At 39.1% G+C, this 268,975-nt stretch overlaps 4 protein-coding genes across 5 annotated transcripts; 3 read left to right on the top strand and 1 right to left on the bottom strand.

The window, feature by feature from the left end:
- Nucleotides 1–27,514: 27,514 nt before the first annotated feature.
- adora1b (adenosine A1 receptor b) lies at nt 27,515–45,620 on the top strand. The gene is made up of 2 exons (XM_051652484.1): nt 27,515–28,797; nt 42,395–45,620. Exons 1-2 carry the CDS (start codon nt 28,457–28,459, stop codon nt 43,074–43,076), a joined length of 1,023 nt encoding a protein of 340 aa, XP_051508444.1. The 5' UTR covers nt 27,515–28,456; the 3' UTR covers nt 43,077–45,620.
- Nucleotides 45,621–46,743: 1,123 nt separating this feature from the next.
- On the top strand, nt 46,744–65,665 carry dclre1b (DNA cross-link repair 1B). 2 transcript variants are annotated; one of them, XM_051652478.1, is made up of 5 exons: nt 46,744–47,543; nt 48,156–48,321; nt 48,513–48,695; nt 52,514–53,566; nt 65,491–65,665. In XM_051652478.1, exons 1-5 carry the CDS (start codon nt 47,352–47,354, stop codon nt 65,544–65,546), a joined length of 1,650 nt encoding a protein of 549 aa, XP_051508438.1. In that variant the 5' UTR covers nt 46,744–47,351; the 3' UTR covers nt 65,547–65,665. The 2 variants fall into 2 exon arrangements, with proteins under 2 accessions (XP_051508438.1, XP_051508437.1); XM_051652477.1 differs by lacking the exon at nt 65,491–65,665 and having other exon boundaries at nt 52,514–54,195.
- Nucleotides 65,666–68,946: 3,281 nt separating this feature from the next.
- cpne5a (copine Va) lies at nt 68,947–200,869 on the bottom strand. The gene is made up of 20 exons (XM_051652479.1): nt 200,481–200,869; nt 183,385–183,425; nt 180,646–180,692; nt 173,938–174,041; nt 167,862–167,901; nt 166,888–166,964; nt 147,899–147,962; nt 131,144–131,247; nt 130,746–130,850; nt 124,193–124,234; nt 123,538–123,613; nt 120,004–120,057; nt 118,683–118,744; nt 109,392–109,438; nt 109,012–109,193; nt 107,479–107,606; nt 102,495–102,597; nt 71,152–71,209; nt 70,161–70,234; nt 68,947–69,665 (listed from the first exon to the last, which is right to left on the bottom strand). Exons 1-20 carry the CDS (start codon nt 200,588–200,590, stop codon nt 69,477–69,479), a joined length of 1,707 nt encoding a protein of 568 aa, XP_051508439.1. The 5' UTR covers nt 200,591–200,869; the 3' UTR covers nt 68,947–69,476.
- A 64,766-nt stretch (nt 200,870–265,635) lies between these two features.
- On the top strand, nt 265,636–268,522 carry lhfpl5b (LHFPL tetraspan subfamily member 5b). Its single transcript, XM_051654104.1, has 2 exons — nt 265,636–266,053; nt 268,278–268,522. Exons 1-2 carry the CDS (start codon nt 265,636–265,638, stop codon nt 268,520–268,522), a joined length of 663 nt encoding a protein of 220 aa, XP_051510064.1.
- The last annotated feature ends 453 nt before the right edge of the window (nt 268,523–268,975 follow it).

Genomic DNA, 268,975 nt, shown 5'->3' with positions numbered 1-268,975 from the left:
ACTTTATTGGCATAATTACTTTGCATACAATATTGCCTTAGCCACACTGCACAAAGAACAGTCTCTCTTTCTCTCCCTCTCTGTGGCTTTCTCATATCAAATCAGACTTGAGGCAAAGTTAATGCGTTGCCACTGACTAAATGCATGACTGTTTGGAACATGTTTTTGTTTTGTTTGGTATAAATTGCTGTGTACTCACGGTCGTGAGACAGAATCATTAGCATTATAAAACTCATAAATATGCTTCGTTAGAACCATGTTCAGGTCTGCAGCTTTTTCCATTACAGTCTGAAAAGCACCACATGCGTTGTTTTGACCTTTGTGTTTGCTGATATGTAAAAACAGATGCAGATTTTTGTGTTAGACAGGTGAAGGGGGTCACCTTCAGCCAAACAACACAACCGTAAGAAGAAACACTATGTAAATATCACATTTAGTCACATGTGACTAAAATAAATCCATACATAATCCCTACACATTAAAAAATAGTTTGAAAGGTGGGATTCAGTCTGACCTAAAGCCCTGTTCTGTTCGTGGCATCATGGCATTGGAACTGACAGTTGCTAATGCAGTGTCCTGGCACAGTTTTGTTTAGCATGCCACAGTACCATGCACACCCCCATTACCACCTCCATAGTCTCATCAGATTCCCTGAATAAAATGGATAATAATAAGTCTGAATATGCATGGCAGTTATTGACTGCAGTGCTGGGAGACGAAATATGATATTGAACTTTTACTGAATCACAGTGAATTATTGACTTCTGTATTTTTAGTCAGCGGCCTATTTATAATTAATCAAATAATGACTGCCAATGTCTGACGCACTGAGCTCTGATGCAATTTCTGCTGGTTTAAATTCAGAGGTGTTAAACTTGAATCAATGAATGAATGAAAGAGAGAGAGACAGACAGACAGACAGATGGATGCTATGTTCCAAAACCTAGTGAATTGCCTCTGTAGGCAGAATCCACCAAACTCGGCACAGACCTTCATACTGTTCTGGAATAGTCGGTCCTATCAGTAACTTTCCTAACTGATAGGACTTACGGTTTTCACAGAGCAGACGATCAAAAATCAGAAAAATTCCATAGACTTACATTGTTGGGCCTTACAAACGGGCCAAGACTACTTAAAGTCCAACTGTCAAAACATTTAAATAAAAACTAGATAGATAATTTTTGCAAACTTTTATGTTGGCTTGACAAAGCCTTGTTTGCAAGTTTTAAATAGGCTAGTTTAAAAAATATATATATATATATTGTTTGACGGTTTTAGACACCATACAGTTAAAAAAAAAATACAGACAAAAAAATGTCAGACAGACAGATAGATAGATAGATAGACCTTTAAAGCAGATTAAAGGCCTTGTGTGAGTTTGTTTACATTTGAATTTTCAACAGTTCCACAATTGTTCCATTGGCTCATTTGAACATTCCTTCAATGCAAGTTTATGGGATTTTGGGGATTTTAGATCATCTGCTGTGGGAAAACCGAAAGTCTGATCAGTTAGAAAAGACAGAGAACACTATTTCAGAACAGTCTGAAGGTCTATACAGAGTTTGGTGGATGTGGCTTAAAAGCTATGGGAGGAGTTAGTTTAAAAATTTTGGTCTTTGTTTAGGGATTTTGAAAAAAAAAAATTGTAGAATACCAGTATGTTCAGTCTGTCTAATTGTGCTTCTTAGGATATCACATCATCCCTCTCGCGTTGCCTGTATTGAAATCAATTGTTAGTCGAGTTTCCTATGTGTATGATGAACAGAGTTGCTGGCTATAGAACCTTCTAAATTTGTCACTTTATGATCAGAGGTGGGTAATTACGCACTACATTTGGGGGAAAAATTACTTTCAATAGTAGCTTTAATGGTGGGTATTTACTCTTACTGATTTTTTCTAATGAAAAAATTTACTTTTACTTCGATACAAGGGGTGACGTTCCTGACGCTACATTATTGGTTTTGGGATGACAAAGTCACATTATCCATGCACTCAAGGTTTTAATAATAATAATAATAATCAGATCAGAAGTAACTTGCTTCTTGAGTGTTCTTTTAATTGGATGATTTATTACTCTAATTAATACTTCTACTTATATATATATATATATTTAGGTATTTTTGAGTAAATAGTTTGGCTGCTCTACCCACCTCTGCTTATGAGGTTTCATTCCAACTAAGCAGCGAGACAACTCACTAGGTTTTGCAACAGAGCTAGAGAGAGGCGTTGTGGCTGCTGCATTAGCAGTCTTGTTCCAACCTGATCTCATGAGAATTCGTCAAAATATACGAGGTGGTGAATTTTTATTTATTCTATTCGACTAGTTAATTTGTACGAAATAGTACAGGTTATACACCCACCAATTAAAGATGCTTCGCTCATGTCCTTGTAGTTCCCAGTGTGGCGTTTGTTCTGTGTTAATCCAAAACTGTGTTTTTGTAACTTTAACCCCTATCCAAAACCCATTCCTAAACCTAACGATGTAGTGTAACACCTAACCCTAACCAGAGCATAAACATAACCATGATATTAACGTTAAAAGGCCTAATGTGTAATATGAAAGAAAGCAACACTTCCAGGTTCCAAACGCTAGGTCTTGAAGCATACAGAGTATGATTGGTTGATGTATTAGTCATACGATTTGGTACTAATTCACCACCTTGTATTACTGTAACAAATTCTCATGAGACTATGTTTTCTTTTACACACAGTGAGTAGAGCACAAGAAAAGGGTGTGCCAGCCCCCATTACACTGCACTCTGGAGAGAATAATCCACTTCTATATGGATGCACAATTGCGTCAAATGAAGGTTCCATTCCTTTCCCTCAACCACACACTTACACAAAGGACACACTAATGTCATGTACTAAATGCAAGAGGACCATCCCACAGGGGGCTTCACTTTGCAACACTGGACTTCCTAGGCTTTAGTGGCATGGCCTCAAAGAGCATGGCATTCAATTCAGAACTGATATTGATTGATGGCAAACAATAAGAGGCATCCTGTCCAGGAATTAGGTGGTCTCTCAGACTTTTCTGTCTGACTTCATCGCCTGTCTCTGTGACAGAATACTAGCAACCAGTGTGTTGATATACAAACCCTAAGGCCTGTTTCACACTGTGTGCATAAGCTGTGCGTACAGTAAGTGAAGCAGTGCTTTCACTCTGACAGTGTTTCTGCTACATAACGGAGCTGCTGATACAGAAAACACGATTTCTGGGTTGCCAAATTTAGAATTTCTTTAAAATGGTTTAAATAAAATATAATGGTCTGTGTACCTACCAATGCATGTAGAACTGACAGATGTCTTTTTTAAATTTTTAGTCATGATCTATTTTTTTCTGATTAAAAAAGTTTATAGTGTATTTTTTTCTGTATTTTCTGATGAGTTCAGTGAGCTTGGTGCAGAAACAATTGGTTCTATACCGAAAGTCTATTTGCACCTATGCTGCACTTTAGCTTCGCAACACCAAGCTATTTATGCAGTGTGAATGATGAACTTGTGAATATACATGCCAAAATAAACAGGTGTTTTTTACACTTAAAAAAAATATGAATAATTTTTAATCAGTACTATGTCTTGTTTTCTGGCAAAAATGTATATCCTTGAAACAAGATAAATTTACTGTGAGAAGCAGAAGAAGATAGTAATATGCATTTTCAAAGCATCTTATATCATTACCAAATTAGCCATTTTTTTTTTTTTTTTTTTTAATATTGTTTGAAGCATAAATCTACTAAAGTGGATTATAAAATAAAACTAAATTTAATGAGTTTTATGCTTAAAACAAGAAAACAATACATTACATTTTGCAGTAGGCCCTATACATGCTGCTCTCGCATACAGTGTGAATGCTGTGACCTGTTTATATGGGCACCGAAATTAACGACTGCTTTCACGCCATTTTCATGTGCAGTGTAAAACAGGTCTAAAGCAAATAGTACAGAGTCAGTGAGATGGTTAAAATGGCACTGGATGAAGGTTCACGGGTCTTTTTAATGCTGCAGAGTGTTTTTGAGTACTGGAGGTCAAGAGCATGAGCGTGACCTGATTGCCCATTTCATTAAGTGCTCTTACACGGTTAAAAATATCCTCAGGTGTCTAAAACCGACGCGAGAGCAGGTAAAAGGTTGTAATGGGAAAGATCTAATGTCATATCCAATACAACTGCTCAGAAATGGTCTGTTTTCACCTGCTTTGTTCCAGGATGGGCACAGATAGCGGTTACATTATTCAACATACAAGAAAAGCTTCAGACCTGTATATTACATAATCTCTCTGGTGTCTTTGATCAGGGTTAGAGCTGTTCCATCATGAGAGGCAGAAAAGCAGAGAAGAATCCCCCTCCTCATATACTGTCACTGCTCTTTTTTTAAACAAATATGCGTGTAAACAATTTGTCATGAGAAAAAAGGTGCTCATTATTATTCCCAAAACAAATAGTTACAGCCACATTTGAATGTGTAACTATGTCACATAATATTGCAAATCTAGAAATAATTGCAAAGGGTCAAATAATATAATTTAAATAATATAATATAAGGATTGAATTCCCTCAAATATGTGCAAAATCATTCACTCTACTAAACACATTAGCTTAATATTAAATTCAGCACAGTTTGATTCCATCATCTGAAAGAATATCCTCCCATGCTTACTTTCTTTTTCATACTGATTGCCCATTTATCCCTATTCTCCACTCAGAAGGCTCCTCTGTGTGCTGTCTGACACTTAATTGCGCCCAGAGGGAAACTAGAATGGAGATAACTGGTTACAAATAGCCAGCAAGCTATATTGAGAACAAGCAAGTTCGTCAAATGTACTGTGATAAACATCCATTTATTATGTATATATACCATCTATTAACACAGAACAGATCTCACAAATATCACATGAACCTTTCTCTTTAGTTTTTTTTTTTTCCAAAATATGATCCTCAGGTGTGAACAATCCTCAGATGTTCAAAAGAAAATGGCCAGCTACAAACTAACAGCGACCACTCAGAACTTTTAAAACTCAGGTTTAAACTTGATTTCTTTGTCATTCCTTTAAAATATTCGTTGACCATTTTAACAAAATCTCCTGTTAAAAAAAGGGGCAAGCTAACTTCAATCCAAACCAGTTCACACCTGCTTATTTCCAGAAATTAGGTTTTGACAGTGTTGAAATCAGCCTCAGCACAGCACAGCACACATTGCTTTTCCTGTCATAACTCTCAACCTCAGGGTGCAGTCTCGGACAGAGTCTTGAATACTGATTTATAATTCTCGGATCACTGAGTGATCCAAGAGTCTGGAAAGGTCATTGGGTATGGAACAGAATTTTGAAGTCTGGGTCTCCAGCTGCCATTTGGGAAAATATTAGTTTATGCAGAAGCTGATAATAGTTGGTACACAAAAGGAGAATCTACATATAATTGTCCCAAAAAGAGGATACAAATATGGCTTTAATTTCTTTCAACTTCTTAGTTTCAACACAAATTCACCAGTTTCCTTCCTGTTGTTATTATAGAAAGTAACATCTGAATTTTCTTTTTATCTTGTAGCTACATTCCTCTCCAAAATGACTTGCAGGAGAATAAGGAGTTTAAATATGATGACTAAGCAAGTCCCTCCTATCCAGTTTACTTAAACAGTCAGAACACAAGTAGAACATTATTTCACTGGATCTTATAAATACAGTATTAATAATATAAATGTAGCTGAAGTAGGACAGATAGTTGTCTTTGACTCCAATATGATGGAAAGCCCTTGGGTCATACTTAGTATTCATGAAATCAAGTGTGCAGTACTCTGCCCTTGCCTTGCAATATTGCACAAGTCATTCCCCCAAAGGATTAAATTAAGTCCTTGGCCTTGACTTTAACAATCCTATTGCCATGTTAACTCCCCTTACAATTCACCTCCCCAACAGGACACTTTAATATTCAATTATTGTCTTTTTCATAAAAAAATCACAATGCCATTTATTTACTAGTGTCCATCAAACTGTATTGCTCAGTGCATCTTACATCTTACCAGTGGCGATTTCTCAGGGCCAGCAAAGCATTCTTTGCTGGAGTAATATGCCTAATAAATAAATATTTTTTCATCTTTTCATTCTTATTCACCTTTTTGCCTATGTATTTTCAATCGCATTCCACTCCTAATTCATCTACAAATGAATAGCAATAAAACAAATAAAGTTTATCCAATCAGAATTAATCCTTCGATGCTTCTAAGCAAAGCACGTTGGCTGTTTCACAGATTGCATGCTCCTTAGATGAAGCACCGCTTGAGTATGAGCTCCACCCCGTTAGGCCTTCAGAATTTCTGCAGAATCTCTCAACAGTGCAAATGAATGGGCATCTAAAGTCAGATTGTCAGATTCATCAGCCAATCAGATTTATTTATTTGTTCTTGGTGGGTGTGGTCTTTAGGATATGTCCCAGTCCAGGCCTTCTAGCTGGCCTTGTGTGACGCAATCACGCTTTAAGTTATTTATGTAATTTGAAAGCGAAGAGCGTGAGATCTTGCTGATGAGACGGCTGTCATCACTGCCTCATCACCATTGAGAAAGAGTTCCTTATGGATTTAAAAACCTGAAATGTTCTGCATGATTGTGCGATTGATTAAATAAACAGGAAAGGAGGGCTGATTTTCACTTCAAGCAAATTGGTAAGTGCTTTTTGCATTGTTATCGCAACATCAGGAGTTTTCTAAGTGTAAATTAGGCTGCTGGAGCATCAAGTTTTTTAAAAAGTAACCGTGCAACCATATGAAACAAAATTTATTGCAAGCAACATTTAAATCACAAATATTATTAGAAAGCTTTTTCTTCGTATTTGACCTCCGTGGTTCTGGATTTCGTGCGTGGACGTGTTTTGTAAAATGTCAGTTGGTATTATTAGTTGACTGCCACGTAATGTATGATAGGCATAGGGTGTCTTATTCATTGTGAAACTGTTTTCTTAATGGCATGAATCACACTGAAGGCCTAGACTTAAAATGCATGGGTCGCCACTGCATCTTACCAGTTGTGTTGCTGTTTTTAAATCCTAGAACCTGTGGTGACAGCTATTAAGCTTGGATTTTGAAGTACTGGTATCACCTCTCTGAATCTTTGCTGAGATTTATTTGGACAGATAGGCAGGTAGTACCCAGCAGTGTCATCCTGTCAAAGTGGAATGAGAGCCACACTGGGAGAAAGTATTTTGACATTCTATCCACTTTGTGTTTATTGTAGTTTTCAAGAATGCTGCAAAATCTTTGAGAACAACAGGGCATGTATTTGTATTAATTATCCATATTTATGCCATGGCCCACTTGAATAATTCAGTGGCAGACTTTGTGACGGTGACAAACAGGAGAGTTCTTTCCTTTTATTGTATTTATGCCACTCATATTTAGGTCAACATGGAATCTGAGCACTTTTTTCACATTTGAATTGAGCTTTCTGCATAATTCTGTGGGCACAGATTCCATGCAGGCCTACTCATGTTGCTGTGTCCTGTGTGGTTTGAATATTCATGAAAGTCAATAGCCATTTAACAAGTCTCAAGATTCTTTGAAAGAATATATGCAGAATAAGTAGATACAAAATTAAGAAGTGCTATAATGTTGCTTTGAATAATGCAATTTTGCATCTTGGAACAGCTTTCTATGCAATTTTCCCCTGCACTCAATGTTGCATAGTTTCTCTTGGATAGTTAACATAAATATTTGGTATAGTTGGTATCACGCTTCTTTGGAAGAGTTCAAAGTTGACAAAAGTATTAAATGCTTGACTGGCATACTCAAGGGGGGTTTCTTTCTATTAAAGAAAGGGGAATAACTAGTTTAAGTTATTTTTATTCAAATGTATATGATCTGCATTTTTAGAATTTTCATTATTGAATATGAAAAAGTAAATACACTACAAATAAACATTAAAACAATAACTTTGTTACACTAATTATTCTGTAATAAATAACAGAATTAATTTTAAAGTGATAGTTCACCCAAAAATGAAAGTTATGTCATTGTTTACTCATATTCATGTTGTTCCAAACCCGTATGACTTTCTATCTTCTGTGGAACACAAAAGGAGATGTTAGGCAGTATGTTATGTCACAGTCACCAATCACCAGTAATTGCAATTTTATTCCATACAGTGAAAATGAATGGTGACTGAGACTGTCATTCTGCCTAACATCTCCTTTTGTGTTTAATGGAAGAAAGAAAGTGATACAGGTTTGGAATTACATGAGGATGAGTAAATGATGACAGAATATTCATTTTGTATTACAAGGAATTACATTTATTTAGGACTGAAGGAAATCCCCTCTCAGATAAACTGTACAGGAATATGGTGGGACACCAAGTTCATGGTACTTAATTAAATATTAATAAAAAATACTGATGACTGGTGTCAATGAGAGGGCAAATAGAGCAAGAGGTTGGAGAGAGAGAAAAAAGAGAACAAAAGAATATATATAAATGTACCAATTAGTGTACTGTATGATCTGATGAGGTTGCAGAATTTGAGTTCATCTCTCCTGCTGATTTAACCTGTGAAATTATCTTTCTCTGCACTAAACCTGAATTACCAGCTGTGTTTTCTGATAATAGAGGATTACTCCCATTCCCACAATGCAGTGAGACAGCTCTAGATAAGCAACTGGATTTGAGACAGTGAGACTAAATTAAGGACAAAACTATAAATTGATTAGACCAGACAGATAACAACCCAGACAGACAGTCTTGAAACATTATTTAATCCCTGATGGTTGCTGTAAATTAAGTGAATGCATAGAAAAATTGGTGCTAAACTAATTATCACTCAATTCCCCATGTAAAATGACCATGAAAAGGAAGTATGCTGATAGATTTTGCCATTTAAAGGATTGATCTTCATTAAGATTAGGTCATGCCAAAAGCAGCTTCCCTTGAAATTAAGTGTACAGAAATAAAGAATTATGCTTAAAGGGATTGTTCACCCAAAAATGAAAATTTTTCTCATCATTTACTCACCTTCATGCCATCCCAAATTTGAATGTGTGTGACTTTCTTTTTTCTGCGAAACACAAAGATTTTTAGGATATTTCAGCTGTGTAGGTCCGTAAAATGCAAGTGAATGGTGACCAGACCTTTCAAGTTCCTAAAATCACATAAAGGCAGCATAAAAGCAATCTATATGACTCCAGTGGTTAAATGTCTTTAGAAGCTGTATAATAATTTTGGGTGAGAAACAGGTCAATATTTAAGTCCTTTTTTACCATAAATCTACACTTTCACTTTCACATTATGAAAGTTAAAGTGAAAGTGGAGATTTATAGTAAAATACTGATTGAAATATGAATCTGTTTCTCATTCAAAGTGATTGCATCGCTTCAGAAGACAACTGGAGTCGTATGGATTACTTTTATGATGAATTTATGTGATATTTGGAGCTTCAAAGGTCTGGTCACTATTCACTTTTATTGTATGGACCTACAGAGCTGAGATATTCCTCTAAAAATCTTTGTTTGTGTCCAGCAGAAGAATGAAAGTCATACACATTTGGGATGGAATAAAAGTAAATGATGAGAGCTCACAATTGCCTCAAAAACCAACAAATACCACTTTTATTTAATATTTTTTTAAATAATGCAGAGTCATTCATACCAAGTGTGTCTTAAATGTTCAAAAACTTTTTAAAGGGATAGTTCACCCAAAAGTAAAAATGATATTTTCATTTACTCACCCTCATGCCATCTAAATTGTGTTTGACTTTCTTTCATCTGCTGAACACAAACAAAGATTTTTAGAAGAATACCTCAGCTCTGTAGGTCCATTCAGTACAAGTGAATGGTGACCAGAACTCAAAAAACAAAACAAAAAAAGAGTTATATTTTGGTCTTTTCTAACCCATAACAAAATGGATTGATTAAAGACATTGATTAAACCACTGGAGTCTTATGGATTACTTATATGCTGACTTTATCTGCTTTTTGGAGCTTCAAAGGCCTGGTCACCATTCGCTTGCATTGTATGGACCTACAGAGCTGAGATATTCTTATAAAAATCTTTGTTTGTGTTCTGCAGAAGAGAGAAAGTCATACACACCTGGCATGGCATTAGGGTGAGTAAATGATAAGAGAATTTTCATTTTTGGGTGAACTATCCCTTTAAGTGTTCAAATATTTTTGAGGCCACTTTATGAATCCATACATTTTCAGCCTCATAGTGGTCTCTTCACCACATACTATTTTTTGTCTTCCCCCATTGTTAAAAACATAGCTTATAAGTAAGCAGCAGTTTTGTCCAGTTCAGTGGAATGAGGCAAGCTGAGGCTCTGTTTGAAAGGCCTTTTTTTAGGCAGACTTTTCCCCTGATGCCCTTTAAGTTCTTCTAGATTTAGAATGGGGGAAAAAAAAAAAAACAATGTTAAAACAATAGCTGGTATTTTCAACTTTGGGCAGCTTTGTGGTATGAAAACTGAAATCAGGAAGGCTTGATCAAATCGATTGCTATTCTTGGTCTCTGTCACAAACACACACACACACACACACACACACACACACACGTTGGTGCAGCTATCCTTATGTGGACTCTTCATAGACATAATGATTTTTATACTGTACGAACTATAGATTCTATCCCCTAACCCTAAACCTAACCCTCACAAAAAACTTTCTGCATTTTTACATTTAAAAAAAAATATATATATAAAATAAAACATAGTTTAGTAAGTTTTTTAAGCGATTTGAATTATGGGTACACTAGAAATGTCCTCATAAACCACATTTATAGCATAATACCCTTGTAATTACCAATTTGTAACCTAAAAAAATTTCCTCGTGAACCACCTGAACCCGCCCACACACACCCACACACATAGAGAGATCGCCCAGTGATTGCTGATGTCTTAACTCTGTCAATGTCAGCAAATTTACACGTTAGTATATATTTTCCTGGACCTGCCTGTGCAGCTATGAGCCATTGATTCCCTCTCCTTTCTCTCCTGTAATGTAATACATACAGCTCATATCTTAAATATGCATTCACACTATAAATATACAGGATGTTCCTGAAACACCAAAACACTAATCATAATGAGAACACTTATCTTAAGATAAGATTATCTCTGCTATTTAAAGACTTATTTGTAACAACCAGGGCTGAGATGTCCCTTAATGGTACTACAAAATCAAACACTTCTGAACTATATCATCACTTCCATGTTTCTGCATTGACCATGCCTACATGTTTATAAGCACAAAGCTGATTCTTCAGGACTAAATATAGCTGTTCCAGCAAATTTAGCAGATTGAGGGGGAAACTCACTGCCCGCTGATAGCACAGTTAATATGCATGCACTTTCTGTATTGTTTTAGCCCATGATTAACTAAAGGAATTATGCAAATCAGGCAACGATGCAAACATACCCAAAATTTGTATGCTGAACGAATTTTACACAGCATTTTACACATTCCACATCTTGCGGGTTGGTTCTGCATGCTCAGCTGTGGAGGACTTTAGTGGAATTGTACAGCATTGCTCCACCACTGAAATCCAAACACCTGAATCGGCTCTTTAAAATGCTAAAGTGAGCTTGATGACAACGCACATCTAAAGAAGCATATCCAGTTATTATGCTCTTCTCCATCATTCGATGAATTGCAGTGATCAATAGAAAATATATTCAAACATCCATACACAAACATTTCATAGACAGTAATAGCGCTGTATTAACTGCAAATAGTGCTGACTTTTGAATAATGTGCAATCTTTAATAAGCCTAATTTACATAAAAAGGAGGCATGTTTGTGCTGAAAACAATGACTATGGCTTGATTTAAATACTCATGGCACAGTCAGCGTATTGAGGTAAATCTGGGTTGTGCAGACTGATCTCAATGTGAATTTGGCAATAATTGCTCGAAAGTTCAGCTGAAATTGGATTGTGCTTCCTGAAATTCAAACCACTGCCCCCAGTGGTCGAAGCTCGTATTAAATGGGAACATTTGTGCTCCAGTTTTCAGGTGAAATGTCCGCAGGGTGCTGTCAAAAGTGAGTTGTTTTAGTTGTATATGATGTAATAAGTCAACAGTAATGCATTTTTTACTAACCATACACCTTAACCCAAAAATGATGGTAACAAAGAGATTTTCAATTATTCCGGAATAAAAACGTTATTTTTAAATACTGGTAACCAGCTATAACCGGTTAATTTTGTTCCGATAATTTTTTCATAACAGTAATTTATGTTGCCTGAAAATAATAAACATGTGCTTTGTTCCTGAAGGAAACTGCTGCATTACAAAATGTTTTGCCTTAATCGCCTGTTGTGGATGTCGCATTCTGTGAATGAAGACCTTTTTTAACAACTATGTATAATTACCACATATATTGCACATGTACAGCTAATCCAGATACAAGGAAAACATTATTATTTGTAAAAAGTACATTTCTCAGTAGTTTCCAAGTCTTCACTGAATTATTGTTAGATATGATGCATTAATACAGATTTGATGCTGCCTGGTTTTGACTGAGAAGAAGATATTTAATTAAAATTAGACATGACTGTTCATTCACTGTATGCTTGTTATGATTTCTATGCTGATAAATTCACCACACAGGAAAAATTTTATTGCTTATTTTGGTGAGGCAAGTGACTTTTTTTGGGCTTGTTTTTCCAGACCATGTTGCATGTATCTTTTGCGAGATCTGGCAACACTGCAACTGGTACTTCACCCACCCCTTAGCGCAGAGTACTGTCATTTTAAAAAGAATGTTATTAATCATTCTTTTATTTAGTTCTAACCAATTACCATTTGGAAGGGAGGCTGCAGAACTGGCTGCGGAACCAGAATGAAAAAATACAGTTTTTCACAAAACAAACCGAAATGAAAAACATTTATTTTTTAATCCCTGGTCAGGGTACCGGAACATTAATTAAAGTAGCAACATGTTGAGTTCCAGTGTAATTATATTGGATCATGCAGATGCTTAGAGAATAAGATGGAGGGTTTTGCGCTAAATTTTCATGCAAAAAAGTGGCACAACTATTTAGAAAATTTGCCCCTGTGTATCTTTAAGGAAGTAGTTAGGTTACCTATATTGAGGTTAGTCCAACCTATGCGTCAACTTGGAAGTGTGTGTCAACATTCACAGTTTACTGTAGCTGCAGCAGAGAACAGCAGGAATAACAAGTAAATGACATGGATCATTGTGCCCTCACCTGTAATGTGTAACATCCTAGGCTCAGTTCCAATTTATTCCCCTTTGGTAAAGAAGAGTAATTTACGGCAATCATGGGAGGTCAGCCGTGCACAGGGTTCACGCTTGCTGCAGTTGCCATGGAAACAGATAGAATGCACACGAGCTCTGTGTATGATGTACACTTCATCCATTGGGATGATGATTAACCATTTAAGGGGTCATGTCCCTCCAGTATGGTTTGATGTATAGACTGCTTTCAATTATATGTACAGCTACAGGATTGAACGGAGATAGAAGATTTATGAGGTGACCTAAGATCTAACAATCCCTCTTAACCACATTCTATACATAAACATTCCCAGCAACGATATAAGTTCTAATGCCAGCAAATTTTTCCCTTGTCATCAGGCTCTCTGTATCTGTAGTTTGGATTATTATTGCTTTGCCAAATTCAGGCCATTATGAGGCATTTGTATTAGGGAAAGAGAGGTTTGCCAGAGATCAGGGTTTGGCTTGATGGCAGCTTATTCAAATCCTAACTCATCACACTCTCTTTCCATTTACCCCATAGAGAAAATGCTGTGACCAAACAGAGTGTCAAAAAGCAATCTGTAAGCTGCAAAACTGATTGTGCCCTACAAACACCACCTTATTTGGTTTGAACCAAGCTGTGCAAATTGTATTTTATCAGCACCTATATTTTGCTCTCTCCCTTGTTCATTCTCTCTCTCTCTCTCTCTCTCTCTCCCAAAAGCACAATCAGACACGAGTACCGCTCATCCCAGAGCTCTATTCTGATCTCACAGATCAATCCCATATCCTGCAATTTCCAAAAGCTACAGCTAAGGGAAAGGAAGTGGGCGGCTGTTATAGAGCTGTTTAGGTTGAAGTCCAAAAACCCGGAAGAGAATTTGCCATGGGTTCCCTCAGGATTTTACTATGGGGTTTGTGGTGATGGGGGAGTGGTCGTGTGTCTGTCTGCATGTTTGAAGGCTCGTCACCTGGGTTGTAATTGTCTCTAACACCTGTCTCTTGTTATAGTAAAGGCGGAGGGAGACTTAAAAGTCACACCAGTGCATCAGTTCGGGTAGAGAGAGAGCGACCCGAGAGCATGAACTCGACGTGTACTGAGTGTATTAAAAAGTTTGTTATCTTATTGGGTGCTGTGAAGTATCTACGTGAATTAAGTGCATTAGACACTGAAGGCAGAAAATAAAAGACTTGCCTGCACTGCTTTGTTGTCTCCTGACTCCTCCATTGCCCAAAAAGAACCAAACCTACTACAGGGTTTTATGATGGGGTTTTTCAACTTATGAGTGAAATAATGTCTGTAGTAAACATTACTTGATAATATGTGGATGTTTTGTTCTACAACATAAATTACACTCTGTCATACCTCAAACTGGAATTTTAAAGGCATAATGAACTGCATACTTATTTTAAAAAACACGGCAGCTTCAGAATTCACGTTTGCGGTATGACAGTGTGTAATTTATGCTGTAGAACAGAAAGTCCACGTACCGTAAAGCAATGTTTACCACAGACCTTATTTCACTCATAAGTTGAAAACCCCATAATAAAAACCCATAGAAAAAACCAGAGGGAACCCATGGCGAATTAGACTTGCGGGTTCGCCTACAAATTGACGTCATGGCTGAACAGCTCTATTTGGAATAAATAATGCAACATCATGTCCCTATGTCCCTAAAGGTGTTGCAAAAACACATAGATATGCATTCACACAAAATTACACACACCACACAAATCAATTGTTAGTGGTAAAACTCAAATACTGCAGAGAACAAAGAGGTAAAGGTCATTCAGGACTCTGCTCAGGCTGCAAGAACATATTAATTCTATTTACCATCTGAAATATCCAAATGCATGTTGTTAATTAGCCTACTAAATGTAGTCAATTAAACTCTATATGTGCAAAGAGCTGGTGGTAATTGACTGAGAGCTCTGCTTTTGAAAGGGGCCTTCAGTTAAATGTAGATCACATAAGGAAGCCTGAGCCACAGAGTAAATGTAATTTATCTTTGCAAAAATCTGAAACGAGTTCTACCCAGATATTTTCATTTCTGAAAATGATTTAGAGCACTGCAGGCCCATTTCTCCTCCCAAAGCCTTTAGGTATTTAATTTAAAGGAATATTCCGGGTTCAATAGAAGTTAGTGTTGGGCCTCATGTATTCAGATAGAAGTCAAAGGCAGGCCTAACACAAGTCGTAAAACCTAACTCAGGCCCCCGCATACCAGGTCATAAATTATACTGATAAAAATCGCGCCAAAATCAAACAAAGGGAGTCCAAAACAGACTACAAATCCCATGAAGCCTTGCTCACTAAAGGATCGAACTCTCAACTCCTATTAGATGAGGCACACGACAGAACGCACCTCAACCATGACATCATCAGGAGTAGAAATACCTCTGAAATGCTTCCGGGATTTGCTTCCAGCAACTTTGCTTGCCGTGTGTAGACGCAGCTCATCGCTGCTCTCCAGTGCAGCCTCGTGGCACAAGGAAGTAACGTCCGACTTGAAACTGCGGCCATAAAATCTCCACCTCGCTGGACGAGTTGAGATTACTCTGTGTTCCACCGAACACTCTAACGGATCCGAAGGAGACCGCCGTGCAATCCGCATCTTCATCCGTTTGCCTGCAGAAGTGAAGAGATTAAAGATTTCTCTTCCATCTTCAAAGTCAACGTCGCTTATTTCTCCGCCAGCCCGCCGAGAATCAGCAGCCATACCGCCCGCCGACAGAGCGAGGAAACAGCCTCCCGTCATCACCCGAGCCTCAAGAAACCGAGTCTGAGTTAAAGGACGGATGAACACACATTCTGCATCCTCATGCAATTCAAGTAAGAGGTTTACGTCTGGGCAGAGATAGAATATTATAGTGTGTTATTCTTGTGTTTCAAGGTTTTTGCTTGTACAGTTTATGGACCGCCCTGTCCGCTCATTATTAATACTCAGGGTATTAATTATCATGAATTTGATTTGCTGTATTGTGGTCCAACCAAACTGGACTGTTGTGCATTTTCGCCATCGTGGGTGAGACCGGCAAACTGAGTTTATCCATTAAAGAATCAAAGAACGCAGGACTGTTTACGAGCCGTCCACCGCGTCTCTGAGTGATAAACTAACAGCTGCTTTCTCTCCCACGATCGCGAAATCAGCTTTGGGGTCGTCACTTAATTCTCTCTCTCTCTCTCTCGTACTAACCACACACACACACACACACACACACGCACGCACGCGACCCCTCACAAACATTCTGGCACACATTTTTGGCTCGTAGATAGCTTCGTGATAAAGCTCAGCTTTGTCCCTAAGCTATCGTACAAGCGGATACACGCGGTAACTGGTAGACGCCATTGACTGGTTTCTCTCCGCCCACATTCGCGGCCATATTCTCTGGCCGGAAGTCTCGATTGACATACCCTCCACGAGAGTCACGTCCGCCATTTTGTGCGCGTCTCTCCTTACACACACACACACACACACACACACACACACTCACTCTCACACACACACACACACACACACACTGTCATGTGTTATAGGATTATTTTGATTTCCATATCTAATCATATCACTGTTTAGTTTGTAGTTGGAAGTTTATTGACTGCATTGTATTAATTATTAATTGATATTACTTCATAAATAAACTTTGTTTATATTACAAAGAGAAGTGTTTTGGTTTGTTTTGCATATGCCTGTGTCATGCAGATGGGATGTCAGTGCTCGGATTCAAGCCTTCATTCATTGTTTTTTCTCCCGAAAATCGATATTCTTCGGATGTCGATTTTCCTAAGAAAACGATCTAATATTGAGACTGTTATACTATCTGGTTATTAGTCCCTGATTCCAGGGTGGTGCCCCGTCAATGTTAATCCTTATTAATATTCTATTGATTTTTGATAATTGATAATTATCTTTGATGATTGTTGAATCTGAATGATCAATAAGCTAGTGTTAATTTTAATTAATGTTTCATCGATGTTAACAATTAACGATTATCTTTGATAATTGTTGATTTAAAGGATTAGAAAAGCTAACATTGATTCTTATCAATGTTCTATTGATTTTAATAATTATCTTTATTAATTATTAATAATTAATAATTATTAATTATTGCTAATAACCAAACCCACTCCTAAACGTAGTGCACTACATTTACTGGAGCCCCATATGAGGTTTCAATGAGTTAGATTCAATTAATTAATTTAAATATTAATTAACAAATAAAGAAATAATTATTAATTATTTCTGATGGTAACACTGATCTAAACAACCAACCAGTAAAGCCCTACATTAGGCTCAACTGACAGCATTTGTGGCATAATATTGATTACCACAAAAATTTATTTCGACTTGTCTCTCCTTTTCTTTAAAAAAAAGCAAAAATCTGGGTTCCAGTGAGGCACTTACAATGGAAATGAATGGGGCCAATCAAGTTTCAAAAGTATAGCCACAAAACATAAACAGTATGTGTGTTATCATGATTTTAGTGTAATTTCTGTGTAATTTAGTGAAAAGTTATATCCAATTATACAACTTCGTTGCCATGACGACATAACGCTGTAAACCTAACAGAAAATTGTATTTAAGTGCTTTTATGAGCTTCACATTTCTATCTTTAAACCATCCAAAAAAAATTCCCATTCACTTCCTTTGCAAATGCCTCATTGTAACCTTGATTTTTGGACAAGTTGAAATTCTGTTTTGTGGTAATCAACATTATGCCACAAATCTGTCAATTGAAAAACTTGTATTGAACCTGGAATATTCCTTTAAGATGTTTTTGCCCAGAATGTTAACTTTTCTATTGTAAGAATCAAAAGGAGCTTAATCTCAGCTAATACAGCTCACTTGACCCATCAGAGAATTACAGCTCCAGCAGTAGATGGTGGGTTTGCATTTCCTCCATTCTCTCTAATCTTTTTCTCTTCTTCTCTCAGTAAGGGGCCTCTGATGACATCAATAATATTTTTTTCCCTAAACAGCAGAAACCCATGCTCAGTATGTGCCAGGAATCTCCCTTGTCTTCCTTATCTCACTCAGAAATATTATGACTACGATTATTGCAATAGCAATAATGCAATAGCAGAGAGAATAAGTCCTGTGAATTGGAGAATTTGTATTAATAACTGTCTAAATAATTGTCTTTTCTTCATCTCTCTGTCACTGCAGCACACAGGTATACAGTATGCACATTGCACACACATTTATTTAGGCATATAGAAGAGGTTTAGCTTACAATTTTTTTCTTAGAAACAGTGTGCCATCTATCTCGAAAAACAAAAAATTCCTAAAAGTTTCTTTCCCTACATCTGTCTCTCGCTCTCAGACACCATTTAGTTCTGAACAGACCAGGCTGGTCAGCAGCATTTAGCTGGTGAATAGTATGGTAATGTTGGACTATCAGCTAGACCAGCATAAATCATCTCGGACCAGCATGTAAATGCATACTAATCCCTATATTTCTGTATGTACTGTGTCCTCTTGCCTTTTTTAAGCTCTCTATCAAACTACATCATCTCTCGGTCTTTAACACACACTCCCTTGCTGTCTTTTGCTCTCTAATAGTAGCCTCCTCCATGCCGAATATACTGCTGATCATCTGCAGGGTCCAATTCTCTCACAGAAGTGTTACTCTGCTCATCTGCCTCTGTGAACAGACACAACTCCTCATGAGGCCTGGAATTGAGGAGAAGTGCACTGTTCTGCACCTGGCATTTCTTATCACCACAGCCATTCTACTTCCGCTAACAAGTTTCTTAAGAGGTTAGAACACATTTGTTAGGTTGCTCCCATTCTGTTCAGTTTGATCAGATTGTATCACTAATAAAACGAATGGTTTGACAACAAACTGGCTGACACGCCCTTGCAGGATAATGAGTAATGGATCTCATTGCAGCATGCGACACTGTGCCACTCGTGTCTCTGAGAACAGCCCGGAACTTTATGTAATGAATACCTAAGTGTCTGTCTCAGAGCTACCTTAGAGATTCTAGGTACACCTGATAACTTTAGCCTAGGCAGCAGCAGACAGGGGATATTTGTAAAAAAATTTGTCATGGCTGATTTTCATACACAGTAGTTTTCGTTAATGCTTAAAAAAGCACCCAAAAGTATCATTAAAAAATCCATGTGACTCATGTGTCATATTCTGTATTCTAAAGGCATACGGTTTTGTGAAACAAACTGAACAAACTGAAATTTAAGTTATTTTACAGTGATGCAATACAGCCTTTAAATGTCATTGTCATATATATATATATATATATATATATATATATATATATATATATATATATATATATTATTTTTCATATTTATAATGTGACAGCCTATTTTTATTCATATTTAGTGATATTTTCTATTTATTTTATTATAGTAATTTCACATTACATGTTTCTTTATTCATAATTTCATATTGAAAACATCAATTTCATAACATTTATTCCTGTGTACATGCATATATGCAGCTGTTTGCGTAAATGTCATTTTGTGGTGTATATACAGTATGTTTTTCAGTTGCAGAATCAAAGTACCATTTGATTTTCACAAATTGACTGAGTGTCATCATATGTGTGTTAGTAAGAACAAAAGACATGAGAAGAAGAAGAAAATAGTGTACAGGAGGTAACATTAGAGGAAGAGACCTGAAGGCAATAAACCTGCCTAGTGAATGGTACATGATAATGAAGCATGACGGCCTACAGCATCGCTCAGTCTCTCTTTGTGCTGCTCAGAAAAACATGTTTCTCTCATAGACCCCAACCATGAATTCTATGAATCCCACAAATGAAATCCTCATTCCAAGTACAGTAATTGCCTCAAAAACATGCCATCCGGCTTCCTGTTATGGGCAGAACGAAGTGGAAAATTGGCCATTTAGAATGCTGAGAGTGCTGTCTGAAATTTCTAGAGGTTTGGACAAAGGTGTTTTTCATAAAAGTCAGGTCTGCAGGGCATGTTTCATTTTTATCGAGGCTGGTGGTGACGTTTTAAAAATCATACATTTATACAATTTATCAATTACAATATTTGTTGGCCAAAATAATGTTTTGATGCTTCTTAACTTACCTTTTGAATTTGTATTGTTTCATGAATCGTTTTGTGCCATATAATTGTTTTACGTTTTGCTGAAAAGCCTATTATAGGCTGTTTACTGGAGGTGGAGATTTAAGAAGAGGTGTAGATTTTGTTTTTGTGATAATGGTGGTTGGGTGACAAGTGGACAGATCTATTAGGGTAAGTTGTCACAAAGGTCCATGTGTGTTCTATAAAATGTATTTTTCCTGGGGAATAACTGTGAAAAGATGCAATCGCTTTTTTGTAGCCAAGACTTTAAGGTATGTGGCTTTTCAGAAATGGACTTTCAAAAAGCAACCTACCCTGAGAAATATCCAGTATTCTCAAGTGTGACAACTAGCCTTGGTCTCTACAGATGTTTGCCTGTAGGGGAGGGGTGCATTGCATAAGTAGCTGCTTGGAAAAAGTTACTGTCCATCCAAGGAAACAAATCATTAACAATGAGAGTGGCGGGCAGGAGCAATTCCGTAAAAATGCCGTGAATGTGCAATATAAGTGGGGTGCGTGTCTGGTGTCTGAGAGCTGTGGTAGCTGATGCAAGTACTGCTCTGCTCCAAATCTTGCCTTTATTGCCTGCACACCCCATTATTTATGGCTTAAATTGGATATACATTTGGTTTAGACAGCCTTTACAAGGCTATGACTGTCCATCCCTGGGCACTAAGCATCTGGTGTGCTAAGGTAGAAAATTTGCAATGGTTACCTCACAGTGGTACATTTTTGAAAAGAAACTTAGAAAGAAATAAAATTACAGGACTTGTCAAAGAGGTACTTCAGAAACACTTTAAATACCCTTTGAGGCTGACTAACAATGCAGTCAAGACTATGTTCTCTTCATTTCCCCTTTGTTTTAACTTTCAGCAATCTCGTTTTTTATCTGCCAGCAGGCTTGCTGAGGAACCATCTGTTGATATCTCATTTTATTGAATCTAGGAGCGTGATGACAAGCTGCTTTCACTATGTGTAGCGAGAGCTGGCATTCCCTCTATCCAGGCCACTGGAGAGGATAGCTGGCAGCTTTTCAGGAGGTCATGCTCTTCACAGAGGCTTTACCTTTAAAAGATGCAAAAATTGGAATGTGTAATTAAACTAACATTTTTGCTCATGGCTATTTGTCAACCCACCATACAGCCAGAGCTTGCCTAAATTTCAGTCACTGTGGAAAAATTCCCCATTCATCTATGGCATTGCCAGTGTTAGTTTGTGCTTATTGATAAAGCTTTTAAAGGTGAAATGTATTAGGGGGATAAAACTGGTCTTGTATGCTTATGGCTTTAAGCCACAAGCATGTTGTTTTGAAGGTTACATTAGATAATACTAACTATTACAGTTTCCAAAAAAAGGTATGCAAATCTGTATAAATCAAATCACATCAATATGCATTTACAAAAGGTCTAGATACTTGATTGCTTGGTTACATAACATGGAGATTGTTGGTGTGAATAAGCTGTTTGTTATGAAAATTGTGTCTTTTAAATGGAACCAGGTCATGGAACAAGTCAGTGTGAATTTAATAATGTCAGCTGTAGCTGTTCAAAGCAAAGATGTTTGCTAAAGAAAGCCCAGCAGACACTCTGAGTGGGTCATTAAGGTGAATGAGCAAATACAATTGTGGATAAAATGCTGCTCTCAAACTGTGGACACAGCAAATGTTCCTCGGGGAGTGATTGCAAGCAAGAGAAAGAGAGAAACAGAGAGGGCTGCACATCTTTACTGTTTGTCTGACTAATTACTACAGCACACCCAATCATTTCAGTATGTTGATTGTGAGCCTTGAAGATTTTAGGCATGCACATAGATGATAGGGAACTGGACACAAAATAGCTTGGCCATTAAAGAATCTACACAAATGTGCCTCAGAGAAATGGCCTTGCTGTTGCAAAAGTGCTTACCACATCACATTTTGAACTGTATTTATTTTCAAGGACCACATTCAATCCCTGCCTTCCAAAACCGACCTGAGGGCAGGGCTACTTGCAATTTTTGGGATATTCCAGGTGAATTAAGGACATATTCATGCCAAGATTGAGGTAATGCCAAAATAAAATGTGATGTGGATTCCTGCTTCATTTGACAGCACTGAATATACAGAAAGGCATTGTAAATCACAGTCTGTTTTATTCCTCTTCAAAGAGCCAGATTCTCTCCAGTCAGTTTTGTCTTAGTCATTAGTCTTTGGGATTGTGTACCTTAACGTCAGTCAGCCGGGGAGATGTTTACTGTTTCCTTTGTCTGAGAAGAACTGGTTAGTGAGAAGGTAAATGTTTAAACAGTTTGTTCAGTACTGACAAGAACAACAATTGTTTGGGTGTCATTAGTTTGGGCAGAATGTGATCGTCTACTACTGTAGCTTAGCAGATCACAGTTCTATGAGTAATTAATGCACAAATCCAAGAAATAAAAGGGTTCACAAACTTTTACTTGCAACTATATATAAAGATTCACCCTCTTTTAAATATGAGCAATTCATGTCTAATACCCCAATAAATAATTTTACTGCATTTATGGAAAAGGCCACTCTAATAATTTATTTCAATTTTAGTAGGTCGACAAGCACCTGAAACTCTATAACTTTCCTTAAAGGGGTCATATCATATTTTTGTTCTTTCCTTGAGGTCCACTAATAATGTTTGTCATATATGAGTTTTTCATCACCATTTTCCACCCTCTCTCTGATTTTGAGGGTTTTTTTTTTTTTTTTTTTGTTTTGCTGCTGCTGCACCTTTATGATCACTCAATAGACATAATTGACATGTAAATATATATATATATATATATATATATATATATATATATATATATATATATATATATATATATATGTGTATTTTTTTTTTTTACTAGGTTGGAAGTTTTGAGATCTAAAGGTACATTCATTTTTTCATAGTGTAATGAAGTCTCTTTTTTTATTCCTTGTGATAGACCCCTTTAACCTCCTTTCATTAATGCCTTGTGATTAGCACATACCAACACCCTGCCATATATGCCACTGTGATTTGTGCACCCGGCTTCATTCTCTGACCTCTCACCCCCATGATTTTTGGCCTCCTGACCTTAGCTCTAATCCAAAAAACATTGGACACAGCTCTGATAAGAGCTGGACAGTGTCAGAAAGTGTGAGACAGAGACCCAATAGCAGAGGAACAGTTCAAAGGATTTATTTACAACAATAAACCTCAACTTAAACCTCTGCTGGCGAAAACTACCAATCCCAGCACCAGCTGCAGCTACAAGGAATGATCCACTAGCAATCTGTGGGCAGTGAGGACAGGCGTACAGCAAGCTGGAAGGTAACCATACTCCCGACACGCGGGGAGAGACAGGCAACCAACAGATACACGAGACAGCACCAACTAGACACAGAGAGCAAGGTTAGTTGCTTAACAGCACACACATTAGCATAAGCTAGACTATATTCAACACTGAACTACATAAACGACAAACCACACTGAACGATCCAGCGCCGGACATGACACACAAGGGGATTTAAATAAGCAGGAAACAAACAAAGGGCAGGTGCCGCTCACAGCTGAAAGTTGTCATGATCAGCGTTCCCATGGAAACAATCAGAGTTCCCACGCAAATGCTGATTACGCATGCCAGCGGCACCTGAAACACATGAGGGCAAAATGTATACACACTCTGACCAAAACAAACAGGGAAAGATAATGCCACAATCCTCATCAGACAAAAACTCAACCTGACAAGGTGACTGGACCGTAACATCACCACCGTGGTAACTTACGCACACAAAGAAGGTACACAAAACACCAGACAGGACGAATCCATGGTGAATGCTAAGAACGAGGTGCAACAGGAGCGTTCATTGTCCCACATGGCAGTTCCCCAATCAGCGGCTCTTCCGGTGAAGTGCAGGATGATGTAAGCCACCTTCATTCTCTCCGACGGGAAAGCAGAGGGCTGTGAAGTGAAGAACAGAGCACATTGTGACAGAAAGGCACTACAGGATCCTGCCTCACCTGAGTAAGGAGCTGGAGGAAGGATGCGAGCCTCTGGGTTCCAAGGGGCGTGGGGAACCACCGAAGCCAATGGGGGTGCTACTTGAGAGGAACTGGCATCAGGAGATGGGCGGAGTTGTTGGACCACTGTGGTGAGATCAGCGAGCTGCGATGCCATCATCTCCAATGCCCGGTTAGATGCTGAGATTTTATATTTTGAGAGGGCAGAGCGAAGAGTAGATTCCTCCTCTGGGTCCATAGTGTGGGCTGGATCGTTCTGTCAGAAAGCGTGAGACAGAGACCCAGTAGCAGAAGAACAGTTCAAAGGATTCATTTACAACAATAAACGTCAACTTAAACTTGTGCTGGCGAAAACTGGCGATCCCAGCACCAGCTGTAGCAACAAGGAATGCTCCACTGGCGATTCGTGGGTGGCGAGGACAGGCGTACAGCAAGCTGGAAGGCAGCCACGCTCCCGACGTGCAGGCAGAGACAGGCAACCAACAGATACATGAGACAGTGCCAACTAGAAACAGAGAGCAAGGTTAGTTGCTTGACAGCACACACATTAGCATAAGCTAGACTACATTCAACACTTAACTACATAAAACGTCAAACCACACTGAACGATCCAGCGCCGGACATGACACACAAGGGGATTTAAATAAGCAGGAAACAAACAATGGGCAGGTGCCACTCACAGCTGAAAGTTGTCATGATCAGCATTCCCATGGAAACAATCAGAGTTCCCATGGAAATACTGATTACGCATGCCAGCGGCACCTGAAACACATGAGGGCAAAACGTATACACACTCTGACCAAAACAAACAGGGAACGATGATGCCACGGTCCTCGTCAGACAAAAACTCAACCTGGCAAGGTGACAGGACCGTGACATCACCGGAGGGCGCACGGCGGTAACTCGCACACAGCGGTAACCAACAACCGGACCCGTGTGTCCACACAAAGCATGTACACGAAACAAAAGACAGACCGGGGACGATGATGCCACGGTCCTCGTCAGACAAAACCCAACCTGACAAGGTGACAGGACCATGACATCACCAGAGAGCGCACAACGTTAACTCGCGCACAGCGGTCACTTACAACCGGATTCATGCGCACACACAAAGAAGGTACACAAAACATGATACGGGTCATTAATGCCACGGTCCCGTCAGACAGAAACCCAACCTGACAAGGTGACAGCACTGTGACAGACAGATTTTTTGGTAACAATAAGGTTCCATTCGTTAACATTAGTTAATGCATAAGGCATCATGAACTAACAATAAACAATATATTTTTACAGCATTTATAAATCTTTGTTAAGGTTAGTTCATAAAAATACTTTTGTTCATTGTTAGTTCATAGTGCATTAACTAATGTAACCATATACAACTTTTGATTTTAAAAATGTATTACTATATGTTGAAATTAACTAACTAAGATTAACAAAAAAGTATTGTTCATTGTTAGTTCATGTTAAGTAATGTTGTTTACTAATATTAATGTTCATTTTTATCCTGCATGGGGGGAAAAAACATCATCATAGGTAAAATCCTAAACAGTACGCTTTTGTTTGTTTGATTGTTTGTTAAATGCTAATTTCTTGTTATCCCTTGAGTGAGATGGGATCCATTGTGTAAAAAAGCTGTCCAGCATCTATAGCCCATGGCACAATTCCCAGATAAACTAAACCTGCATCTAGAGTAGGGAAAGGTTCTCTATATTACACATATTCAGGGACAACTTATCTTGACACAGCAAATCTTTGTTTTAGAGAAGTGTTGATGAATAATTAGTCACTGCACAGCTGTGCATTGATCTTACTATTGATATAGTGCCATAGTGTGCATTGTTGTGTTGTAGAACCTAAACAGACATAAGTCAAAATTTACAGCCATGGCAAACTGGTAGAGATATAAAACAAAGTATACCATTTTCATATCTGATGTGCAGGAATGTTTGTTTTTTCTTTCTTTATCAAAAATATTTTTAAAATGAAAGTTCTATAGTACTGGTTCTACCACAGATTCTCTTGATCTTCAAAATGAGAAACTACAAAAAGCCTTAGAATCTCAAGAAAACGAATGCCAGGGGGGCCTGGGTAGCTCAGTGGTAAAATACACTGGCTACCACCCTTGGAGTTCGAATCCCAGGGTGTGCTGAGTGACTCCAGCCAGGTCTCCTAAGCAACCAAATTGGCCCGGTTGCTAGGGAGGGTAGAGTCACATGGGGTAACCACCTCGTGGTTGCTATAATGTGGTTTGTTCTCGGTGGGGCGCATGGTGAATTGAGCGTGGTTGCCACGGTGGATGGCGTGAAGCCTCCACACGTGCTATGTCTCCGTGGCAACGTGCTCAACAAGCCACGTGATAAAATGCGCGGGTTGATTGTCTCAGACGCGGAGGCAACTGGGATTCATCTTCCGCCACCCGGACTGAGGCGAATCACTATGCGACCACGAGGACTTAGAGCGCATTGGGAATTGGGCATTCCAAATTGGGAGAAAAAGGGGAAAAATCCCCCCCCCCCCCCCCCCCAAAAAAAAAAAAAAAACAAATGCCGGAATTCTGTGTGAATTGTATAGATGACACAGCCCTTGATGGATCATCCAGAAATGTAAACTATGGAAATGAGACAGGCATTGAGGTGCAGCCAGCTTTCTCAAGCCATTATCTTTTACATGCTACATCATGCTATACATGCATCTATTGGAGAGGCATGTGCTTTGTCTCTGAGCTCACACTCAAATGCTGGAATGACCATGATTGAAAGCACTGAGAGGGCTTTGGCCAGGTCATGACAGATAGAGAAAGACTTCATTGTGATTAAAAGAGATTTTCAACAGCCATAGGTAGATGACAACACTGTACCCCATTGCCAACACACATAAGCCACAATCTTGTCTTGGGGTATTATTTTAACTTATATTTAATTTACTTAAACCAAGGACCTTGCAAAGTGTGTCAAACACTTAACTGAAGGTCACTTTCACTGGACTGACTTCATTTTTTCTTCTTTTTTTTTCTTCTTTTTTTAAAGGTAATTAGATCTTGTGTTAGTTTTATTTGTGCCTCAGTTGACACATTACAGTCCATTCCTTTAACAAACCATTCGTTTAGTTGAAATCTTGCAATATTTGTAATATTACTGATATGTCAAATCCTCTATAGGGCATCGATACAGTGTTTAAATTAGTCACTGATCAGTTCACCAGGCACTGTCATTACCAAATCCTCTCCACTCTCATGGGTGCAATGGGATGGCAATGGTGTCTAATATCTATTATGGTGCGCACTAATATTACACTACAAACTAGGGCACGGTCTGTCATCTTGAGCGTCATAGCCCAGTATATTCAGATTCACCTTGATTGTAGACGAATACAGTAACGAGGAAAAAGAGTCCCTGGTGTCTCCGAAATAAAGTAGCACAGGCAGGTTGCCGCTCAGTTCATTCATTATAAAGAAGGGAACCAAAATTGACAGCGCCGTGTCTGGGATGGTGGGGTTCGCCTTTTTTCCTTCTGTCAAAGAAATCCGGAACGACCCTTTTGCCATTCTCGTAGCGCCGGGGAACCTGATAATCCACACGGGTTAGTTGGATTTATTTAGCCCCAAAAGTGCTTTAAATCGGTAGGTGGGCGAGCATGGGTGAGACAAAGGGCTTTACCCATCGAGAGTTGTTCTAGAGCACCGCATAGCTCACGAGAGTGTTGGAAAGGAGACACCGCGCGCTGGACAATATCTTGTTTCGCATTTCCAGCAACAAATATGGTGCGTTCTATTGTTTATTTTACCACTGTCTGGACATCCAAAGAACTACATAAGAGTTGTAGGTGACAAACGAAGAAATTCTATTTTTATTATATCGTCTGGACGAATCAGTGATGCGCGCACGAGCCTTGCACGAGCGTGTATGTAAGAGGCACTATAGCAACCAAACAGGAGAAGAGAACGCGCGAAACTGTGCGATGTTTACAACAGAGGATTGCTAGTCACTTTTGTATTTTTGTGAAATGTATTCTTCTCGTGTTCGTCAATTTCCAACTCTAAATATACATTTGTGGAATACAGCTATCTTTTGATGGGGCAGTCGCTTTAATGGGAGGATTTTTCTCTGGACTGCAGTTAATAGATTTACACATCACTTTCACGTGAAACCCCATTGTTGCGTTGATATTCATCGTCTTATCGATTCTCGTCGATAAGTGGAAGAATGCCCGAAGACCTCTCCGCGGCCAAAGCCCTCTACATGGGTATGGAGGTGGTGATCGCCGTATCATCGGTCATAGGAAACGTGTTGGTGGTCTGGGCAGTCAAAATTAACAGATCACTGAGAGATACTACGTTTTGTTTCATTGTTTCTTTGGCGCTCGCGGACATCGCAGTAGGAGCGCTGGTCATACCCTTGGCGATTACTATAAGTATCGGACTTCAGACTCACTTCTACAGCTGCCTGCTGGTAGCTTGCACTGTGCTGGTTTTGACCCAGAGTTCCATCCTTGCCTTGCTCGCTATAGCCATTGACCGATACCTTAGGGTCAAGATCCCAACCAGGTAAAGTTGTAATTCCTTCAAGTGCAGAATTACCCAATGCTGAAAGAATTATTAAATCCACTATACTATACATTATGGTGACACACACACACGATATACAGCATGTAACTTCTATAATCATAATCACGTGTGTATTGGCCTATATAGACTATATTTTTATATAGTTTTTTTTACCATCAATTAATCAACATCAATCTCTGTTGACTCATTAGTCAGATTACGGTTTATTATTCATATTAGCCACTATGGTTGGCCAGACTGCTCTAAAGCAGCATGTTGTTTATTTGCTAAATGCTGTAAAGCTCAATTATGAGTAAAGATAGTTATTTGAGGACAGGTTACTTGAGGATACAGCCAGATGGATGTAACATGCACATGGCCTGTGATGACATAACATGACTCTTGCATTTCCATATTGCTTACACCCATACCTGCACAATTTGCAAAGCTTGCCATAAATGTACTGTCAGGCTTGAGACAATGGCACTAACATTAAAGGGATAGTTCACCCAAAAATGAAAATTCTCTCATCATTTACTCCCCCTCATGCCATCCCAGATGTGTATGACTTTCTTTCTTCTGCTGAACACAAATAAAAATTTGTAGAAGAATATTTCAGCTCTGAAGTTCCATCCAATGCAAGTGAATGGTGGCCAGAAATGTGAAGGTCCAAAAAGTATGTAAAGGGAGCATAAAAGTAATCCATACGACTCCAATTGTTAAATCCATATCTTTAGAAGCGATATGATAGGTGTGGGTGAGAAAAGATTAATATTATGTCCTTTTTTTTTACTATAAATTCTCCTCCCTGCCCAGTAGGTGGCAATATGCATGAATAATGCCAATCGCCATAAACAAAAGAAATATTGATCATTTGATTATATCGCTTCTGAAGATAGGAATTAAACCACTGGAGTAGTACGGTTTACTTTTATGGTGCCATTATGTGCTCTTTTTCTAGCCACCATTAACTTGTATTGCCTACAGAGCTGAGATATTCTTCTAAAAATAAAAAAAAATAAATAAATACAAAATAAAATAAAAAAATTACACATCTGGGATGGCATGAGGTTGGTTGAGTAAATTATAAAGAATTTTCATTTTTAGGTGAATTTTCTCTTTAAGCAGTATATCAAAGGATCTAAAAGTTTTATCTTTTTTGATTCCCTTTTGATGCTGCAGTTCCTCATTTTGTATTATTCCTTGAACTGTCTAAAATGTGCTGCTTAAATATTTTAAAGATATTAAATTAAACAAAATAAAAAATCTCCAACATCCTACTGCTTTTAAGTTCTAGTTACCTCATATTCTCAGACTTGAGAGCAAAGGTTACTCTTTGTCCCCAGAAGAGTTGCATGAAATATTCTCAGCTATGTAAAAGCCATTACAATTTTAAAGATGCTTTTTGTGTGGAACATATAGCTACTTCTGGGTTGTTTCTTTCTCACTGCTTGAATGGTCAGATTTGTGCAAGGGTGACTTTATTGAAGTGGAAAGCCTTTTATACAGAGAAGATGATTAGAAAGAGAACTCTGATCCAGAATTGTCGATCCAAGAACCCACTTTCATTGAAATAAGAAAGATTTAGAAACAATTAGAAAACAAATTACTAAAAAAATATGGCTGAATTATTAAGTTATTCATTATGCACTGCTTTTGTTTAAATTATTATAATGTTTGTTTTATAATTATTGATCATTAAAAGATGGTCTATGGCTTTGTAGAATGAACGAATGAATGAATGTTGCATTTATGTAGCGCTTTTTCTGATACTACACTCAAAGTGTTTTACACAGTGAACAGGGGACTCTCCCCTGTTTGTAGAGCACAAGTAAAACCTATCCATTCCTTAAGCATTTATTTGATTTTTCTCTGTTTAATAATGCCTATGGCTCTTCTATTGTATAAAGTGCAGACAGACACAGACATCTACTTCTATACTATTTTAGTTTAGTTATTCAGAGCAGAAAAATGCACATTTAATGATAGAAACAATAAGCAAACACTACTTTTCTTCTAGCTATGATGTGGAAGCATACAGTAGTAGGCTAGGGCGTTGGTAAACACAGTGAATTATGTAAAGTGGAATGTAACGAATTACAGCTACTCTCGTTACAGTACTTGAGTAAATTTTTCACATTTTTCAACTTTTTTAGTATAAACAAATAATAGTACTTTTACTTGAGTTGATTAAAAATGAAGTATTCAACTTCGCTAAAATTATTTTTCACCACAAAGTACAAAAAAATACATAATATTTCTAAATATTTGGGAAGAAGAATGTTATAAGCGATAAATAATCCGTTTATAAACTAAAACATGCCGTGCGCGGCACTACGGAAGCCTGCAGGGCACAGCATCATAAGCACAGCAGCTCTCATAAACTGCCGCCGGTGTCCTCTCTTCTCTAGCTTCTCCAAGACTTTCTGCCCTGTCACTATACAAGAACTGTAATACTGTGATTTTCTGCATTTTTCATTTTATTCTAGAAAGGAGCCATTCCTTCAGGTACGAGGGAACCGTCTGAACATGTTTAACCACTGATCAAACTTAATTTGTTTTTAAGGTAGGCAGTGTTTTAACTGTCAAACATTAACACAAAGACATACACTGATGGCCAAAAGATTGGAATAATATACAGATTTTGCTGTTTCAGAAGGAAATTGGTACTTTAATTCAACAAAGTGGCATTCAGCTGATCACAATGTATAGTCAGGACATTACTGATGTAAAAAAACAGCACCATCACTACTTGAAAAAAGTCATTTTTTTATCAAATCTAGACAGGCCACATTTTCAGCAGCCATCCCTCCAACACCTTAACCTTGAGTAATCATGCTAAATTGCTAATTTGGGACTAGAAAAACACTTGCCATTATATCAAACACTGCTGAAAGCTATTTGGTTCATTAAATGAAGCTTAACATTGTCTTTGTTTTTGAGTTGCCACAGTATGCAATAGACTGGCATGTCTTAAGGTCAATATTAGGTCAAAAATGGCAAAAAAGAAATAGCTTTCTTTAGAAACTTGTCAGTCAATCATTGTTTTGAGGAATGAAGGCTATACAATGCTTGAAATTGCCAAAAAACTGAAGATTTCATACAAAGGTGTACACTAAAGTCTTCAAAGACAAAGGACAACTTGCTCTAACAAGGACAAAAAGAGATGTGGAAGGCCCAGATGTTCAGCTAAATAAGAGGATATAATTGGAAAAGAGTGTTATGGATCTTAACCACATTGAGCATTTGTGGGATCAGCTAGACTGTAAGGTGCGTGAGAAGTTCCTGACAAGACAGCCACATCTATGGCAAGTGCTACAGGAAGTGTGGGATGAAATGTCACCAGAGTATCTGGATAAACTGACAGCTAGAATACCAAGGATCTGCAAAGCAGTTATTGCGAACTCTTTGAAGTAATTTAAGAAGTTCTGATTTTTAAAAAAAAATTTTTTTTAAATTGTAATAGTAATTTTTCACGTTATTAATGTCCTGACTATACATTGTGATAAGTTGAATGCCACTTTGGTGAATAAAAGTACCAATTTCTTTCCATAAGAACAAAATCTGTACATTATTCCAAACTTCTTTTATCTTGTTTACTTGCAACTATATGTCTAAAACAAATACTTTAGAAAGATACAATGCCAATAGTGTCGGAAATTAATGGAGACTCGGAGCAAAAATGCCACCGAAATTGATAAAAATACCCCCGAAATTCAAAATATGGGGGCAAAAAATGGCCACACAACGAGTTGCCATGTTCTGTTAATAATATCTGATATAGTTACAATTACATACATTACAATATTCTTTTGACTTTTCACTGAACATTATTTTTTCCCCCGCTGTCCGGTTCCTCGCACCATCGCGCACACAGACTGACTGTCCCTTCTTTCAATCCGCATCAGTTTGGTATTGTTCTCCCGCGTTAAATTCCGTAACCGTTCGTCCCTCTTGTTCGAAATAAACTGTCCTAGTGCTTAACACTTTCGCTTACTGTGCTGTATTGTACCCGCCCTGCCTCACCCGCTAGAGGCCAAAGTGTGCAAGGGATGGATGTTATATAAAGAAGGTATGAGAAATCACAAAACATTACGTAACCAAATGCTACAATTTACTTAATAATAATATCTCAATATGTTAAATAACCATAATTTTAATTAAGACTTTATTATAGCTGTAATACAATAATACATATACAGAACTTCCACTTTTAGTGTTTGAATAAATCATATCTCTCACTAAACACTGTGTGAAATGTTTATTTTTGCCTTATTTTATTCAGTTGGCATGTAGGAGTTGATAACAGTTTGCTTAATAATCTCATTCCATATCTGGATATTTGCTGCAATATCATAGAGGATAAATTTCCTTTAGCAGAAAATAGAATTTCTGCAGAAACTTGTTTCTTTTTGCCAATTTTTAAAACCATAATTTGACTTGCAAGTGTAAAGCAACTTGTAAGAACTCAATACCTCAGCAAATGGGGAAAAAACCCCACTGTATTGTGATTTCCGCATGGTAACGCAACCATTATCAATTGTTCTAAAAAGAAGAACATTTCCTTGAGTACCAAATTAGCACTTTAAAATGCTTTTGTAAGGAATAGTTATATGTTTGTGTGGCAGCGAGGGCATGGTCAAGCATCTCTCCAGAGAGTGAGAGAAAGCGGTAAGGGTGCTTACACCTGAGTTAAATTATGTCTAACACCTGTCTCTAATTTCAGTGAGCACGGGGAGAGCGGCATAAATAGAGCCACACAGCAGTTAGACGAGAGAGAGAGCCTGGGTATGGACTGTGAACTCAAAAGTTATTATTATTACAAAGTTGAGAGTGTATTTTGTAAGCTAGTTTGTGGATGTTTTTTAGACTGTGTTATCCAACTACGTAAAGCCCTGAGAGTGTGTATGTGCTGCAGTGAGGAAAATAAAAACGCCTACCTGAACCAGGAAATCTGCTTCTCGCCTCCTCCTTCCACTGAGAAGTGCTACGCTGGTGCCGAAACCCGGGAACTGAAGTTTGGTTGAAGATGGATGGAAGTCGCCCCGTAGAGTCCTCCCAGTTGGCGGAGATCCTCCAAGCCCTCGCTGGCCTACATCGGAGCCACCAGCAATCCCTGCTTGAGCTCCAGCAAGATCAAGACCGCCGGTTTGTGGCGCTCATGCGCGCTCAAGCAGAGGACTGACAGGCGATCCGGAGCCTTCTCAGCCAGGAGGCATCCCCGGCCGCGACCCCGGACACCCACACGCCATTACCCCCACCTGCGTTACAAAAGATGGGGGCAGCGGACGACCCAGAGGCGTTCCTGGATCTCTTTGAACGCACCGGCGAGATCTGGGGCTGGCCGCTCGACCAGTGGGCGGCCCGACTCATACCGCTACTGTCCGGGGAAGCCCAACTCGCGGCTCAACAACTACCAGCGATGAGCCTCCTGGCCTACGGAGACTTAAAAAAAGCCATCCTGCAATGGGTTGGTCGGAGTCCGGAAGAAAGTTGTCAGCTCTTCCGGAGCCTGAAGTTGGAGAACTCCGACCGCCCGTTTGCCTTCGGCCAACGGCTCCGCGACGCCTGCCGAAGATGGTTGCTAGCGGGGGACCGCGGCGTCGACGGGATCATCGACCAGGTGGTACTGGAGCAATTAGTACATCAACTGCCAAAAGGGACGGCGGAGTGGGTCCAGTACCACCGCCCTGCTTCGCTGGAGGAAGCTTGAGGGCGGAAGAGCCCTCCCTCTCTCTCTCTCTTCCCTCTGTCTCATTCCCCTCCCCTATCTCCTCTCGTTCTGTTCTCTCTCCAGGTCCCGTTCCTGCCCCACGCAGACGAGGAGGACTTCAGCCACTGAGACCAGTTCCCCGGGTGTGGGAGGCGACACCTTCCCCTATTCCAATGCCCCGCCGCTCTCCCCCTCAGGGGGGGGCGCCCGCTGATGCAAGTGCGGGCATAGCGCCTGGGCCGGCCTGCTGGAGGTGCAGAGACTCGGGCCACTTCCGAGATCAGTGCCCTCTGATGGAGCTGGGGACGGTGGTGCGGGTCTCTGACCTCCCACAGGCTGCCCCGACCGGGCCGGAGCATACCGGATACCAGTAAGTGTCAAGGGGGGTACTCACCAAGCGCTGGTGGACACCGGGTGTAATCAAACCACTATCCACCAACGCTTGGTTCAACCCGAGGCATTGGTCACAACTAAAATGGTGAAGGTGAAATGTGTACACGGGGATATTCACAATCTGGTGGTATTCACATCTGGTGGTGACCCTGACGATTAAATTCCGGGGGAAAAAGCATAGAGTGGAGGCTGCGGTTAGTTCCTGCCTCACCCATCCGCTGATTTTGGGGACTGATTGGCCTGACTTTAGAGCTTTATTAAAGGGAATTTGCGCGGATGGGTCCTGTATGAATTTAGGGAGATGTGCAATGTGCGATGCTCTGGCAGGGGATGCGGAGCCGGGGCCGTCCTCGACAGCTCCACGTCATAATGACGAGAGAGGGGGAGAGGCTGCAACCCCTCCCCTTCTCAGGGAATTCCCTGAGGGGGATTTCCCTTTGGAGCAGTTGTGAGACGAAACCCTCAAACACGCCTTTTACCAAGTGAGAGTCATTGATGGTCAATGACTCCAGCCTGACATCGCCCTTTCATACCCCTATTTTGCAATTATAAATGAGAGGTTGTATAGAGTGACACAGGACACTCGGACCAAAGAGGATACAACCCAACTTTTGATTCCAAGGAGCCGTCGGGAAATGGTATTCCAGGCGGCTCATTATAATCCCATGGCAGGTCACTTAGGAGAAAGGAAGACACTGAACCATCTAATAGCCCGTTTCTATTGGCCGGGCATTGGCGGCGATGTCCGCAGGTGGTGTGCGGCATGCCGCGAATGCCAGCTGGTTAACCCACCGGCCACCCCAAAAGCGCCATTGCGCCCTCTCCCTCTGATCGAGGTCCCCTTTGAGAGAATTGGAATGGACCTCATCGGGCCATTAGAACGGTCAGCAAGTGGACATCGCTTTGTATTGGTCCTAGTGGACTATGCAACGTGATATCCGGAAGCAGTGCCTCTTCGCAACATCTCAGCACGCAGTGTTGCAGAGGCGCTCTTCAAAATAATCTCCCATGTGGGGATTCCGAAAGAAATCCTCACCGATCAGGGCACAACGTTTATGTCACGGACACTACGCGAACTGTACGAGTTGTTAAATATTAAATCGATTCGCACCAGCGTATACCATCCTCAAACGGATGGCCTGGTGGAACGATTTAATAAAACCCTCAAAAACGTGATTCGTAAGTTTGTGCACGACGATGCCAGAAATTGGGATAAATGGCTCGACCCTGTTATTTGCAGTACGAGAGGTCCCGCAAGCCTCCACTGGCTTCTCCCCATTCGAGCTGCTGTATGGGCGACGCCCACACGGTGTGCTTGATGTCTTGCGAGAGGCCTGGGAGGAGGGACCTTCAAACAGTAAAAATGAAATTCAGTACGTTCTTGATCTTAGAGTAAAACTCCACACTTTGGGGCAGCTAACACAGGAGAATTTGCTCCAAGCTCAAGAACGACAGCGCCGACTGTATGACAGGGGAACTCAGCTAAGGGAATTTGCATTGGGAGATAAAGTGCTTGTATTGCTTCCCACATCGAGCTCTAAATTACTCGCCAAGCGGCAAGGACCCTTTGAGGTCACACGACGAGTGGGAGATCTCGATTATGAGGTTAAACAAACTGATAGAGGGGGCACATGTCAAATATACCACCTCAATCTCCTGAAATTGTGGAGGGAGGCAGTTCCCGTGACGTTGGCTACAGTAGTTCCCGAGAAGGCGGAGCTTGGACCGGAGGTGAGTTCAAAACATAAACAGTTCACCCCGGTCATTTGCGGAGACCACCTCTCACCGAGTCAACTCACGGAGGTTGCTAGGTTGCAACAGGAGTTTGCGGATGTGTTCTCCCCTCTACCGGGACGTACAAACCTCATCCATCACCACATCGAGACCGAGCCGGGGGTCGTGGTACGTAGCCGCCCCTATTGATTACCCGAACACAAGAAGACAATTGTTAGGGAAGAATTGGATGCGATGCTTGATATGGGGGTAATAGAAGAATCCCACAGCGATTGGTCCAGCCCAGTTGTTCTAGTGCCTAAGAGCGACGGGTCTGTGCGATTCTGTGTGGATTATAGAAAAGTCAACGCGGTGTCTAAATTTGATGCGTATCCAATGCCTCGCGTTGATGAGTTGCTCTATCGGTTGGGCACTGCTCGTTTTTATTCGACATTGGATTTGACGAAGGGTTATTGGCAGATCCCCTTGATACCAATTTCCCGTGAGAAAACCGCCTTCTCCACACCGTTTGGATTACACCAATTTGTGACACTTCCGTTCGGTTTGTTTGGGGCCCCGGCTACGTTTCAGCGTCTCATGGACCGAATCCTCAGGCCGCATTCAGCTTACGCCGCTGCCTATTTAGATGACATCATCATTTACAGCAATGATTGGCAGCGGCACATGCAACATCTGAGGGCGGTTCTGAGATCGCTGCGCCGAGCGGGACTCACAGCGAATCCGAAGAAGTGCGCGATTGGACGGGTGGAGGTACGGTATCTGGGGTTCCACTTGGGCCACGGGCAGGTGTGTCCCCAAATTGACAAGACAGCAGCGACTGCGACCTGCCCGAGATCCAAGACCAAAAAGGGGGTGAGACAGTTCCTGGGGCTGGCTGGCTATTATAGAAGGTTCATACCTAATTATTCGGACGTCACCAGCCCGCTGACTGATCTCACTAAAAAGGGAGCTCCAGACCTGGTCCAATGGACGGAGCAGTGTCAGCGGGCGTTCACGCAAGTTAAAGCTGCACTTTGCGGGGGGCCGCTTTTACATTCACCTGACTTCTCTCTCCCTTTTGTTTTACAGACAGATGCTTCAGACAGGGGGCTGGGGGCCATGCTCTCGCAGGTGGTGGAGGGGGAGGAGCGCCCGGTGCTGTACATTAGCCGTAAGCTCTCGTTGAGGGAAACTAAGTACAGCACCGTGGAAAAGGAGTGTCTTGCCATCAAGTGGGCGGTCCTCAATCTCCGATACTACCTGTTGGGGCAGGCCTTCACCCTCTGTTTCAATCACGCCCCACTCCAGTGGCTCCACCGCATGAAAGATACCAATACCCGGATCACCCGTTGGTATCTGGCTCTTCAGCCGTTTAAGTTCAAGGTGGTCCACAGACCGGGAGCGCAGATGGCTGTCGCCGATTTCCTTTCCAGGAATGGGGGGGGGAGTGGTAGGCAGGCCGGATGCCGCCCCGGCCTGAGTCGGGCGGTGGGGATATGTGGCAGCGGGGGCATGGTCAAGCATCTCTCCGGAGAGAGAGACAGCGGTAAGGGCGCTTACACCTGAGTTAAATTATGTCTAACACCTGTCTCTAATTTCAGTGAGCACGGGGAGAGCGGCATAAATAGAGCCACACAGCAGTTAGACAAGAGAGAGAGCCTGGGCACGGACTGTGAACTCAAAAGTTATTATTATTACAAAGTTAAGAGTGTATTTTGTAAGCTAGTTTGCGGATGTTTTTTAGACTGTGTTATCCAACAACGTAAAGCCCTGAGAGTGTGTATGTGCTGCAGTGAGGAAAATAAAAACGCCTACCTGAACCAGGAAATCTGCTTCTCGCCTCCTCCTTCCACTGAGAAGTGCTACAGTTTGCCATCACGGGTAAATAATAAATGGAATAAATATCACTTAAAACAATTATTTCAAACCATAATAATATTGGCAATTAATGATTTTGACAGTATTTTTGATCAATTTAACGCATCCTTGGTGAAAGGTAGCATACGTTACTTTCAAGAACAAAAATGTTTTTGTGTTCTAAAAATGGAAGCGTATATACTATATATAATATAATTTTCATAAAGTAACTTGTAATTACTTGAGTAGTTTTTCGGCAAACTACTTATTTACTCTTACTTGAGTCATAATATTTCTTAGTACTTGTACTCAAGTTAATTATTTCTTCAGTAGCAGTACTTTTACTTAAGTAAAAAAAAAATCAGTACTCTTTCCACCACTGAGTATGAATAATGACGTGGAAATAACAATTTATCGTTAAACATTTTATTTATAAAAAATAAAAAAACTTACTGCGGAACCATCTTTACATCCTAAGATGCACTACACAGCATATTGCTAATGAAGGTACATTTTGGACATATATAATGTAATGCCACAGAAAACGTCTCCGGTTACACATGTAACCTAGGTTCTCTGAGATGAAGGGAACGAGACATTGTTGTAAGCACTATGGGGAGTGTCCTTCACATGACCTTGTTGAAACCCTTATACAATCATGGCCATCCTCTGATTGGCAATGGTGTCTAAACCCCACCCCTGTAGGCACGCAGTTAGCCTATATAAGCGGGCGCTAAGTCACCATTTCTTCAGAATTTTCTGACTGAGGGACAAGAGTGAGTCACTCGTATTATGAAACTCTGAAGTACAGTAGTAGTGTGGCCAGCTTTCGCAATGTCTCGTTCCCTTCATCTCAGGGAACCGAGGTTACATGTAGTGATAATCTCAGTGTTCATACAAAGGAGGAGTCGGGAGACAATGAAACAGTGCAGGTCAGACTTTATTTTTGGTCCCGTTGCACACTCTTATGCTAAGGGCACTCCACTCAAAACGTAAACAAACATAAATTCTCAGGAACACACTACACTCTCGTGTCGCTCTCTCTCTTTGAGGTCTCTCTCTGCTATCACTGTAACAAGAAACAGCTGTTAGAAATTACGCCAACCAGCCTGACGAGCCACACCACTCCCTCTCTCCCACAAACTGACACACAACCACGTCCCCATCCTCTTCCCCATCCATGTGTAACCGGAGATGTACCCTTTTGATTCAGATATACCATCATGCCGCACTACTTGACATTACACTCCCAGGGTTATAACACTAAATAGAGATATCCATAAGGAGTCACAGGCCGATGACTTATAAATCATATTATAGTGTATATGAATAGTCCCACATGGCAGATGCTAGATGGAAATGAATGTAGTCTGGGATCTATATGAACCATACAGATATACACAGTATGGTTTATTAACCCTCACACAACATTGAAGGAAAATAGGTTTTATTTCTTATGGGAGTGCTTATGACTTTTAAAGGGGCAGTTCAACAGCATAATTAGGTGGCTGTGTTGATTATAGTCAGTAGCCCACCTGTAATAATGGCTTGGGCTCACCCGCTTGAATGTAAAAAGCACTCTATACAGAGAGGACTTGTGAGGAGATGGATGCCGCATCCAGGTTATAAAATATCGCGAACGTGTTTGTGAGGACCATCCTACTGCCAAACATATGTCCTGTAAGGACATGCCTCTGGTTGAATGCACTTTGACACCATCTGGGTAATTCGCGCCCTGTGATTCGTAAGTGAGGGCGATCGCATCAACGATCCGGTGAGAGAGCCTTGGTTTGGAGATGGACATTCGCTTTTGTGCATCCTCCATAACAAATAAAGAGTTGATCTGACAGCCTAAGGTCTTAAGGTCAATATTAGGTGAAAAATGGCAAAAAAGAAACAGCTTTCTCTAGAAACTCATCAGTTAATCATTGTTTTAAGGAATGAAGGCTATACAATGCTTAAAATTACCAAAAAACTGAAGATTTCATACAAAGGTGTACACTACAGTCTTCAAAGACAAAGGACAACTTGCTCTAACAAGGACAGAAAGAGATGTGTAAGGCCAGATGTACAACTAAACAAGAGGATAAGTACATCAGAGACTCTAGTTTGAGAAATAGATGCCTCACATGTCCTCAGCTGACAGCTTCATTGAATTCTACCCACTCAACACCAGTTTCATGTACAACAGTAAAGAGAAGGCTCAGGGGTGCAGGCCTTATGGGAAGAATTGGAAAGAAAAGACACTTTTGAAACAGAAAAACAAAAAGAAAAGGTTAGAGTGGGCAAAGAAACACAGACATTGGACAACAGATAACTTGGAAAAGAGTGTTATGGATCTTAACCCCATTGAGCTTTTGTGGGATCAGCTAGACTGTAAGGTGTGTGAGAAGTGCCAGACAAGACAGCCACATCTATGGCAAGTGCTACAGGAAGCGTGGGGTGAAATGTCACTTGAGTATCTGGACAAACTGACATCTAGAATAACAAGGATCTGCAAAGCTGTCATTGCTGCATGTGGAGGATTTATGTATGAGAAATCTTTGAAGTATTTTAAGAAGTTCAGAAGTTTTTTTCAAATTGTAATAGTAATTTTTCACATTATTAATGTCCTGACTATACATTGTGATAAGTTGAATGCCACTTTGGGGAATAAAAGTACCAATTTCTTTCCATAAAAGCAAAATCTGTACATTATTCCAAACTTTGCCACCAGTGTATATATATATATATATATATATATATATATATATATATATATATACATACAGTATGTATGTATATACACTACCGGTCAAAAGTTTTGAAACACTTACTCATTCTTTATTATCATTTTTTTTTTTTTTCACATTTTAGAATAATAGTAAAGTCATTAAAACTATGGAATAACATAAATGGAACTATGGGAATTATGAAACATTTCAGTCAAACTGTGGACCTCCACAAATAAATTCTAAATCAATCCCAGAACAAAGCAAAGCACTTTGTGAAGATGCTGGAGGAAATAGGTAGACAAGTATTTATATCCATAGTAAAAATTAGTCCTATATCGACATAACCTGAAAGGCTGCACAGCAAGGAAGAAATCACTGCTCCAAAATCACCATAAAAAAAAAAAAAAACAGACTACAGTTTGCATGTGCACATGGGGACAAAGATCTTACTTTTTGGAGAAATGTCCTCTGGTCTGATGAAACAAAAATTTAACTGTTTGGCCATAGTGACCATTGTTATGTTTGGAGGAAAAAGGATGCAAGCTGAAGAACACCATCTCAACTGTGAAGCATGGGGGTGGCAGCATCGTGTTGTGGGGGTGCTTTGCTCCAGGAGGTACTGGTGCACCACAACAAAGGGCAACAAAGGACAACAAAGTCAAGGTATTGGAGTGACCATCTCAAAGCCCTGACCTCAATCTGATTGAAAATTTGTGGGCAGAATTGAAAAAGCGTGTGCGAGCAAAGAGGCCTACAAACCTGACTCAGTTACACCAGTTCGGTCTAGAGGAATGGGCCAAAATTCCAGAAACTTATTGTGAAAAGCTTGTGGAAGGCTACCCAAAAAGTGACAATGCTACCAAATACTAACCGTGTATGTAAACTTAAGACCCATTAGGAATGTGATGAAAGAAATAAAAGCTGAAATAAATAATTCTCTCTATTATTATTCTGACATTTCCCGTTCTTAAAAAATAAAGTAGTCATCCCAATTGACAAGGAATGTTTTCTACGATTAAATGTCAGGAATTTTGAAAAACTGAGTTTACATGTATTTGGCTAAGGTGTATGTAAACTTCTGACTTCAACTGTATCTTTATATAATGATGCTGCAATGGTTTTAATAATAATCCATATAGTAAAATGTCATTTAAAATCAATGACCCACGATGAAAACCTTCTTCCATGCTTTTCTTCTGTCTTGCAGTTATAAGCGCTTGGTCACTCCAAGACGAGCTGGAATAGCAGTATTTGTGTGTTGGACGGTGGCCTTCATTGTTGGCTTGACTCCCATGCTGGGCTGGAATAATTTAAATAACCTGCAACATAAAAACGGTTCACTAGGTCCCAACCTCATCATCACCTGCCAGTTCGAGAACGTCATCAGCATGGAGTATATGGTCTACTTCAACTTCTTTGGTTGGGTGCTGCCCCCTCTGCTTCTCATGGTCATCATTTACTCAGAGATCTTCTACATGATCCACAAGCAGTTGAATAAGAAGGTGATGTGCCACGCTGAACCGAACAAGTATTATGACAAAGAACTAAAGCTGGCAAAGTCTCTGGCTCTAGTCCTTTTCCTTTTCGCTGTCAGCTGGCTTCCTCTTCACATCCTAAACTGCACCACACTCTTCTGTCCAGGGTGTGAGAAGCCCATGTTCCTCATTTACATTGCCATTCTGCTCACACATGGCAACTCTGCCGTCAACCCCATCGTTTATGCTTTCCGCATCAAGAAGTTTCGTACCGCGTTCCAGAGGATCTGGAAGCAGTACTTCTGCTGCAAGGAAGCTCCTCCCCCTGATAATCATGCAAGCGAGAGACTGGATATCAACCATTACATTGCGGCTGCTGCTCTTCCAGAAGCTCCTTTCGAACAGAACGTTTGACTGATGTTTCAGCACTCTCCGATGAGGTCAAATGGATTCTATGTGCTGGATGTCTAATGCTGTCAAGTCTTGGTTTGTTTACCACAGACTGTTGTGGTTGAAAAGTGTCTCTTTACTGGAATTATGAGACAGCATTGCTTCAAAAAGACAGGAGTACAAGAGACCAGAAAAGTGAGTCAGATCATTTTAAAGAGAAAGTGCAGGAGGATAACAGCAGGAAATCTTGCTTTGTGAAGCAGCCATGAAGAACATTTCAGATGTTTACTAGAAGACTCTTGTGACTTTATTGTTAAGATTTCAGTCAATATATTGCCTAAGTTCACAAAAAGTATTATACAAATTATAAAAATGTTGTGAAATATTAAAGATAAAATGTTTTGCTCAAATGAGAAATCCAAATTTAACAAAATGTGCAGTATTGCCTATTACAGAAACCATTATTATTAATATGGTTAATATGGAAACGTCTGATCACCAGTAATGGGTTGTAATAGAATGTATGCAGTACAGACATCAAGGCGCAGTACACGGGTTTTTTGGTAGTATTCTGAAGCTTTGTGCACAATTACAGGAAAAGGATGTCAGAAACAGTGACAAAAATGATGAGGTACCATAGTGGACGAAAGCATTTCTTGTCCTTTCATTGAGTTTCTCTCTTCCACTTGAGTGTGTCTACGCAGGTCTGTTACTGTTGGGGCTTTTCCACTGAAAGGTACAGCTCGACTCGACTCGACTCTGCTCGCTTTTTGGGGGTTTTCCACTGTGGATAGTACCTGGTATCTGGCACTTTTTTTAGTACCACCTTGGTCGAGGTTCCAAGCGAGCCAAGCCGATACTAAATGTGACGTCGTACAAAATCCTGCAGATCACTGATTGGTCAGAGAGGATCGTCACTACCAGCATCACTGGATTTGCGACACGGGACATCAACCCGCTAGATTTAAAGTTAGCAACAGCGATAGCAGTATCATTTGTTCACGTGACTTTCGAATTGTAAAAAGAAATGGCGGTGCACAAAACCATGCCGTGGTCAATAAACGAGGTGCAGACGTTTCTCTCATTAGTGACGAACGAAACGACGCAAAACGAAAGAGTCTTTCAGGAAGTGTCTCAGATGTTGGCTGCACACGGCTACCACAGGACCTACCATCAGTGTAGGGGAAAGTTAAAAAAAACTTAAAAGTGACTACAGAATCATCAAGGACCACAGCAGCCGGAGTGGTTCAAACAGAAGAAAGTGGAAGTGGTTCGACCAAATGGACACTATCTATGGCAATAGACCGGCGAGCAATGGGAGGGAGAGTGCCCTGGACTCATCCACAGCGTTGTTGGGGTCCACGATGGAGGATGGTACGTTGTGTTACATTAACTCTATATTCTGCTTGAAAACTTCACTTTATTTAGTTGACCAGCTACTGGAACAACAACTGCGTTATGCAGCACAATGAGCTAGTACCAAACAGCTAGCGGTCATGTTATTGTTTATGGTCAGTAATGTTTGTGTCGCATTTAAGATGATGTCACGGCAGTAGAGGCGGCACAACTATTACGATCAGCCTATAATCCCACCCATGTTGAGGCGGCACTAAACTGCAGTGGAAAAGTAAGCTCAGAAAAGTAAAGTGAGCAGAGTCTAGCCGAGTCGAACCCATGACGTGCAGTGGAAAAGTGCCATGTGATGGGGGGGGGGGGGTGTTATTGAGGTTTTCTTGCCTTTAAGCAAAACTATGTGTGTGTCAAAGAAAAACTGAACCTGTCAGAGTAAATGAAGTAAAGACTCACTGAAGTCTAATTTATCATTTTCTGTGGTGACAAGAAAGCATTAGAGGAACCTTGATTGTCAAGGCTTTTGGCAATGCATTACAATCTCTACCATTTGGAAGATTTCAGGGTATGAATAAAATGATCAAAACTGAGTGTGTTATCTTTCAGTATTATAGCAGTATTTAGCTATACATTTTTTTCATAATCACACAGTAATTATTCATTTTGAAACAAGCAGAAAATAAAGATTGAAGTCACACTATTGGTAAAACATACTTCACAAAACTTTTTTTCGATTTCTCTTAAAAGGATAGTTAACCCAAAAAATTTAAATTGTGTTATAATTTACTCACCCTAATTCAAAACCTGACATTCTTTCCCTCCATGGAACACAAAAGGAGATGTTTAGCAGAATGTTTACACTGTTCTTTTCTATACAGTGAAAGCATACATGACCAGGGACTGTCGAGCTCTTATGGTTAGGAACGGCATGAGGGTGAGCTAATAATATCAAAGTATTAATTTTGGATAGTCCAAAACCCTTTAAAGGAACAGTTTACCCCAAAATTAAAATTTTCTCATTATTTACACACCCTCGTGCTATCCCAGATGTGTATGACTTACTTCTGCTGAACACAAATTACGTTTTTGGCTCTGTATGTCCACACAATGCAAGTGAATGGTGGGTTAAAATTTTGAAGCTCCAAAGAGGCAGCACAAATGTAATCCATAAGACTCCAGTGGTTAAATCCATGTCTTTTGTAGCTTTTGTGTGCTAAGCGTATAACACATATAACAATTAAATGCTTGTATTATGAAAAAGTGCAGTGTGTCATATCTGTCTGAATGTGATCTGCCAGGTCCAAGTTACCTCCGTGACAGAGTGACAGAAAAAACACCTCACTAGCATTTTCACGTAGTAAAGGGGTGATGTGGACTCACACCATCAACTCTTGGTGAAAAACACTTTCTGTGCTCACACACGTAATCCATTTTGATCGACTCTCCTCAGTAGCTTCAATACAAACAGTAAGTCAGACGACAAAATTCGGAAGCTGAATAAGGTGAATAGTAAGTATGTGCAAAAATGCAAAAGCCCTCGGATGGATACTCTTCACCAATGCATTTTATCATGGCGTTATATTGACCTCTAGTGGATTCTGCAGTCTTCAATCTACAAGGAACACTGTGTTGCTTATTAAAGGAAAGTTTGGCTCATTGTGTATCTAAGGCATTTGTGTATTATTATTGGGCGCTGAATGTACAATAAATCATGCCGTAAATAATTGCAGGATTTTGCCGGACTTGATCCGAAACGCTCTAACAGACTTTCATTTGCCACATTTTTATGCATTTCTTAAGTAAACATTTCAAAGATAATATACCGGTATTTAAATATAAATCTACACAGTAAAGCGAAATATTTAGCTAATATGCAAACAGTGACACCATGTGGGTGCATCGCTGAATTTCAATTGAGAAAATATGCAATAGTCTATATTGTGAATTTCTCTCTTCATTAACTCTAAAGGGTCTCTCAGCGGCAAGGGCAAACGCCGTAATAAACTGAAATAAAAAATAACCAACCCAAAAAGATGAATGAGAAATTGGTATTTAGTCAGCGTTGTACAGAGCAATGTAAAACAATTTAAATTGTTGACACATACATATGCCATACTAACATCTTACAGGGAAAAAAAGAGGGCAGCTGTAACAAGAAAGGGAAAAAATGAGAAAACAAAGAAAAGAAAGAAAGAAAAAATAGGACTATTGTCACTAAACCACATTAATAGCATGATACTGTACTTTTTACTACAAAAACATTGTTATAAGGGGTGAGCTCAAACCAAGACATCTGCGAAATACGGCAACGCATGACGTCACATGACCTCGTGAGCGAGATGGAGGCGTGACTGTACACGTATTGTTTTGGCGGACAAAATAGCCGCAAATGCCAATGTATAGGAGTGTCTTATAAAGCGCGCTTAAACCGTTTGAAATAGTAAATGCACTACAAAAACTGACTGCGTGAGTCCAGCATGGGGTCCATCTGCACAAAAAAACAACACCGTCAGCTGCCTGGCTAACCGACCTGCTAAAACATTCGGATGAGCATTAACTGGCAAGAACGCTGTTTATTATATTCGTGCATAATTTTTATTGCCTGACATTTTGTGCCTTAATAAACTCCGCGAAACACTGCTCGCTGTTTTTTGCGATGTCGCTACATGCAGTGACAGATTAAATATATATGACAGTTTACCGCTAGTGTTGCTGGCTACTGCTGGGGTTATTTTCATTGTTACAGCAAAACGGTATACAAACCCTTGACAGTTCATGGTGTATATTTCGTGCCTTTGCTTCGCTGACAACACCGCTGTCCACCTCGCACAATATTACAGCAGTCACGCTTTTTGAACATCAACAAATCTTGTGTAACTGAAATGCAGCCTTTATTAACACGTTAGTTTCGGAAAACGTGTTAGGTTGAGCCTCCCTAAGCAGCACAAAATGAACGGAAAAGTCATACCGAATACTCCCATAGCCGTAGACTGTTGGCAGCTCCGAAAGTGCCATCATGTCCGTCTGTTTTTCCTGTCTCACATGCACGCGGATCACACATCTGGCCTTTCATCCACCTGGAGTCACAGACCCATCTACTGCTCACCTCTCACTGCCAAACTTCTCAAACTCAAACTGCAGGTGAGTGATACTCATTTTATTTTATTTATTGTCCATTAAGTTATTACAGTACTAATGCAATTCTCACAAAATAACTTTTTGAACTCACCTCCTCTATGATTGCATATTTTTTAATTTCCAACTTCAAAGTAATATTGATATTTAGGGAGGGGCAAGAAAAAGTGTCTTATTAAAAGCTGCAATTCTTGAATCAAGTAATGTTGACATAATTAGTTTGGAACAGTATTTCATTAATATTTCTAAAAGGAAGAAAAAGCAGTGAAACGATTTTGTTTTAAAAATTGATTTGACCTTTTACCTGATTGTTACACACCACTTGACATTTTTGAAGTCAATAAATCTTTTTTTTAATGCTATAAATGTTTTTCAAAATGTATGAAATCAACATGGACATAAATATTACATTTCTATTAACTTGGTATGTGTTTTAAACTAAACTTTTAAAAGATTTCTAATTTTTATGATTATTATTACCGGATAACCAGTTGACATGCATGATGGCTACTGTGAAAACAAAATGGCTTTAAATGTTGAATCCACACATGAGACCCATTTTCCAGTTTAATTCACAAATCCATATTTTGTGTCCTCTTGTTTTCCACTGATCCACAGGTCAAAGAGAAATGGATTCGTCCCTTGGAGATCGGGGAAGCCCACATGTTGTTATTAGATGATCTTGGGAAAGAACGACTGACAGTTACTCTAATAGATGCCAACCACTGTCCTGGGGCAGTTATGTTTCTTTTTGAGGGATACTTTGGCACGATACTCTACACTGGTGAGTGTTTGTATTTTTAGTAGTGAATGTTATAGAGATGCACAGTAAACTAACAATTTCTCTTTAAGAAAATAAAACCTTAAGTGGGATATTGCTGCTGAGATATTTTTGAAGGATGCTCACCTTTTAATTGTACTGTTAATACTTATAAATTCATTGTGTTTCTATCACATTTAACTGTATTATCATAGGTGACTTCCGTTATACCCCGTCCATGCTCCGTGAGCAATGTCTGAGGAACAACATTAATATTGATGAGCTATATCTGGACAACACAAACTGTGACCCGACTCGAGCCGTACCTTCTCGTCAGCGAGCCACTCAGCAAATTAAAGAAATCATTAGGGCTCATCCCGGATACACCGTAGTTATTGGTGAGACTCTCAGCCTTTTAACATACTATATCTGTCAAAAGCTACAAAACTCAGACTAAATGTTTGACATACACCGGCGGCCAAAAGTTTGGAATAATGTACAGATTTTGTTGTTTCGGAAGGAAATTGGTACATTAATTCACCAAAGTGGCATTCAGCTGATCACAAAATGTAGTCAGGACATTACTGATGTAAAAAACAGCACCATCACTATTTGAAAAATTCATTTTTGATCAAACCTAGACAGGCCCCATTTCCAGCAACCATCACTCCAACACCTTAACCTTGAGTAATTGAGCTAATTTTGTACTAGAAGATCACTTGCCATTATATCAAACACAGCTGAAAGCTGTTTGGTTCGTTAAATGAAGCTTAACATTGTCTTTGTTGTTTGTTTTTGAGTTGCCTTTTTTTTTATTTTTTTTATTTTTTATTTTTTTTTATTAAAAAAAGAAACAGCTTTCTCTAGAAGCTCATCAGTCAATCATTGTTTGAGGAATGAAGGCTATACAATGCTTGAAATTGCCAAAAAACTGAAGATTTCATACAAAGGTGTACTCTACAGTCTTCAAAGACAAATGACAACTGGCTCTAACAAGGACAGAAAGAGAAGTGGAAGGCCAGATGTACAACTAAAGTCTTTAGTTTGAGAAATAGACGCCTCATGTGTCCTCAGCTGACAGCTTTATTGAATGCTTCCCACCAGTTTCATGTACAACAGTAAAGAGAAGACTCGGGGGTGCAGGCCTTATGGGAAGAATTGCAAAGAAAAAGCTACTTTTGAAACAGAAAAACAAAAGGTTAGAGTGGACAAAGAAACACAGACATTGGACAACAGATAATTGGAAAAGAGTGTTATGGATCTTAACCCCATTGAGCTTTTGTGGGATCAGCTAGACTGTAAGGTGTGTGAGAAGTGCCCGACAAGACAGCCACATCTATGGCATGTGCTACAGGAAGCGTGGGGTGAAATGTCACCAGAGTATCTGGACAAAATGACAGCTAGAATACCAAGGATCTGCAAAGTTGTCATTGCTGCACGTGGAGGATTTCTTTGATGAGAACACTTTGAAGTAGTTTAAGAAGTTCTGGTTTAAGAAGTAATTGTTATTTTTCATGTTATTAATGTCCTGACTATACATCGTGATCAGTTGAATGCCACTTTAGTGAATAAAAGTACCAATTTCTTTCTATAAGAGCAAAAAACTTTTGGCCGCCAGTGTAATCTCAAAGTAGATTTGAGCAGCGCAATGGTGACCCCAAAAAAGTATTTGGACACTTAAAGCCACTTAAGCAACAGATAATTTTATTGCATTAGCAAAATATCAAACGAACTGATATATCCAAACATAGAACTAACTTGACTTTTTTTATCGATTTTTGCATTTACTTGCCCCACGGTCAGTTACCCATAAGTTCACAAAGGTGTTCTTGCAGAGGAATCAACTGGTGTGGATTGTTCCATCAGAAAGTGTCCAAATGCTTTGTCTTAATTTTGAACAATGAATGTGTGTGTGTGTGTGTGTGTGTGTGTGTGTGTGTGTGTGTGTGTGTGTGTGTGTGTGTGTGTGTGTGTGTGTGTGTGTGTGTGTGTGTGTGTGTGTGTGTGTGTGTGTGTGTGTGTGTGTGTGTGTATATATATATATATATATATATATATATATATATATATATATATATATATATACATACATACACATACAGTTGCAATCAAAATTATTCAACCCCCCTGACCAGCAATACATTCTGGTAATGTGAATTAAAACACATCAACTAAAACCTCAGTAAACAGTCAAAGTAAGTTTTTAATACACATTTGAGTGATTTTGAGAACAAAGAGTTCAGTTTACCCAAATTTTTAAATAAAAAAATAACAAATTCTCTCCACAAATGTCATGTCAAAAATATTCAACCCCCAAAGTCAATCATCTGTGGAGCATCCTTTATCCTTAATAACAGCAAATAAATGTTTCAGGTAAGTGTTCTCAGGCTTCGGACACACCTCTATTAGAATTTTTACACATTTCTCATGAGCAAAAGCTTCCAGCTCATTGACATTCTTTGGTTTCTGTGCTGCCACTGCTTCCTTGAAATCCCAACAAAGGTTTGCAATGGGATTTTAATGATGGACTGAAAGGGCCATTTAAGGACATTTCCACGACCTATTCCTGAACCAGATTTTGGACAACTTGGATATATCCTTGGTGTTATTGTCTTGCTGGAAAGTCCAGTGATCCCCGAGCTTCAATTTACACACTGAAAGCATCACATTTTTCATGCCAAAATGGCCTGATGAAAGAATCCATGGTGTCAGTCATATAGCCAGGATAGCCGTTTCCTGCAGCCGCAAAACACCCCCATAACAGGACTGACCCACCTCCATGCTTGACTGTGGGGATGGTGTCGTTCTTGTCATCATGAATAATTTATGAATAATTTAGATTGCAACTGTATATATATATATAATATATACATTTTAATGCCAACAAACTCAAAAAAGTGTGCTTATTGGCTATATTTAAAATAATAGTTGGTTTGATATTTTGTAATCTACTGGAATTATGTTTATTCACTTTTAAATGAGCCTCAGTTTTCCAGACATTTTTAGGGCCTTTGTATAAATTAATCAATGACAAACTAAATATAGTTTAATCTGGGATGTGTTGAACAATGTAATCGTATATCGACAATATCTGACAAATATTCTGATGCTGATTGCGACACTCATTGACAGATGATGATCAACATTATCAGGAAATTACAAAACCATGGAGCTGGGATGTTGCCAAAAATATTAAGTAGTAGCCTACAGGGGAATGAAATTAGCACCCGCCAAATACGGGTAGCCTATATCATGCACATAGCTTGTAATCTTGCTCATCTACCCACCACTGTGGTGGGCTAACTGTAAGATGTTTTGGAATGTCACATGACAAGAAATGCTGTTAGACACAAAGACATGCGCTTTAGGGAAACTCTTTAATATATTTTGACGAACTGATGAAAGAAAACCCACCAATGCGCATCTCTGATGCACCGTGTAGAAGGTTTCAGGAATAAGGAACGAAGCGGGTAGTGGGGTGGCAGTCCAAGTAAGTCAAGGTTTAATGGTTTTCAGCTTGACAACAGTTCATGCACTTTAGCTTCACAACTTCAGGCTTTCCTTGTTCCCGACTCTCTCCCTCACTGGCATTCTCGGTGGCCTTTTCAACTCTGCAGGTTCAATTTATAGCCTATAAATGTGTGAACCATTTATATTTAAATTATTATTAATGTTATGTTTACATTTATAATTGTCTTAAGATCTTAATTTGTATTTGTAAATGTATTTGTAAAAAAAAAAAATTTCTTTGTTTGTAATCTGTAATTTTCCACCTAGTTGTTGACAGATTCGTGCGTGATGGCAAATGGAAAGGGTGGTTATATACAATTTTTTTTTTTTTGACCACTTCGTAGTTTTAACTGGTTTTTCGTTTCATTTGAAGTGTAATTTGAATTTTTGAAATATCTTTGGTTTGAGCTCTTCGTGTTTCAATAAATTAATTAAACTTTTAAAGCACAATAAATGAAGCAAGAATATTCACAGATCCCTCAGCCTGGGAGTGGATGATGTAATCGGATATCGTGATCTTTTCGTGTAAAAATATTGTGAACATATTGCTTGCATATCGCCCAGCCCTATGTTGAAAAAAAAAAAAAAAAAGCCTTATGGCTTAGCAAAGAGACTAAGTTACTAAATTCATGTCACAATGCATTTTGAATAATTTTTCTGATTTGTTACAATAATTAGTTTAAAATTAATTATCTAAACCTTACAGGTCTGTACTCTCTGGGTAAAGAGTCTCTGTTGGTGGAGCTGGCTATGGAGTTTAAAACATGGGTGGAGGTTGATATAGAGCGTCTAGATACCCTGCGAGTTCTGGAGCTCCCAGATGTTTTCACCACCGAACCTGGTACGGGCCGTATTCGTGTAGTCGCTCAGTCTAAGATCAACGCCGCCAACCTGCTGGCCTGGAATAAGGAGCAGCCTACCATAGCTATACTGCCAACCAGTCGCCCCATGGTCTCCTGCCACCCTAACGTCCATGTGGTGCCTTACTCTGACCATTCCTCTTACCAGGAACTTGAGGACTTTGTGTCAGCCCTGCGTCCCATCTCACTGGTGCCCATTGTAGGCAGCTGCTTGCCTTACTTCTCTTCCCTTCTGAGCCCTCGCAAGAAGCACAGAGAGCTAGTGATTCCAGAGTCGGTCCAGCACTACATGATGACCCAGCCTAAAATTCAGGCCTCCACAAACAGTATGACAAGTGTCTTTCAAAGAGCATCTTGTCCAGAGTCTCGGGGGGTGGTGTTTGAATCTCCTGGATCTAAATTAAGTCAAATTAGTCATGATGAGGGGGACCCGGACATTACTGTGGTCGAGGAGAATTCAGAGATGGATCGAGACTCCGACTACATCCTTTTAGACATGAGCACTGACTCGTACCATCGAGAGAACAGCCCACACAGCAAGCGTCTGAAACTCATCCGAATTGAATCAGAAGATGTTGTCATGGTCAGCAGCATCCTTCCTCCGGATGACAATGAATCCATCACTATGCTTAAACTTGTAGGATCACCTACATCACCTGAATCTCAAATGAAAGGACCCAAGAAGAAGAGCCCTCAAATGGGTAGCGCCAATTCTAGAGAGATGTGTTCTTCAATGGACAGCATCAGTATCCATGACCACACCTGTGTTACCGCTGTAGCTGCACTCATACCTTCTGAAACACGACCAGTGACTTCTGCCTTGAACCTTACGTTAGACAGAGAGCAGATTGAGCAGTGGCTCCTCAAGAACTTCACCATACCTCAGGAGGAACTCAAAGGTGAGCAAGTGTTGTTGGGCCTCCATGAAAAGTATCCCCTTACTCCAGTTGATCTTCCTAAACCAGCAGGTGACCCCCTTGAAGCAGCTATAAAGAGAATCAGATCTAAATAGAGTGATTTGTGATGTTTATGTACAGTGAAGCTGCCACTTCCACTATGAAACGATAAACATTTAATGTGAGTAACTCATCTGTATGAGACCTTTTTTTTTTGCCCTTTGCCTTTACGTTTAATTTAAGAGAATTGTTTCCATCACAGCACTGGCTAACACATCATATGTGACAACTCCATTGTAAGCATCATTAAGTATTTTATTTTTAGTTACCATGTATTATTGTAATTTAGATATCAACAGTATTGTGGTTATGTCTCTGTAACTTGCAGTGCCAGTAACTAATTATAATATGTAAGGCATTTTTTCTTTTCATGAAAGCTTGTGTTCCTACCAAACTATTTAACTCTGATGGTATTCTTTTCATCATGGTAACACTGTCTTAAATTTGACTTAATTTTCTTATGTAGCATGACTTACATATGTAGCATCACCAGGCTCCTTTTTGTGGTAGACACACTGTTATTTTCAGATTTTTTTATTTTTATTATTTTATTAAAATAGTTGTTTCTTGTACTGCTGGGCCAAAATCAGCTTGCCTGTGGCTTATTGCTTATGATAAATCTGTTTTACTATTAGGAATGTTTCCAAAGTAATTTCAGCATATGGTTTTGTAGACTGTCTAAGCAATAAATATTTCTGTCTCATTTGTAGAGTATGGAAGAAACATTGGTTTAGGCTGTGTGAATTATAGGCTCTCGGTTTAACCAGAAGATGGCAGAATAGTTCAGTACTCTAAAGCTCAAACTCTGCCACAAACAATATACAGTACAGTTACTTAAGCAGTGTATGGGAAATTATTCAGAATTAATCTGATTTTACAATTGCTTACAAATGGCAGAGAGAGCATGGTGCTAGCCATGCCAAAATCAAGGGTTTCATTTCTAGAGAACGTGCACTGATAAAATGTACAGTCACTGAGAACTTTATTAGGAACACTATTGTCCTAATAAAGTGACCGATGTGGTCTTTTGCTGTTCTAGCCCATCTGCCTCAAGGTTCGACATGTTGTGCATTCTGAGGTGCTATTCTGCTCACTACAGTTGTACAGAGTGGTTATCTGAGTTACCATAGCCTTTGTCAACTTGAACCAGTCTGGCCATTCTCTGTTGACCTCTCTCATCAACAAGGCATTTCCATCCACAGCACTGGATGTTTTTTAGTTTTTGCACCATACTGAGTAAACTCTAGAGACTGGCACGCCACGGTTCAAATCACTGAGATCACATTTTATCCCCATTCTTATAGCAGATGTGAACATTAACTAAAGCTCCTGACCCATTTCTGATGATTTTACACATTGCACTGCTGCCACATGTTTTGCTAGAGGTGCAATCAAAATTATTCAATCCCCCAGACCAGCAATACATTCTGGTGATGTGAATTAAAACATCAACTAAAACCTCACTTATAGTCAAAGTAAGTTTTTAATACACATTTGAGTGATTTTGAGAACAAAGAGTTCAGTTTACCCAAATGTTTAAATAAAAAATAACAAATTCTCTCCACAAATGTCATGTCAAAAATATTCAACCCCCAAAGTCAATCATCTGTGGAGCATCCTTTATCCTTAATAACAGCAAATAAATGTTTCAGGTAAGTGTTCTCAGGCTTCGGACACCCCTCTATTAGAATTTTTACACATTTCTCATGAGCAAAAGCTTCCAGCTCATTGACATTCTTTGGTTTCTGTGCTGCCACTGCTTCCTTGAAATCCCAACAAAGGTTTGCAATGGGATTTTAATGATGGACTGAAAGGGCCATTTAAGGACATTCCACGACCTATTCCTGAACCAGATTTTGGACAACTTGGATGTATCCTTGGTGTTATTGTCTTGCTGGAAAGTCCAGTGATCACCGAGCTTCAATTTACACACTGAAGGCATCACATTTTTCATGCCAAAATGGCTTGATACCTGAAAGAATCCATGGTGTCAGTCACATAGTCAGGATAGCTTTTCCTGCAGCCGCAAAACACCCCCATAACAGGACTGACCCACCTCCATGCTTGACTGTGGGGATGGTGTCGTTCTTGTCATCACCTTGTCATCTTACTCCAGATGTACTGCTGACCCATGGGTCTAAAACTCATTTTCAGTTTAGTGTCATACGTCTATAAAACCTTAGAGGACTCCACAGGTCTTTCCTAATTACTTCTCGAATATTCAAGTCAACATTTCCCTTGGTGAAGTTTTGCTTTCTTCCACACCCCAAGAAGGTTGCTGTTCTACCATATTTAAAAAAATGTGTGAATGGTACTGCCAACTTTGTCTATTGGAAAATGAATTTTAGCCATGACCTTTCTTGTGTGATGAAATAATCTCCTCTATTAGCTTTTGAGACAGATTATTTTTATTGCATTTTTTGCATAGAAATAAATTTTTGCTTACAACACTAAACTTAAATTTTAAAACTTAAGTGCCATTGCAGATTGATGACTTGATTTTGTTTTAAAACAATTATTTGTGTAGCCTTACATATTTAAGAAACAGCTACATGCAATAGGGGTTGAATAATTATGACATGGCTGTATTTTAAAAAATGTTTTGCTATTTAGAAATATTAGGTTATATGTTCACATTATGACTTTGAATGTGTCACTCAACTGATATAGATGTAAAGTTTAAAAATTCTGGGTCATCAGAAAAGCTTACCTTTAAAAATCCTTACTGCCTTAGGGGGGTTAAATAATTTTGATTGCAACTGTAGTTGGATAACTGCATGCAAGTAGGTGTACAGGTGTTTCTAAAAAGGTGCTTTGTGAGTGTATACTGTATCTTGAATGCACAAAGTCACTTTTGATAAATGCATCTGCCAAATGCACTAATGTAAATAGGCACAGCAGAAATCTACACATTTCACTTTAAGATTCAAAAGCTATTAGTGAAATACTGTGATTTCAGTTCAAATTTAAATATGAGCAATTTAACCTCTGTAGGCGAAAGTTCTGTTACAGTAGATGGGAACATTTACACCACTGACAGTCTGATTAAATTAGCAGGCATTAGATTAGCATCCCCTTCTCAATCTGTTGCATGATCATGCATCACAGATGGGAACAGCAACTGAAATTGCCACAACCCCAACCAGCCTGATGCCTACATTACAACTTGACTGCAGTTCAACTGGTAGATTTACAGCACATCTAGCAGTGAGACATTTTAGGTGTTTCAGATCAATTTAAATGTACAAAGAATGCGCACCACGTAAAAAATTCCACTTAAACCATTCTACAGTGTGAACAGATTATCCATAAGGATTTGTCTCTGTCATTAATGTCAGTGCCTCATATTCAGTATGATATGAACAAAACAAGAGTGGATCAATGTATAATTCATACATAGAGATGTCAGAGCGTTGTAATTTAGCATTCACCAGCTTGTGTCAATGCCTGGCTGTAATACATATTTAGAAAGACTGAATATTCCAAATGCCTCTATTTACTATTGTATCCACGTATTGGGAGATTGTCGGTATGTGATTGGGGCTGCTACGAAATATGCAACTGAGCCAGGCTGTCCTATAGTCATTCCAGTTGAGTTATGTTTTATTCACCTCTGGTGTTTGCACAGGCTCACTGTCCTCATAAAGGATGAATGGTTTGATGTATCAGGGGGACTGTTTGCATTCCAGATGAGGCCATATCCACATTAAAACACTCTCTAGACTGAGATGATCCAGCACAAACAACCTTATATCTGGCTAACATCCCCTAGAATGATGGCCAACCGCTGGCTCAGCCACCAAAGGGAAACTACAGACTGACTCCCTACAGCAGCCAGTGAGAAAGAGCCATTGGCCTAAATGAGTAAATCAAACTCTCTGTGTTATCACCGCATGGTTGAACATCAGGCTGGATAGTCCTATCTGTTTTGGTTGATAAGTTATTTCCTGATTCCAGGGTCTAACCTTACACCAGTCATCAAGGCTAATAATTACCAATATGAAACAGATAGCTCTGGTCCTCTAGGGTGATTCGCCTTGAGGCGTTTCAAAGGTGCTGATATTTAGTATAAAAGACTGGGATGTTTTTAGTGTTCGTAGCACTCCACTTATTTTTTTGCTACATTCCATAGCAGAGTATGTGCTCAGATTTCCAGACTCCTGCTGTGAGTGGGGTTTCTCTCACCAGTGAGTGCAAAATGGAAAACCTGGAGTGGAGCTGTATCGAAATTATTAGAGAATGCATGGAGGAAAAATTGCTGTTGCTCCACTTATTAAAACTCATTTGTGCTTGTGTGTCTTGACATAAGAACCAAATAAGGTTTAATGTAACTGAGGTCTCACCATATTGGATTTTTATTCTCTGTATATGTACATGAGTTGAATGATGATTTGATGATGAGTTTATTTGATTTGAAAGTGAATAATTACTTCAATTTCAATCTGTTTACCAAAAAAATTATTGAATGCCTTCAGAAGACTTAATATGATGCATGCATTAAGCTTTAAAATGAGGCATCCACTGCTATTATGGAAATCAGTGATTACGACATTCTTTAAAACATCTAATTTTGTGTTCTGCAGAGATAAGAAAGTCATATGGGTCTGTAACGACCTGAGGGTGAGTAAATAAAGACAGAATTTTAATTTTGGGGTGAACTATCCTTTTAATCCTCCAATGAGCAACAAGTCTGACTCTAGTTACCACTCCAAGTTGGTTTGTGAATAGGAACATCTTGGCACAAAGCGCTGACTGGTCTTGATTATTGATTGCTGGTGTAGAGTAAGAATATAAGAAAAGAACTGAGCTTGCTTGAAGCTTGGTTTCATTCATCCTTATTTCAACCTTTTTATACACTGAGACTCACTCAATGCTCAAGCATTTTACAGTGTTTTCTCTAGTGCCCGACTGAAATATCGGTCGGCCGATATAAGCCTTTCACCGATATATTGGTATCGGCATATATTTTACAGATATGCGCAGATATGAAAACTTTTTCAGAACATATAATGCAGAAAACAATGCTTTAGAATTGGTGTTATTACGTAGTTTGTCCAGCAGAGCGTGCTCCGACTCCACTGTTTACAGAGCTGACTCTGAACTGATGGTGGCTCTGCAGACAGGGCAGAGTTAGGCAGTGCGGAGTTGAGCGGCCTTTTCTCGGTAAGCTGCTAACTAGTTTGTGAAATACATACTGGAAAGTTATTTAAAAATGACCCCATCATTTTCCCTTTTCAATATAACTAATATAACGTTAACCCTGTCCCTGACAACCATGTCACTCATGTCTGTTTGCTGTTAGCCAGCTATAGTTTGTCAGTGCAGTAAGTAATGTAGCAGATTGAAAAGTAAATATCAGAGCATCTTTTTGCAGCTCAGCAGACAACGGTGCGGTGGTGGATTGTGTCTGTTGAGTGTTGATTTCTTGCTATGCTGTTACCTAGTTGGTGAGACACAATGCTGGAAAGTAAATAAAGTCCATCTTTTACTCTCCGTGACAACGAGCTTATAGCTAACTAGCTAACCACGTAGCTACTTTCATTGTTGTCAGCTGAGTGGAAGCTAATGTGTAAACATGTATTCACCAAACTGTTTTTACAAGTTTGGTACCCCCTTCAACTGAACAATTCCAGTTGTTGCATTTACAAAATGTAATGTTTAAAAGTCTGCTTTTCCACCGTTGAAAGTTTCCCCTGAACTTGTATAAGAGAATACGGTGTAACACCGCTGCTGCCGTTTATCTCTGGTCTCGGCAGGTGTAAATGCTTCTTGTTTTACAACCTGCCAATAATTGACTGGCAGTATTAAAATAGTCAGCATTTGACTGATACTAAACAGTACTGATGTTTATTTAGCTATTTATTTTATTTGAATATATTCTTTATTTAAATGGTCAGCAACTGACTGATACTAAACTGTACTGATGTTTATTTAGTTATTAATTTTATTTGAATGTATTCTTTATTTTAATGGTCAGCAACTGACTGATACTAAACATACTGTAATGATATTTATTTAGCTATTTATTTTATTTGAATGTATTCTTTATTTAAATGGTCAGCAACTGACTGATACTGAACATACAGTACTGTTATTTCTTAAGCTATTTTTTGTATTTTTATTTATTCTTTATTTTCTCAATACTCTGACTTAGAGAGGGAAGAACTGTATTATGCTTGGGGAGATGATGCTGTATCCTGCACTGCAGATGTGCTGATCAGAGACCAGAAGAACTGTTGTGATTTGAGATCAAACTGAGAATGGAGGAACATTCCAGAGGAGTAGGAGTATGAGAATCCAACACATTTACCCTGGATTTTATACATCACACATTCTCATATCACTTCTGCAGGCTCAAGCTTTTCTATGTTTTGCCTTGATAACTTTAAGCACAAATAAGTCATAGAGTAGGCTGAATTAGGGTGATGTGGCACACCTATACAGTAAGCTCTGATGTGTTTATTTTTTGCTATTTTACAAGCAAGTCTAATGCTAACATAACCATATTCTAGCTAGGTTGTCATGTAATCTCAACTGTGAAAGTGTTGGAAAAACAAGAACCCAATAGTTAGTGACATAAGATTTATTGGTCCCACTATATCAAACGCTTCTCAAAATGTGGTACAGAATGGTTTTACAATTCTAGGACAGATACATTTATAAAATGAGGTTATTCTTATGTGTACAATTGTTTAAAGGGATAGTTTGCCCAAAATTAGAATTCTGACATAATTTTATGTCATCAAATTATGATGTTCCAAACTCGTATTCCTTCATTTTTGCCATGGAACACAAGAGATTTTTGGCATAATGTTCAACATGATCACACAGGAAGTTGCTTCCGAATGTTTCAGTACTCTGACATCGACCCCATTATGCAGAGTCACTGATAAGCGCCATTTCCCATCAGACATTTTTGCATCAGTTCAAATGTGATTACCATTCCCTGTGATAGTGTGTTGCGTTAGCAATGTGGGAGACCTGGGTTCTTGTCCCACAAAACCAGGAAGTAATCATGTTCGCATAATCAGTGACAAGCATGATTCAGAGGTTCCATTTTCCTTCTCTGACATTAAATGTTTACTCCACTAATGGTTAGGTTTAGTGTTGGGGGTTGAGTTAAGTGGTAGAGTTAATAAAATATGCATTCCTCTTCACTGTATTATGTATAATTTACAGCTAATAACAACTAACTTTTGGCTTTTGAAACTGGAGTTCACACATGCCCTTACGTTTAAAAACACTTCCCGCTTCGGCCACTAAGGGCAGTGCTCTGAATTTCGGTAAACACAGACCAAGTTTAGATCAAAAGTTAACCTACTGTTTCCGAATTCACTGTGAGATCCGTCTGGAACATTAGACTCAGTCACCATCCAATTTCATTGTATCTTTTTTCAATATAATGAAAGTAAATGGTGATTGAGTCCTTTCATTATTCAGATTTATAATAATGAGCAGATTTTTAAATATTTTTAAGTTTATGTTAAATATTTTATTGCAATTTCAGGTATTACAGTAGCTACAATGCTGCAGTGGCCTCGATAACACAAGTCACTTATGAAACTATTCCCCTGTGATATCTCCCTCTCTCTTTTCCTCTATCTCTCATTTGGTCAAAGAGGCTTGGCTTTACCCTTATTCACCTGTATAATACGAGGAAGTTTAAGCCAAGCTGTAGTGCTTCTGGTAGTTTAAATTAGACATGGAGCAATCCAACAGTCCCTGTACCCACTGCTTATTATGTGTCCCAGACAGGGGGTCCTTATTCAACAAGAGCCAAGACAGCTTTAATGAGAGAGAAAAAGAGAGTCATGGATATGTATGTGTTTGAATGCATATGTAAATGACAAGAGAGATATCAGTCATGTTGAAGCTCTGTAGTTATGACATTAGTTAGATCTAATTAGATAATTTCAAAATGTACATGAAAAACTTGGAGATGTCACACCAAAGGAAATTCATTCAAGTATCAAAGGATAGTTCACCCCAAAATATTATTTTATCATCAACTCATGCTCATGTTGTTTCAAAATGAATCATTCTCTTTTGAGTAATTTCAACTTCTTTTACAGTGCTTTGATGTCTTTTTTGGAGCTTAACAGATGTACTACTGTATATGAACTGTTGTTATATGGAAGAGTTGCATTAAGATTCTTCAAAATATCTCATTTTGAGTTTTGTGGAAAAAATAAAAGCATACCGGTTTTGAATGATGTGTGGGTACTGTATATAATAACAGAATAAAACATTTTGGGTGTACTTTTCCTGAAATAAAATCTTCAGAGAACACTGTGATAGATCTCTTGCTTATTCATGAAGGAGGAAGCGGGGTCCATGTAAACAGTCCATGCGAGTCTTTTTATTTTCAACACCTTTCAGCATAACACACACAAACTAATGCTTTTCAGCAGCACATTCAACACACAGACAATACGGCTTCATGCGTCGCTCTCTCTCCCCTCCGGCGGTCTGGACTGCTCTTATATCCCTTTCCAGCTCTCACTGCAACACAAAACAGATATTAGAGATCATTTCCCACAGGTGTCAATCCTTACCGCTTTCCTCTCCCGGCCTCGCTCTCCACAGAATGTCGCTTGACAACACCCTTATCTCCACAAACACAGATGTATATTCCCTTCTGAAAAAGCAGCCTAAACCAACCTAAGTTGGTTTGCTGGTCTTAGCTGGTCTCCCTGCCTGGTCAGGCTAGTCAGTTGGCTGGTTTTAAAGGGCACTTGTTTTGGGGCAGCTGAGCTCCAGCTTTGCCAGGCAGAGGAGACCATCTTAATTAGCGAACAAGTTTACACTAAAGATTACACAAAAACCTTTGTTTATTTTAGTTTAACCTGTTGTAATAGTTTGGTTTAGTTTAACAGCACCAAACAATACATTAGCAGTTTATTACGATACATCAGGTTGTTCTGTTCTCCTCTGAGTAAAGTGATTGATTTGTGGCAAATGTCTGAAATTTTCTAAGCAGAAAAACATTAAACTGCTCGCTGCATTTGAAAATGAATTCTGTTGTTTGGCTCAAATATTTCTCAAATTAACACACAAATTAGATGTTTACCAAAATGCTCTGCTCATGTTTTTGGATCATAAATATGTAATAATAATAACTATTTATATAGTACCTTTTACCAACCTCAGTCTGATAGCTCTCTCCTTGTTATCTGTTAATGTGTTGATTTTTGTGTTTGAGCACATGGCTCTGTTTTTTGTCTGCCATGTGCTCTTCTGACCTAGCCCATTTGTTTCCTCTTGCCACGCCTCCTCATTTAGTCCTTGTCATGTTAATTGTCTGCACCTGTCCCTCATGTGTTTTCATCTATATATTGTGCCTTCTTCCTCTTGTGTTTGTTGAATCATTTTGTTTGTCAGTTCTTCTGTTCCAGTATTGTTCCTTGTTATTATTTTTTTATTCTGGTTTGTTTTCTCTCTCCTGTGAGTTTTGTGTTTGCTTGTTTGTTTTCTGTAGTTAATAAAATATATTTATTTTCACTCATTCCTGTGTTTTTAGCAAGTCTTAAAAACAGACACAGATTCAACAGATCTGTAATGTAGATTTTGTTGTTTCTGTGCAGCCCTTTAGTGAGAATATTTTGATATTTGATTCACTCTCTGAATATAATGTCGTGTCTTGTTAAGACACCCATGTATTATTGACTGTCAAAGTTGTAATTCACACAAAAAAATATGCAAAGGTGCAATGAAATGCTTCGTCTAATAGCTAGATTTCTTTGTCTTTAGCTGTCCCAGATTTCAGATGACTTTTGTTGAAAATTCCCCCTGGTTTCTCTATTTTGGGCATATGCTTTTTATTGGAGTGAATTGTTTTTATTTTTTTTATTTATTTTTTTTTGTGTTTTAAAAGCCAGGCTGGCTCACGGCATATTGGCAGAAAGCATTAGTGTTTTCAGCACGTTGATGACCTTGGACCTGTCTTCCCTTCAGCCAAATCTCTCATAGAGGGAGTGTCCTCTCTGCTGGAATGGAAACAGACAGCAAATAAATGCCTGATGCACTAACAAACAAAGCTAGAGATGCTTTTTAATAGCTTCAATCATTACTAAACTAGATAGGTAAAGTTTGTCAAGACAAACTTTGGTGTTGGTTTGGCAAAGCCTTGTCTGAAAGTTCATTTGAAAAAAATAATTAGATAGAAAGTCGTGTTTGAATTTCTGTAATTACGAGATGGCAACTTGGAGATTCTCAGAGCTATTCATGTCCTGGGACCTTGAAAGTTATTTGCTTCCATGGCAACACTTATAATGGCAAAACAGCTTTGTTGTTAATAATAGCAGAATATTTGTAACAACATTAATTAATTTACCTTAGTATGTTGTTGCAAAATGTTTAAGAACAAAGAAAGTGCTCCAGTTAACAATGGCATAATAAAATAACATATCAAACAGAAATATGTTTTCACTATTACCTTTAACTGTTGAGGCTGCTGCCATATTGGTTGTTTTTACATGACTTCATGACTGTCAAGTTGGAGCTTTCGTAGAATTCCAAGTTTACAACTTTTAATTACAAGTTCTACGAAGACGTGAACACATTTTACAAGTCTGAATCTCATAAGTACAGTAATTATGACATGACGTGAACGCAACATAACGTTTTGGGTTTGCTGACATCAAATCAGTAATCCCCCCCCCCCCAATCCTGAATATGTGGTTACATCAAGATACTTTATGAATCGCATCCTAATTCAGACTGTTACCATTGTTTATGTTCACACGGTACTCCTGTTGTTATTTTGCCAATTTCCATGTGACAGGGAAGCAATTCAGGCTAGTGAGATGCCGACTTTAATATACTGTAATATAAAGGATTTTAGACCCATTTGTTTACTGGGCTGCCTGGCGCGACGTTGCAGAAATAGAACCCATTCGAAAACAGAATGCCCTGACACTCCTCACGTGTCGCGGCTGGTTAGGACAAAAACTCTGATTAACATGGAAAAGATACCTTTTATTGCAGGTTGCGGTGTCACATCACGTCTGGTTAGGACACCTTGTAAGTCTCGTGGAAGTTCTAGAATGGCTAACATCGCTTACAGCACCTTAAGCAATTTAAAGGCCTTGTGTAGGTTTGTATATGCATAAAAAAAATTGACAGTTGGAGTTCGAACATTCTGTCAATGTACAGTAAGTCTATGGGATTTAGGGGATTTTAGATTGTTGGCTGTGCGAAAAGTGAAATTTCCAATCAGTAAGAAAAGTCATAGCAACTTGAGCCAGAAGAGCCTAAAGGTCTTTGCCAAGTTTGGTGGATGTAGCTTAAAAGCTCTGTTACAGTCAGAAATTTTGGTCTAGGTTTAAAGATTTAGAAAAACGCCTAAACCAATTCTGTAGAAAAACAGTATGTTGGCTTTGTCAAGCCAACATAATGAAGGACTTTTAGTCCATAACTAGTCTCTCTGTTCTTTGTGGATTTTTATATGCTATGGAATGCTTTCCTCCCAGATGGTTCGGACTATGCTTTGGATCTGTTCTTTAAAAAAAAAAAAAAAAACATTGTCCAGACTTTTCATTCTTTTTTTCTGTTAGACTGATATAAGTCAAGCTGCCAATGAAAACAGCTTTTTCTGTTTCTTCACAGAAATATCTAGAATTAATTTGGCATTAGTACTCAAGCTAATTAACTTATACAGTGGTCTTTGAAGGGACTATCAATCAGTCTCCATCTCCCTTGGTAACAGTGAAAAATAGATTTTGATTTCAAAGTGTTCCACTCATTATGGAACAGCTGAAGGCCTCAAGATGCGGGACGGCAATTTAGCCCATGCATTTTACACTAGAGAAAATGAATAAATTCAGTATCAGTTGTCTCTCTCCCTCTCTCTCCCTCTCTCTCTTCAGGTGATGCAGCTGATGTGTCAGAAGTGAATATTATTAAACGCTCGGGAGGCTCTTGAAGGAGGAAACACACCAGCTGGCCCCAGGGAGTGCACTGATTGGATGGGAAGTTCACCATGAATTGTCTAACTTTTTCATTGCCATGACAAAAGGACTGTGATTAAATGACAAGTCTGGGCAGTGCTTGCGGTTCTATTGCTTAACCATTGTCAGTTAGCTAAATTTCTACCCATTCTTTACTTTTAATTTGTATCAAGATGGCCTGTTGTAGTCACCTCTCTTTGAGTCTAAACACAGAACTGACTAAATGTACTACAAAGCAATTATTTAGCATTTAGCAAGCAAGTACATATAATGAGCACACAATAGACTGTTCTCTTGATACAATGGATGACTAGCTAATGACATTTATTGTTACTTTCACTGTTTTAGAGGAAACTACACCAATGTACACCACGTCACCACTGCAACTGCTATCAATCGCATGGAGAGAGTAGAGTGACTAATCATTCAGAATACATGAGAAACCCAGTGGACATACAGTGAATAGACTTATGTAAATGCACACCTGTCTCTGGGGGAGCCAACTGAGGCATCTAACATGAATTAATGAGAAAATCTCTGTTCTCTCATTAAAGGCTGCTTCGGTTTGTAATAGACTGTAACAGTTTGTAACTGATGGATTATTCATGAAGAAGAAACTCATGCATACAAAAAATAAATAAAAATTCTCTGCAATCTTCTCAAAAAGTGTTGGCATTCTTTTATTCATTGTCATTTTTAAGGCAATCCATTACAAATTTCACACACACCACGGGAATTTCAACAGCAATGTTCTATGTTTGGTTTGGAAATAGCTCACCATGCAAAACAACTGAGATAAAGATAGGTAAAGAAGAAGAGTAAAAGAGAGAAGGAAAAGGAATCCTGCAAGGATGGGATGTGTCATGCTTTGCATAAAGGTTAGGATAAGACAAGTAAAGGAAGCGTAATGCAGCGCAACAGGTCATGAGGACAAAGGACAGTTCACTGAACCTGTCAGGCATTTTGGCACAATCATGCATATCTCACGAAGCAAATGTTGGCACTGGACGAGGGTCACAGTTTCAACAAATTTACACCTTTTCCTACGTTTTGTTATTTCCTATTCTTATTTTGCAATAATGTTGTGAACTACTATATAACCTATTGCCTTTGCTATAGTGGGATAAAAAAATATTATTTGCTAAATTTACACCATGCCATAAACTTAATATATAAGCATTCTCTGGACGGTGATATACTGTATGTATATATATGTTTCAGGCTTCTTGTAATTTGTTCTCTGGTTTTACAAGCCACCTATAGCAGAATTAATACAGTAAAAGCCCCTTGAAAAGAACAACGTGAAGGAAAAACAAAGTTCCCCTCAACAGTAAAATAACCATTTGCTTCCCTGGGCTTTTAGTTATTAACTAGCCATTAACATCTCCAGTGGAGAGTACATAAGCCTTTAAAATCAATAGACCTGTTAATAGGTAACACACTTCAACACTTGCACCCAATTCTCCCTTTGTCATACTTAATCTTCACTTCCTAACTGATTGATGATACAGTCTGCAAAAGTCTGTTGTCTTTTACAGCCAACTTTTAATTAGGTCTATTGTCTAATTACTTGGCATCTGATTTTCCAAATTTGAGCATTTCAGCAACATAACACAGTCATTATTGTTGTAAAAGTGTGCTTAAAAGCATGGAATCAACACTCAGAGTTTGTAAAAATAATCATCTATCTAGAAAATGTTGTTAGTTGAAAAGTAGTTACAGTTCCAATGAACCACTTTTAACTTTTAACAATATAGCCTACAGTCCAAAAACTGTAGACATGTAAAGTTGTAGATAGAAATATATGAACAGGGGCTTGTTCTAATTTCAACAGCCCTTACAAAAATCTAACCTAGTTTTCGTTTGAATTTGATTTTGCAACGTTTACGCTTCACATCCACATAGATGTTTCCTCCACCAAAAACTGCCATTACTTCTTGCATACTTTGGAAAATTATGATGTTAGGCTACTGAAAACGAAAACGGATAAGTGTGGATGTGGCCTAAAATTATATTAAAACCTAAACTGCATTTTAGTTATGTCTTTGGGCAAAAAAGGATCAGAATTTTACTGGATGAGAACATTTCTCATAGCTGTGGGTAAAAACAGTAAAAATGGTCCTGCCATTAAAAAAAAAACAACTGTATAGTCAATATTTACTGGTATGAACATGTTTTCTGTGATAATTAATAAAACATAATCTCTTTCAACATAAACCTTAGACTAAATGGGCTGCAGATGCTGTTTATTGTTTCTAATTCTCTTCTGAGGTTTAACTGATTTTTAAGCCCTATAAGGCAGTAAAATGTAAAGGAAATTAACATGCACAGCCTTAAGCACCCTGTTAATAATGTATAAATTACTTTTACAAATTTATGCTTGCTATAAACTATAGTTGGCATAGAAAAAGGTAAATAATACCTTAATGTAAACTTATGTAAGGCCAGCATATCAATGAACCATGTTTAATTATTATGCCAATGCTATAATATCCAAGGCTTGAAACATAGTAAAAGAATAAATAATAAAAAAAACATATTCTGTTTATACTCCTGTTTTAATTCATGCAAAGTGTTTTTCATCTTTTGAAACAATCCAAATTATCCCTGTCAAATGGATTAGAAAAGGGAGAATAAACTCCAAGGAGAATACAGAGCATGTGAGGGCAAAGGTTCAGCATGGCTGGACATGGGCACCAGGTGAGTCATTCGTAGTACCTCAGCTGCTACTATGAGGAAAAACAACAGACACCACCCCTTCTCCCTCTTTGCCTCATCTCCAATCATCTATAGGCTGCCAGTGAGCAGTGAAGCATCTCAAACTTCTTCTCTGATGGTCTGTGTGCATCCAAAGTGCTGCTGCAGAATATCAAGATATACTGGCTTCAGAGCGTTAAGGGAGCAGAGGGCCAATTTAAACCTTGCTGAGGAGTGATTCTGGCATTCTTAAGCTGTTTGCACCTGTCTGTGAAGTAATGACTGTATCTGCGACCTGTGTCTGATTCACATTGTTTACAAATTTTGGAGTATTAAGAAAATATGTGTGCTTCTCTTAGACTTTTTTAACAGCTTTCAAACTCTCTCACCGGATCTTTTCCAATTGATATCATCTATAGTATGTAAACACAATGAATACAATATGCTGTACAATTGGTTTGACCTGGATTTACAATAAAAAAACCTTGTTTCTCACAGATCTAAAAAGCTATAAATGGGAAACTACAATGGGAAATATTATTTTGTACTATAAGACTTTGCCCAAAACCCTGTGGAAAAATAAAAACATCAAAACACAAACTATCTACAAATTCTAAAAACAAATCAAACCATTCCACAACACAGATTACCCACACAGGGTCTAATTTTTCAAACAATAAATCATTTAAAATAGCTCCACTGTTATTTTATCATACTTCCTAACAACACTCTTTGATGTTTACCTCCTCTGATGGATAACAAATAATTATAGACGAATACCCCATAATAGACATACAGTCTTCACATTCTGACACACAAAAATCACCTTTTGTTGTATAGTTGATATTTAGATGTTAATTGCCATTGTTTGAAGATATCTTCTCCATATAACCAGTGCAGTCAGACTCTGAATATTGATCCAGCTTTACTTATATAAATCTGTGCTTATAGCATTAGCTAATTTGCGAAGAAATCATGGGAAAATAAACCCATAAGAACCATCTTTTTCTGTCCAAAGGCCAGAACACTGATATAAAGGTTTTCATTCCTCCAGTGTAAGAGATCCAAAAATGGAGAACTTAAACCATCCACTCTTCTAGACAGCAGGTATCGAATCATACGTGTTGGTTTTCAATGAGATCCATTTGGAGGTGACATAACAAGCAATTATTGCCTGTTTTCTGTAGTCCAGAGCAGGCAGGGCAAACTCATATGGTGGAGGTTGGGCTGAGCCCAGGTGGGCTGTAGTCCGGTGGTGTCTGGTTGGGTTTGATGCCCCTTGACTTCATGTATAAGATTAACTGATCCGGGATCTCAGCCAGGACATCCTTGGCAAGCCGTGCCATGCTGAGGACATGGTTCCCTGTCCTGTCCATGTAGTCTCTGAATGGTACAAACTGCAGGAACAGCCAAGATGTAAAATGAGTCAGTTACAGGTCTTAATTTAATCCCTGACTCATTGTAATTTTTCTCGTAAACTGAAATTGTCATGTAAACAATGTAACAAAAAGCCTGGTTGGTTCACAAAAATACTTTTTTTTTTTCTTTTGCCAATGCCATTTTTTAAATTATTATTATTTTTTATTTATTTATTTATTTTTCTTCTCAGTGCAGCACACCCTTTAAACGTGTGATTGTTGCAGATGTCGCATTGCACTCTAAATCTGAGATGCCTGTAAATGTAGGTCACCAAAAGTTATTTCTTATGAAACTTCCTCATACATTTATTATTACTTTGAAATTACTTAGCTACACAAAATATGCTGGCTGTAAATGTTTACTGTGCTTGCAAAGGTTGATTGATAGCCCTCCAACAAAGATTTACAAAACAAACAGTCAATAAAAGCAATGTTGAATGTTGAAAGACTTTGGCAAAATTCTGAAATATGTACCTGTACAATGTCCCTCTCCGCTAGCTTTCCTCTGGAGGATATTCTTACGTCATCACCATCCAGCTCTACCATGGCTAAAAAAATGAGATGATCATATTTTCTGCCCTTCAGCTAATAAAACTCAATCTGGAACCTTTTCCTCCAGCAGATGACATCCAAATTTTCCTCATTGCTGGAACGTTATGAAAGACCAAACACAAATACTAAAAGCAGATGGTGGGAGAGGCTAAATATATTCAACAGCTGCAAACTCAGTGATGTTCCTGCAGTTTGACACCTGCTTATCAGTTTAAGACCCTAAACCTTCCCAGTTAGGTGACTTTTCATGCAGAAACTCTACTTTACATGAGTGCAAAATGTGAAGATAACTTGCATTAAAGACTTAGTTCACCCAAAAATGAAACCTCTGTCATAATTTACTCACCCTGATGTTGTTCCAAATCTGCACTGCTTTTGAATCTGGATGCAGACATGGGCTAGATGCAAGCTTTCTTTAAAGATTATCAGTGAATAATTACTTCAATTTCAGTCTGTTTCTCACACAAAGCTATTGTATGGCTTCAAAAGTCTTGGACATACTGTATAATGCAAAAGTCATATGGACTACTGTAATGGTGCTTTTATGGTGTTTTTGTCCTTTTTGGAGCTTGACAGCCCCTGGTCACTATGAACATTGATGTTGTATGGCAAGAGCTGTGAGACAATTTTAACAGCATACAGCAGAAAAAGTAACAGCATACAGGTGTGGAACAGAATGAGGGTGTGTAAACAATTACATAATTTACATTTTTGGGTGAACTATCTCTTTAATGCATTCAAGTTTAAGACCTTTATGTGGACATGCTACTATTTGCTTTAGCAGAGTTGCTAGTTGTGAAAAAACTTTGTAATATATATATATATATATATATATATATATATATATATATATATATATAATTTTATTATTATTTTGTATTTTTTTTAATGTAAGATTAATCTTCGCTCTTACCATCAAACTCTGCCTGGCCAACTCCAACAATAATGATGGACATAGGTAATTTAGCTGCCTGCGAAAAGGAAACAAAGAAGACACATTCTACCTCATGAAAAACTGTTCAAGTACTGTACAAGCTCTGATATCCCTATGAGGCCTGAGATTAGGAAAGTCTATTTCCCAAATTACTCAGATTAATCCTAGATGTAGACTGGTCTATTTGCTTTAAGTTTGGGACTAAACTTAATTTAAGGTCCAAAAAAACACACAGAACTGTACAGTAAAGAGTGCACATATATAGCTGTATTCCCAGTAAAATACATAAAATATATAGGCTACAGTATATTTTCAATGGAAAGAACAAAGAAAAATCATATCTTACATATACATTTGTTTGACAATAACAAACATTAAACTGACATTTGTAAAATGAAAGAAACAGAGGCTGAAAAAACCTGTTAAATAACTAAGATTTAAACTTCTTCAAAGTCATCTTCAAAGCGTTTACAGGTGAATCTCACAATACCTGTCAAGAACATGTCCAGGACAAATGTCATATATATATATATATATATATATATATTATATTATTTTGCATTTTGCATTTTGGCATTACTTGCTTCATTGTCGGAGGCGTGTGGATACAAAAGCGGAGGGGAGTAGATACAGTGTCACCTGGGATGGAGAGGTGCGGCTGTGAGTGGGGTGGCCAGGCTTCTGCCCTCTAGCTCCATCCCTGATCCAATCACAACAGAGATTAGTTTGTTTATAGAGTATGTGGCGAGAGGCCTATGTCTCAATCAGCGTCGCCCCTGAAAACTATAATTAACAGCGTTGCTCGGGCTGATCGCACACACCTACTCCCAATCCACTCATCAAAGAGAGAGGGATTTAAAGGCTGGCGGGAGAGACAGAGGAGGGGAAGATCTCCTTGAAGGTGGCTGAACATTAATTTTTTGTCTGCGCTCTCGTATATGAAGCTATTGAAACCTGTCTGGTGTGCCTCCTGCCAGCTCTCAGCCTTCAGTACCAAGCAGAGCCATTCTATGGGAGCCCCCACTCCCTGTACCCGCACTAGGGGGATCCCTTTGTCTGTCACAGCACTGACACAACACTGACACAGCATAGGCTGAAGCTGCCTCACACCTGCCTCATCACTCCTTCTCACCTCCGTTCCTTTGTTGTAATAAACAGCCCTCTTGGGTAATTCAGCCAGTTCTGTGTCTGTGCCTCATTCATCCCGCTACAAATACTTGATGTAATAAAATGCCAAATCTGGTTGAAACTGACAAGAAATCGTGCACCTTTTTCTGAAGTAGATATTGATTAAGCATCATCTTAATTTGTTACTCAAAGCATCTTGCTGTCTCAAGTATTTGCATTAGTTTAAAAATGTTGCACTATTGCCCTTATTTCTACACAATATCACTATAACCCCCTAAGGGCCTTTCACCCCAAGTGTGTGGGCCTTTTACCCCAAGTGTTGCTCCCTCACCACCTTTTTTTTTTTTTTTTTTATTTTATTTTTTAAAGGAATTTATTTCTGTTCTGTTATTTTCACACACATTGTTGCTCCATTGATATTCAATAAAAAGACTTGATCTTGATACATTTTGTGACCAGAAAAATGCTAATTTTCCTTAAGGTGTGCCTTTAGCCCTGTTTTACCCTACAACTGCTGAAATAGATAGCAAAATAAAATGAATTATTTATTTTGCAACATGTCAAGCCAGTCTGGTTTTAAAGAATGCCAGGACTTTGTCAATTCTTTGATGGTTTTGAACGAAAATAATATTTTGGCATAACATGATTTTTCTTACAGAGCGCGGTGAAAAGCCATGCATTATTCAAGCCCTTTTGGATCAACATTTTCTCTCGTGAGCTAGCTGTCCCTGTTCCTGATATGATGCCTGACTGACAGGTCAAATCCCCTTTATCAGGAAAGTAAAGAGTGAGTTGGTATTCAGCTAGCTCAGAGGCAGCTTACCAGTGACATTGGATAACAAGAAACTCACAGGATTTTCAGAGAAACAAAACTCACTTTCTCCCCAAAGCGAATTTGAATAAAAGTAATTGCATATAACACATTAAATAAGATTCAAACACAATTATTCTATAATAAGGAGAAACATACTGTAAAAACATGCAAACACGCAATACAGAAACAGAAAAGATTATGATTTCTATGAAATGTAATCTGAAGAGCTTATAATGAAATAAAACTTTAATATAGCAAACATATAATGAGAGATATATTACAGGCTCCTGAGGGCTTGCATTTTCAAAGTATTTCCCCAGAAGGCCCGTGAAAGCCTATTGAGAGGAATGAATAATTTGTTGACTAAAGCTGGATGGACACACACCCTCAGTCACACTGATAAGTTTGTGGGCTGTAATGGAGTTAGAATTGGAATTTTACTGGGGACCACACACAAAAACACATCACACAAGATGAAAAAGAGGCACTCACACACACACAACAAACCAAAACCAGTAGTGCCTGGAGACCTAACGGCGAATTCACACATATTCTGTGAGCGGGGCGTGAGTGAGGCGTGAGCAACGATGTGTGAGCAACGCGTTGCATTTGGGCTTTCACATTGGGCGCGTCTCTTTTCTAGGTTCCAAAGGCAATGGCGGGCAGTCACGTGTTGATTATCAGCATACTTGGTCGTGATTGTTTAATTTATCAAAGTACCTTTCAAAGCAAGTCAGTTCACTCACTGGTCATCTTTGGAATGCTCTCGGGCAGGCTGGGCAGCTAGTTTCTTTGTAAACAAGCAACATAAATGTACAGCTCCTATCTACTTAAATGTGGAAAGACTGACATTTTCAAAAAGGTTGGTCAAGATGCAGACCTAAAAATTGTAGTGTATAGATGGTTCGGTTTAAATATTGTATATTTTTTTGTGTGTCTTTTCTAAAATCTCCTGATTATTTTAGTTGCCTACTGCACCCAGAGCCACTGAGTTCAGCGTGAGCCGTGCAGCAAAAATAGGCTCGGCGCCTAAACTATCCGCTCACTGCCGCGTCTGGGATGCTTCTGGGATGCTTCACCTCATGACTCACGCTTGCAGTGTGAAGGGTGTAATCTTTTAACATGGGCGCTGAAACGAAAACGCGTTGCTCACGCAGGATATGTGAAACCGGCGTTATCAAACCAAATGAGTGGCTCAGATCATGGATTACTACGATTCAGAGATCAATTTCTTCAATTACACTCAGCTTTACGTAGGAAACCATATTGTGAAACCTCTAAAAGTGTGTTTTGTGGGCAATATGAACACTTATTACATACCTCTTTAGAATATTTGATTCTGATTGGTCAGTTGATGCACTGAGCATAAATACTGTTGTATAATGACCCCTAAACTGTATCCGTATTTGACCATTGTCTACTAGAATCTGGTATCACGCTACTGTATCTTTTTTCAAACAAAAGGACATTAGAACAACTGACTGGCACCATCTTGCAACTCGAAATGCTTACCAAGTAAAAATGGCCTCAGAAGACCTTCAGTATAAATTTTATGGTGAGCATAAAACTTTTGCAGTGGTCATCTTGTTGCTTGGCTGATTGACGTCTCACAGAAAATTCACCAGTGTTAAAATTCCAGTGTTAAGGCATTTCAGAGCAAAGTGTTGAGATTCTAGTGTTAGATTTTGTGAGATTAACATTATTTGGTGTTAGAAGCTGGTATTGTGGGTGTAAAATCATAAAGTTACAGGTATCCAACACCTGCCAGTGTTGTTTTCAACATCCGGGCATTTGGGCAGTGATGTATGGCTGAGGAATTTTCCAGATGCCATTTTCCCTCGCTTCGCATAGAGCAGCAACTGGTGAGTAGAGCTACTTAAAAGTTAGCATTTCTAAAACATTTTATATCAAAATGTGTTAATCTCTGCATGTTAGTTTATTTATTTTAGATATGGCAACAAATTTACATTTAAACGGATTAATCGTCGACACTGTCTTTGGCTACCTAGAAGGCCTGAACTATGCTTGACCATTACTTTCAGTCATAAAATAGTGTGTATTAAAGAGATCTTTAACGCCTGTGGGTATATTATATAGCCGTTTTTCTCATTAAGTATTTATTTATTGTGTACGTCTGGGCATGTTAATGCAAAAAAAAATTCCGCGGGTGCCTTAAAAAAGCGTGAATTCTGCCTAGTTTGCACCGCATATCTGTCTTAATTTAGGCAAATTTGAGTGCACTGTAATCAGCCACACATTCTTCACTACAGTGTTTCCCCTATTGACCTGTTTCATGTGATGTCACTGTATGACCGCGCCGGAATGATTGTGACCAAAATTCTATATTTCTGACCAAAATTCCATATTTCTTCATTGTGCTGTGCTGTGGGATGTGGCAAAAGTCGGCGAAACTTTTGTTTCTATTTATAAATTTTGAAAAGGTGATACTGCTGTTTTATTACCTGAGTCAAAATTAAAATTTTCTTTCAATAAAGTTTTATCTTTCAAGAGACACTGCTTAATTTAACTAAAGTCAAGCAGCAATGAAAGAGGGAGAGCAGGGATAAAAACACTTGTGGGTCTTTGCTAATTTATTTAGACGTCAGTGATCTGTACATGTGTCAATTATATTTATAACATCATCGATTCAGATACAATTAATCTGGAAATGCACATAGGACAATCTTATTCATAACACCCAGGCTGTATAAAGGTATGCGATAATTTTAACACGTTGTAATAAATAAAAAAGCACAATAATATGAATATATATAGTATATATTTAATGTGTATACTAATGTTTGTCAATAAACAACACATGATAAGATCTTGAAGCACAGACTTTATTCACACCGCCAGACTACAATGTAAACATATTAGTCTTATACACTAATATGCCTTGGTTGTTTCTGTGTATTCTTAATTAGTTAAAAGCAGCTCTTGCATTCATACAGATGGGATCATCAGAGACATTTTGCAGAGTTGTGACCAAATCAGAGCAGAAAACAACACAAAGATTTATAACTTCTGAATGAGAGATGTTTACGGTGATGTACCGGTAGGCATGTCCACTCGCTGGTTACACATCAGACTTGCCGCTTTACGGAGGAATAAGGTGGATAAAATAGATTTAAATGTCCGCGAAAGTCAAATTTGGCAATATTTGTGCTGACCTGAATGAATGAATGAAACAGAGCTACAAGGGTCAATTATCAACACAGCTTTATCATAGCAGCACGAGCACAGAGCAGGTGTGGTAATTTGCGCGGCGGGGATTGCGAAACCCGTTTGAATGCGGTACAGAATTGTCTGTTGCAAAACTCTTATGTCTCGTGATGAAACTCATTTAAATCAAACAGCCTCCACATTCTAAACAACACAGACAAAGAAAAAACATAAACTAGAAGGCTTTTCAATTCACAGATCACCATGCTTACAAAAATTTACCATGGATTTACTGTAGTAACACTAACTGTACTGTATTACCTGTGGTAGTTGTGGCAGAAAAAACTTTCAAAATGTATTTAGACTGCTGTTTTTTTCATTACAAAAATGCCATAGTTCTTTATATAGAAACCATAATTACTAACCATGATGGTGAAGCGCCATACATGGTTTTACATGGTTACCATGAACTATTGCAAATATTATTGTTAAAATTATGGATACTATGGAAGAACTATGGCACATTTTCATAATTATGGACCAAGCTATCAGTTTTCCATCTGTGTAAAATCTGTACTCTTGTAATGCTCTCTGATTGTAGGAAAATGTAAGTTGTTTTGTTTGCCTTCAGAAATTCCAAGACAGTAATCAGTAGGAGCCTGATGAGAGGAATCTGCAAAGAAGACCCAACTTAGTCACACTGTCAGAATATTTCAATTTAGCCATATAAAAATTAGGTGTTTATTTTTTCCACAGATGTTACTGTTGTTAAAATCATAATTTTCATCTGCATCCCAACCTCAAAATCAATGCTGTATTGTCAAATATGCATTTCAATGCACATAACATGTAATATTATTTGCACCAAAACAGATACTGGTGCCACATTTTCAGCTGTCCCTTTAAGGGCACAAATAAACCCTCATGTGTCCCAGGCTGAAATTGAGTTTGACACCCCTGTTAAATTCTATTCTTCGACCAACACACGTTAATACGAGTCCGGCGTTGCGGGCTTGTGGATGTGCGCACAACAGCACTGCTGCTGAAAAAAATCCAAGGGGAAACACTGTACTACTATTTATTATTTAATGTTGCCAACTGTCCAGTATTACCTGGCAAGTCTCATATTTTGGCTGAAATGAACACCCTTTGTTCCCTGCGCACACCGGATGAGAGTATCACGTCAAAAGCATATAGATCCCATTGTTGGGCCTCGTGCTCAGATAGGAGACAAAAGCAGGCCTATACAGGTCATAAAGCCTGACTGAGGCCTGTAGGAACACTCAAAGCCAAACGGCGCCAAAATCAAACAAAGGGAGACCAAACAGTCTACAGATCCCATCAAGCCTTGCTCACTTTACACCTCGGTGTGAAATTCTGAAGGCTCGAACTCTCAACTTCTATTGGATGAGTCACATGACAGAACGTGTCCCTCAACCATGATGTCATCGAGAGTATAAAACCCCGGAGATTCCTCCTAAGCCTTGCTTCCAGTGACAGTATTCGCCGTGTCTAGTTGCCTTGCTGCTCCCAGGTGTAGCCTTGCTGCCCAAGGAAGTAACGTATGTACCTGAACTTTGGCCATACAATCTCCATCTTGCTGGATGAGCCGAGATTCTCTGTGTTCCACTGAGCACGCTAACGGATCAGAAGGAGTCCGCTGAGCAATCCTCATCTCACCCTTTTGCCTGCAGAAGTAAAGAAAGAAGATTTCTCTTCTTTCTTTCAACTTCGCTGATATCTCCACTAACCCGCTGAGAACCTGCCAACAGAGCGAAGAAACGGCCTCCCATCATCACCCGTGCTTCAAGGAACCGAGTCGGAGTCAAACGACGGACGAACACACATTCTACCTGCGTCCTCACACGACTCAAGTAAGAAGTTTTACATCTGGGCAGAGATAGATTATTATAGTGTGTTATTCTTGTGTATCAAGGTAATTGCTTGTACAGTTTACGGACCGCCGAATACGCTCATTGCTGCTAATAATACTCAAGGTATTACTGTAACTCACTGTTACCACGAATTAGATTTAATGTGTTGTCGTCCAACAATTTCCGCCATTGCGTGTGAGATGAGTTTATCCATTAAAGAACCAACGACCACGGCAGATGGATTACGAGCCGTTCACCGCGTCTCTGAGTGATAAAACTAATGGTTACCATCTCTCCCATGATTGATAAACCGGCTTTGGTGCCGTCACCCTGTTCTCTCTCTCTCGTACTAACCGCACACAAACACGACCCCTCACAAACATACCCGCACACACATTTGGCGAACAGATAACTTGGCGCTAGAGCCCAGCTTTGTCCCTAAGTTATCGTACCAGAGGAGACACGTGTTAAACGGGCAGACGGCATTAACCAGTCTGTCCGCCCACATTCGCGGCCACATTTTCTGGCCGGAAACCTCACGTGACGCACTCTCCACGAGAGCCATGCCCCCATTTTGTGCACTCCTTCTCTCCTTACACACACACACACACTCACACACATACACCCATTCACACACACAGACCTCTACCCTTCTCTCATGTATTATAGGCTTATCTGTTATCATATCTAATCATGTTATTGTTTAGTTTGTAGTTGGAAGTCGGAAGTTTATTGACTGCATTGTATTGATTATTAATTGATATTACTGCATCAATAAACTTTGTTATACTTTAAAGAAGTGTTTTGGTATTTTTCTGCATGCACCTGTGCCAAGGGCTGGCAGGGGATGTCAGTGCTCGGATTCAAGCCTTCATTGTTTCCCTTTTGAATGTCGATGTTCTCTGGACGTCGACTTTCCTAAGAGAACAATCCTATATTAAGACTGCTATACTGTCTGGTTATTAGTCCCTGATTCCAAGGTGGTGCCCCAGCAATATTAATTCTTATTAATATTCTATTGATTTTGATAATTGATAGTTATCTTTGATGATTATTAATTATTGCTAATAACCAAACCCGCTCCTGAACCAAGCCCCAACACCATAATAATCAATGAAGCTGTGAGAGTAAATGGATGCCATGCTCCTTTTTGCGCTGCATGCTCTGTTTTCCTGCCAACAAGACATTTATACGGTTTAGAAAGTTTGCTTCGACTCTGTCACGGATCCACCTGTCCCTCCTGCCACATACACTCAGCCCTCCCTCTCTCCTGAATACTGATCACCTGCATCTGCCTCTCATCACCGCATCAATCAGCTCCTCTACTTAAACCCCATTCTCCCTTCACTTGTTGTCTGGTCTCAACTCAGAATACAGACTCACTTACCTGCGAATTACCTAACTATTCAAACGTCATTCCTGCGATCTCTCCTCGATTCCTCTCCACCGCAACTCCAATGATCTCTCCAAGCCTCCACTCCTATGTCTTCTTCCCATTGTGTGTTTGTCACCCCAAGGATTATCACTACCTGCATCAACACGAACCATCCTCAGGTTTCAGTTCTTCACATCTGTACAGATCTGCTGATTTACTACTCACCTGTTTTTCACAGTTTGTGTTTTGTGTCAATAAATACCTGCCTTCGGGTTCAACACCATCATCGAGTCTGGGTTTCTGTGACAGAAGACCAGACCCACCAAAACCATGAACCCAGCAGGTCCGGACCCCTTCCAGGAGCTGGTTGACACTCTCCATCGAGCACTTACCCCATCGGCTAACCCCTCTGCACCTCCGATCTCGACCAGTACTTCCGCAATTTCTTCACCGGTCTATTCTGCCAGTCTCGTGGGCAATCCAGCACCATACTCTGGATCAGCAGAGAACTGTGGCAGCTTCTTGCTCCAATGTTTGCTCATCCTAGAGATGCAGCCGCATTGATTCCCCATGGAGCAGGTGAAAATATCTTACATCATCTTCTTTCTAGCTAGACGAGTGCTGCAGTGGGCCCAATCACTCTGGGAGTAAAACAGCCCTGTAACTCAGTCACTCGAGAGCTTCACCCAACACTTCAGGGAAGTATTCAGACGCCCAGTTGGAGATTCTTCCATTTGTGAACAACTCTATAATATCCGTCAAGGCAAAAGTTCCATCAATGATTACACCCTCAAGTTATGCACTCTAGCTGCCTCCAGTGGATGGAATGAGCCCGCTCTCCTCACCACCTACCGTCTGGGGCTCGAACCGTGGCTGCAGCTGCATCTCTCATCCTTCGAGGACACCATGGGGCTAGAGCGTTTCATCCAACATTCCATCCACGTCGCCAACCGAATGAAGGCTTGCCTCTACAAGTTGCCCACCTAGCAGTCTCCGCCTGTTCCTCAGCAGCAATCCTCTGTCCACTCTCCAGAACCAGACGGCAAGCCCATGCAGATAGATGCTTTTCAGCTGTCCTCTGCAGAGTGCCAACGTCGGCTGACCCAGTGGCTGTGCCTGTACTGTGGTGGTAAGGGACACATTATCTCAGCATGTCCCATTCGTCCCGCATGCCCACTGGTGAGTCTCGTTAACACTTAAAATGTCTGTTCCTCTCCACTTTTAACCAGTGTGACATGCTGATGATGGTCGGTCTCATTCCGGGAGTACACCAGAATGTCGTTGATGTAGACAAGGATGAATCGATGGAGGTACTCATGGAACACCTCATTCATAAAGCTCTGGAACACGGAGGGGGCGTTGGAAATACCACCTGTACCTCAAGGCTGAGAAATTTTCTTTTCATCAGATGTCCCTCCAGTTCCTAGGTTACAACATCAGCCCTGAAAGAATTCAGAAGGACGAGGGGAAGGCAGAAGCTGTGCGAACCTGGCCCAATCCTACCACCATCAAGGAACTCCAGCGCTTCTTGGGATTCGTCAACTTCTACTGTTGGTTCATCAGGAACTACAGCTCCCTCACTGCACCGTTAACATCCCTTCTCAAATCCAAGCCCAAGTCTCTGTCCTGGACCCCCGAGGCCTCCTACGCCTTCCAACATCTCAAGGATGCCTTCACCACTGCTCCACTCCTCGTCCACCCTGATCCAAGCAGACCTTTTGTGGTGGAGGTAGATGCCTCCACTAACGGTGTAGGAGCCGTCCTTTCTCAGCAGAAGGGGAAACCATCAAGACTCCATCCATGTGCCTTCTTCTCCAGAAAGCTCTCCCCAGTGGAGAAATATTATGACATCGGAAACCGGGAGCTTTTGGCTATCAATTTAGCCCTGGAAGAGTGGCAGCATTGGCGAGAGGGGGCCCAACATCCCTTCCTGGTGCTGACGGACCACAAAAATCTCGAGTATCTTCAGGAAGCTCGTCTTCTCAATCCTCGCCAGGCACAACGGTCCCTCTTCTTCACGCGCTTCAGCTTCACCATCTCCTATCGTTCAGGTGAGGAACCTGACACCATACTTCCTCCTCACGTCATTGTAAGCCCCATCCAATGGTCCCTGGATAATAGCATCGCAGAAGCTGCCGCCACTGAACCTGCTCCGTCGGTCTGCCCTGCCAACAAATCTTACATACCCTCTTCCCAGTGTCTGACACTCATTGACTCTGTGCAATCGTCCTTGGGCAATGGCCACCTCAGGACCAATAGGACCCTCTCGCTCATCCAGGACAGGTTCTGGTGGCCACGCATGGACAGAGATGTCAGAAGGTTCGTCCAGGGATGTCCGGAATGTGCTAGATCTCGAACCCGGCTGGCAAACTCCTTCCGCTGCCCATCCCACATCGACCCTAGTCACACCTAGGGGTCAATTTTATCACGGATTTGCCATCCTCTGAGGGATTCACCTGCATTTTGGTGGCCGTGGACCGTTTCTCCAAAGCCTGCAAGCTGATTCGCCTCAAGGGACTTGAAACTGCCCTTGAAACCGCAGAAGCCCTCTTTAACCACGTGTTCCAAAACTGTGGGATTCCCGAAGACATCGTCTCCGACAGAGGCCCCCAGTTCATCTCTAGAGTCTGGAGGGCCTTCTTTTCTATTATGGGAATGACCATTAGCCTCTCTTCTGGGTACCATCCGCAGAGTAACGGGCAGACGGAAAGGAAGATCCAGGAGATAAGCCATTTCCACAGAACCTTCTGTCATCGCCGCCAGAACTGTTGGAGTCGTTTCCTGTCCTGGGATGAGTACGCACAGAACTCACTGCATCAGCCTTCCACCAACCTCACATCCTTCCAGTGCATACTCGGCTATCAACCTCCTCTCTTCCCCTGGTCTGGAGAACCATCAGATGTCCCAGCTGTCAACCATTGGTTTAGAGAGAGTGAGAGGGTCTGGGACTTGGCTCACCACCACCTGCAGCGGGCAGTGCGCCGCCAGAAGAGCCACACGATGCCCAGAGATCTTCAACTCCCATTTACCAGCCCGGGCAGAAGGTGTGGCTCTCCACGAAGGACATAAGGTTGTGCCTCCCTTTGTTTCTGTATCGCCGTGTGTCTCTCTGTCTTACGTCATACCCCGTCTCCTTGTTTGCTTATTATTAGTTCATTTACCTCACCTGTCCCCTGTTAACCCGTTTGATTTCTCTCCCTATTTTAGTCTCCTCATGTGTGCTGTCCAGTGCCAGTTCGTGTTGTTTCCAGTCATGTTTTACAGTCGGTCCTGTGTTTTTTTTTTTGTTGTTTTTTTTCTGTCCTGTTCATCCCTACCCAGTCCAGTCGGTCCTTTTCCCCGTTTCCTTCTGCCCAGCCCTGGATTATATTTCCTTTGTTTTTTCACCTTCGGGGTAGTTTATGTTTATTGGTTTTCCCCCTTGTGGGAGTTTTATGTTGGATTTTTGTGTTTTATTTTGTATTAAATAAATCTTTATTTTTCACTCTGCGTTTGGGTCCTGAGCCTCTCTGCACATCTTGACAGTGTCCTTATACTCCATACTGGTGTTAAAATGTTACACTCTAGGAGTTTGTCATTAAACACTGTTGCAGTGTTCAAAAAGTCAACACTTTAGAAAGTGTTAATTTGACACTTTTTCTGTAGTTTACATATAAACACTGGAAAGTGTTGATTTTAACTCTGTCTGTGTTAAATTTCAAATTTCAAATTTGCAGCAATACACTGTACTGGGATATTTTTCTTTGCAGAAGTTTTATACTAATCTACAAGTAAGATAATAAAATAATTTCAACTCAAATCAATATTTCATATCCACATATTATGCCGTCCATATAAGCAAGGAAAGCGGTGCTTACCTAACAGAAAGGTGAAGAGAAAAATTATGACATTTTTAAATATAACTGTTAATATAAACAAACTACGGTTTTCTTTCAAATTTGTCATCTTTCATCTCAGTTGTGCAGCACAGACAGTAACTACGTTTCCATCCAAGGATTTTTTGTGAAAAAAGTTTTAGCGCATCAAAATAAAGCTGATGGAAACGCAATTTATCGCTAAAATTTCACAAGTGTCGACATAATATATTCCGTTTAACTCTAGCGCATAAACTCTACGTCGATACTTCAAATGTCGCGAAAAACTGGTTTGGAAACACTTTTTGTCGAGAAAATTGGCATTAAGGCAAAAATGTAGTGTCACATGACAGAATTTGCCCCAGTCATTAACCTGTGTTAATCATGAGGACAGTATACATCCTTGAAAGCCAATTTATTGTATGTGATTATGGATTGATCTGAACGGCATATAGATCCGATGCTGCAAACATGACACTTCCAGGAGTGCCAACACAAATATTTCCTATCATGCACATGGACAAGGGCACGGAGAACAAATTAATGGCCAGTTTGTGATTAATTTATTCACGGTAGACATCCGTTTATTTATTAAAGTTGCTTTTCCACATAAAATAATAGACGGCAGTCACGGAATTAGACCAAAATACAAAAAAAATAAATAAATAAATAAAAATAAAAAAAAAACATATCATTTCTGTGCACAAAGATGTTTAAAATTAAAAATAAATACACAATACTAGGAGAAAAGCTTCAGTGTGCTTTTTTGAAACACTAACATGTAGCCCAATTCTATACAATTATTGTTTAGCTTACTTCTGAAAAAATGCCGGCACAATTCCCTGTATTAAATTTAATAAATTACCAAACAAAAAAAAGCATTAAATTAAAAAAAATAAAAAATAATAAAAATTACCAAACGAAAAAAAATATATATTTTTAGACCTATATATGCCTTTTCTTTACACAAATTTAAATTAGCCGTACCTTGTTCTGTAGGCGAAAAAAGTGGGCTGAATTAGGGTGCATTCTCAGAATGTTCTACACTTTTTTCAAGACTATAAACTATCAGAACTATTTGTCCAGTGCTGAGTACTTCTTCTGATTGCTTTTATTTGTGAAATTAAAATGACAGTAAGGTGGATAATTTCAATGAATTGTCTCAGTACTCTCCCCCATTTTACCAAAACTTCGGAGGAAAAAAATTAGAGACATCTGAGAGACGAATTAGCGATAAACACACATTTCTGTATGGAAAGGGCTTCAGGGCAAATTTATTTTGCGCTAAACCAAAACTTATGCGACAAAGTGTTTTTTAGGTATGACGTCATCACGCACACCATTTTTATCGATAAAAGGCCATTTGAATGGAAACAGGCAGAAGACGGCAAAAAAATTTTTTTACGCATTTTCACTTTGTCGAAAACAAAATAGCGCGAAAAGTGGATGGAAACTAGGCTAGTTATATTCATTGGCTTTGGCGCCACCCTCAGGTATAAGCACTTTATGTTATGCTTTCTCTGGTTCTCTGGTTCCATTGTTTACCGCCCTTTCATTAAACACTGTACATTCATTCAAACTGAATCATGTCCGCTACTACAAATGGCCAAAGCAAGCATGCTTACCAAAATGAGTAAACCAATCAGAAGCTCCTTCCTTCAGTCAGGACGTCTCATAGGCTAGATTTTAGTTTTGGGTCAACATGTTCAAGTTCCCGTAACTAATGCGTTATTAAGCGCTAAAATTGATATCTGCAGTGTAAGCATCGAAGACCTACGCGGATTTGGCAAAGTTAATCAAGATTTCAATCAAAGATTTAAAATTCCAGTTAACAATCGAGAAAGAGCGGCTATCGAAACTTCAACAAGAGGCCGACTTTTACAACAAAATGACGGAGATGGATTTTGTGTTCAAGTAAAGGTAAGTTAATGTATTTATTAAAAATCTGTGTTATTGATATTAGGTCATAGATACTAGGTCATTGTTTCTGGTTAGTCTGAGGCTATTATTGATCTGGCAATCTTGTCCTTCTTGTGTTATGCTCGTGTCTGTTTAAAAAAATATTTTAAGGAATGTAGACTGCCGTGTCTACGTTACATTTCCCTTGTGCATTCAGGTTAAGATTGTTGTATTTGGTGGTCAGATTAGTTAATTGCTTTTGTCCGTTCCAGTGCTTCTGGTTCTGGGTAGGGTTGCACCAGCTGTGCGTAAGTTCTCACGTAAGTTAGGACGTAAAGTTCACACTAAGTGCTTAGTAACTACTAGTTAGTTTGTAACTAAGTCAGTGCTTAATTTGGTTGCACCACCTGTTCTTAAGGCAAGACTTAACTAGTAGGTCGTAAGCTCTCCGTAAAGTAATGCGTAGTTGCATAATATGACGTTTACCTGTATTGATCCAATAAGCAGATTTCAAATTTATACACAGAAGTGTTAAAAATCCGTGAACTTCAGTTTGATATTGTTATGGTAAGGGATGGGGAGTAACGAAATACATGTAACGGGATTACGTATTTAAAATACAAAATATAAGTAACTGTATTCCACTACAGATACAATTTAAATCATTGGTAATTAGAATACAATAGAGAACAACATTCAAAAGTATTTTGATTACTGAAGAGATTACTTTGCATTTTATTGTTTCATTTAATATTTAGTCCTTTCAGATGGAAAACATTTATACATATAAATGATGCGATCCAAAGTGCATTTGAACAGCGGTGAAACACTTTCATATGATGCGTATAACATTCATACAAGCAGACAGAGAAGTAAGTTTGAAGTAAGTTTGGAGCAGAAGAAATAGAAATAAACCTTGTGTAAATTGTCAGCTTTACACTAAGCTAAAATGCTATTTCTAGTCATTTTACAAGCACGTTACCAGGCACGATCATATTTTTTTATCAAGAAAATTCACATTGGATCATAATTTCTTTTTTTCTAGAAAGACCTTTGATATTAGTGCAAAAATTATATTCTTGATAATAAATTTTGTATTGTTTTCCTGTAAAAAATATCTAAAAATCCTTAAAACAAGATCAATTTGATTTATCTAGTTTTAGAAACAACACTGCATAAGATATTTATGTTTTTCAGATAATATATTTGTAACATGTGTATTTTGTCTTACTGTACTGGCAGAGTTTTTATAGTCAAAACAAGTGAAAAAATCTACCAGTGCTGAAGAAGTAATCCAAAGTATTTAGAATACATTACTGACCTTGAATAATCTAATGGAATACGTTACAAATTACATTTTACAGCATGTATTCTGTAATCTGTAGTGGAATACATTTCAAAAGTAACCCTCCCAACCCTGGTTACGGTTGATGTTCAAACCTTGTTTGTTCACGTAACTGTCAGCTGTAATAAATTATATCCCCATTAAAATATGATACGTAATAAAAGTAGATTTGATAAATAGTATATTTGCCCTGTGTAAATAACAATATTATAGGAACTGTATCTAAAATAAATAAGGGGTGATAAATAAATACTGATACAACAGGCTGGAAAAACAGATATTTATTCATTTTAATATCCTATAAATATTTTGAATGTGTTGAAACTTGACACCGGGTGACACACCCTGAAAACTGCACCTTTAGAACGGTTTCATGCTAAAGAGCCACTTAAAACTAAGTTTTTTTTCTCTCTCTCTCTCTCTCTCTCTCGTAAATGTCAACATCATAATGTATGTCGAAATGATTGATGCCTGTCACGCAAAACATGAGCTCATTGATGTCGTAAAATATCAGTCTGCTTTTTATTCCATCCGTTATGCCTGGTCGGGTTACGTCCTACCTAAGTTTAATGGTGCAATGCTCAAATATTTAGTAGTGTGTAAATTGTGACTTAGTGCCCATTTATGCCACAACTAGGCTAATTTTGAACTTAAGCACAGCTGGTGCAACTGGCCCCAGAACTGTGGGAAGAGTGACATGTGAGGCCTATGATGCTGAAACTAGTAACTGGCAATCATTTCTTTATCTTTTTGTTGTAAGTCAGAACAAGCTCTTCTGGCAATATGGTTAATTGTATGATTTAGTGGACATAAACATGCTCGGCTTAATATATGAATATCTTTAATTTGTGTGATATGAGCAGTATTACTGTCCTGAATTTAAAACAATTTGGTCATGAAGATCGCCACTGTGACAATGTTTTCCATTGACTGGTGGGTTCTAAGGCAACAATTTATGTCAATAACATTTCCACGACATTACACTCATTCGTATGATGTGTTTTAGGCACAGTGTTTAATAATGTGTATTAAAAATCTTTGATGCTTGCCCAGTCTCAAAGCCCATGGCACATGCCTGCTGTATAGCCATGCGATGAGCAGGATATCCACTTCAAATTGAGCTGTACATTATCCTTTACTAACGATGCAGAATTTCAGTGGACCTGCAGTAAAAGACACTTCTGCAAGTATATATTGTGCAGATAGTGCGCAGAGTGCTTGGTGCCAATGGGTAAGGATTATGAAAACATATTTATGGGGTTGAAAGTAGGTCAGCGCTCCCTGAAATGCTCATGGGGGAAAGAGCTGGTCATGTGTTGCAAGAAATAGAGCTAGGAAGATGAGTCTAAACACATTTCACTCACACTTCATAAATTCACTTCTCTATTTCCTGTAGGTCAGGGGTTTTCAACGGGTCAGTACCGCCCCCCAGTGGATGTTCAAAGGATGCCAGTGGTTGCTGAGAGCAAATTAGTAGAGAGGGGGCGTTAGGTTACAAATGGGGGGCGTTTATCAGTCATGTTAATCAAATCTATGGTCTTTCCTGTTTGCATTAAAATGTTTATCTAGACTCCATTATACGGGTTGGTATGCATTTGTACCATGGTTCATCTGATTCTGAAGTCTAGTGACGCATCTGAAGTATCTGATTTAGCAGCGTCAAATAGACAGGTGAAGTCACAACCTCCGCTAATGCACCTGTATGGCTCTGTAGGTGGATACGGCTCAATGGACAGAGCAGCATGAGTGCAAAAGAGGTGCATTTTTACTCACAGACTGGTCTCGAGCTCTTAAACGCACACCTCTGGTCATTGCAGTGCTGCAAGAACCAGTGAGAATCACAGCACGAGACGCGGAAACCATTTGAATTCAGCACAGAATTCTGCATGACCATCCTTGAATTTACTATAGTAACACTAACTGTATTATCAGTTAGTGCATTAGTACATATTATCATATCACTATTTCAGCTCTTTTAAATTTGTCATAGGCTACATTAGGGGAGTGAGGGAATATAATACATTTTTGTTACAGCTTTTAAATGTTTATATATTTGTATTTATTGTTTTTACATGTTTAGAGTAGGCCTGCTGTTTGTAATTACAAAAATGCCATTACTTGTTTCATAGAAAGCATGTTACATCTAACCACCGTAGAGAAGAAGATCCATGCTTCCATGTGCTTAATATGGTCTTGTTACAAATACCACTGTTAAAACTATAAAATTAAATAAATAAATAAATACATTTAAATTTTCATAAGGGCAAATGCAAAATACACTATTTTTTTATTTTATTTAATATGAAATAGAAATGCGTAAATCCTAAAAAAAAAAAAAAAATAGGCTCAAATATTTTTGAGTGTAAGAAAATATAACTGGTTTTGTTTGCCTTCAGAAATTCCAAGAGATGACAGAATTTAAATCAATAAGAACCTGATGAAAGGAGTTCCAACTCAGTCACACTGTTAGAATAATTTAGTCACATAAATTAGATGTTAACTTTTTACTTTTTACTTGTTACAGATAACATTACTGTTGTTGATACCAGTAAATTTACATGTACATCCATCTCAAAATCAATGCTGTAATGTAGAATGAGCATTTCAGTGAGACAAAATATGCAACGTTATTGGTCTTTTCAATTATTTTTGAAATATAATAACAATACCACTTTTATTATTAGTTTCGGTCTTCACATTTTCATTTTATAGGCCCCAGCTATAGCCCTCTATCTGCGTAAATTTAAGAAACGCAAGGTTTGGTCTCACATTCATGATGCGTAAGCCTGCTGAATTTATTAACAAAACTTTAAAATTATGCAATGCATCAAAGTTGCATCGAGCAAATGAAGCAAATAAAACAAATATTGAGCTTCGTGTTTTATGTTTTTTCTTTTTTTTAGTAACATAGTAGGGGGGGCGTTTATTAAAAAAAAAAAAAAAGGTTGAGAACCACTGCTGTAGGTTTTTTGTTCAAGTGAATAACTCCCTTGCAACCTCATTCACTTGATTGCCTTCTTTCTCTTTCCTTCTGATTTCTCTCTTTTCCTGACTCTTCCTAACAAATATCTCTCTCAGTATTGAAATAAGTGTAAATTACTGTGAATTATGTGATGCGACATATTTACAGCTAGCCTATAATAAACTCTGTGAATTACAGTGTTCTCTTAATGTCCACTGAGCCAAAAACCCTCTGCCTGGCTTTAGTATATTTTTAGATTCTCAATCACAGCATAATTATGCTCACATTTGCTGGTATCAGTCAAGATAAAACTTCTGCAGTCCTTTGAGGATTTTAAAAGATTCATTAGACCAACATTAAAGGAATAGTTCATCAGTGAATAACAATTTAATTCAGAAGCCTGGAATTTAGAACACAAATCAAATGGACTACTTTTATAATTTTTTTCTCCTTATTTTTGGAGCTTAACAGACAAGGTTACTATTTATTGTAATTTTAAAATGCATTCAAAATGCTCATTTTGTTTTCTACAGAATAAATAATAGCATATGGGTCTGGAAACAGCGAATAAACAGTTTGTACAGTTGTGTGATCTAAATTAGTGACAACAAATGCCAGAGTGACCTTTCAGTCCATAAAAACATTTGAATGGCACTTTTTATAAATATGTTTAATATGATGTACACTGACTCACATTAGATGAAGACTCCAGTCATGTATATATTATAGCTATATATGCACGCACTTTATTAGAAAAACTGTGGTCCTAATGAAGTACCCAATGTGGTCTTCTGTTGTTGTAGCCCATCTGCCTCAAGGTTCGATGTGTTGTGCATTCTGAGATGCTATTCTGCTCATTACAATTGTACAGAGTGGTTATCTGAGTTACCATAGCCTTTCTGTATGGCCATTCTCCATTGACCTCTCTCATCAACAAGGCGCTGGATGTTTACATTCTGAGTAAACTCTAGATACTGTTGTGCATGAAAATCCCAGGAGATCAGCAGTTACAGAAATACTCAAACCAGCCCATCTTGCAGTGCCAGCCTTGCCTATTTAGCGACATATGCAGCTGCATAGGCCCCCCGTGGCCACCAGGGCCCCCCCTACCATGGGTTCAGTATAGCCAAATAATTATTTGCAATAAGTGTAAATATCACTGGGTAGGGATGGGTATTGAGAACCGGTGCTAAATTGGTACTGGTCAGTACCGAAATATTGATAAGCTCCAGGACAAGCGGTGCTGCTATCGGTATTCATGTAACATTAATTCATGATAACATAGCAGGCGTTTTCAAATTCCTAACCGTCCCCTAATGATGACAAAGCTGCCGTCGTCAGGCGATTATGTTTGACATTGCGTAACTGTGTGTTTACATTCTCTCCAGTCATGGCTGACAGAGCAAAACTTTTGAAAGTGTGGGCTCACTTTACTAAATTTAATGAAAATGCAGCTAAATGCAATATGTAAAATGGTAGTTGCATGTAAAGGGGGTAACACTAGCAACCTCATGAAACACTTACAAATACAACATTCTATAAATCTGAAGCAGTGCAACGTGTTTGACTGCTTTAGCAAAGTGGCTGCTTTGTCCTCGGTGCAGCCTCCTGGCTCTAATGCTGATGTGATTTTCCAAACTAAAAATGCGAGTGTCTTGACCTAGTCAAGTCAAGGTAACACTAGTTATCTTTATAAAAATAAGTCTGTTGTTATTAACTCAGTCAGGACACAGTTAGCATCAGTTTTAAACACTTCTAATTTATGTTCCAAAATAATCCAACAGACGTCAGTCAAGCAGCAGCCACAGCTTTGTCAATGGATAGCAGAAATCAGACACCCAAGTCCAACCCATTCTCCATTGCTAGACGAGTACAGAGATTCTCCTGAGAAAGTCAACATGCTCATTTTCTTGAACAAAAACTGTTGATGTATTATTGGGTGGGCCAAATAATACAGGAGAGATGTTAGAAATCGTCTCTGTTACATACGTAACCTCGGTTCCCTGAGACGAAGGGAACGAGACATTGCATAGTAACGCATATGGGGAGTGCTTTCTTACCACGCCTAGTTGAAACCTTTCTACAATAATGCCAATATTCTAATATTGGCTATGGTGTTTGAGCCCCACCTGTTTTGGCGCAAAACTGTCCGTTATAAAAACAGGTGCACAAACACCATTTCCTCAGAATTTCTGACTGAGAACAAGAAGCGCATCGCTAGTGCCTCAAGAATTCTGAGTCTTGTAGTGCGGCTAGGGTTCGCAATGTCTCGTTCCCTTCGTCTCAGGGAACCGAGGTTACGTACGTAACCGAGACGTTCCCTTACGACTCAGTACATTCGACATTGCATAGTAACGCATATGGGGAATAGAATCCCATCATGCCGCACTACACGACATAACTTCCCGGAGAGGAAACATGGCGCCGCATTCTTGTTGGACAGCGACCGACATGAATATGTCGCAGTGAGTGATCCTCGTGTTGGTCAGGAGTGGAGCACTCATAACGAATATATGAACTATAGTCATATAGTATGAATTAACTCCTTATGAACCCAGTCGGGAAGGGAGTTTATTTATAATGAAAGTGCTTGTGACTTTATGGTAAATTATAACTGCCTCAATGCAGGCGGTTGTGTAAATGATGGGGAGTCTGCACTTAAATGGAAGTGCATAAGTATAAATATTTGGCCAATGAATAGCAAGTGCTCTTAACAGAGAGAACTTGCGAAGAAAGAGATGTTACTTCTAGGTTGTAAAATCTTGCGAATGTGTTTTGAGAGGACCATCCTGCTGCAAAACATATGTCTTGTAAGGACACACCATTAGTCCATGCCCATGAGAAGGCCATGCCTCTAGTTGAGTGTGCTTTAACACCAATTGGGCAAGTCTTACCCTGCGACTCATAAGCCAGGGCAATTGCATCGACAATCCAGTGAGAGAGCCTTTGCTTGGAGATGGACATTATTTTGTGCGTCCTCCATAGCATAGAAAGAGCTGATCAGACAGTCTGAACTGGCAAGTACGCTCAATGTATGCATGTAGTGCCCGCACAGGGCATAACATATGCAATGATTGTTCCTCATCCAAATTAAATGGAGGAATAAAGCCTGAAGATGAACCACCTGTGCTTTGAAGGGTGTGGTTAGGACCTTGGGTACACAGCCTTTCCTGGGTTTGACAGTGGCTCTTGAAAGAACGGGGCCAAACTCCAGACATGAATTGTCGACTGATAGTGCATGCAAGTCACCTACCTGTTTAACTGGGCCCAGAGGCAGCAATAGTGCGGTATTAACGGAGAGCATGTGCAAATCAACAGAGTCCAAAGGCTCGAAGGGAGGTCCTGCGAGAGCTTTTAGGACTAAAGTTAAGTCCCAATTCGGGACTGTTGCTGGCCGAGGTGGGTTTAATCGTCTTACTCCATTAAGGAACTTTATGATTAAATCATGCTTGCCTATAGAGGCACCGGCTTCATGTGTGTGATACGAAGATATAGTTGCCACATACATTTTGAGCGTTGACGGGATGAGTCCTACATCTAATCACTCTTGAAGAAATATTAGAATTTCATGTATGGGGCAGTTTACTGGGTCCTTTCCATATGACAGAGTGAATCAGGCATACCAGAGGAAATGCATATTTGCGTTTCGCCGGCCATTTGTGTGCCATTGCATCTGTTCCCGGAAGGGCTTGGGACTTAGAGTACCAGAGGGGACAGTGGGCATTCTCCACTGAGGCAAATAGATACATTTCCGCTTTGCCGAATATTTCCCACATCCTCAATACAGTTTGAGGATGAAGTCTCCATTGGCCCAGCATCACCCCTTGGTGTGACAGTAGGTCCGCGCCATAATTCAGGCGGCCTGGGACATTTGTCACTCTCAGGGAGAGAAGATGATGCTTGTTCCATAGGAGGCGGCGACGTGTCAGTCTCAACAGTGGCGGTGAATTTATTCCACCTTGGCAGTTTATATATGCCACAACTGTCATGTTGTCTGAGCGAACCAGGACATGATAGCTCGCTATTCCTGACTGAAAAGCCTTTAAGGCTAGAAATACAGCCGATAGCTCTAGGCGGTTGATGTGCCATGCCCTCCTTGCACCTGTCCAGGTGCCGAAAGTCGGGCATCCGTGGTCACCACTTTCCGCCTGACAACTTGGGACTTCGAGTACCAGAGGGGGCAGTGGGTATTCTCCACTGAGGCATCTTTGCTCTGCTTTGCCAGATATTTCCCAAATCCTCAATACAGTTTGAGGATGAAGTCTTCTGAATTCCACCTTGGCAGTTTATATATGCCACAACTGTCATGTTATCTGAGCGAACCAGGACATGACAGTTTGCTATTTCTGAGTGAAAAGCCTTTAAGGCTAGAAATATAGCTGATAGCTCTAGGCCCCACGTGACAACTTGCCCCAGCATGACACATCGCTGGTAAAATGCAGGAGCTGTCCATGGTGCTAAAGTAGCTATACAGCGGCAGGATATAGTGATGCGCATGTGCCCTTGTTGCCAAGCACGTCGTGGCACACGGCGCTTCAGCTAGCACTGAAGAGGTCTCATGTGTAAGAGACCTAATGGAATGATGGATGCCGCCGCCATAAATCCCAATGCTTTCTGAAACAGCTTCAGTGGAAGTGTTCTCCCCAGTTTGAACTGAGACAGACACTGTAGAATGGCTGAAGCAGTAAGTCTCTGTGCTTGCATAACAAAGCCTCTGACTGCAGCAGTTACAGCCAATCGTCGCGGTAGTTCAAGATGCGTACGCCGCTCAGTCTCAGAGGGGCGAGAACTGCATCGATGCACTTTGTGAATGTGCGAGGAGCCAGAGGCAGTCCGAAGGGCAGGACTTTGAATTGATACGCCGTTCCCTCGAACGTGAATCTCAAAAACATCCTGTGATGTTGTACAATTTGGATATGAAAGGACTCATCCTTCAGATCTATCGACGCAAACCAATGGGCGTACATGCGATAAGATCAGTTTCTGAGTAATCATTTTGAATGGGCGCTTTATGAGTGCGCAATTTAAATGTCTCAGATCCAGGATTGGCTGAAGTCCACCGTTTTTCTTTTGAACGAGAAAATAACGGCTGTAAAACATTTTTATGCTTGACAATTTGGCACAATCTCTATTGCATTTTTCAAACTGAGATTGTGTATTTCGGCTTGTAACACTAGCACGTCCTTGGGTGAAACTGTGGAAGACAAAACGCCATAGAAATAGGGTGGCCGGCATGCAGATTGGATCGTATAACCATGTTCGATCGTTTTTTGCACCCATTCTGAAATACCCATTAGGGCTCGCCACACATCTGCGTAATGGGACAGAGGGCAATTTTGTTTGCTCACTGTATGATATGATGCGACGCTCACTATAGGGAAGCGGTTGCACATAATGTGTGTGCTTTGAAGAGGAAAGGGGCTCTCTGCGCGTGCTGATATGCAGTCGGGTGCTGGCTCGACACAGAGTGAGGGCGAACCATCTGTGATATACTTTGGGCATAAAGTGTCTCATAGCCTGTGACTGCTGCTGAGTCGCTACGTAACGCTCAGCAAACTTATTCCAAAGAGGCCGGCTGGAGACACTGGAGCATCCAACCGAGTGGCTATTTCCTTATCACTCATTTCTGTGAGGATCAGCCATATATGTTGATCCAGAACTGCCAGGTTGCCCATGGCCTTGCCAATGGCCTGCGCAGTGACTTTCGTGGCATGCAGCGCTAAGTCTGTAGTGGTGAGGAGCTCTTTGAATGTCTCTGGAAAAAAGCCGTGCTCGTCCATTTGCCTGAGGAGCTTGGCTTGAAATACCTGGAGCACCACCACTGCGTGGAGTGCTGATCCAGCTTGTCCTGCCACTGAGAACGTTTTTCCCGCCAGTGTGGATGTTTGTCGACGCGGTTTGGAAGGATGTATGGGATGTGATTTCCAAGGCCTGTTACTCGCTGGGCAGAGGTGTGCCGCTACCGTCTCCTCCACAGGGGGTAATTGGGCATAACCATTTTCTTCCCCATGATCCACATTAAAGAGGATGGAGTCACTGTGCGAGCATGCTGAGAAGGACACGTGCCAGGACTTAGATAGTTTGTTACGAACTTCGGGGAAGAATGGGGCAGATTTGTGGGACGCTGCCGTTTGATGGCATCTGGACGGCAGGAACCATTCATCGAGGCGAGACTGTTCAGGTTCCTCTGGGGGAGACCACTCAAGGTGAAGCTCTTCAACTGTCCTTTTAAGGATGCGGAGCATCTTCCTGTCAGTGGCGCGTGCACGTTCCTCTCCCTCGCTGGGGGGAGGGGTGGCAGCATCATCCACTGACCACTCGCCTGACGCAGCGAGAGACATGATATCGTTATTATCATCCTCAGAGTCGGAACCGCTGCACGAGATGAGGCCACCCGGTCTTTCAGAAGGTCGGAGCTCATCTCGCACATAGTGTATCAGAAAACATGCGCTTCAGAGAGATTGAGGTGCTCGCCGGGCGTGTGCCGCCACGAGGACCACCTCAAAGTCATCCTGCTCGACCTCGCAGCCCCGCCACGCCTCCTCGTGTGAATCCTTGGGTATCACAGAAGAGGAGGGTGGGAGGTCGTGTGAGGCTGAATCGTCCCTCAGAACGAGGGTGATTCACGAGCGTAGCATCTTGAGACTCATGCCTTCACAGTGAGGACAGTCTGTCTCCATGAGAGCTGACTCTGCGTGGGCACGGCCCAGACAGTAAACGCAGCTCTCATGCGGGATGTGCCTCTTCCACAAGGAACACTTACGGAAAGACATCTTTAAAAAGACACGATTATCACACAATATACAATACACAATATACAGCTGCTTTGTAAGGGTACACAAATCCTGCCAAAGCGCTGTGGGGAATCAGGATGCTGAGGCCCGTTCACCAGCAAAGCGTCAATCGGCGAGGCGGTGCGATGTTTGCCGGAGCACTGCAGGGGAGCAGAAAGTCTTCCCGTGAAGATTCCACCCGCTGACTCATGTATATCGACGGTGAAGGTAGAGGGCTGTTGCTGATGATCGCTGTCTTGAAGGAAGAAATTCTGAGGAAATGGTGTTTGTGCACCTGTTTTCATAGTGGACAGTTTCGCGCCAAAACAGGCAGGGCTCAAACACTATAGCCAATATTAGAATATTGGCGTTATTGTAGAGAGGTTTCAACTAGGTCATGTAAGAAGGCACTTCCCATATGCGTTACTATGCAATGTCGAGTCAAGTAAGGGAGCTCTATATTGTTCTGTTTACATATCTTTATTCTTTATGAACATTGTTTTTAAGTTACTTTCTTTGTTATCTATTTCTGTTAGCTTCTGAGAAGCTCAAGGACTATAGTTCTTTGGTAATTGTAATTTTGTTTAAGTTTAGCTTCTGGTAGTGAAGCAGTATTAAAGCACATCACCACCAGACATTTGTTGACCAGACATTTGTAGCAGTTGCTCCTCGCTCATATACAGGAAACTCAGGGAACAATTTAACTTGTTATTTCTGCAAAAAAGTAATAATAAAGTAACTGCTGAATCTTTTCATATCTTTTTGTGTCATGTCTTTATTTTTTGCACCAAATTATGGAGAGTAGTATCAGTAAGAGTATTGATAAGTATCGGAATCTATAAGCAGTATCAGTATCGATAAAATCCTAACGATATCCATCCCTATCACTGGGTGCACAGCCCAGCTATATGCATTCCAATAATCCAGTGGAACCTATAAAAACTATAAAAATTATTTCATACGCTTCGAGGGAAAGACATGGAGAGATAAGTATGTGAATTTGACCTTCCTCAGCCTAAGATTTGATGTGGCGACATTAGTAAGACAGTTGGTTAGTTTCATGTGCGATCCTGATTCAAGTACACCTTTTGCCAATTTTACTATTTTCCCCTTATCAATCCATGTAAGTGAAGACAGACAGTGGCTGTACATGCCATCGGAAAATCATTTATTTAAAATAAAAATGAACACAAAAGGTGTAAAGAAAGCGTCTAAGGGGAGTGTGATATAAATGAAGGTATCCTAAATATGGTGTTCTCGTTGGGACCAGGGGGGCTTACTAAATTTTGGGCAGTGCAGGGAAGGGGGTCGGATGGGCACACGCACGCCTTTCCCGGTCTGGAACGCATGGTTGACAGCTTTTTCCAGCTAGGTTCATGGAGGCAACTCGGTTACCCGTTTCCTGGACCTGAAGAGACTGCTCTAAAGCCGCGCTCCGCATTTAAAGACAGCAGTGAAGCGGTACCATTACGTGACACATCAAGTGCATTTCTTCCCACTGCTAGCGATGTAGTTAAGTTCAGTCACAATACTTATACTACATACACGGATGTTGTTAGATTATATACTCTTTTATTGTACACCAGTGTGCAAATTAGTATATGCTACTATTTACAGCAAGTGTAAATATCATCTACTGTAGCCTAACAAACCTTAATTTCGTGATTTAATTCTTTCTTATTCATTTCCACATAACTTTATTAAATATATTTATTAATTTGTGATATGTGTTTGTTTGTTTTAAAAAATAATTTTCTTTATTTTTTTGTACTTCTGAATAGATATACCTGTGCTGATAAACTACAGTTGACAGTTTTGCACTTTTAAGATTTCTGATTTTGAATTAATAGAGCTGTTTATTTGCACAATTTAAACTTGCATAGTTATTGATGTTGGGTGTGTATGGATAGGTGTACTTGTAGGTAGGGGGCCACATTTTGAATGCTAGGGCCCTGCCATCTGGTACCAACAATCATGCCACGGTCGAAATCACTGAGATCACATTTTTCCCCATTCTGATGGTTGATGTGAACATTAACTGAAGCTCCTGACCCGTATATGCTTTATTTTATGCACTGCACTGCTGCCACACGATTGGCTGATTAGATAATGGCATGAACAAGTAGGTGTGCAGGTGTTCCTAATATAGTGATAAGTGAGTGTATTGACCTGTTTCAGTGACGTCACTTTTCCCCCGAAGCCGCCATTTTGCGACCATCAGCGGGAGAAAACAATGGCGGTGAATGGAAAAAGACCCGTAAAACAATATCAAGAATGCTTTTGATAAATGTTTGTGTTGTTTTCTGCTCTGATTTAGGGTTGCAACGGTATGAGATTTTCACGGTAAGAAAATCATCATGGTTTCACGGTATCACAGTATACGGTATTACACAATTATAATTTTTTTGGTTGAACAAATGCTTTATTAGGGGCCGAGCACCGATGGTGCGTGGACCCTATTGTTCTTCTAGGCGTTTATTATTATTATTATATTTTTTCCCAAATGAATTGCATTTTTGAGGGCCTAAACATACTCGAAATCTCATTAAACTTTGCACACGCATCAGAAGTGGTGAAAATTTACATCTGATATGGGTTTCAGAATTAGGTGTGGCAAAATGGCTTGATAGCGCCACCTACAAACATTCAACAATGTGCGCTTTACGCTACGTTTCACCTACTTGTACGAAAATCGTTACACATGTTTAACATGCCAATACCTACAAAAAAGTATCTTGGACCCATGCCCTAAACTCAACAGGAAGTCAGCCATTTTGATTTTTCTCTTAAATTTTTGCTCAGTTTTTGCCATTTCCAGGCCTCGTACTTTAACGAACTCCTCCTAGAGATTTCATCAGATCTACTTCATATTTGGTTATTATAATATAAAGGCCTTGGCGATGCTAAATTGTGAAGCTTTTGAGTTTTCACTGCACGGCGTGGCCCATCTTGAAACTTTAACTACAGCTGCCACTGTTGATATAAAATGAGGTCCAATAGGTTCTACCTTTAGGTTATTTCATATGTAACGATAACATTTTGTCAAAATATAACTTTTACTCATGTAAAATCATGAAACAATTTAGTAAATGTGATGATGTATAATGAAACAAAAAATTAGCGCATTGCACAGTGTTGCTCTTTTCCTCCTCAGTGCTGTTTAGCATGTCAGGGCTGCCTACTGTCTGAGAGGTTCGACTTCACTTTCTCCGTAACACTTTAAACTAGAAAAGTCTCACTAGAATTGAAATTGGTCACATCAGTTTTGAGGTCTGTGCTCCGCAATATCGAGGGAATCCCGGTTGTTGCACGCGCACGCCAGAGAGAAGAGCAGATCATTAGCATGAGCTGGTTCCGTTACACTTGTGCAAAAGTGCAGATGAGAAGCCTTTAGCTGATTGCGGTATTATCATTAAATCTGCCTCGGCAGTCCTAAATAGGCTATCACTTGGGCGGCTGCCGAAATATCTTCAATGGGAGAACCATGTCATGGTTCTTTCCCCGCTGTCTGCGACCCAGTCCGAATAGACCTGCAACCCACCAGTTGAGAAACACTGCTTTAACTCACACACACACTCACTTATGTCAGACCCCCTCGCCTCGCTTCTCTCTGACATTTTCTCTGCTGCATGTGTGTGTGTGGCGCGAGTTGACGAATCTGACAGGCAGATGAGGAGGAAAGGAGATGCGCACGCGCAGGTGAGATTCTCCATCCGGTTGCATTTTTTTTTTCTCAATACCGTAGATAAGTAATGTACATGGTATGATAACCGTCAATTTTCATACCATGGTATACTGTGAAACCAGTATACCACTGCAACCCTACTCTGATTTGGTCAAAATATTACAAAACGTCTGTGATGATCCCATCTGTATAAAAGTAAGAGCTGCTTTTAACTTAAGAAGAATACACAGAAAGCAACCAAGGCATATTAGTATATAAGACTAATATATTTAAATTGTAGTCTGGTGGTGTGTGAAAAAAGTCTGTGCTTCATGATCTTATGATGTGTTGTTTATTGACTAACATTAGTATACACATTAAATATATACTATATATTTACATTATTGTGCTTTCCCCCTTCATCGCTCCTTGACTTTGGTGAAATTAAGCCATGTCACTTAAAAGATAAAACTTTACTGAAAGAATAATTACATTTTGGCTTTGGTAATTAAAGAGCAGTATCACCTTTTCAAGTTTTATAAATAGAAACAAACATTTAGCCGACTTTTGCTGCATCCCACATTGTCGCAAATTTAATGTTAATGGAATTTTGGTAACAAATATGGCAGCGCGGTCATCCTGTGACGTCACATGAAACAGGTTAATATATATGTATATACTGTATATAGCTACAGCACAATCAAAGCTGTTTAATTTTACATGTAGCAGGTCACCCCCCAATGGGCACTGCCATGTTGACATTGCATATCAAGCGAGATACTACCACTAGTAATGACAATAATAATAAAAATGTAACTTTCAGCCAATGCTCAAACATAAAAATACATGTAAACAAAACAAGAAAACCAAACAACGTAAAAACAAACACAATATACGAAGCACAAATCAACAGTGATGTTATTGATCAGCAGGAGTGTGATCCACCACCAGACACTAGACAAGTGGAAAGATAGAAAATGTCCCTGATTAAAAAAAAAACAGGTCCCTATTGGAGAGATCTTTTATATGAATTGGGAAGAACAAGTACTCTCAGAGAGTTATTCATTCATTTTGTCATGGCTGTGCATTCGCAAAATTTATAGTTCGTGTTTCATTCATTAGACACTTGACAGCCGCAAGTTAGTTCACCTAGTTCACCTCCCGACTGGATCTTCGGGAATGGGTCTTTCATTCATTTGACACGTGACAGCCGCATAGGCTCTGTACTGTAAACAGATATTAGTTCTATTCCCAACCTTCCTTAAATACAGGCGGTTAGTTAGGGTTAATTTTTGCCCTTACTGTTTTACTTTAATTTTACACTTGGCAGAACATATATTTTAATGACTTTCTGCATTAAATACATGAAAATTATTTATCATGATAATTTTAAAATGTTTTTTTATTGTCACACTGACAGGTATTGATCTTGATACAAACAACTCCAACATACTGAACTGTAAGCTGTTAAGAGAAAAAATAACAAAAGACCAGTCACTCGTGAACGAATCATTTGTCTTCTATGCTGAACCTTGTAGCGGTCTCAGGACAAATGAACATAAGACTCACCTGAAGACCCAGTCGGGAGGTGAACTAATCATTTCTGTTTCCTGTAGAGCCGATACGGTTGTCACGTGACACATAAACAAAATGACTTGAATTAAGGTTCGTTCATTGGCTGAACAAGATTCAAACATTCCAAGTCAGTAAAATGATCCGACCTTCCCATTACTAGTCAGTATAAAGTCCAAAACCACTGGTACTATTGGGACAAGTAAGAGCCAGCTAAAAACTTACTGAGTGCACCTTTAAGTTACTCACAGTATACTGTATATCTGAGTGGATAAATTGCTGAGAGTGCAGAGAATTTCAGAGTGTGAGTGTGAGTGTGTGAGAGAGGTCTTTATACTTCAGAGTACTGAGTTTTATCAAATCATTTTAAAAAGACCAACAGCAGAAGTACTAGAGAGAAATTTTCTCAGCAATCTAAGTAATCAACAGCTTATACAGTAGTTCAATAAAATTTTAAAAGACTGAAGACAGACAGTAACAACTCAAAGTTTCCAATCATACAATCTGCACCAACCCACAGCAGTCAGCAAAGAAGCATTACCATGTCAATCTGAACATTTACAGAGTTGGTTACATCAAACTCAGGATCCACAGCATCACAGGAAGAGGGTGAAGGAGATGGTGAGAAGAGACAGAGCAGCAGGCAAGATCTTAAAAGGAAGGTGTGGCTGTTCTAATAATCTGACTAAACAGTCGCAAATTCCCTTTAAATCCAGTCTGCTGGTTAACCAGTGCCATTATGACAGATGAATCCCTCTAGTTGTGGAGAGGATCTTTGGACGTCCCCAAAAAACCTGGGATTTGGTGCACTTTGCACCAGTGTATAGCAGAATGAACAAAGTTTGTCTTGAGAAAAGAGTAAAAAGAGAGAGAAAGAAGGGATAGAAGATAACTCACATTGACTATGGCTTCTTTGGTCTGAGCCATGTCTGATATCACACCATCTGTGATTATGAGAAGTACAAAATACTGAGAGCCGTCTTGAACTGCTGCAGCATACCTGAATGTGCAGACACAAACAAACAGTCAGTTTTTCATATTGCCACACAAACATTTTAGCAGAAAATGGTACTGTATACAGGGTTCGTACAAGGTGCTTGAAGTGCTTCAAGTACTTGAATTTGGCTTTTTCAAATTTAAGTCCTGGAAAACCCTTGAAAATAGCAATTTTTTTACCAAGAGGTGCTTAAAAAGTTCTTGAATTATAGAAAATCTTAAAATACGTTGCTTAAATCATTTAATAAATTAAATGTATTTATTTATTTTCGGAAAAACATGACAACAGACCACTAGACCACTGCTGAAGCAGGCAACACATAGACTGTGCTGTCACGTGGCACCTGTTACTTTTGGCAGCGCTGTTCAGGATGGGCCAATCACAATCAAGTGTTACTGGAGGATTTAAAAAATATATATTTTATAGATACTGCTGTTGCGGATTTAACAAGTATGAATCCTTGCAACTATCAGTTTTAATTACAATTTACTCTCCAGAGTGAAAAAATTATATGAGATGTAAAACATTTTGAATGATTTAAATGCAGATCAATGGAGGATTCAGTTTTGTGAGCCGTCTAGTGCCCCCTTCTGTAAAGAAAGCTTTGTGTCTCACAAAATAGGTTATTTCTGACAACATTTGGGTCAGTATCCAATTATGTTGACAAACATGTCCCTCGACTTTTTTAGTCACGAAAAAGCTTTCAAATAGCGAATTTGTTTTTATTGTTTTTTAAAAATAATTTTATAACCTAACATTTAATGATATGAAATGGCTTGATTTTTTAGAAAATATATTTGAAATTGTTAATTGCCTGAAAAAAATACTTGTTCCCTTCTTCTGGTACACCACTTCTATGACATGTAAAGTTATTTGTGTATTTATTTTGTACTTATTTTTAATAAAAGCATTAGTGTAAGGCCAAACAAGTGTGCAAAAAAAGTAAAAAAAAAAAAAAAAAAATATATTATTAATAATTTTAATAATTTAAAAAGAATGTTTGTCCCTTAATTTCATGTTATTGGTTTTATTAATGTTAAGACCTTTTTTTTTTTTATGTTTTAAAAAAAAAATTAAATACAAAAAGTTGTAGAAAATAATTTTTAAGGTTTAAGTTCAGAGGCTGCTTAAATATGCATGTAGTGATTTTTCCCAGCATGTTAAAAAGTTATTCACATTTTAACTAATATTTTCACACAAACATATTTGGTGTTGTACCCCACTGAACCCTCAAAATGTGGTGTTGTTACTGTGAGAATATGTACTTAAAGATGCTCATTGTTGTACTTGTAATAAGTGGTGATTTATAAAAATAAATTAACTGAATGTTTAAAATATTTGTATTTAAAATTAACAAAAATAATTTGTTTTAATGACATCTCGAGCATAGTCCTTGAAAACAAATAAAAATGTGCTTGAAATGTCCTTGAAAGCCCTTGAATTTAACTTTGAAGCATCTGTACTAACCCTGTGTATAACTGGCACCATAAAACAAGTTGCACTTAAATGGATAGTTCATCCAAAAATTAAAATTCTGTCCTCATTTAGTCCCCCTCCTGTGGTTCCAAATCAGTATGACTTTCTATCTTCAGTGGAACACAAAATAAGATGTTTGGCAGATTGTTAGGATGTTAGCGGCCTTAGTCACTATTAATTTTCATTGTATGGAAAAGAGATGAAACTGAAGAGTGACTGACCACGTTAACTTGCACTTAAGAAAACGGTTTATTCCAGGTTTTTTTTTGCCGTAAGGGGCATTCTGTAATGTCATGTAAAGAAGAATGGCGATTTCTTTACACCGTTTAAGGCATTAAGAGACAGACATCCAGGTTTTTCCTGGAGAATGCGGCTTAATGTGGCCATGTAAACACATAACCAACATTGTAACAGGTTTTTGAAGGGTGCACATGTGCGTGAATAGACCAGACAACAAATGTCATAGGATGGAGCCCAAAAACAAGTCAAAGTGAAAAGAATTCAACATTTCTGCTTTCTTTTACAGTAGAAAAAGCACATACACTATAAACTATACCCATTTATACACACCAAAGAAAAATATTGACAGTCCCTCCGTCGCATATATGCGCTTGAACATTGGGAGAATCCTGGAGTTTTACGTAAGAGGGAAACCCCACTACTGCAGTGCTATTCCGCTGCAGGTCGCAAAAGAAAGTTAAGAAAACAAACACATCAACAATTTTGGAATATCTGGAAATAAAGCAAAGCAACAGGGAATAAAATAGCGATATCAGGTTTGTTATTTACACAAGCGTCGGGGGGAAATTACGTCGCTGTGGAGAAAGCTGCTTACTGAACGAGCCGCATGTATACAGGAGTAAAGTGTATGCCACTTCTACAGTGCATGTAAAATGAAACGCTACTTTCTCGCAATAAGCCGCTTTCTGGTGTCCATGTAAATGTAGTCACTGAGGCTAACATTTTGCCAAACATCTCCTTTTGTGTTCCACAGAAAAAAGAGTCATACAGGTTTGGAACAACATGAAAGTGATTAAATAAGACAGAATTTTCATTTTTGTGTGAACTATACCTTTAAAAAGACTTGGACTTGTGGCATCAGACTAAAAGACTTGAGACTCAATATGGATTAGTCACAAAAGAATAAAGACTTGACTTGGACTCTATGTCAGAGACTTTTGAGCATTATCTGATTGCCAACCACAAAAACTTAAACTTGATATCCATCTTGCTGGTTCTGTGGTTTGTTTGCATTTTAACAGTATGGTTGAATACTGAAAGCATCATGACTGAACACGTAGTATTCAAGAACTGAATCTCATGCATATACAGTTGTGCTCAAAAGTTTGCATACCCTTGGAGAATTGGTAATATATGTACCATTTTTTAAGAAAACATGAGTGAGCAGGAAAACATATTCAACTGTAGGCTATAACAGAATGGCACAATCATAAAACAAAACATAGCAACAAAGAAAAAAATTGAATGACCCCTGTTCAAAAGTCTGCATACCCTTAGTTCTTAATACTGTGTATTACCCCCTTTAGCATCAATGACAGCGTGCAGTCTTTTGTAATAGTTGTCTATGAGGCCCCAAATTCTTGCAGGTGGTATAACTGCCCATTCGTCTTGGCAAAATGCCTCCAGATCATGCAAAGTCTTTGGTCGTCTTGCATGAACCGCAAGTTTGAGATCTCCCCAGAGTGGCTCGATGATATTAAGGTCAAGAGACTGTGATGACCACTCCAGTCAACTTGGCCTTGTGTTAAGGGTCATTGTCATGCTGGAAAGTCCAAGAGAGTCCCATGCGCAGCTTTCATGCAGAAGAATGCAAATTGTCTGCCAGTATTTTCTGATAACATGCTGCATTCATCTTGCCATCAATTTTCACAAGATTCCCCGTACCTTTAGAGCTCACACACCCCTAAAACATCAGTGAGCCACCACCATGCTTCACAGTGGGGATGGTATTCTTTTCACTATAGGCCTTGTTGACCCCTCTCCAAACATAGCGCTTATGGGTGTGACCATAAAGCTCTATTTTGGACTCGTCACTCCAAATTACAGTGTACCAGAAGCTGTGAGGCATGTCAAGGTGTTGTCATGCATATTGTAACCGGGCTTTTTTGTGGCATTGGTGCAGTAAAGGCTTCTTTCTGGCAACTCGACCATGCAGCTCAATTTTGTTCAAGTATCGTCGTGTTGTGCTCCTTGAAACAACCACACCATCTTTTTCCAAAGCAGCCTGTATTTCTCCTGAGGTTACCTGTGGGTTTTTCTTTGTATCCTGAACAATTCTTCTGGCAGTTGTGGCTGAAATATTTCATGATCTACCTGAACTTGGCTTGTTATCAAGAGATCCCTGAATTTTTCACTTCTTAATAAGTGATTGAACAGTACTGACTGGCATTTTCAAGGCTTTGTATATCTTTTTATATCCTTTTCCATCTTTATAAAGTTCCATTACCTTGTTACGCAGGTCTTTTGACAGTTCTTTTCTGCTCCCCATGGCTCAGTATCTATCCTGCTCAGTGCATCCACATGAGAGCTAACAAACTCATTGACTATTTATACACAGACACTAATTGCAATTTAAAAAGCCACAGGTGTGGGAAATTAACCTTTAATTGCCATTTAAACCTGTGTGTATCACCTTGTGTGTCTGTAACAAAGCCAAACATTCTAGGGTATGTAAACTTTTGATCAGAGCCATTTGGGTGATTTCTGTTATCATTATGATTTAAAAAGGAGCCAAATAACTATGTGATAATAAATGGCTTCATATGATCACTATCCTTAAATAAAAGACAGTGTTTTTGCATGATCAGTCATATTTTCAAAATCAATGCCAAAATTTCACAATTTCTGCCAGGGTATGCAAACTTTTGAGCACAACTGTATATAATTGCTCTGGGATGTCCCACCGCTATTGACACAGCTCTTCTGTCATCATAAAAATCCCATAATGCTCTTTGTTATGCAAAACAGTTTACAGAATTTATGACAGGAAATCTGGTCTCTCTGAGGTCCACACATGGTCACAACATTAGAAAACGCACATTTGGTTCCTTTTAAATCAGCTGGCCATGTTTGATATTCAGTACAATATCTATCATATGCTATACATCAGCACCTGGGGCAGCCTTAAAAATATGCACACAGAAGTAGTCCCACCTCTTAATAGGAAAAGCATAAGACCTTCAAAAATAAAAAGCCATCAATAAGGTCTCGTGCAGTCATAGTTTCCCGATAATCAAGAGCTCAATTTTGCCCGTGCAGACTTGGCCTATCAGAACCAAGTAGGGAGTGTCAGTCCAATATCCCCAGCTAAAGATGTGATGTTTTTTCCAAAATTTCTAAGCCTCCTCTTTTGCTTGAGCAAGTGAGTGTTTTTGCATTTTTGCTCACCTTGCTACGCTATTGATGACAGGAGCAAAATTGGTGGGTCCGTAAAGCTGGACTGTCTTTAGACTCTGGTGGTAAGCCTCCAAAATGCCCTCCATCCCGTTGCAGTATGGGTTATCTACATTACCATTCTTCAAGAGGAACAGAAGAGATCAATCACTAACACTACACACACTATGCCTCCGCCATTAAATTAATGTTCTTTGTTCAACACGTGTTAAACTCAGTTGTCAGCATTTGTGGCGCTTGATATATATATATATATATATATATATATATATATATATATATATATATATATATATATTATGTTTACAATTTTACTATTCACTTCCATTGTACAGTATGTGCCTTACTGTAACCACAAGTTTTTTTTAAATAAAAGCTTTTTTTAAATAAACAAGGGACAAGTTGAATTTCTTTTTTTTTTTTTTTTTTTTTTTTTTGTGGTAATCAATATAATGCCACAGATGCTCTTGATTGAGGTTAAGTTGTGTTATACCCACAAAATTCCTTCTGATCTGCTGATTCGTCTAATCTAAAAAATGCACATGTATTAATGCAACATACATTTGAATATAAAAAAATCTACATATAGAACATGCATTGGTTATTAGGGGGCCTGAACATTAGTTTATGCTGCAAATCCACTGAATTCAATGGAGATGGTGCGTCAAAAGGACATACGTAGAGGGAAAACACAAAGGTTTGCAAAAGCGACACTCCTGTCATGTGACCAAAAGTTAACTTTTGCTGGATCCCACTCTAACGCAGGCATTCGTTGACCAATTAGAAGTTATTTCGGGAATCCAATTTGCTGTGTTCTCATTTGTTTTGTAACTGATACAGCTCGTTCCACATCTTATGCATTCCTATTTGTCAAACACTCCATCAGAGCTTTCTCTAGTGTGCAGATGCCCATATGTTGCTCAGAATTTGTTCAGCATAATCATTAGATACATATTCATGCTTTAAAAACAGCAATATTCAAAGAATCTGGAAGCGAAGCAGCAAGACTTTAAACTAAACATATAATCAAGAATCATGATCAAAAGTAAATAAAGAAGGGGAAAAACAAAGATGGGAAGGAGGAGTGTCTGAGGAAGAAAAAAGATTGAGAGCGAGTGCAACCTAATTAACAGTCTCAAAATTTGGAGGAGATAAGGGTTTGGCACACGCACATCATAAATACTTGGGTAACGTTAATGAGCAAGAGTGTCAAAAGAGCCTTATTTACACATTACACAAAAATCTAACCATGCATTACTAATAACAATATCATAAACATTCTATAAACTCAAGATCTGCATAAACAACTAAATAATACTCCAAAACAAAAACAAAAATTGATTGCAAACACACACCCACAGAGTACAATTTCACAAACAGGAGAAAGCAACACTGTTCACTTCCAGCCAGAGTGTCTGAAAAACACTCTACATTGGGCACACACACAGGACTCGAGCAGAAATGGCTCTGGACATGCACCAGCTGACTGTGAAATCCACATAATCTATCATATCTAGGAACAGGTACCAGGGGAAATTCATGGGAAACCCTTCCATCAGGAGGAAGTTTGGCTCCAAAGCCCAGTGCCGGAAACATCTTATCGCTGTCATAGTCCTGAATGATCTCGCCAACAGCCTTCAATGCCATGGCGTATGCGTTCATCTGATACGGGTTCATGTAGTGGAGGGAAGTGGATTGAGAAGGGTTCCCTGGAGTTTAGAGAGAGAGAGCGAGAGATCATAAATTAAGGCAAAATCTGATTTAGACCAGTCCACTATCTGCTGCAACCCCATTTATGAGAGATAATAGTGCTGTGTTCATTGTAAACAGGATGGAGGGTTAATCCGTAAAAAAGCAACAAGCAAATTAAAAAAAGCATATCAACACTAAAAATAAGAAACCCTTACCATTGGAAGCAGTGAAATCAATGGCCACTGTGAAATGGATCTGAGTGCTAGAGAGAGAAAGAGAGAGAGAGAGAGAGAGAGAGAGAGAGAGAGAGAGGAAATAATATCAAATGAAAGATCCTAAAACAAATACAGCATTTAAATATAAACCAACATTTGCACACATTTCTGGTGGCTACGGATGTGAGACACTGACAGTGGGACTTCACAAAGGTGATGGATTGTGATTCACCCCAAACTGTGGCACAGATCACCAACCCTCCAGCTTCAAAACACTCGAGTCAATATGAAGCGCTCTCAGCCTCTGTTTGAGGGGTTGCTGTAATTACAATCTCCAGCCTAGCATTGTACTGTCTCTCTCTCACCTGATAGGCAGACAGCCAACCTCCTGTTCAGCAGCCAGACGTTCCTAACAATCAGCTCTGCCTGGTGGAAAGAACATCTGCTTAAACCCACTTCTTCTATTTCAAACATCACAATCTTCAGAGAGACTGCGAAACTGGTCCCAAAACAGCAGTGCGTACAGAACTGCCACTTCAACATCGCTGTTCTGTAGGACAGGCTTCTGTAATCTGTAGCTATGCTGGAGTTCCCACTGATTTCAGAAGAGTTGTGAAAGAATCAGTGATTTTGAAGTGGCAGTTCTGTATGTGGAAGGCTACATCAACTGCAGTTCTGAGGCCAGTTTCACTGTCTCCCTGATGATTGTGGTAAAAAAAAGAAGGGGAAATAAGGAAGTGGGTTTGAGGTGACATTGGATCATTCCACCAGGCAGAGCTGACTTGACAGAGCAGACAGAGCAGTATGCAACCAGCGATTACCCAGTGATTCTGATAGCCAGACTGTATAGATTTAAATGGCAGAAACACGTCTTTTAAATAATAACCCACTGCAACACAATCCATTTAATTCAATCTACTTAAGAGACGACCAGTGTTGGATTAGTGACTTAGAAAAATCCACTATATATAACTTTAAATAACTAATCACTTCTCTAAAATTGTAATCAGATTACATTACTGTTTACCTAAAAATAATCATATTACTATTTTATATAAACTTTAAAGTTACTTTCTAAAACAGTTTTCACAGAAGTTTTTGTTTTTCTGCTCAACAATTTCAAAATAATATCTTAATTTCTTCCTTGTTCATTGGTCACAATTATTCACTCAGCACTATACGTTTGTGTGGTGCAAAAATGCGAGTGTGAGGCGATCTTCTGTGTTCTGCAACAGTTATCAGGAACTTATAACGTATAACGAGCGAGTAAGGCCAGCCGATGGCATTTCTGGAGCCCCCCTAGGGTAAGATGTTGGAGTTGGTAGTAAAAATCTTTTTCAGCCATGGAAAGGAGTTGAGCACTTTTACAGATAACCACTGAAGCACAGAAAAATATCATAATGACTTTTCTAATATCTGAATCTCAATGGCATTCCCCTTTCAGCATGAACCCTGCATGCAGTCTGCTATGCTGTCTGAATGAGCCCCAGTGCAAATGAGAAATGAGCTGTGGACGGGAATGTGATGTCGGAAAACACCAAGAACAAGGTCAGTGAATATTTATGAAATATTTCCACATGGACAAAGAAATCATCCTCTGCTGCAAGGGGGGTAATATGCAAAAAAAGGTGCATGTGGAATCCAAATGGAATAGTATTTAAATGGAATCCAGGATTCTGATCAGCAGGTAGTGCTGTCATTGTATTCATTGTATGGAAAAAGATGTAATGAATGTGAATGGTGACTGAGACTGTCAGATTCTGACAATTCTGTGTTCCACAGAAGAAAGTCATACGGGTTTTGAACAACATGAGGGTGAATAAATGACAACAGGATTTAATTAGTGGGTGAACTATGCCTTTAGTGTTTCTGGCCAAACCATGTTCACAGGAAACCCAAGGCTATTATGTTTATGCAAAGACCTTGAGAAAGGACCAAAAAACCGATACCCTTTATTTGCTCTTTTTCTAACTCAGCACAATATAAACAGAAGGACGTGGGGCAGCACAATAGCGATTAACAAGTTCGGTTTATGCTCCTTTATCTTAATCCTTTTTTCTTTTTCTTTTTTTGTTTATCTCAAGTTTTTCAGTTATCACTGATGTCTCCTAGCACAAAGTCTGAGCTGGTGCATTAATCAGCATTATAATGGGAACCTCAACAATGTTGGTGGAGACAAGGGGGGGAGGGGGGGTAGAATTATATATAATTATAAGATAATGACTGTCACATTAAAAACAATGCAGAGAGATATTTTTACATAACTGCTAAATTAAAGAAATAGATCATTCAAAAAATGAAGTTAAGTTCTGTCACTTACACACTCTCATGTTGTTCTAAACACGTATTACTTTCTTTTTTCTGTACTGGGGTGCATTTCCCAATTCCATCATTAACAACATAGTTCAACAATGTGGTGTTTCCCAAAACCGTAGTTCCGGGGTTTTTGCATTCTGAAACGTCACATGAACGCAAGTACAGCTGTTTAAGTAATTAAAGTCTGTTAAGAGAAAGCACTTTATCACACACAGTTTCTGTTGGAGAACACAGCTTTTATGCGTTTATGTTATGTGGCATTAATATGGTCTGAGGAGGAGGAGGGCGTGGCCGGGCTGTGAGGATGGACAGTCATGACTAACTTGTTAATTTCTACAATGATGCATCGTACTGTGGCAGTTACGCAGTAAGTTACGTCATTGTATGGGAAATGCACCCCGGCCATTCTTTTCCACACAATGAATGGGAATTATGGCTGTCAAGCTCCAAAATGATAAAAAAGCCTCATAAATGTAGTTAATAAGACTTGTTAACTAAATTCCAAATCTTCTGAAACCATTCAATAGCTTTGTATGAGGATTGAAGATTAAAACATAAAATTATGTTGTCACTTATAATCTTCCCCTCTGCTTGACAGACCCAATCTCCTTTCAATTTCATTATGTGTAAAACAGTGTGCAGGATATTCTTCAAAATCTCGCCTTTTGTGTTCCACAGAAGAAAGTCAAATGGGTTTAGGACTAAATTAGGGTTAGTAAATGGTGAACAATTCCTTCATAAACTTTGAATCAAATGAATGCAAATACACTAGATTACAATTGACTATTTTTATATGCAATGCTGTTTCTGTACTAAAGTGCATCTTGATTCAGGCACACACATCTAATTAATTTTAATTTAATAATTAACTTTCTTTATTCATCACACATTTGCACATATACAGTGAAATTCTTCTTTTTTTTTTTTCACATATCTCAGCTAGGCTGGGGTCAGAGTGCAGGGTCAGCCATGATACAGCACCCCTGGAGCAGATAGGGTCAAGGGCCTTGCTCAAGGGCCCAACAGTGGAACCCCTGACCTTCTGATCAGTAACCCAGAGCCTTAACCGCTGAGCTACCACTGCCCCATCTCTGCACTGTAGTAGTTCTGCATCCCTATCTGCATGGATGAGTTATGAACGTCTCATTGAATCTGTCTAGAACTTTCTCAGGCTAGTTTCTTCCTCTCATGACTTCCTCCATGACATCTTGACACAAGGCTGTCTTACTGTGGTCTAGGATGAGGTGGAACCTGATGGGTTCAAGAGATCTCTGAAGGTTTAATGATTAGTGAAGCTCAGTATGGCTAGGATTCACAGACCAAAAAGGCACCACATTTCCCATTAAAAGGTACCAGTAAATGAGCCTTCTCTCTTACTCTTGCTGTTGGAGTCATTCCATAGATTTTATTAACTTCCACTTTAGACAAGATAATACAAGTATAATTTATGAACTGTATAATTCTTTATAATGTACTGTATGTTTTGATATTGATGATGTTTATATTGATAGTTGAAATGTGACTGAATGCTTAAGTTACTGTTTTCTTTGCATTGAAATGAGTATGATGAATGGTTTTTAGTTATTATTAGTGGAATCCTAACTGGAACTGTAAAAATATTTCCATAAAGGAGACTAAAAAAAAGCTAAGAAGCCAACACTTGTCTACTGCAGTTTCTCCATTCTTTTGTATCAATCAGTCTAAAAATCAGTCTCCTTTGTTACTGAATCTGCCTGTATTCTCTATCTGAACTTGTACACCTTGACTTTGATTAATGGCTTTTACAAAAGGATTAGATTTCTTTTATGACTGCAACTTACTAAGTTAAGTCTGAAGGGTCTTGGTATACTCTTGAATAAATATTTTCCTTTTAATAAACACTGCTTAATTTAAATGAAAATAACTTTTCTACAAAGAAATAGAAATCCTGCAGGCTATCTCTCTTCAAAATATGATTAAACATTTAATAAGGTTTCTGGAAAAGGGTTTTAAATTTTACATTAAACTGTAGAACTCAGAGAGCTGTCGAACCCTTATGACCCCCAATATAATTAACACTTTTCTTAAGACATGATTCTTCCACTCTATCACAGCCGTAAAAGAAGGAGAATCCCTCTCGCTCTCGGAGCCAGAATATGATTTAAGAATGAAGTGGGTTATATATAGCCCTCTTTGTAAAGAGGAAAGTGAATGAAACGTGTAGCAATGGGAAATCCATACAAAAGTCTGCTTTCAGCATCAAAATTAAAAGGTCAGAGTCTGATGGAGAAAAATAACAAAGGTGAAAACTTGACAGAAAGCAGTTTGAGTGTGGCCACTTTGTGTTCTGACTTGGTGTGAACTGAACATGGCACATAGGGTAATGTCAGAATGATATGGATTACTTCAGTGTGAAAGGTCAGCCAAGTCCTTTGGATATTCATTCATAGACAGTTTACACACCTTTGTCTCTGTCTCTTTTTTTAATCTAGCCTTTTGGCACTTTTTATTGACAGAGACAGTAGAGAGGGAGCAGGGAATTATTGGGAAGGAAGATGGGGAATGAGACTAGGAATCCAGCTTCAACTTTCCTTCACTATTTTACATTTCATCTTTGTCCTTTTCTCTCTCACACAGTCCTTTTCTGTCTTTTTTTTAGGGTCTTTGTCAATCTGCACCAAAATACATATACACAAGAATGTAACCACGTATTCAGGTTGGGTAGAACAAATGCAGTACTTTAAGAATCAACCACAGAAAACAAATATCACCACTAATATGAATATCAATGTCTGGTTACGGCCTATCATTTACATTACATTTAAGACATTTATGATCTTGCCAGACACTTTCTCGTCAAAGCCACTTTCAAGATGCATATTAGACGAGTTTCAGTTAAAGAAGAGGTAGATAAAAAAATAAGTGCCATAAAAAACACTACAGATCGAGCTAGATCATGTGATGAACAGATTCTGTCTCCCCCACTTTTTCAGAAACAACTGACTGACAGAGTGAGAGATTGTGAGCAATGTTGGTCAACAGTAGAATGGGGACACACTAGTAGCTTTGGGCATGGGGCAGGAAGCAGGGTAGGCACTGATCAATAAGGAATCACAATAGGGTAGAGACAGCAGCACATTCAAATCACTGCATTTATCGCTACAGAAATCAGATTAATTAACAACTGGTGAAGTCACTGATTACACCTGATAAAGCTGGCGTGTCTGACTCGGTAATCTCGCATAGCCAGACTTTTGGCTAAGGGCATAAAGTCTGGTCCAGATTGCATTTTTTTCTGGACAGGAACCTATTAAAGCCCTATTAAAATGGCAATTATTTTACATGGGGAGGTAATTCCAGCATTTACAGGGGGTTGTCAGTGGTTTTATTGGCATCCAAATCCGAAATGTCTGTGTTTTTCTCCCAACTCCTCTGAGAAAATTCCAAATTACCTACTGTTTTTTGACAAACACCAAGGTTGTGTTGTAATTTAATTACTGTCTGAATCCACATCTCCGAGTGATTTAGAAAAATTATTTTTGACCACTGCTAAGTGCCTTATGATTGTGCTGTGTTAATGTACAGTTGTGAACAATGGAGGATTGTGTAACAGAAATGTTTGAATTAATTCACAATAATACAATTACGTCGACGCTCCACCACAGTGAGTGGGATCTCTTAAGTAGAAGGAAAAGAAAAACAAGAGCCAGATCACGTAAACTTTTGAAATGGGTCATTATTATGGCAGCAACATGTAATAAAATTGTAATATATAACATTTTAATATAGAAACATGTACTATATACATATTTACATAGCGCTTGCATGACTACTCGTTCATATGCATCAACTAGTCCCAGAAAAGTGGCCGGGTCAATGTCTACCTTATTTAAAAGTTTTAATTTCCCCCAGCACTTAAAAAAAAACAAAACACTGATGATAATTCCAATTGATGTCCATCATTCTGATAGATAAAACATAAGAAAACCATTTTAACCATAGTGCCTCAAATTTAATTTTAACTGTCTTTACTGTCCTTGATATGTGCGGTTTCTCTCTCTCTCTCTCTGCATGCGCTTAAGAGAGAAAACGCACAACTGAGGTGATGTGGGTGAGAAACGAAGCATGCGTACCCCCGTTGACAGATTTATTTGGCTTGCATTGTCAAACAGTTTTGTCCCTACAGTTTCTTGATTAGTTTAATTGCTCTTCGCAAATATTTTACACTGTAAATGTCCGCAGCGCTTTGTAAGCGGTTCACTCATACATGCTTTGAATTTTTTTTTTATTTTATTTTTTTACTTTAGCGAAATTCCAAACATATTTTAATGCAAATACAGAGGACTTGTGGATTGAGGAATTTTCCATATAACAAGCACAACTGGAATCATGTGATTGACAAATAGTCTCGCTCATCCCCCGTGAAAACATTCAGTGGGGTGCCAATGTTGATACTGCATTTAAACTCTCTTAAATAGATAGTTGTGGCCCTGCAGCAGCCCCAATAACTTGTAAACACAACTTTGTTTACAAGTGGACTGATAAATAAAATGTCCTTTCAGCCAGCTCCTGCCATCCCTTACAATTAATCTAGAGTTCTGACTAACTTGCTGCAAACTTGCTGCACATTTTCCATTCATTATTTTCCCATGCAAATGAGCTTACGATTCACCACAAATGTTTGGCAGAAGTTTGCAGTTCTCCACCGGTAGTGGTGAACCAGCAGCAAACCTTTGGCGACAATGAAGGTTTGCAGCAAGTTTGCCAGAACTCTCCATTTTTGTATATGATTTATTTGTGTGTGTGTGAAAAATGCCTTAGACAGACAGTTAACACAGTGAACAGGCCGTGGGCAGTCTGTGGGCATGCCGTCTGAGGCTGAGATTACTGACTTGATAATGTGTTGTTTAACTGTTGAATCTCAGCTATGAGATTACTGAGTTAACACATCACAAAGAGTAGTGGTCGACCGATATGGGTTTTTTAATGGCCGATGCCGATATCCAGAGAGCAGGGTGGCCGATAGGCCGATACAATGCCGAAATATCACAATTTAATATAGTAAATAACAAACATAAAAAATAAATACTGATTAACTCTTATTTAGCACTATATTTACTAACTTTCACACAAAACTAAAAAATAATATTGTATTTTAAATGGTAGATAGCAGTTTCTTCAGATTCCTGTTTAGTCATCAAATTTTTGTAATTTATTTGCACATGAAGAAATTGTTAATATATTAGGAAGGAAATAACAGTACACACAGTAGTCCAGCAACCATGGATGGCATGTCCATGTTAGCAATCGCATTTACTCAAAAAAATATCGAATCAAACCAATTGTACATACAGTTTATAGTGATTATGACACTTCCTTATAGCACATGTGACGTGCTTTTACCTCGGGCTGCATCCGAAAACGAAGGCAGCTGACTTCCTACCTTGCTTCCTAATCAGTTAATGGCTTAACTGACATCTGTTTTGAATGAATGGAACTCTTAAGGCAACTGGTCTCCGAACAGATTGAAAAGCACCTTATACTATTGTACCTCCGTATACAGCCTCCGGAGGCATCATTTTCCTGGTTTCGGACGCAGCCTTGAAGTTGCACTCACACGCTCGTGTGGATCCAGCACGAGCCTCAATCTCCTGACAGTGTAAACAGCCTGGATTGCCTACTTGGATTGTCACGGGGTGACCATCATGATTTGTGAATGAGAGGAACTTTTGATCCTGATCCTGAAGTTCTTGATTCTGGCTGATGGAATACGCACTTCAGAGAAAGATATTAGATGAGTGCTCGACAGAAGAAAACGCTGGATTTTCGTGAGGTTTGTGAATGACATCTGTTTAAACAAGATATATGCATATTTGCAAATGGTATATAATAAAAGTTTTATTGATATTACCTTTAATCATTAGAAAAGCCACAGGGAATTGTTGAGAATAGACTGTTAGAATACATGCTTCAGAGGAAGATTTATGAGCACTCCACAGGATGCTGGATCTGCTGAAGTTGTGTGAGGTTGGTTTATTACATCTGTTTAAACAATATATGCACATATTTGCAGATGGTATATATGATATTAGTTTTATTGATATTTACCTTTTTTTCATTAGACAAGACAGTTAAAGTTACAGGGAACTATTGAGGAGAGAGAGGGAGAATGAAACAGGCGAGCACTTTAATATTATGAGCTCAGCTGACAAACATAAAATGTCAGATGAGTCTGCCGCAGCTCTGATATGTGGATCGTTTAAATGACACTGTACTGCACACTGGTCTATTACTGTAGTAACACAATGGCACGTAACAACAAAATGAACCGTGACTGGTTGTTTACATGTCTCAGTTGCTTCACATGCAAGCAGGCGATTTTCGGCACCCTCAAGAAAAAATTGGCCAAACGGGAAAATGTATTTTAATGCGATAATTAAAAAAGTCAGAACGGCGATATATTGGTCGACCACTAACAAAGAGGTTACAAGTCACAGCATAACTCTCTGTCAGAGATTACATACAGTAGGAAAAGTGCTAGCAGTTTATACTTCCTAAAGCCAGAGATAACAGAGGATCAGACTGAAGTATAATGGCTCAAAAATGTTTTCCACAAACAAGGGCAGCCTTTCATCAGAGCAAACCAGAAAGGACCTGGTAACCCCTGACTCATGATTACTGTAACTACTACAATAGCTGTGTTTGTTGTTGTAGATTAACATTTACAGGGTCTTTTGGGTCTTGTTTTCTGGAGCTCTTTGAAAAAGCTCTTTGATGCCATCACTGTGATAACATCTGGACAGATTGAGCTTCAGCAAGATTTTAACCTTTGCATTCAGTGAGAATGTTTACAAAAATTACATGTTATGACAAAGAGATTTAGATACAAAATTCATAGGTATTATAGAGAAGCCTAAATGTTTATGCATCATATTTGGGTGTGTGTGCATGCAGCTGTGCATCTATATGTGTGTTAATACGTATTTTTGTCCATACCCCGCTTTGATGTAGTCCAGGAATGTGTGTTCGGCCTCCACAGAGAATGAAAGCAGTGTCACCTGGGTAATTGAGTAGCAAAAAACACGATTTACAAAAGAATATGCACACAACCACATAACAGTCTATCATTACACATTACACAAACACTCTTTCTCTCTCAGCTGTCAGTATCAAACACTCTGATTTATTAGTGTTGTCATTAGAGGACCAGAATCTTTCCGTGTTGGGAGATGGACTATTCATTTGAGTTTTGATTAGAATCTCAAAGCCAATTCATGCCAGTCAGTGCTATGAGTCTTTCAGGATCATCAATCACTGTTATCCACCTAGACCTCCTATATTACTCCCTCACTGTTCTCCTTATCCAAGTCTGAAACAGAAAGTAATATCCAGTCAATGGACTTAGATTTCAGCTTGTCAAGTACTAAAGCCTGCATGTTCAGATCTTTGAAGGTCCAAAAATCACATAAGGCCACATAAAAGAAATCCATATGACTCCAGTGGTTAAATCCATATTTTCAGAAGTGATATGATAAGTGTGGGTAAGAAACAGTTCCATTTTTAAGTATAAAGCGGACTTGAATATTGATCTTTTTCTCACCCACACCTATCATATCGCTTCTGAAGATATGGATTTAACCACTGGAGTCTTATGGATAACTTTTATGTGGCCTTTATGTGATTTTTGGACCTTCACAGATCTGGTCACCATTCACTTGCATTGTTAGGACCTACAGCTGAGATATTAATTTTTTTTTTATCCCCTTTTCTCCCAATATGAAATGCCCAATTCCCACTACTTAGTAGGTCCTCGTGGTGGCGCAGTTACTCACCTCAATCCGGGTGGCGGAGGACAAGTCTGAGACAGTCAATCCGCGCATCTTATCACATGGCTTGCTGTGCATGACACCGCTGAGACTCACTGCACGTGGAGGCTCATGCTATTCTCCACGATCCACGCACAACTTACCATGTGCCCCATTGAGAGCGAGAACCCCTAATCACGACCACGAGGAGGTTACCCCATGTGACTCTACCCTCCCTAGCAACCGGGCCAATTTGTTTGCTTAGGAGACCTGGCTGGAGTCACTCAGCACGCCCTGGATTCGAACTCGTGACTCCAGGGGTGGTAGTCAGTGTCAATACTCACTGAGCTACCCTGGCCCCCAAGCTGAGATATTCTTATAAAAATCTTTGTTTGTGTTCTGCAGAAGAAAAAAGTCATACACAACTAGGATGGCATGTGGGTGAGTAAATGATGAGAGAATTTTCATTTTTGGGTGAACTATCACTTTAAGACAGCAAGCTTTCTACTCACAGTGCCAGAGTTGCTGTATCTCCTCTTTTTTAGTTTCTTTTTGGAATTCACCACCTGAAATAGCACATTTAAAGACGACAGACAATTTAAAAGCAAGAGTAGATGAGTGTGAGAGAGAAAAAAAGAGAGAATTGGTCTCATCAGACAGGTAACCTGTATAAAAGAGTTTGAGAGAATTGCTTCCAGTTAATTTCCAGGCAGCCAGTCAGGTTTTGTTTCACTATCTTTCAAAGACATAACTAATCTAAGTGTTCAGATGCTTTTTAGAAATCAGATCAGTAACATACACAACCTTGGCTAACAGTTTGGCAACCACGATGCAGACAATGTGATTTGTATGGATTGAGGTTCAGCTGACCGAGCACCGTGTTGTTTGTCCAAACCAATCCCCAGGAGAGCCCAGATCTTTTAATGTAGACTGCTGGGACTGTCACACTCCTTTAGAACACATTTCACCACCCTCTCGCCCCACCGCATGGCTAATGCAGGGGTGCACACATACTGCACGTTTACACACACACACACACACACACACACACACACACACACACACACACACACACACACACACACACACAGATATTCATTCGTACACTCCCCATCTCCTTGTACCTCACTGTCATTTTCCATTCCTCTTTCTCACATACTGTACACACACACACACACACACACACTTTATTCCATATAAATATAAATATGTATGTCTTATTGTCCCTCTTCCTGTTATCTTGCTCTTTCACAAACACTCAAAAACAGTTTCTCATACTCCTTTGCTGCTGTTGTATCAGGGTTGCTGCAGAGTTTTAAAAATCAAATTTAAGACTTTTAAAGACCTTTTTCAAGACCTGAACAAATAAAGTTAATATCGTATCCCCATACCAAAACAAACCCACACAATCTCAAAATACATCATGTATCACAGTCTCTTAAACAGGCGGGGGCACACATTCAACATGGCCTTAACATTGCTTATCAGTAAAACAGGGTAGGCTATATGCAAGTTTAAAATACTTAAGACATGTTTTCCACATATATCTCACTCTAAAATTGGTTTATGTACTGTACCATTATATAAATAATTACAAATTAGAGGTCGACCAATATAGGATTTTGCTGATACGATAATGAGAAAGGCATTACATTTTTTTATGTTTAATGCATGTTTAAACTGTGAAATTGTAAACTAATAGTAACATCCAATATCTCATTTGAAAGATCTGGGTCTCAAGATTTGATATTTTAAAGAGATTTTGATGATCGCAAAGTTACAACAATAAGATTTTATTAAACGTGTCAAGAGTGAAAATGAAAACATGGAAAATGAAACCGGAAGTTCTGACCTTTATTGTCTTCCAGCCAAACACAGATGAGCACAATCCTAAAAACTTCAGTATGCTTTTCATTGCAAGAGTCCAATAAATAAAATCCATTAGAGATTTTAGTCCAAAAATTTACAAATATGAAGAAATATTGATCAATCTGTCTTTGTTCAGGTTTTATTTATTTAACACAAGTTATCATTCATGTCCAATCTCTGTGAAATCTTGCACTCATTGTAGTGTTTCAGTAGCAAAACACCCAAACATGATATTTGGGAGGGTCTTACGAACAAAATGAGCCCTCCCAAGATTTGATTATTAAAAAAAACTATGAAATTCACAAGGTAAAACATCATATAATGTGTAGTTGTAGTATTTTCAATTAAGCTAAGGGTGAATATAATTAAAAAATCACTACATTTAGTTTTATTTGCATTTTTCATACTGTCCCAACTTTTTTGGAATTAGGGTTGTATCATTTAAGATATTTAAGACTTTTTCTGACCTTAAAACTGAATTTAAGACTTTTTAAAGATCTGTGGGGACCTTTGTATTTTCAGGCAGACAAAGTGTGATATTCAAAAGTGTGATATAGCAAAAAGGGGAGACAGGTTGGTTGCCACAATTTTAATTCTACAGTATGTTGAATATCTCTCACTGTACAAACCTAAACTAGGTATCGATAACTAGGATGCTAAATTATACCTCACGTTTTAAGGTACAAACAGACATTTCAACTTAAGGTAAAAACAAACATTTCATAGATTTCACGAAAACAGAATTCATTATCAAATTACATTTCCTACATTTTGTTCATTCGAGACTAAAATTATGTTTCCCCAACTTAGGGCACCAAATGTAAGTTTTTTAGGACTCAGTAATTGAAAACCCACATTGGATAACTACTAATCTGAATTTAAGGGCAAAGCATCCCACTCAGTATCTGTGGTGGTTATGGCTGACATGCATGTATTTAGTAATGTAATTATCGTAATTTCTGCATTTTATACTTCATGTAATCAGAGGGTTGCTGGTTCAGTCCCCACAGCCATCACCATTGTGTCCTTGAGCAAGGCACTTAACTCCAGGTTGCTCCAGGGGGATTGTCCCTGTAATAAGTGCACTGTAAGTCGCTTTGGATAAAAGCGTCTGCCAAATGCATAAATGTAAATGTAAATGTGCCAACCAACCCCAAAACCAATAAGCCAACCACCCCACTTACAATGTTTCTTAAATTTTGTTAGCCAAGTGGCATCATTTACCACAGGCTTTCAAGTCGTACATCAAAATATAATTAGTGGCCATATATTTTAAATAGCTCTCTCAATGATCAAGCGTTGCATCAGTTCAGGCAGTTCATGTGAGTCAAACATACAGTAAACTGAAGCTCTAATGATCAAGACGTCTACCAATACAATTCAGATGCTTATCAGAGCAGTCCTATTTAAGTCCTCCATTTATTCATTGCATGGATGCAAGCTGCACTTAACACCCTCCATCCCCAGCTCCACATCTTGTATAGCAGCTTTGCTTTTAGTTTTCTCTACATCTCTAAGATAACAATTGTTCGCCAGTTTGGAATTCCTATCTTCCATGTGTTATTGCTCCTTGTTTTCGATTTATCAACTTGATGATATCCAGTATTTGATGTTCTTTAAGTGTCCATTTAATCCATTATGTAATGAAGTATATTATCATGTTACACTGTCAGAATGTTTAAAATTGTACAATGTTGTAATAATTCTGCTGGTTCTTTTCTGTTACCCCTGGGGGGTTTTATTTGCTGCACTCCCTGCTCTATCCATGCATGGATGCATGGATGGGCAGAGAGTTTGCCCAGAACAGAACCATACAGCCAACAACAAAAGATTGCTTTAATTGTCTATAAGTGAATAAAGTATACATTCAAGTATTCAATATTCATTTGACCGAAGTGGTCCTGACTGAATTAGTTTTATATAATTTTTATCTAGAATTGGGTGGCAGTTTGTTTTGACACTGAAAAATTTAAAAGTGGTTCAGACCTTCACAGCTTTTCACCTTTGACCAAATGTTTTGAAATAATCAATAAGTGAAGGTCAAGAGGGCAGAGATTCAGATGTTTTTCATGACCTATTATGAACTATTTTGATCCTGGACTGTGTGGTGGGTGTCTTAAGGATACCTTGTCTAAATTTACACTAAAACCAAGCATTGAGTGTTTGGCTGAATTTACCTCGTATACGTTGAATTGACTCTGACCACGTGAAAGCTCTCTGTAGCTGGTGGTGAACTCCCCGATAAAATCATGGCTGAAGCACAAGGAGCAAAAGAGAGACATTTACAATCTGTAACGATGCAGATGAAAAAGGTTTGATGGATTTAAAGTTTTATATGGAATACAGGAAGTTTTATATGAGATCTGGGCTGATCAGTGTTACAGTTTAAAGCAGAGAATCCTGAAGATCTACCTTCATGCAGAATTTCAACTAATCAAACACACCTGAAGCAGCTAATGGACGGTTTTCACATTTCTGGGTTACACTATAGAGGGGTAAATGTCTATAACAGTACATGGGAGACCACAGCAAATCTTTTGCACCAACAACAAAAGAAAAAAATTCCACTATTTATTTACCATGAGTCTAGATATTTCTTTATTTTTAAAGCCAGGGTAATATAACAGAAACTGCAGTAATATAAATTGAATGTACATTAAATTATGCTAAATTAAGGTGGAAATGCATCATCACAGTCTGTGGATTTGGGTATTTGGGTTCACTTGCAAATTATAGTCAGCTATGTTAAAATGGGAGGAAATGAATTCTGCAGTAAGCTGAATCTCCAGGAGACACTGAGCTTCAGTTTGACTGTGTGTGTGTTTGTTCTACCTGCCATCTCTGTCCCAGTCATACACCTCCACTTTAATTGACCTGAAAGATACAAAACAGAGCATATAGGAACATGGTGTGTCAATACAGTATGTTTTGTGCATGTGTGTGCGTGTGTGTGTGTGTGGGCAGGTTTAAGTGGTTTACGAGGACTTTTTTTAGGTTACAAACTGGTAATTACAAGGGTATTATGCTATAAATGTGGTTTATGATGACATTTCTAGTGTTCCCATAATTCAAATCGCTTAAAAAACATACTAAACTATGTTTTATTGAAAATGTAAAAATACAGAAAGTTTTTTGTGAGGGTTAGGTTTAGGGGTAGGGTTAGGTTTAGGGGATAGAATCTATAGTTTGTACAGTATAAAAATCATTATGTCTATGGAGAGTCCTCATAATGATAGCTGCACCAACATGTGTGTGTGTGTGTGTGTGTGTGTGTGTGTGTGTGTGTGTGTGTGTGTGTGTGTGTGTGCATGCATTTGTTTCTTTCTAGCTCTGTATGTGCACATGTTAATGCTGGTGCTATTCTCACCCCTTGCACCATCGGAAAGAGAGAGACAAATAAAGAGATAGAGAGAGAGAGCAGAATTGCAGCAGCTGAACTGATGGAAGCTTTCTGATTAAAAACAGGTTTGAGAGACTCTGTCTCACTGTGCTTTTCATTTCCATACTAAAACCAACCAATTACAGGCCATTATCCAGACAGCGTTTTCTGAATTAAACAGTGGTCGGCAGGGGCTGTAATCCCAGCTGTGCCACAGAGCAGTCGAGCAGCGTCATTTCACCTGACAGGACACAGGCGAGTTTAATTTTAACATTAATTACATCTGAAGTTTTGAATAATTAGAAATTCATTCTGTTCAAATCAAGTTAATGTGATCAATTACACAGAGACAGCCACGATTTGTAGCCTTGTTAATAAAAATGGCTTTCGGGGGTAATAGCTTTAAACATTGTTAGGCAGGGATGTGCTTGAATTTACTGTTGTAGATGTGTTAAATCAAGGGATTTCCACAGTCATGAGATGGAAATGGTGGTGTAAATTCACTAAGAATAAATTGCACCTGCTGATAGCATGGTTTATATGCTCGCACTGTTTGCATTGTAGTAGTGCCTGATTCACTACATTTAATTATGCAAATCATATAATAGCGTAAACATGTCCAAAATGTTGTGCTCAATACTGCCAGCTTTCCACGGCTAGTAATAGCATGTCTATATATGTTTAGCATGAAATAGCATGAAATAACAGCGCAAAGTTTTGTGAATACAGCACAATCTATAATAAGCCTTAGGAAGTCTATTTGCACTGAAAAGAATGTCAGTTACTTAGTTGAAATACTGTACAGCATAATTTCAGCACATTTAGTGCCTGGTTTAACTGGATTGCAGGCGTTTAGTAAATAAGAAGCAAGTTTTGCACTGAAATACAGCACACAAATGTGATGCAACTATTTAGTGAATTTGCTAAATTGTGCTGTTTTTTTTTTTTTTGTTTGCTTGTTTTGGAGCATTTGCATCAAACGTCAGAGATGCCAACATCATATGAGTTGGGATGAGAGAATGTACCCAAACCCAGAGCACTGAGTCTCCATTGAGTAACTCCGTAGAGTAGATGGAGAAACTCTACATCTGTTGCCTTGAGCAGAAGCTCTTTAAGCGAAGCAGATGGGTGCAGCACTGATGTAAGAAAAATATGTAGCAGATGCACCAGGGTTCACATGACACATTCCAAGAATGAAATTTCCTCCAAAATCCTGTCTATCAATTCTCAGATCCCCCGCAGACAGGTCAGACAACCAGTCACCCCCTCGAGCAAAAAAACTCAGTTCCAATCCAACACACAACTGTAGAACATTCTACCTACTGCCAGAACTTTCTACCAACCGCACAGTGATGCATCAGGAATATTTTCACACAGGAGGCCTGCAGTAATTTCCTCTGTAAACTCCGAACTCTTTTCCTCAGGAGTGTGACTGATTGACAGGGTTAAGCACTGTGCCTGTCTCTTCCCAAGATCACAGACTGACACAAATCAGTTTTGACACTCTGGGCAAATAATGACTTCCCCGCACGTCAATCAAACCAAATTTGCTCTCATTTGTTTAAGGCCCCTTAAGGAGGGACCGCCCACTAGCTAACCTGATGCAACAATAGCAGTCATCTCAGAGAAAAGCAGAGGTGAAAGAAGGGATGAAATGAGACACTAGAAGGAATCACACCCATGGGACATTGCACACTATCTGCAAGCAGTAAAACTATTGCAAAGCATATTAACACAATTTGAACTCATCAAAATGAATGGATGATCATATTTGATTACATTTTATCATAACTGAGTCTGATCATATTTTTATTGTTGCATGTACACTACCAAAAGTTTGGACACACTTGACTATTAATGTTTCTCATGATCTTAATTTTTTTTTATCTAAAGGCTTTTGCTTAAATGCTTGAAATTATTTTTGTAGTAAATTGTTCCTACATATGAATTTCTTTACAAAACAAAAATATAGCTATAAGCAGCAATTACTGTTGCCAAGCCCAAAGGTCAGCATGTATCCCACACTAAGCATAACCCATAGAAAGCACAAAGTGGACATGACTTGCATTTAAAATCCACAATGGTTTACAAGTAAACCCAAGCTGGGCTTGAAGCAGTACCCTTCTGATCTCGAGACCAGTTCACCTACCACTGCGCAACACTCCTACAAGCTTGACAGGCAATTGTTACATAAAATGTTTTTTTTAATTGACAAAGCATTTTGACCACTATGTGGTGCTGTCTCTTACTGCCCACTACCCTTAGGACACTGAAGATGCAACCCAATTTTCTTTTAAAACTGGCAAAGCGTTCAATAGATATCTTACTTAAAAATAACATATAAAATGGAGGTGAGGCAATATGGCCTATGTCGAAAATAGTATCATCGACATTCTCATGACCCAAGGAATTAATAGACACTAACCTCATGATTTCAGGACAAACAGTTAAAAAGAAATGGGTAAAAATAGCAAATTTTGAGATTTATTGACCCATAAGTGGTGCTGTCATCAAACTTGGCATGTACCCTCAGATCATGGTCCTTATGAAGCATACCGATTTGAATTTCGATAAAACAAAGCATTGCTTTATGGAAATGGTTTGGTCTATCAAAAAGCTTTAGATTACTTTTGGCCAGCAGTGTCTCAAGATGATCTGAAAAAAATTTGGGGGCAGATCCGTTAAAGTCTGTAGGACAAGTTAGCAAATGTATGTTCTCATCAAATTTCAAGATGGACGCCAAAGTCGTGGGCAGCGATAGGAGTGGTTGAAAAGGTCATGAAGAAAGTTGTAATAAAGTCACATTTTGAACTGATGGTGGTGCAAGAGGGTTTGAGTTGCACCAAGATCCCAAAGTTGGGCAGATTGCTAATCACACCCTCAGCTAATTTGCCAAATTTGACAACTTTCCAATGGTTGTCATTGTTACACCCGCAGCACTTGCCATCTCCCCCAAACGCCGCCAGAGGTCGCCATCACCTGAGTTTTAACATTTCATGAACTACATTTCCCATAATCCTCCAGTCAGACTGATTACTCTTCCACCTGTATCACATTTAACCCTGTCTATTTAAGTTCCCAGTTTCCACGCATTCAACGCAACGAAGTTTTTTTTTGCCTAGTCTACAATTCTGAGCGTTATTACTATCATTGATTACTCTGTGTTTGACTCCTGCCTGTTCTCCGAATTCCCCAGCCTTCTTGTGAGTGTTTTGGATTTACTGCCTGTTTATTGGATTACCCCTCTGCCTATTGGACTCACTTTGTTTGCCTTTCTGGACTGCCTATCTGTGTACCGATCCCTTGCCTGCCTTTGTTTTTGCTCTTTGTTTTGTTACTTTATTTTTACTATTTATTTGCCTTATAAACTGCACATGGATCTTAACACTACTTCCCCGGCGTCTTTGCTACAGTCATAGACTCCCAGCCAGAATAATAATAACAAGAAGGACACTATTAAAACAGTGGCCCTTAAAAATATATTTACATATTTCATAAATAGATGAGTTGGGTGAAGGAAAAGCAGCCAAGAAGTGCCCAGCACATTAGGGAACTCCATTAATACTGTTTAATTAAATTGCTTTGCATTATTCTATTATTATTCTATTCTGCGGAAAGTAGTAAAAAAGTAAAGAATGAGTAGGTGTGTCCAGATTTTGTTTGGACATGACTGGTAGTGTACTTGGTCATAATATCATACTTTGCGACACTATTGCCTCAAAGCCGTGATAATTTACTATTCTGTCATGAACCCAATATATTAGGATCTGTATAACATCTAAACTGTTATTCTGGAGTCTGGACATTTTTCTGTTTAACCATATTCTGACTGGAGTAAAATTATTCCTCTCTATTGTCATCCGTACAGCAGGTAATAATTAGCACAGCACCACAACAGCTGGAGTCTCTATTTTCTTTTTCTCTCCCTTTTGCTCTTTCTCCATCTCACACACACACACACAAGAGATCAGAGGCCAGGTGGGGACTGGGTTGCAGGTGCTTCTGTTCCCTGTGCTGTGATTGGCTATGACAGCTCTCAGACAACACACAGCTGCCAAGGTGTCTGCAAGCCTCACGTGAGCCATGAAAATTAACACACGCTCCCAAACATACACACACATATGCAGATACACATAACACAACAACTGATTGGCATACAGGAAGGTACATAGGCATATGGAAATATACACAAACGCACTCATACACAAATATCTGCTGTATAAAGCAAAAGCAAAGTCTCCATGTAGAGCAGACATAAATCACACCAGTGAGGTGCTCTGTGGTGTAGTGCAGAGCTGTCTGTGATCAAATACTGCTGATGCAATGAGTATCAGCCATCTGATCTCAATGCACGACTGAATCAAAGAGCACTGGGACATGATCACTCTCTTCACACACATACCCACTTCACCCACAGCCATACTCTTTGCTGATATACCATTTACACATATAGACACTGCTGAACCATTGCAAAGCAGTGTTAAAAAAAACACAATGGTATTTAAAATGAAAACATATAATTCAAAAATACACTCAATGACAACTTTATTAGATACACCTGTACACCTACTTATTGATATGATTATCTAATCAGCCAATCATGTGCCAGCAGTGCAATGCATAAAATCATGCAGACATGGGTCAGGACCATTTAATGTTCACATCAACCATCAGATTGGGGAAAAAATTTGATCTCATTGATTTCAACAGTCTCTAGAGTTTACTCAGAATGGTGCCAAAAACAAAAAACATCCAGTGAGCAGCAGTTCTGTGTACGGAAACGCCTTGTTGATGAAAGAGGTCAATGGAGAATGGCCAGACTGGTTTGAGCTGACAGAAAGTCTACGGTAACTCAGATAACCACTCTGTACAATTGTAGTGAGCAGAATAGTATCTCAGAATGCACAACACTACGAACCTTGAGGCAGATGGGCTACAACAGTAGAAGACTTTTTTCAGCCAAGAACAGAAAGCATTTCCGTCCGCTGAACTACTGCTCACTAGATGCTTTTTTTCTTTTTTTTTTTGGCACCATTTTGAGTAAACTCTAGAGACTGTTTTGCATGAAAATCCCAGGAGATCAGCAGTTACAGAAATACTCAAACCAGCCTGTCTGGCATCAACAATAATACCACGGTCTAAATTTTTCATGGTTGAATTTACCCATTCTGATGGTTGATGTGAACATTAACTCATATCTGCATGATTTTATGCACTGGACTGCTGCCACACGATTGGATGATTAGATAATTGCATGAATAAGTAGCTCTACAGGTGTATCTAATAAAGTGGTCGTGAGTGTACATTTCCATTACTTCAAATCCAATTAAAATAAAAAAAGACAACAAATTAATTTATAAATTTTTATAATTGAACAGTAAAAATGCCAGATAATAAGATAGATAACACTAGATTGTCCTGATAAATGAACCAGCGTTAAATTAATTATTCACCCAAAAGTAAAAATTCTGTCACCATTTACTCATCCTCATGTTGTTCCAAACCTGTTCAACTTTTTTTCCCCATGGAACACAAAAGGAGATTCTTGCTTCAGTCACCATTCACTTTCATTGGATGGAAAAAAAGATGCTTTAAAAGTGAAAGGTAACTGAAACTAACATTTTCTGTCATGGAAGAAATAAAGTCATACAGGTTTGGGACAACATAAGGGTATGATGACAGAATTTTCATTTCTGGGTGAACTAACCCTTAAACTATAAACAATATCAGTAAATGCATTAACTTTGGCAGTCCTAAAATATTAAAACTAAAATAAAATCTTAGTATGAAACCAAACTAAATAATAAAAAAAAATACATTCTCTACAAGGTAAATGAACACTAACAATCTAAAACTAAACTAATATATATATATATATATATATATATATATATATATATATATATATATATATATATAATAACCCTGTTACAAACAGCAAATACTCAAAACAAAATGTGTGTTTGTGATGACAGGTGCAGTAGCATCAGTGTGTACCGTGTGTACCTGTCATAGTCTCCATTGCAGAGTGCTCTGATAGGGATGGTGAATGGCTGCCAAACAGGGTTCAGCGTATTCTTTACCACCTCTGTCTTATGGCAGATAGTGAACCTTTGTATCATAACACAAAGATGTGAAACTCAAACAAGGCATTATTTCATTTTAAACATTACACATAAACATACTGCCCCTATACACTAGTAGAAAATATTTTTTTCATATTGCAAGGCTTAAAAGGAGATACAATTTAAAAGTAAGAGTGAATTTTATTGGCTGCAGAAATGTTACCTTTTCTTTGACATTGCTTTCACTTAAAAGAAGACATGCAGACTGCTGTGACACAACTTCCCTGTCTGAGAGAACGGTTTCTGTCTGAAAAAGAACGAAAGAGAAAGCTAACTCACGTTCCGTCCTCATTACTTCTGTAGAACACCATGAACGGGTCAGAGCGGCCAAAGAAGTCTTTCTTATCCAGTTTATTGGCACAAAACTGCATTGTGGCACAGTCCTGTAGGAGTAATCAGAATCAGAATCAGAATCAGAATGAGCTTTATTGCCAAGTATGCTTAAACATACAAGGAATTTGTCTTGGTGACAGGAGCTTCCAGTACACAACAATACAAAAACAGCAACAAGACTTTTAAAAAATAATTAAAATTGAATAAAAAATAGATAAATATTGAAAAGAAAAAAGTATACATATATATATATATATATATATACACACACATACATACATATACATACACACACATACATACATACATACACACATACACATTCGTTGTGCAAATCTAAATACAAATCAGTTATGTACAGTGCAAGGGAATGTAATGGCAGAAGAGGTAGGATGTGTTGGATAATATAAAAAGACTAAGCTGTGTATTGCACATTAATTATTGCTCAAAGGGGCAGTTTTAACTGTTCATGAGATGGATAGCTTGGAGGAAAAAACTGTTCCTATGCCTGACGGTTCTGGTGCTCAGAGCTCAAGTGTCGGCCAGAAGGCAACAGTTCCAAAAGGTAGTGGGCAGGGTGAGTGGGGTCCAGGGTAATTTTTCCAGCCTTTTTCCTCACTCTGGAAGTGTATAGTTCTTGAAGGGGGGGCAGGGGGCAACCAATAATCCTCTCAGCAGTCCGAACTGTCGTTTGTAGTCTTCTGATATCTGATTTCGTAGCTGAACCAAACCAGACAGTTATTGAAGTGCAGAGGACAGACTCAATGACCGCTGAGTAGAACTGTATCAGCAGCGCCTGTGGCAGGTTGAACTTCCTCAACTGGCGAAGGAAGTACAACCTCTGCTGGGCCTTTTTCGCAATGGGGTCAATGTGGGTCTCCCACTTCAGGTCCTGTGAGATGGTAGTGCCCAAGAACCTGAATGACTCCACTGCTGCCACAGTGCTGTTCAGAATGGTGAGGGGGGACAGTGTTGGGGTGTTCCTCCTAAAGTCCACTATCATCTCCACTGTTTTGAGCGTGTTCAGCTCCAGGTTGTTTTGACTGCACCAGACAGCCAGCTGTTTAACCTCCCTTCTGTATGCAGACTCATCGTCATCTCGGATGAGGCCAATGACAGTGGTGTCATCTGCAAACTTCAGGAGCTTGACAGAGGGGTCCTTGGCGATGCAGTCGTTGGTGTAGAGGGAGAAGAGGTGTGGGGAGAGCACACATCCCTGGGGGGCATCAGTGCTGATTGTACAGGTGCTGGAAGTGAATTTCCCCTGTCTCACAAACTGCTGCCTGTCTGTCAGAAAGCTGGTAATCCACTGACAGATAGACGTGGGAACAGAGAGTTTGTGTAATTTAGTCCAGAGAATAGCTGGGATGATGGTGTTGAAAGCTGAACTGAAGTCCACAAAAAGGATCCTTGCATATGTCCCTGGTCTGTCCAGATGTTGCAGGATATGATGCAATCCCATGTTGACTGCATCATCCACAGACCTGTTTGCTCGATAAGCAAATTGAAGGGGATCTAGAAAGGGTCCAGTGATGTCCTTCAGGTGGGCCAACACCAGTCTCTCAAATGACTTCATGACCACAGACATCAGGGCAACAGGTCTGTAGTCATTAAGTCCTGTAATTTTTGGTTTCTTTGGGATGGGGATGATAGTGGAACATTTAAAGCAGCATGGGACTTCACACTACTCCAGTGATCTATTGAAGATCTGTGTGAAGATGGGGGCCAACTGGTTAACACAGGATCTAAGACATGCAGGTGAAACGCCATCTGGGCCCTGTGCTTTCCTTATCCTTTGTTTTCGAAAGACACAGCTCACATCATCTTCACAGATCTTAAGTGCAGGTTGAGTAGCAGGAGGGGGGAGGAGGGGGGTTGCAGGAGGTGTTGGTGATTGTGTGAAGTGAAGGTCAGAGTGGGTGTGGGGTGTGAGATTGGGCCTTTCAAATCTGCAGTAGAACACATTCAGGTCATCAGCCAGTTGTTGGTTCCCTACAGGGTTGGGGGTAGGAGTCCTGTAATTCGTAAGTTGTTTCATGCCACTCCACACTGATGCAGGGTCATTAGCTGAAAACTTGTTTTTCAGCTTCTCAGAGTATCTTCTTTTAGCCACTCTGATTCCCTTATTCAGTGTGTTCCTGGCCTGATTGTACAAGACTTTATCCCCACCTCTGTACGCATCCTCTTTGGCCTGACGAAGCTGCCTGAGTTCTGCTGTAATCCATGGTTTGTCGTTGTTAAATGTTAAATAAGTCCTAGTAGGAATGCACATATCCTCACAGAAACTGATATATGATGTAACAGAATCTGTGAATTCGTCCAGGTTTGTGGCTGCAGCCTCAAAAACACTCCAGTCAGTGCAGTCAAAGCAGGCTTGTAGTTCCAGCTCTGCTTCGTTGGTCCAAAACTTTACAGTCCTTAATACATGCTTAGCAGATTTTAATTTTTGTCTGTAGGTTGGAAGAAGATGAACCAGACAGTGATCAGAGAGTCCCAAAGCTGCTCTAGGGACAGAGCGATATGCATCCTTTATTGTTGTGTAGCAATGATCCAGTATATTTCTGTCTCTGGTTGGGCATGTAATGTGCTGTTTGTATTTGGGCAGTTCACGTGTGAGGTTTGCTTTGTTAAAATCCCCAAGAATAATAATAACTGAGTCTGGGTATTGTTGTTCTGTGTCTGTGATTTGATCAGCCAGCTGTTGCAGCGCTGTGTTCACACACGCGTTTGGCGTGATATACACACTCACCAGAATAAACGAGGAAAACTCCCACGGTGAGTAGAAAGGCTTACAGTTAATAAAGAGTGCTTCCAAATTAGGACAGCACATCTTCTTTAATGTTGTTACATCTGTACACCAACTTTCATTGATGTAAAAGCATGTTCCACCGCTTCTCGTTTTCCCCGATAACTCCGCGATGTGATCTGCTCTGAACAGCTGAAAGCCCGGCAGATGTAACGCGCTGTCCGGAATGGCTTCACTCAGCCAGGTTTCTATGAAGCACAAGGCAGCAGAGGTTGAAAAGTCCTTGTTTGTGCGGGTGAGGAGCTGTAGTTCGTCCGTTTTATTAGGGAGAGAGCGGAGATTCGCAAGATGAGTACTCGGCAGTGTTGTTTGAAAGCCCCGCCGACAGAGCTTGACCAGCGCGCCTGCTCGTCTCCCTCGCCTGCGTCTCATAGCGCGTTTAAACAACACAGCAGCGCCTCTGACTAAAATGTCAAATAAAACATCCGAATATTCAAAATCCGGGAAAAGATTGACTGGTATATGCTATCGAATGTTCAGCAGTTCGTCTCTGGTAAAATTGACTGGAAAAAGATTACTAAACACAGGACAAACAAACAAAAACAACAAAACAATAGCAGTCATCTGCGGCGCCATCATGATGTACAACGTAAGAAAATGTAATAGAAAGAAAGAAAGAAAGAAAGAAAAAGAAAGGTTAAATGGAAGGTAAGAGATAGAAATAGAGAGAGGGCAGCTAAATCTAGTGAGTTTCCAATTCACATTTCTTTTTTTCTGGACAGCTTGGATGGATGAAGAGATTTTCAGCCCTCAGGCACCCCACAAACCCACATCACATCTATAGCTAAAGCTATCTACAGCTCTGTGCATACACACACAGTTTATGAAGTTATGTGATCCAGGCAATCTTTATTCATCATGCATGCACCTTCATGATTATAGGTGGGAAAAGTTTAAAGGGAAAACAACTCTATTTGCTTATTCTTCAAATGAGTCTAGAATAAATAATTTGTTAATGAACGATACCTCCCACAAATACAACTGTCCCTGACTGAGGCTCAATATGTAGCTCTCAAGAAATATGGCTGCCCTTGTTTAATCAAAGTCTTTCACACCATGTCAATATTGGCACCCCTACAACACTGAGATTGTAATTTTCTCATACTGACAGCAATAATCTTCCCCCACTTTCCAATGACTCAGTAGTAGAAATCATTGTTTTTGCTCATTGGAGCAGCAATATCGCCAATAGTATAGTAACAATCATTTGCCTCACACGACTTATTATTACTTCTTACAATAATACATGAAAGGGCTTAACAAGTGCCATTTCTTTCCTGTGTTGATGTGTTTTCCTATTGAAACAGGAAGCTGAGGCAGGGTATATTGAGGTTTTTTTTAATAGCCAATAGCCTTTGGTTTATGTTATAACCTTGAACCATTATTTGCTTCTTGCTAATCCTTGCAAATCAATCTTTTTTTTTTTTTTTGTCTTTTCCCGAAAGAGAGAGACTGTACATTTTAAATGTGTATCCCACTAAAAGTTAATGTTATCAAGTTTTAGGAGTACACAAGCATACAGACTGACGCAAAGCTAACAGAAATGAACTAAAGCCGTAAAACTCAAATTTTGATTTCATGGGGTCTTTAAAAGGTTCTAAGCTACTATTTGCACCCAGGTATAAACAGAACCTGACACACAGTGTGGCTATTTTCACCCTAATAGTATATTAGAAACCTAGAAATTTACGGCAAACTGCATTGTAGTTTCCCTTTTCGGTTGAAGAATTAACGCCTCAGTAATGTTAATGCAAAACGGAAAATCGCCTGGCCCAGATGGGTTTCCGAGCGAGTTTTATAAAAAATGTAAAAATGAATTATCTCCACTTTTATTAAGTGTATTTGAGGAATCTTTTTCTTCTGGTACCCTACCTCAAACTATGCGACAAGCAGTCATATCGCTCATTCTCAAGAAAAAAAAAAGATCCTCTTGACTGTGGCTCTTATCGCCCCATCTCTCTTCTTAATGTGGATAGTAAAATCCTGGCTAAAATGTTGGCTGGTAGGTTAGAAACTGTTCTGCCTTCTATAATATCCAGTGATCAAACTGGATTTATCAAAAATCAACAATTGTTTTTTAATATACGTCAGCTCTTAAATATTCTTTATGATCCCACTCCATCTGATGTCCCTGAGGTAATACTATCAATCGATGCTGAGAAAGCTTTTGACCGGGTGGAGTGGGACTATCTGTTTTATGTTTTGAAGAAATTTGGGTTTGGTTCAAAATTTACTCAATGGATTAAAGTTCTTTATACATCCCCTGTGGCAGCTGTTCGTACAAATAATAACTTATCTCCCTTTTTCTCTCTACAGCGTGGCACGAGACAGGGTTGTCTTTTATCAACCCTTTTATTTGCGTTAGTAATTGAACCACTAGCTGTGGCTTTACGTGAGCAGATTGCTATTAGGGGAATTCACAGAAGAGGTATCGAACATAAAGTTTCTCTCTACGCAGATGATATGCTTGTATACTTATCTCATCCACTTACAAGCTTACCAGTACTGATTGGACTGTTAGATGTCTTTGGCAAAATCTCTGGATATAAAGTTAATCTACAGAAAAGTGAACACATGCCTATAAATCTAACATCTCATTCTACATTATCTAACTCTTTTCCATTTAAAATAAGTACAGAAAAGTTTAAATACTTGGGTATCTGGATTACTTATAAATATAATAAACTCTATAAAGCTAACTTCTGCCCACTCATAAACAATTTAAAAGAGGATCTTGGCCGTTGGAACCTGCTCTTATTATCTTTAGGAGGTAGAATTAACACGGTCAAAATGAATGTGTTGCCTAGATTTTTGTTTTTGTTTCAAAATCTTCCTATTTTTTTAACAAAATCTTTCTTCATGCATATAGACACCCTGATATCTGACTTTATCTGGAATAGGAAAATCCCTTGGATACGTAAAGATATACTACAAAGACATCGCTCTTGTGGTGTACTGTCCCTCCCTAATCTTCAGCATTACTATTGGGCTTCTAATATTACATTTATGTTGTATTGGATCAACCCTTCTGACAACCCGACATGGCTGTTGTTAGAAAAAGCTTCTTGTAGGCCCACATCATTACCTGCTCTACTTTGTACAAAGATACCTCTTTCTGAGTCATTGTCTAAACATTCTTTAAACCCAACTGTTAGAGCATCTTTTAAAATTTGGAATCAGTTTAGAAGTGCTTTTTCGCTTACTGATTTCTCATTGCATGCCCCTATCATGAGAAATCCTATGTTTACTCCCTCTATTATAGACACTGCTTTTAATTGTTGGGAAGAGAAAGGACTTGTCACATTGAAAGATCTATATAGTGATAATAGCTTTATGTCGTTTCAGCAAATAAGAGCAAAATATAATATTCCAAATACACATTTCTTCAGATATTTGCAGATTCGCAGTTTTATGACATCTAACACTGTTTACTTTCCAGCTCTACCTACTGAATCTCTACTTGATATTATTTGGAAAATCAACCCACTCTCCAAGAATAATATAGGTCTGATATACTCTTTGATTTCCTCACAGAATTTAACATCTTTGACAAAATCAAAGCAACAATGGGAAAGTGAACTTGATATGCAATTTTCAGAAGAAGCATGGCAAGATATTATAAATAAGATTCATTCAACCTCAATCTGTTTACGACATACAGTTATTCAATTCAAAGTAGTTCACCGCCTACACTGGACCAAAGCTAAATTAGCTAAATTTTCAACAAATATAGACTGCTTGTGTGATAGGTGTAGAGTTGAGATAGCTAATCATACACACATGTTTTGGTCATGTCCTAAGCTTATTAATTATTGGCAATTAAAATTTAAGTTTCTTTCAGGAGTTCTGCATTTATCTATTAATCCTTCCCCCATTCTTGCAATATTCGGTTTAACTACAGAACTCTGTTTAGATAATAATGCTAAAAATATGATTGCTTTCTCGACTTTATTAGCTAGACGTCTTATATTGCTTAAGTGGAAGGACAGATCTCCACCTACTTTTAGTCATTGGATCAGGGATCTTATTCATCATCTTGCACTAGAGAAGATTCGATACTCCACTAAAGGCTGTAGTCAAACTTTTTTCATTATTTGGCAGCCAGTGCTGACTTGCATACAGCAAATGAATCCAAATGTAATTTTTCCTGTGTGAATTATTAATTTTATTTATTTATTTATTTATTTTTATTTCTCTTTCTTTCCCTCCTTATTTTTCTTATATCTGACCCTGTGAGGCCATGATAGTATGGTACAGAAAAGTCTGTAAGATAATATGTAATGGTGCAGTGGGGATGGGGAGCTCTGTTGGAGCAAGAGAATTGATTTCATCATAATCTGTTTTTGAAATTGCTGTTATATTATACTATGTAAAATATTAATAAAAAGACTTTGAACAAAAAAAAAAAAACTGCATTGTAGTTGTTGCTGCCGTGATGTGGGGTGTAACGCCGGTGCAGCCATGCATTTTCGACCTGGGATCGAGATTCCACATTTGTCGCACTCTTTTTCCCATTCTGTCTCCTGTCTCCACTATTTATTTTTTCTTCAATACTACTTATAATAATAAATAAACATGAATATAAACGTAGTTTTACTATAGTTATATTATAGTAACCATGTTTTTGGCAGAAACCATAGATTTGATGCAATTAACAATGGTGTTACTATAGTAATATGGTATTAATATAGTAAACATGTTTAATTTTGTGGTTATTATTATGTAAAAATACCATGGTGATACTATAGTTACTATAGTAAAACCATGTAAGGGAAGGTTAGGTTTAGTGGTAGGGGTTGGTGTAGTGTGTCTGTGGGACACAAAATAAACATATACTGTATAACATGCTGCAGTCCTACAGTATATTGTCTGTTAGTATTTAATTAGGGGTGCAAATAGCATCCACCATTATTTGTACCAGGGTTGCGTTGCAAATAATATTAGCCAATATTTGCACTGGGGTGTAAATAGCATCTACCGTTATTTGCACCAGGGTGCAATTAGCATCTACCTAAAAAGTTTCATAATATAGTAATCTTGTGCAGTAAGGCATTTTTTCCTTTTTATGACAGAGTGCTTTTATGCTAATTCAACTTTCCACCAGTTAATTTTATCTAAAACATCAGTTGCTTTATAATTGTAAAGCTATCTGTAGAATATTTATAGGGGGGAGCATCCAAATAAATTGTTAATTTAATAATCTACTTTCCCTCCTTGCTCTGTGCAAAAAATATTATAATTGTTTACTTCATTTTGCACATAAACTAAAATATCAATATCATTTCTTTATTGTGATATAATGGAGAAATAATTTTGGTAAGACAAAAAATGGTTTGAGGCCCCTACATGTTTATTTTGTGCCCCAAATGGTTAATAGGTGCCTGCCATTAGCAATCACTTCCATAGTTGGCACATGGGATACACAGTGAACCAATTAGCAGCTAAACACTGTCTTGCATTGAGGGTGCCAATCAGTGAATGATGGAATTGTAGGCTTGAGTTCAGGATTAGAGAGTGAAAGAAGAGATTGAAGGAGAACATTTCCAGAGAAATAATTCTAATGACATTCCATCCAATGTGTGGTTCATATATTACATTCCAGTAATAACTGACATCAGTGTAATCATGCTTGCTATAGGCTTCTCAGGCTAGAATGTAGACCATTGTCATTAGCCATAATGGTATGATGTGAGAACTCAATGATATGAGGTCATTAGTCTTAATAGTATATCTACTGATGAGCATGCAGAAGAATGGCCTGTGGACTTTTCATGCTCTAGGGACAATTCACCACTCATTTAATGGCTAAAAGAGAAACCTATCTTCATTAGCATACATTTGCTTGACTTGTTGCATGACTGAAGCTAAAATAGTATGTGGGGAGGACTTAGGATATGAAAAAAAAGATAGCCTAAAACATTCATATCAAAGATTTACTACAATTATATTCCCGTCAATGGGAATTTAGCAGCACCATCGATTCAGGCTGAGAATAATTTGAGCAGAGAAAAGTTAAATATCATACTATGCTAGTTTTGAATACAGCCTCTATGAATTGAACAATCAGGTACAGTGGCTAAAAATGCTTTATTGGGCAACAGCAAACCATCTACAGTTGAAGTCAGAAATTTACATACACTTAGGTTGAAGTAATTAAAACTCGTTTTTTAACCACTGCACAGATTTAATATTAGCAAACTATAGTTCCCTATCTGTCACTCACTCGACATTGTGTCGATGTAGTGACACTAGGGGTCACTCTTGGGAGCCCAAACACCTCTGCTTTTTTGAAAAAAGGCCAATGAGAATTGGCGAGTGGAATTTGCATGCCACTCCCCCAGACATACGGGTATAAAAGGAGCTTGTATGCAACCACTCATTCAGATTTTCTCTTCGGAGCCGAGTGGTTCTATTCATTGAAGCTGAATTAATCCGCGAAGTTCATTCACCTCTTCTGCTGGATTCTACGTCGCATTTCAGCGGCTTCTCCCCCTCTGCACCCGTGGAGTTCAGAGAACGCCCCTGGGCGCTTCGGCAGAACAACTAAAAGAGTATATTTTCTTTCTAAAAGAGCGGCACACACGGAACGTCTTTTTAAAGATGTCTTTCCGTTTGTGTGTTATTTCTGGTTGCGGTCATTATCTCTCCACTTCTGACGGCCACGATCGCTGTCTTACATGTCTGGGCGCTGCCCATGTGGAAACATAGTTCGTGGATGGGTCTTGTCCTCAATATGAGAACATGACCATGGCAACGTTGCGGTCGCGGCTTGCATTCGTAAGAAAGCAAGCCACCCCAGTGGCTCCCCGCCTCTGGCCTTCTACCTACGGGTATGAGGCCATGACGGTTAGCACTGAGGGTGATTTGGGGACCTCAATGGGACCACCTCCGCCGGGTATCCCCCCACGGACCTCCCATTCCCCAGCACGCTCGCTTGCCCCGGTCGGGAGCTCGGACAAGATCGCCAGCTCATCTCAGGGCGAATTCAACCTCTCGTTCGGAGCCCAGGAAGAAGACGAGTTATCGAGCGCTGCATTGGAGAGTGGACTCGTCCAGTCAGATGCAGAGGCTTTGACTGGGCTGCCTTTTTCGGGAATGGTCGCCCAGTCCCAGGCCGACGCAGGAATGATGGACATGCTTTCCCGGGCGGCCGCGAGCATCGGTATTCGGTGATCCCCCAGGTGGATAAGGTGCTCACAGTGCACTTGTGTCCGCAGAGCACTGCCACATGGCGCAGGCGCCCGAAGCTCCCATCCAGGGCCTGTAGGTTTACATTATCCCTGATGGCTAAGGCCTACGGTGCCGCTGGACAAGCCGCCTCCGCCCTGCACGCCATGGCTCTCCTGCAAGTACACCAAGCCAAGGTGCTAAAAGAACTGCACGAGGGTAGTTCTGACCCGGGATTGATGCAGGAACTGCGCTCGGTGACTGACCTCGCTCTCCGGGCGACGAAGGTCAAGGCGTGGTCTCTCAGGCAGGTAATGTCCACCCTGGTGGTCCAGGAGCGCCACCTTTGGCTCAACTTGGTTGAGATGCAAGAGGCTGACAAGGCAAGGTTCCTTGACGCCCCCATATCCCAGGTTGGCCTAATTGGCGACACCATCGAGGACTTTGCCCAGCAGTTCTCGGCGGTGAAGCAGCAGACGGAGGTCATACAACACATCCTGCCCCGGGGTGGCTCAAGACCCCTCACTCCATCTGCTCGTCGCCAAGGGCAGACTCCTGCAACAACAACATCGGCTCCACCGCAGCCCGCCCCTGTGGCCCGGCCCCAGCGTGGAGCCCAATGCAGGAAGCAGACTCCCATCTCACGGCCAGCCGCTAAGAACCCGAGGAAGGCTTCAAAGTGCCTCTGAGATGGGCAACCCAGGGGCAAGGAGACCCGCTTCTCTGGAGCTGGTGAGCAGATCACTCCATCCCCCGCTGGAGGGCCGGGAGGAGAATCTTTTGTTTCATTTTCATTTAATTTCGTTGCATGTCCAAGAGGCTGCGGTACCCAAAAATTCAACAAAAGAGCGATTTTCTTGTTCCCTGGGTCACATGTCCGGTGCACATGGCCATCGTCATGACCACCGTCCACCGTCCCATCTTTGCAGGTATGGCGCTCCAGCGGCGGTCCCCCTGCCTCTGTGCGCCCAGCTGTGGCACAAACATGCCCACACAGGATTGGATCTGGTGGACTACGGGGACAAGGCTCCTCCTACCCCTCCTCGGCCAATCTTATGGTGGGCGGCAGGAGCCAGGTAAGTGCTTCAATGTCCCTGGACTCAGCATGGCCACGGGGGTCGAATCCCCTCGATGTGGCACCTCAAGCTCCGCCCCGCCGCGAGGCCCCACCCGCCGGTACGTCCGACGTGATCATTCCCTTGGTCCCCCTCGCCCGGAGTTTGTGCGCGTGGCTCGTGCTTTCCAACCCGTCGCAATGGCTGACCCGGACCGTCCAACTTGGCTACACAATTCAGTTTTCCAGGCGCTCGCCCAGGTTAATAATTTTTCCAACAATTGTTTTCAGACAGATTGTTTCACTTTTAATTGACTATATCACAGTTCCAGTGGGTCAGAAGTTTACATACACTAAGTTAACTGCCTTTAAACAGCTTGGAAAATTCCAGAAAATGATGTCAAGCCTTTAGGCAATTAGCCAATTAGCTTCTGATAGGAGGTGTACTAAATTGGAGGTGTACCTGTGGATGTATTTTGAGGCCTACCTTCAAACTCTGTGCCTCTGCTTGGCATCATGGGAAAATCTAAAGAAATCAGCCAAGACCTCAGAAAAAAAATTGTGAACCTCCACAAGTCTGGTTCATCCTTGGGAGCAATTTCCAAATGATTGAAGGTAACATGTTCATCTGTACAAACAATAGTACATAAGTATAAACACCATGGAACCATGCAGCCATCATACCACTCAGGAAGGAGACGCATTCTGTCTCATAGAGATGAATGTAGTTTGGAGCGAAAAGTGCAAATCAATCCCAGAACAACAGCAAAGGACCTTGTGAAGATGCTGGAGGAAACAGGTAGACAAGTATCTATACCCACAGTAAAACGAGTCCTATATCGACATAATCTGAAAGACTGCTCAGCAAGGAAGAACCCACTGCTCCAAAACCGCCATAAAAAAGCCAGACAACAGTTTGCAAGTGCACATGGGGACAAAGATCTTACATTTTGGAGAAATGTCCTTTGGTCTGATGAAACAAATATTTAACTGTTTGGCCATAATGACCATCATTCTGTTTGGAGGAAAAAGGGTGAGGCTTGCAAGCTGAGGAACACCATCCCAACCGTGAAGCATGGGGGTGGAAGCATCATTTTATGGGGGTGGTTTGCTGCTGGAGGGACTGGTGCACTTTACAAAATAGATGGCATCATGAGGAAGGAAAATTATTTGGATATATTGAAGCAACATCTCAAGACATCAGCCAGACCATTAAAGCTCGGTTGCAAATGGGTCTTCCAAATAGACAATGACCCCAAGCATACCTCCAAAGTTGTGGCAAAATGGCTTAAGGACAACAAAGTCAATGTATTGGAGTGGCCATCACAAAGCCCTCACCTCAATCCAATAGAAAATTTGTGGGCAGAACTGAAAAACCGTGTGCGAGCAAGGAGGCCAACAAACCTGACTCAGTTACACCAGTTCTCTGTGGAGGAATGGGCCAAAATTCCAGCAACTTATTGTGAGAAGCTTGTGGAAGGCTACCCAAAACGTTTGACCCAAGTTAAACCCAGACCCAAGTTTTGCCAGGGGTGGAGGTGGCGTGGACAAATCTCAGTTGCCTCTGTGTCTGAGACCATCAATCCGTGCATCTTATTACATGGCTTGTTGAGTGTTACCGCGGAGACATAGCGCATGTGGAGGCTTCACGCTATTCTCCGCAGCATCCACGCACAACTCACCACACGCCCCACCAAGAGCGAACCACATTATAGCGACCAAGAGGAGGATACCCCATGTGACTCTACCCTCCCTAGCAACTGGGCCAATTTGGTTGCTAAGAAGACCTGGCTGGAGTCGCTCAGCACACCCTGGATTTGAACTCGTGACTCCAGGGGTGGTAGTCAGCATCAATATTCGCTGAGCTATCCAGGCCCCAACATTTCACATTCTTAAAATAAAGTAGTGATCCTAACTGACCTAAGACAGAAAATGTTTTCTACGATTAATTGTCAGGAATTGTGAAAAACTGATTTTAAATGTTTTGGCTAAGGTTTATGTAAACTAAGGTGTATTAAAAACTGTAAATGACAGCATAATGAATCATATAAATGATAGTTTGTCATAGTGAAAGTTGCCTCTCTTTATCTAAACTGTACTTTGGAGAAGATACATCATCACTATTTTGGATTTGTAGACTTTTTCTTGTCATTGAAAGTAATTTGGTTGGGTAACTTCCTAGAAACAGACTTTTGGAGACATATACAATCCTTTTTCCCTCTATTAAGCCAAAGGGTGCTGTTCTTTTGCATGTACCTGATCAAACCCAAGCCTTTCATAACATCCTGTAAAATCTTTTGATGTACCTTATTCACCCATCCAAATGCATAAATATCAGACAGAGATGTACTAATATATTAGCCTCACAGAGGGAAAAGCTTTTTGAGCATTGCAAATGAGCCTGAGTTGCCCTGTGGATGTGTGCAATCCACCGCTCAAATGAGCAATCTTTTGTTTGTGTGTGTGTGCAAGAGTATTTGAGCCTGTAGTCAACGCAAGATAGCGATTTACAACCCAGAAAAGCTGTAATTTACTCTGGGCTGCTATTTCAGATGTATAATGAGTACTATCACCAGTGACAGAGTAAACTTTACTAGGCAGAGAGAAGAAACAGTAAACTGCCCTTTTGGTATATTCCAGAGAGAGGACATAATAAAGACATTAGAAGAATAGAGTTAGAAACTATTTTCTCTGCCAGTACAAGCAATGCATGGTTTTAACACTCATGTTCTGTTTGGGGTCTGAGTGATAGCTTAAAGTATCAGGTTAATACTTCATGAATTTTCCTAATATTTTGAGAACTGTTTATAAACAGAATTTCAATTTGATAAAATGCTTCAACCTTTCTCCATGATAAATACTACATTACTTACATGTGTGTTCATGGTCTCAGAGACCCCATATATACAATCGATTAATTTTCACATGTAATGATTCTTTGGCTGGTATACACACAGTAGAAATACACTCCTGGCAACTATTTATTTTCATTTCTGTTAATGTATTTTAACAAGTGTTAGGTAATCTGGTAAAACAGAGGGATAAAGCTTCAATAATACAGTATCTGATTACTTTGCTTTACCTTGGTCATAGAAATATATTAAAATATTTGAAGAGAAATAAGAGGTTAATTTTGAAATTAAGATTATTATTTGTACACATACATCATTGGGATCTCTGGATCCCCAAACACAAATAAAGTCAGTCTCAACAGAACATGAAGGTTAACCTACGACCACCTACTGTATATTTATGAGTCCAAAGAGCCAGTGTCGTGTGATGGACTTTTAAAATGAGGAGGCCTGAGAGTACCGTCTCAGGGTTTGATCATTTTTATTTTATTTTTTAGTTCAATGTAAATTCGTATATTAATTCCATTTGATGTTTACATAGTTTTCAGATTAAACCCATTCTGAAATCTGATATATCTCAAAAATATGGAGAGAAAAAAATAGGCTTATAATATGTATATTCATACTTGCACATTTAATTTAAATATGTACCCTACATATATGCCCAAATATATAAACTACAATTTTATATACACTCACTGAGCACTTTATTAGGAACACCTGAAACTTACATATTCGTGCGATTATCTAAACAGCCAATCGTGTGGCAGCAGTGCAGTGCATAAAATCATGCAGATACGGGTCAGAAGCTTCAGTTAATGTTCACATTAACCATCAGAATGGGAAAAAAATTTGATCTCAGTGATCTCAACCGTGGCATGATTGTTGGTGCCAGACAGACTGGTTTGAGTATTTCTGTAACTGCTGATCTTCTAGGATTTTCATGCACAACAGTCTCTAGAGTTTACTCAGAATGGTACCAAAAACAAAAACATCCATTGAGCGGTAGTTCTGTGGATGTAAATGCCTTGTTGGTGAGAGAAGTCAAAAGAAAATGGCAAGACTGGTTTGAGCTGACAGAAAGGCTATGGTAACTCAGATAACCACTCTTTACAATTGTAGTGTGCAGAATAGCATCTCAGAATGCACAACACATCGAACCTTGAGGTGGATGGGCTACAACAGCAGAATATCACGTCAGGCACTTTATTAGGGCCATAGTGTTCCTAATAAAGTGCTCAGTGAGTGTATATACTGTATGTTCATTGCCACATATACAATGTTTGTATGGGAAGGCAAAATAAATAAATTTTATCTTACACTGTTAATAAGCATACAATACTATACAATTAACAATACTATAATACAGTTTCACAATACAATACAACAATGTGCTATCCACATTATTTGAACTCACATTTCCTAAAATTTTATTTGTTTTATTTATGTAAAGTTGATTATTCTTTTACCTGAATTTTTTGCCTCCTCTGAGAAAATGCCACTGCAAAGAACTATATATAAACCCAGATGTAAACTAATGCTCTAAATTAGCATTTTAATGCTTATCATTTTTCCAGGCTATTTCTCCCATTTATAATAAGTCTCTTATCTCACCCATCTAGTGCTATCCACTGTGTTTTATCGGTTCCCTTTTGTATGTAGAAGCAATCAAGACTGACACATCAGGACAAATTAAAAATTAATAAGTAAAATATTAGATGCTGGATTACACAAGTCTCTCCAGTTCTTTTGGCTATTGTGTTGTTATTAAAACAAATGATCAATGCATGCCTTGAAACAAGAAGCATGTTAGAAAAGTGTCCAAAGCCCTTCAGCTTTCTAAGGACATCCCCAGGAAAGTAGGAAATGACAGCTGAGCACGCAGGTCTTTGAAGTGGAATTCAGAGACATTGTCACCCTTGAAATGGACATTGAGAGAGGCCAAACAATCAGTTTTTCACTTTGGGGGCTTAAAGAAACCCAGATTACCTTCACTCAGAGCTGCAGTTGTAACACCAGTGACTGCAACATTCAATTGTGTAAAATTTTGTTGCCAATTCCATGATTCTTTGATGCAATAGGAATTAAGTCTTGAAATACTTTTGGAATGTAGTCTTACTCATAGAGGATAACAAGGGAGACAGACAAAGCTTTCATTTTGTACTAGTTCTAAAAGCTCTCACAGTACACAATGGGCAATCATGCGGCAATGTTCACAACTGAAATGCTTTGTAATTTTGTGCAATAGCTTGTCAGGCCATTAAAGTCTAACTACTTCATCAGCCCATGTTCGAGCCTTCATTTAGTTTATGGCAAAGATAAAGTAAATGGCCATAGTAAAAGGGCCTTTTAATAATTAATGTTCCCAGTATAAGCTACACATTAGGAATAAATATAATTATATAAACCTGTCTGTGAATATGGCCTCTCTTATTACACTATGCCTCTGATGGTCTACTGGAGGGCTGGGCAAAGGGGGAAGAACAGTTAATAATATTGTGTCAGTAGAATTGAAATGGTAAAAACCATTTCAAATGGTTTTTTAAATTGTTTTTCCCACTTTGTCTGTGAAGATAACTTAAATATTCTGACATTTTCAGCCATATTTTGAGTACATTTCAGGAATAATATATTTAGCCCTTGGGCAGTGAATGGTCTCACCTTAAGAGTAAAAAAGATGGCATTTTTATCATAAAGTACAACATTTCAGTAAAGGTTTTCCCTTCTGAATAGTTGCAAGCATTTTGAAGAGAGCAGGCTAGAAAAACAATTATCTCAGAATAAAACAATTTTTTGGAGGAAAAATTTAAGTGCTAACTTACCCTGCAGTTTCCTAGTTCCTCGGCTGTGAGAATAATTGTACCACAGTTCTTCCCAGGGATGCCACTAAAAGAATAACATATATGTAGTGCATTAGTACACATAGTTTCATGATTTTATAGGGCAGGTATACTTTTAAAACACTTCTTATAATGACGTACTGTAATACACATATTACAGAAGCTACAGAAAAATCAAAATGATGTGTTATCTGAATTGCTTAAATAGACTGGGTGATAATATAGACTGTACTCTGGGGAGATGAAGCTAATAGCCCTATTTTGGTCAGACGAAAAGTGGATTATTTCAGTTCAGCTCATTGTTTTGTCCCTAACACATACCAAACACACAGGAGGCAAACAGCAACCATCAAGCGCCAAATAGCCCTTTGCCTCAGGATGTTTTTTAGATGTTGCAAAACTTAAATCTTTAGGCTGTTCTTTGCAACTGTTACTCACAACTGAATTCTCACCAGTTTTATTTCTATCAAATCACATGAGATTCTTAATTTAGATATCTCCCAGTACATAATAAAAAGGAAAATATTTATGAAAATGTTTCTGCAGACCCTGCTACAGTATGTGCAAAGAAACTGCATCCTCTCATGTCTGCTTTTGCCTTTAGGGTTACAGCAGATTAAAGATGAGTATGTAAACAATGCAATTTATTGATAAGTGCAGAAATGACCCTCGGTGTATTTGCTGCTTTTTAAAAAAAATCACCTTCCTGCTTTGTATGCCAGCTGTTCAGGATAGTTTAGCAGGTATCATGGATAATGTAACGTGTAATGGAAATACATTTCATCTAAATAAATAACTTTAAAGCACAGTTCAATCATATCATATTGCAGTACAATATATTTCAATCTATTTTCAACTAGTTATTTTGTTTTAGTGACTTGAAGATCTGTTGCTTGACCTGAATGCTTTTAAGTCAGTCATACCACTGACTGACAAACATCCACTAAAAATGGTACTAGTTGTTTAAAATTCCTGAAATTGCAAAGGTCTAGCATCATTTGTTGTCGGATTTGTTGTCCACTTGCTTTGATATTTTGCTATAATGCAATCGCATTTATATATTTTTCAGTGTGTTTTAAAGAGTATGTTTAAATAGTCCAAAAGTGTCCAAATATTTTTTGCCCACTATATGTTGCTCCAATTGCCCAGTAGTTCCTATATTGGCCAGAATGTCAAATTCCTTTCAATTTCATCCCATGTGTATCTAAATCCAGTGTAATTTTGCGGGATAATAGTGCCAATTAAAGCATACCATTGTGAAATAGTTTTTGAGTTCATAGGCATGGTATATAATAATTAATATACACATTGGAATTCAGGTCAGTTTCCCCATTAAAGTTTTTTCTCTTAGAATGCAGGATAAACAAAGTTGTTCTGAATTCCCTCAGTCCTAACCCATAGAGGTTGGAAGGCCAGTTCTCCGGGGTATTAGAGGGGATTTGTTAGATGAAGCCTAATGTGCTCTCTTTGTCAAATTTTATTTGTTGAAAAAAAAAAAAAAAGAATCTAAAAAAAAAATTTAAATTAAATACTGGCATCTTATTTTGAGATCTCTACTGTTTGTGTGTAGTATTTCAACCTGAACAAATTCTCAACGAACCACTGAAAGAGCCAGATTTACAGCCACACAGATTCTTAAATTCAATTTAAGCCAATACTTGGACATAAACCAAAAACAAGTAAACAAGGTTAAACGATTGAGGTCAACTCATTTTCTCAGGGTCAGACCCAGATGGCTGACAAATTAATTCTCTGTGAGACAGGCTTCCAAAATGGCAAAAAGATGAAAGAGCAGAAAAATAGAGATCAGATCAGAGAACAAGATTGTGTTAACATTAGTTTGTTTGGCAGATGCTTTTGACCAAGCATCTAAAAATGTATGCTTTTTCCATCATTTTGACCAATTAATTCACAAAATTCAACAGTTGTACCGTGTGCAAAATGTCCAAAAACTAAAATTTGAAACATAATTTTAATTGGTAAAGTTTTTCAACCACTTTGAATTGAATTACTGAACCGAATTGAAACACTGAAAACTCATAAAACTGAGTAGAAAGAGAAATTATCATGACAGGTTAAACGGAAGGAAACAAACATGTGGCTAGAATGATGAAAACATTTTTTACAGTGTATAATTGTAGAATAATTGACCTCTGTGAACAGTACACTGCTTGAGAGCTGTATATGGGGTACGTCTCTGTATTTGTGCTGTTACATGAATGCATTAATAATTGAGGACACGCATAGTTTGACAAAACCACATTGAAGTTGAGAAAGTGCTAACAAAAATGTAAGCACGGCAGCATTATTAAAAACACTGCACTGCAGTTGAAGATACATGAACAAATTGACAATTGTAGTGCAAGTAAAGCTGTCTCAGTGGTTAAAAGACCATTTACAACCGCATTCATTCACAGGCTGCTCTATAGTGCGTATAGTCCTTCATTGCAACAGGAGAGTAAAGTCTGATGAAACTGTTTGAAATGTGGCATTCAATTTCCTATTACAACCCCCACTGGTGTGGCTGTTTATTTGGAAAGTGGCTTTTAAAACTCAGTGTTTGCCGTGCTCTGCAGAAGAGCAAAATCAATGGCACTCACGCCTTTCATGCTGCATTCACAATTGATTAGCGTCTGATCAAACATCGGAACCCCTAGGTGCCTTCAGCTGACATTGAATATTGCACGCTGTTTTACTCTTATTAATGCAAACTCACCATACAGTAGTTAAATTTTTCTTTCATCTTACTGGAAAAGCTATAAAAAAATGTTTGAACTGCACACTGTCATTGAAGCAATATCATGACCTGGAACCAAATCAGACAATCTAAGCTGGTTAAGTTCCACACCAGTAGTAAATTTCTCACACAACGTGCATTATAGAGGACAAGCACTGTCAGTTAAAATTAACTTTTCTCAAGTGAGGGAAGTGCTAATGTTGACGTGCACTTCATGTAGAAAAGTGCAAGTGCACATTTAAATATTTAGCACAGAAGCTAATACTACTGAAAATGTTACATTATACATTATTTATGTGATTGCAGATATAATAATTCATTAAGAATTTCATCTTCATTGATTGGACAAGTGTTCCAGGAGTGACACTTGTCTGTGTGCATGCCGTTCCAGACAAGCTATCAGTCTCTGACAATCTTACTTTGGTTTTGTTTGCCACTACTTTCATTAGCGGAGCAAAAAAATAGACAAAATAACTGGTCATATTGTGTCTAAGATATAAGTTACTCGATACTAGCTTCTTGATAGAACTTCCTGATAACTTTCCTGTACTGTTGTATTGAATATGGTACCCTGATATCAACCAAATTCTGTGTGTTAATGACAAGCACCATCAGACATCTTTGCATCAGTTCAAATGTGTTTACATTTTCCTGTGGTACTATTGATACAGCAGCATCTTGTGTGAGCTGCTTCAGAGACATGGATTCTGGTCCAATGGAAACCATTAAGTAATCACATTCACATAATTAATGATGAGCGCCATTTGGAGGTTTCATTTATCCTCTAAGATAACATTTTTACTCCACTGAAGGTTAGGCTTAGGGTTGGGTTACAGTGTATGGTTCTTAAATAGCTCTGGATGCTCAAAATGAGTCTTCATTATGATAAAGAAATTGTGCATTGCTAATAATAAGCATTGCTCTTGACTGTATTACATCATTTACAACTAAAAACAAATCGCTTTACAACTCACTTTTGATGCCACTCTGTGGACATTTCACTGTGGAAACTGAAGCTCACACATGCCTATATGTTCAACAACACTTCCAGCTTCCGCAACTGGGGGCAATGTTTCGAATTTCGGTAAGACTGATTTCAACTGAAGAACTTTCGACCTACTTTTGTCGAATTCACAGTGAGATCAGTCCGGAATCACAGCAGAACTGATATTTAGAATAACGGCACTCTTGCTTGTGTAAGTTAGACACAACCATGACTTTCAACACAAACTGCGAACCATGATTTGACTATATTGTTTGCATTTACTGCATTGTACCTGCCAAGGGAAAGCTTGATAATGCTGACATAAGCAATAACAATGATCTACAGTACACATCAGTATGGGAAAGGAGATCAAGGCCTCTTTTTGCACACAGCTGTGAGCTTGATACTTGAACTATCTAACCTTTTACTGGAGTCAATGGAGATTCTGAAGATCAATGATATGGTCCCAAATCTTCCTTTCAAAGCCAAATTAGTCAGGAACCATGCAGCCTGACCTGTTCACTATGATCAAACAGTACTTTAACAAAGTAGGCATGCAAAACCCTGTCCTTAAGGAACAGGGGGAATATTTTTACATACTGATCACAGATGAAAGAAAGTCGGGCAGGGAAGAAGAGTTAGGCAGCATTATGCTACATTTTTTCAGTCTTCGTTCCACTCAGAGCAGCCTTTTCTTCATTATGGCATCCGAAACTACTAAGCATCTGAATTCACATTGCAGGCCTGATTTGATCAATTCATGTGAGAAGAGGTGGTGATTTATGGAGCTTCTTTTCAGCCTAACAAATTGATCAACAGTTGCAGCTTGTGAGGTAATTCTACATGCAATTTCAGATGCTATTCATCAAAGTGTTGACAGAGAGTCTGGGTTTTACAATAAAGGGTGATTTCTCTTCATACTTGTCCTCTAATGAGTCGCAGAATGTTAAATAGCGAAGAATAAAATAAATTGCATTGTAATTAAATGCAGCATCCCATGATACCTTCCAAAAGCCCTCTGGGTACTGTTCAATCGAAAGGGTTTAAATGTCATCTCGTGACTGGCATAGATGTAAAGCAGGATTTAACAGTAGCCAGCATTGTCATTTGATACAGCATGAAGTGAGGAATGTGGGGATGTTTGCACATTTCATTATTAGGATGAAAAATTATGTTGATATTAAAGCAGGCTGCAGGTTGACAGGTGGCAATGGATGACAGAAAGAAGAGGGGGAAATTCACAGAAGGAGAGGAAATATTAGAACAATTCTCAAAAGGCACCTTAATTAGGCTGCCTCCTTAGATACCTTATTTTGCCCAAATTATAAAGACAGCATTGCAAGTATCCTTCACAGAGAACACAATCCCAGAATGTTTCACCCCGATAAATCCAAAATGGCGGACGAAGCGAGAGAAATGTCAATGTTATAAATAAACAGATATTTCACTCAGTACAGAAATAAAAACAGTTCAGTGTAATGAGAAATTTATTATTTTACCCTACACTTGTGTGTGCTTGTAGTTTTATGCTTATTTGAGTATAGCATCTTTAGCTTAGCAACATTCTAAAGTCAAACTCTTTTGGAATCCATTGTGAGTCAAGTCTCCTTTGTGGAACGCTATTTGTATGGCTTGAGTTGTTGCCTATGTAAAGCATTTCAAATCAGTCAATGAGGTTCCATGATGGTTAGGATGCTGCATTAGAAAAAAATCTGCCTATTTAAATTAAGCAGCAAGGCAGTTCACTAGGTTTTGAAACAGAGCTAATATACAGTTGTTCTCAAAAGTTTGCATACCCTGGCAAAAATTGTGAAATTTTGGTATTGATTTTGAAAATATGACTAATCATGCAAAAAAGCTGTCTTTTATTTAAGGATAGTGATAATATGAAGCCATTTATTATCACATAGTTGTTTGGCTCCTTTTTAAATCATAATGATAACAGAAATCACCCAAATGGCCCTGATCAAAAGTTTACATACCCTTGAATGTTTGGCCTTGTTACAGACACACAAGGTGACACACACAGGTTTAAATGGCAATTAAAGGTTAATTTCCCACACCTGTGGCTTTTTAAATTGCAATTAGTGTCTGTGTATAAATAGTCAATGAGTTTGTTAGCTCTCACGTGGATGCACTGAGTAGGCTAGATACTGAGCCATGGGGAGCAGAAAAGAACTGTTAAAAGACCTGCGTAACAAGGTAATGGAACTTTATAAAGACGGAAAAGGATATAAAAAGATATCCAAAGCCTTGAAAATGCCAGTCAGTACTGTTCAATCACTTATTAAGAAGTGGAAAATACGGGGATCTCTTGATACCAAGCTAAGGTCAGGTAGACCAGGAAAGTTTTCAGCTGCAACTGCCAGAAGAATTTTTCGGGATACAAAGAAAAACCCACAGGTAACCTCAGGAGAAATACAGGCTGCTTTGGAAAAAGACAGTGTGGTTCTTTCAAGGAGCACAATACGACGATATTTGAACAAAAATGAGCTGCATGGTCGAGTTACCAGAAAGAAGCCTTTACTGCGCAAATGCCACAAAAAAGCCTAGTTACAATATGCCCGACAACACCTTGACACGCCTCACAGCTTCTGGCACACTGTAATTTGGAGTGATGAGACCAAAATAGAGCTTTATGGTCACAACCATAAGCACTATGTTTGGAGAGGGGTCAACAAGGCCTATAGTGAAAAGAATACCATCCCCACTGCAAAGCATGGTGGTGGCTCACTGATGTTTTGGGGGTGTGTGAGCTCTAAAGGCACAGGGAGTCTTGTGAAAATTGATGGCAAGATGAATGCAGCATGTTATCAGAAAATACTGGCAGACAATTTGCATTCTTCTGCACGAAAGCTGCGCATGGGACGCTATGGACTTTCCAGCACGACAATGACCCTAAGCACAAGGCCAGGTTGACCCTCCAGTGGTTACAGCAGAAAAAGGTGAAGGTTCTGGAGTGGCCATCACAGTCTGCTGACCTTAATATCATCGAGCCACTCTGGGGAGATCTCAAATGTGTGGTTCATGCAAGACGACCAAAAACTTTGCATGACCTGGAGGCATTTTGCCAAGACAAATGGGCAGCTATACCACCTGCAAGAATGTGAGGCCTCATAGACAACTATTACAAAAGACTGCACGCTGTCACTGATGCTAAAGGGGGCAATACACAGTATTAAGAACTAAGGGTATGCAGACTTTTGAACAGGGGTCATTTCATTTTTTTCTTTGTTGCCATGTTTTGTTTTATGATTGTGCCATTCTGTTATAACCTACAGTTGAATATGAATCGCATAAGAAATAAAAGAAATGTGTTTTGCCTGCTCACTCATTTTTTCTTTAAAAATGGTACATACTTTTGAGCACAACTGTAAAGGGAACAAGAGAATTAACCAGAATGAGTGAAAGAGGAATAAATACTGTAGATTAAATATTCGTGTGTTTCTCAGCAAGTGAGTGTGTACTGTATGTGTGTATTAAATAACTAGAGAACCTGAACTTTAAACAGTCTGCATGGGTGGGAATAAACAGACCTGTTTTGAAGTGATAAGATGTGCTTTCACAGACCACTGGGAACATTTACATTCATCTCTCTAACTATGAGAGTAAGTGAATAAGTTTGATGTAAAACTAAGACAAACAGAGACTGTTGAAGGGGAAATATGACGGATCACTGATTTACTGCACTGAGTGCATCACAGTCAAGCTGCATTACATAAAGCTCCAGAACTCCATAAGGGGTTGGAATAAGATTATAACTTAAATCTTAAATCCAATTGCTTTTCATACTTAGACAGGCATCCACAATCCTTAAATACACAGAGATTTGAATTAAGATCAGTGTGCCGTTTGCCATCACTTATGGAGTAGAGTTTTGTGTTTCAATGGTCCCAAAAGCCCAAACAGGATGTATACAGCACCATGGCAACAGAGAATATTCTGACAAAGCCAAAGAGACACCTGCAAAATAGCTTTCACTAAACCTTATTTAGAAGCCTATTGAAAAAGCAAATTAAAGCAGCAACTCTCGGCACTTGGTTTGTGTGGCTCCCCTGCATAATGCATAATTAATATGAAACCAACCATGCTAACCAACCATTTCTTTATCATAATGAAGACTCATTTTGAGCATCCAGAGCTCCTTAAGAACCACTGCAGTTAAATTAGCTTCAGATGAGCTACTTTTGTTCATTGTGCAAAAATGCATGCATGCCTGCAATCACATTTTCTTCATAAAAATATATGTTGTATGCTAACAATTTCAATATAATGACAGAGACAAAGGCATCTAAACTGAAGAGAAGAGAAACACTTCTATGAAAAGATATTATGCAAGATATTATGAGTCACTTTTACTCAGTATGGCTGGTCGATACAGCCAAAAAGTTAAATATCGATTTGTTTCAACCTGTTTCAACTCTGAAATTGTCAAAAGAATCAATAATTTCTACCAAACAGTCACTGTAGCCAAGTACATTAAAAATGTTTAATGCAAGAAGTAAAATACAGTACTGTACAGATCTAGTTAAAAAATAATCAAGACATGATTTCCACACTAAATCTTCTCTAAATGAACACAGGAATGTTATATGCATCAATATAACAATGCAGTGACATAAACAGCCATTTCTATCTACACATTTTTTCCCAAAACATTTTAATACATGAAAAATGTTGCACAGAGATGTCAGTGAAATTTTTTGATTGATGACTCAAATGAATCATTGAATGAGTGGTTTTAATCTATTAACGAACTTATTTAACAGAAATTGATATAGACTGATATAAATGCCATTTTTGCTTTATTGAAGTTTAAATCAGAGATGCAGTTTAAAACATCTGTCTTAACGCTCTCATACTCGAGAGTCACAAGGCAAGGAATGATCACAAAACTACTCTAATGACAGGGTCTTTGTTTGGGAAACGTAATGGCGAAAAGTGTTACGTACAAAATAATACATTAAAAAAAACTTCGTTTTATATCCCATTGTGAATATATTACGATATTGTGAGGATAACTGTGAGGTTTTGCGTGATAGCTAAAGCATTTTCTCGATTCTTCCTACCAATAGTACCTGACTTTGCATAGTGACTGATAGCATTCATATCTATAATGCTGTTATACCCACTCTCCTTATGGCTATAGACTACTTTGTATTATGAAGTGTACTTTTCCACCGTTAGTATGGCAGAGGTATCTTAGCCTTTGGAAACACAAAGCCCATTAAACAGGAAGAAAGAGGCTCCTCATCTACAATGGGGCTTAACCTAGAACAGAGGTCACTGTGATGCCAACTTGCCTTTGAGCCCTATAAAACAGTTTTTCTTGCCCCTATGTTGCCCCCTAAATGAATAAGTAAACTAATGTCAAAAGGAGGAATTCTGGAGGAATATCTATGAATTAGAGGCTTTTTAGGTCTGTCTGCAATCTAAATACTCAGCCATGCGCCATTAATGTATACATTATGATAACAATTCCCTTTCATAAATGACCCTAGCCCAAAGTGCTTATTTGATGAAATGGTAAATGCATTTTCTGTGCTGAGCTCTCCGAATGTGACAGAATGGCTTAACATTTTATTTTTTAAAGAGCACCTATAAAAATGCACTAAAAAAGCCCCATCATTCAGTCTGAATGTTTGTGTATTTGCATAATGTCAGTGTAAATCCATTCAAGGTAATGGATTTACACTGAAATTCTAAATGTAATCTAAATCAAAATAAATCTAAATGTAATCTAAATGTGATCTAAATAAAAAAGTCTGAGTATACATTGAAAATCTGGGATTTAAAATGTAATTTAAAACTGGAAATAAACAAAGTTTTGAGGATTTTAAACAATGTAAAATAAAGAACACATCCACAATCCATCTTTTTCCTGACTTCTCCATGGGTGACGCCATTACGACGAGAGACTTCCTCTTGGATGCTCCGCACTTCCGCTTAGTTGTTGTTATCAGCTAGACTAACATTACTGGTGATGGCGAGCAGTGGAGGCCCTGGAGGAATTTGTGCTGTTAGTGGGTGTTATAACAACTACAGGTGGCTTTAAAAGGAACTGGAAATTGAATGGTACAAAGACTGCCCCCGAAAGACTGCCAATGCCTGAAAGATGAAAGATCGCATAAACTAAGCACCTAATTTGTTTTTTATTTTAATAATTTTTACGATGTTCGTATCTGATGTTGCACTGTGAGTGTATGTGACAACATTTTTTCAGCAGTCTTTGTGAGAAGATGGCACTTGTTAATGCAGAAATAATGAAAAGGTACTGTATATGTATTCAGGACCATACATACTATTTTCACAGACATGTCCTCTTTTTCAGACCTTAAAAAGCATCTGTTCAGGATTTCTAGATTCCCTAAATGTTTTCATATTGAAGTGCTTAACAAAAAACCTGATGAAATCTAGCGCATCATATACTAGGGGGTGGGCGATATGTCCAAAATCTTATATCACAATATGAGTAATTTTATATCATGATAACGATATATCTCGATATAGTAAATGTTTTCTGGAAATTCAATAAAAATTGGTTTATATATAAAATAACCATATTGTAATTAGTGCCCGACCGATATATCGGTCGGCCGATATTATCGGCCAATATTAGCCTTTACCGATATGCGCCAATATGAAAACTTTTTTCAGAACATATAATGCAGAAAACAATACTTTAGAATTGGTGTCATAGCGTAGTTTGTCCAGCAGAGCGTGCTCTGACTCCGTTGTTTACAGAGGTGACTCTGAACTGACAGTGGCTCTGCAGACAGGGCGGAGTTAAACGGTGTGGATTTGAGCGATCTCTTCTCATTAATTTGCTAAGTAGTTAGTGAAATACATACTGGAACGTTAATAAAAAATTAACCCTGTCCCTGACAACCATGTCACTCATGTTTATCACATCTGTTTGCTGTTAGCCAGCTATAGTTTGTCAATGCAGTCAGTAATGTAGCAGATTGAAAGGTAAACATCAGAACATCTTTTTGCAGCTCAGCAGACAACGGTGTGGTGGTGGATTGAGTGTGGTGAGTGTTGATTTCATGCTTTGCTGTTGCCTAGTTGGTGAGACACAATGCTGGAAAGTAAATAAAGTCCATCTTTTACTCTCCATGACAACGAGCTTATAGCTAACTAGCTAATCACGTAGCTACTTTCATTGTTGTCAGCTGAGTGGAAGCTAATGAGTAAACATGTATTCACCAAAATGTTTTGTTCAGGGTTCACAGTTTGGTACCCCCTTCAACCGAACAATTCCAGTCGTTGCATTTATAAAATGTAATATTTAAAAGTCTGGTTTTCCAGATATTAAAATAGGATACGTAATAAAAGTAGATTTGATAAATAGTATATTTGCCCTGTGTAAATAATAATATATAGGAACTGTATCTAAAATAAATGAGGGGTGATAAATAAATACTAATACAACAGGCTGGAAAATAGACATTTATTCATTTTAATATCCTATATATATATTTTGAATGTGTTGAAACTTGACACTGGGCGACGCACCCTAAAAACAGCACCATTTGAATGGTTTCATGCTGAAGAGCCGCTTAAAAGTTAGTTTTTTTCTCTCTCTCGTAAATGTAAATGAGTGTAAATGCCAACACCATCATATATGTCGAAAGGACTGATGCCTGTCAACCAAAACATGAGCTCATTGATGTCATTAAGTGAGTCTAATTTTTATTCCATCAGTTACTCCTGGTCGGAGTCTGCCATATATATTTAGTTTATACGTAGGTTTACGTCCTACCTAAATTTAATGGTGCAACGCTCAAATATTTAGTAGAGTGTAAATTGTGACAGTGCCCATTTACGCAACAACTAAGCTAAGTTCGAGAGAGAGAGAATTATAGGCACCTGCGCTGGATGTGTTTATGATTGTGTGTTTTTGGTTAAGTTGTTCATTAAATTATTAAGGTTCTCGCCTCCTCCTTTCCACCGAACTCCCTTACACTGGTGCCGAAACCCAGGAAGGAGGAGGGATGCCCGTCACAGAGTCCTTGACACTGCCGTCCACCCAGGGGAGGGCCGCTGCCATCCGACGGGGGACAGAGTAGCCCGACCACCCAGACGCGGGGAACGACCGCCATCCGCGAGGCGAGTGGGGACTGGACTCCCCAACCACCTGGAGCGAGGGAGCTGCTGCCGGGGCGGAGGAGTGCCCTGCTGTCCCCCGGGAACGCGGAGGGAGAAGGGAAGCGACTCCCCGATCGCCTGGAGTGGTAGGGCCTCTGCCAGGGGCGGAGGAGTGACCCCACTTGATGCCGGGAACGCGGAGGGGCGTTCTGTCCACTGGGGGTCGGAGGTCTGACTCCGGTCCGCCCGGGGAGGAGCGGCTGCCGTCCGCCTGAGAGGGTGGAGGAATGATCGAGGACCACGCGACGGAACATCAGAGAACCGGTGCGTTTCTTTTTCTCTCTTTCCTCTCTCTCTCTCTGTCGCTCTGTGTTGGCCTTTCCCTCGCCTATTTTGTTTTTGTTGTTGTTTTTCCCCTCCTGTCTCCTCCCAGGTCGAGGAAGGCGGGGATGACCCGCCAGCTGTCGAGGCGCAAGGCACCTTCTTTATTCTTTATTTTAATGGTCAGCCATTGACGGATACTAAACAGTACTGATGTTTATTTAGCTATTTATTGTATTTTAATTCTTTATTTAAATGGTCAGCAATTGACTTATACTAAACATACAGTACTAATTTTAATTAAGCTATTTATTTTATTTTTATTTATTCTTTATTTTAATGGTGGGCATTTGACTTATACTAAACATACAGTACTGATTTTAATTGTATTTTTATTTATTCTTTATTTTCTCAGTGTTCATTTCTAGAATTTGTTGACAATGTATAATAATAATGTCAAATGTTCTTTGATAAAAATATTTGTTTAAGAAAGCAGCCTTCTGAGTACCTTTGCATAGTCATATCGGTGCAAAATCGGTGCACAATCCACATAGAAATGGTCTGTTTTCATTCCAGCTCAAAAATTAGCTATATCAGTCACCATATCGGTAATCTGTGAATTTTTCCTCTCTAAAATCGGTATCGGTCTCAAAAATACCCATATCGGTCAGGCTCTAATTGTAATGCTTTTTGGAACTCCAGTCAGTGAATTAAATACTTTATAAATTATAAATTTTTTATTTGGAACAAGACAAACAATATCAAAGTAAATAAATAAATAAAAAGCAACCTTACCAAAATGCTAAATATAACAATATGCCACATTTCAGTTTAAAATTTTGTTGACCAACATTATTATTATTATTATTATAAACTTTTCTCAAAAAACTTAAGATCACCTCAAAGCATTGGGACAAAGAAAATAAAACATAAAAAAAAAAAAAAAAAAAAATATCCAATGAAAATAAACACTTCTTTGAGAAAATAAATATCAAATAAATATCACTTTTTGCTAAATAAATACAAAATAACTAAATAAATGACAAATTAATGCTGTGTTCATCTTTTGGCTTTCATAATATTCTTTCGCACGCTTCATTTTGATGTGGTAAAACAGTTTGCTTGTATTACAAATGTGATTATCGTCGTGCAAACCACAGATGTTGCACCTGTTGTAATAACAAGCTTCTCTTCATTTTATTGACTTGTTTGGGAGTCGTCCCATTCTGTGGAGATTTCGTTCTCCATTTGGGGTTTTCTGGGTCAAAAAAGAGTGATCCCGCTCTGAGCTCTTCTGTCTCTGGAGCACAAATATGGGAAAGCCTGCTGGATTTGCGCACACTTTGGAGCTCCAGAGACAACACACGCCACAGTCACGTGAAACATTCATGTGTCGGATGAGAAGAATATTTAGCACTTTTAAAGTGCCAAAAGCACGATGAAGTTAATTAAATTTGCTTGGGCAGTCACAGAAAAATTTTCATTGCTGGAAAACCCCATCTTTGTTTCTTCAATTCTCTCAGTCTCAACATGAAGCCCTGCCCACTGATAAATAAGCCCATGCTGCACACATGGATATTAACATATTGCGATATATATGATATAGCAAAATCTCTATCGGTTGACACTTTATATCGTCGCCATGATATATATCGTCATATCGCCCAGCCCTACCATATACGTGGATTCTCTCTCTCTCTCTGTGTGCTATATGTCTGTGTCTCTCTCTCTTTCACACACACATACAGGACATGTGCAGATGTAAAATGTAAATGTGTGTGACTGTGTACTTATCTATTCGGAGGTTGCCATCAAAACTGAATGTCCACACGCAGCCTTTTAGGGATTGTTAGTAATATTTCAGTGTTTGGTAATGAATGAATGAATGAATGAATGGGTATAAGCTGTGAAGCGGAAGTCTATAGCATCTGCATTGAAAAAACAGGTTAAGCATAATGGGTAATTTCGCTGCCTGTGAAAAATGTGGATAGAATTGAATAAGAAATATGACAGAAAATGAATAATAAATATGAACGAATCTCCCTTATTTCTAGGTTACTAATCAAATAAAAAATGTTTGACATTTTAAATGTTTTGTACTTAGACCAGCTTGACAAACACGTAGACATTTATTTCTTAAACATAAAATAAAACAACTTCACATGCTGCTTCCCCGCAGACACGCGAACACACACACACACACACAGCTTCATGTGTCTCTCTTTTCTCGTCTGCCGCTGTCTCCTCTCCTTAAATACTCCCACCGCCCCTCACTGGAACGCGAGACCGGTGTGGCACACAGGTGGAACTCATTCACCAATTATCTTCGCCGCATCGCTCTACCCAGATGCCGCTCGGCCCCGCCCTGCTCGCCACAGTACTAAAGGTCAGATTTCCTTTCGTTCATTTAAGCACTTAAGATGCTTTTTGGAACATTCTCAGATCAGGAAGAAATAACATGAGGTTTTTCACAAACTTATGGAGTCCATGCTAGCTCGAGTGCATGCTGTCATTAAAGTCCCCTTGAAGTGCCTTAACGAGCACGATTCGATTTTGTGTTTTGGCATATTTCCTATTGAAACAGGAAGTGGGGGTGGGACATGTGGAACGACTCATCCCATTTTTTTTAAAACTGCCACTAGGCTTTAGTGTACAGCCACACATACTGTACATAGACACATATACCCCTTTCCACCATGCTGTTCATGTCAGAGCTGCTTACCGGGGAAACTTGAGAAGCTTTTCTATAGACTTGAGAACCGAATGATGATCTAACTAAACACATTACTGCATAACAAGCCCACAAACAAATACAGAGCATCGTGGTCTTTTCTTACAACGAGGCTGGAGCTAGTGCCAAAACAGATGAATAAGAAACAAGCGAGTAAAAGATATAAAGCAAAAAGAATAAAAAACACTTACTCGAGCTGAACATCCCAAGAAACCTCCGGTTTATATAAATAAACTAGAGCAATTTTCCTTGTCTCCAGCTAATAAAAAAAAACTATTAAAATAGAAAAATGCAAGAAGCATTTTCACAAGTAGATTTAGACTTTTGAACCCCACTGTATCCATTAACATTCAGATATAACTGAATATTTAGTATCTAGGCTTTTTGCCACAAAACGTATATTTTACATGCAGGACACTGCTTCACGTCACTCTCACTTACCACAGTAATGTTTGAGTAACATCACACCACATTCTTGTGATTTAATTTGGTTTTGGCTGGGTCTTTCATTGAGGGCAAATGCTTGCAATAGATTCCTCCACCCTGTCGATGGTTGCACTTTTTTTTTTTTTTTTTTTACCATTTAAATTTGAAAGCCTTTTTTCTTCAGTAAAAAGCACAAATAGCCTGCAGTCAGAAACACATGGCTGTGATGTTCCACTAGAGTAGCGAGTCTGAGGCCTAGATAAGACTCACTGGCCAATCTCTCTCTCTCTCTCTCTCTCTCTCTCTCTCTCTCTCTCTCTCTCTCTCTTTCTCTGTCAATGCAGGCCAGCATAATGTATTTTCGAAGCCATAGCATACCTGCCCTGTTTATAAAGCTAATCCATCAGTGTGACATAACAGCCTAATGGCATGGACGTTTATGTTAGAGCTTAAACCAATTATGCCATAAGGATGTTCCACTTAAATAGACAAACATAGGACCATCAAATATTCCATCTAATGATAGAATATATTTTCTTCTTATAGGCTCTATCGTTAATTCTTCATTGTGAAAAAAGATAAATCTCCTCATTATGTCTCTCTGTAATATTTTATTCTGATCTATTGCGGCATTCTGAGCTCAAATATTTTTGTATAATGACCACTAAACTGTATTAATTGACGATTGTCCCAGTGAACCGATTTCTACATAACTGTGCTGGTTTCATGTCTCTCATATGACTCCTATGTTTATATCACATAACAATATTTCATGTATTTTTTTTATTTTTCTATTTGGTAAGCAGCCATGTAGTGAGCAGGACAATTTACAGTCAGTGGGTCATTATTACAAAATAATCCCCTTCAGGTGGACGCAAGAACCTGATTCCCCCTGTGAGAGTTAATGACTGGTTGACTGTACATTATACCTTACTTCTAATGTGGGTAAATGTGAATAATCAACCACCAATAAAGAGGAAATATTCACTGGCGCTATTAAGGCACAGATGGGTAAATGTGCTGTATTCAATAAGGGTTAGGTTACCTCTCTCCCTATATCCCCTATACGAACAAGATCAGAGGTCTAGAAAGCTCTAATTGAATCTAAACTGGGTAATGTTTGGGGGTTCGTTCAGTACGGAACTAGTGAAGGGTAATCTGAATGTCCAAGATGATGAATTAAGTCCAATAAAATCCCAATCAAATTAGCCTAGTTTGCCAGTATGTTAACAGTTTACCCTTCGGCTTATTTCCCCTTACACTCTGTTTATTGGCAAACATAAAACTTCTCTGTATTCAGCTACAAAGTTTGCAGTCTCTGGTGTTACTTATTTCCATTCATCCATTCTACAAGAGATTACTACAAGAGGATGGATGGATCACAAGAGAAATGCAACTACTGCATATGAGCTGTGCAGGATGGATGAGAGAATACTGTAGTCTGTTAGAACAGACACACAAAGACAGCTCTATGGCTATGGTAAATTATTGAGGTGTGGAAAGAGGACAATATTAGGATAGCTTGTACAGAAAGATTGTGAGAGAGAGATGAAGAAGACAGCAGGCTGTACAAAAGCAGGTCATCCTATCCTCTGTGAAAGAGGCAGGGCGTTCATTTAGCTGTAGCAAACAAATGTCAAATTTTTTGCATATATTTATTACAATGCCAAGGACCAGCATACAAAACAAAACTGCTGGTGACAAAACATATGCTGGTCTTTTCATAAAGGACTTTCCTGGTACAGTTTTTGAATTCCCAAGACTTAGTTCTCTAGCCCCTCTCTCTTTCTGTTCCCATCACCCCTCTCTGTCTGCCTCTGTCTAGTCTAACACCATCTGGAAAACTGTACAGAGATCAGGGATTAACCCCCCCCCCCAAAACTCTTAAACTCCCACAGATTCTTCATTCACCACCTGAGCAGAACAGCTCATCATAACTGAGCGATCCCTTTCTCCACATCTAAAGTGTCTCCAATAACACCCTCCTTCCTCCACAGATAGGGCCCACAAATGAAAACAATTCACACATCTTGGTCCAGCATGAGACTGAGTGAGCCTGTCAGGTTGATCAATAGGGTTTCCTCCTATTTCTGTCTGAATAAAGGGTCTGGGTGTATCCCCAATTCTGTAATCATTACAGAATTATGTAATCATCTAGATTCTTCAACAATACTTGCAGAGTGGAAGCCTCTGGTTGGGTTCAATTACAGTTTGCAATGTGCACTGACAACCCTAACTGCTATGCTGGCATAGGACACAGATGGTGAGGAATAGATGAGAGTATTCATCATCATTCTACAGCTATAATGCTCTAAATGCTCTAAGCAAAACCAGAACACCAGGCAACGGCCCATTTCACCGAGGTCTGAACAGAAAGACAGGCTAAATTGATCAAGTAGAGTGCATGATAGCTCTTCAGACAAGGTCAAATTTACAATGCCTGTGCGAGTCTAGAACTTTAAAGTTAATTAAAATATATATATTGAATGTTTGTAGCTTAATTAAGAGAATATGAGTCATTAGTCAATAACAGAGCATGTGAGCGGAGCGTAACGGGAGCGAAGAGCACATTTCACAAGATTACGCACAGCCCCACTCCAGCCTCTCACGAGACGCTCACTTTCCGCTCCTCCCAGAATGCGCTACATTTCTCGTGCGGCCACATGAATATGTGTGCGCTGCTACACTGACACTGGTGTTGGCAGCTGTGTAACAGAGTGGATTATCAGAGATGAGGAGTGAGTTACAAGCTTGGAGAGATTCGCAAGCTGCTGTTAACAGAGGCACAAGGAGGTAAGAGTGCAGAGGGAATTAAAAACACATAGAAGAGGGAACAAGGCTATTTTTCAAAGTAAAACAAGGCATTGATCATGTAGTTTTGTCATTTGCTTCATGGAAAATTAGGTCATATGCCTATATGACAAGGTTTTTTTTTTCTTACCTGATTCAAACAATTAAACAAGAATGTTGACAAATAAATGGTGTCTCACCTATTGTTATATACAAATTCTATGTATCATCACACTAAAGGTGTCTTTACACAGCCAAGTTAACCCTGCTCTGTGCCTGCTCAAAATTCTGTGTAAAGACACAATGCCATATAAAAGCCAGGCTAAATTACGCCTGCTCACCGCCTTAAGCCCACCTCAGCCCCTAGTATCAAAGGCAGTTCTAATATTGCTTTGGTTTTGTGTTAATTAACTCGTTCCACGCTGGTTGCACCCATACCTGAATGAAAAACTGGAATAGATGCACTAAATAAGACTATACAGAAAGGAACTAATAGGAATGATGGCGATCCACTTAAAGGGATAGTTCACCCAACATTTTTAAATCTGTCATCATTTACTCACCCTTATGTTGTCCCAAACCTGTATCATGTTCATTGTACCGTGGAATAAAAAAAGTCATTTTTTCAGTCCCAGACAATGTTAGGGACTGATAGCCTCAGTTACCATTCGCTTTCATTGCACCTTTGTTTCATGCAATAAAAATCTTTTTCTTTTTGGGAGAACTAACCATTTAGGAATAGCTGCACAGATAGTTATTTCTCAGTTCCCTGTTGCACGTAATATGTCTTAAATGGCCTCTGAGCTCATACAGCTACTCTCATTTAAAGTGCATCCAGATCAGATTGAGCAGGTAAGCATGTCCCATAGAACAGTGCATTAGCTTCTTACCCCAGAGGCTTTTCCAGATGACTGCCTGGTGAACCCACAATCTCACCCAAAGTGCAGAAAGTCTGACCCAGGAAGTCCTACAGATGGGCGGCATGAAGAAAAGAAGGCCCCAAGGGGAGTGGAATCGGCACACAGAAAGTAAATGAAAGACAGCAGAATGAGTCAGGGTGGCATTGGGTAGAAATGAGTTGTACAGGTAAAGAGAAAAGTCTAGGAGTGCAAGGCAGAGACGTACGTTTAAATCGGATGGCTTCCAGGAGGGAGGTGAGGCCGCAAATTTAACAATAACAACAGAGCATATCATGTAACAGAAAAGACAAAAAAATAAAACCGAATTCAAGACGTCAGTGAAGTCAGACCGAAGAGGATCAGGAGAGAGAAAAAACGAGAGTTAGAGAGAGAAAACAGGAGGATGATGAAAGGAGCATGGAGAGGAGAGAAAGGGACACCCACAATGATCATTGAGATAAAGATATTTGTGAGAAAATCAAATCATAAGTCACAATTTCACAAACGAAATGAACACAAAAACACATTCAGATTGTTCTATGCAAATCATGATTTTTTTTAATATATTTATTTTAGATCTTGTTATGGTATATTTTGAGCTAGGTTTTTATAGGTTCAGATCGGAATGAATTACAGTATATTGCACGCCTGAATAACCAAAGCTTCTGCTCAACTTTAAAAGTTATGATCAACTCTAAAAGTTATTATGTTATTGTGAGCCAAGGAGGGAGTTTAACCTCACAGTTTTTCACAGCTTTGATAATGATACAAAACATGACATCATTTTCACCTCATTTTCCATCATTTCAGCATAAAACCAACCACAGAAACAGAAAGCATGCATGCCAAAATCTGAGTGCAATCTCCAATGAACACAAGGAACTTTCATGTACATTCAGGAAAAAACACACATGCACACTTACATGTACACACACAAAAACACAAGATTGCTATTATACACTCACGTGTTTGGCTAAATCAGGACTTTTGGAGTCAATGTCATATCTGAAATCCAAGAGAAAAGCTGCAGTCAGTATTGTTAGATACTGTTAGATGATATAAGAGCTCTACTTTGCACAGGGATGTACTGTGAAGATGAACAAACATGTCTAGTAAAAACAAGCCTCACCTTATTTGATCTGGGGCTGAGTTCAGAAAAGCATACTACCAATTACAGCAATAAGAGTATGGTATGCTATTTCAAACAGCCTGGGTTTACTATGGACTCCTCCATAATGCTAAACAGCTGACTGCTAACTCAAGCAAAACTCCTGGTGGTACACTGTCAGAAGTGGGTAGTAGTGCACTACATTTACTCCGTTACATTTACTTGAGTAACATTTTGGGGAAAAAATTTACTTTTAGAGTAGGTTTAAAAGTGGGTACTTTTTACTCTCACTCAAGTAAATTTCTAATGATTTGTTTTTTTGTTTTTTTTTACTTTGTTACAATGGGCAGCATTCCTGTCATTTCATTACTGGGTTTAATTTTAATTAATGAGTCACTTATTGAGAGATTATTGAATGGGATTTTTATGAAAGCGGTAGTTCACACAGCTGCGCACACTGTCACAGACTGTCACTCAAGCCGAGTCCATCACTGCTGCAGCATCAATCTCTTCAAACTAAGTGAAACACTTTCTTAGCACCGCACAGTGAAAAAAGAATAGTTTCGTCATGCTACACCATTTTACACCAAGACAAGTAGATATTTCAAGATTAAAATCTCAGCTTCAATTTAAGGCAGCACATCGAGGTAAGTTTTGGCTCTAATGCTAACACAGGCTTTTCTATGACATGGTGATTCAGGGTGATTCTGTAACTGGGTTCTTATAACATCGGTTTTTACGTGTACATTTTTAAATCAGTGCAGTAATATATCAGTGTGTTTTGTCCCGCGTCCCACATGTCATGAGTAGTATTTATGCATTTACCCCGCAGCTACTTCGGGCTGATTAACTGTATGAATCCATGTAAACATCCAAGTTAAGTGTAAATAAATGCCTTTTGCTCTGCCGATCACGTGATTGACAACTGGAGTGTGAACAGACAGCATTTCTGCACGTGCAAAGCGAGGGGCACGAGGCACGCATGTGAGAGATGTGCGGGCGCGAGGCGATCGTATGGTGAAGAAAGTGGCTGCATCTGAAATCATTCAAATATACAGTATCTCAGCATTGAGTGAATGAAATGAGTGAGTGAATTCGGACGCTGACGTATACACCCGAGCGTCGGAGCTCTGAGGCTGTCGCAGAAACAGCCTCATAAATTCACTTTTAAAATACTTGGGCCTTACTTGTTATTCTTAATAAATATATTAATACAATAAATGTTCATTCTGTTTGTCATTTTTAATATATGTTAATATAAAGAGTAAACACATTTTATCAAATGTACATTATTGTATTTATTTGTTATGCTTTAGTAACTCCAGTACAAGCTGGGTAGCGTTTCTGGGCGCATCGCACCCTCATCTGACCATAAAAAGCACCAAAGTTATCATAACCTACATGTTTTAACTGAATATTTAAGTCATCCACAGAATTATAATTTCCACTGTGTGCAGTCTCCTAAGTTAAAATAATATCACCTGTGAATTATTTAGTAAATAAAGAATTCTTCATCTTAATGGCAAAATTCTGTATAAATATAAATAAAGAGGACATTTTAAAATGTATCTGTATATTTTTCCTCTCTATATGTTATGATGTTATTTTAGTTAAGTAATAATTTTTCAAAAGGTAATTTAATACATTCAGCATGAAATAAAACATTGTAGGAGTGAAGGAAGCAGTAAACTCCCAGCTCGAACATCTTCCCTGTGGTGGATTATGGGCAATTAACCATCGTCGAGTGTACATCAAATGTACACTTGAAATTAGAGTGCATTGTGGGTAAGAATGAGTGAACAAAAGTAGGGAACAAGTGGCTCACTCAGAATTCAGACACTCCTACAAAATGGCCGACATCCGAAATAGTGCACTATATAGTGGATAGGGGGTGGTTTCAGACACAGCGAGTGTTCCGCGACTGGGGTTGGTGCCTTACGCAGGCTGCGTACTCTGCGTTTAGAGAGCGGCGGTACTGCTGTACAGAACTAATGATCAATTCTTTTGACACTGAAAACTGTAACTACACTGAAATAAGAATCCACACAGGACTTTAAAAGCGATGAAATAGTGAAAGTATTGGTGATAGTGTAGTGAGTAGTGGTGGCGGTGCAGTGGACTAAAGCACTGAACTGGTAAGTGGAAGGTTGTTGGTTCAATCCCCACATCCACCACCACTGTGTCCTTGTGCAAGGCACTTAACTCCAGGTTGCTCCAGGGGGATTGTCCCTGTAATCAGGGCACTGTAAGTCTGTAATAAAGCATAATCTTGCTTTGGTTTATATTTCAGAATTATATATAATGTCCCTGTGGGACATTTTCACGTTTTCACCATAATAATTACTAGAAAGGTTTCCAAACCTCTCTTCTTATTGACAAATTCATCCAGATCTGACAAGAGCCTTTAATGGGAAAGTTCACCCAAAAATTTTAATTCTCTCATAATTTACTCACCCTCATGCAATAACAGATTTGTATGACTTTCTTTCATCTTTCATCACACAATTGAAGCTTTTTAGAAGAATTTCTCAGCTCTTTTGGTCCATACAATGCAAGTGAATGGGTGCCAACATTTTGAAGCTAAAAAAGAAATCAAATAAGTCAGCATAAAAGTAATCAATAAGACTCTAGTGGCAAAATCAATATCTTCAGAAGCGATGTGATATGAGAATGTGTGGATGAGAAACAGAGAAACAGGTCACTTTCACATTCTTCTTCTTGTGTTTTTGGTGATTCACATTCTCTGTATATTGCCCCTTGCTAGCAAAAAAAATACAAATATTGATCTGTTTCTCACCCACACCTATCATATCACTTCTGAAGATATGGATTTAACTACTGAAGTCGTATGGATTACTTTTATGCTGCCTTTATGTGCTTTTTGGAGCATCAAAATTTTGGCATCCATTCACTTGCATTGTACTGACCTACATAGCTGAAATATTCTTCTAAAAATCTTAATTTGTGTTCAGCAGAAGAAAGGAAGTCATACATATCTGGGATGGCAAGAGGGTGAGTAAATGATGAGATAATTTTCATTTTTGGGTGAACTATACCATTAAAGTGATAGCTCAGCCATAATTTAATATTCTGTCATCATTTCCATACCCTCATGTTGTTCCAAACCCATGTGACCTGCTGTATTATGTGGAACACAAAATATGTTAGACAGAATGTTAGAGACTGACAGTCTTGGTCACCATTCAAAATATATATATATAAAAAAAACACATTCACTGACAGTAAAAGTGACTCAGGCAAACATTCTGTCTAATATCTCCTCATTGTGTTGCATGGAAGAAAGAAAGTCATATGGGTTTGGAACAACGTGATGGTGAATGATGACAATTTCCATTAATAATAATAATAATAATTCTGTCATACATGTTAAATGTGTATTATGTAATGGAATATAGGGGAATTAACGTCCATTGTGTCATTTGTGAAAGTAACGAGTTACTCATTACTTGAGTACTCTTTTAATTGGATAATTTCTTTCTCTTACTCAAGTAATTATTTATGTTAGTACTTTTACTTCTACTTGAGTAATTATGTTTTTTTAAGTAATTGTTCTTTTACTTGAGTACAGTTTTTGGCTACTCTACCCACCTCTGTACACTGTAATCATGTCAATATTAAATCTCTGACATTAATGAATGTGATTAATCAAGCGGATTCATCCTGTGACAAGAGGTTCAGGGACTTTCTGCCAGAGTTACATAAGGTGTGATAAAAAGTTACGCTGAGCGCTGTGCAACTGTAGCTTTCCAGTTCATTTACTTTTAGCCATTAAGCAGACACTTTTATCCAAAGCGACTGACAAATGAGAAATTCTACAACATATGCTCTGTATGCATTACAAGCAGTAGCTAAGCATTAGTGGTATACAATTCCTCATATCTAGGCTAAGATGATGAAATAAAATGTCTTAGTCTTGATAAAGGTGAAGTGTGTTAAAATACTTCTATCCCAGTTTAAAGATGCTGTAAGAAATTTCAGCCATTTTGCTAACTTTATCTACATGTCCTCTCTGAAACTCTGCCCTCCAAGGACTTTGTCAGCCAACCCCATGTCAGCTATCCTGAACGTACAAAATAATTAACAGCCAGAGAGTGTTTCTGATTGGCCTAAAAAAGGACCACAGGCCGCTCCCCTAACTATTTTTTGCTGTATACAGTGCCTATGGCTTGCACAGAGACAGATGTGATTTCTCAAGACACCTATTTTAGTGATATCTGTCAGATAGTTGGGATAATTTAATGCATGGTATTCCAAAAAACAACCTTTTTAATGTTATGCATGGTGACCAGACAGTCCCGGGTTCAAGAAATATGTCACGTGTTTTGACAATTCGCAAAAAAATGTAAATGTGTCCTGGTTTCAGCTATTAGGCTCACTGACTTTTAAAGTAAGTTGTCCTTGTCTGACATTGCAGAGAAAGACATTTTTTTTTTTTTTTTTTTTTTTTTTGCCATTGCAAGTTGGTTTTCTGATACTTTCCCTCAGCAAACTGACTTGCTATGTATCTGGCTACCATAACAATACCTTCACAAGCTTGCTGCTGCTTCCTGTCATCCTCTCAGTGCAAGTAGCTTCTCAAATTAGCTAGCCAGATAATTATAGAATGCCCAAACAAAATGTGTTTTCAACAACGCACGGAAAGAAACCAATCAATACTTTCCCATAATACGTGAAAATGCAAGTGAGATATTTTGTAAATGCTAATATTCCATCACTATTTTCCATTCAGACAGTTAAGACAAACCACACTTTTTACATAGTACAAGAATTTTATATGTGGAGTTATATTTTATGGTTTTAGGTTCTTACTTTGGTAATATGTTGTGTTAAAAAATATATATTTTATGAAATGTTTTAGTAAGACTTTGCCAGTAAATCTTTCAATATATCTTTAACTAAAAACAATACATTTGTTGTTAATTATTTAATGTTATTTGCATTTGATTATGTTGATTACTGTTTTTGGGGAGCTCTTAAAAATGTGAAATGGCCTTTCCCTTTTTATTCCCATCTGCTACCTTTGACGTCAAAGCTCATGCATCGGCAGGATCGCTAATTAAAGGCTTGGGACTGTTTGCATTCGTGTGGTGGTGCCATTAGCCAATCAGTGTTGTCAGGAAGTAATTTTCCTGCAGCTCTAGAATGATTAGTCACATGGCATTTAGGTGACTGTCTTAACAAATATGCATGGAACTGAGTAACCATTAGACCTCCTTGGTCCAAGCAATAGACAGGGGTGTGAATAGGTGCTGGGAGTGTTTTGGAAATTTGTTTGGAAACAATTATTATTTTTGCAATTCCATTAGGTTTCGCTAGTTGCGAAAAAACCAATAAAGAGGGCATATCAGTTATTGGCAATGTTAAAAGTGGAGTGGAAGTGCAATTCTGGGGCACAGCTGGTTGGCTCTGTGAATATTTGCATTATATAAGGGTTAAATATTTGCATTGGTATAAGGGGGAATTGGCATAAAGGTTGAAGGTTTTACACAGATGGCACTCTGAATTCTTCAATTAAGTCCAGCAGCCCTCTTTAAACTAGGAGAGCCCATTTAAGAAGGTGAATGAGAGAGATGGACAGACGGGCGAATGAAAGGTAGGAACACATTGTAAATCATCTAGACTCCCGCGTCACACATTTGCTTATGAACGGCAGCGTGAAAATTGAGAATAAAACTCATCTGAAATATTTATTACCCTTTCACTGATCTGGCCCCTTACACATGACAGTCAAGAGAGATGCTGCATCAGTAATTACAAAGGACGACGCACTGTTGATGAGATAGACAGGGCGAAGGAAAGGGAGGAAGAGAGGAGGAGAGCGATCAAGCGAGCGAGCAGAAAGACTGGAGTGGGACTGCTTTACGGTGAGTGAGGCAGATTCCACTGTGTCAGCATCAAAGAGAATAACTCACATGTCAAAGCGCAGATTCTGCTTCTCCTCAAAGAAATAGTCCAGGATGTACTTTCTCACAAAGTCCGGGTTCAGTGTGTTGTCGATAACTTCAGTTCTCCCAAACTTGACAAAGAGAAAGAGAACAGTATCATAGGAATGATTAAGTTGTCACAGTTCATAGACATGTCTATTTCTCTTGTTTTTCTTTTCATTCTGTTAACAGACTGTTTACAGTGACTCTGCGGACACAACAACAGCCGCAGGGAAAACTGGGACAAGAAGAGGTGATTGCTAGCAAGATGCTTTGAGAGGTGAAGTATCTCTGCGACTGATGAATGCCCGTGGGAAAGAAAAAACACAAGAGAGATCTCCTTAAAAATCTCAATTGTTTCTACTAGACAGCAATGGGATAAAATGGAGAGCAAATGAAGACTTTTGCTCGAGTCATTGCTTCTCAGATTTTTATCCTGAGAAAGAGTCAACCTGGTCTCACAGAATCATGTTACTACACTGTACCTAGATTTTTGCAAAATTATTTGTATGTAGCTTGTACATTTTGTGGCACAATCCTGGTGAAATGAACTCTAGAGGTGCTAAAAGGGCAGATATTCAGTTCATAAACACATACTTTTCACCCTGTTCCTCACACAATGCTATCTTATGACATCAAAACACTTTTAAAGTGCATGACTTTAACTATAGTGCAAGGTGATACATTTTAATGATTGCATTACATAACCATCTACTTTTACAAGCTTGATCGAGTGAGAACAAATTGCGCAGTAGCTCAACTGAAATTGAAAATTACCATGCCTTGAAGATTACAGAATGATGCAGTTGCTTCAGCAGTTGCTTTTTTATCTCACATTTGCTTTTTATGACACTATGGGTTAGGTTTAGGGTAGGGAGGTAAGTGTTGTTGATTAAAAACTCAATTAACCTTGAAAACGTCATCTGTCTGGGAGACAGTTTTACTTACTTTTACAGTAACAACACACAGTGGACATTTTACCTCAGAACTTCTGTGATACAGTACATTATGAACTTGCGTAATATAATTTTGCAAAAATGTCACTACAGTCACATAATTTTCAGGAAATCAGGCTGGAAAAAGTTGCAGTAATCTCACGTCTCGTCGAGAGTATCAGAAAAGACCTCAACAATGTCTCAAACTGCTCTCGGATTTGCCAAGATACCAATGTCAGAAAGTCCGAAATTTCAAATTCTACTAAGACCAAATTATCTGAGTGATAATATCTGCATTCATTTTATAACTGTAGGTCAACAATTTTTTCTCTTAAGGTTTTTTTTTTTTTTTTTGCAAAGTTGGTCCTTAAATCAAAGTGAGATCTCCATTAAGTCTCCTGAACTACAATAGAGCAACCTCTGAGCTATACATTTTCTCTTGGAGTACGAGGAACCCCTGCTCAGAATCAGTAATGTATGCGTGTGTGGCATACATCTGTGTGAGTGTGTGCATGCAAATTAAGTGCACACAGGCAATTAATATTTTCGAATATTCATGAGAACTGAGCTCTGAACTTATGCTTGTTGTGTCAATTTAATGGCACATTGTCACATAGTTTATTCATCCACCCGGACATATGCGGTACTACAAATTGACCGCAATTTCTTTTTCAATACACATATAAAAGCACTATGCTCCAGCTCTCTGTGTATGTATAAAATACTGTAACCATAAACATTCCCAGCTACTATAGTATATATAATTGACCAATTATTTAAAAACATCTCTCGGAATTAAAAATATACACATACACTGCCGTTCAAAAGTTTGGGGTCACTTGACTGAAATGTTTCTTGTGATCTTAAAAACCTTTTGATTTGAAGGAATATGTTTAAATGTTTGAAATTAGTTTTGTAAACAAAAATATAATTGTGCCAACATATTAATTTATTTCATTACAAAACTAAAATTTTATTTTAAAAAAAAGTTTTTGAAATGGATGACTTGGACCGAATAATTAAGAAAAGCAGCCAGTTAGTGCCCAACATAGATGGGAACTCATTCAATACTGTTCAAAAAGCATCCCAGGGTGATACCTCAAGAAGCTGGTTGAGAAAATGTCAAGAGTACATGTCTGCAAATTCTATGCAAAGGGTGACTACTTTGAAGATACTAAAATATAACACAGTTTTGATTTATTTTGGATTTTTTTAGTCACAACATAATTCCTATAGTTCCATTTCTGTTCTTCCATAGTATTGATGACTTTACTATTATCCTTAGATGTGAAAAATAATAATAATAAAGAATGAGTAAGTGACCCTAAATTTTTGACCGGAAGTGTATAAATGGAAAAATAAAATTCCAAAACAAAAAAATGCACACACATACTGTATAGACACGTACTGTATAAATATTAATATAAGATATAATAATCTATAATAATTCATATCCAACCCAGCTCACAACAGAAATAGTCTTTCCCAATAGAAGAGAAGAGAAGAGAAGCAATGAATTCTTGAATGATGCTCTGCAGTTGGTTCCCTCAGCTAATTGTGTTTCCCATGAATAATTAAACATGAACAGGCAGATGAGAAATGCATAAATAAATGAATCACCAGAAGGGTGTTAGGACACAGTTGCTTTGCAGAAATGAAGGAGGAGAAAGCTTATGGTGACAATAAGGTGATGTAAATATAAAGACCATGACACAGTTCACTCATTACAAATAAAGAAAGACATTGTATCATGATAGATTGATTATCACACAAACATGGTAATATAGGCCTACTGTTGGTGCTTTGGGCACATCAGTTTGAGGTTTTTGGCTGTAGTTTAGATTGTTGCAAACTCTGGTATTACAAGAACATTTTCAAATCTTGTACTCCGTACATATATGAATATATAAATACAATTTCCAGTTTCTTTACCCTGTACATGTATATTGTATATGAATATATAAATAATATAAAATCTTTAAAAATGTAGGTTGAATATGAATTTCATCTAAACAGACTTGAGAAAGAATGAGAAAGACAGATTGAGAGCAGGAGAGAGTAATAGAGAATGAGAGAGAAAGAAAACTCAGCAAAACCCTGTTTACATCCCCAGATATATAAACTCTCCAACTGTGTGTGCACCTACGACAGACCTCTTTATTAAAATTCATATTTCAATGCCATAAATTTGTGGAGGAGAGTGGGTTGGGAATGACTGAACACTCCCAAACACAGCTCTTTGAAAGGAGAGAGTCTTTAGCATTCACAATATAATGCTTTATAAACTGCTAATATGACTAAATGCCTCAAAGACACATTTTACATTACTTCATTGGCTGCTATAAATCATTCTATAGACCTGCTGCTGTAAACCTTTATTTACAGCCATATAGTCTCTTTACTGTTTGCCATATGGTGTAATACACTGGTTTACTGCATTTACTAGGATCCATTTTGTGAAAAGCGACTAAGTTCAGGCATAAAACTCTACATGACGTGAGCTAATAGGTTTTTTGAACTTGTTATTTTTTAACCAACCGGCTCACTCACATGTGATTTGTTAAGCCAATCGGCTTGAATGGTGTAAGCTAATAGCCCCTAGATGTATAATCTTTTAGCCAATCAATGTTCTCTCTCATTGTCTAACATATAAATAGCTGAGTTTTTCAGTTAAGCCATTTCACTGCAGCACACTGCAAGAGTGTTTTCTCTGAAACCCTCCACCTCCCTAGCTCCAATTGTCTAGACCTGCTACATGCGGATTGTATAAAAATAATAAATTCATACATTTATATAGCGCTTTTCTAGGCACTGAAAGCACTTTACATAATAGCAGGGGAATCACCTCAACCACTAACAGCATGCAGCATCTACCTAGATGATGTAACGGCAGACATTGTGCCCTAGAACACCCACCACACATCAGCTATCAGTGGAGAGGAGAGTACATTGATGTAGCCAATTTGTATATACACTCATTGAGCACTTTATTAGGAACACCAGAACGCCTACTTATTTATGCCAATCATGTGGCAGCAGTGCAGTTCTGCAGATGGAAATTCCTTGTTGATGAGAGAGGTCAACGGAGAAAGGCCAGACTGGGTCGAGCTGACAGAAAGGCTAAGATTACTCAGATAACCACTCTGTTCAATTGTAGTGAGCAGATTAGCATCGCAGAATGCACAACACAACGAATCTTGAGGTGGATGGGCTACAACAGCCAAAGACCATGTCTGGCACATTAAAAGGATCATAGTGTTCCTAGTAAAGTGCTCAGTGAGTGTATATAGGGGATTGTTAGGAAGCCATGATGGATAAAGTCCAAAAGGCAAATATGGCACGGACACAGGGGTTACACCCCCATTGTTTTCAAGAAATGCCTTGGTATTTTTAATGACCACAGAGACTCAGGACCTCAGTTTTACATCTTACTATCACCTCTTCTAGCAGCAACCTTAGTTTTCCCCAGGAGGTCTCCCGTCCAGGTACTAGCCAAGCTCAACCATGCTTAGCTTTAGTGGGTAACCACGCAAGGGCTGCAGGGTGATATGCTGCTGGTGAATGTATGTCTAATTGTGCAGCAGCATGTCCTACATGCTCAGTGCAGCATGTCTTGTGTTTGCCATACTTGTACAGCAGCAGCAACAGGTCCACATGCTAACACAGTTTGTCTGTGTATGTTGTAGTAGTAGCAAGTCTTCATACTTGTTCTGCAGGAGCAGCAGCATCAGCGTAGCAGATCTAGTCTGCCAAGACCAAAATCCTATCAGTATGTCATACCCACATTAACACAGTAAATCTTTTAGAGTTGTCATGTCAGACTGAAATGCTTTTGGAGAAATGGGGAAATCCGAATCTCAGGCTGCCAAATAACAGCAGAGAGAAGGGGTGAAACACGTTGTTAAACTAAGTGCAGAAAGAAAACTTCTACAGAAGCATTAGCACAAAGGTCACATTCACAGATAAAGAGAAAAACACAACACAATAATGTCTGATTTGGGGCGGCTCAAATTTACAGACTTTGAAATTCACAATAATTTGCAAATGCAGAGACTGCAATATAACTGACTGATGAGATAAGAGGGTGAAATCACAACAGCGGAAAAAATAAAGTTACTGCAAATAATGAGCCCCAGAAGAAAGAATTATCTAATCTTAAATAGGATAAACAAATCAACAATTTTTTTTCCAAATTAAAGTGATGAAAAACAGACAGGCTGTAACTAAAAATATTTATTATGTGCTCTGATTGCAGCAAACCGTCACTGCCAATAAAACTGAGCCCATTAGAAAGTGAAGACGAAAACAGGAAACATTCTGTCGTTCTCATTTTATAGACATAAAAACTACATTTATGGGATTTCTAGGAGTTATAGCTTTCTAGGAGTAGCTTTAGACTTTATCATCAATAGATCTGAAATATTTACTACCCAAAATTATATAAAAATTTATATAAAACTTATTAAGAGTTTATTATGGCACTACTATCCATATTCATGGGGAAATAATATTTCTTATCTGTTTAATTTTAATCATTATGAAACTGACTTTATAGTTCTGACTCTAAATTCTGATTGGATGAGCCATATTCCAAGCCCCTGCAAAATAGCCACTATATGTACACATGCTCCACATCACTGTGACTGCACTTCTATATATACTGTATCTTTATACTGTATATTTTCTATATTCGGATACCCATTAACCAGGGTAAAATCATTGTATCACAGTCTCTCTGTAGAACAAGGATCTGTACTCACTGCCAGTACAGATTTGTTTCAGCCTGATCTCATGAAATTTAGGTAACAATGGCAACATTTTTGCAAACAAAAATGATGTACTTCATTACACATTTGGCTGCAGTTTCCCAATTAAATGTCCAGCAGGGTGTGCCAAAAGCAAGTGAAATGATGTTGTAATCAGACGAGGTTTTTCAGGTGAATATTAGATGGACGTTTTTGTGAGTAAAACATACCTCCCTGACCAAAAACCAACATAAAATGCAATTTTGTGTTCAAAGTGTGGCAAAGCACTGCCTACTCATCTCAAATTGTAAAATTTTCTGATTTCACTTTTTTGCACTTTATCATGCACTGTGATACACTGACATAGTGGTTGAAATCAGAAACTTGTGATCGAATGGTGTTTGTAGGGACAGATGAAAAAATAACCATTATTTTTCCCAACATTCTAAATAATGTTTTAAATTATGGCTTTTGCTATCATTTGAACCAGCCTTAAGACAAAATTTCCAGAACTGCCTCTGAATCTCCTACCCAAATCTTTGTATCGTAATGTGTTCTGTTCCAAATAGATCTTTTCATATTCAAGGTATTTCTTTGGAAGCTCATCAATGGATTTGAAAGCCAGAGGAAGTCAGATTTTCAACTGACTGCAATGATCTGCCAAATCCGAGGCAGGGTCCCCCTAGCTCAACACAATTTAAGCCTGAAAAATCAGGACTAGTGAGCTGGGAAGCATTACAAATTCATTTGCTGTTGACTTTTGAGATTTAATGCTAAACGGTAACGGAAATTGTACAATCATCTTAACACCCAATCACTCAGGGCCATGGGGACAGACTAATGAATATTCAACAGGAAAATCAATGGGCAGTGATGGGCACCTGGGGGCTATAGAGAGGGTAAAGGGGGCGGACCGAGGAGAGCGGAGAGCGAGAGGATATGCAGAGCTGACTGGGGAAATGAGGACATCTCTGTTAGAGCTGACTGTAGGCTTGCTCTCAAACATGGACACTTACCTCACGCCACTGCTTAGACTCCACTCCCTGAGTGTAAAGAATACACACTGAGAAGAGAAAAAAGAATAAAATTAGCATCTGTACCATTTTTTAAAAAAAGAGAGATTTTACGATCAGATGGGTAGAACCCAAGGATGTAACCAAATATTCATGATTGGGAGGATCGAACGTAAAAGTTTAAGAATCTGTGATTAAAAACCCTGTATTGATCGACCACTATCTGGAACGTGTCCCCCTCACGTATATCTATGGTGGCTACAGCCCAGGCAAAACCAGTACAGAATAGCTGAAATATAAAGAACTTCGTTCATTAAATCAAACATATACAGGTGCATCTCAATAAATTAGAATATCGTGGAAAAGTTCATTTATTTCAGTAATTCAACTCAAATTGTGAAACTCGTGTATTAAATAAATTCAATGCACACATACTGAAGTAGTTTAAGTCTTTGGTTCTTTTAATTGTGATGATTTTGGCTCACATTTAACAAAAACCCACCAATTCACTATCTCAAAAAATTAGAATACATCATAAGACCAATAAAAAAATATTTTTAGTGAATTGTTGGCCTTCTGGAAAGTATGTTCATTTACTGTATATGTACTCAATACTTGGTAGCGGCTCCTTTTGCTTTAATTACTGCCTCAATTCGGCGTGGCATGGAGGTGATCAGTTTGTGGCACTGCTGAGGTGGTATGGAAGCCCAGGTTTCTTTGACAGTGGCCTTCAGCTCATCTGCATTTTTTGGTCTCTTGTTTCTCATTTTCCTCTTGACAATACCCCATAGATTCTCTATGGGGTTCAGGTCTGGTGAGTTTACTGGCCAGTCAAGCACACTAACACCATGGCAGTGTGGGCAGGTGCCAAATCCTGCTGGAAAATGAAATCAGCATCTTTAAAAAGCTGGTCAGCAGAAGGAAGCATGAAGTGCTCCAAAATTTCTTGGTAAACGGGTGCAGTGACTTTGGTTTTCAAAAAACACAATGGACCAACACCAGCAGATGACATTGCACTCCAAATCATCACAGACTGTGGAAACTTAACACTGGACTTCAAGCAACTTGGGCTATGAGCTTCTCCACCCTTCCTCCAGACTCTAGGACCTTGGTTTCCAAATGAAATACAAAACTTGCTCTCATCTGAAAAGAGGACTTTGGAACACTGGGCAACAGTCCAGTTCTTCTTCTCCTTAGCCCAGGTAAGACGCCTTTGACGTTGTCTGTGGTTCAGGAGTGGCTTAACAAGAGGAATACGACAACTGTAGCCAAATTCCTTGACATGTCTGTGTGTGGTGGCTCTTGATGCCTTGACCCCAGCCTCAGTCCATTCCTTGTGAAGTTCACCCAAATTCATGAATCGATTTTGCTTGACAATCATAAGGCTGCGGTTCTCTCGGTTGGTTGTGCATCTTTTTCTTCCACACTTTTTCCTTCCACTCAACTTTCTGTTAACATGCTTGGATACAGCACTCTGTGAACAGCCAGCTTCTTTGGCAATGAATGTTTGTGGCTTACCCTCCTTGTGAAGGGTGTCAATGATTGTCTTCTGGACAACTGTCAGATCAGCAGTCTTCCCCATGATTGTGTAGCCTAGTGAACCAAACTGAGAGACCATTTTGAAGGCTCAGGAAACCTTTGCAGGTGTTTTGAGTTGATTAGCTGATTGGCATGTCACCATATTCTAATTTTTTGAGATAGTGAATTGGTGGGTTTTTGTTAAATGTGAGCTAAAATCATCACAATTAAAAGAACCAAAGACTTAAACTACTTCAGTCTGTGTGCATTGAATTTATTTAATACACGATTTTCACAATTTGAGTTGAATTACTGAAATAAATGAACTTTTCCACGACATTCTAATTTATTGAGATGCACCTGTATATTCTCAATTAACACATTCTCCAAATCTTACTGATTCCATATATTAGGTTTGTTTTCTGAGATATGAAAAGCTCAGCAACCTCTGAGCATTGACATTTTCTTCTGGTTCAATCTGTGAGCCCCCACTCTGTTTTTCATAATCTGTATCTCTTCAGTGAGAGATTTACTGTACACAGGTCTAAGGAGACCCTCACCACAGATGGGTACGTGGCCCATGAAGCATTTGTATTCAAGGTGCCATGAGAGTTCATGCAGGTCTGGATATATTAAGCACTTCTGTGTTTTTGTGGATAGAGAAGAAAACCTGTCACATTATGATGCAAATGCTATGCTTGTGTTTGATGGAACTTGGAGAAACAGCAAAGTAGACAAATTGCAGGCAAAGTGCAGAGAACAGAAGAAAGTCAGAGAAGCATGTGGGAAGAGACAGAACCTGAGAATGATGTGTCAGTGAGATACAGTGCCTGGAGACTGAGTTTGTATATGTGTGCGTGATTTTCTGTATGCACAGTACATTTAAAGCTGATGAGTGTAATTTTTACCCTTACCCTATCCTAGCTTAATATGCAGAGTGAACTATAAGTAAGCCATTTGTAGACTGATTCCACCTAAAACTGCAACACTGTGGCTCTGTGATACTATCCAAACATTGCTTTTATTTGAGTATACCATGCATCCCAACACTGCAAAACTGGCTCAACCAAATATACCTTATAGGCTTTGTATAGCCTACAATATATTGTATATATGATCAAGGAATAAAGTTGCAGTGCCAATAGATATTTTACTTCACTTTGCAAGTTCAAGGTTTGAAAAACAAGTGTTTAATTCATATAAAAAGAGAATGGCGGTACTTACAAGGATCTGACTTTGAGAATGTGTCTCGATCTAGCAGGTTTCTGGGAACACAAGAGAAAAAGATGTCAATGTATTTCTTATTATACATGTCATTTTACAGGTCAAACAATTCATGCTTAATATGAATACAGATGCCTCACAAATAAACTTGAAAGAGTTGTCTACATGTAATTTCAAAACCCATTCCTGTTGTTCCCTTGGTACCAACAAACATTCTCTTGACATGAAAATTATGAGATTTTGTGTTGCTTTATTTCTGTGTTTTAAACATTGGAGTTGCACTGTTTCATTCCCATATGTGATATGTGACACATTAGTCAAGCGCTAATACACAATACAAGAATCTCTCCTATTGGCTAGTCTGTGCTTGACAAAACACATACACCCACACACACTTCTTTGAGGCAAATGAATTATACAACAATAATACATAATTAATCACTAATAGCACTCTAAATATATACAGTTATTAATGCAAATTAATTTATCGTGCATAAAGATCCAACCTGTGTATTGTGTCCAGATCTAATAATCGACCACTATTTTTTGAGCCTGTTAAAATTTCAAGCAACTGTTGTGTATCATACATCTCTAATATTGTTGTGCCATGGTTGTTAATGAGGTTTCTCATGTACAAGAACCTGGATTAGATTTATGAAATGGGGGAGGGCTAAACATAAAATGTACATTTACATTTATTCATTTTGCAGATGTGTTCATCCAAAGTGACTTACAAATGAGGAGCGCATCATAATAGATTCAAGCGCCAACATATCTAAAGTTGTAAGAGTTAATTATTTGGACCTCAGCTGTAGCTTTGTGGTTAAGACTGGAACTTTCTAACGCTGCAATATAAAAGTTGCAATGTAAATCTCAAGGTAGGGGTCCCATGAACTTAAAAATGAGTAAAATCACCACTGTACCCTTGATCAATGCACCATAGTAAAAAAGTGAGCCAAAATTAACCTAGGAACCAGAGGGATGCTTGAAGTCATATTACTGTTTTGTCACTGTAATTTAACCAAAAGTTGCCAATTGTACACTATCTCTGGTTGCTAAATGACTAAATGTCAAGTGGTGGTTCAGAAAATTATGGTCTTTACATCAGGGCGAAAAACATGTTTGTATGCAAATAACGCACATAAATCATGCAAAAATTGGCTCAAAAACTGGAATCTTTGGCACAATGAAACTGTATTGCATCCCATTCAGAGAGCTCTTGCCATCTGATTTCATTCTCATGAACTGAATCTCCCAACAGAAGCATCAGCGCTGATTAAATCTGAGAGTCATGCTGGCATGCACATTCAACAGACTCTCTGAGAGTCTGAAATCATTAAATCGATCACTGGTAATGATTATAAACACCTATGAAATTGAGAAGGGCACTATGAAAACAATAAAAATCCATTTAGATTGATCCGACAGGCTTGAAAAATATCTGATTTCTGTCGCAATATAAGTGTCAGAAGAACCCATTTTTAATTAAATTTTATATGTGGCACTGGATTTTATAATGGCTGCTTGAAAATTTAGAAACAATGTTTTCTAATACTGGTGAGTGTCAGCAACTAAACATTTTTAATGCATATTGTATACACCGATCAGCCACAACATTAAAATCACCTGCCTAATATTGTGTAGATCCCCATCGTGCCGCCAAAACATCGCCAACCCGCATCTCAGAATAGCATTCTGAGATGTTATTCTTCTCACCACAATTGTAAAGAGCTGTTATCTGAGTTACCGTAGACTTTGTCAGTTCGAACCAGTCTGGCCATTCTCTGTTGACCTCTCTCATCAACAAGGCATTTCCATCCACAGAACTGCCACTTACTGGATGTTTTTTTTTTTTGTTTTTTTTTTTTGGCACCATTCTGAGTAAATTCTAGAGACTGTTGTGTGTGAAAATCCCAGGAGATCAGCAGTTACAGAAATACTCAAACCAGCCGATCTGGCACCAACAATCATGCCACAGTCCAAATCACTGAGATCACATTTTTCCCCATTCTGATGGTTGATGTGAACATTAACTGAAGCTCCTGACCCATATCTGCGTGATTTTATGCACTGCACTGCTGCCACACGATTGGCTGATTAGATAATCATATGGATGATTGTTGGTGCCAGAAGGGCTGGTTTGAGTATTCCTGTAACTGCTGATCTCCTGGGATTTACATGCAAAACAGTCTCTAGAATTCACTCAGAATGGTGCCAAAAGCAAAAAACATCCAGTGAGCAGCAGTTCTGTGGACGGAAATTCCTTGTTGATGAGAGAGGTCAACAGAGAATGGCCAGACTGGTTCGAACTGACAAAGTCTACGGTAACTCAGATAACCACTCTGTACAATTGTGGTGAGAAGAATAGCATCTCAGAATGCTATTCTGAGATGCGGGTTGGTGAGGTTTTGATGGCACGAGGGGGACCTACACAATATTAGGCAGGTGGTTTTAATGTTGTGGCTGATCGGTGTATATCCTCTAACAGACATTGACAGAAAATAAACACTGCAATTTCTCCTATTAAACATTCCTGCAATTGAAAACATTTTAAATTATATTCTCAACCCTTCACCAGTGTTAGACTGAGCCCTATAAACCCAACAAGAAAAGAGTTAATTTAGGGACAGAACAAACAGCCATTTAATAGAAAAGCAATCATTTACCTGAACCAGAGCAGTCATTGGATGAACTCAATTTTCAATTATATTTCAGACTCGACTGACAGAGAATGCATTTGTATTATTTTATTATTTTTTTATTATTATTTATTTTTTTATATATAAATATACAATTGGTATTAAATTATACAGGTCTCAAAAAGACAGCTGAAATCAACAGTACAAAGAGAACCAGCAATTTTCTTTTATTCAGCCACACAGAGATGTTTGTTTATTTCTGTAGCACTCTGTAAATCAGTTCTTTCATTCCGAATTCCGTCCTACCCACTGAACACTCTTCTATTGCATTAACCTTCAGGATGAGTGTTTTCCTTTCTGAATGGGTGGTTATCATGGATTCCATCTGTTATTAATTATTAATAGGAAATTCTGAATGAAAATTGGGGATTTCAGGGCAGCTTTATACAGTATTTCCTGACTGATTCATCTGAATACCTATACACAATCCAGGAACACTCATTTAATCGGATTTGATAACACTATACCTTATAAATGGAGGACAGTCCTTTTTGTGCAGTGCCACATTTATTTCAAGTGTGCAAATCATAATTAAGGATTATTAGCCTTTTCTCAAGAGCTCGTACTGGCCGACTGTTAAACCACTGTTGAAACAAAACTTTTGAGGCATCTGAAGTGGTATTGTACTATAGTCTGCTGGAATTGGCTGAACTGCTCTAATTTTATAGAGGCTCTGACAGATCTGTGAAGTTCAAACACAGACCAGGTTCAAATTGACTCCATTGGGAGCAAGCTTTGAGGCATGACTGCATCCTGAGAGGGATCTGAGAATATTGCAGTTTAAGTGTGAGAGGTTTGTGAAAAGGTTTAAAATTAGCCATATAAGGCAAACCCTCCAAACCCTCTTGACTTTTTTTGTTCCGTGAAAAAATAAAAGGTGCATTTTTGTCTCCAATATGAGTGAAAAAGTGAATGAGGACTGGGCCTGCCAAGCTCCAAAATGATTAAGGTATGACCTGTGAAATTTACAATAGCTTTTTGTGAGGAACAGACCAAAATGTAATTATTATTTTTTAATTATTTAGCAGTACAACCACAACCAATGCTGGATTTTCAAGATGGCTACTCCTGAAAGATGGTGCAGTTCCCAATTTGTTGGGACAATCTGGCACTTCAGGATCACAACCTGAAAGTCTGTTTGATTATTTGTGGATTTATCTGCTACCGAGAGTTCAAATGCAGAGTTTTGTGTTGTAGCTATGGTGTACACCCAGTGCACAGCTGTAGGCCTCTGCTATCCTGCTAGCTAATGTTATTGTGTTGAAATAGTTTTGCTAATCAGCTGCTGGCCCACTTTTACCTACATTTGTGTAGAATTATGTAGATTGTTTGTCATTCTTACTATCATGAATAGTGAACAAGTGTGGAGATGGATTTATTTTTACAAATGGTCATTTTATGTCTGCAATCCACAGTAGTGCTTGGCTAACTTGCTATGTAACGTTATTGTTTTGGTAAAGGTTTACTATTCAGCTGTGGGCCAGCTTTGACCTAAAACTGTGTAACAAAATGGTTGATCTCAAGAGTCTTATATAATTATATAAATACAAGCTGTAATGTTACGGCCGCGATCCACGGTAGTCCACGGCTAACTTGCTCACTAACCGGGAGAAAGCTTCTGTTCTCTGTTCATAGCTCGGGCGACAAAAGCTCGGCTACACCCATTCCAGCAAAAGATGACTAACTTAGATGCACTACGTGTCTTTTACTTGAAGCTTTGTTAGGTTCACAATAATCAACAGTGTACTTGTAAGAAAGCTACAAAATTAAAACTTACCACTGTGAAATGTCCTACTCAAGTCGTGCTTGAGAAGGTGGTTCTGGTCAATCAGCTTGTTCTTCCAAACTATCATTATCAGACACAATCTGGTATGGCAAAAACCAACGCCATTGTTACCACAGTTACAATAGTGTTTACAGCTGTTAAGGAAGCCTGAAACTCAGTTATGGTAAGGGGTGTTACATTTCCGACACGCTCCACGCAGTTGAACAATCACAATAGACTAGGCCAGCTGACCAATCAGAGCAGACTGGGCTTTTCGGAAAGGGCTTTTTGTTTTAAAGAGACAGGACCTAAATCAGAGCGTTTGAGCCAGAGGATGAAAATAGGTTTAGCAGAAATGTACAGTATGAGAAAAATTATGTTTTTTGAGCATGTAAACCTATTCTAGTAGACCCCCAAAATAAAATCATGAACCTGTAAATTAGCATAATATGTGCTCTTTAATAACTGCAAGAACCAGATCATTCAGGTTTGTGAACGAATCATTCAGCCCTGTTTTGTGAACTGGATTAATTGATTCATTGAAAAGCTTAAACGCAAAAGAATGATTTGTTCTCAAATCGGACATTGCTACATCTCTCATGAATCCACCAAAGAAAGCTATGGTGGATTTCAAGATAAGAAGTAATAAGTAATTCTGGTCTGTTCCTCAAACAAAGCTATTGTATTGCTTCAGAAGACTTGGAATATATTACATATGACAGTTATCATATGGATAACTTTTTTTTTTATGCACTTTGGAGCTTGACAACCCCAGTCCTCGTTCACTTTCATTATATGGCAAAAGTAACCAGGGTAACTTACAAAACATTTGCCTTTTGTGTTCCACAAAAGAAAGAAAGTGCTACAGGTTTGGAATAACATAAGGGTGAGTAGATAATGACATAATTTTATTTTTGGTTTAACTATAATAAAAATATAATAATAAACAAATATAATAATAGCAACAGCTTTAAATGCACACCTATACCGTAGTGCTCTGTTTTGATGTTGAGACTGAATAATGGACCTACAGTATGTTCTGTTTTACATCTCACTTTCAAAGGTGATATTAGCAACACAGATGAGTTCTTTCTCTTTGACAAGGAAGTGGTGTGACACTATTGGATTTGTGATCCAATCCCCTACTCACCCTCACTCTCCCAGAACCCAGTGGCACTGTAATTGGCACCCTCATGCAGGAGAAGCTATTTCAGCCAGAGAGATCAAAATAGATTCTAAACTTCTCAGCCAACCAATGAACTCTCGTTGGTTAAAAGAAGCAGAAAAAAGAGATTCAAGAGTCCAAGCTGCTATCTGATTAAGAGGGGCAAAGAGAAATATCAGAGTTCATGACTTGTAGGCAGGCCACCCTGGAAGGGGCTTTTCCACTCTCTGTGAAATACTCTTATGTCAGTAGGAAGTGTTGGCTATTTGATAAACTCTGAACAAAGCCAAGAGCAGGACTGAATATGTACAACACTACATGCAAAGCATTTGACCATGAGTCCAAAAAAAGGAAGGGCAGCAGGGTTGAATTTAACATCCTGGGGCTCCATCTAACTGTCACCTAACAGTATACTGGGCACTGGCATTCAACCAGAACGTTATTAAAATGTTCCTCATGGGTCCTAAGACCTAAGATTTCCTGTTATATTGTTTCATTAAATGCAATGTGATCTACAATCCCTCCATCTTCTCCTCAAGGAGTAATTGCAGAAGGACACTAGCATCAGCATTTTTCCAGCTCATCAACAACAAGAGAGGAACAGTGTACTATAATTGAACCCAACGCATGACATCGCTCATAAACCAGGCGTAAATCTTCCCAAAAACCTTGGGTGAAGTCAAAAGCCATAGGGGTCACATTCTGCCCTGTTTTGCATGTTTCTGTCATAATTGCTTGTGCAGATCTTTGGGTTTGGCTAACAAATATGACACTTAATCACTGTTACACAGCACTTTCTGATTTATGATTCTCATTTAAGTTGAATTGCCACTTTAATGGCTAAAGCAAACATGTCATTTATTTGATTACAGAGGACTATACAAATGATAAAATACAGGGTTGGTGGCTCAGATATTAATGAAATGTCATATCGGGCAATAATAAACTACTGCTAATAAAAATTCTCTATCCAGTGGGCTTTTTTGGGCTAAAATGATTAGAATGAAAAATACCAGTCTTTTGTCTTTGACAAAAAGCTATTGTGATGGTAATTGTGTAAATAAGAAATTTATTTTCTCATTTATGCAAGCCACTCAATGCAATTTTGTTGGGATTTGGACCAGTTAGGCATCAGTTTACACCTCTTGTACATACTAGTACAATTCCAACAGATTAACCAACAGGCCAAACAAAAGGACTCTAACTAAGGAACCCTAAACAGTCGTATAGATATTATGCATGTATTGTATACAATGTATACAAAAACAAAACGTTTTTTTCCAGAATAATAAGCAATGTAATAATAAATTAATGTGATAAAAGAGAAAGTATTGATATGTTGGTTTTTGTGGCGATTATAATTTTTGTATCATTTTTTTTGCACTCAGCGGGAATGCAGATTTAATTACAAGAATAATGATGTTGTTTTATCATACAGTATTACAATATTTACAGTGTTTGAATAATGGAACAGAGTAAAACCATTTTAAGTAGGTAAAAAAATGAAGAACTATAGCAAGTGATGCCAGTCTGGTAGCTTAACTGCATGAGGTTTCTGCATTACCAATCACTTAAAGAAAGGCAGGGGAAGATGTAAGCAATAATAAGGAACAGGGTAAGGCCAGTGTTTGATTGCTAGTTACAGTGGCACTGCAGACCCAAGAAGCCTGGGCAGAAAACAGCAAAAACGGCCTGGTTATTGACCAAGAGACCTGAAGTCCCCCACTGTTAAAATAAAAAATAAAAATCAACTACTTTATTTACAGTATATAGTATAGTATATTTCTAGCCAATTAAATCTTTTTGAGCTGAGCATAAATAGAAAAAAAAAAAATTCCCTATGGACCTTTCCATTACTTTTGCAGGGCTGGAAATTACCAATTTAAAATTCCCTGATATTTCCAGGTTTTCCCTGACCGTGGGAATCCTGTATTATACAGTCATATAATATGATGCTCAAGCTGAGGTTCTGAATGAAAAGTCTTTAGCATTTTGTTGATTCGGATCTCGTTGATTCGTCACCATCCTCTGTTGAATCCCAGGCATTCCCACACAGCACACTCACTCTACTAGCACATTTATACGTATATTAAATCTGCCAGCTCAATTAACAACTGGCCCAGCTCTCACCCAGCCCATCCATCCACTCAGCAGCTGCCCCCCCCCCCACCATCTGTTAGACTACTCACCGTATTAAGTGACATGAAAAGGTCAGTCACTGTTTATTGTGAGACCAATATCACAACAAACAACAGAAGAAAGCGAGAAAAGAGAAAAGCTAAATAAAAACAATGCATATAGCAGACAGTAGTGTGAATACATAATTACTGTAAATATCTGAGCCTCAATTGCCCTTTCACATGCAGTTTACATTGTTTGGCATTGATTCTGGGTCTTTATGAAGGTAAAATAGTGCCTAAATAATTTGCATGCGTAGGGTGAGATTTGTGAAAGCGTAACTCAAATTGCAAGCTAAATTTGTTTTGCTTTAGCACAGAACGTTTTGTAAAGGTGTAACTCAAATTGCAAGCATAGGAAAAAATGTATTAGCAATACTTTAATGCTTTTCATAAGTGTAATTTGTGTGTTGCGAATCTGAAATTTCATATTAACACAAAGTAAATGTGGTCTGTATTCTTCTGACTTCCTTCTTTTCGCGCTTACACTTTTGGCACTGTTTTTGCGCCTAAACATGGCCAAAAACATTGCTTGTTGATGTTCATTATTTTAATTATATTTTAATTACTTTCAATTATCATTGGCATGGCAAATGGGTGGATGGATGGATGGAACTTACTGGTATCATAAAACTCATTCTAGAAAAGAAAGTGATATAAGTAAACTCTGTTTATCTATCTGTTCAGAGAGTTTAGTTTTATATGGCTTATTTTATTAATTTGTTTTCTAGCATGAGTTCTATGATACCAGCTAATTAATCAAAATGCCTTGCCAATGATAATAATTAAAAGTAAATATAGTTAAAATAATGAACATCAACAACAAGAAACATTTGAACACCAGATTGAGAATCATATTTATATCAATAAATGGTGTCGGCTCAACTTTACTCTCACAAAAAAATGTGTATGTATCAATATTTAAGTTTAATTTTTAAGAGAGGAGAGATACCCAAAGGAACGACGCTGAGCCATATGAAGAAGAAGCTGTCTGTCATGTTATTAAACCAATCAGGTCAGAGTAACCTGTTCAAGTAAAACCTCATTTGATTGGTTGCTAGAAGCAGACCCACCTTCCCCCTCATGCTTGCAAAACTCTTTTCAGAGAAATTTGTGCCAAAAGTGTGAGCGCAACAAAAGGGAAGATGGTGAACAGTGTATATATGATTATTTCAGGAAAACATTTAGGCCTGTGGCACAAACACAAGTCATTTACATGTTTGCAGTAGTTTATTTTACACATACAGACTGAAAAATAGTGCTTTTTAGCGTGATATGAGCTAAAGAAGCTTAATTTATGATACCATTGTTGTCAGCTTTTAATGGTGATTTGAAATATGTTCTTTGATTTTAATCTTCACCAACAATTTTAGAGATTTTGGTCTTTCTTCATTGAAGTAGATAGGAACTGTACATTTATGCAAATTGTATCATAGAAAATAACTGCCCAGGAGGATTCAGCGGCCAAGTGGACTGACTTGCCTTGAAAGATACTTTGATACTACTCACCTTATTTTTGTAACCACACCCCCCCACAAATTAGTCAATGTTGAATGTAAATAGGGCATTTGAACAATGGCATTGCCAACAAAGCTTTTGTCTTTGAGTTATGCTGCATCCACTCCACTATATCGTTATAAGTCAACGACTAGACGACTACTACATTGGCCAGTGCAAAATAAAAAAAAACGAGTGCGTGCACCTTTAATTTGTTTCATCCCCTTATTTGCTTCATCACCTAACCATCTGTAAACTGTAAAGTATATTTAACTTTAGGAAGGATATGTTGAGAGTCAGCTCTTATATTAAGAGCTCTGGGACTATGGTTCTCTGCTATTCTAGTAAAGATAATTAGATAAGAAAATCCAGCAGTAACAGGCACTGGAGTTGAATGGATGGCAAAAGACACAATAATAGGGCTTACAATGCAACATGGCTCCATTTGTAATCATGTCACACAGTGAGAATGGAGCTGAACCTCAAGTGTAATTCTAACTGAATGAATAAATGAATTACACTTGAGGTTTCCAAAGAAAGCCTGAAAGAGTCCCTCTCAGCAGTCAAGAGGGACTACCGCCTGGAGAGTCTAACAGCAGGGGCGTGCAGTGTATATGTAGATGCATTCCTTGGTTCTTTACCTGCAAGGTCAACTAAGAAGAGGATGTGGATCTGCACGGTAACTGGAGCTTGCCAACAACTGCAACCATATTCCTCCATTTATACAATACAATGAGATGCTCAGGGATAATAGTAACATCCACACAGATAGGGCATCCTTACCAAAACTATGTTCCTAGTAGCAATGAGCTGTTAGACTCTGTGTAATATACAATGATCAGCCACAACATTAAAACCACCTGCCTAATACTGTGTAGGTTCCCTTTCGTGCTGCCAAAACAGCGCCCACCCGCATCACCACAGTTGTACAGAGCGGTTATCTGAGTTACCGTAGACTTTGTCAGTTCGAACCAGTCTGGCCATTCTCTGTTGACCTCTCTCATCAACAAGGCGTTTCTGTCCACAGAACTGCCGCTCACTGGATGTTTTTTTGATTTTGGCACCATTCTGAGACCTTTCTAGAGACTGTTGTGTATGAAAATCCCAGGAGATCAGCAGTTACAGAAATACTCAAACCAGCCCATCTGGCACCAACAATCATGCCACGCTCCAAACCACTGAGATCAAATTGTTTCCCCATTCTGATGGTTGATGTGGACATTAACTGAAGCTCCTGACCCATATCTGCATGATTTTATGCACTGCACTGCTGCCACACGATTGGCTGATTAGATAATCGCATGGATGATTGTTGGTGCCAGATGGGCTGGTTTGAGTATTTCTGAAGAACTTTCTGAAAAAGTAAAATGGATCCTTCACCTAACAGCAAGTTTCATCAAGAACTCTAATGATATGGGCAAAGGACATTTACCAGTGGAAACGAATAATCAAACTACCTCTTTTTAACTGAAAGTCTGAAAAAAAAAAAAAAAAACATTTTTAGTAGTCGATAAGTATTAAATAATAAATCTAAAAATAAAAGATATTTTTAAAAAAAGATTTCTATACATCTGTTGAACGGTAGTGAGAACAAAAATTGTTGAACATATATATATATATAATATATATATATATATATATATATATATATATATATATATATATATATATATATATATATATATACACATATATATTACAGATAAATGTGTCCACCTTCAGAGAACAACAGAGTGTGTTTAATCATTACATCCAAGGTAATATGAATCAGGTAGATAGCTACCTCTTGTTGTTACTGTTAATAAGTGAAATAATACAGACCTATGGCTGATTGAAACAACAGCTGCCTTTACCCATTTTGTAAGTGTGTCTTGCATGTCTTGGCTGTTTGCTAAAATTATATTTTACTTTCTCTTGCACATTTGTACTAGTGCTGAATAAAAATATAGTGAATTTAGAATGTACAACACACATTCTGTACCTAATTGTTTACATTACCAGTCTGGATAACTCATAGCATGCCATCTCGCTTTTTAATATTTTTATCAAAATTCTGGATAGTCTAATCTCGTATGTATTACATTTGTAGACTTCTGATGATTTGTCAGTGTCTTATTTATTATGTTTATTTTCAAGCAGACCACGTTACCTTCATGATAATACAAATCTGGGCTCCATCTACATACTTTAAAGAAGTGTTCTCTAATATGTGCATTTGCGTTGTACCCCTTACCAAAATCAGACAGCAGTATTCCATTATAGTTTCTTTTGTCTTGTATGTAATGCATGCGTGAAAGATCAAAATAGAAAAGTGATCATTACGCAAGTCATTTAACCTTAAACGTCAGTCTTTTTGTTCCTCACATTTAATGTATTAACAATCACACACACACACACACACAAAATAATAATAATATTATTATAATATAATATATATTATAATATAATATAATACTATAATAATACAGAGGCCTATAAAGTATTTTTTGTCATTTTCTGTAGTTATTATTAATCAGGTATTATTATATTAATTTTCTTTATAAGACATTCAATTCGTACATATACCAAAAAAAGAAAAATAATTAATGGTACTTTATATCACTGTATGACCATGCTGGGGATCTGGGGATCGTGTTATCTGGTCATGTATGCATGCATGTGAATCATTTTACTGCCTTTTCAGCAGATTCGTTCAATGTGAATTGCCAAGGAGCAAAGAAAAGATGTTTTGCACCTTATAAAAAATGTAGGCTATATATAGTCTATACACTGTATGTATATATATATATATATATATATATATATATATATGTACACACACACACACACACACACACACACACACATACATACACACATACATATATATGTATGTATGTGTGTGTGTACATATATATATATATATATATATACACACACACACACACACACACACACACACACACACATACATATATACATATACACCAAATGACCTCTTCCTACTGTTTGAATTGTGCATTGAAATGACCAATGAAAAGATGTTTAATCAGGCTGTCTGTTTATCAAGTATCTTGTAAGATTGTTTATGAGAAAAAGAGTTTTTCCATGCTCTTGAAAAATTAGTTTTTTGAAGATACGTGTTTTTCATCAGACAGTGACGATATATACATTTAAAATTACTTTTGAGCTGTTTCCATCGCTTTGCGATTGTCCAAGAAAGAGATGGATTACATCGACGCTCGTTTGCTCTTCCTTGCATTCCCGAACGTCATCCTCGAATATTGCCACCTGAATTTCTCAAACCATATTCAACAATCTGAATACTGAGACCTGAATTTCGTGACCTGAAATCCACCTCTTGAATAATAAAAACTTGAATTTCACAACCTGAATTTTTTTGAGGTGAAGTCACACAAAATATTTTCAAATATTTAAAATTAACAGCAACATTTTTCAATAACATCAAATTATACTTTACACATTATACAAATTATATTATCTTTTTCAAGATCATGAATTCGGAGGCTTTTTCAAATATAATTTCTGGTGATATAAAAATGACGCCATACATATGGGTTTGGAGAACCATAAGGGTGAGTAAATGATGACAGAATTTTCACTTTAATGCAAACACAACAGAAATTATGTTTAGTTTTCAGTATATCATTGGATAAGGGACAACAAGGTGCACTGTAGGTGTCTCTTAAAGGGTAGTTCACCCAAAAATGAAAATTGTGTAATGGAGCTTGAAATTATGATCGCCAAGGAGACTGCTGTCAAGATGTACAGTAAAAAATTAGTAATATTTTGGTCTGTCCTCACCCAAAATCAACTGGATCACTTTAGAAGACATTGATTAAACCACTGTAGTATTATGGATTCTGATCACCATTCACTTGTATTGTATGGATATACAGAGCAGAGATATCCTTCTAAAAATCTTCATTTGTGTTGTGTTTAGCAGAAGAAAGTCATACACATCTGGGATGGTATGAGGGTAAATGAGTAAAAGATTAGACAATTTTCATTTTGGAGTGAACGAACCCTTTAAATCTATGATCAGTTCTAGTAATGTATGGCCAAAATATTGCTGAGGATTTTTTTATTAAATCCAAAACATTGGTATATTTACAGAAATCAATTATTTTTCCTCAAAATCCTTGCTTGCATGGCATTAGACACATTATCTCTTGGCCTGAAACTTATGTTGGTTGAACCTGCCCGCAGGCCTTCTTCCAGCCTATATGCTCAATTAAATATATTTATGCTTGGCACTAGATGACCTTGCACACGCGCGTCTTTTAAAAGGTTTTTCTTAGTTCTCTTACCTGACCATCTTAAAATGTATTGTCTGGCTTCCTCTTAAAACAATTTAAATGAAGCCAGACCCTCCAAACTCCTTCTCATAACTACAGCATGAAATGTTGACTGACTTTATAGTGAAGCTATCGATTTTACTATACTTGGGGCTAAAATAGATTTTTTGTTGTAATGCTTTTAACAGAATATGATTCTTTTTAAAGACTACTAAATAAATGCATATACTGCACAGTAAGTATTCAGGTTTTACTAATCCAGCTCAAAACAAATGTTTTATTGCATCGGAAATATACAGGAACTAAAATATAAGGATAAAAAGGACATAAAATATTTGTAATGGTTCTACCACAATCCTTAAAGGGACAGTTCTCCCAAAAATGAAAATTCTCTCATCATTTGCTCACCCTCATGACATCCCAGATGTGTATGACTTTCTTTCTTCTGCTGAACACAAACAAAGATTTTTTTTGTAGGTCCATACAATGCAATTGAATGTATACCAAATTGTGAGCCTCAAAATAAAGGCATCATAGAAGTAATCCATAAGACTCCAATGGTTAAATCCATAGCTTCAGAAGTGATATGTTAGGCGTGGGTGAGAAACAAATCAATATTTAAGTCAGTTTTTTTCCATAAATTCTCCTCCCTGCCCAGTGCACAGCACAAAGAATGTGAATCATCATAAACAAAAGAAGAATGTGAAAGTGGAGATTGATAGTAAAAAATGACTTAAATATTGACCTGTTTCTCACCCACACCTATCATATAGCTTCTGAAGATATAGATTTATCCTTTTACTTTTATGCTGCTTTTATGTCCTTTTGAATCTTCAAAATGTTGGTACCCATTCACTGCATTGAGAGGACCTACAGAGCTGAGATATTCTTCTAAAAATCTTAGTTTGTGTTCAGAAAGAAAGTACACATTAGGGATGATATGAGGGTGAGTAAATGAGTTAATTTTTGGGTGTACTATTCCTTTAAGACCCAATAAGCACATTCAAAAAAGCATTTTCTTGCTGTTTAAGTACAGTACAACACAAAACAATCAGAGCTCAAAAAACAATTAGGGTAAGACAATTAGATAAATCTAATATCTCATAGCCACAGGACAGCTTATGATTCTGATAAGGGTTATCTTCGAGCCTCTTATTTTTCAGTCTAAACTTTCCATTCTCCAATAACATTGCAGGTTATGAAAGAATCTGGAGGGGGAATTTAAGTGATTCCATTCCATGCCTGCCAAAATCCCCTGATAATCAGCCCAAACTAAATCAATTACAGAGAACAAACGCAGGTGATGAATTCCACCACCACCATGCCAAGTCTCATCACAGCCCTGCTGAGAATGTTCTGCACTTACAGACAGGGTCATAAGTGTCCAGAGCCAATATATAGATTTTTTCATTTATTCAATCATAGAAGCAAGAAAGTAGCAAATATCAAATTCAATTAAATTTAATTCTTATGTAAAAATAAATAAATAAATACAAAAATGTTATCACATATTTGATAACACTAATGAGTTTTATATCTGAGAATGAATTATTGGAGAAATCTTAGGGTGTAGAAGCAAGCAAGGTGAAAGAAAAACCTAAAGGAATGCTGATGGAATTTCATAATTATAATTGTGAAAAAATCCCAATGGGATCAAACCAAAATTCTCTAAGAATCCTATTAGAATGAAATAGATCCTACTGGATAAAGTGGAATTCCTATATTTTCTATTTAATTTTCTTCATTTCAATTTATCCAGTAGGATCTTATTTGATTCTTAAAGGATTACTATTTGAACATGTTAGGACTGGCTATTATGATAGAAATTAGCAATCCATTAGCATTCCTTTAGGATTTATTTTTTATTTTTATTTTTTTATTTTTTTTTATAAGGGTTAGAAAGATAAAGAATGAGTGGAATCATTATGGAATAATATGCTGGGTATTGGAAAGTCACTGACTCTTAAATCCATGTACATGAAGACACTTTAAGCCCTTGATGTCAAGAACTGGTATATTCAAATGCAATTTGAATGCAATGAATACCATTCAAATTCCATTAATCACTAAATCACAGGGCTTTTTGTGTATGCATAGTGTAATGGTTGGCACTACTGCTTGTATTTTCAGATAACCATTTAGTGGATTTAGAAGTTGAAAATGTATTCCAATCTTAGAAGCAATTAATTTCTACTTCATTGAAAACAGTTGAGATCACATTTCACTAATATGATGAAGTCTCACTCTTTAATGGATACATTTATTCAGCAAACAACTCTGACAACATTACACTCATGATTAGTATTCTTTCTCTCACCATGCAGACAGCAGGAAATATTAACTTGCAGCTGAGAAGTTGGTGAGCTTATGGTTATTACCTCCTTGCAAAGGAAATTGCTCTTATTAAAAAGATGGTTTGACAGTCAAATTGGGAAATTTTGTCAAATTATTTTGTCTAAATTAGACTGGAGCATTTATAATTGAATATAAGCATCTATTAAAGGCATAGCAGATGTTTAATACACCAGCTGTATCCATTACTCCTTCAGATGATTGAAACCCCAAACCAATAGCCCACCTATTACTCTGAGCAATGAGCCGGCTGCGGTCCTGGCTGCGAAGCCCCATGACTGAAATTAATTTTCACCTCATCTCAGAACCTTTTCCCAGTGGAAGCATTTCAGTAATGAATCCTTATCAAGATCGACATGCTCTAAACTTAAGGATGCTGTTATAATAAGTATCACTCTGCACTTTTAATATTGTACAACTTGAGACAACACTTGAACCGAAATTTCTCAGCATTTGACATACAAAGTCTTCTTTGCTGTTTTGTACTGTAATGCATATCCAATGAGAAGAAATCACTGGGTAGGGTTATTTTCTGTGCTCATTCTCATGAATATTCATAGTTCATATCAGGGCTACAGTTTCAAGATTTGGTGTCTACTAAGCAGTGCCGTTCCTCAAGCCAACGTGAAAGAATTAGTTGAATAATTGAAGATGTATTTCCATGGCTAAATTCGCAAAACCAAGATGTTTATTATCAATGCAAAGCAAAAGTGTAGGGGTGAGTCTTGTATTTGCTCTCTATGGGACAGAGTGCAAAGCATATGACAACTTGCCATGTCTATATGGAGAGTTTGGGCAAATAAATAGCCTTCAAGGTATAACTGGATGAATTATATGTTTACAGCTCATTTCAAGTTTGAGGAGCTAGACAGCCTCCTATCATATTTGTTGCAAGTGCATTCCTTCTTCGAAAAACGTTATTTTTTTCACATAGATACTTTTTATTTATTTATGGACAGATCACAAACCAAAAAAATAGCTTACAAACAGCTCATACAACTGACATTATGGGGTCAATACAAACCATTAATTGGTAAACACCATAAAATAAGACTATGAATCATACTTTATTAAACTTATAAATAGAATTATAATTAAATATGTATGAGTGAATTCAACTTCAAAAGTGATTGGGTGTCATACCTGCAGGAGACGGTGATCTCCACTTTGGTGGCGGGAATATTCCCCGTGATAGGGTCGAACCCGCACACTGAGGCCATGTCCTCCAGTTTATCCATAACGTCGCCTTCCATGGGCGAACCGGACGAGAGGAAGCTCTCTACTTCAAACAGTTTGGCAGTTCTGGGTCCTGCAGGCTGCGCGTACTAAAACCTCACGCACCTCCACCTATAGGCGCGGGTGCGCGCGAGGACCGCAGCAGGGTGACAGAGAATCAACGGCTGTGTTGGAAGGAGACCGCAGATGTCCTGTTATGATGCAAAAGAAAATCGGTGATATTACAAGAAAAAAAAGATTAATGCGGGAAGGCTTTGGTTCAGCAAGTCGCTATGTCAAAAACTCAACGAGGAGTAGAAGTGTGCGCCTCTTTTGACAGCGATGAGATCTCCCTCCTCGCGCTGGACAGAGTGGAAAGTAATAGAGCAGAACTCCACCCCTTTCGCATTCTTTCACATATCTGTGGCTTTGCGTTTGCAACTAGGCGCAGCATCATTCTATCGATCCACTTCTAACCCTGAATCCACTAAGTCGTTTCCATTTAATGTTATATGTATATCAAAATTAAATTGAACTCATTTTTGATGCAGAAAATATGAAGTAGTGGTAAGCAAATACCTTAGAAGGATTCCGATAATTTTATCAGTATTTTTACTGTATAATAACATCCCTACATCCCTGTGTTAGAGCTGATAAAACTGCACAGACGTTTCAGCACCAGAACGCTGGACAGCTCCGCCATCTCTTGCAGGTAAAAATATACAGTACATGTGCGACGTTGACAATTAAGGTTGTCCAAGATGATAAAAACTAGAAATCTTTTAGTTTTAAACACGTAAAGTCAATAGAAACGTTCATATTTGTGACCATGTTGGTTTTATACATTTGTTAAAAACATTTATAGTATTTTCGCAAAAAAAAAAAAAAAAAAAAAAAAAAATATATATATTATATATATATATATATATATATATATATATATATATATTATATTTATGTCAAATAGTGTAACCATCAAGTACAATTTATTAAAATTCTTTCCTTGTTAAAGTCACAAATACCAAGGTTTTTCTTAAGGTTACTCCATTTGACCTGAACAAAATGTACCTTTCATTAAAATGTTTAATATGTTTTTTTAAAAACTTCCCACCCAGTCATGAGGGTCAAAAAGTGTCCTCTCTTTTTTATGGTTTTCTTGTCACAAATGACTACCTGCATGGTGGTTAAAAAATATGAATAATACTTTAAACCAAACATTTTCACTGCTTATTTTTCTCAAGAACTACTTATACAAACATTTGTTTTTTCAAGAATTTCAACCTCTAACGAGACTTTTATATTATTTTTTATTCATTTATTCATTTTATTATTAATATTTTATTTACTGTCTCTGAACGGTTACACCATTTAAAAGAACAGTTTATGTGATTTTTGAAGCTTCAAAGGTCTGGTCAACATTCACTTGCATGGGACCTACAGATCTTAAGATCTGTAAGAGAGAATTTTCATTTTTGGGTGAACTATCCCTTTAAGACATTTTTTACTTGGAACTCCCAGAAAAATATCAAAATGACTTTGAACTCAGAAATTGAAAACATGTTCAACATAGTAGAGGTGTATTCAAGTGGGAATTGCATTTTAATATGTTTTTGAATGATTAAAAAAAATATGCACATCATGGAACAACATCCGCTTATGCACATGTATCTTATGAGAGAACGAGCAAGGTATTTAATGTGTATTATGCAGCTTAAAAATGTAGTTCTGACATCAGCGGCATCTTTGTGTTTCTTAGTGATTATGCATGGGTCCCTGTCGCATCCACATGCAGAGGCGATCTGTGCAAATGCCCAACTCTCCCACGAAAGTTCCTTAGTGTTAGAGTTAATCACCTGTCAGATATAATTACAACTGCTTCTGTCCCCTCCCGTCCCCCTGGCCCACTGTTTCTGGAAGCACTCTCACTGCAGTAAACCTTTTCAGGGCTTTTTCCCTATACCCTACTTTCTCAGAGCTGCCCAGTGGGTAATTATGGGTGTTACTAGGGGAAGGATGAAAGTGACAGCATGTGGCTAGCATTCTAACAGGACTGCATGCTGGAACTGTGTATAGTTGCACTGTCACAGAGTTGCAGGCTCAAGTAGGGGTCCTGACTGACACATTGATTTTGCACTGGTCTTTCTCATTGAGGTTTTGGGGATGGAATGTGTGTGTGAAAGAAAAATGGAACACTATAAAGAGAGAACGTGTGTGAGAGAGACAGGAAAAGGAAAAGTAGAGCAATAGGTAGGGGATGGCAGAAAGACAGAAAAATAATCTTTTCAAACACTTGAATAACTCCAGAATACATATTTCCAATCAACTGCATCTGTTGGTCTTGAACCAAGAGTGGAAATGGAGAGACTTTCTCCTTGGCTTGGATCCAATTGCACAGAGGACTTCACAGACTGACATCCAGCCCTAGCTTTTCAGTCACATATACCGGTGGATCAGACACGGATGCCCATCTTCTCACTGACACACTGCCGCTGTTAAATTTCCGTCTCCAAAAATCACTTACCAAAATAAATCAGAAACCAAATGGAAAACAAGGCACTGTTGCTGAACCAGCCATTGCTACGTAATTTCATGGTTTCATGCATGAAGGAAAGCTTTAGTCAAGTGACTTCACTGAATGTGACAATGTTTATACACAGGACAACAAGTGTGTTGAAGATTCTGCATTTTTTCAAGCTGAAAACTCCATCAGTGCCTTAAGAGGCTATTGGCCATACTTTAAGCATAAATCTTTACATATTTACAGCTTTAGAAACGTAAAATATTTACAAATCATTTATATTATAAATATACTGTATTTAAGTTATTTTTACTGTTTTATAGATGTGTTGATTTTCAGCATATTTTGAGAACTCCTTTTGTGTTCCACAGCAAACAAAATAAAAATTAAATGATTAAGTAATGATCAAACTATTGCAGAATTTAAATTTTTTAATATTTCATAGTTTAGTCTTGGTTGAAGCGATTTAGTCCTTTGAAACAGGTTGAATACGGCACTAGGAATCACACAGAACAGAACCAAACCGTTAAAATTGTCAAATTAGGTAAATGCGTTAACTGCGTTAAATAAATTTGATGGCATTAAACATTTAAATAATCTCATTGATTATAAATTCAATAAACCAATTAATTCCATGAATAATATTCATGGTTTCAATAAGGATTTGTAAACATTTGTATGTCTCTAAAGTTGTTCATATGTAACAGATTATGTTTCAGATGCTGTCAATGCATCAATGAGATCACGTTGTGAAAACGTTGTGAAGTCATTATTTTTGCAATTCCATTTAGTGATGCTAGAAATGCAGAAAGTATACACTTCACCTCTACCGTTGAATTGTAAACTATAAATGTTTTATCCTGCCTTATAAAATAGTCCAGTGAAATTAAACAGAACAAAACATAAACTGACAATATCCAGACAAAAGTTAACACCTTCCGTTTTCAGCTGATAATTACAGATCAGTGCACTCTACATTCTGAACCTGCTAAAGCTTTTTGTTCCACAGCAGTGATTTTGCCACAAGCTCATAAAGGCAGCTGTGAGATAGCAGCCATCACTGGCCTATATCCCCAGCACAGATGACTCACTTACAGGATTCCTTTTGGGTTAAGCCACATGTTGCCTTAGTTCACTGAGGTGGATTCTGTCACTGTTGGCTTGACGGATATACAACAGTTTATTTGTTAATAGTCAAATGGAACTCAGTCTCTAGTCTAGGCAGGAGGTTATATTCCATCTTCTCTACAGCTTTTGACAAATAATGCCAGTTCCCACCAAAACTGTGGGCAGTCGAGAAAGACTGATCTGTTGAGTAGTATGAAAGTAAGGAAATTCAATATTTTAGCTGGTATCTTTACAACACAATTTTAGATGGCCGATTGCATTTTTGTTTGACTTGTTTTCTCTGTGTCCTGATAGAATGAGGTGAAAACAATTTAACAACCATAGACAAATGCTGTGAATTTAAAATATTTCTTGACCTAGACAGAGGTTTCAGAGAAATAGTGAAGAGAAATGTAGCCTATGAGAACTGAAAATATATAACCTTTATTTAAAAGGTAAAATAAATGTTACGGAAGAGAAAATCTATGAAAGCTTTGATGGAAAAGTTGGAGCTTTGTAAAGACCACTTTTTGTACACCACTCTACTGGTTGCCCTGCACTGCAGTATCAAACAGCTAAGTTTCACATAAGAGAGAGAGGGAGAAGGGCCAAGTTCTCTCATCGACAACAGATATTGTGACACATCCTACCTGGTATCGTGTCAGTTTCTTGGTGAACAACAGAGGCATTAAAACACCAATGACTTTTATTTACTTTAGAGTGTGACTTAGAAGGAGAGACATTTTAATGTTTCGATTACATAACCAACTACACTCTCTGACCACTTTATTAGGAACACCAGTACACCTACTTATTCATGCGATTATCTAATCAGCCAATCGTGTGGCAGCAGTGCAATGCATAAAATAATGCATATACGGGTCAGGAGCTTCAGTTAATGTTCACATCAACCATCAGAATGGGGGGAAAATGTGATCTCAGTGATTTCGACCATGGCATGATAGTTGGTACCAGAAGGGCTGGTTTGAGTATTTCTGTAACTGCTGATCTCCTGGGATTGTCACGCACAACAGTCCCTAGAGTTTACTCAGAATGGTGTCAAAAACAAAAAACATACAGCGAGTGGCAGTTCTGCATATGGAAACACCTTGTTGATGAGAGAGGTCATCGGAGAATGGCCAGATTGGTTCAAGCTGACAGAAAGGCTACGGTAACTCAGATAACCACTCTGTACAATTGTAGTAAGCAGAATAGCATGTCAGAATGCTCAACATATCGAACCTTGAGGCGGATGGGCTACAAGAGCAGAAGACCACGTCGGGCACTTTATTAGGACCATAGTGTTCCTAATAAAGTGCTCAGTTAGTGTACATTTACAAGCTTGTTCAAATGCAATGAAGTTGCATTAACTCAACTGATAGAGCACTGCACTGATGCCAAGGTCTTGGGTACGAGTCCTGAAGAGCACTCGAGTTGACATGAGGTGAAAGCATCAAAGAAGCACCACAAAATTATGTGGTTGTTTCAGCAATTGCGTTTTTCATGTCACTTTTTGTTTTTGTTTTTTTATTTTATTTTTTTTGACACTATCAGTTAGGTTTAGTTTTAAGGTTCAAGTTAGGGAAGTAGGTTTTGCTGATTTAAAACTTGATAGAGCATTAAACTTTAAAACCTCATCTGTCTGAGAGAAAATTTTACTCGCTTTTAGCACCACTCTGGAAATTTCACCTTGCTGATACATGTAAGAAGCCACTCTGTATTATTTTGCAGAAATGCCACTACATTCACTTAATTTTCATGTGATCAGGCTGAAAAAGTAAAACTTGTTTTATTATGGTAGAAATATAGGACAGTTACACTATTATATCCTATTATATAGTTAATTTTTAGTCCCTAACCCCACCCCTACTGCTAAACCCAACCCCTTCTCAACCATATAAAAAATCTACAGTAACAGGCAGATAAAACAACTTATTCCATAGAATGATAAAAAAAATAAAAAATAAAAACATATAAAAGGTATTCCAAATGAGTAATGTGCTATATTCCAAGTCTTCTGAAGCTATACACTATAGTTTTCTGTGGGATTTGAGTGTTAGGGACAATTATCACAATTAACACAAAATAAAACACAAATGATAATGAGTAAATGATGACAAAATCTTCGTTATTTTAAAACATTTTAAAGTTTCCCTTTGGGTAATGTTAAATATGACATGACAGTATGCTTGAAATATGGTACAAAAGTAACATTTGGATGGTGCAAGATAAATGTCACAGGGACTTTTTCTGTTTGTTGTCCAAATATAACAAGTCTCTGAGCATGAGAGCATAGGTAGACTTAGGCTTACTTATGTTTGAATCTGTGAGAAAAATAAAATAAAAAATCACTCTCTATCACACCCCTCAACACATCCCGTTAACTGGTGCCACTGACCACAAAACTATTGGCCCAGATCTGAAGGTAATTTTTCTTAAATTAAGAATGACACATGTGCTCTCAATAATGGAGTCCAGGTTCTAAAGCATGTTTTAAGGCCAAAATATACACACAAAAAAGATCTGAAACAAAAAAAGGGAGCATATTTGTTTCTACAACCTTTTTATCAGTCAAGTATAAGATGCTTGGGGAGCAGTTCTTCTGAACCTCCCCCTGCAGCTCCCCACCTAGAGTATCATTGCCAAATATCAGGGTATTTCTAGAGTACTCTCTGCAGAAAACCCGCCTTTAGTTCAAGCTGCACGTATACCACAAACCTGAAGTCAATATTTAACGACCATCTGAGGCTTAAGAATCGTTCTCTGTGGCCTGGGTAGCTCAGAGAGTAAAGATGCTGACTACCACCCCTGGAGTCATGAGTTCGAATCCAGGGCGTGCTGAGTGACTCCAGCCAGGTCTCCTAAGCAACCAAATTGGCCCGGTTGCTAGGGAGGGTAGAGTCACATGGGGTAACATCCTCGTGGTCACTATAATGTGGTTCTCACTCTCAGTGGGGCACGTGGTGAGTTGTGCGTGGATGCCGCGGAGAATAGCGTGAAGCCTCCACAAGCGCTATGTCTCTGCGGTAACACACTCAACAAGCCACGTGATAAGATGCGCGGGTTGACGGTCTCAGACGCGGAGGCAACTGAGATTTGTCCTCCATCACCCGGATTGAGGCGAGTAACTACACCACTACGAGGATTTAGAGTGCATTGGGAATTGGGCATACCAAACTGGGGAGAAAAGGGGAGAATAATAAAAAATAAAAAAGAACCATTCTCTTAGACAAGTATGTTATGACCATTGATAACATAAAAGCAAGCCAAAGCTATGAAAATGAAAAAGAGAGAACTGTCTAAGTAATATTCTGACTCAGAAAGGACTGCTCTTTGTCATAGAAAAACCACACAAGCATATTGTTGTGGTTAGAAGTAGTGGTCGACCAATATATTGCCGATACCGATAAATCGGACAATATTCTGACTTTTTTTATTATCGCATAGGCTGATAAATTTTGTCGTTTGGCCGATTTGTTTCTTGAGGGTGCCGAAAATCACCTGCTTGAATGTGAAGCGACTGAGGCATGTAAATGACCAGTCAAGATTTGTATTTTTGTTATGTGCCATCATGTTACTATAATAATAAACTGGTGTGCAACACAGTGTCATTTAAACGGTCTGCATATCAGAGCCGTGGCAGACGTGTTTGAGCTCATAATGTTAAAGTGCTCGTCTGTTTCATTTTCCCTCTCTCTTCTCAACAGTTCCCTGTAACTTTGAACTGTCTTGTCTAATGAGGAAAAGGTAAATATCAATAAAACTAATATCATACAGTGCATCCGGAAAGTATTCACAGCGCTTCACTTTTTCCACATTTTGTTATGTTATAGCCTTATTCCAAAATGGATTAAATTCATTATTTTCCTCAAAATTCTACAAACAATACACCATAATGACAACGTGAAAGAAGTTTGTTTGAAATCTTTGCAAATTTATTAAAAATAAAAATGAAAAAAAAATCACATGTACATAAGTATTCACAGCCTTTGCTCAATACTTTGTTGAAGCACCTTTGGCAGCAATTACAGCCTCAAGTCTTTTTGAGTATGATGCTACAAGCTTGGCACACCTATTTTTGGGCAGTTTCTCCCATTCTTATTTGCAGGACCTCTCAAACTCCATCAGGTTGGATGGGGAGCGTCAGTGCACAGCCAATTTCAGATCTGAGCACCGGCATGTGGCAGGGAATTAACATCATCACGGACTTTAAAGGGAATAAAAACTCTGCCATGAACACCGCCGCCTCTCTCCTGGATGAGCTAAATACTTTTAATGCTCGTTTTGAGGGAAATAACACCGCCCTCGCGGAGAGAGCTCTCGCGGCCGAAGCTACAGAGGTTAGTTCACTCTCCGTCTCTGTAGCGGATGTAACCCGACGGGTGAATATCCGCAAAGCCACGGGTCCAGACGGCATTCCGGGCCGCATCATCAGAGCGTGCGTGAACCAACTGGCTGGTGTTTTTACGGACATTTTCAATCTTTCCCTCTCTTTGCCTGTAGTCCCCACATGCTTCAAAACATCCACCATTGTGCCTGTTCCAAAGCAATCCAAAATCACTTGCTTAAATGACTGGCTCTCGCGGCCGAAGCTACAGAGGTTAGTTCACTCTCCGTCTCTGTAGCGGATGTAACCCGACGGGTGAATATCCGCAAAGCCACGGGTCCAGACGGCATTCCGGGCCGCATCATCAGAGCGTGCGTGAACCAACTGGCTGGTGTTTTTACGGACATTTTCAATCTTTCCCTCTCTTTGCCTGTAGTCCCCACATGCTTCAAAACATCCACCATTGTGCCTGTTCCAAAGCAATCCAAAATCACTTGCTTAAATGACTGGCGTCCTGTTGCTCTGACCCCCATCATCAGCAAATGCTTTGGAGACTAATCAGAGATTACATCTGCTCTGTGATGCCTCTCTCACTTGACCCATTGCAGTTTGCTTGCTCCACTGATGATGCCATTGCATCTACAATACACACTGCTCTCTCCCACCTGGAAAAAAAGAACACTTATGTGAGAATGTGGTTTGTAGGCTACAGCTCAGCATTCAACACCATAGTGTCCTCCAAGCTTGATGAGAAACTCTGGGCTCTGGGCTTAAACAGCTCGCTGTGCAGCTGGATCCTGGACTTCCTGTCAAGCAGACGCCAGGTGGTTAGAATAGGCAGCAACATCTCCTTATCACTGACCCTCAACACTGGAGCCCCGCAGGGCTGTGTTCTCAGCCCACTCTTGTATTCCTTGTACACACATGACTGTGTGGCAACACATAGCTCCAATGCCATCATTAAGTTTGCTGATGAGACGACGGTGGTAGGTCTGATCACTGACAATGATGAAACAGCCTACAGAGAGGAGGTGCACACTCTGACACACTGGTGTCAGGAGCACAACCTCTCCCTCAATGTCAGTAAGACAAAGGAGCTTGTGGTGGACTTCAGAAGAAAAGACAGAGAACACAGTCCCATCACCATCAATGGAACACCAGTGGAGAGAGTCAGCAGCTTCAAGTTCCTGGGTGTCCACATCACTGAGGAACTCACATGGTCCATCCACACTGAAGTCGTTGTGGAGAAGGCTCATCAGCGCCTCTTCTTCCAGAGACGGCTGAGGAAGTTTGGAATGAACTGCCACATCCTCACATGGTTCTACACCTGCACTGTAGAGAGCATCCTGACTGGCTGCATCTCCACCTGGTACGGCAATAGCACCACCCACAACTGCAAAGCCCTGCAAAGGGTGGTGCGAACTGCCAGACACATCATCGGAGGTGAGCTTCCCTCCCTCCAGGACATATATACCAGGCGGTGTGTGAAAAAAGCTCGGAGGATCATCAGAGACTCCAGCCACCCGAGCCATGGGCTGTTCTCATTGCTACCATCAGGCAGGCGGTATCGCAGCATCAGGACCCGCACCAGCCGACTTCATGATAGCTTCTTCCCCCAAGCAATCAGACTTTTGAACTCTTGATCTCCCACGATCAAAATACATCAGCACTGCACTTTATTGCTCTTACTCTTATATCTCACACCGGACTGACATAAATTATATTATTATTATACTAGATTCTCTCTTAACATCTTACTATCAACCGACAGCCTGAATGTCAATACAGTACAATACAACCTACTGTACATTCTATATATACTATATATACTTTTTTATTGTATTGTGTGTATTGTATACTGTACAGTGTATGTTATTATTTGTATATTGTGTTGTGTGTAATTATGTGTATATTAGACTTTGTGTTGTGTTAATCTGATGTTTATTGTAAATTGGTATATGTCTCATCACTTTCACAACTGCTATGTTGCTCGGAACTGCACCTAAGAATTTCACACACTATTGCACTTGTGTATATGGTTGTGTGACAATAAAAGTGATTTGATTGATTTGATTTGATTTTTGATCTCTCCAGAGATGTTCAATCGGGTTCAAGTCTGGGCTCTGGCTGGGCCACTCAAGGACATTCACAGAGTTGTCCCGGAGCCACTCCTTTGTTATCTTGGCTGTGTGCTTAGGGTCGTTGTCCTGTTGGAAGATGAACCTTTTCCCCAGTCTGAGGTCCAGAGCACTCTGGAGCAGGTTTTCATCAAGGATGTCTCTGTACATTGCTGCATTCATCTTTCCCTCGATCCTGACTAGTCTCCCAGTTCCTGCCGCTGAAAAACATCCCCACAGCATTATGCTGCCACCACCATGCTTCAATGTAGGGATGGTATTGGCCAGGTGATGAGCAGTGCCTGGTTTCCTCCAGACATGACGCTTGCCATTCAGGCCAAAGAGTTCAATCTTTGTTTCTCATGGTCTGAGAGTCCTTCAGGTGCCTTTTGGCAAACTCCAGGTGGGCTGTCATGTGCCTTTTACTGAGGAGTGGCCACTCTACCATACAGGCCTGATTGGTGGAGTGCTGTAGAGATGGTTGTTCTTCTGGAAGGTTCTCCTCTCTCCACAGAGAAATGCTGGAGCTCTGTCAGAGTGACCATCGGGTTCTTGGTCACCTCCCTGACTAAGCCCCTTCTCCCCTGATCGCTCAGTTTGGCCGGGCGGCCAGCTCTAGGAAGAGTCCTGGTTGTTCCAAACTTCTTCCATTTACGGATGCTGGAGGCCACTGTGCTCATTGGGACTTTCAATGCTGCAGAAAATTTTCTGTACCCTTCATCAAATCTGTGCCTCGATACAATCCTGACTCGGAGGTCTACAGACAATTCCTTGGACTTCATGGCTTGGTTTGTGCTCTGACATGCATTGTTAACTGCGGGACCTTATATAGACAGGTGTGTGCCTTTCCAAATCATGTCCAATCAACTGAATTTACCACAGGTGGACTCGAATCAAGTTGCAGAAACATTTCAAGGATGATCAGTGGAAACAGGATGCACCTGAGCTCAATTTTGAGTGTCATGGCAAAGGCTGTGAATACTTATGTACATGTGATTTTTTCATTTTTTATTTTTAATAAATTTGCAAAGATTTCAAACAAACTTCTTTCACGTTGTCATTATGGGGTATTGTTTGTAGAATTTTGAGGAAAATAATGAATTTAATCCATTTTGGAATAAGGCTGTAACATAACAAAATGTGGAAAAAGTGAAGCGCTGTGAATACTTTCCAGATGCACTGTATACCATCTGCAAATATGTGCATATCTCGTTTAAACAGATGTAATAAACCAACCTCACACAACTTCAGCAGATCCAGCATCCTGTGGAGGGCTCATTTATTTACCTCTAAAGCACATATTCTATCAGCCTCTCCTCAGCAGTTCCCTGTCACCTTTAACTTTCTTTTCTAATGATAAAAAGCAAATATCAATAAAACAAATATACAGATATCTTGTTTAAACAGATGTAATTCACGAACCTCACGAAAATCCAGCGTTTTCTTCCATCGAGCGCTCATCTAATATCTTCCTCTGAAGCCATATTCCATCAGCCAGAATCAAAAACTTCAGGATCAGGATCAAAAGTTCCTCTGATTTACAAATCATGATGGTCAGTCCGCGACAATCCAAGCAGGTGATCTGGGCCGTTTAAACTGTCAGGAGTTTGCTGCTCGCGCTGGATCCGCACAAGCGCATGACTGCAACTTCAAAGTAAAAGTGCTTCACGTGTGTATACCTGCCAACACTCCAGATTTTACTGGGTTTCTCCCGTTTTTCCACCCCTCCTCCCATTGAACTCCCGATTTACAATTTCTCCCGATAAACTCACGATTTTCTGCATCCACACTTTTCTCATGAGATTGTATTAGGCCTCCAGTTAGAGTTGCCACCCGTCCCCAAAATACGGGATCATCCCGTATTAAATATAAAATGATGCGTCCTGTATAGAATCAGTGCGGAACGTGATTTGTCCCATAAGCTGGTCAGATGGCGTCAAGGCGAAATCGTTCCAGATCGTTAATTTAACATTGATGTAAGTTGGACATTTTTCATATGGTGGGTAAGGGGTCGTCTGAAAATTCCACACATTGTGCAGAAACATGCTAATACTGTGGACAGTATGCTAAGGGACTGTCTGAAAAGTCCACACATTGTGCTGAAACATGCTAATACTGTGGATAGTATACTAGGGGACCATCTGAAAAGTCCACACATTGTGCTAAAACAGTGGAATTGTTTTATTGATAAACAGAAGGTTCCATAAATGTTCAATAAGATGTACAAAATTACACAGATCCAACAATATATGAATACTATCACTGAGTTATAAAGACAAGAAGGTAAAGGACAAAAATAAATAATTAAAATAAATTAAAAAAGGTACAATGCATATACATATAAACCAACACATATGTATACATAAGATAAAGAAGATAAATAATCATATAAATAAAAATAATTATATTTTTTATAAGGCATGGGTCACCAAAGTTCTCCACATATAAGAAAGGATATACATGTACACTTTTTAGTATTAATAACTCCAAAAGCATTTATTACTAAAACTGTGAAGGATGTGGTAAGGGACCCTCTGAATACATGGTCAATTTCTTGATATTATTCATTTTCAATGTATTACTGACTGGTACTTCCGCTCCCTATATGCATATTACCAACTCGTACACCTACTTGCTACGGGGGCACCATCTTACACTAGGGGGGCACCAGAAACTTCCTTTCCTCCCACATAAGAACCACAAACCTCAGGAGACTCCGATTGGCTGGCCACGTTCTTCGAATGGAGAACCATCGGATCCCCAATATCACAATGAGATGGATTCCACCTGGCATGGAACATCAATGAGGACGCTCCCAAAACACGTGGAGAAGAACTTTTAACCATGACCTGAAGATACTAAACACCACATGGGATGACGCCGAGACCGCGGCCAGAGACCGGAAATGCTGGAGAGAACTTACTGCCCGATATGCTATTTGGCATGGGAGGATTTAAGTCTAAGTCTTAGTAATATATTTACAATTTCTTCATGTGCAAATAAATTACAAAAATTTGATAACAGAAATCAGAAGAAAATGCTATCTACCATTTAAAATACAATATAATTTTTTTAGATTCTTTTTTTTTACAAAGTTAAAGGTGCAATATGTAAGATTGACAACAAGCATTTGAAATGGGTACTGCAGTCCAAATTCAAGATATTGGAGAGTTGTCTGCCCCGCCCCAGACTCGAAGCTCATGCGGGTTGCCAGAATGTTGACACGCAAATTAGCCAACTCAGCATCCGTTTTAAAGGATTTCTGGGCTTTAAGCTGTCTCCATCTTCCAAAGGCATCTCCAGTATTTATCCTTGTTTTACTACGCCTCTGGTCATGGTGGTTTTTAGACAGATGGCGAGGTATTTTAGGCCAAGTGGAATCTGTTATCTCTGATCCAGTTCATTTGCTGGCTTCCATGGCTGCAGCATGCAGTGTTGTTTGCCTGCAAACTTGTTCAAATCTGGCAACCCGGCGGTGTTGAAATACTATTGATGAGTGGGCAGTGGGCGGGATCACACAGGCCAAAACATAAACAGAAATTCTGGCCTGGAATAGAAACTTCAAAGTAGAATATACTGGCTGTAGCATTGTTAGAGCATCGGAGAAGCCAGTATTTCAACTTAGCATGTTTCTTAGCATGCATAGCTCTTTCCCCCAACACAAGTAATAGAGAAGGATGGGTAAGTAAATCCATGGCCTAATGAAGAACACAGTGTTAGCTGGAAGGCAGTGTTCCATAAATATGGGAAAAGTCATTTAGAAGTCTGAAGGATTCTATTGAGCAGAAGTTTTGAGAGACCTCAGTTCTAGATAAGCCCTCTAGAACACACTGTTCTTGGGTCAGGAACGTTCAAGGTATTAAGACAGTTTAATGTGTCAGAATGTGTAGCTGTGCTTTGCTTGACAGTTCATCACCAGCACAGAATATCACACTATTATGACCCAATTTTAACCTCTTCTCTCAGTGCACATATGCTTATTCATGAACTCCCTAATCAGAGAGCAACCATATGTATGAGTGAAAGAGGAGACGGTAATTATTACCAGCCGGCTAAAAGAGCACTGAGTGCTCATTAAGTGTCAGGTACAAAATAGAGATGTGTGTGTAAAACAATGACATAGTGCTGCAGCCCTGTTTTTCATATATTTTTCATTGTAAAGAGATACCAAGAGAGATACAGCATAGAGAATATTGAAAATGTAATGGGAAACACCAGGGAAAGTCATAAAAACACAGGCGTAGTATCAGCACCAAAAGTGCATTTTAAATTGGTTTAAAAACAATTAAATTTCAAACTAGATTTGTATTTGCTGAAGGAAATAACAGTGCATGCAAGGCAGTAAAAGAATAATGTTGAAGTTTAAGCTTAAATGAAAGTGACAAAAGCTGTCAACCCAAAAATAGATAGAGAGTGGGAAAGACTCAGATTTAGATCCAATATAGATGGAAAAATACATCAAAAGATAGAAAGGAACAATAGCAATTTAGTGTGCAAATATTACGATAATTGGTTACATTTTGAATGTTGAACATTCTATCGATGCAAGTCAATGGGAGAATTTTAAACTTCAATCTTAAATTTATTTTTTCTTCAAGTATAAAGTAAAAAAAGAGATAGCATGTCCAAGACTAAAATTAGGGGTTTAATTAATTCCTTAAATTGAATACTTAAAGGATAGTTTGCTCTAAAATGAAAATTCTCTCTTTTACTCACCCCATGCCATCCCAGATGTGTATGACTTTCCTTCTACTGCAGAACACAAACAAAGATTTTTAGAAGAATATCTCAGCTCTGTTGGTCCTTACAATGCAAGTGAATGGTGACAAGATCTTCAAAGCTCCAAAAATCACATAAGAAATAGATCAAATATGAAACAGATCAATATTTAAGTCCTTTTTTACTATAAATCTCAACTTTCCCTTTCACATTCTTACACATTTTAAAAGTGAACGTGAAAGTTGAGATTAATGGTAAAAAGGACTTGTTCTGTTTCTCACCCACACTTATTACACTGGCGGCCAAAAGTTTGGAATAATGTAAAAATTTTGCTCTTATGGAAAGAAATTGGTACTTTTATTCACCAAAGTGGCATTCAACTGATCACAATGTATAGTCAGGACATTAATAATGTTAAAAATTACTATTACAATTTGAAAAAAAAAAAAAATTACTTAAATTACTTCAAAGAGTTCTCATCCAAAAATCCTCCACATGCAGCAATGACAGCTTTGCAGATCCTTGGCATTCTAGCTGTCAGGTTGTCCAGATACTCGGGTGACATTTCACCCCACGCTTCCTGTAGCACTTGCCATAGATGTGGCTGTCTTGTTGGGCACTTCTCACGCACCTTACAGTTTAGCTGATCCCACAAAAGCTCAATGGGGATAAGATCCATAACACTCTTTTCCAGTTATCTGTTGTCCAATGTCTGTGTTTCTTTGCCCACTCTAACCATTTCTTTTTGTTTTTCTGTTTCAAAAGTAGCTTTTTCTTTGTAATTCTTCCCATAAGGCCTGCACCCCTGAGTCTTCTCTTTACTGTTGTACATGAAACTGGGGTTGAGCAGGTAGAATTCAATGAAGCTGTCAGCTGAGGACATGTGAGGCGTCTATTTCTCAAACTAGAGACTCTGATGTACTTATCCTCTTGTTTAGTTGTATCTGGGCCTTCCACATCACTTTCTGTCCTTGTTAGAGCCAGTTGTCCTCTGTCTTTGAAGACTGTAGTGTACACCTTTGAATGAAATCTTTAGTTTTTGGCAATTTCAAGCATTGTATAGCCTTCATTCCTCAAAACAATGATTGACTGACGAGTTTCTAGAGAAAGCTATTTCTTTTTTGCCATTTTTGACCTGATATTGACCTTAAGACATGCCAGTCTATTGCATACTGTGGCAACTCAAAAACAAACACAAAGACAATGTTAAGCTTCATTTAATGAACCAAATAGCTTTCAGCAGTGTTTGATATAATGGCCAGTGATTTTCTAGTACCAAATTAGCAATTTAGCATGATTATTCAAGGATAAGTGTTGGAATGATGGCTGCTGGAAATGGGACCTGTCTAGATTTGATCAAAAATGACTTTTTCCAAATAGTGATGGTGCTGTTTTTTACATCAGTAATGTCCTGACTATACATTGTGATCAGTTGAATGCCACTTTGGTGAATTAAAGTACCAATTTCCTTCCGAAACAGCAAAATCTGTACATTATTCCAAACTTTTGGCCGCTAATATATGTCGCTTCTGAAGATATTGATAAACCACTGGAGTCTTGTGGATTACTTCACAAGATGCTTCAACGGTCTGGTCACCATTCACTTGCATTGTAAGGACCAATAGAGCTGATATATTCTTCTAAAAATCTTTGTTTTTGTTCTGCAGAAGAAAGAAAGTCAAACACATCTGGGATGACGTGAGGGTGAGTAAATGATGAGAGAATTTTCATTTTTGGGTGAACTATTCCTTTAAGTATTCAATTTAAGGAATTAATTAAACACCTAATTTTTGGGTGAACAATCCCTTTAAGGTTCGAGGTTTATAACAAACCCTAATCTATCTGTTTGAGGAATGTCAAAACAGTGTTACCTTGTAGGCACTGTAATAAAATATTGCAGCAGTCAAACCTTCAGAAACACCCAGAATAAGAACAGAAATATATATATATATATATATATATATATATATATATATATATATATATATATATATATATATATACACATATGTAATTTTTTTTTTTGTTTTTTTTTTTTTAAATGCTAAAGACAAAAAGGTTTGGTGACATTTCAAGGCAACCAAGCAAAATTCTGTGCTTTCTTTTCCAAATAATTTTGTTTGTGGGTCCATGGGGTGCTAAAATCACAAACTATCTGAGACACCCCCCAAAGAATTCCATCCATTGTTAGCTGCCACTCTATGGCAGACATGTTATTTGCTGAAAAAAAAAAGGCAAAGGCAGGAAATAAGAAGGCAAGTCAGAAGCTTTACAAAATTGCATATTTCTTTGAAAGGCTTATGTAAACTCCCACACAGCAACACAGAGTCAGAAATGTCAGATGTGTCCTCCTGGAAACAAACACTCAACCTCCAAAGACGATTACTACATTGTAATCACAACAGAGCACCTTTCATAAACTGTGGCCTCATTCCAATCTGTTTAATCACTGTTAATCAGTAATGTTATCTATACCCTTTTGTACTTTAACATTTTTGTAATTCTATTTAGACACTAAAGCACAAATGCTAAGACAAATGTTTAATTCCTACAAACCTGCTGCTGTCAAAAATGCACTGAGCTGCTGTGATAGAGGAATTAGCCCACAGACAACAGTGGATGTTAATCCTGTTACTCTTGGATTATCCATCCAAGTTGGATACCATCCGATGCAAATGTGGTTTAATGCAACTCCTCTCAACAAAATATATCAAAACGTTTTATGAAAGGAATAAGAAGCAATTTACACTACCATAATGTATTGATTTACAAAGGTATGGATTTCTGGATCACATTTATATTATACATTTTGGAGAGTGATGTTTAGATATGTGGAGCAACCAAACAATCATGTAAGATAAATTCATTTAAGGCAGGGAGGAATTGACAACAATTCAATGAAAGTGGCTGAAGGAGTACATCTTATCAGATTAAAGGAAGACAAAGAGTAACTCCTCTCAAGACTACAGTGCAGAGAACATTTTTGCTATAGGTGAGATTTCAAATCTCTACAAAATGTTCTTAGTGACTCAAAGGTGAAATTAAATAATTCGGTGCACCTTGTTTAAGATTCATGCTGCTGCACAAAATGTTTGGATTCAGCTACACTTAAACAAAACCAACACATTAAAGGAAAATTCCGGGTTCAATACAAGTTAAGCTCAATCGAAAAGAGTTGTGGCATGATGTTGATTACCACAACAAATACTTTTGACTCGTCCCTCCTTTTCTTTAAAAATAAATTAATTAAATAAAAATAAAAAATTTTACAGTGAGGCACTTACAATAGAAGTGAATGGGGCCAAATTTTGAAGGGTTAATATACAGAAGTATGAAGCTTATTATTTTATAAAAGCACTTACATTAAATCTTTTGTATTATTTGATCTGTAAAGTTATTTAAATCATAGTTTTTATGGTCAAATTTAACAGCGATGCCACAAATCAACATTATGCCACAAATGCTGTCAATTAAGCTAAACTTGTATTGAACCCAGAATATTCCTTTAACATGCACATTACATCACAAAACTATGTTTATTGGTGATATCAGGAGAAGCATCAAACTACAGCAGCACTTTGTGTTCCTTTTGAGGGATGAGATTCACTTTGCTACACTGAAAGGTCAAACACATACACATCACTCACGCTGTGGTGACAGTTTTGACATGGCTCTGATATTAGGCAAGCACAATAACTCTAAATCATACAAACCTCTGGACGATCAGACTGATCTCACTGTGAATTTGACAACAGTAGGTCAAAAGATCTTCAGCTGAAATCAGTCTGTGCTTACTGAAATTCAAACCACCACACCCAGGCTGAAGTTGGAAGTGTTGTTGAACATATGGGCATGTGTGAGCTCCAGCTTCTGGGTTAAATGTCCACAGAGTGGCGCCAAAAGCAAGATGTGTTTTTAATTCTAAATAATGAAATACTGTAAACAGGAATGCATATTTTATTAACCCAACGCCCAAAACCCCAACACTAAACCGAACTGTCAGTGAAATAAAAATGCAACCTTCTTATCATGTTCACCACTGTTTATTAGAATGCGTTTACTTTCTGGTTTCCATGGGACAAGAACCTGTGTCTCGGAGGTTGTCCATGCAACGCACTATTATTAGCGCTACAGGAAAAGGTCAACGCATTTAAATTGATGGTGCTTATCAGTAATTCAGCAGAATTAGGTTGGTTTTAGGGTACTGGAACTTTCGGTAGCAACATGTCGATTTTCTGTGTGATCAAGTTTGTTCCACATCATTACAGAGACATACACACAGGCTACATTCACACAGTCAGGGTTTGTGATTGCCAATAGTATTTCCTAACAAGTGTGACTCCTGAATCTTTCTGTTCGTACAGAAGCTTACAAGGGAGGTTTGAATACTGTCTGTATGAATAAATAACCAAAGTCAAGCCCCTTTTCTATTCTTGTGATAGCTGTGAATAATGCCTGTACTCACACTGACAGTAATAAAAGTAAATATCGAAGATGGCGACTCACAAGTTCCATATGCATTACAATTTACACAACGTTATCTAATAAACAAATCCAACTGAATTGGAAGTTAATTAGTCAAATCCTAATTAACCATATGCAGCTTCAAATGCCTTTGTAAAAACTGAGTGCAGAGTGCAAGATTTGAGTCGCACCCAGTTGCTAAGGCGGAAAACAGCGACTAGTCCTAAAACCTTTGGATATCACACAACTGCTATCTCCATCTCTGTTTAAGAACAGCACAGATTTACCAAACTCACCCTCAAAATGAGTCAGTTCAGTTGTAACCATATTTAGCACTAAAACAGAAACAGGAATGGCCATCATATTCTGCTGCTGTGCAATGTAGCCATAGAGTCGTAAGTGACATCAGCATATATTATTATGATCTACATTACTGCATACCAGCAAAAACTGCTGCACGTCCATGCATACAGTATGTGCCTGGGGACATCATTAGGGGAAACAACTTAGTGAATGTGTGTGTGTCTATGCACACCTCAGAAGACTGAACTGAAGAGTTCGACTTACAAAGCTCCGCTAAAGCTGCTTCCACCCTACCAGGTGAAGAGAATGACCTCAGGGAGTTGGAACAGCTACAAAAACTGCAGCATTTTATCACGGGGAGATTAAAACAGGAATATTTTAACTAGTTAATCGACTATATATTTCATTACAACCATAAACAATTGCCATCAGTTAAAGAGCACCTATTATGGTTTTTCAAATATTACCTTTCATGTAGTGTGTTATATAGCTGTTTGTAAATGTAAAAAAGAATCGATTCTGAACACCATAAATGAGTCGTTAGTAATTCCAGACTTACTTCCTGTACTAACCTATGTAATTTGGTAACAAAAAACCCACCTCTGGTCTTCATTAACTACTTTGACCCGCCCTCAAACACTACACTAAGCGGTAGACCAATCACAACAGACTGGGACATCTGACGAATCAGAGCAGAGTAGGCTCTCTGAAAGGAGTTTAGAATGAATCCTTTAGAAAGGATCATTGGACTCAAGATGGCGCCGAGTATGGCTGCTGAGTTGCAAGCTCTGACACAACATGGTAGTGTTTTGTTTGTTTTGTTTACAATTCTTATGTTTTTTGTGTTGGATGTTGTCTGCCTTATTGTCTACGACAGACAAACACTTTTGGACATTGGTTCAGCAATTTCACACCATAAACCGGACTTCAAATTCCTCAATGCCGACCCGCTGTTTACAAACACGCAAGCGGAGCCCTTTGTCTGGGCAGCCCGGACACGGAAAGGCAGGAGGAAAAGGGGAAACAGAGCCGGCGTTCTCATCAGAGTAAGACGCCACGCAAATCGACCCCCGCTACCCAGTATTCTACTGGCAAATGTTCAGTCTCTGGATAACAAGCTCTGCGAGCTGAAAGTGCGGATCTCTTTCCAACGAGAGATGAGGGACTGCTGCATTATCTGTCTTACGGAAACTTGGATGTCTGCGGAGATTCCAGACTCAGCCATTGAACCCGCGGGGTTCTCTGTGCACCGAGCAGACAGAGCAAAAGACCTCTCAGGTAAAAGCAGAGGTGGTGGTGTATGTTTTATGATCAACAAATCCTGGTGTGATCAGAGGAACGTACACTCTATCAAGTCTTTCTGCTCTCCTGATCTGGAATTTCACATGCTTCTGTGTCGACCATTCTGGCTACCAAGGGAATTCGCCGCCATGTGATCCTCCGTAAGCCAGACAGCTTCCTCCAGCGACGCCGGGCGGTGGCACTGGACCCACTCCACCGTCCCTTTTGGCAGTTGACGTATTAATTGCTCCAGTACCATTTGGTCGATGACCGCGTCGACACCGCGGTCCCCTGCTAGCAATCATCTTCGGCAGGCGTCGCGGAGCCGTTGGGCGAAGGCAAACGGGCAGACGGAGCTCTCCAACTTCAGGCTCCGGAAGAGCTGACGACTTTCTTCCGGACTCCGACCAACCCTTTGCAGGATGGCTTTTTTAAAATCTCTGTAGGCCAGGAGGCTCATCGCTGGTAGTTGTTGAGCCGCGAGTTGGGCTTCCCCGGACAGCAGCGGTATGAGTCGGGCCGCCCACTGATCGAGCGGCCAGCCCCAGATCTCGGCGGTGCGTTCAAAGAGTTCCAGGAACACCTCTGGGTCGTCCGGTGCCCCCATCTTTTGTAATGCAGGCGGGGGTAATGGCGTGTGGGTGTCCGGGTTCGCGGCTGGGGATGCCTCCTGGCTGAGAAGGCTCCGGATCGCCTGTCGGTCCTCTGCTTGAGCGTGCATGAGCTCCACAAACCGGCGGTCTTGATCTTGTTGGAGCTCAAGCAGGAATTGCTGGTGGCTCCGATGTAGGCCAGCGAGGGCTTGGAGGATCTCCACCAACTGGGAGGACTCTACGAGGCGACTTCTATCCATCTTTAATCAAACTTCAAATCCCGGGTTTCGGCACCAGTGTAGCACTTCTCAGTGGAAGGAGAAGGCGAGAAGCAGATTTCCTGGTTCAGGTAGGCGTTTTTATTTTTCTTACTGCAGCACATACACACTCGCAGTGCTTTATGTTGTTGGAAAACACAGTCTAAAAATATCCACAAACTAGCTTACACAATAAACTCTCAGCTTTACAATTTTAACAACTTATAACTTCATCGTCCATGCCCAGGCTCTCTCTCTCGTCTGAGTGCTGCATGGCCCTATTTATGCCGCTCTCCCCGTGCTCACTGAAATTAGAGACAGGTGTTTGACATAATTTAGCTCAGGTGTAAGAGCCCTTACCGCTTTCTCTCTCTCCGGAGAGATGCTTGACCACGCCCCCGCTGCCACAAGCCAGTTTCAAATCAGTTGCACCAAAATACCACCAGCACATTAGTTTCAACACACGAGGGGACCGGGTTTTGGACCATTGCTACTCTCCCTTCCGGGATGGCTACAAATCCCTCCCCCACCCACCATTTGGCAAATCGGACCACTCTTCCATTCTGCTTCTGCCCGCTTACAGGCAGAAACTGAAACAGGAAGCACCCACCCTCAGAACGATCCAGTGCTAGTCGGACCAATCAGACTCTACGCTACAAGACTGTTTTGATCACACAGACTGGGAGATGTTCCGGTCCGCCTCTGATGACGACATCGAGCTTTACGCTGATAGCGTAATGTGTTTCATCAGAAAGTGCGTAGAGGACGTCGTTCCGACCAGAACAACACGGATCTATCCGAACCAGAAGCCATGGATAAATAGCGATGTTCGCGCAGCACTTAATGTGCGGACCGCAACAACCGCTCCACTGATGATGCCATTGCATCTACAATACACACTGCTCTCTCCCACCTGGAAAAAAAGAACACTTATGTGAGAATGTTGTTTGTAGACTACAGCTCAGCATTCAACACCATAGTGCCCTCCAAGCTAGATGAGAAACTCTGGGCTCTGGGCTTAAACAGCTCGCTGTGCAGCTGGATCCTGGACTTCCTGTCAAGCAGACGCCAGGTGGTTAGAATAGGCAGCAACATCTCCTTATCACTGACCCTCAACACTGGAGCCCCACAGGGCTGTGTTCTCAGCCCACTCTTGTATTCCTTGTACACACATGACTGTGTGGCAACACATAGCTCCAATGCCATCATTAAGTTTGCTGATGAGACGACGGTGGTAGGTCTGATCACTGACAATGATGAAACAGCCTACAGAGAGGAGGTGCACACTCTGACACACTGGTGTCAGGAGCACAACCTCTCCCTCAATGTCAGTAAGACAAAGGAGCTTGTGGTGGACTTCAGAAGAAAAGACAGAGAACACAGTCCTATCACCATCAATGGAACACCAGTGGAGAGAGTCAGCAGCTTCAAGTTCCTGGGTGTCCACACCACTGAGGAACTCACATGGTCCATCCACACTGAAGTCGTTGTGAAGAAGGCTCATCAGCACCTCTTCTTCCAGAGATGGCTGAGGAAGTTTGGAATGAACCGCCACATCCTCACACGGTTCTACACCTGCACTGTAGAGAGCATCCTGACTGGCTGCATCTCCACCTGGTACGGCAATAGCACAGCCCACAACCGCAAAGCACCGCAAAGGGTGGTGTGAACTGCCAGACACATCATCGGAGGTGAGCTTCCCTCCCTCCAGGACATATATACCAGGTGGTGTGTGAAAAAAGCTCGGAGGATCATCAGTGACTCCAGCCACCCGAGCCATGGGTTGTTCTCACTGCTACCATCAGGCAGGCGGTATCGCAGCATCAGGACCCACACCAGCCAATTCCATGATAGCTTCTTCCCCCAAGCAATCAGACTTTTGAACTCTTGATCTCCCATGATCAAAATTCTATATATACTATATATACTTTTTTTTATTGAATAATGTGTATCTATATTGTGTGTATTGTATACTGTACAGTGTATGTTATTATTTGTATATTGTGTTGTGTGTAATTATGTGTATATTAGACTTTAAATTGTGTTGTGTTAATTTGATGTTATTGTAAATTGGTATATGTCTCATCACTGTCACGACTGCTATGTTGATCAGAACTGCACCCAAGAATTTCACACACCATTGCACTTGTGTATATGGCTGTGTGACAATAAAAGTGATTTGATTTGATTTGATTTGAAAGAGTCGTTTTTGACACTGGGAAAAAAAGGTAATGCTGCAATTTAAATTATGAGCAAATTAAAGTGTTTTTTGACCTTGGATACATGTAAATCTATTGTATGAGACCTTTAAAACAAAATTAGGCATGTTTAAAGGTGCTCTTTAAACTACACCAGTCACCGCTTTGATTCTTTGTTTTGCCCTTAGTGAAGATTCAGAAAAGTGATCAATGGTGACTTAGTAGCAGGTCGGGTCTCGAGCAGGCTTTAGCTGAATATGATAGATGGATTTTATGATGAAAGTACAGTTCCAAAGCTCTTATGAGAGGGATCGTCTGCAATTCTTGTCCATTCTCTGGCTGGATCGATGTGCTCACACACAGGCATTATTCACTTTCTGATCCCACTGAATGCTCCACTGACAGAGCACAAACAATAAAAAGCCCTCCGGGGAACTGACCACTAAATAACAACTCATCCTGGCATCAATATCCGAAGTATAAACATCTCTTAATCTGCAGTCCACACAATGGAAAATACATGTGTGATTCACCAGGGGTAATGATGGAGGTGAATACAGTAAGGCTGCTGCAGAAGGTTGTTTCTGATAAATGTTTTTTGGCTGCTGCTCTGCAGTAGCAAATAAACCATATATTAAACAAACTCATTTTTCATAATGCACATAGAGCTTAGATGCCCTCTGGTGATGTAGCAAAATATTCAAACTAACATCATGAGCGTCATTCTAAAAGATGTATGGAGAGAATTAGAGAGGGGCACTGTCAAAAGTTTCTATACTTGATGCTTCCATAACAGGATGCCACAAGTAATCACAGATGTGCTAATATTCAGTAATAGTATGATTACGAGTGTTATTTTGAATTTACAGTTCAATAAACAAAAAGTTTAAGGGATAGCTCAGCCAAAAATTTGCTAAAATTTGTCATTTACTCACCCTCTAACATTCTACCTAACATTTGCTTTTGTGTTCCACAAAAGAAAGAAAGACATGCAGGTAAGGCAGTGGTTCCCAACCTTTTTTCCAGGGGACCCCTATTTTAACATTCAAAATCCTGAACGACCCCCTCTCCTGCGGAAACTATTAGGATATTCATCTAATATTGAACTTACATGCATTTTTTTGTTTGTTTGTTTGTTTGTTTATAATACTACAAAAACTTGTATATTGTATATGTATATTTAAAGTGTGATTTTAATTTGAACTCTAGTCAAAAGATCCCTGAAATTTTGGGGTCTATTTTAAAAGTACAAGATTTCCTAACAAAAAAACTCCCTGAGTTTACCCACCATCTGAGGGTGTTTGGTGCTCTGATGGCTCTTCGATACGATACGATAAAAATAATAATAATAATAAAAATTAAAATTAAAAATAAAAACTATATGTGTTAAATTGTTGGATAATGCGACATGCCCAGTGATAATCCTATGATGATGTCATCAGAGTGTGTGGAACATCGGCACCCCCAAATGTAGCCTACTGAATTTTGTTGGGGGGGGTGGGGGAGATGAATGTCTGTTCCAGAGAATACAAACATAATTGTCTTTGTTCCAAATTGCATATAAACTGCATATAATAAATACAGTTTTACCATTAACTACATTTCCACAAATGTGACACGCTCCATTATTTGAACCAGAAGTAGTGTTTTTTAATGCTGTGTGTGAAAGATTGCAACAACTGCCCATTCAAAGGGAGCAGTTTCTCTCTCTCTCTGACTTATTGTATGAAAAACATGAATGAATATCAGAGGTCATGTTGAAAAATACAATACAACTTACTGAAATGTATCATATCTCATGCATTCACACAATCTGTTAATTTTGAAATTACATGGAGAATATCTCATGCTTTTCCGTTAGCACCCAAGTGACACCAAGTGACAATCGCGCACATAGTTAGTTCATGTTTCATTCGCCAGTCACACACTCAATTCGCACTTTCTCCATTAACTCAGTGAAACACAATTCAATGCAAATAATGAAATCATAATAAATCCACATAAATAATAATGAATAAATAATGAATAAATAAATTAAACCCAATAAATCCTCGTTTTCTTCTACCTGACGCATTGCCATAGGCACTGATTTGGTTTAGCTAGATAACCTGTTGTTGTCATCATTGCTCAGTACTGTACAATTAGAACAGTCTTTAAAAAAATTGGCTGGTTAGCAGGTCCCTGTTAGCACCTGCTGGTAGATCTGCATGGGCCTTAAAATGAAACCCGACCCGAACCCGAGTCCTACCCGGCCCGAGCGATACCGTCAGATTTTAAGCCTGAACCCGAAATCCCTTACTATCTAATTTCTTCTCCTAGTATCTTCTCCTAGTATAGCTGTATTTTATGTAAGCATATAGGCAACATTCTTAACAGTACTGAAACAGTAAAAATACACAGTTTTAACAAGGCATGGCAGCCCCTTAGTACACTACAGTAGAAGGGAAAAAAGCATTGCCTTACCGTTTATTTGCTGAACTTCACCTGGTGCAGAATAATTTGGAATAATATGAAACAATTCAATAGTCCCCTCTATGCAGCCTTAACTTGTTTAGAATGTTGACTCTTTGTGATATCTGTGCTAAAAACAATCTAGACGCAGCGCAAAGAATGAAACAGAGCGCAGGTGTCTCAACATACGTTTTTGAAAATGTAAAATTCTTTTTAACTTGACATGGTGTTTAAATAGTGCTGGTCCTGTGTGAGACGCTGAAGAAAAAGCGAGATGCGGTGCAAATGTCAAAGACATTCGTCCAGCAAGTGTTTAAACAATGGGAAAACAGAACAGACGTGCGCAAAAACACATCTGAATGTGAATGGCCCCTAACTCGTCCGTTTGCGCATGTCTGTGAGTGAGAGCGCATGTGCGAAACAAGATAGGTAGGCCTGTTTATTTTTTCATTAAATACAAACCTGAACCCGAAACCTGTCGTGTACTCGGGTCCCATCGGGCCCGGGTCGGGTTGAAGACCTCTAAATCTGCCTAATAAACCTTATATCTAGGGGGGTCCAGGGGCATGCTCCCCATGAGATTTTTTTGTTTTGCAAAAAACACCACCAAAGCGTTCTATTCAGGTGACTTTGAGATAAGCATTTATTTATTTTCTTGAGTATGAGTAGCATTCATGTAACTATTGGCAAAATAGCATTTCTTCCAATAACCGTTCAGACAGACGCGTTTTCGCGCTAAAAAAGCATTTAATCTCAGTGATTTCGACCATGGCATGATTGTTGGTGCCAGATGGGCTGGTTTGAGAATTTCTGTACCTGCTGATCTCCTGGGATTTTCACACACAACAGTCTCTAGAGTGTACTCAGAATTGTGCCAAAAACAAAAAACATCCAGTGAGCGGCAGTTTTGCGGACGGAAACACCTTGTTGATGAGGGAGGTCAATGGAGAAAGGCCAGACTGGTTCCAGCTTACAGAAAGGCTACAATAACTCAGACTGTACAATTGTAGTGAGCAGAATAGCATCTCAGAATGCACAAAACGTCGAACCTTGAGGCGGATGGGCTACAACAGCATAAGATCACATAGTGTTCCTAATAAAGTGCTCAGTGAGTGTAATTAGCTACTTTTTGTTAGCAGCTTGTAGTGTAGCTAAATACTTTTTTAAAAGAGTAGCTTGACTCTAGTTCAACTACTTTAAGTCATGAGTAGCTTTCAGCAGCTTCCCCAAAACTGTTTGGAACGCCACTTGTCAAATCACATTAGAAGACCGAAACTGTTGTATTTTACCATTAACTACAAAAACTAAAACTGACATGTAATCACAAAAGTCATTGTTTAGGACTCCAACAAACACACTTGGACCAAATTAAATGAGCCATAAAATTACACTTTTAAATAGAAATGCTCCAAGTCAACATTTCTACAATAACTCTGTGGTGATGGTGGCGTGGTCGTGTGTCTGTTTGGGGAGTGGTGTGTCTGTCAAGCTGGTTGACATGATTTCTAACAGCTGTTTCTTGTTACAGCGATAGCTGGAAGAGACCTTAAAAGCAGCCAAAGCATGCCAGAGAAGGAGAGAAAGAATGAGTGTGCAGCATTGGTGTCTGTTATATTGAGTGTTTGTTATATTGAGTATTGTGAAGAAGTTTATGTTTATTTTGAGAGTGAATTATTGAATTGAGTGAAAAGTCTGAAAAGAGTGCATCTGCTGCACACAAAGGCAAAGAGAATAAAAGCCTACCTGAATCATGTCACTGCTCCCCATCTCCTCCTTCCATACCCGAACCTTTAAACTGTTACAAACACTATTTATAATGTTAGCACATCACTGGCAGTCCATCATGAACTTTTAATTTCTCACTTTAAGGATGTAAGAAAGGGTGAAGACAACTAGAACCTTCAAACTCTCTTTAGACCTCCAAATTAAACATTTGGAGACATCTATCCAAATTCTGGAGAGCATTCACTTTAGCCTCCTATTGTCTAAATTCTATTAAAATTATATTTTTTAGCACTACATGGTTTCTCGTGGTTAAGTATTTCCTACATTTTTAAGAGAAAATAGAACCCACCTCAAATGCTGGGTATTCAAGAAACTTTGAAAGAATCAAGATCTGAAAATTCATGTGGCAGAGAATGGCTGTGCCATTAATACCAGCAAAAAAAAAGGGAAAATCACCATTGACTGCACATTTAAATGTCACACCATAAAGGTTCCTCTGTAACATTTTAACGTATTAATCTAACGTCAATAACATTTATGGGCTGATATGCTAATTACTGACATTCACTGCAGTTAACTGCAGTTCACCGGGGTAAGAAGATAAACAGATGGTCCAAAGCTTTGGAGCTCATTGGTTGTTTTTACAGCACAGTCTTCTTTGAAAGCATTAGAAACAGCCTAATAAACAAGTCCTTAGCCACATTTATAATAATTTCAATCCAAATAAACAAACCTAACCAAAAAAGAAAACTGTCCAATCAGATTTAACTTTCTTTCTTTCATGGAACACAATAGGTGAAATTTGGATGAATTTTGATATGTTGACATTCAGCCAAACATCTCCTTTTGTGTTCCACAGCAAAAAAGTATGTCATATGGGTTTAAAACAACATTAGGAAGAGCAGTGTCATGTCCAGAATTTTTTGACTGGGGTGGCCCATGTGGATTCATTCAAGATTCATTCAAGTGCACAGATTAAGTGTGGCATGAAGAGTCCCTGATAATAATAATAATAATAATAAGAAGAAGAAGAAGAAGAAGAAGAAGAAGAAGATGATGATGATGATGAAGAAGGAGAGGAATAAATGTACATTTTCAGGAATTTCAATAGCCGAATATTATTTTGTTAAATATTTGATTAATTGTTATTAAATGTTAAAACTGCAAAACACAGAAGACTCCAAATGGCATGTATTTTTATTTATTTTTTAATATATTTTATGGACGTAGCGTCTCTTTAAACTGCATAAATGTTATGGAAACTGCTAATATGCTTACTGTCTCTTTAAGAACAACACAACAGTTAACATTGATTTTTTTTTTTTTTTTTTTTTTTGTGATTATCATTTTTATTGATTTTTCAAAGCAAAGAAAAACAAAACATATATACAATGAATCAACATTAACTCCCACTACTTCCCCTCCCCCATCAAGAACACCACATGACCCCAAACGAACATCCCAGTGGTCTTACATAAGTACACACATATACAGAGAATAAAATAATAATAAACATATATATATATATATATATATATATATACAGGTGCATCTCAATAAATTAGAATGTCGTGGAAAAGTTCATTTATTTCAGTAATTCAACTCAAATTGTGAAACTTGTGTATTAAATAAATTCAGTGCACACAGACTGAAGTAGTTTAAGTCTTTGGTTCTTTTAATTGTGATGATTTTGGCTCACATTTAACAAAAACCCACCAATTCACTATCTCAAAAAATTAGAATACATCATAAGACCAATAAAAAAAACATTTTTAGTGAATTGTTGGCCTTCTGGAAAGTATGTTCATTTACTTTATATGTACTCAATACTTGGTAGGGGCTCCTTTTGCTTTAATTACTGCCTCAATTCGGCGTGGCATGGAGGTGATCAGTTTGTGGCACTGCTGAGGTGGTATGGAAGCCCAGGTTTCTTTGACAGTGGCCTTCAGCTCATCTGCATTTTTTGGTCTCTTTTTTCTCATTTTCCTCTTGACAATACTCCATAGATTCTCTATGGGGTTCAGGTCTGGTGAGTTTGCTGGCCAGTCAAGCACACCAACACCGTGGTCATTTAACCAACTTTTGGTGCTTTTGGCAGTGTGGGCAGGTGCCAAATCCTGCTGGAAAATGAAATCAGCATCTTTAAAAAGCTGGTCAGCAGAAGGAAGCATGAAGTGCTCCAAAATTTCTTGGTAAACGGGTGCAGTGACTTTGGTTTTCAAAAAACACAATGGACCAACACCAGCAGATGACATTGCACCCCAAATCATCACAGACTGTGGAAACTTAACACTGGACTTCAAGCAACTTGGGCTATGAGCTTCTCCACCCTTCCTCCAGACTCTAGGACCTTGGTTTCCAAATGAAATACAAAACTTGCTCTCATCTGAAAAGAGGACTTTGGACCACTGGGCAACAGTCCAGTTCTTCTTCTCCTTAGCCCAGGTAAGACGCCTCTGACGTTGTCTGTGGTTCAGGAGTGGCTTAACAAGAGGAATACGACAACTGTAGCCAAATTCCTTGACATGTCTGTGTCTTGATGCCTTGACCCCAGCCTCAGTCCATTCCTCGTGAAGTTCACCCAAATTCTTAAATCGATTTTGCTTGACAATCATAAGGCTGCGGTTCTCTCGGTTGGTTGTGCATCTTTTTCTTCCACACTTTTTCCTTCCACTCAACTTTCTGTTAACATGCTTGGATACAGCACTCTGTGAACAGCCAGCTTCTTTGGCAATGAATGTTTGTGGCTTACCCTCCTTGTGAAGGGTGTCAATTATTGTCTTCTGGACAACTGTCAAATCAGCAGTCTTCCCCATGATTGTGTAGCCTAGTGAACCAAACTGAGAGACCATTTTGAAAGCTCAGGAAACCTTTGCAGGTGTTTTGAGTTGATTAGCTGATTGGCATGTCACCATATTCTAATTTTTTGAGATAGTGAATTGGTGGGTTTTTGTTAAATGTGAGCCAAAATCGTCACAATTAAAAGAACCAAAGACTTAAACTACTTCAGTCTGTGTGCATTGAATTTATTTAATACACGAGTTTCACAATTTGAGTTGAATTACTGAAATTAACTTTTCCACGACATTCTAATTTATTGAGATGCACCTGTATATATATATATATATATATATATATATATATATATATATATATATATATATATACACACATATACATATATACATACATACATACATATACACATATAATAAACACACAACTCTAAACTATACCTCTCTCTCCACAGACCCACTCCGAGAGCCCCCCAAAAACATCAAATATCTACCCCATTTCCCAATAAAAGAATCCCATATCCCCAGCCTTCTACATGTTACCTCTTCGAAGGCTGCCACCCTTCCCATCTCCTTGCACCACTCCCGAATTGAGGGTGCTCCCACAGACTTCTAACCCCTTAAAACAATCTGCCTGCCTATCATCACACTGGTGAGGACCTAATTGTTTATGTTTTTGTCACCTACGTCGATGACCGCCCCATCACCCAAAACACAGAGTCTGGGGCAAAACAAAATCCGAATGCCCAACACGTCACACACAACACTCTGTACCTTCAACCAAAATTCCTGAATCTCAGCACACCATCAAAAAAACATGGGCCATGTCTCCATCCTCTGATTGGCATCACCAGCAGGTGGGTGTGTCTTTAAGACCAAGCCTATCCAATTTAGAGGGGGTCCAATAGAACCGATATAAAATCTTGAATTGTATAAAACGCACCCTTGCATCTCTCGATGCAGTTTTTATGTTTTTTTAAATCCTAGAAGTTCCAGGTTTAAATCTTTCTCCCATAATCTCTTGAGAGTGGTTGAGACTCCGTCCCCCAGACTCTGAATTAATAAGGAGTAATACACTGACGCCTCATGGCCCTTTCCAAAAGCAGAAATCACCTCTCCTAGAGTATCTGCTGCTTTAGGGGGGTGTATGCTTTTCCCAAAAATAGTACAGAGCAAGTGGCGTAACTGAAGATACCTAAAAAACTGAGATCTGGGGATCCCAAAATATTGAACCATATTTTCAAAGGATCTCATCTCACCACTCTCATAAAGATCACCAAGTGAATTAACCCCCCTCGCAATCCACTCTGACCAACAAAAAGGGCATTATTAATGCATAGTTTGGGGTTTAGCCATAGGCTCGAGGCAACATTTAGATAAATATCTGAATTAAACACTCTGGACACTTTTGTCCATACTGAGTGCAAATGTGAAATAACGGGGTGTGATTTAACTTCTCTATTTAGTTCGATGGAAAGGCTTTGCAATGGCAAAATAGGGGCAAGAAGTTCTTGTTCAATGCAGAACCAGGGAGGGGCTTTTTCAGGTGGAAGCGACCAATGAGCCAAATGTCTGAGACCGAATGCATAATAATAAAACAAAATCTTGGATAGGCCTAGCCCACCTTTGTCAATCGGCCTATGTAACTTATTGAAATGTAATCTGGGGCGCTTACCACTCCAAATGAAAGACTTCGCTATGCTCTCAAATTGCTTGAAATAAGAGAGGGGGACATCTACCTGCAGCAAGTAGTTCAATTTTGGAATACAGTTCATTTTAATAACATTAACCTTCCCAATCATCGATAAATGTAATGAAGCCCAACTGTCTACATCACTCGAAAAGCTTTTTATTAAGGGTCAAAATGAACTCTGACTAAATCAGACAAATTTGTTGGGAATAAAATGCCCAAATACTTAATGCCTTGTTTGGGCCACTGGAAGGTGCCTGGCTGGAAGGCCGTTACTGGACAGTACGCTGTCAAAGCCAAAGCTTCGGATTTAGACCAGTTGACTTTGTATCCTGAGAATTTGGAAAAGGACGGGTGCCCCTATCCAGAGTAAAATAATCTGAAATTAATCCATTTGTTTGTACCGCTGCTACAGGGTGTCTATAAAGTAACTTGATCCAACCAATAAACGTACTCCCGAACCCATACATTTCCAAAATCCATTCTACCATATCAAACACCTTTTCGGCATCAAGTGAGATGGCAGCGACCGAAGTCTGATCATTCGCCACTGACCACATGATACTGATGAAACGCCTAATATTATCAGAAGAGCTACGACCCCGAATGAACCCCACCTGATCTATATGTACAAGAGATGTCATAACTTTACTTAATCGGTTAGCCAAAATTTTAGCCAAATTTTTACATCTAGCTGGATCAGGGAAATTGGACGGTAACTTTTACACTCGTTTGGATCCTTGTCTTTTTTAAGAATCAGACTGATCCAGGCTTGTGTCATGGTTGGCGGAAGCTTCCCATTCTTTAATGATTTAGAATAAACTTCTAACAAAAGTGGAGCCAGTTCTGTAGCATAAGATCTAAAAAATTCAGCAGCAAAACCATCTGGCCCTGGAGCCTTGCCTGTAGGTAGGGATGTAATTACCTCGTCAAGTTCCTCCAAGGTTATCTCAGAATCAAGAGAGTTTTTTTTTTTTTGCTCATTCGTCAGTTTAGGGAGTTCTAATGGTTCCACAAAGTTTCTAATATCTTCATCAGTAGACGAAGACGTGGAACTATAGAGATCAAGATAGAATTCTTTAAAGGCATTATTAATATCAATGGCTGAGGTAAATATTTCACCACCAGCAGATTTCACTGAGGGAATGGTAGAAAAAGACTCTCTCTGCTTTATATATCTAGCCAAAAGCTTCCCTGCTTTGTCCCCTGACTCAAAGTATAACTGTCTTGCCCTGAACAACCAAAACTCCACTTTCCACAAAATTTTATCCCAGTGGTTTATTATATCTGTATTTCAATCGGGTCAATTCTCTGAGACCATCAGACGACATTCGGCGCTTCAGCTCTGCCTCAGCACTTTTAATATTTCCTTCCAACTTCACGAGTTCTCGTGCTTTGGATTTTTTGATGAATGAGGCATACTGTATGAACCTACCTCTAAGAACAGCCTTAAGTGCCTCCCAAGCCACACCCACAGAAGATACTGAGGACCAGTTGGTCTCCATATAGACATTGATTTCAGTCTTTAACATTTGTTGGAAATCAGGATTTTGCAAAAGGGATACATTAAAGTGCCAACTATATGATTTCTTTTTCTCTGTATGTGGCAACATCTCTAAGTTCACCAGGGCATGATCTGAGACTAAAATGTTTCCAATTGAGCAATCCACAACAGATGAAATGAGGGACTTAGATATATATAAAAAAAAAAAAAAAAAAAAAATAATAAAAAAATCTATTCTAGAGTCAGTCTTATGAACTGATGAAAAAAATGTATAATCCCTACCAGATGGGTTCAAAAGTCGCCAGATATCTGCAAGACCAATGGTTTTTACACATCCTGTGAAGTGTCAGTGTTGCTCTAGGGGGCTTGCACACTTTTGCTTCACTATGATCACGGACTGAGTCCATCAAAAGATTAAAGTCTCCTCCCAATATTATGTCATAAGGGGTCCCAGCAGCTTGCAACATCCCATCAAGATCTATAAAAAAGCCCTGATCATCAGCGTTAGGTGTGTAAATATTAGCCAAAATCAACCTTTGCCCCTGAATTTCTCCAAAAACAACAATGACTCTTCCTAATTTATCTTTAATATGTTTGAGACATTTGAACTGTAGATGCTTATTTATCATTGTAATGACTCCCCTGCTCTTACTTGAACCAGCACTAAAGAAAACATGTCCACCCCATATCTTTACCAAAGTTTTCAGCTTCCTGCGGGGAAAGATGTGTTTCTTGAAGAAACACAATATCATATTTCTAACGTTTAAGAAAAGAAATAACCTTCCTTCTTTTTATAGGGTGCCCCAACCCATTCACATTCCATGTGGAGAGAGACAACATATTCATATTAACATTTGACATATTGATATAATAAAGAAAAATAAACTGTGTGTCAAAAACAAGATTACACAGACCACATTCCCCATTAATGAAACAATCAAACCCCAAACTTCCCCCCGAACAAAACAAACAGAAAAAAGAAAAACGTGCGCATTAACCCTACACACGACAGCGCCAACCGGTGTCAATCCCTCAAAACTCAAAGAGTCCATGTACGCCTACGAGAACCACCGTGACAACTTTGCCATCTGATTATTCAAGTCCGGTGTTTTGTGAGGAAAAATTAGATAACAGAAAATACTTTGTAAAACAGACCCCAGCCAACAGGCAGAATAACAGAAAAAACATGTAGATTCATTCACAGAACTGTCTCAAAGGTGTGTTCCTCCACTAAACAAACTCCAGCTGATATAAAGCCATTCAGTTTCCTCGGACAGACAAACAATTGTTCAGTGAGCCGGCTGATATGAGTGCAGCAGATGACGTAATCATTCTACTGTCCCTTAAAAAATACTCCACAAAAACAAATTCCAGCCAACAGGAGGCATAAGCACAAAGAACAAACAGATTTATCCACAACTGTCCCGAAGTAGTGTAATTCCACAAAACAAGCTCCAGCCGCTAGGCGGAGCCGGCATGAAAAACAAAACCGGCATCCCGGTTCCTCGGATGATCAAGAGCCAAACTAACTCGGAAGCCGCGCAAAAAACATTATAAAAAATAAATACACCATAACTTACTCAGCCCGTCAACTTTATAAAAGACGTCCTTTATGTGAGCATGTAGATATTTTGCAGTCATCCATAGTGTCCATTCTCGATCTGGCCGGGAACTTCAGTGTAAAAAAGATCTTCCGTCAATGCAAAAGTTTCTTGGAGTCATGCCATAAAACAAACTCCAGCCGCTAGGCGGAGCCAATGCAAAAAGAAACAAAAATGGCACCCAGCTTTCTCAGATAATAGAGTTCCTCAACCGCGAGGCAGTCCACTAATATAAGAAACATCAAATGGCTTACTCCAATGGATTTATGAAGGAGAGTGCCTGTTTTGGACATGTAAATACTATGCGACCATTCTTCGTTTCTATTCTCAGTTTGGCTGGGAACATCAGTGCAAAAGCTATCTTCTGTTGGTGTAAGAGTTTCTTGCATTCCCTGAACCGATCGCGTTTCTCTCTTGTCGAATTGGCAAAGTCCGGGAACAAGAAAATATTGTGATTCTTCCAAGAAAGCTTTCCATTGCTCCTTGCCTGGCGCAACACGAGATCTTTATCGGATGATTTCAGAAATTTGGCCAGAATCGATCGGGGCCTGTCTCACTCAGCAGATCTGTGAGCCGGGACACTGTGAGCTCGCTCGATTGCCAGTTTATGGCCTGTTATGTCGAACAGACTCAGGAAGAGCTCGTTCAGGAATTTCACCATATCTCTGCCCTCTTCATGCTCAGGAATTCCAACAATTCGTATGTTATTTCTTCGGCTCATATTTTCGAAATATTCCAGTTTTTCTGAAATTAATTCCAAATCTGTTTTGGACGCGGGTGGATTAGCGGATAATTCCCTTTCTGATGACTCAAGATAATCGATCCGTCTTTCAACTTCTGTCACTCTTGTAACCAACTCAGAGAATTTTGTATCCATCGCCGTAATCGATCGACGTATTACAGCGAGATCCTCCAAGTCAGCAATAACCTTCGTCAGCATTACCGAGATGTTGGACAGTTGATGCAGAATTTCTTCTCCCGATGTGCCATCCAAATCGAGTCCCCGGCTCGCAGGGCCACCAGAGGCCTCAGCTTGAACACGTAAGTGTCTATTAATGTCTCCAGAGTCTGAGGATTTTGACTTCTTTGCCATATTTACCTCAAAGAGCAAGTATGTAACTGGGTGTATTGAATCTCACCAGATTATAACACGAAAATAATGAAAAAAACTAGCAAAGTTCGCAGAGCTCGTGTCTCACACATCTGCTTCTCGCATGGCGTCACGTACTCCCCAGGTAACATTGATTTTAACATTGATTCATAGTTTTGGAGAGATGAAGTTACTGCGGCATGACATAATACTATGAAATAGGCTATTATTTTATTTTGAGACAATAAAGATATTGATGATATTTCTTAATTTTATCATAGACCTACATAATGCACATGGATTTCAGTTTTGTGTACTCAATATAGCCATATATTGGGACTGCCAAAGGCTATTTGATCATGAAATTAAACGTAGCTCTAAAAAAAAAGAAGCGTATTTTACTTACTGGGATAATAGAATAACTGTTTTCCTTATTTCCAAAAAAAAAAAAAATAAAAAATAAAATAAAATAAAAACAAAAAAAAAAATATATATATATATATATATATATATATATATATATATATATATATATATATATATATATATATATATATTGCTTCTTTTCTTAAAGGAATAGTTCACCCAAATATGAAAATTCTCTCAAGATGGACTCACCTTCTTTTCTTTTTCAGCAGAACCGAAATGAAGATTTTTATAAGCACATTTCAGCTCTTTTATTCCATAGAATTCAAGTGAATGGGTGCCACAAGGCTGCTGGCTGTTTGACAAATCATATTTTGGCAGCATAAAAGTAATCCACGCAACTCCAGTCGATCAATTAATGTCTTCTGAAGCAAATCGATAGGTTTGTGTAAATAATAATTCGATAATCAAAACTTTATTAACTTTTAAAAAAGCTTTCTGCTAGCAGTCGACGCATCACGGAGCTGTTGCTTGATGGCGCATTTATGCGAGAATTCGGAAGCGCGCCCTTTGTTTAAAACAGAGGAACGAATGTCACGTGAGAGTTAAGTCATTTCAAACAGTACACCAGCGCTGGCCAGAAGTAACGATTTAAAGATAAAAAGGAGTCGTGTGGATCAACTGGAGTTGTGTGGATCACTTTTATGCTGCCTAATGTGCCTTTTGGACCGTCAAACACCCAGCAACCTTGTGACACCCATTGCTTACATTGTATGGACATACAGAGCTGAAATTTGCTTATAAAAATCTTCATTTTGGATCTGCTGAAGAAGGAAAGACATACACATCTGGGATGGCTCAAAGGTGAGTAAATCATAAGAGAATTTACATTTTTGGGTGAACTAATCCTTTAAGAAACATACTAGGCTAGATTAATTAAGACTGAATGCATTACAATATGAAATTAAAGAGCACCAATTATGGTTTTTAAACGTGCCTAATTTTGTTTTAAAGGTCTCATACAATAGATTTACATGCATCCAAGGTCAAAAAACACTTTAATTTGCTCATAATTTAAATTGCAGCATTACCTTTTTTCCCATTGTCAAAAATGACTCGTTCAATGATCCGTTCTAAAGGATTCATTCTAAACTCCTCCTACTCTGCTCTGATTGGTCAGATGTCCCAGTCTGTTGTGATTGGTCTACCACTTAGTGTAGTGTTTGAGGGCGGGTCAAAGCTGTTCGCGAGCAGCCAATGAAGACCAGAGGCGGGTTTTTTGTTACCAAATTACATAAATTAGTAAAGGAAGTAAATCTGGAATTACTAATGACTCGTTTCAGGTGTTCAGAATCAGTTCTTTCTTTTGGGAGTCAATAACTCCATTTGTCGTGCACTTTGATTTTTGAAACTATGCAGACTTTTTTACATTCATAAACAGCTATATAACACACTACATGAAAGGTAATATTTGAAATACCATAATAGGTGCTATTTAAATAAATAAGCTATATGAAGAAGCACATTTCTGAAAATAAACAAATTTATTGGCCTATATAAAAAAAACTCCAAAACATGATTATGATAAAAATCATGTCAAAGTTTTCAAAGTTTGTGGCATCGTATCTTTAAAAGATATTCAAAAACTTTTTTTGGTTTGTTTGAGGCAGATAGTTGCAAGTAAACGTGATATCCCTGTATGTTTGACAAAATATAATGCACACTGATGTTACATCCCAAAACATCACGTAAGAATGTGAAGTGTGATTGGTTTAACATATCAGTCAGACATTTCATACTGTATATGAATGAATGTTTCTTGTCCAGAATAAGATGATGAAATATGCAGAAGATTACAGCAATATAGTTTTTGTCTATTTGACAGGGCAGAAAAGGGAGAGAAGAGAGTACTGGCATGTTCACTTCAAGCACTGGTGACAGTATGGATGATCATAGTGCTTGCTGTCATATTGTACAGTGTCTGCAGTAAATAGAACCGTTGTTTATATTGAACTATATGGGTGTGCTTCAGTGTCACGGTCTCGCGGATGTGACATGTATCGAGATTTACAGTGTGCGTTCAAGCCATATTTCATTTCAGATGACTGTACTGTACGCAGTGTTTCTCCAGAGTCCAGACAATTAACTGTCATTTCTTGACACTGCTTCCTGCACCCATTTAAACCAACAAGGTTCCAACGGTGGTTTTATTGAAGGTCTGCCTCCAACTTAGGAAATTACCAATCATAGTTTAGAATTTGGGGCGGCACCTGTGTGGCCTGGGGTAAATGGAACCATTGCTTATATTGAAATATATGGGTGTGCTTCAGTGTCACGGTCTCACTGATGTGACAAGTAGTGAGATCCACAGTGCGCATTCAAGCCATATTTCATTTCAGTAATAAAACTCGTAATACTAAAACACAAAATTTAACAACAATCTAATCTAAACCTCTAAGGGGACTACTAATTACCTCAATTCTTACCTCTAGTTTTATTCAGATGGAATAATTTTTTTAGTATACAACCTACATTTTGATCCTTCTTTTCTGTCATTCTTTTCCCAGCAAGACATGCAATCATGTGCTGACTTAAGCTTTATTCGGACGGCAATTATTTTACATGGGGACGTGAAGTAATTCCAGCATTTACAGGTGATAGTCAGTGATTTTATTGCCGTCCGAATCCGAAATTTCTGAAAATTCCCGGCCAAATTACCTACTGTTTTTTGACAAACACCAAGATCGTGTGGTAATTTAATTACCATCTGAATCCACATCTCTGAATTTATAATCCAAAAGCCGTTTTGGAAATCCTTTTTGACCACTCCTAAGTGCCGTACGTTTGCGCTGCACGTGGAAAGTTGAAGGATTGTATCACTGGACATTTGACGTCACTGGACTTCCTGTTCCTGTTGCTGACGGCACGCTGCACAAGTGTTTGTAGCCTGCTAGCCTGCTTAGCATTGCTTATTCTAATTCTCAAACGTTCATCGTTTTATCCTTAGTCATTTTACCGCGTTTCGGGTTTTTCCACTTTTCTACTGTTTCATCTGTGTGTATTTTACCTGTTGCTGCTGATGCCTAGCTCAAGTCTGTGTTTGTAGCCTGCTAGCTTTTTTAGCATCGCTCATCTATCTGTTTTCAGCTTTTAATCCTTAACATCTGCCATTTTTCAGCGCGCATCGGGTTTTCCCCCGAATTATTCTCTTATCACGATTCAACTGCATGCATCCACTTTCTATTTTAATTGCAATTAAACTGTGTGCATTTTAGAGCACGCACCCATTTTTCTCCTCTGTGTTACACAGATTATTTAATCGATCCCAAAGCACCGCTTATCAAGAACAACCATAACAACAAACAGTTGTGTGAGGGATTCACATCGATCTCAAACCCTCACAGCTCAGGAACAACTAACAACAACAACAACAATCAATTGCGGTAAGTCATGGCATTCGCTCATGTTATTTCTTCCTGCATTGCATGTCACATGTTTACAATAGCTTCTTCAGTCAGCAGTGAGGGATTCACATGTAATAAATGTAAAGAATTAGTCAGGATGACGGAGAAGGTTAATGAGTTAGAGACACGCATCCGAACGCTTGTTGAGGTCAGTGAGAAAGAGAAGCCTGTAGATACTGTTTCAGGTGTGGGTAGAACAGTGAGCAACACACACACTTTTGTTCCAGCTCTACCACAGCAGGGCGTTTGGGTGACGTCTCTGTGGCATACTCGCTCAGCAAAGCGACACCACTCTCCCGTTCCTGTTAGGGTTTCCAATCGATTCTCCCCACTCAGTGACGCACCCACTGAGAATCATGTTGAAAGAGCCCTAATAATTGGTGATTCTATTGTAAGGAACGTGGAAATAGAGACTCCAGCCACTATTGTTAAATGCATTTCGGGTGCCAGAGCGTCTGATATCAGATCAAATTTATAAGTGCTGAACGTAGATTTTCTAAAAATTTTATTCATGTCGGCACTAATGATGTCCGGCTTCGCCAGTTGGAAATCACTAGAGATAATGTTAAAGAGGTGTATGAATTTGCAAAAATGATGTCAGACACTGTAATATGCTCTGGCCCCCTCCCTGCTCATCATGGTGATGAGCTTTATAGTAGATTAGTGTCACTGAAAGGCTGGAAGTCTGAGTGGTGTCTGGAGAATAGAATAGGATTTATAGACAATTGGAAGAGTTTTTGGGGTAGACCTGGCCTGCTAAAGAGAGACGGCTCCATCCATCCAGGCAAGGTGCCACTCTCCTTTCTATAATGTGGCTCATAGTCTTATTAATTGTAGTATTTGACTAACTGGGGCCCAGATCAGGAAACAGACAAATTGGTTAATCCGAACGTCTGCTAGCTGCCTTGAGACGTCACACAGGTCACATAAACTACAACACATAGTGACTGTGTCACCTAGATATCACATAGAGACTGTGTCTGTTCCCTGAACTACCAAACACAAAACTCTCACTAAATCATTTTGAAAAAAATTTGATTAAGGTCAAACTTGAACAAAAAAAAAAAATTAAAGATAAACATCATATGAAGGTAGGGCTACTAATAGATCTCTTTCTACCAAAGCACTAATTGTAAATGAAATTATTACAGATCATAGTTCGGATGCGCTGTTTGACTAAAATCTGGCTTAAACCGGATTAATATATTAGTTTAAATGATTCTACTCCCCCAGGTTACTGTTATAATCATGAGCCTCGTCTGAAGGGTCGAAGAGGAGGTCCTCATCACTTGTATGCTGCAATAAGCTAATGTTACTCAATCTACACCATGCTATCATTCAGGTAGAACTATTCTTTCAACCACTAAAGACAGCTTCACTAATAATCTTCCAGATCTATCTCATACACTCAGTAAACCCCAAAGCCTAGAAGAAATTGATGAAATAACAGAAAATATAAATAGTCTTCTCTAGCACTCTTGATAGTGTCACCCCCTTCGATTAAAGAAAATGAAATTAAAAAGCCCTGCACCATTGTACAATGATCACACTCATGCTCTCAAGAGAGCAGCTTGGAAAATGGAGCGCAAGTGGAAGAATACAAAATTAGAGGTATTTCGCGGTGCATGGAAGGATAGTGTCTGTAGCTACAGACAGGCACTAAAAGCTGCCAGGTCAGCATATTTTAGCAAACTCATAGAAAATAACCACAACAATCCTAGGTGTTTATTCAGTACTGTGGCTAAATTGGTTAAGAATAAAGCCTCAACAGGACCAGATATTCCGTCGCAGCACAAGAGTAATGACTTCATGAATTTCTTTACTGATATAATTGAAATAATCAGAAATAAAATTAGAATTATGCAATCATCTGTCACAGTATCTCAGAAAACAGTGTCTCATAATTTTCCTCACGTGCAACTTCAATCCTTCTTGTCATAGGTCATGAAGAGCTAACAAAACTTATCGAAACATCAAAAGCCACAACATGTATGTAGATCCAATACCAACCAAGCACTTAAAAGAGGTATTCCCTGTAATCTCAGAACCTCTTCTTAATATTATTAACTCCTCGCTATCCTTAGGACATGTCCCAAGAAACATTAAAATGGCACTTATCAAACCACTTATTAAGAAGCCACAACTTGATCCTGGAGAACTGGCTAATTATAGACCGATTTCAAATCTCCCATTTATGTCGAAAATACTAGAAAAGGTAGTATCCTCCCAAATATGTTCATTTCTAGGGGCTGTAAAACCCCTTCTTTATCTCAGCCAGAGGGACAGGCTCTATCACACCCTTCCGTAGGAGGGTAGCGATTTCCGCATGCAAGGTAGCGGCATTCTTGCCCTTCACCGAGGTGAAGTGGACACTGATGAACCTGGGCGGACGCCTGGTGAACTGAATGGCGTAGCCAAGTCGGACGGTCCGGACCAGCCATCGCGACGGGTTGGAAAGTGCAAGCCACACGTCCAAGCTCTGGGCAAGGGGGACCAAGGGGACAATCTCATCGGACATACCGGCGGGTGGGGCCTCGCGGCGGGGCGGAGCCTGAGGTGCCACGTTGTGCCGTGGCCGTGCTGATTTCAGGGACATCGAAGCACTTACCTGGCTCCTTGTGACCACCCCCGGAACAGCCTGGGACTGGGGAGGAAGAGGCTTGTCCTCGTGACCTGTGGAGACCGTCACATCGGGGGGTGGATCTGTGCCACAGCTGGGCACGCAGGGGCGGGGAGACCGCCGCTAGAGCGCCAAACCTGCCAAAATGGAATGGTGGACGGTGGTCATGATGACGGCCATGCACACTGGGTATGTGACCCTGTGGCGGAGCCGGTGCAGTCACCACAGGAGGATGCCCTTGGCGACGAGCAGACGGGATGCGGAATCTTGAGCCGCGCCGGGGCAGGATGAGTTGGATAGCTTCTATCTGCTGCTTCACCACCGAGAACTGCTGGGCAAAGTCCTCGACGGTGTCGCTGAACAGGCCAACCTGGGAAATGGGGGCACCAAGGAACCGTGCCTTGTCGGCCTCTCCCATCTCGACCAGGTTGAGCCAAAGGTGGCGCTCCTGGACCACCAAGGTGAACCTCGCCCACCCGAGAGACCGCACCGTGACCTTCGTTGCCCGGAGGGTGAGGTCGGTCACCGAGAGCAGTTCCTGCATCAATCCCGGGGTGGAACTACCCTCATGCAGTTCCTTTAGCGCCTTGGCTTGGTGGACTTGCAGGAGAGCCATGGCGTGCAGGGCGGAGGCGGCTTGTCCAGCAGCACCGTAGGCTTTGGCCGTCAGGGACGACGTAAACCTACAGGCCCTGGACCGGAGCTTCGGGTGCCCGCGCCAGGTGGCAGTGCTCTGCTGGCATATCCACCGGGGGATCACCGAATACCCCTTGGCCACCCCACCATCGAGGGTAGTGAGGGTGGGGGAGCTGAAAGACCGGGACCGGGCAGTAAAAGATGCCTCCCACGACCTTGTCAGCTCCTTGTGCACTTCCGGGAAGAAAGGAACTGGGGCGGGGCGTGGCTGTGAGCAGCGCCGTGGGCCCAGGAACCAATCATCAAGCCGCGAGGGTTCAGGGGAGAGCGGAGGGTTCCACTCTAGCCCGATGCTTGTGGATGCCCGGGAAAGCATGTCCGTCATCTCCACGTCATCCTGTGACTGGGCGACCGTACCCGAGGGGGGAAGCCCAACTGAGGCTTCCACGTCCGACTGGATGAGCCTGCTCTCCGATGCTGCGCTCGAGAGCTCATCACCTTCGAGGGCTCCGAACAAGAGGTCAAACTCGCCGTGAGACGAGCTGGCAGACACATCCGGAAGCCCAATCGGGGCAGACGAGCATGCTGGGGAATGGGAGGTCCGTGGGGGATACCCGGCAGAGGCGGTCCCATTGAGGTCCCCAAATTGGCCCCAGTGCTAGCTGCGCTGGCCTCATACCCGTAGGTAGAAGGACCGAGGCGGGGAGCCGCTGGGGTGGCTTGCTTCCTTACGAAACGTCATGGTCATGTTCTCGCAATGAGTACATGACCCATCCACGAACGCTGTCTCCGCGTGGGTAGCGCCCAGACACAAAAGACAGCGATCATGACCGTCAGAAGGAGAGAGATAACGACCACAACCAGGAATAACACACAAACGGAAGGCATCTTTAAAAAGATGTTCCGTGTGTGCCGCTCTTTTAGAGAAATCTACTCTTTTTTTTAGAATATACTCTTTTATTTCTGCTGAAGCGCACCGGGGGCGTTCTCTACAGTGCACCAGTGCAGAGGGGGAGAAGCCGCTGAAATGCGCCATTAGATCCAGCAGAGGTGAATGAACAGCCGTGAGAATTCAGCTCAGTGAGCATCGACCGTTCGGCTCCGAAGAGAAAATCTGAATGAGTGGTTGCATACCAGCTCCTTTTATACCCGTATGTTTGGGGGAGTGGTATGCAAATACCACACGCCAATTCTCATTGGCCTTTTTTGGGGCCCTCCCCACTACCCTGCTGGCCTGCACTCATATTGCACTTGACGTTCCCGGCCTGAGCACTTGTCATTACGATGCAACTTTTTGTTTTGAAGAAAACAGGAAGAAAAGCACTCTTGGAGTCCATCATTGTAACATTACTTTGTGGCTTATTTGGAGTCGTTTGGGGCATGGTGACATATGGCCCTCTCACATGCCTAACTGTCGACAGCATCATACCACTGGAATGTATCCTTTTTGTCCAACGAGCTGCCAGATTTAAGGAGTGCACTCCGTAGCTTCATAAACTGAACCTGCAGGTTTTACAGCTTGTCACATCATTGCTCAATGGTTCTTTAGTATCCATGAGTACGAAGATAGTCGCTAGAGTTCTTGTGTGTTGTATCCAGTTGTTCCTATATACTCTCGTCTGCCCAAATTTCCAGTAAACACTGTACCTCTGCCATAGACCAAAGTGACCCCTTTGCCCAGTTGCATCATTGATGTCATGTTTCGAGTTCCGTGCTCGGTCATGGTTAGCGATCACTTTAGATGTGTCCCATGACTGAACCAACTGAACCGTGCCCAAACCCACCTCTTTAAGCAGGCCAAGGCACGGTACAGATTGCCTAGTGTGAGTACACCCTTAATCAACACACGGAATTATTCATTGTAGAAAGGTGCAATACATGAACCCACTGACAAGTTGATAAAATCAAAATACTAGTTCTAACATTTAGCATTAGGCTGCTTTATGTTCAGAAAAGATCTAAACACATAAAACACATACACACACATTTTTCTTTCATGTTGGGGATTTTCTCTTGACTTCTATTGGTTTTATGCTGTGCCAATGATATTTTCTACCCCTAAACCTAACCCTCACACAAACCTTTCTTTTTATTAAGACATTATTTAGTATGTTTAAGCCATTAAGCTGCAATCCACAAAATGCAGGTGATTTCATGATTTACTATCCTTGTGAGGACATTTAGTCCCCACAATTTAGGAAAAACCTGACCTACACACACACACACACACACATTTAAAGGTACATGTAAGAGACATAATCTCCAGAGCAATGTAATGTGAACACAGACAAGCTGTTTGTGATGGACAAATTAATGCATGACTGAGTGGTATGACCTGAGCAAACCAGACAAATGGTGTTACATTTTATGTGTCAGAAGTCCCTATGTGGCAACAGGCAGCAGTAAAGCAGGTGAAGAACATGTATGGTAATGACTGTTTACTTCAATGCTAGCAGTGACCTAAACGGCAGGACAAAGCTCTCCACTTAATTCCCATCACATCAGCAATTATGCTAAACTGTTCTCGTCTTTACACTAGCAGCTGTCCATATGCAGGATGGCCTGTTGTTTCCCCAAGGTCCTTCTGTAGAGTGAGGAAGGTCTGGGATCTAAGCCCAAACTGATGGCACACAACTCTAAAAATGCCGTTCATAAAACAAAAGACTGCTTGCTTAAAAAATGGCATGAAAGAGTTTAAAGGATAGATAATGGGCTACAAACACTCTCCTATTCACTATATGTACAATAAGCAAGAGATAGAATTAGAATTAGATAGAATTAGAATAAGATTAGAATTTAGAGTTGGAACTATGTTTTATAAAAGTAAAACATTTTAAATTCATGTCAAAGTAAGTTTATTTACAAACTTACAGAAGTCAACATTGAAATTTATATTTACTTTCTTATATTTTTGACTGACATCAAGTCTAGTGTCATACTGAATTCCTCCAACCAAGGCAAATTTTAGACATGAGAAAATAGAGAGCAAAGAAATTCCTGGTGTGTGTCTGATGAAAAGAGGTTTGACAGTCTGAGATGCAAGGTGAGAGAAAATTGTCCAGCGCTGGCCTTTGCTTTGAGGATACAATGCTGCAGTCACACCGTAGAAAACTGCAACAAGGGTCAGAGGTCAGCGTAGATGAGGGGAGGTGCCAGGCCACTGATCTAAGCGAGGAATAAATTCCTTTGAAAAATCCCCTTCGGAGACTCTGATATGATCAAGAACAAGAAAACAAGCAAAAAAAAAAAAAAAAAGATGTGAAGTTGTAGTTTAGTTTTTCTTGTCTAATTTTTTTGTGTATTTCTTTCTTGCCACTTCTGAGTAAGGAGGAGGCAACTATAAATGGTAATGATACAAATTTTCAGCCAGAATGGACTGGCTGTAAATGCTGGCTCTGAGGAAAAGAATCTGGAGGTTTGATTTGAGGTTGTCAATGCCCTGCTGAAAAGATCAGTATTGGTTTGGTGTGGTGATTCTTAGTACAGTTAAATTTACTTTCACTGATCTGCCATAAGATGAAACTTTCATTGTTTAATTGGGATAGATCTGGTCTGGTTTCATGTGAAGTGAGCAATGGGACATCTCAAGTTTACTGCTGAAAGCTAATCATGGTTACCATATGTCAGATATAACACGTGGTATTATTGCAGTTCCAATCAAAATCCAATATAATCTTTACTTTGATAAAACAGTTAGTGTAAAAGAGAGTGAATGGCCACAGGCTTTTTACATTAGTTCTGTCACCAAGCTAGTTTACTCCAAACAACATATCATCAACAGTCCTTAAATCAGAGTCAGTAAACATTATTTCCTGGGCTTCTTATGATGGCACAAAGTTTGGTGAATTAACTTGAAGGCAATAATGTAACAGATAGGCCTACTGTTTGCTGCACAATATGAAGCTGAATGTACATACTTCATGTCAAACTAACCATTAAAATGACTGCATTTTATTTGACCTCTGTAGATGTTAGAAAAGGCATATCCAGCCCATAAAGTCGGCATGTAATGGAAATTGCAACTTTTCCACTGTATTGTGACATACTGTATTTCCAAGTAAAACGGCTTATCGAACAAGAAAAAAAAAAGTACGACGGGGACTTTTATTTTATCCATCGGCTGATGATTGGATTGTGAAAAGTGGCCATTGCATGGAATGGAAGCAGACTTGAATGCGGCAGTTTGCAGTCGACACACACACCCTTTTCACCGTGCCCCACTGACTTGAGAATCGAACGATGATCTAACTGACAACATTAATCCATAACAGCCCACAAACGCACACAGTAAATTGCGGTCCAATGCAAGTCCAGGCAGAAATGAAAAACAAGCGAGTAAAAGATCACAATATTTTAACATTTTGAATCACAATACACTAAATATAAAGGGACAAAAGAACACTTACTTGTGCTGTACATCCCAAGATACATGCATTAAAAAATATGAATAAACTCCAGATGTATCAGACTGGCATTGTATTCAGTACTGATCACCTCTCGAAGCATTCAAGCAAGAAAAGTCTTCAACACAACCGCAAATTCGCCAATATTCATCCTTCGTTCGAAATGTAAAATCAACTAAGGTATTTTGGGGTAGGGGACAGGATTTTTGGGGTAGGGGACAGGATTTTGAAAGGGAAACAGCCAAAAATACACCTCTCATAATGACACACTACTATCTTGGATTTGCCTCCAGTTTAGCAAAGTATCTACTACTGTCTGCACCTTCTTCTTCATTGGGTGCTACCTAACTTATGCCATCATTATTTAAAAATATGATGGTACACGTTGAAACGATGATACACCAATCACAGGGCCTCTGTGAATAAACAGCACACTACGCCATATTCGCAAAGCATACAATACTACTCATACTATTTTTGCAGAATGGACATTTTCTACTTGCAAGAATACTCTGATGACATATTTACTACATTCGCCAAATTGCCCATAATACAACCAGAGCACAATGTGTTCAATACTGTTTCCCACTGACAACAACGTTGCATACTGTTTCAAATTGTTTCTGTGGAGTCATGTGTTCAGTATGCAATGGAAAATAAAGATACAGACAAATGTAAAAAAATTAAAATAAAAAAAAAATTTTGGGGAAAAATGTTAGTGTCATGGGAGGATTCATTCTGCTGGTTTGTTTCTGCGTGTCTCCCTCATATTGTTGCTGGTGCAGAGTTAATCACGCGGCAGCGTTGCCCAGCAACGCTCATTACCAGCCTCTGCTTGATTAGCTCGGCACCTGCACACTATCTTCTCTCTCCCTAATAAGCAGCCCTTTTGTGTGAGTTCAGTATCGGATCATTATCTTGTTGTGTGCTTTGTTACTCGTGTTCTCACACTGTTCTCTGTATTTTTTAGTCTGGATATTTTTGCCTATTTTCCTCTTCTCCAGCCATTACCATCAGCTCCATTCACCAGGATTTCTTACCTCTGTTCCTCTCTGCTCCAGTCATCGCCATCTCACACCCTGGAACATACATTACTCTCTCCCTGCTGCAGCTGCCGCCGTCAGAGTCCTCCACCATCATCTTCTTCCACCTCATCTCTGGACTGTTCCGTTGTTTGTGCTAATTCATATTTTTTCATCATATACCTGAACTTTTCACTCATTAAACATTGTTATATTTTTACTCCTGCGTCTGGGTCCTATTTATATCACGACATAATGATCCGATCAAGATGGACCCAGCAGGAGTCGCTCAGATACAACAATATCTTACCAACTAGGAATCATGCATCACCCAACAAGAGGAACTGGATAAAACCACCAGGACGGCCATCGAGGCTCTGGCGACGCAATTCACCGAGCTCTCATCTATCGTCCAACAGAGTCCAGCACCCAGTGAGCCCCCTGCACCCACACCACCACCACCAATGTCTATAGAACCAGCAATGCCGCCCACGCTTCGAGCAGAGATTGCAGAGGCCCTGCAGAGATTTCTGGGTTTCGCCAATTTCTACCGGCATTATATTCGCAATTACAGTCAACTAGCCACTCCTCTGACTGGTCTCACCTCTGTCAAAACTGAGTTTCAGTGGTCTCAGGAGGCCGAATTAGCCTTCACCAAACTCAAAGGCCACATTGTTTCAGCCCCAATTCTAATCAACCCCGATCCTTCTCTTCAGTTTGTGGTAGAGGTGGATGCATCGGATGTGGGGGTAGGTGCGGTACTCTCCCAACGAAGTCCATCTGATGACAAAATGCATCCATGCGCCTTTTACTCCCATTGTCTTTCTCCCACTGAACGAAATTATGATACTGGCAACCGTGAGCTGCTGGCTATCAAGTTAGCCTTGGAGGAATGGTGCCATTGGTTAAAGGGGTATGGGGTACCTTTTATCTTCTGGACCAATCATAAAAACCTTGAATACATCCATTCTGCTAAACGTCTGAATTCCAGGCAGGCTCGGTGGGCTCTTTTTTCGGTCGTTTTCACTTTACCATCTCTTACCGTCCAGGTTCTAAGAACATCAAACTGGACGCCCTGTCTCGTATTTTTTATCGTTCCGAGCGACCGACCTCTCCAGATTCCATCGTTCCTACTGAAATGGTGGTGGCTGCGGTTTCTTGGGAGATCGAGTCGAAGGTCCGCATGGCCTTACAAGGGGTAACACCCCCGTCTAAAACACCACCAAGTCAGTTGTTTGTGCCAGAATCAGTTCGCTCAGACATCATCCATTTGGGCCATTCTTCCAAGTTAGCCTGCCATCCTGGAGTTGGACATACCCTGGCTCTAGTCAAGCAGAGTTTTTGGTGGCCATCCATGGCCCGTGATGTTCGCCTATTTGTTGGTTCCTGCTCTGTCTGTGCTGTTTCCAAGTCTTCCTGTACCCCTCCAGCTGGACTCCTTCAACCGTGCCTTCGAGACCCTGGTCCCACATAGCCCTTGATTTTTTTTATAGCCCTTCCCCCCTCGCAGGGGTTCACGGTCATCTTGACCATGGTGGACTGATTCTGAAAGGCAACGCATTTCATCCCTCTACCCAAATTACCCTCAGCTAGAGAGACAGCGGTTGCTGTCGTTGATCACGTCTTTAGAATCCATGGCCTCCCGACTGACGTGGTCTCTGACAGGGGGCCCCAATTTGTTTCCAAATTTTGGAAAGAGTTTTGTAAACTACTGGGGGCTACAGTTAGTCTTACTTCTGGTTTTCATCCCCAGAGCAACAGACAGGCCGAGCGGGCTAACAAAGATCTAGAGAGAGCTTTCGGTGTGTGGCCTCTCACAACCCTATGTCTTGGAGCCAGCAGCTCACGTGGGTGGAGTACGCACACAACTCGTTGCGAGTATCATCCACGGGCCTTTCTCCATTTCAGGTTAGTTTAGGCTACCAACTACCTTTGTTTTCAACACTGGAACCCGAAGTCGCGGTCCCCTCCGCACATGCATTCATCCGGAGGTTTCGTCACACTTGGATCAGAGCCAGACAGACTCTCATCCAGGTGGGACGACGCACTAAGGCCCAAGCCTCCCATGTACATTGTAGGTCAAAAAGTGTGGCTTTCTTCTAAGGATATTCCTATGCGTTCAGTTTCTAATAAACTCGCTCCCAAATTTATTGGCCCTTTTACTGTTACCAAAATCATTAGCCCGGTAGCAGTTCGTCTCAAATTACCCCCAGCGTACAAAAGGATTCACCCCAATTTCCACGTTTCCAAAATTAAACCGGTCATTCATTCTCCCATTAATCCGCCTGCCCCTGTTCCCCGCCGCGCCTCGTAGACGGGGAACCCGCTTATTCGGTCAAGCATATTCTGGATTCTAGACGGAGGGGGCGCGGTTTCCAGTACCTGGTGGATTGGGAAGGTTACGGTCCAGAGAAGAGGATTTGGGTCCCGGCCCGGGACATACTTGACCATTCTCTCATTGACAGCTTCCATCAGCAGCAGGTCACCCATCCTGAGCGTGCCAAGAGGCACGCGTAGGGGGGAGGTACTGTCATGGGAGGATTCATTCTGCTGGTTTGCTTCAGTGTGTCTCCCTCATGTTGTTGCTGGTGCAGAGTTAATCACTTGGCAGAGTTGCTCAGCACTGCTCATTACCAGCCGCTGCTTGATTAGCTCGGCACCTGCACACTATCTTCTCTCTCCCTTATAAGCAGCCCTTTTGTGTGAGTTCAGTATCGGATCGTTCTCTTGTTGTGTGCTTTGTTTCTCGTGTTCTCACGCTGTTCTCTGTATTTTTTAGTCTGGATATCTTTGCCTATTTTCCTGTGCTCCAGCCATTATCATCAGCTCCATTCACCAGGATTTCTCACCTCTGTTCCTCTCTGCTCCAGTCGTCGCCATCTCACACCCTGGAATATACATTACCTCTACTCTCTCCCCGCTGCAGCTGCCGCCATCAGAGTCCTCCACCTTCATCTTCTTCCAGCTCGTCTCTGGACTGTTCCATTGTTTGTGCTACTTCATATTTTTTCATCATATACCTGAACTTTTCACTCATTAAATATTGTTATATTTTTACTCCTGCATCTGGGTATGTTTTAAAAGTCAACTGAAGTTTGGTTAGTAACATCAACATTGTGACTGTTGTCTACTGTGGTTAAAAACTAAATTAAAACCAATGAGTTTGCTCACTGGTTCCTGCATTTCAATTACCATTAAAACTCCATAAAGAAAAGAGACCTAAGCTGACTGCTGAAACTCATCCCTGCTGAAAAAAGGAGCTAAAACTAGCCTAAACTGGCCTTGGCTGGTTTAAGATGCTCAACCAGTCTGACCAGTAAAAAGGCCCAAAACCCTTCTAAAACCAGTCAACTGACCAGCTTGGGTGACCTTATGCTGACTTGAGCTTCTTCTTTTTTTTTTCTCTCATAACTCCAGTATTTCAGATTGTTTTATTTTTCCACGTTGTATGAAAATTATATGCCGAAACACTGAATTTGCATCTTTAGCTGTCAAAATATGGGCATTTTTGTAACTCATTTTGTTTCACATTTGGCACACCATAACTATACACATAAAAGTGAAGCAAGTTTTAAGTGAATTAGGACACCTCTGCAGATGGCATTTAATTTGGAAGTTACCTCATTATTCAGCAGTCCGTGTGTCTATGAACAAAGGCAAATTGAAGAGCTTAGAGGAGCGGCTGCAAAGTAAACAAGATCAATCATGTTGCATATGCAAAAAAAAAAAAAAAAAAAAGCCCAGGGTTCATATTCATCAAACCCGAGGCAGAGTCTGTATAATATTTTTTTATTTATTACTTCATGTCAGCTTTAGCCAACAGATGACATAGTGTCTTGGCTTATTATATGTTGAAAATATGAATATGCACCTGTGCAAAAAATGTTTTACTTTAAGGTGAGCCACCATAACATTGCAAGATTTACAGAGGGCTTTGTCTGCATCTCCTCTGCATATGGTTAAAGGGAACATTCTACAACACCACAGTAGAGACTGCTTCTGATATAAATGTTAAAAGAAAATAATATAACTTAAACTTACTTTAATTAGGCCTGTTTTGTACAGTAGGCATCCAGGTTTTAGTGGAGGCCTGTGTAGCTCATGAATTGGCTGCTGGAAAAACATCAATACAGGAAAATGGATGTGTGCGAGTGGAGGTTTATTTCTTCCAGGCCATCTGTTAACACATATTCTAACTGAATTCTCTGCTGGTGTGTTTTTATGATACCGTGTGCATGGGGACAACTCATTTGACATGTTTACTGCTGTTTCATTTTATTGTTTATGGGGCATACTGTGTGTGTTCTGATAGGAGGCAGCCATCTGGTGGATAGGCTCCTCACTGCATACTGAATCATTTTGATCAATGATAACGGCGTGTTATTTTCAGTGTTCTCTCTGATGCAACCTTGAAATACAAGATATGAAATTTAAAACTCTTATCAGTGATTGTTAGATCTATAGATTTGCTTATATTAATGTGCACATAGGCATGCAATACACAATTCTTCACAATCAATAAGAAACAATGTAGAAAAATGTGGTGTGGGCATTAAGTTTGAAAGGTTTTGTTGAATAATTCAGGAAAGGCTTTTATAATAAATTTTGTATATTGTAATATTCCCAAGGTCCTTTAAACATTTAGATGCTGAGCTGTTAATATATACAGTATATATACAGATGATTTTTTGTACTATTTAATATATTGCTAAATATATTATATTAAATATATTGCAAAAGGTTTCTGTTTACAGATCAAGCTTGTTGTCTCTTTTTTATTATTATTATTTATGACCTACAAAGCAATGGCTTCACATCACGCCTGAGAAATGCAAACATAAGAATGCAGTCTTAATTGTTGTCTTGTCTGATAAATTTCCTTTGGAGCAATACATTCCTGACAGAGATAAATGTATTGTTTTATTTATGTCAATACTAAACAGAACTATATACCATTTAATGTATACTATTTACTATAAATAATATAAATTCATAACTAACCTAAAATAATGTTGTTGTTTTATTCCTGGATTTTTTATTTCAAAAATAGATTATTTGCTGTATATGACAGTAACTTGAATGATACATCTTTATACATAGTTTAAAGGGAAACCAAAGTTTAAAAGGTGCCAAAGTTGGTGTTGGTGATGATTCCTCCAATGGACCAATCAGCTTCACACTTCAGGCCATTCTCACAAGTGCAATGATAGTATGAACCATACAGACTCTGTGGGCACAAAGAAACAACATTACTATATAGAAAGTCTTTAGAATATTTCAAGCAGAGCCGTCATGCATATTGGCTTTGCCATTAAATTAAACATTTTGCTATTCTGGCTAATTTACAAGCTTGAGCTTAGCTTTGTGTGAGCATTAGTCATGGGGATCCTGTTATATTGTTTTTTTACACCAACAAGGTGATTAAAGGGAGGTAAATACTCAAGAATTAATGAGTGATGTCACTGTGTAGACTTTCTTTTTAACAGCTGGAAAAAGAACAATTTGCCTTTACAGTAGTTACTCGTATCATCACATATAGGTCTGGCTGTTTAAACAGCATTTCCCATGACCATGGTCTTTAAAGGTAAAGAGACATGGCTACTATGGTACAATGCCTGCCCTAAACTGTAAACTATTCAAGCTTAAGCATTGAAAGCGTCAGCAAATACACTCACAACCCAACTTTCTTGCTGTTTGGTGACAAGGAGCAAGAAAAACAGTGTTCGGTAATGACACACACGAGAACCTATGGCATTTTGTCATCAGTGACATCAAAATCATTTTGGGGTGGATAATTTTGGGTGAACTATTCCTTTAAGCTTGAACACATTAGAGTTAACTTCCGATTAACATTTTTTATTGATTTAACCATTAAATATAAATAGCAGAACACACATATACAGAATCAATATACAGTGCATCCGGAAAGTATTCACAGCGCTTCACTTTTTCCACATTATGTTATGTTACAGCCTTATTCCAAAATGGATTAAATTCATTATTTTCCTCAATTCTACAAACCATACCCCATAATGACAACGTGAAAGAAGTTTGTTTGAAATTTTTGCAAATTTATTACAAAAAAAACGAAAAACATCACATGTACATAAGTATTCACAGCCTTTGCTCAATACATTGTTGAAGCACCTTTGGCACCAATTACAGCCTCAAGTCTTTTTGAGTATGATGCTACAAGCTTGGCACACCTATTTTTGGGCAGTTTCTCCCATTCTTCTTTGCAGGACCTCTCAAGCTCCATCAGGTTGGATGGGGAGCGTCGGTGCACAGCCATTTTCAGATCTCTCCAGAGATGTTCAATCGGGTTCAAGTCTGGGCTCTGGCTGGGCCACTCAAGGATATTCACAGAGTTGTCCTGGAGCCACTCCTTTGTTATCTTGGCTGTGTGCTTAGGGTCGTTGTCCTGTTGGAAGATGAACCTTCGCCCCAGTCTGAGGTCCAGAGCGCTCAGGTTTTCATCAAGGATGTCTCTGTACATTGCTGCATTCATCTTTCCCTCGATCCTGACTAGTCTCCCAGTTCCTGCCGCTGAAAAACATCCCCACAGCATGATGCTGCCACCACCATGCTTCACTGTAGGGATGGTATTGGCCAGGTGATGAGCGGTGCCTGGTTTCCTCCAGACATGACGCTTGCCATTCAGGCCAAAGAGTTAAATCTTTGTTTCTCATGGTCTGAGAGTCCTTTAGGTGCCTTTTGGCAAACTCCAGGTGGGCTGTCATGTGCCTTTTACTGAGGAGTGGCATCTGTCTGGCCACTCTACCATACAGGTCTGATTGGTGGAGTGCTGCGGAGATGGTTGTTCTTCTGGAAGGTTCTCCTCTCTCCACAAAGAAATGCTGGAGCTCTGTCAGAATGACCATCGGGTTCTTGGTCACCTCCCTGACTAAGGCCCTTCTCCCCCGATCGCTCAGTTTGGCCAGGCGGCCAGCTCTAGGAAGAGTACTGGTGGTTCCCAACTTCTTCCATTTACGGATGATGGAGGCCACTGTGCTCATTGGGACCTTCAATGCTGCAGAAATTTTTCTGTACCCTTCTCCAGATCTGTGCCTCAATACAATCCTGTCTTGGAGGTCTACAGACAATTCCTTGGACTTTATGGCTTGGTTTGTTCTCTGACATGCACTGTTAACTGTGGGACCTTATATAGACAGGTGTGTGCCTTTCTAAATCATGTCCAATCAACTGAATTTACCACAGGTGGACTCCAATTAAGTTGTAGAAACATCTCAAGGATGATCAGTGGAAACAGGATGCACCTGAGCTCAATTTTGAGTGTCATGGCAAAGTCTGTGAATACTTATGTACATGTGATTTTTTTCGTTTCTTATTTTTAATACATTTGCAAAGATTTCAAACAAACTTCTTTCACATTGTCATTATGGGGTATTGTTTGTAGAATTTTGAGGAAAATGATGAATTTAATCCATTTTGGAATAAGGCTGTAACATAACAAAATGTGGAAAAAGTTAAGCACGGTGAATACTTTCCGGATGCACTGTACAACCCCCACTATTCCCCACCCGACCCCCAACAACACCCCAGTGGTCACACAACATAGACACACAACAAAAATTAATTAATTAATTAATTAATTAATTAAAATAAAACAATCACACACATAAAACCCCTACACCTCTCTCTCTACTGTCCCTCCCCGAGAGCCCTCCAAAAAAGACAGATATCTGCCCCACTTCTTCACAAACATGTCTAGACTCCCCAGTCTTCTGGATACCCCCTCCTCAAGAGCTGCCACTCTGACCATCTCTGAACACCACTCCTGAAACAGGGGCGCTCTAGCCGACTTCCAACTCCTCAAAGTGATCTGTCTGGTGATCATAAAACTAGTTAGGACCCAGTTTTTCATGTGCTTATTCTCCAAATTAATGACTGCCCCATCTCCCAAGTTACAGAGACTGTGGCAAAATAAAATTTGAGAGACCAAAACCTCGCACATAAAACTCTGAATCCTCATCCAAAATTCTTGCATCTTAACACATCCCCAAAAGACATGGGTTGTGTCTCCATCTTCTGATTGACATCGCCAGCAGGTGAGTGTGTCTTTAAGACCAAGCCTATGCAATCTAGAGGGGGTCCAATAGACTCTATGTAAAATCTTAAATTGCATAAGGCGAACCCTTGCGTCTCTGGATGCAGATTTGACATTTTTTAGAATCCCAGACCACTCTCCCTTCTCCAATACCAAATTTAGATCTTTCTCCCATAATCTCTTAAGAGAAGTTGAAGTTCCGTCTCCCAGACTCTGAATTAGTAGGGAGTAATACACCGATGCCTCATGACCTTTTCCAAAAGCAGTAATCACCACTGCCAGAGTATCTGCCGCTTTAGGAGAGTGTAAACCACTCCCAAAAACAGTACAGAGCAGGTGGCACAGCTGTAAATACTTACAGAACTGAGATCTAGGAATCCCAAAAAGTTGAACCAAATTTTGAAAGGATCTCAACACTCCATCCTCACATAGGTCACCGAGTGTATTAACCCCCCTCCCAATCCACTCTGACCAGCAAAAAGGGGACTTGTTGATGCATAGTTTGGGGTTCAGCCATATGCTCGAGGCAATATTTTAAAAAAATTCAGAATTAAATAATCTGGACACTTTTGTGCATACTGAGTTCAAGTACGAGATAACGGGATGTAACTTAGCTTCTCCGATTAATTTGATAGTAAGGCTCTGCAGTGGTGAAATAGGGGCAAGAACTTCCTGTTCTATACAGAACCAGGGAGGGGCTCTCTCAGGTGGAAGCGACCAATGAGCCAAATGTCTGAGACCGAATGCATAATAAAATAAAATCTTGGGTAGGCCTAGCCCACCTTTGTCAATCGGCCTATGTAACTTATTGAAATTTAATTTGGGACGCTTACCATTCCAAATGAAGGATTTTGCTATGCTATCAAATTGCTTGAAATAAGAGAGGGGGACATCTATAGGGAGAGACTGCAGTAAGTAATTGAATTTTGGAATACAATTCATTTTAATAACATTAACCTTCCCAATCATAGATAAATGTAATGAAGCCCACCTGCCCACATCGCTCGAAAACCTTTTTATTAAGGGATCAAAATTAACTCTAACTAAATCACACAAATTTGCTGGAAATAAAATAACCAAATACTTAATGCCCTGTTTGGGCTACTGGAAAGCACCCGGCTGGAAAGCAGTTTCTGGGCAGTATGCTGTCAGAGCCAAAGCTTCGGATTTAGACCAGTTGACTCTATATCCTGAAAACTTAGAAAAGGAATTAATAATTCTGTGGAGGCAAGGCATAGATCTACTGGGGTCAGAGACAAATAATAAAATATCATCTGCATGAAGCAAGAGTTTATGCACCATACCTCCCACCACCACCCCTGGAAAATCATCCTCCTTTCTTATCGCGGTTGCTAATGGTTCCAGGGCAAGACAGAACAATAATGGGGAAAGAGGGCAACCCTGCCGGTTGCCCCTATCCAAAGTAAAATAACCTGAAATTAGTCCATTTGTTTGTACCGCCACTACTGGGTGTCTATAAAGTAACTTAATCCATCCAATAAACGTACTCCCGAACCCGTATATTTCCAAAACCTTAAAAAGATAATCCCATTCTACCATATCAAATGCCTTTTCGGCGTCAAGTGATATGGCAGCGACCGGAGATTGTTCATTCGCTACTGACCACATGATATTGATGAGACACCTAATGTTATCAGAAGAGCTGCGGCCCCGAAAAACCCCACCTGATCTATATGTATAAGAGATGTCATAACTTTAGCCAGAATATTTGACAAAATATTTACATCTAACTGGATCAGGGAAATTGGATGGTAACTTTTACACTCACTTGGATCTTTGTCCTTTTTAAGAATCAGACTGATCCGGGCTTGTGTCATGGTTGGTGGAAGCTTTCCATTCTTTAATGATTCAGTATAAACTTCTAGCAAAAGTGGAGCCAGTTCTGTAGCATAAGATTTGAAAAACTCAGCAGCAAAGCCATCAGGCCCCGGAGACTTACCTGTAGGTAAGGCCTTAATAACCTCGCCAAGCTCCGCCAAGGTTATCTCAGAATCGAGATCATTTTCGGTCGTCAGTTTAGGGAGGTCTAATGGTTCCTCAAAGTTTCTAATATCTTCATCGGTAGACGAAGACGTGGAACTATAGAGATTAAAGTAGAATTATTTAAAAGCATTATTAATATCAATGGCCGAGGTAAATATTTCACCACCAGCAGATTTCACTGAGGGAATGGTAGAAAAAGACTCTCTCTGCTTTATATATCTAGCCAAAAGTTTTCCTGCTTTGTCCCCGGACTCAAAGGATGACTGTCTTGCCCTGAATAACCAAAACTCCACTTTCCGCGACAAAATAGTATTATATCTGTATTTCAATCGAGTCAATTCTCTGAGGCCATCGGATGACAAACGGCGCTTCAGCTTCGGCATTTTTAATATTTCCTTCCAACTCCACGAGTTCTCGTGCCATGATCCGACCCCTAAGAACCGCCTTAAGTGCCTCCCAAGCCACGCCCACAGTGGATACTGAGGACCAATTGGTCTCCATATAAACATTGATTTCAGTCTTTAGTATTTGTTGGAATTCAGGATTTAGCAAAAGGGACACATTAAGGCGCCAACAATATGATTTCTTTTTCTCCGTATGTAGCACCACCTCTAAACTCACCAGGGCATGATCTGAGACTAAGATATTTCCAATTGAACAATCTACAACAGATGAAATGAGGGACTTGGATATCAAAAAAAATCTATTCCAGAATAAATCTTATGGACTGATGAAAAAAATGTACAGTCCCTACCAGATGGGTTCAAAAGTCTCCAAATATCTGTAAGACCAAGATTTTTACACATCCTGTGAAGCATCAATGTTGCTCTAGGGGGCTTACACAATTTTGCTTCACTATGATCAAGGACTGAATCCATCAAAAGATTAAAGCCCCCTCCCAATATTATATCATGAAGGGTGCCAGCGGTTTGCAACATCCCTTCAAGATCTATAAAAAAAGCCCTGTTCATCAGTGTTAGGCGCATAAATATTAGCCAAAATCAACCTTTGCCTCTGAATTTCAGCTGAAACAATAATGACTCTTCCGAATTTATCTTTAATCTGTTTGAGACATTTGAATTGTAGAGGTTTATTTACCAAAATAATGACTCCCTTGCTCTTACTTGAGCCAACACTAAAGAAAATATGCCCACCCCATATCTTCCCAAATGTTTCTGCTTCCTGCGGAGAAAGGTGTGTTTCTTCAAGAAACACTATATCATATTTCATACGTTTAAGAAAATTAATAACCTTCCTTCTTTTTATGGGGTGCCCCAACCCATTCACATTCCATGTGGAGAGAGATAGTACACTCATATTAACAACTGACATATTGATATAATAAAAATAAAAAAACTGTGTGTCAAAAACAAAATTATACAGACCACATTCCCCATTAGTGAAACAATCAAACCCCGACCTTCCCCCTGAACAAAACAAACAGAAAAAAGAAAAATGTGTGCATTAACCCCGCGCACAAGAGCGCCAACCGGCGACAATCCTTCTAAACTCAAATGGTCTATGAACGCCCACGAGCCCCCACGATAAATTTGCCATCGGATTGCACAATTTTGCCTCACAAATTTGTGAAGCAAAATTACATAACAGAAAATACTTTGTAAAATAACCCCCAGCCAAAAGGAAGAATGAACACAGAACATGTAGATTAATTCACAGAACTGTTTTAAAGGTGTGATCCTCCACAAAACAAATTTCAGCTGATATAAAACCGTTCAGTTTCACGGATAGACAAACGAATGTTCATTGAGCCAGCTGTTATGAGTTCAGTGGATGACGTAATCATTCCAGTGTCCCGTAAACGGCACAAGCTCCAGCCACTAGGCGGAGCCAACACAAAAAGAAACAAAACCGACATCCCGGTTCCCCGGATGGTCAAGTCAATTCACTCGGAGGCCGCATAAAAGTATATACCATGATTTTCTCAATCCATCAACTTTATAAAAGACATCCTTTGTGTGAGCATAAAGATATTTTGTGGTCATCCGTAGTGTCCACTCTCAAACTGGCCGGGAACTTCCATGCAAAATAATCTTCCGTCAATGCAAAAGCTTCTTTAAGGAAAGTGTTATTCACAAAACAGACTCCAGCCACTAGGAATAGTCAACGCAAAAAGAAACCAAAATGACGCCCAGCTTCCTCAAAAGCCAGAGTAAGTACAGCGAGTCGACCCACTCACATGAGAAACATCCAATGGTTTACTCACCCAATGATTCAATAAAAGACATTGCCTGATTGGGACATGTAAATACTTTGCGACCGTCCTTCGTTTCTATTCTCAGTTTGGCCAGGAACATCAGAGCAAAAGTGATCTTTCGCTGATGCAAGAGTTTCTTGCATTCCCTGAACCGATCGCGTTTCTCTCTTATCGAACTTGCAAAGTCTGGGAACAAGAAAATATTATGATTCCTCCAAGAAAGCTTCCCTTTGCTCCTTGCCTGGTGCAACACGAGATCTTTATCGGATGACCTCAGAAATTTGGCCAGAATCAATCGAGGCCTATCTCCCTCAGCAGATCTCCGAGCAGGGAGCCTGTGAGCTCGCTCGATTTCCAGCTTGTGGCCTGTTATGTCGAGCAGACTCGGGAAGAGCTCGTCTAGGAATTTCACCATATCTCTGCCCTCCTCATGCTCAGGAATTCCAACAATTCTGATGTTATTCCTGCGGCTTCTATTCTCAAGATCTTCAAACTTTTCAAGAATACGTTCCAGATCAACTTTGGTCACGGGTGGATTAGCGGTTAATTCCCTCTCCGAAGACTCCAAATAATCGATTCGTTTCTCAGCATCCGACACTCTTGTAACTAACTCAGAGAATTTTATTTCCATCGCCGTAATCGATCGACGTATTACAGCGAGATCCTCCAAGTCAGCAAGAACCTTCGTCATCATCACCGATATGTTGGACAACTGACGCTGGATTCCTTCTCCCGCCGCGCTATCCAAATCGAGTCCCTGGTCTGTAGGCCTGTCGGGGCTTTCATCCTGAACACGTAAGTGTCTTTTAATGTCTCCAGAGCCCGATGATTTTGACTTCTTTGCCATGTTTTACCTCAAAGAGCAAATGTGTAACTGGGTGTATCGAATTTCACCAGATTATAACATGAAAATAATAAAAAATTAGCAAAGTGCGCAGAGCTTGTCGTTCACATGTCTGCTTCTTGCATGGCATCACATGACCTCACATTAGAGTTAACTTGAGAAAATTGTTCTAAAGAAGAAGTGGGATATAACTTTGGAAGCTTTAAAACTCTTTCATGTTTACTCTAGTTGAAACACAATGTTTAAAAAAAAGTCCTTGATGGGAAAAAATTTTTGTTCCAAAACTAAAACAGTCGATTCCAGTAAATAGCAGTCTTGTAATTCCTAGATTAGGTTACTTTAGAGTTACACCACCAATCAAAAGTTTTACTCATTCTTTAATATTACTATTTTCCACATTGTAGAATAATAGTGAAAACTATAAAAAAGCATAGTAAAATTTAGATAAAATGTAAGTATTGGAGTCAGAAAAAAGTTAAATCAAAACTATCTCACATTTTATTTTATCCTACAGTTCTGCACACTCTGGCCATTCTCATGAGATATTCACCTTGAAGAAGTTTCCATGTATGCTGGACACTTGATGGCTGCTTTTCCTTCACTATCTTGTCCAACCATCCATTTCATGAAAATGGAAAGTTAAAAAAAAAAAAAAAAGAATGCATAGGGTCAGTTGATGTTTGTCTACAAAATTAATTTTAGGGCAAGCATTATTATTGCTCATACTTAGGTTTAAGGATTTGAACAAACTCTTAACCCTAGTAAATGTTTGTACTATGTCTGCACCATCTATGGTAGGGACATGAATAATACCTCAAAATGTACAACTTGTTAAAGGGTTAGTTCACCCAAAAATGAAAATTCTCTCATCATTTACTCATCCTCATGCCATCCCAGATGTGTATGAATTTCTTACTTCTGCAGAACACAAACAAAGATTTTTAGAAGAATATCTCAGCTCTGTAGTTCCATACAATGCAAGTGAATGGTGATCAGAACTTTTAAGCTCCAAAAACGAGATAAAGTCAGCATAAAAGTAATCCATTAAACTCCAGTAGTTTAATCAATGTCTTCTGAAGCGATCCAGTTGAATTTGGATGAGAACAGACCAAAATATACCAAAATATAAATTTTTCACTATGCATCTTGCAATTGCAGTCTCTAGACATGATCATGATTTCAAGCTCGATTACACTTCTTTGTGTTTGACTCATGCGCAAAATGCAAGATGGCGCTATAGGAAGTGTAATCAAGCTTGAAATCATGATCAACTGCTGTCAAGATGTACAGTGATAAAGGAGTTACATTTTGGTCTGTTCTCACCCCAAACCATCTGGATCTCTTCAGAAGACATTGATTAAACCACTGTCTGATGGATTATATTTATGATGACTTTATCTCCTTTTGGAACTTCAAAGTCCTGGCCACTGTTCACTTGTATTGTATGGACCTACTGTACAGAGCTATGATAATTCTTCTAAAAATCTTTGTTTGTGTTCTGCAGAAGACAGAAAGTCATACACATCTTAGATGGTATGAGGGGGAGTTAATGATGAGACAATTTTCATTTTTGCATGAACCTAACCTTTAAGGAGAGGTGTAATTTTACTCTTCAAAAGTTCGGACTTACAAATTTCATGTGGTGGACATAAAGTGGGCAAAAAAATCCCATAGACTAAGACTGAAAAGCTCCACAAATAAATAAGAAGTATATTTGTCTACAAAACTAATTTCAATCATTTAAGCGTACGCCTTTTGATCAAAAGGTTTTTAAGATCATGAGAAACATAAATTCAGTCAAGTGTGTCCAAACTTCTGACTGGTTGTGTATATAAAGCCTAAAGTCTTAAAAAAAGGGGGCCTGCGGATCTTAAATACAATAAACATTTGCAGTAATTGCACCTAAAAGAGTTTAGGTAGGCTACATATATAATGATCTATGTCAGACAAAAACATTCTGTGATGAAAAGCCTGTTGAATGTACAGTAGTTTCATGTTTTAATAATCTTACCAGGATGATGATAATACCCTTAGGCAGCAAGAGCCACTAAGCACAAAGATATCAATAAAAGAGCTCTCAATGTTACACCTAGTCCAGTCTAGTTGTCAAGGGTCTACTCACACACAACACTGAGAAAATTGGCCTTTCAGATAGGGCAGGTTTTTGACTACAGTTTTTTCCCAACCACATTTAGGCAACACATGCCTAGATGTCAGCTGTTTTAGTAACTCTAACACTGACTGTTCTTTTGCTGAGTAACAAGTATATCTGATAACAGTATCTAAGAGAACAGGTTATTGTCACCTTATTCCTCTACTTAAATTACCATTAATAATTGAAAAACTGACACCTTTGTTGGCAGCTACTTTGTTTCTGACACTGTTTAGCAGGTGATGGTCTCACCTATTGTTGGACGTATAAACATCAATGAACTTCCAAGAAGAACACCAATCGACCAAAGACAAGTGACTAAAATATGACAGGAGCTGTCCGTGGTATTGGATTATAACCAAGATTTTCATCTGGTCTGATTTTTCTTCTGGGAAAGCGTAAAGTATATTTCTTCAAACTTTGACTGCTTATAATGAGATCTAATAGGTGAAGCCTGATATTGTCTGCTTTTAGAAGTGTGTGTTTCATCCTACATTTTACATCCACATTCTTTTCTGGATTAGATTGATCCAATAAACTGATCTAAAAATGGGCTTTGAGAAGATGCTGCCAGCCCAAGAGGCTGCCAAAATCTACCACACCAACTATGTGAGAAACGCCAGAGCCATCGGTGTCCTGTGGGCCGTTTTCACTATATGCTTCGCCATCATTACTGTGGTGGTCTTCATCCAGCCCTACTGGATTGGTGACAGTGTCAGCACCCCACAGGCTGGTTACTTTGGGCTCTTTCACTACTGTATTGGAAACCCCATCACTTCCGAACTGATTTGCAAAGGCAGTGTGTTCGACTTCGCCTCGATCCCCTCTGGGGCTTTCAGGACTGCTATGTTCTTTGTAGGTACATCAATGCTTCTTATCGTGGGAACAATTGTGTGCCTGGGTCTTTTCTTTTTCTGCAATGCAGGAAGAGTGTACAAGATATGTGCATGGATGCAGACATCTTCAGGTGGGCAAAGTGCTGTTGTTACACAAGTAGGCCTATATGTCATAATGCAGTTTTTTCTCCAAAAAAGATATATTGCAACAACAGCCAATCAAACCAGTGATTAAAAAGTGTAAATTAGTGATGTTTGCTAAAGAAAGCATCACTACTGTTATTGCTCATGCCCTTTTATTTGTTTAAATCCCTAACCCTACGTAGTAAACTTTGCCACGTAACTTGTCCTGCACTACTTGTGCTACTGACATGAATAATACCTCAAAATTTGCAGCTTGTTTCAGAAATGCTGTACTCTTCTGAGAGATTAGATTTGCAAATTCCATCTGTCAGATAAAAAAGGACTGAAAAAAATTCACTTAGACTGAAAAAGGGCCAAACATATCTAGGGACGAGAATATTGTTGAGACTTGGGGCTAGGCTCCTTCTACTTGGGCTAGTAAGCAATGCCCTAGCAACCACAAAGCAATGCGCTAAAAACAACTTAGAACACCTTAGCAACCACCCACAACACCCTAACATCATGGTACTAGTGCTTTTGCATTGGGAAGTACCACTCACACTGTCTTCATAAAATGTAAAAATCTAGGTTCTTACTATCTTGTTTGTCTAGTTTGCTTGCTAAATGCATGCCATCAAAACATGCATGCAGTAAACTAAAATAAATATTCTACAAACTCAAGTTCACTACACCAAATCGGTTCATAATTTTATTCCAGCATCATCGCACAGGAAATCAACATGTTGCTTCCGAATGTTCATGTACCGTGAAATCAACCACATTCTACCGAATTACTGATAAGTATCATCCCCAATCAAACAATTTTGCATCATTTCAATTTGTTCACCCTCCAGCACTATTGATTGCATTTGGTGAGCAACCTCCAAGACTGGTTCTGGTCCCATGGAAATCAGGAAGTAAACGTGTTCACATTAACAGTACTATGGAGCCCCTTATAGGACAGGGTGGGAATTTTTTTTCTGAAATAGTTTTGCTTGCCATGCAATGAGTTGTGGGTTCCATCACAATAGTTTTACGTTCCCTTGCAATAAATTTCCCATGGTATTACTACAGTAACCATATTATAACCTTGAAATTTGTAGTGAAACCATAGTAATAATACAGGGAAACAAAAATTATGTTAATAAAAATCATAATTTTGTGGTCATTATGGTTTTACTACAAATATCATGGTTTCTTAAATTATACCATACCATGGTTACTTAACTTACTTTTCATAATTACTACAATATAACTAAACTAAAATGGTTTCCGCCAAAAAACAAAAACATGGTTAGTACATGGTTAGTCATGGTTACAATATTACTAAAGTAAAACCATTTCCACAAAACCCCATGGTTACTACAGTATACAATATTACTATAGTAAAACCATAGATAAACTATTTTGTATAGTAAAAACATAACGACAAAATTATTATTGTTATTAGCCTACCATAGTTTTATTTTTCCAGCATTATCGCTATGGTTTCACTACGAATATCATGGTTAAAATATAGTTACTGTAGTAATACCATAGCAAATTTATTTCGAGGGAATGCAAAACTTATTGCCAGTGGCGAAAAAATGGGGTATGCACCATATGCATTGCATAAGGGCACCACAAATGGGGGGCGCCAAAATCATACTTTTTAAATCTCCTATAATACCTTACCAAAAAATAAATAAATAAATAAATAAATAAATAAACACAATTTTAAACAATAATGAAAGGATGTATCTTATTTATTTTTACTTTGATTTGATTTAATTTAATTTTTCTTAGAATTTTAAATAGGTTCATATATGCATTTTTATTTTATTTTATCAAGAGGTACTTTCATAGCTACCGATTCACTCTTAAATACTTTCCCACTGGCAGATAAGTTTATGGTTAATAAAATGCATGTTTTTTGTCAACTGTATTATATAATTTATAAATAAAAAAACAACTCGCTTTTGAGAAAACTTTGTGGACATTTTACCTGAGAACTGGAGCTCACATGTGCTCATGCCTTCAACAGCACTTCCAGTTTCAGCCACTGGGGGCAGTGATTTGAATTTCAATAAGCACATACCAGTTTCAGCAGCATAACTTTTGACCTACTGTTGCCGAGTTCACAGTGCAATCAGTCTGATTTATTAATAAATTGCCTTTAACATAATGTAATGTCTGCTGTATAAGGGTAAAGCTTAAGTTTTTTAACCTGAACCTTTGCACTTGTTTTTCTAGCTGTGTTGATGGCAATGGGCTGTTTGATATATCCGGATGGGTGGAACGCCCCAGAAGTAAAGCGAATGTGTGGCGAGCAGACTGACAAATACACACTGGGGAACTGCACTGTGCGCTGGGCTTACATATTAGCCATTATCTGCATCCTGGATGCAGTGTTACTTTCGCTACTCGCATTCACTCTGGGCAACCGACAAGACAAACTGCTGCCAGACGACTTCGAGGTGGAGGAAACCAACAGGTGAGGTAAAACCAGCCAATGTGAAGTATGGATTAAAGGGATAGTTCACCCAAAATTGAAAATTCTCTCATCATTTATTCACCCTCATGCCAACCCAGATGTGTATACATTTTTTTCTTCTGCTGAACGCAAATAAAGATTTTTAGAAGAATATCTCTGCTTTGTAGGTCCATTCAGTGCAAGTGAATGGTGACCAGAACTCCAAAAAGGAAAAAAAGTCAGCATAAAAGTAATCCATAAGACTCCAGTGGACTTAATGTCTTCTGAAGCGATCCGGTTGGTTTTGAGTGAGGACCGACCAAACTATAACTTCTTTTTCACTGTACATCTTGTCATTGCAGTCTCTAGGCACAATCATGATTTCAAGCTCAATTACACTTTCTAGTGCTTGACAGGTGCGCAGAATGCTAGATGGTGCTATAGGAAGTGTAATCAAGCTTGAAATCATGATCGCCAG

This window comes from Myxocyprinus asiaticus, chromosome 24, assembly GCF_019703515.2.
Source record: "Myxocyprinus asiaticus isolate MX2 ecotype Aquarium Trade chromosome 24, UBuf_Myxa_2, whole genome shotgun sequence".
NCBI lineage: Eukaryota > Metazoa > Chordata > Actinopteri > Cypriniformes > Catostomidae > Myxocyprinus > Myxocyprinus asiaticus.
This window is presented reverse-complemented; position numbering and strand designations above follow the sequence as displayed.

Bases quoted from the DNA above. Each gene is read 5' to 3' on its own strand.
- cpne5a (XM_051652479.1), bottom strand. From the start codon at position 200,590: ATGGAAGGCGACGTTATGGATAAACTGGAGGACATGGCCTCAGTGTGC. The intron at 174,042-180,645 runs GTAAGTGTCCAT...CTCTTTGTCAAG, and splicing joins AGTCTAAGCAGTGGCGTGAG to TTTGGGAGAACTGAAGTTAT. The intron at 123,614-124,192 runs GTAGAACAAACA...CTTGTGCTTCAG, and splicing joins GACTGGGACAGAGATGGCAG to CCATGATTTTATCGGGGAGT.
- dclre1b (XM_051652477.1), top strand. From the start codon at position 47,352: ATGAACGGAAAAGTCATACCGAATACTCCCATAGCCGTAGACTGTTGG. The intron at 47,544-48,155 runs GTGAGTGATACT...ACTGATCCACAG, and splicing joins TTCTCAAACTCAAACTGCAG to GTCAAAGAGAAATGGATTCG. The intron at 48,322-48,512 runs GTGAGTGTTTGT...GTATTATCATAG, and splicing joins TGGCACGATACTCTACACTG to GTGACTTCCGTTATACCCCG.
- lhfpl5b (XM_051654104.1), top strand. From the start codon at position 265,636: ATGGGCTTTGAGAAGATGCTGCCAGCCCAAGAGGCTGCCAAAATCTAC. The intron at 266,054-268,277 runs GTGGGCAAAGTG...TTGTTTTTCTAG, and splicing joins ATGGATGCAGACATCTTCAG to CTGTGTTGATGGCAATGGGC.
- adora1b (XM_051652484.1), top strand. From the start codon at position 28,457: ATGCCCGAAGACCTCTCCGCGGCCAAAGCCCTCTACATGGGTATGGAG. The intron at 28,798-42,394 runs GTAAAGTTGTAA...TCTGTCTTGCAG, and splicing joins AGGGTCAAGATCCCAACCAG to TTATAAGCGCTTGGTCACTC.